General features: G+C 36.9%; 1 protein-coding gene and 1 long non-coding RNA gene across 14 annotated transcripts; one reads left to right on the top strand and one right to left on the bottom strand.

The window, feature by feature from the left end:
• The first annotated feature begins 4,641 nt into the window (after positions 1–4,641).
• Positions 4,642–235,025, top strand: LOC131031824 (DNA mismatch repair protein MSH5). Of its 12 annotated transcripts, none has more exons than XM_057962806.2 (34): positions 4,642–4,964; positions 24,332–24,363; positions 26,207–26,301; positions 26,604–26,684; positions 26,788–26,857; positions 31,977–32,040; positions 67,915–68,069; positions 68,233–68,334; positions 68,414–68,441; positions 68,577–68,608; positions 68,800–68,857; positions 68,945–69,031; positions 69,490–69,546; positions 99,547–99,648; positions 99,804–99,848; positions 105,155–105,232; positions 111,723–111,773; positions 111,853–111,931; positions 142,837–142,910; positions 143,068–143,167; positions 146,795–146,891; positions 147,229–147,318; positions 147,459–147,523; positions 147,637–147,690; positions 154,883–154,946; positions 155,084–155,173; positions 155,272–155,333; positions 155,432–155,493; positions 178,150–178,203; positions 178,281–178,384; positions 191,375–191,406; positions 234,144–234,167; positions 234,477–234,592; positions 234,683–235,025. In XM_057962806.2, the coding sequence occupies exons 1-34, from the start codon at positions 4,914–4,916 to the stop codon at positions 234,770–234,772; spliced, it is 2,445 nt and encodes an 814-aa protein (XP_057818789.2). In that variant the 5' UTR covers positions 4,642–4,913; the 3' UTR covers positions 234,773–235,025. The 12 variants fall into 12 exon arrangements, 9 of the variants coding, with proteins under 9 accessions (XP_057818789.2, XP_057818790.2, XP_057818793.2 ...); XM_057962805.2 differs by having other exon boundaries at positions 4,645–4,964; positions 147,632–147,690; positions 154,883–154,959; positions 178,296–178,384; XM_057962808.2 differs by having other exon boundaries at positions 4,645–4,964; positions 147,632–147,690; positions 154,883–154,959; positions 234,477–234,587; positions 234,683–234,811.
• LOC131031916 (uncharacterized) lies at positions 189,011–235,004 on the bottom strand. 2 transcript variants are annotated; one of them, XR_009103329.2, is made up of 3 exons: positions 234,867–235,004; positions 189,487–189,654; positions 189,011–189,367 (listed from the first exon to the last, which is right to left on the bottom strand). It is a non-coding gene; the product is annotated as an uncharacterized LOC131031916 (long non-coding RNA). The 2 variants fall into 2 exon arrangements; XR_009103327.2 differs by lacking the exon at positions 189,011–189,367 and having other exon boundaries at positions 189,435–189,654.
• Positions 235,026–288,358: the final 53,333 nt, after the last annotated feature.

Genomic DNA, 288,358 nt, shown 5'->3' on the forward strand with positions numbered 1-288,358 from the left:
AAAAATAGGGCAATGGATGGTCAAGATTGGATAATCTTAACAAGGGCCAGGATTGAAAGTTATCAATCCATGTTCACAATTCTCACCAATGAAATGGTGACAATTGTCAACAAGAGGTTGCTTGAGAGGAGATAAAAGAAGCATTAAATGATTGAGAAGACATGAAGGTTACCTTAGGAGGTAAGGGTTAAGGTTAGGTTAGGGTCATCCATTGGATAAAGCTTTTACCCAAAGGACAAACTCTTCTGCAAGGGTTAAAGGGATAACCAAGGTTAAAGCCATGAATGCTTGATGAGGCTCTTAGGTTAGATGGGGGTTGAGTTAGAGAGAAAGTCTCTAATCATGCAAGAAGGTTGAGTTAACCATTAATGGTTATGAAGACTTTGAGGGTTAACTTGTTGAACACATAAAGCCTTTAATGGTTATTGAAGACTTTGAGGGTTTGAGAAGTGACTTCCCTTTGCTTAGGGATGTGGCAATATTTAGGAGATGGATTAGGCTAAATTGGAAGTGATTAGAAGAATCTCGAAGGGGTTTAGGAGGCAAGTGGGGGATGTGGGAAAATGCAAGTGGATAGAGGAGAATTTTAATTAAAATAAATTACTTTATTTCAATAAAAAAGGAAGCAACTTGTATAAATACAAGTGGGGGATTTTTAAATAAATTTAGATTTATTTAAATGCAAAAGAGATTTTAATTAAATGTATATTTAATTAAAAAAGGAGAAAAGGGAATTAATTAAATAAAGTAATTTATTTAATTAAAGGTTATGAAAGGCTTAGGTGAACTTAATTAAATAAATTGAGTAATTTATTTAATCAAATAGATGAATGTGAATAATTTAATTAAATAGAAGAATGAGGTTAAAATGAATATTAAATATTCACTTATGAAAATGGTCAGATTTATATGTCTACATCACTATCCCAAAGATAGGCGACGTAACCAACCTCTTCCACTTATGCAGTGGGACTAAGAAATAACAAAACTTTGTTGTTAGTACTACTAATCAACATTACAAATTATATAGAATGAAGATCAACAACTGCAATAATAATAGATAATAACTCCCCAACCAACTTAGACTACTCACACAAAAAATATCTTCTAACGCACAATTGTGAAATTTTGAAAATCAATAACACGCATAGAAAACATGTAGACCAACAAGCTACGGACACCCCAAAATGCTCATAAATTCTCCAAATCATCTCCAAATTGCACAAAAATTGAAGCAAATGAGAGATATAGCATTGACAACACAAATAGAACCTCAAACCTGCACTGCGAACACCACAAATAATTTGCGCACAACTTGAGGCAACCAAGGAAAGGGGACGACCTTGCAGGGAAGTTCGACTTGCTACATAAAATCCAAATCAACGTTTCAAGATCCACAAAATGGTGAACTTTATTGCCCAAGGAATAGGAAGAGATGGAACCGATACCCAGAACCACACATCAAGCACACAGGGAGCCACAAGCAAAAAACATCTTCAACACACACGAACCAACAACATAAAAAAGACTCAGAAAACACTCCACACTTTTGAAAATGAAACACAGATTTGCATCTTTGTCCTTCAATCTACTCTTGTAAATGAAGAGAGGTCTCAAGCTCGATTATTTGCTATCTCTCAAGCAAGAAATCTAGCAAATGCTAGGAGGTATGCATTCCCCGAAGCTTAATGTAAATTTTGACAACACTTTGTTATATTTTCTTTCATGGATGCCAAATGAGAGGCCAAGTTCTTGTATTTATAGACATTGAGATTCAAATTCATCTTCAAATGGTGCCCAAATTATAAAAATCTCATTTGAATTTCATTTCGAGTCACCACATGACTTTGGCATCCCCTTGCCTAGGCACAAGTTCGTACTTTTCCAAGGTGAACACTTTTGCACATAGAAAAACATTAAAACATGAAATATTCCTCTTCCTTTTTAATGCCAATTGACTTAGGAAAATAAAAAGTATTTTAAGTGAAGGTATTTTCCTTAAGTCGATCCACACCCACAATTAAATATTAAAATTTAATATAAAGTATTAATATTTACAAATTCACTTGTAAATCAATTACTGATAAGGCCAAATCAAACCATGAATTGTGGCGCTACAAACCATCAAACTGAACTGTGTCGGGGTTCAATACTGAACTGCTAAAAATGGAACTGCCAAAAATGACACTTACTAAAAATAGTAAGTCCAAAATTCTCTTCGGAACATAATGCATGTCATACCTCCTCAAAGTAGGAAACCCTAATTTATGCTTCCAGTTAGCCTACAAGTATTTGAAATAGGCTAATGCTCCACTGAAATTATCCTCACTGAGAAGGGGACATTACATGATTTCAAAGTGCCAAAATTTGTGGGATACAATAAAATCTCAATTTGGAATATAGGGATTGAAATAGGTAAAGGGCATGAAGGGATCATAGTTCTAGTAAGAGAAACGTGGGATGAAGTAGTAAAAGTAGAGAAATAAGATCTAAATAAGTAATGTATATGTATGAAAATAGTAGAAAATGAGGTTACTATTAGGGTGGTGGCATGTTACTTTGATCCAAAAAGCTCACGAATCCATAAAAAGAGAAATCTAGATAGTGAAGACACACATGCGACATTGAAAAAGACATTATTGATTTTAGTACTTTAGGAGAAATAGTTTTATTAGGTGACTTTAATGCATGGACAACCAATAAGTAGTCAACTCATTTGGGTAAAGAAGAAGGGGAGGACAACAACCCTCTATGGTTAGAGGAGAATGAAGACCAACTTTTGGGAAAGCCTTCACAAGATGGAAATATGAATGTCTCACATTTTGGTATGGAGTTGTTGGGTTTATGTAGCTTATATGATATAGTATAAAAAATTGGCCAAGGTACAGAGTTATTACCTACAAAACTTACAACGGGCAAAGTGTGGTGGATTATGTAGTTTGTTCTCAATGGTCTCTTCCTAGGTTGATAGAGTTCACTATTGGGGGCTATCTTATTGAAATGAAATGAAATCATTTATCTCTCCTTGTTAAGTTTTTCATCCATACAAACACCCAATAGGAAGGGCAAAACATGCACAAGCATAGAAAAGTGCACTTGCAAGGTAAAATCCTTGTGAATTGTGAAAATCAAAAGCTTTTTGTTGCATCTCTTGATCAACACCTTCAAATACATATCATGTAAGGAAAATGATGAAGAGACGAACTACACTTGCAACAACATGTTGATCCCAATAATTCACAAGATACTAAAGGTGCAAAAGATCTCAATCTAAGAAGGGGGTCTTAAACTCTTTTCTAGCCAACTCTTGGTTTGACAAAGAGTACAAGGCAACAAGAAGATTTTTCAAAGTTAATGAATCAAACAAGGAAAACAAAATAAAATATGTGAATTTGATAAAATTGGAAAAAGAAAACTATGTGATAACTAGAAGGAAAGAGTTAACATCTTCGGGTAAGCACAACCCCAAAGGCTTTTAGAGGGAGCTTTAACAAAATAGAAAACAAATAGAGAACAACATCACAGATGCATGTTGGTTAGACTATGTGAAGCTCCTTTATGAGTGGGTGCATGATAAGAACAAACCTCCTATAATTAATGATTCAAAAGAACTCTTCTCGAAAGATGTCAAGCAAGGAAAATAAAGTTATGGGATTGGAAAACCAAGGAAAACCTCTTCAATTTGTTGGTTACACTAGTTGTTCTTTACAGTTGTGAGATTTGTGGGAGTAGCACGTCAAACCACAAATGGAGGCAATTAGAAAGAATCCAAAAGCATCTAACCATTAGTAGTCTCAAAGTCAACTCAATAGTTCCTTATGAGATTCTCTTAGCGGAAACAAGATTGTTTCTAATGGAGTCCTCAACAATAGTTCGTTTGCTAAGTTATTTAAAACTATTTAAAAACATGGATAAGCAATGCTTACCCAAAATGGTTGTTGAGGTGGAATTAAAATGGAGAAGGAAGACTTGGATGAAGTATAACAACAAGTGGATCAACAAGTGGGACATTGATTTGAAAGATTGCCCCAGTAATAATGAAGAGATAAAAAAATCTATGTTTAAAAATTTTTAGAATTGCCATGTGGACAAACTAGTTGGCTGAAAAAAAAAAATTATATCAAAGAGTTAATCCCTTGGGGGAGCACAATGAAAAAGACTACCTAAGGACAACAATTAAGGGATTCTAGTTACACAAATCAAAATTAGATCCCACCATGTTAGATGTGAAATAGGTAGATGGACAATCCCTAAGGAGGAGTGAGATGAAAGAACTTGTCTTTTCTGTAACAAAGGGGTGGTGGAAATTGAGTGGTGCTTCATCTTTGAGTGAGCAACATATGAGGATATTCATACACAATATGAAAACAAGTTGAAGGTAAGCAGTTTAAATGAGTTATTTGAGAAGACAAGACTTCACAAAATTGCAAGCTTCTTAATCAAGATCCATAATAAAAAGATCGACAATAATTTAAAGAAAAAAAATGTTAACTGATGGTCTATAGAGAGCACTAAAACTCACTCATTCACAAGCAAACAGTTAAAAAGCCAAGAGCCACAGCCATAAAACATTGTCAAAATCTTTTCGATGTAAACAGCAAAAGATCTTTGATCAAAATACATACGGTTTTGTTAAGCCATAAATAAAACAGTTAAGAGTTGAGGACTTTACCTCTTAATGAAACGGCATTTTCCCGCCCTCAAGACTTTGGCCCCCTTGGTTTGCGTTTCCTTGTACAAGTGTTCATCGTAGTTCATGGGAAGAAACAATAATAGAATAGAAGAAGAAGAAGAAGAAGAAGAAGACGTGAAACCTTCTAACATTAGTGAGCAGCTTAACAAACGTGCTTTCTGAGCTCGGTGAGATTCGAACTGGGGACCAGCGACTAGTTTAATATCGTAGCCATTGGAAAATGGAAGCTACAGGGGAGTTTGCTGAAGCTGAAGCTGAATTTGAATCTCAGGTCATCTAAAATAACTTTTACATATATATACCTATATGATCGCTTCACTTTGCTCTCCCTTTCGTATTAATTGCAAGCAGCTTCTTGGAATTAAGAGATACGGTATGCCTTTGATAATATTCACATTGAAAATAAATTCTACTTCTGTATTGGGGAGCAAATTTAGTTAATTATTTCCTAGCAGTATTTACAGATGCACAGTTAATTACCGAGATACATGAATTTTTTCTTAATACGATCTAGAGTGCTTATCACACACAATTTGTGCATAAATATGGTGGAAAAATAACGAGTTTGTAAAATTTCACTGAGAAACATGTCGGAGAAGAATAGTTTGTGAAGTATCATTCTCTGTTAAGGTTTATTTGAAAGAAGAGTGTGCAAAGGAATCTAATAGAGTATATCTTAATGAAGATTGCAACAATAATCTGTTTATGCATAGATATAATTGAGAAAACTCGTTTACGTTGGAGTATGCGAATTAGAAATTGCAAGCGCAATCCTTTACACTTACATCCCAGATACTAGTTACAAACAATATCACATCAAGTGTGAGCCTATCCGGTTATTTGGGATTTAATTCCTGATTGCAGATCAAATAATGGGCAATATTGTGTTGGAGAAATGAACTACACCTGAATTGTAACAAAGATCCTAATAAAATCGCTTTATTATAAGGACGGTTTATTAGCTCAATGCTTACATAAAAGTCCTAAATCTCAACTATAAAAAATAACATGCTGATGTTTTACATTCAATTTGTTGCCGTCAGTTAAACATTTTATGCAACAAAACTCAATTATACTCCAGCAACTGTTTTCATTGAGCCGGAACCAAAGCCTATTTCCATTTAGGTCAAAGTGTTTTTTTAGGCTTATGTCATCAAATTTCGTAGCTAATGTATCAAGAATTTCAAAAATCAATGGCGCCTATATTTTATAGAAGCCATAAACGAGTTTTCATCGTGGTCAAACTTGGGTGGTTAGACAGCATGGGCATTTTAGAGGGTTGAGAAAAGTCTAGATAAGCCAAGCGTGCTGGATAATATATCTATGTCAAAGCTCTCAAAAGGGCTAGAAGTGACATGGTTGACTATTATATAGCGCTAGAAAAAGGATGAGACAACTCTAAAATAATATTGCATCTCGAAGATAGTAACGCAACTTATGTTGGAGCCAGACAGGTTATAGCATACTCTGTCGCAGGCTTTGATATTTGGAGTTTGATCAGCCAGTGCAGATACGTGATTACTTGATATATAAGCTGGTCCAAGTTAGAAATGACGATTCAACAGCTCTTTAGGAGGACTCTTGAAATAGTGAGAAGTTTCCATTGAGCTGGGCAGTGGTCAGTACAGTTTGAGACCAAGAGGTTCCTCTGTGGGGGTGAAAGGTTTGTAATTACTATTTAGGACTGAGGGCCCCAGTGGGAAAAAAGGTAAGATGGGGCGGGGGACAAGAAGAGTAGCATAACTAAGGGAAGATCAAGCTGCATTACTGCAAGAGCATGTAAGAATGAATAACCGTAGCAGATGGTCCAGGCAAGTGTAGGTGGCCCGGGACCCTTCGAGGGATTACAACGCCAAACCTAGGTATGTCTGGCTTAAAGGTAGCCAATCAAATGATACGTGAATAGCAAGCGGAGTTGGTGCAATTGTGGAATTACAAAAGCAAACTCTTTTGCATGGGCGGCGGTCCGGTAGAAGATTCCCACTCTTGATAAACTTTAGCATAAGTGCTGGCTCATTCCCTCAATCCGTTGTCCATGCAGAATGAATGAATTGAAAACCGAGCATTCTTCTTTTGCGTGGGTGGCGGTCCAGTAGAAGAATCTCACTCTTGAGAAACCTTAGCATAGTCGCTGGTTCATTCCTTCAATCTGTTGTCTATGCAGAAAGCATGAGCAGAAAACAGAGCATCTGTTTTCGTATTCTCTTGGTATAAGAGGTATGGAGCTCGATAAAATGAAAAGATTTCGTTTTCATAGGCTTGTCCAGTCTCCTTGGAAGTGGACTTCTCTTCTTGGTCAGTGTCCTTGGAAATGACCTCTCTATCGGTCAATGTGACAGTTTAAATGACTGTCCAGAACAACTTTGGTTGGAGGATCTAGCTCTAGTGATTGGCATTGACGGAAGAAAGAAATAACATATAGAGTAGATATTGTTAAGTATCAAGTGCAGATTGAAAGCATAAAACACCAGTAACAATAAATACAACACAGAAATAATACACAAATGTAGCGAATTATGTGATTCACCAATAATTGGTTACATCCATGGGAAAAGTGGGCACAGGTTTCTTTCTATTATTTGCAGCAGCAAATATACAAGTTCTAATCAATTATAAAATGTTTCAGTCCCCAATTATATGCTGAACTCTTCAGGGCCGATGAAGAGTCCAAAACAGGGGAGACAAAATAAAAGAATATGGAAATCGAATAGTTGTGACAGTTGGACTTTGCAACCAAACAATCTCCCACTTGAAGTCAAATTCATGCTGCAAATAGCTAAGTTCGTAGACACCACCTGCTTTTCTGGGCTTAATGTCACACATTTATCAAACTGAGCGAAGTTTTGTAGAACTCTATCTTCTTTTTTGCAATAGCTTTTGTAGAACTCTAGCTTCTTTTTTGCAATAGCTTTCATACAGGATTGAGGCCAGTGTGAATCTTCTTCAATTTCAGTTTACCTTCTTTAAGTTCACTTTTGATAAGATGATATTGAAGCTATATGTGCTTCATTTGTTAATGAAAGGTTGGATTTTTCACCAAATGAATTTCACTTTTGATGTCACTATACAAAGTGAAATCTTCTTGTTTACTTCTCAATTCCGCTAATAGTTGTTGCAACCACAACATCTCCTTAGCTCCTTAGAGAGTGCAATATATTCAGCTTTTGTAGTGGAGAGGGCCACCAACTTCTGCAATCTAGGAATTTGGGTGATCATTGCCTTTGCAAAAGTGAACACATACCCAGTGGTTGAACATCTTTTATCTAGGACACTGTTGACGTGTATTTTATACACAATCATACACAGAATAAAATACCAATAGGCATCTTATCCTCTCTTGAGAAAATAGTCTCTAACTGCTGAAGATTCGCGTAAAGGATCAGTTAGGTAGACTCCAAGGTTCTTTTAGTAGGGTCTCTACGTGTGGACAAGCTTCCAGCGGTATGATGTGATTTGCTGTTTCCTTCAAGGGGTCTTACGCATTCCGAAAGTTCAAGATTTTACTAAACTAAAAAAACTTTTCAAAAATAACAAAAGAGTAGGGTTTGAAAGAGGTCTAATCTAGTCTAACCTTATGAATGACTTAGTATGGACAAGACTTGGCAAGATTCAACCAACTTCAATTTTGCCATAAGATAACAACTCAATTGAAATTGATGCGATCTTCTAAGGTAACAAAATGATATCCAATGCATCAAAGATCAAAGACACTACCACGAAGGTACGTATCCAAGATACAATAATGATTGAAGATTGAGGGGTTCAAAGTATTCTCTAGTCGACCACGCAAGGCGTTCCTACAATCAGCAAGAAGCTAGTGGTTTGGATTACGAATCCTACCAAAGATCAAGTCTCACACAATGTCCTTCAAATTAACACACTACTTTGATTGAGCATGATTCAAGTAAATTGAACAACCATGAAGATAACCAAGAAAGTTGCAACAAAACACCATAACTTCAATATTTTATTGATTTCCAAGTCATCATATACAACAATTGCTTGAATTCCTCTCTTCAAAACTCAATCTTGCTACAAAATAAAATTGCTTCTAGCTCTAATCTCTCTTCTCTATTACATCAACTATTGACTATTACACTATTACCAAATGAAATGAAAAAAGGGGGTATAAATAGCATCCCCAATTACAATGAAAGGTCCAGATCGAAAGTAGATCAACGGTCAAGATCATGACACCTAAACCCTAATTAGGGTTTGTTACAAATGGCCTCCTTTTTACTGAACAATATTAAATACATAGCCAAATATTAAATTTGGCACAAAAACCTAGGAGACATAAACCAATGACAAATAAGATGCCATGTCATCTATAACAACCTTTCATCTAGAATCTTATTCCCTTTCCAATGTTCTTTTTGGGCATATGCAATGAATCTTGTCACGATTCCTTCGATTTCTGCAATTGGAATCTCGGGAAGATTCTTCATACTCTCTTCTAAGTGGATGACCTGATCGAATGCATCTAGAAGAGCTGCGTCCCAAGTAGATTCAAGTTCCTTTGTTCTTTCAATCAGGAGCATGGTGGCAAACATCTGATCATATTGCTCATCTGTAACATTAGCGTCCTTGCAAAAGATGATCTTGATTCTATCCTCTAATTCCTGCATATCCACATCTGTCTCGACCTCGATCCTTCTGCCAAGAATGGTACGAAGTACCTCAAATACTTTGTCCTGGATCGGATTGATCACCTCCTCAACTTGGCCACATCTAACACTGATGTCCTCGAAGAAAACACTCTTCATATGGAGCAAGGTTGACCACTGAAACAAACTGTGAGATTCCCCATCCAAGATCTTCTCTTGTGCTAAGACCTTCCTTGATGTGTGTCTAATAACTTTCAAGACAGGAATGATAACATCCTTGGTATGGGCGAATGCAGCTACTGTTATCATCAAATTGTGGATCATCTCAAGAACCTGGATAGCTTGATGAATAATCTTCATCATCCTTGTTACAAACTCTATAGCCACTGTATGAGATCTATCCATCCAATTACTTGTACGTTGGACCATGTTCCTGAATCTTTCTGCTTCATTGATTGATTGAAGTGGAAGTGCTTGCACTGGTGATCTAGCTGGATCCTGACGTCCCAAAGGTTCATTGATGTGACTGAAATATGTCCTCCATGCAACGACCTCTCTCTCAAGCTTTCTATTCTTCTCCATTTCTTCTCTAAGCTTGTCTTTCAATGCCTCAAATGAATCGGTGGCATCATCTAGTGTCTGCTCTGCTGTGGATGGTCCTAACTCAAAAGTCTGTATATCATATTCTTCTGCTAGGATCTCACCTTCATATTTGTCTACTGCACATGTAGCTATCTGCAGTTTTCTGGATCCAGTCTCATCTCGAATCATCTTGGACATCTTGGTAGCCTTTCTCTTCTCTGTTACTTCGTGTGAACGTCCAACAAGGCTCTCTAAATCAATTGCATTGTCCTCGTCCTCTACTACGATCACCTTGGTTAATCTTTCCTTCAACCAATCTGGGATAATCGATCTTGTTTCTTGAACTTGAATCTCTTTATGCACTATTTCTTCCTGTCTGGGAGGAGATGTTATTTCATTGTCTTCTTTATCTTCATCTAACTCATAGTCCTGGAGAGATCCATCTGGTGACCCTTGTTGTGCTTGTCCTTCCTCCTGCCTATCGTTCTGTACCATCGATTCCATGGATTCTTCCACTTGAATTGTTCTCTTCTCAGGTCTAGAAGAAGTACCGGATGATCGATCTCTGTTAGCCTCTTGTTTCTTCTTGGAAGATTCTCTCTTTCCAGGTCTCTCTTTCCTCTTCGAACCTCTTGAATGGAGATTGCCCTCACTGGCACATCGAAGGTCTCCTTCACCTGAATTTCTAGGATTAGGATTGCCTTCACTCACACTAGCTCCACCTTCGGCAGGTTTCTCTTCCAAAGTGAAAGACATAGCTATGCCTTGTTCTCTCAACTTCTGATGCTGAATGTCAACCCATCTGCGAGTACAAGACAAGACTGGTGCCATCAAAGTATCTAAATCCACGACCTCGGGCTCATTCCAATCTAACCTTATTGTTTTGCTTTCTCGATCATAGGAAGACTGGATATGTCTGCCACTGTCCTGAGCTTGGTCGGCCACTCTGTAAATCCTGCATTTCCTGATGAAATCCAAAGGCAATCTAGAATGCATTTTTCGTTTCACTTCAAGATCATCTAAGAGATTCATCATAAAATCTTCAATCTGATACTCATGTCTAAACTTCTTGCCGACTGTCTCCTCTAAATGTCCATGTGGATCAAAGCTTTCTCTCAAAGCAAAAGATGAAAAAGAATACAAGGCTAACTCCTTCTCTGCGTCATCCATAGCTAAAGCATTAGGACATACCTCAACTGAATTACCCAAAATGATAGGTACTGGAACTCCATTCTGATGTCTGTGTCTGAATGCCTTCACATATGCTGCCAACTGTCTTGTTACTTCAAGTAACACAATTCTGTCTGTCGGATATCTCGGCAACATGTATGGAGGTAAAGGACATCCGTGCACTCTAATATAAGTGAACTTGGGAAACTGAATGAACCAAGCACCGTACCTCTTTATGAATTCCTGGGCATCCTGAGATAATCTGTTGTGAATTCCACCTTGCAACGTCCTGGTGATGTTCATCGTGAAAGTATCATTAACCAACTTGTAGTTGCTCCCTGGCGGATGATGCAAGTAGGCATAGGAATCACAAGCTCTGACCTCGCCGGGTCCTCTTCCAATCACTCCTCTGTGAGGTAGTCCTGCGTATTCAACACTCCTGATCAAGGCATAGATGACGTAAGAACTCATGTGGAAGGACTTAGTAGCCTTGAGTCTTCTCAACTGTACGTCCAAGCAATGGCTAATCATCCTAGCCCAATGTATGGTACCTTTCCCTTGAACAATCACCTGGATGAAGTAAAACATCCACTTCTCAAAATAGAAGGCATGAGGGGCTCCTGTAACTCGGTTGAGCATGGTAATTAAATCTCTGTACTCCTCCTGGAAATCAATCCTGTGCGGTGTGTTCGGGACCTTGCTCAGACGGGGACGGCTCTTAAGTAGCCAGTTCTTATTGATAATGCTTAGACAAGCATCTGGATCATCTTCGTACATTGATCTGGCTCCTTCTATGCTCTTGTATATCATGTCCCTGTGCTCTGGAAGATGGAAAGCTTCACTTATAGCTTCCTCTGAAAGGTACGCCAAAGTGTTTCCCTCTTTGGACACGATCGTTCTGGACTGTGGATCATAGTGACGAGCACACTCGATCATCAACTCGCGGCACTGAATAGCTGGAGGAAAGCCGGCCGCCTTAATGATACCACTCTCGATTATTCTCCGGGCGACAGGTGATGGCTTGCCAATGTAAGGGACCTCTCGAAACTTCTTCGTGCTAAAGTTACCCAAGTTTGTATCTCCAATGTTGCTCCACTTCGACACGATCTTGGTCTCCACTTCTTCGGTCTTCTGATCCTCTTTCATGAGAGCGGAATGGCTGGTGGATGCTCCCGCCTTCGGGGTTGCCATACCTACACAATATTTCATAATGAGAAACTAAATTTTGCAATGAAGAACATAGATTAGAGAGTATTTTAGGAAACTTCATGATAAGTCTTTGAGTTATCATTTCCTAAAATAAAACGATTGAGCTAGGAATTCAAAATTCAAAATTTAAAATATGACGATCAACAAATAAAACAATAAAACCAAATAGCCATACCTCAACAGAGAGCTAACTCTAGAATGCAAAAAGAACAAAATCGCCTAGGCAAAATTGACGAAAGATGGTCTTCTACGTGATCTCTTCTTCAAAATATCAATTCCGCCACCTTTTGATATGTCCTTGATGTGATCTCTAATGTCTTAGCAAATTCGCTCAAATAGATCTTCAAGTTCGCACAAATGAATCTCCAAATTTCGCACCACCTTGAATGATATTAGCGCCACCTTTGGATGTCAATTCGCACTTTCCTTTGATTGATAGTTCGCACCACCTTGCTTGGAATGAAAACTCGCACTTGAATGGTAAAATGACAATGTAAAAATGATGGTTTTCACCTCCCTTTATAAGCGCTTCTCACCATTCACCCTAAGGCCGACTTTTGTGAAATAAAGCAATTTTTAAACGATTTTTAATTAAATAATGAAGGCCGACCTCCATATTTAAGCGCTCCCTTTGATTTTTAATAAATTGATTAATTAATTAATTAGATGCCTTTATAACCATTATCGCCCTGGTCCCTTGGAGAGGGACAGGAGCGATCTTCATGTTTTCACGTTGATCTTGCATCTTCGAACTCCAATTTTCATCATAAGGCAAATAATAACATCGCTTGTTCATTCCATGCTCGTCCCACTTGCTTTTCACAAGACATTTTGATATTTAAAGGATCATCGCCCTTGTCCCTTGGAGAGGGACAGGAGCGATCCTTGTCTTTCTCCATTTTAAGCTCAAATTGGTAATATTAACGTCTATCTTCCTTTGTATCACCTTCCAAATGATGTTTAAAACCTTGTGCAACCTTATTTCAACGTGATCTTTAAAGGATATCATGTGTTTTGGCAAATATCGCCCTGGTCCCTTGGAGAGGGACAGGAGCGATCTCCATGTCCTGGCTCAAATTTGTAAACATTTGATCTTCGTTCTTCGTTCATTGTCTTCCAAAGGTCGTTTTTTACTTCGCCACTCCTTACATTGTCTTGATTTCGAAGGAGCATGAGTGTTTTTTGTAAAAATTGCTTTGGTCCTTGTCCAAAGGACAGGAGCGATATGAGTTCCTTAGCTTGATTGATAACATTTTGACGTTCAAAACTCTTGCATATCATCTTCAAAAGATGCCTTGAACCTTTTACAACCTTGTGAAGTCTTGACCTTACGTGATTTTTGCATGAATTAGCCAATACATTCAATATCGCTCTGGTCCCTTCCCAAGGGACAGGAGCGAACTTCAACATTTTGAGCTCGTCTTTGCCTTGTTTAACTTGCAATTGTCTTCAACGCGTGAAATAAAGTCTTTTGATCCTCCTTGATTGCTTGATGCTTCATAAACTTTCAAGATTTATGCCTTTATGCAACTTTCGCTCTGGTCCCTTGGAGAGGGACAGGAGCGAACTAGGAGTCTTTAGTGTAAATCTTTCAATGTCGATGACCTTTGATGCTTTGCTCTTGACGAAGATGCCTTAAGACGTCCTTGCCACCTCGTTTCTTGTCTTGGAGTGCCTTGAATTTGGAGGAACGACAGTATAGCCATTATATCGCCCTGGTCCCTTGGAGAGGGACAGGAGCGATTCTAGCTCTGTAGGCCTCATTTCACTTCGTCATCTTCAAAACTTGTATTCAACGGATTCGCAATGTTCCATTCCATTCATCCATGCCTTGGGATCCACTCAAAATGGGCAAGAAAATCATCTACAACAAAAATCGCTCTGGTCCCTTCCTGAGGGACAGGAGCGAACTTAAGCATTTAGGGTCCTTGCTGACGTTTCAAAATCTTCAATTTATCTTCAATGAGTTCATTTCACATCCTTCCTTGCCTTCAAACATAAACTTGACTTGATCTTTGCCTGAATCTCGCCTTATGAAGAATATCGCTCTGGTCCCTTGGAGAGGGACAGGAGCGATTTTGGCATTCTGGACCATTCTCCTTCACGACGGCATCTCAAGTTATATTCATCTGATAAAACATCTTCCCTTGGACATCTTCAAATTGTTAGGTCATTAAAATCCTGCAAGGACAAAGCAATATTCGATTTGTAGCTCCGGTCCTTCACTGAGGGACAGGAGCGATTTTGCTCCTACAGGCCAAAATAACATGATTTTATACATTTTATCACTTCACAAGGCGAAAACAAATCATTCCCCATGCCCGGGATCAAAAAATCAAAAAACTCAAAATTTGGTCAAAATTGGTCAATTGGTCAAAATTCACATTTCATCTTCAACACTTAGACAAATTTAAGCTCTGCATTCAACATTCCAATTGAAAATAGACCATTCTGGCGAAAACATTGCATTCAAAATTTGCATTCAACGAAAGGAAGCTCAAAAGCTCTCAAAACTGACTGGATTCTGGCTTGAAAAGACGTTAATTAAAACCCTAAGGGTTGACCCTAAATCCAGACAACTGACTGACTAACAAAATCCTAAAAGCGAAGCGAAAAGCGAGCGAAAAACGAGCAAAAAGAGGGGGTCCCCATTTGCAATGGGGCGATGTGTGAAATGGTCACAACAGACACCAACCTCAAAAGTCAATGTGATGTGCCCTTCAAGTATCTTAAAATCCATTTTCCAGCTTGCTAATGAATTTTCCTTGGATTACTCATATTCTTGTTGACCACTCTCATTGCATGAGCAATATTGGGTCTTGTACAAAACATTGGTAAAATAAGGCTCCCAAGAGTAAAGGAGTAAGGCACTCTGTGTAATGTCCCCATTTTTTGCCTTCCTAAGCATCAATTATTTTGAGAGGTTAGCCTATTATCAGTGGTCCCTGTAGGCTAATATGGTGATTAGGGGGTCCTTAGAGGGTCATTCAGGGTTCTTCAACTGATACTTTGGTGTCTTTTCCAGTGTTCTCCAGCTCAATTTATCAGTTGGCTCATGGATTGCCTTCTAGAGGTCTGTAAGGCTCCGTTTGTACATACTATTTTAGTACGTCTCTTGAGCAATTGGTCCCATACTATTTATAGTAAGTCATTTGGACAGTTGGAGGGTACCATGACTATTACTGGGTAGTTGGTAGAATTAATTAAATGTTCCAATTTTGGCATTTATTGGAGTTAATGATTAATATTAATTAAATTAATGACTTTATATTAAGGGGATATAAGGAGTATTAATTGCATAAGTTATTTTAATATTTATAAAGTCATTTAATAAGCCAACTTTGGGAAATTTAAGGACATATCAAAAGTTAATAAATTAAATGATTAAAAAGGCCAGGAGGTGCTTGGGTTTTTGGAGAAATATAAAAGGCTCATTTGAGAGCTTCATTATTCATTCTTGTTTGTAAAATTGATGAAGTTTTATGGAGAGAAAGGGTTTGTTGTTGAAGGTTCAAGCTTATTGAGGATGAATTCCCTTAGTGAAGATAGTGTTTGTAGGTGTGAGAGCTTACCCAAGAGCACTCAGTTGATAATCTCATTCAGAGATTATACCAGGGCATAATTGTCTCAGGTTTCTAGAGTCATTCAGGGGTTTACAGAGTTTTTTGAAGGCAGATTGAAGAATTTATTGCAGGTTGGAGGGATTCATACCTAGCTGCCCCTCATCATTTTCTACCTATTATCTTTTAGGAGGCATTTAGAATGTTAGTGTTGGGGTTTGTCATAGAGTGTTGGGAATTGTGCCATTTCTAGATTTTCAGAATTGGGGTTTGACAGTATTGCTGCTGATAAGGATTAATTATCAAATTGACAATTGTTATTTGCCAATCATTCTTTGCTAAGAAAGGCGTTTCACCTGGTATGCTTGTTAATTTTAATTATTGGAAAAAGAATTGTGGATTTTGTGTGTTAAATACTTATTGAGTATTTAAAGTTATTTCAATTTATTCTCAAGCATTTATGTTCAATATTAATACCTCAAAAACACAAAAAAATCAGAAATTAGAAAAAACAAAAAAAGAGACAAAAATCAGAAAATTAAACTTCCACATAGGGATGGGATATTTCACTTTGTCCATGTACAATTTTTCTTCATGTGTTTTAGGACACATGTTGGAGGATAATTTGAAATGATCGACTAGGTTTGTACTAACTACCTTAGCATTCTTCATATTAAAGTTTTAAACCTATTCAACACCTTTTCAATATATATCTTCTCTGACTATTTTATTTCCTTCCTTTTCTTATCTATTGTGTTGTGCACACACTCCCTGTCTCCAACAGGGATCCCCTCTCCTTCTTCCCGCTTTGCTAGCATGAGAGAGAGAGAGAGAGAGAGAGAGAGAGAGAGAGAGAGAGAGAGAGAGGTGTATAGAGAATCAGGTTGAAGTCCAAGGCATGAGAAGAACAAGGCAAATGAGGAATCAAGGGAGAAAAGGATCATTCAAGGATCAACTTGATCCAAGGAGGGATAAAGAGCAAAGTCAAAATACCCCAAAATGTAGGCCAGCCTAGACTTTGAATCAAATTTTGGAGTTTTCCCCTAAACTTGGTGTTTGCATTCAAAGTTGGAATAAGGCCTTATTCCAAAAATCCTTCCCAACACCGAAATTCTGCCCAATCCCCTCCAAACGTGGTGCTGAGACAGAAAATAGGATTAGCCCTTTAATCCTAAAACCTTTCCTATCACCGAGTTTTAGACCAAATCCACTTCAAGATGGTGGTAGCATGAGAAATAGGATGTCTTCCTTTCACCGAATTTCTGCCCAGGACACCTGCGAACTCAGTATTATCAGTCAAATTTGGATTAGCCCTTTAATCCTAAAACCTTTCCTAAGACCGAGTTTCAACACGAATTTCTTCCCTTGGCTTGAAGTTCGGTGGTATCAGTCAAAGCAGTAAGAAACCTTATTCCATAAAGCCTTCCTTATATCGAGTTTCAAACCGAGATTAAGGTTTCTTCTCCAAAGTTCAGTACCTACATTGAAAGTGGGAATAAGCATTATTCCCAAAAGTGTTCCCAAGACTGAACGTCTGATCAAGTTTTGCACAAACATCTCCAAATTCTGTATGGGCATATAGAATTGAAATTCGACCTTATTCCCAAGAGCTCTCCTAGCATCGAATTTCGAGTAGATATTTCCAATCTCACTCCTAGAGCTAAGTTTACAACGTGACATAGGGAAAGTTCCCAATTCCCAAATCATGTCCTAGTGTCGAACTTTGGTCTAAGTATCCAAATTCCAAACTAGGTCCGAGTTTTTGAGTTTCCAATCTGATTCCGCATACCAAGTAGCCAAGCTTTCCAAGGTCAAAGATTTCCTTAGAGTCTTTGAGGGCCCTAATCTGCCTATTATGATTTGTGACAAGAGTTTTTGATCAAGGGAAGAAGATGTTGGAATGCTAACCCTAAAAACCTTTAAGATGCTTTATGGTAATATAAAGGTTACTTGTCTTTGCAGATCAAACGCCACAAGGATCCAGGGCAAGGTGACCACCAATAGAGCCAAAGGATAGAGAATCCAACACACCAATTGAAGATATGATCATGATAAAGCCAAAGGATCACCAAAGACAAGGTACTAGGATGAAACATCACTACTACAGTGCAAAAAGCCAAGTGATGTTGTTTCTAGAACTTTGGAAGACCGTGTCAGACTACAAAAGTGCTACAAGAAACATTCAGAAAGAGAGAAAGAATAGTGTTGGGTGAAAATCAGCCGACTGGTTCTCCATTTTGTTGAGCAGTTCCCTCAGCCTTCTATTATATGCTCGCACACTTTCACTTTTTCCTTGCTTGGTATTGTAAATCTCCGCCACAATTTCATTGTCATCCCTTAGGAGTTTGAACTCCTCTTGGAAAGCCTTCTTCAGATTGTTCCAGGACGTTTTATACTGGGCATCCAGGTCTGTATACCAATCAATTGCTATTCCTCGCAGAGTGGCTGGAAATGCCTTCAACCAGTAATCCCATTTGTCCTAGCCATTTGCTTCCCAAATGGTCACGCATGTCTTACAATGTCGTACGGGATCCTTCGACCCATCGCCCATGAATTTCAGAAGCTTTTGTTTCTCCGAGGTGTGTGCCATTGTTTTTGTCTGGAGGGTTTTATGTAGTGCTTGGAAGTTACTATATGCCCGAAAGATATTATGTGTATGGAAGGTACCATACGCTCTTGACCTGGTTGGACCCATGTGCGCAGGGCTTTGGTCACCCTCGCTCCTATAGTCCCTCCTTCTCGGGGTTTTTGGATCTCACCCTCCTATTTTGGTTTCCTCTGACAAGGACAAATTCCTGATGCTTGATAATGTTGCTTCAAAAATATTGGCAACCACTTCGTGTAGGTCCCGTACCGCCTCCTCTCCTTGTTCAGAATATTCTATCGGGTTGCTCTGCGACTCGGCTCCAGAGTCTTCTTCACTTGACGTCGAGTGTGGGGCCTGGTCGGCGAGATCTTCCTCCGCTACGTCTGGAAGTGGCAGGTTCCTGGCGACCTCCGCCAACTCCTTCCACGTACACGGCCTTTGTCTCTCCCAACTACGACTCCGACTCACACTCCAACTTTTGCTACGTTTCTCAGGGCTCTTCGAGTCAACAACCTCCCTTAGCCGTCGTCTCCGTTCGACCTGTTCTTTTATACAAAGAGATCTTCGTACAATTCCCTCGTCTACTCCTTCGGTGGCAGTGGTACGTTTGTCTTTGTTTGGCCGTAGGGGCATTAAGTGCTAGAGGTACGACGTCGGCTTGTCTCCCTCTCCTCTTCCTCCCTACGGTTGTGCTCTTTGTACCTTTGGAGTACTTGTTGCCGACGGAGTTCCCGTGCAGTTTCCTCCCTTCGGTCTTGAAGTGCAATCAGATTTCTGGCGAGTAACCTTGGAATACTTCCGAGCAGGTCAAAGACAAGAGTGCTAACGGTGAGTTCACCACGCACCGTGCCTTCAGAAATGGCTCTCTCTTGAGCCTCCCTCTGTATGTACTGCGTGACCGACATGTCCCACAACTCTACCAAGTTTGCCGTCAACTGATCCTCTCGTGCCTCTTCTGCGGTACTTTCTTCGTGTGTGTCGCTGTCCACGACAATTAATTGCTGGTTGAATGGCCGGCCCATTAATTCCTTCCGCCTGCTGTCATAGTTATTTCCAGGTTTGTTCAGGCAACGATGCCAAAATGTTTAGTCCTTAATGTAAGGTTGGTAAACTCACGGATAAAACAAGGATTTTCCACACGTACCAACTATTCATGTAACAGAACATTCATATATCAAAGCATAAGTAACAACAACAAACATCTATACCAGAAGAACGATATCTTTATTGAATTCTTAAGAATATGTCAGTACAATACCATCCTTGCCGAGGTTCCATCTGAACCATACAGAGACTCGACGGTTGGCCAAGTTGCCAACCGTCACTAACTACCAACTACCCCAAGGGAACCTCTCGGCGACTCAAACATAAACATAAACATAAACATAAACATAAACATAAACATAAACACCCGTCCCAATTACAACTAACATGCGTTATTGACCCCTAACAAATAGAAATTGATTATTAAATAATAAATCTTATATCTATAAGATGCATGTGCAAAAGGTTGGTTTCACATATGTAAAAGTTTTTATGTTCAACAAAAGCATGCACACAAGCTTGCTTGCACATGTACTTTACAAATTTTGGGAACATTGTAAGGTGATTTCATTCTTAAAATTAGCTTGTTGGTTTTTGATGTGCTAAACTTGTTTTATAGTCGGGTTTATCTCGAACTTCCTTATATGATCAATGATTTTCAATAGAATTCCCTTGCATGGCATACCTATGGAATCTCTTACCTCATCGCCTAATGTGAAACTTGTATCCTCAACACGCATCAGTTGAATGCCTGGGTTTATGATCCCATGTTGCCTTTTCTTTACCATGATTTCTTGAAATTGTGATGCATGTATTTGTTCATTAAATTGGATAATGCAAGTGGATGAGTAGAATTAGATTTAGAGATTGTTTGGAATGTTGGTTGTGTATTAGGGATGAGATAGGTCATGATCAAATCCATCACCTACAACTCCATGATCAATTCAGTGCAGACTAAATCCATCCCTGTGTATATAGAAAACTGAATCAGAAATTTGCAAGCTATTCTCAAATAGTATGGGTCCATTTGAGATCTCCTGTAGTTGACTGCGTAACCAAATGGATAAAATGAACTGAAGCAACATTTGGTACATGGATTGGCTTGCTATTGGGCATGTTGTGATGTCATCTTCACATTACTGTTCACATTGTGCATTGTGCTATTTGATTCATCAAATGGTTGGGTAGCTCTCATTGTGATTTGTTCTCAATTTTTGAATTTTCAAAAAATAGATAATTCCTACAAATTTTCACTCAAAACTCATAGTTTTCTTCTCTAAGGCATGCTTTACGAGGTTCAAAACTCATATTTGATAATGTCCAATCATCAGTGGGTGTGTTTGTCATTGTTGTCCAAGTTTTGGTTGGTTTTTGCCTTCATTTTCCTAGCTTTCTGTGCAATTTCGGGTTTCAAGTCAATTACTGCAAGTAGGAACTTTTTGACCTCACTGCAAGTAGGAACTTTTTGAAGTCACTTCAAGTAGGAACTTTTTGACCTCACTGCAAGTAGGAACTTTTTGAAGTCACTGCAAGTAGAAACTTTTTGACCTCACTGCTTGTAGGAACTTTTTGATCTCACTGCAAGTAGGAACTTTTTGACCTCATTGCAAGTAGGAAATTTTTGAAGTCACTGCAAGTAGGAACTTTTTGACCTCACTGCATTTCACTGCAAGTAGGAAATTTTTGAAGTCACTGCAAGTAGGAACTTTTTGACCTCACTGCATTTCACTGCAAGTAGGAACTTTTTGAAGTCATTGCAAGTAGGAACTTTTTGACCTAACTACAAGTAGGAACTTTTTGCTCACAGTACAAGTTAACTTTACTTGCGATCGAGTCTTTAGGACCCGACTGCGACTAAGGTCCCTTTAGTTGAGCATTCTTGTCAAAGACAAGTCGGGTTTTATGTCCAACATTGCAAGTGTGAAGGTATACGTTTTCCTTGCAAATTAATTTACTTGCAATCGGGTCTCTAGAACCCGATTGCAAGTTCCTTTCCACCATTGCATTATACTTGCAATCAGGTCTTCAAGACCCGATTGGAAGCATATTATCCCATCGCCTTTCCTATGCATTGCAAGCTTAATTTCTTTCACTTGTAGTCGGGCCTCAGAACCCCGTTTGCAATTGACTTGGCCAAGTTTGCTATTTGCTATTCTCTTGCACTTGCAATTGGGGTTTCAAGACCCAATTGCAAGACACCCATTTCTTGAGCGTTGCATTACATGTACACTTGCAGTTGGGTCCTAGAGACCCGATTGCAAGTTTGTTTCTCTCACTATCCTTGCAAGTATTTTTACTTGCAATGGGGTCTTAAGACCCGATTGCAAGCTTATCCTTACCACATGTTTGCAATCACTACACTTGCAATTTGAAGACCTGATTGCAAGCTTATACCAATCATGCAAAAAGCTTACTTGCATTCGGGTCTCCAAGACCCGATTGCAAGTGTAAGTTTCAGCCTTTTTTCCGTAACTTGCATTCTTCCATTTCCGAATTCCAAGTTCGTTGCAATCCACTTGCACTCGCATTCCACCTTGTCTTCACATGCTCTCATTCCCACGTCTTTCCTTTGCAAGATCAATACTTGTAGTCGGGTCCTAGAGACCTAATTGCAAGGGGTTTCAATGAATGAACAAACAATAAGCAAAAGCCAGTGCTGTCATATTTTGATGGCAGAAATGATGTCAAATGAGAAGAGTATGTTGTCATATGCACAAAGAGGATCAAAATAGCATGAACCATGAAGCAGAGAACAATAGCTAAGTCAAGAGGTCAATGCCATGATAAGAGAGAACATGACAAATGAAGGAGTAATGCAACAGAGGAATGCATTATAGCAGCACTATGTGGAAAAAAACAGTGATTTTCACTATCATAGTGGCCAACAAAGAATGTTAATTATCTTCAAGTTCAGTGGTTGATCTTCATAAGGTCGCTGTTATTACCATTTATGGACAAATGGTGCAGGTTGTCGCTCCTGAATAAATACCTTCACTGATTTCAAATACTTCAAGTGCCAGCATCTTGTAGTAGCATGAAGACCTCTTAGATAGAGGATGATGTAAAGAAAGTCGTGTCTCGGACACTTAGATTAGTATCAATTAAGCATTTGTAATTTCCTTTCGACAAATTACATGTAATGTCAAAAATTGTAATTGCAAGTAGTCACCTTACTTGCATTCTTGTAACTTGTAATTGCATGTAAACAAATTACAAGTTGGTTAGCAATAGGATTGTAATTTGAACAAGTCATAGTTAGTTAGTTAGCTGTGGAAAAAGTCTCAGTTAATTAGACTTCTCCCACATTTTTCTCTCAGCCCCTCTCCTATATATATAGGAGGGTGCTCTATGTATTTTTCATCTTTTCAGCAAGCAAGAAAACTCTGCAGAATTTTGCAATTATGGAGACTTTGAGCTTTATACTTGTAAACTATTTTGCTCAAGTGATATCGAAACAATGTTGAGTTTCAGACTTTGTGTTGAATCCATACTTGTATATCTATTGTGTTCTTGTGTCATAGAGGTGCATTTCTTTGTATTTGCTTGAGAATATAGTAAAGTTGTTGAAAGAGCTTCAATCTGATTTCTTGCAGACTTTGTTCTGCAAATATTGGAGATTGAATTAATACAGTTTAGTATTAAGAGTTGAGAAGAGTTGCAAGACTTTGTGCTTGTGGTTGTTCCCATTTGAAGTGGTTCGAAGGTACATCATACTTGCAGACTTTGTGCTGCCATATATTGTATATTGTTCTTGTTTTAACTTTTATCATTCTGAAAACGGTAGATAGGATAGTGGGAACTCAAGACTTTGTGCTTAGTTGCTGTTTTCTTGTCCCAGGGGAAGTGACGGAAGACATTGTGTTTTCACAAAAACTTCACTTCCTTTTGTTTTAAGCATTCTTGTTATTTCTCTAAGCCGCTGTGTATATTTTCAAAACCACTATTTCTTTTCTAGGAAGAGGAAAGAATATTGTCTTTTCTGAAAAAAGAGAAAAGGATGTCGTCCCACCCAAATCTGATTAATGTTTAGTTAGTAAAAGTATAAAAGAGGGATCCTTCCCTTAAATTAGGAGAGTTTTATACTCACACACTATGGTTGAAACCACAATTTTGCACATCTTTCCAGGTATACAAAATTTTCAACCAACATGATTGTCCCTGGTGTTCCATCTATCACTTAATGTAAATTGCTTTATATGAGTACAATTGAAGTTCCATTTATCTTGTTTATTTCACCATTGCTTTGTTGATGGTAATGCTATAGTTAGCAATCTTTATCATGGTTTAGGGAACCTCCACTAATGTGCAATGAATATGGTCGGAATCGTTTTATTTATATATTTTTAAAAGTATAAAACGTGGCCAACACTGGAAGTTTTAGGACACTGGCTAAATGACTTGGTTAGTTTAGAATATTGATTAACTACCTATTTAATTCCCCTGAAATTCAGCTTGAACATAAATGATGTATATATTGCTGTAGAACTGATGTCACTGATATTACAATGGTGCCATTCCCTTCTCGGGTCTATCTTTGTTCGGATCATACTCTTCATCTTGTATTTCTCTTTAAACAATTGGCATAGTCTGGACTCTGGACATTAAATTTCTTTAGTTTTCTACAATAGCAGTCCTTTTTGCTGAGATCATGTTAGGGAACCAGAATAATCAAAGTGGCTACTAACTATATGGTCACATGTATAACTTAACATGCTAAATGAACAAAAGAGAAACGCTTCAGAATTTTTTATGCTTTATTATGTACCTTATTTACATGATACAAAAAGATTATGTAGAGTGACTCAGGGAATTGAGTATGCAAGTATTGGACTTATCACAATTTCACTTAACTTATTATTTTTTTCCTATAATTTTGCAGGTATACATGGCATGCATTTTGCAAAACCACAGGTAAATATCTAAATATACTTCTCATCTTCTTCTTTCTTATATGATTTCTATGATATTATTACTTTTCCAGATGCAAGGCTATTAGCATTTTCATGATTCTTTGTAGTGTAATAAGAAATAAAAATTGCCGACATTGAATGATAGAAATTTAGTAAATGGCATGTGGCATCAAAGTAAAGGGAACTTATAAACCTCAAATAATTTGCACATGTCATAAGGGATTCTTTTAGAGTCCAAGTTCAAATAAGGTATAATGAACCGTACAAAAATTCAAGCAACCTGGCTGTCTTCCCTATACTTGGATACATACATTTTGGAGAGAAGAAAAACGTAAACCTATTTCTATATACACATGCAATATCCAGATTCCATAGGATAGATGTCTAATCAGCTTGCAGTGGATAGATGCCTGCATATGGAATTCCATAGATCTTTTGATAGGATATATGATCCTCGGGACTAGTTTCTTGTCACCTTCAGGTTCTACATAGATCCTTAGTATCCAACAATGAAGATTTGTTACTCTAGTTTTCCACCTAGACCAAGAAGATCTAGGAGCTCACCCGAGATGCAACAATTCCCAAGGAGGCTACCCTTGCTATATATGTTAGTAGACAAAGAATAAGATACTGGGAAAGAAAGGTGTAGATATGCCAAGAATCCAACCGGACTACTCTAAGCATGCAAGAAACCAATTAGTGTAATGTCCCCTTCTTAGTAGGAGGTAATCGGTGGTCCATTAGCCTATTCTGGAAACCCGTAGGCTGACTGGAGTGAGGAATCAGGGTTTTCTATTTTCTAGTTGGATTAGATTTAGAGATTGTTTGGAATGACAACACATTCTTTTAAGGCCTATATACATATTTCACTTCCAACATTATAACAGTTTCAGAGCAAGAGTTTCTATCTAAGGCTTTATTGGACCTTCTTCTGTGCATCATCTATCACCTTTGTTGCTTCAAATTCTTTTCTTGCTGTCCAAGTGGCATCTCTTGTTGTTCACCTCCAATTGTGCCTTCATCTCCCCTTTTTTTCTTCACTTATATGATGTCTAGATTCAAGCTCGGATGTTGGCATACACTATCCTGTTATACTTAAGCTGAAACTTAATTGTGTTACATGAAAGTCCTTTTTTGTTGGTAAATTAGTCATCTGTATTTCAAAGTCGAGGTTGGAGATAGTCATTTCTAGTTGAGTCATAGGTTATTGTGTTAGTAATTCAAATTTTCAAATGTTTATAAATCGTTGTCAATTTTAATTTTTGAATATTAATTTTTTTGATGAACAATAATTATTGATAAGTAATTGATATCTTAAAATTTAAATAATTATCAAAAAATTAAAAAAAATATTCAAGTTAAAAATTAAAATTTATTATATTATTTTTAGATGCTGTATTTTATCTTTATTCAACATTATTCAGAGCTCCCTCTTTTAGGTGTTGCATCAACTACTGTAAAATCTATGGCTACTCCAAGCTTCCTAGCTCATCTTTTAAAAAAAAACTAAAGAAGAGCAATTTCACTATATGGTTCTTAGGAAGGGTGAAAGGGTTACACACAAGCAATAAAAAAACTCCATGCCTAAGATTTTCCTCCACAATTCCATTTAGCCATACCCATAAAATTAAATCTTTAATAAATCGGAATCTAAATTTTTCAAGTTTCCCAAGCAAGTTTACAAAATATACCTGATGGAGTATCAAATTATTCTTTTCTCAAGAACATTAATCTGGGAGCTAAATTGTATTCAGAAACTGAAAATTTTCTGGATTAATGAATTAATATCATTTTGATACACTACCATTTGTGTTGATTTCTTTCTATTGGTGAATTACATACAGGATTGGGATTTCATATTATGATGCAAATGATCACAGACTTTATGTCTTAGAAGCTTGGGAAGATGAATGTGGAGACTTCCCTGTTATAGACCTTGGTATATCTTTCAACAGCATAACAAATTTTACTTAATTTTGGACCTTTTATCTAGAGTTATGTTGTGACTTATGAGTTTCATTCTTCTCCATTGGATTTTCATTTTTTTAATCACATCTTTTCTTATTTATCAATTCTTAATCAGAAAAAAGTAAATCCCTTGACTAAAACCTTCTCAAGTATCTTCTGATTTTCATCATAGTAAATTCAAATCAACTTGATTCCAATTGTATTATTGAGTATAGAATGGAGGCTTATTTAAATATTGGGAACTGACTGTACAATGGATTTGTGTCTATTCAGTCATATATCAGACAAGACCTCTTGTCATTTATACAAGTACGAAAGTGGATGAATTGTTCATATTTGCACTAAAAAAAAATGGTAAGCAATATCGAGAGTAGAAAACAATTTACAAGCTGTAAATCTTGTTCACTGACTTTTAACATGTTACTTATATTTCCTTATATTGTTTCATGAGGAACAGAAAAAAAACAAGGTCATGAAGTGAAGATGGTAAAAAGTTCAATTTTTAGTTATGAACATGCACGACACAGGTATGGAGTCACTTTTTAATTTTAATTATCATTGTTGTAGGTAAATGACCATCAAAATACCATTCTTAAATTGTTGAAATGCTTTTAACATTTGCGATAACTGCAACAGCATATAAAATACAAGACCGCCTTCAAGTTCATTCCATCTTTCACATTGCAAAGTGAATTTTAAAAGTTGCAAAATTTCGCAATGGACTTCTTAACTTATATTGTTCTTGACCCCATGGTGTTACTGTTATCACAAAAGCTTGCACCCTTGCTGAGCTATCAACTCAGCAACCTTGTGAAACATGGAAACAACCCTGAAGTGTGGGGCCTTGCGCGAGGGGGTTGAATCTCCGGAGAAGGCTGACTTCCTTCTCTATCTAGGTGCGTTGAACCAACTCAACACTTCAAAACTTACTCTTAAGCCCATCCTAACAACTTGCAGAAGTAAAAGGAAGAGAGAATTGCTTGAAATAAAAAGAGGTGATGCACCAAGAAGAGATTGTTCCTCTCCCTATCGAAATGACACAAGTAATTAATTGAAACAACCTGAAGATGCACAACTTTTCAGTTGTATGAGTGACCCCAATGCATATATGAAGGTTAGAATTCACTGAATGCCAAGAGAGGAGAAGGATTCCCACAAGTCACACTCAGAAAACCAGTTAACACAGCATATGTGAAGAGAAAAGGTCACAAGAGATACACCTATGATGGAGGTAAGGAAGCATACACAACATACATAAGTTGAAAAGAGGCAAGAATGGTGATTTTCAATTAATCATAAGGCCAAAAGCCAATCTTACAGTTGCAGAAATGCAAAAATTACAATTCTTCAAGAGAAGAGAAGAGCATAAGAAAGCTCAAGGCAGCAGGGAGAGAACCCTTTACAATGAGGCTTAAAAGCCATTATATAGAAAAATGGGTTACAATGGTGATCATGACCCCTGCATGTCAGTCTGGAGGTGCAGGGAAGTGCATGCACTTGGCTTGTACATGCAAGCAACCTAGCCATACCCAAAAAGGGAAACCTTGAGAAGTTGGATTGACTGACCTTCTAAAGTCAGAGTATGCAGTCATGACACAAGTCACCAAGCATGGCCCCGTACCTCTCTTGATGGAAATCCTGCCAAAAACATTAAATGCACCCCTATGGCTCCACAAAAAAAGTGCATAAGTCACCAAAACTGTTGGAGCATTTAAAGCCTTGAGTGTCGATCACGCCATCCAGAAGTGTTGCAAGTCGGAAGTAGGCTTGGAAGACTTCAGAGACCGGACTCTCGAAGTGAGGAAGACAAGGGAAGGAGCAAGGAACTTCGGAACCTCGGGGTTTCGGAGTTTCGGGATAGGAGAAAGGAGGGCTAGGAAAGGAACTTCGGAACCTTGGGGTTCCGGAGGAACTAGAGAGAGAAGGCAAAAGGGGAAGGAACTTCGGAACCTCGGGGTTCCAGAGTTCCGGGGAACTACTCAAAGGAACTTCGGAACCTCGGGGTTCCGGGATAGAGAGGGAAAGGGTTAAAGAGAGAAGGGGAGCTTCAGAGACTTGGGTCACCATAGTTGGACAAGGAACTTGGGAACCTGGGGGTTCCGAAGTTCTAGGGTAGAAGGTAAGGAACTTGGGAACCTGGGGGTTTTGGAGTTTCGGGGTTGAGGAACTAGGAACTTCGGAACCTGGGGGTTCCGGAGTTCCGGGGAGGAGAACAGAAGAAAAGCTAAGGGAAGGAAGAGAACTTCAGAAACTTGGAGTTTCGGAGCAGGAAAGAAAGAGGCTAAGGCAAAGAAACTCGGAACTTCGGGGTTCCGGAGTTCCGGAGAAGAGAAAGAGAGGGCCAAGGAACTTCCGACAAGGCAACACTTCAAACCATGATTTCACTACTTTTCTCCTTGATCAACTGGGCAGCGCTAGTCCATGGAACATATCTCTGATCGGTTCTCACTGATGGACCAAGAGTGTCATAAAATGACAACAGTTACTATTAATTCCATGGCCTATGCACACACAAGGAGAGACATAGGTACTTGCATCAAAATTTAGCATGGAATGATGTATTCCATCACTAAAGTATTTTGGTTTTTAATTACCCTATTGATCTACCTAGGAAAGAAAATGGAATATCATCTCCAACCTTCCATCAACCCACAATTGCCACTTTGTGATACTTATTTAATAGTATGAGTTATAAAGCCTGTCTTATCAGGTCCATTGAGTTAGCAATGTTGTGGTAAACCTTTGGGATTGATGTTGGCATGGTAGGCCATAGAGTGTTGTTAGGCTTATGAGTCATTTCCTATAGGTAGCCTTGTTTTGGGTTGACCAATGATTACCGAACAAAGGAAATACTACACTGGCCTATCACTTAGGCCAGTGGAAAGACCTAAGAGCTCACCCAAGGTGCAACAAATCCCTGAAATCCCTCATTTGATATTAGTCTAGTCTTGCAAGGAAATTAAATGCCGCCTGTTATGATTTGGCTGTGGTTTGGTGAAATGTGTATAATTACTGTGTTTAACTTTAGATTCATACAATCCCACTTAACACAGAAAGTATACATCCATCCATTCATGTCATGGACAAGACATAAGAATCATCCATTACATTACTCATGATTGATTGATTACATCAAATTATAAAAAAATTCTACAATCCTTTGTTTGATCTTTACAAAACAAATTTACAGATTATCTTGTGCAGAAGTGTCTAACTTGTATCGGACTTAACTACTTTCTCCCATATCTAACGCTACTGCAACTATCATATTTCTATACAGATGAATTATTATCTTATCTATATCTACAGTGATCTGTAATTTCTAGGAAAAACTAGTTAGAAATTATGGAGTCAAACTTTAAGGTACTGTGCTACTTGAATTTCCAAATGATAGTAAAATTGGGGAGGAATTAAGGAGCTGATAAACAGAATTTAAGTGCTGAAATGGAATACATGAAACACAAACTCAAACACAAGATTTATCTTGGGAAAACTGCATGAATGATGAAAGATCCAGTTTGAAAGAGGCCATGGCTCTTCTACCAGAGTGTATTGCTGAAGTAGACAGATACAAATGAAATTACAAACTTTGTCAAGCTTATTTCACTAATTCAGCTTGTTTTTCTACTTAGTGATACAATTACTTTAATTCCTCTCCTCTCCTTCACTTTTGGCTGTCAATTGCTTCTTATAGGGTGCTGGAAGACTCCTCTCCTTCACTTTGGGTTGTCAATTGCTTCTTATAGGGTACTGGAAGACTCTAGACGTGTGTACCAAAGTTTAAAAACTCGGACTCGCCACAGACTCGGCAAACCAAAAATTTGGACTCGGACTCGGACTCGTGAAAGACTCGCGAAAGACTCGGCAAAAAAGTTTTACAAAAAAACATAAAGAAATTAATGCATTTAGAGAACATAAGAGCCATAATTGAAACATTACACATGTCATATGATTTACAAATGCGCAATATTTGAAATTTGAAATACTAAATCTAAATACCTAGATTTCTTCAATGATAATTATGTTGTTATATGGAGTCTAATCAGACTCGGAGGTTAAATTTTCACTACTTCCATCAGCGCAGTTTCCCTCTATATTTTTTGACGGGGGTTTGGGGGCAGCGCCCCGCGAGGCCAAAAATACTTTTATTATTTTTATATAGGCATCGGGGTTGTTTTTCTATTGGCAAAAAAACCCTTCATGAGATATTTCACTCCCTCAATTACGCCAAATGAAGGCAAAAAAAACAAAAAAAAACTCACTTTTAAAGCTTGCATGACGTTTTTTCTGGGTCGCGTGAGTCCATCTGAAAGACCCGTGAGTCCGTGCAAAAGACTCGCACGAGTCCTTGCAAAAGACTCGCGAGTCTTTCAGATTGACTCGCCAGGACTCGCCTCGTGAGTCCTTGGCGAGTCGACTCATGGCTCCCATGGACTCGTGAGTCCGTGGTGAGTCCACGAGTTTTTAAACTACGGTGTGTACAAAGCCTCTTGCATGGAGTTCGAAGAGACAGGGTTGCCTTTTTGTGTAATGTCCCCTCCCAGCCAGTGATCACTCATGGTGGAGAATAGCCTATTCAGGAGGCCCGTAGGCTATTTTTGGTAGAATTAGGGTTTCCATCTTTCGGGAGGATTTTGAGTGGGAAGTAGTTGGAGTCTGGGATTTCTGATTGTGGAATTTTTACAGGGTTTTTCAGAGAGCTTCACAGTGATGATACATGCATCGCGTTCAGTTGAGGTTTGCATACTTACTATTTTTAGTAAGTAGGGTTTGAATAGCACATTTTTTTTGGTTTTTCAAGAGTTTTCCAGCAATATGACATGCAACTTCATCTGACTACTCTTCAGTGGACTTACTATTTATAGTAAGTAACAGTTGATCCTAGTTTGTGCCCTAACGGAGGTGGAAGTCACTATTTTTAGTAAGTGTGGAAATTTTCAGGGTCTCAGTCTAGTCTGGCAGCACTGGCTATTTTTGACAGTTATGTGATGGCTTAGTGACTCAGTTCTACTTTTGGCAGACCTAGTTGAGTTCAGAATGCAGTTTAATGGACTAGGTCATTTCTCATTAAAATGACTTAAGTTAACATTTTTATGACATTTGGTCTGCAATATGGTTTATTTAATATTAATAGCTTGAGCTGATAGCTTAGCAAAGGTGCAAGCTTTTGTGATAACAGTATGTATGCATGATCTAATCTTGGAGGCCCACTCATTAATTTATCTATGGCAGGTGGGTTAGAGTAGAATTTTGTGAGCGAAGATTGTCTTATCTCTTTTAAAAATCTTTTATAAATGTATGTATGGAATAACAATGATAAAAAGTATGTACATATCATAGTGCTTCCTTTGCATAACTTTGTACCCTATTCTATTAAATGAATTACTAACATTATAGATGGTTAGGAAAATTTTTCCGTTTATGTTAATAAAAAGTGCCATTTTTTCCCTTTTGAAATAATGCTCAAAGCTTCTTGCCCACATGTTATTGCATTCTTATTTTTCCTCAGAGTTTGTATATATTTTTGAATAGGACAAGTTTGCACCTTCATTGTACTTTACAGTTCATATACATTTACTGAAGTTACATGATTTGAAAGTTAGCATCTTCAATGGTTTTTTAATTTTTGCATTGTTCTGGTTCTAGATTGATGTACCTTCAAGTTGTTGGAATGGATAAAGACTTAAATGATAAGGAGAGAATTTGTTTTGTAAGTTATTCTTTGATTTCTTTCGCTTTCTATGATTTACTGTGGATCATTTGTACTTTTTGAAATGCTGATGTCTTATAAAGAAAAGATGACTATCCTTGTTGTAAACCCTTACTAAGTAAAGAGAGTTATGCAAATGATTTCAATCAGAAATATAAGTAATTTATTCCTTTTAGTCTTTGAAAATCCACCTTGAACGTCCCAAAAGATTCAAGTCAAACAAAATCAAGATTATTCTATTACCTCTTAAATTTAACATTGCTATTGCCAACACTTTTAAAGGTTGCTACAATCAATTCTCCAAAAGACATCAAGTCAGCCAAACTCTGGTTCAAGGAAGTCTCATTGTCTCTGCCTTGCTATTGTCAACAAAATATTCGATCCTTGTTTTTAATTCTTTCTAAATAGAATTAAGAAAATGATTTCTGTCAGAAACATAAGTAATTACTTCGTTTTAGCCTTTGAAAATCCACCTTTGAACCTCCTGTAAATTAGCACTCAATTTGAACAAAGTCAAGTTTCTTCTATTGCTTCTAAAATTTTAACATCGCCATTGCCAACATTTTTAAAGGTTAATATAATCAAAATTCTTTAAAAGACATCAAGTTAGACCAACTCCAATTTGAGTAAGTCTTGTCTGTCCCTTGCTATTGTCAACAAAATATTCATTCTTTTAGGGCTTACACAATAATATTGCAACCTATCAATTGAATGTGAGATGTTCTAGATCTGCTAGACAAATTTATTAAAAAAATTGATCCATACTTGGCTGGAACAGTTGATGCACCATTGGTTCCTAGAAGAGTCAATATCTCCATCGGCCAAACACCATATGGCCCTGCCTTTGAACCTGTATCTTGTTCTCTCATGATCGATAGGGGCCTCTCCAACGTCTGCTGGTAAATCTATAGTAGCATGCTCCTACTTTGTCTTTCCCTCCATGAGTTATCAAATTTGGTCTTAATGTTGATAAAATTTGATCTCTTGTTGAAGTGGCATGCCCTTGCATGAGATTTAAATCCATACCAAGATTTTCCGTAGTCTAACCTTCCAAAACACAACTGAAATTCAATGTAACACTTTGAAAACAAACAAAATCCTCACTACTATTCTTTTTTGCACCATATTTTTCATGTAAAAGTATAAAGATCTAATATCCTTGCTTCTAGATTGGGAAGATGGTTCTTGCCAAACATTTTGCACTAGATAAAAGGTCAATATATATTCTAAATTCAAATCAACATATATAATTAATAATGATGATGATGGGGACTTTTAGTTCCTGAAATTGGTTTGTAGGACTCGTCAACTTGTATTATTTATATCTGTATTCTATTTTGTCTTCACATTGTGATATAGGAGCCTCCTTGGTTTACTAGCTATCTTGCATCAACCAAAAGATTTTGTGTTCCATGTATCATTTGTTTTGTAGTTTTTTGTATTTGGAGTTTACGCCTCTTGAATCTGTTTGAAAGTTTATGGAAGCTTGTGCATTAATGTAAAGGAATTTTCCAACATCTCAATGGCCACACACTGTAATGTCCCCACTTTGAAATAGAATTTAATAATAAATAATAATAAAATTAAAATATTAAAAAAAATATAAAAGAATATAATTACATATAATTAAAATTTAATTAAGTTAATGAATGGTCAAAAGACATAAAATGAAAAGTTGTGACTCCCTCAAACATGAGCTATAAAAGGGAGAAGAGAACCTCATTTGAGGGGGGATAATTTGGGGGAATCAGAAGAGCAGATCTGATTGTGAAAGGTTGTGTCCCTTTCAAAGGGTGGAAATAATGAAGAGTTGCACTTTTTCAAAGGGTGCTAATGGTGAAAGGCTGTGTCTCTTGCCAGAGGGCATAGATTATGAAGAGGTGTGACCTCTCCCTCACATTGAGAGATATAAAGGAAAGGAATCAAAATCCTCCAATGACAGCACCATCGATCAGATCAGATCAGAACTCTTATCAAGTTACAGACAGTAACATCCTTGTTCTTGGTGGTATGCATGGGGATTATGGAAAAGAAAGGAAGAAGCAACCTTGAGATAAAGGAGAAGCGTCTTCAGTAATCAGCAAACCAAAGGGATCAAGAACAGCTGAACAACAAGACATACATACATATATATATACATATATACACACACACACACACATATATACATACATATATACATATATATATATGTGTGTGTGTGTGTGTGTGTGCATATAAAGGACCAGCCAGTATACAACGATAGTATCAGTTAATGTAGATCTGGTATGATCTTCCCTATTCATGACTTTATAGCATAATAAACTATAATTGCAGATCAAATGTCTATTAAGATTATACAGTACCTTGTTGCCAATTATATTGGATGTCTCATTCTTGGTTTTAAACAATACAATAAGAAATTATTTTTAATTACACAATTATGAATGATATACATAATTGTTATTATATTTGGCATAAGGAACAACCAATGATGGACAATTATATATATTGAGCAAACTGCCACGATAATATTACAAGTACAAGGAGGGAGTATGGTGATGACGTCTTCCTCTAGGTACGCCACCTCATGGTAGTTGACTGATGGTCCCATGAAGCCAAGGGGGTGTAGAGGGAGTCCACCGCTCTTGGACTTAGAGAGGAAGGACATTTAGGACACCCTATTGTATCTTTCCAAACACTATCATGGTTGATTATTGAATTAAGCGAATTCTAACCACAAGAGAAGGATAAGGATGGAAGTGATGAAGGGGAACGATGATGGGACACCTCACTAGGTAGACCACCTCATTGTGGTTGATCGATAGTCCCATGAGGCCAAGGGGGGCTCTGGTTCTTACTCCACACTTGGGCCTAGGGTAGAGGGTCTACTGGACATATTGTTCCTCTGTACTCCTACTTATGGTTGAATTTCGATAAGGAATTGGACAAAAACTATGGTTAAGTTAATGTTCCTAACCCTAAGTATAGAGAATTTATGTTTGATTGTTTTTCTTAGAAGATTTTTATTATTAATTATATACATTTTCATGGTTTCCTAACCTATTGTAGGATCTCAATCAGGTATGCATCCTATTCCATTTATTGTTTTACCTGAAAATGGTGATTTAGTGCAAAAATTAGGGTTTTTATTAAAAAAGGACATTATACACACCTAATTGAGAGCCTTAAGCTACCTTATAAACCTAGAGACTTATGCAGTAACGGTCCAATCCTAGTTTAGGATTGGTTTTCAAATCCTAATTTCATGCCCCTTTTTAAACATGTTGAGGAACCATGCAGTGTGTGGTAAAGATTCCACATATGTATATGTAAGTGTAGTCATGTATTTGATTACAAGTAGAAGGGGACCAACCAGTGGAGACTTTAGTAGTTTATGGATGTGTATATATTTGTACACTTACAGCTTTGCAAGATATGTTATATCTCACTCCAATGAAAGTAGTATCTTTCGAAAATTCTAAGATCGTTGTAATCAATTGTGTTTGGCCTATGTGACTTGTTGTATGAATTCTTTCATTGACAGTCAATACAAATCTACTATTTCCATTTGCCTTTGTTTGTTTCATATATGTTATGTTAAATTTTTTCGAGCTCCTTAGTTTGCCAACCCTTTATTGGGTTTGTAGACCTTGCCTCACATCAAGTGTTATCAGAGCAAGGTGGGATCCATATGGAAGGGAGGCCTTGTGAATTTCTGGAAATCTGATTTGTACATGGTATGACCTAAAGTTGCACTCACAATGTTTTTTACTTGCAGTTGACAATGTCACCTAGAAGAGTCATTGGTTGTGGCCAAATTGAGATTTCCAACGTGGTTGGGAGATAGGAAGAGGAGATTGAGTTGTTGTAGGCAATGCATCAAGGGGTGAATATAATGAAAGTAGACTGCCATAGAGTGTTTGTTTGATGGGAAGACCCTAGTGTATCAGAGAATGGAGAGAGGTAATGCTAAAGAGGAATAGGAGAAAGCAAAAGTAGCAAATGATGGTTTGAGAGAAATGGCTATTGAGAGCCATATCTAAGATTAGAAGAAGTGTGTGGGTGGAAGTGCCATGGTTTTTTGGAATGCTAAATTGAAAAGAATCGATTGATTAGATCCTTGAGTTGGAGTTCTTTGAGTTTGAAGATATCTCAAATGCACATAGCAAGAATTGCTTAGACAAATGTATTGTCCCCATTTTTGGTTGCTTCATATTGTAGTTGGCTTCGATGACCGTCAACCTTTTTCGAGAGGATGTTTGAGGTTGGCAATGAGCTTAGTTGGTTTAGAGGACTCTTATGCCACTTTGTAGTACATTCCAACTTTTTGTGGGTTCTCCAAGATTCTTGGAGAGTGTGTCTATTTATAGTAAGTTGTGCGGTTGTCCTTGATTTTCATTATTCATCATCGGTACCATTCAAGTGCAATCAAATTTTGGTTCGTAACTCGGGTGTATTATTGGCTTTAATTTAATTATTTTACAAAGGCTGCTTAATTTTATTAAAATAATTCATTGGACACCTTAGTATAATATCTCTTAGGAAGGAGAATAAAAAGTTTTAAATCATGGATGCATAATAATGGGACCTTTCGTATCAAATATTATTATTATTATAAACATGGTCTTTTGTAGTGAAAAGGAGTTTTTATTTAAAAAGTGAATTTTTAAATGTGCCTTCCGGAAAGTTTGGCGGGAAAAGGTTACAAGGAGGCTTGGTGAGCTCATTTGTATTATGCAGATTATTTCATTTCTTTTGGAGAAACCCTTGAGGTTATTGTGGGATTAAACTTCGTTCATATCAACCTTCTTGAGGATGGAGACCTGTTGTGACCATTTCACACATCGCCCCATTAGAATGGGGACCCCCTCTTTTTTGCTTTTGTTTTGCTTGTTCTTCTCTTTGCTTTTAGGGTTTTGAGTGAGTGAGTGGTCTGTCTGGGCTAGGGCTAAACCTTAGGGGTTTCTTTTGGATATTATTCAAACTGAGTCCAGTCAAATTTTGAAAGTTGTTAAGCGTCCTCTCGAGAATTGAGATTGTTGAAATACGGTAAGTCTTCCAGGAGAGCCAAATAGGTCTCAGGTTAGGTCTAATCAGGGTTTTTTCGGGCAAAATCCAAATTTTGATTAAGTGTTAGCATTTTGAAGGTGAAATTGTGTGTTCTTGCCTAGATGAGTTTTGATCAATTTTTTGAAGCAAGATGATGCCTGAAACACAAAATTCGCTCCTGACCCTCTCTGAAGGTCCAGGGCGAAATTCATCCTAAGTACAATTTCTTGTTTTGAGAAGGCTTGCTAACTGGTTCCTGGCCTTGAGAATGACCTAACTCTGCTTTGTGAAGTGATTGGAGACTTAAATTTTGGATAGTTTAGCCAGAAAGGGTGAAATCGCTCCTGACCCTCTCTCAAGGTCCAGGGCGAAAATGTTATTTAAAGCATATTTGTCACTGACTTTTCTAAATTTGTTTTGTGCAGGGTCTCTAGGAGCAATGGTTGGACGTGACTTGATGCTTTTGAAGATTTGAAGGCATGGAAAATGATGAATTTTGAAGGCTAAGGGAAAAGTCGCTCCTGACCCTTGTTGAGGGCCCAGGGCGAAATTTTGATTTCCCTCATCTGGCAGTGAGAAAGGACCAAGTGTTGGACATGAGTGGAAAATGAATGACTTTCTCCATCCACCTGAAGGAGTTTTAACTTGAGATGATGAAGGATCTTGTTGGAATCATCAAAATCGCTCCTGACCCTCTCCAAGGGTCTAGGGCGAAAAAACTTATTGGAGTCATTCCTGACCTTGTTTGGTCAAATTGAGATATCAAAGGCGTGGTGGAGGACAAGGTAAGCATGATGAAGTGTCCAGACTTGATTGAAGATGATGAAATGATGGAGTGTTGCCCAAGAGGAGTAAATTCGCTCCTGACCCTCTCTGAAGGTCCAGGACGAAATTCTTTATATGCACATTTTTAGACCTTTCTTGGACATGAACTTTTATTCATAGCGTGAAACAAGATGAAATCTTCCCTAGCAAAGGCATTTCATGCTGAAAAGTGAGGCATTTTGGTCTAGAAGGCAAAATTCGCTCCTGACCCTCTCTGAAGGTCTAGAGCAAAGTTTTCAAAAGGCACATTTCTTGCTAGGTCAAAGTGATTTTTTATGATTGGAATAGATGAAAGCAAGTGTGTTTTACCCATTGAATATAGTTTGGACGATCAACAAGGAGGCAATCAAGCCAGGTTTGAAAAGTCGCTCCTGACCCTCTCTGAAGGTCCAGGGCGAATTTCTAAGTTTCTCTCCTTTCTTTGAAGAATTAAGACAAAATCTTGCTTGAATGAGTGAGGAAGGGTGTGTTTTGACTGTTGAAGATAATTTGGAGGGCTAGCAAAAGATGGATAAACTTGAATTTACAAAATCGCTCCTGACCTTCACTGAAGGCCCAGGGCGAAAAACCTAATATCCAACCTTTTCCTCCAAAATTAAATGAAGCTAAGCCTAGATGCAAGTTTGAAACGATGTTTGAAAGGCCTTGAGATGGAATTGAGATGCTAAGGTTGCAAATGTTGAGGACAATAAGCAAAATCGCTCCTGACCCTCTCTAAGGGTCCAGGGTGAAATTTCCAAGAGCTCTCATTTTCCTTGCATTTCGAGATGATATTTTTGTTGCCAAGACTCAAAAGGGAGTGGAGAATGATGTTCTATGCCTTGAGGGTAATTTGAAGTTGAAGTGATCAAGAATTTGTGCAAAGGACTCAAAAGCGCTCCTCACCCTCACTGAAGGTCCGGAGCTAGATTCTAAAAGTACAATTTTCTTACAAAACAAGTTTTGTGATTAAAATAAATGGAAGAGGGTTTGTTCTATCCATTGAAGATAATTTGGAGAAACAACAAGGCATGGACAAGCTTAAATTTGCAAAAGCGCTCCTGACCCTCACTGGAGGCCCAGGGCGAAAATCTTTGAAGTCCTTATTTTGCATTGCAAAGGCAAATCAAGCATGCATGGAACGAGTGAAGAAGATCATTGCTTATCCCACAAGGTGAGTTGACAATTAAAAGATGAAGGATTAAGAGCAAAAGTGAAAAATCGCTCCTGACCCTCTCTGAGGGTCCAAGGCGAAAAAGTCCTAATGGCACTTCCCTCATAAAGACCAAGTGAAATTAAATTCAAAACTCCAATAAGAAATGCCATTTAAATGCCTAGATGAAGTTTTGGACAAGAAAAATGAGGAATGCAAGGCCTAAACACAAAGCTCGCTCCTGACCCTTGCCAAGGATCCAGGGCGAAGTTAGTAGCATTCTTTATTTTACCATATTTGAGCATTGATATTCCCCAAATTCCCCAAAATTTCGAAGCCTTTGAAAAGAAATTAATTAAAATTAAATTGGCATTTAATAAAAGACATATTGGCATTTAATAAATTAATTTTGAGCCTTAAAAAAAAAATCGAACTTTTATTGTGAAGGCATTTAAAATTAATTTTTATGAAATTAAAATTGAATGTGGAGCGCTTAAGGTCTTATTTTTATTTATTTTTATCAAGTTGGCCCCTCCTTTTTACAATTTTATTTATTTTTTAACCTCTTTTTGCCAAGTCGGCCTAGAGGGAACAAAGGGGGTGGGCGCTCTATATATTGGAGGTGTGTTTTTTCATCATTCAAATCATTCAATCATTGCTTCAAGTGCGAATTTGGAGAGCAAGAAGGAGGTGCGAAATCTGGTCTATTTGGAGCGAATTTATTTCAAGTGTTGGAGACTAGAAAGAAGGTGGAGTTGATTCTTGTGAAGACTAAAGGAGGCGCATTTTTATTCAAGGGAGAACTTTAATCTACATCTTGCCTAGCGAAATTCACCTATTTTTGCATCATTTCTTAGAGTTTAATACTCAAGAGGAGGTATGGCGAAATCATCTTGACACCATTGTTGAAGATTTGAATTTTGAACTTTTGTTTTGAAAAATCCAAGTTTGGTGTAGTTAATTAGGAAATGATAACTCAAGATTTATCATGAAGTTTCCTAATTAAAATCTTAAATCTTCCTTTCTACTTTATATTTCTACACTTCAAAATATATTACTCATTATGAAATGTTGTGTAGGTGTCAAGATGACGACTCCAAAGGCGGGAGCATCTACTAGTCGCCCGGCTCTCATGAAGGAAGATCAGAAGAATGAAGAATTGGAGACCAGGATCGTGTCCAAATGGAGCAATATCGGAGATACCAACTTGGGAAACTTCAGTGTGAAGAAGTTTCGAGAGGTCCCCTACATTGGCAAACCATCACCTGTCGCAAAGAGAATAATTGAAAGTGGCATCATCAAGGCGGCCGGTTTCCCTCCAGCAGTCTAGTGTCATGAGCTGATGATCGAGTGTGCCCGCCATTATGACTCACAATCGAGATCGATCGTATCCAAGGAAGGGAACACTTTGGCTTACCTTTCAGAGGAGGCTATAAGTGAAGCTCTCCATCTTCCAGAGCATAAAGATATGATTTACAAAAGCTTAGAGGGAGCCAGGTCAATGTATGAAGATGATCCCGACACTTGCCTGAATCTCATCAATAAGAATTGGTTGCTCAAGAGTTGTCCTCACCTGAGCAAGATTCCCAACACACCACATAGGATCGACTTCCAAGAGGAGTACATAGATTTGATAACTTTGCTCAATCGAGTTATAGGGGCCCCTCAGGCCTTCTACTTCGAAAAGTGGATGTTTTACTTCATCCAAGTGATAGTCCAAGGAAAAGGAACAATTCATTGGGCTAGAATTATTAGCCATTGTCTGGATGTGCAGTTGAGAAGACTAAAGCCTACCAAATCATTCCACATGAGCTCATACATCATATATGCCTTGATCAGGAGTTTCGAATATGCAGGGCTACCTCACAAAGGAGTGATTGGAAGAGGACCCGGAGAAGTGAGAGTTTGTGACTCTTATGTTCATTTGCATCATCCTCCTAGAGGTGACTACAAGTTAGTCAATGACACCTTCACGATGAACATCACTAGGATATTGCAAGGTGGGATTCACAATCGACTATCTCTGGATGCACAAGAGCTTGTGAAGAGGTATGGTGCTTGGTTCATCCAGTTTCAAAAGTTTACATATATCAGAATTCATGGGTGTCCTTCACCTCCCTACATGTTGCCGAGGTATCCGACAGACATGATAGTGCTACTTGAGGTGACCAGACAGTTGGCAGCTTATGCAAAGGCATTTAGACACAAGCATGGAAATGGAGTTCCCGTGCCCATCATATTGGGGAATTCAGTTGAGGTATGTCCTAATACTCAAGCCTCGGAGGATGCAGAGAAGGAACTGGCTTTATATTCATTCACATTCTTTGCCTCGAGGGAGAATTTCGATCCTCATGGTTATATGGAGGAGACAGTTGGTAGGAAGTACAAACACGAATTTCAGGTAGAGGACTTTTGGATGAATCTCTCAAGTGATTTAGAGGTTAAAAGAAAGATGCATTCCAGGCTACCCTTAGATCTTATCAGGAAATGCAAAGTTTATAGGGTAGCAGATCAAGCACAGGATAGCGGTAGACATCTCCAGTCATCTTATGACAGAGAAGACAAAGCAATGAAGATAGATTGGATTGAACCTGAGGTTTTGGACTTGAGAGCTTTGATGGCTCCAGTTTTGTCATGTACTCGCAGATGGGTGGATGTACAACATCAGAAGTTAAGAGAACAAAACATACCCATGACTTTTACTTTGGAGGAGAGATCAGAAGAAGGAGGAGCGAGCGCAAGTGAAGGCAATTCTCATCCTAGAGGTGCAAAGAGGAAAGAAAGACTTGAGAAAAGAGAACCTTCCAAGAAGAAGCAAGAGGCCAATCGAGATCGCCCATCAGGCACATCTTCTCGACATGGAAAAAAGGCAAGTCAAGCTGAAGGACAAGAGAGGACGGTGCCTGAGGTTGATGAATCTATGGAGTCGATGGTACAGAATGATAAACCTGAAAAGGGGCAGGCACCTCAGCATTCATCAAGTCAATCTCCCCAAGTTTATGAGCTACATGAAGAGAAGAATGATGATGAAGCGACATCCCCTCTCCGAGAAGATGAACCATTCCTTAAGGAAATACAAGTTAGAGAGACAAGATCCGCCATTCCGGATTGGTTAAAAGAGAGACTGACAAGGGTGATTGTGATTGAGGATGAAGAGGATGTGATTGACTTAGAGAGTCTTATAGGAAATTCTCAAGAGGTAACGGAGAAGAAGAAGGCCACCAAGATGTCCAAGATGATCACAAATGAGACAGGATCCAGGAAATTGCAGATAGCTACACCGATAGTGGACAAGTATGAAGGTGAAATCCTTGCAGACGAGTATGATGTAGAAACATTTGAGCTTGGTCCCCTCACTACTGAACAGGCACTGGATGAGGCAACCGATTCATTTGAAGCACTTAAAGACAAGCTTAAAGGAGAAATGGAAAAGAATAGAAAGCTTGAGAGAGAAGTCGGTGCTTGGAGGGGCTACTTTAGTCATCTCAATCAGCCCTTGGGACGTCAGGATCCGGCAGTATCTCCTGTGCAAGCACTTCCCCTCGAATCAGTTGGCAAGGCAGAAAGAGTCAAGAGCTTGGTTTAGCTTATGAGCTCTTGGATTAACAAATCCCACGCGGTAGCCGTTGAATTTACAACAAGAATGATGAAGACAGTCCACCGAGCTATCCAAGTCCTTGAGATCGTCCACAACCTAATGATAACTGTAACCGCTTTCGCTCACACTAGAGATGTTATCATTCCTGTTTTGCAAGTAATCAGGCAAACACCAAGGAAGATCCTAGCACAAGAAAAGATAATGGATGGAGGAGCTCATAATTTACTTCAGTGGTCAACTCTACTCCAGATGAAAGAGGTTCTTTTCGAGGACATCAGCACCAAATGCAATCAAGTTGAGGGCGTCATCCATCCAATTCAGGATAAGGTGTTTGAAGTGTTGTGTACCATTCTTGGCAGGAGGATCGAAGTTGAGATAGATGTGGACCTTCAAGAGTTGGAAGAAAGAGTCAAGGTCATCTTTTGCAAAGATGAGAATGTCATCACAGATGAGCAACGGGATCTAATGTTCACTACCATGCTCCTGATTGAGAAGATCAAAGAACTCGAACCTGGATGGGAAACGACTCTTCTCAAAGCCTTTGATCAGGTTATCCACTTGGAGGAGCGAATGAGGAATCTTCCCGAGATTCCTATTGCTGAGATTGAAGGAATTGTGTCCAGATTCATTGCATATGCTAAGAAAGAACATTGGAAAGGGAATAAGGTTCTAGAAGAAAGGTTGTTATAGAATGACGTGGCATCTTAATTATCATTGGTCTATGTTTCCTCGATTTTTGTGCCAATTAAATATTTGGCTATGCATTTAATAATGTTCATCTAAAAGGGAAACTTTTTGTAACAAACCCTAATTAGGGTTTAGGTGTCAGAATCTCAGCCGTTGATCTTCTTTTGATCTGGGCTGTTCATTGTAATTGAGGATGCTATATATACCCTCACTCATTTTCATTTTGTCATTAGATGATTAGAGATTAGATATTAAGGAGATAGATAGTTAGAGCTTTGGAGAGAAGAAAGTTATTTTGTAGCAAGATTGAGTAGTGAAGAAAGAATTTCGAACAATTGTTGTCCATTTTGGCTTTGAGATCAATAAAATATTGAAGTTATGGTGTTTTATTGCAATTCTTGTGGCTATCTTCATGGTTGTTTACTTTCTTGAATCATTCTCAGTCGAAGTAGTATTTAAGTTCGAAGGACTAAGTGTTGTGCTTGATCTTTGGTGAGATTCATGTTCCAAACCACTAGCTTCTTACTGATTGTAAGGACGCCTTGTGTGGTCAACTGGAGATATTTAGATTGCTTGAACCTTCAATCATTATTGAACTATTGATATGTATCTATATGGTAGTATCTATAATCCTTGATGATTTGAAAATCACTAATCACCTTAGAAGATCGCATCAATTCTAGTAAAGTTGTAATTCCTTGGCAATACTGAAATTGGTAGAATCTTACCAAGTCTAGCCTACATTGACTCATTCTTAGGATTAGATTAAAATTCATCCCTTGCAAACCCTACCTTTTGATTTTTTTTTGAGAATTTGTTAGCATTAGGAAAAATCTTGTTCCTGCAGTTGAGTGAGAGTAACATGGACCAGCTTTCTCAGAAAGTGCGTAAGACCCCTTGAAGAAATAGCATTCACAACGACCACTGGTGCTTATCCACATGTAGAGATCCTATAACGAAGAACCTTGAAGTCACCCTGATTGATCCTTTTGCGATATCTTCAGCATTCAGAGGCTTTACTCAAGAGAGGATAAGGTACCCTTGGGTATTTTATTCTGTGTTTGATTGTGTACAAAATACACGTCAACAAGACCCTCATGGAGATTAATCACAGTGGTGAAAGATTCTCCCTAGCTAATACAGTGTAGCTCATCCAGAGTTGCAAGTTGTGTGGAAAGCATTTGCAGGTATTGTTTTTGTGTTGAAGTTTATGAAGTTTCAGAGAGGTTTGTATAAAGTCAAAGTTTTGGTTTTGAAGAAAGATGTTTCAGATTTCGCTGTGGTATATTGTCTTCTTGAAGCATTAACAAAATCTTTATGTTGGGCAATATGATTGGCTTGTTGAGTGTGAGTTTTTTTATACACAACAGCTTGCAAGCGGTTTTAAATGATCAAGCATGCTAGGTGAATCTGATTGATGGTTGCAAGAAAATATAGACGCCAAGATTATGGGGTTTGCTATTGCTTGATGCTCGATTTTCCCATGATTGGGGCGAATATATTGGTAGCAGAACAAGATGAAAGAAGGTATCATTTTCTTGGCTGGGCATATAGGTTTCTGTGCCCTTGGTGTTGGAACAAAAATCAAATTTGGACATTGTCATACCAACTGGGTGTTTGAAGGTTTGAATCTATTAAGGATGGAGTTTATAGGTGCCTAGGCTAGCATATGAATTGAGCAGCAAGTCTTGGGTCTTTTTGGTGGCACAAATCAGTCTTACAGGAAGTGTTTGAAATAAAGAACAATTGCTAACACCTATAGGTTGGTCAGTTCAATAATACAAGGAGGTGTAGGTTTGTGGGAGAGATTCATAGCTTGCCAGACAAACAAGGAGCAGGACTGTGGCTTGAGGGAACAATGGCTGGCTAGGCGATTGCCACACCAATTTGGGCAATTCATGCATAGATAAATGTTGGACGATTTCATTTGTGTGTTGGGGCAAGTTCCTATAGCCTAATGTGTGAACAAAACAAATTGATTTGATCAATAAATGTGTAACAATGTTGCTAGTGCTTCATCAAACTGTCTAATCTTGGTTTCAAGGTCAGTGTTGGTGGGGAAATTTAGCACTTTCGTCAACACAAAATAGAATGCACAGAGTCTATCCTATTCTCTCTTGAATAAGGTAATCTTGTATGCCTTTTGACTGTCCAAACAAGATAACCTCAAGGTTTCTAATGTCAGGTCATGACTAAATTTTGGATAGCTAAGTGTTGACGTGATTTATTGGTAATTTGAAATGTCCCCCTTAGTTTTTTTCAATTTTCAATCACAATAATTTCACCCATTAGTGTTAGCAAGATGAAATACTGAGAGCAATACATGTTGGTGGTTAGACCAGCCACTTCCCAGCAAAAGGTCACAATTCAGAAAACTGCACCCACCAATCAATGCTCCAACAATCAGAACATTAATGCACCCACCAGTCAATGTTCCAAATGCAACAAAATTGATCACAATTCAGAAAACTGCAGAATGAATGTAAGATGTTATGTATGTGGAAGATTTGGGCACTTATCTAATCAATGCAGAACACAAACCGACATAGGATATGGAAAGGCTATTCAGAAGAACAATGTGACTTGTTATGCTTGTAACAAGATTGGACATATTGCAAAATTTTGTAGAAGCAAGACTTCACCGGCAAACAATAAAGGACCCAGTTTGAAAGGCAAAGAAAAGGTTGATGAGGTAAAGCAAGAATTTTCAAGACAATGGATTAGAAAGACAGATCAAAATGTTGATAAGACTATTCCTTCACCGGTAGAACAGAGTATTACTCCACCGACAGGAGACTCTTCATCCAACTGAAAAAGTAACCCTTGGGGGTATTGCAGCAAGTTGAAAATCATGCAAGTTTACCCTCAGTTGATGGTGAGAAGATGGACGTCTTCTCTACCGGCAGATGTGTTAAGTTTCACTTAACCAGCGAGCATTTATTACGGTTGTTGGAGGAAAAGACATTATAAATCAGTGATTTTCTCTCTTTTTCAATTCACCGAGCATTCAAACTTTCAGAGAGCGTGAAATCCAAGCGAGGGCATCCAAGGCGAAGAAATGAAGCAATCTCTTTCAAGCACTCAAACCATTATCAGGCAGATTAAGGTATTTATCAATGGCTTCCTCCTCTGCTCTGGAATTTATTGCAAACCCTACTGTTGTAGAAGTTGTGAAGCACCCTAGACCTGTTTTTAAGATCATTCTCGAGATAGCGAAACAGGATGATTCCCTAGGTGCTTTTTCAAAAATTCCAAAAGGTGTTGCATATGCTGAAGACCCTAGAATCTATATTCATTGTAATATTGAGGAATTAGGTTCAGAGGAAATATTGAAAATGTTTAAAACTGTTATCTGTGATGAAAATGGAATAGTAAAACCCGAACACAAGGTAATTGAAACTTTAGGTTTTGTGGAAATCTTGGACATCCCTGATTTTCCTAAGGAGGTAGTAAGAATTGTCCTTAGCAGAGTTCATGGAGAATTCTTTTGGCTAGATTCTGTTAGTAAAATCACCAGAGAAGCAGTTAGGGCATTGACTCGTTTACCCTCCACCAGTAGCAGGCCAGATAAGACTAAGAAGGTTCCTAATAACACAGTGATGACATTAACAGGAGCAACCTATGATAGTAGATCCCTGAGAGTAAATGATGTTAAGGATGTGAATGTCAGATTTATAAGCATGATCCTAGGTTAGAAAACCACACATGCAAACCGACTCAACTCTGTTTCCAGTCTTTGTATTAAAAGTGCATATGATATGGTCAACAATGATGCAAAAATAGATATATGTGAGTGGTTAAATGATGAATTGATAGACAACCCGAAAAAGATCAAAGGTGATAAGAAAGGTACTTTTCGTTTTGGCAATCTTCTGGTATGTCTAATGTTGTATCACACAAAAGAGGTTCCCGGTATTGGTAAGAAAGACTTTGGTTATGATATACCGGTAGGCAAACAACTGTTAGAAATCTTCACCAGTATGGACATTGATAAGGATAACAATATAACAGAGTATTTCAAAACCTTCAAAGCAAAAATGAAAACAAGAGAGAGATTACCACAAAGTATTGTAGACAAGTATGAAAAGGAAATATGTTTTGTAATTAAAAAGGATGAGATATGGATGGAGGCAGTTCTTCCTAGAACTGTATGGGTAACAAAAATGGGGTATGAGGCAAATGTAAACATCATTGAAACTTATGCCAAAGCTCTATTAGAAGCCCCTAGAGAATTGGAAGAAAAGGTTTTTGGAAATGCACAAACAATAGAAAGTGATGTATAAACATTGAAACAGAGAAAGAGAAGAAAAAAGTACATAAGGAGTGCATCTAAACATGTTAAGGAAATAAAAGAAAATGTCATGAACATAACTAGAATAAAGGAAAGTGACTTAGAAGGATTACAACTGGAGGCACATCTTTCACCAGTTGGTACATCCTCTGACAGTGAAATTCCTGCTGAGTTTAAAAGAGTTGATAGGAAGAGAAAACCTTCACCGGTACCCTCTCCTCCTCCCAAGAAAACAAGAACACCAAGGCAGAAGCAACAGGCAGTGAGACCACCGACAAAGAAGTTGACACCAAAGAATAAGAAGCAACAACAGGTTATATCACCATTGGATAACTTATTGAGTGAAATAATTGATGAAGGCAACTTAGCTAATGTTAGCAAATTGTACAATACATTTACTGATGCAGAGAAAGAAAGTATTGAGAAGAGCATAATGCTACATCTTGATATATACAAGAAAGTATTAATTGAAGTTGTAGATGATTTGCCTGATGAATTATATAGGCGGTTAGATGCAAAGAGAATTGCAGTCATGGAGCTTGACAAGAAACTAAAGATTGAAAAACTACTAGCTATACATCCGGTCAACTCTGTAGAAGAAATTGATGAATTAATTAGTGAAGCTAATAGATCAGTTTTTGCAAGTGGACACCGACATGTAAGACTAATGGTTAGCAGGGTAAATGAAATTGCAGAAGAAACAACAGACAAGTGGGACATCTTCTTTGTAGAGAAAGAAAAACAGGAAGAGTTGAACAGACCAAAGAAAACTTTCAAAGTTTATCAAAAAGACAGAGACAAGGGGAAAGGTAAGGTAGGTGGAATACCCAACATTAAAGTAACTGACAACCTACCACCACCTTTAGTTACTCCACCGGTACAAACTGATAGCACACCGGCTATTGAGAATGTGGATACACCACATGAGGATACCAACCCTGAGTCGGAAATTTTGTACACTATGAATATTGACACTTAGGAAGTAAACATTGTAGTTGATAAGGAGAACACAGAGGAAAAGAAAAATGATATTGCTACTGAGCAATCAGCAGATAATATTGAGGTTGGAACACCGACAGATAATATTGGGATTGAGACACAAGCAGAGCAAGCTGAGCATTCAGTGGAAACATTGGATAGTGGAATGCTTACTGATAATATTGATGCAAGCACTAAGAAACCTGCAGAGACAGTAACTGAAACACTGACAGTGGATAACATAGAAAAACAAATTGAGAAACCGGCAGAGTCACAGGTACACATTGAGGTAGTGAAACCGGCAATCACAGAGAAAACAAAACCATTGCTAGTGGAAATGCAAACACAGACTGACCCACCAGAGGTCGATTCAGGCAAATTGGTTACTCCCATCAGAAGCACAAAAATTGTAAAGGTAGTTGGCCAGACATCTAGTACTTCACTAACAAAATTTAGACCTACTAATGTGATTGAAGTACTTTTGGACTCAATAAAGAAAATAACAGATTGTAATGCATTGGCCTATAAGGCTATTGATGACACAATTCCTATTCTTAAGTTGATTGCACCCAAATGCAATTTAGAGCATGTAAAGGATTCTTTAGGTCAGTTAGACACATTGTCTAAATATATTACTAGTAATATACTGACACTTGATCAAATAAATGAGGAAACATTCAAGGAGAAAATGGAAAAGGAAAAAGGAAAATTCTTTGAGGAAACAATAAACAAGTGCACGGAACACATCAATACACTTTTACCGGCACTGAATAAAACAATTTTGGAGTATAAGGAACTATACAGAGATACTTGCAAGACAAATATGTTGACAGTTGACATTGATAAGGAAATAGCAAAGTTCAAAAGGAGATAAATAATATAGCTGATAATATCATTGGTATATCTTAACCTATATCGGTTATTGAACAAGAAATTGCTGGATTTGAGGAAAACCTGGAGAAGTTAGAGAAAGAGAAGGAAAGGATAAAGGGAAAATCCAGAGAGCTTAAGTGCAAACTAAGTCCTAAGTTAGATAACCTTATCTCTCTAAGGAAAGAAATCTTTGAGGCATTAATTCAAGGACAAAAGACACCGGAGGAACATATGCATCATCTCACTGGTACAATTCAGAGAACTGAGGCAACTATAAAGGACAGTAACAGGTTTATACAAAGCCTAAACTTGGTATTAGCAGACGTATTCCAGATAGTAACCAACCGGTTACAAAGTTCAAGTTGAAATTTTGCACTCGTTGGCAATTTTTGACAACCTTTGTCATTGATGTCAAAGGGGGAGTAGTGGACAGAGAAAAATGGTCATCAGAGGAGATCATGCTCAGGGGGAGCACACATTTTTGGTAAAATTTTGGACTTCATTTTTGGGACAGATTTTTGGATTTTTCTCATGAGTGTTGCCATCAATGCCAAAGGGGGAGATTGTTGGCATTCTACACTCTAGTGAGAAATGATGGTGTTGTCATTGATGGCAACCTATCGGCAACCTACAGGCAGCCACCGAACATTCATCTGGTAAATCACCGACAGACATCGGCACCGACAGACACTTCACCGACAGCGACAACAATGTATATCGACACCCCAGTCGACAGGATTTTGTTTATTGTATTTAATTGTAAATATCTTTTTAAAGCCGACAATGCATATTGTAATAAGACTCATATATGTATGAGATCTTGTAAATCATTTTGATATAGATAGGATGGACATGGATAATGTAGAAGTGATGAGCGAATATTAAGGCAGATTTTGTATAAGGGTTTATGGTTATAGTATGAGCTTAAACCGGTATTGAACCTGACATAGCAGATGCTGAATTGTAGCAGTACATTATATTGGATTCTCATAATCCATTTTGTAAGTCAGTGAGACTTCCTTTTGTAATTGAGCAGTGAGCTCTAGGCAGTTGGCCTTCCTGCATGTGTAGGCCCCTCTTGTAAGTAATATCCATTCATTGGCCAGTGAGTGGATATTGTGGGTCACAAATCCCACCGAGGTTTTTCCCACACCGGGTTTCCTCGTTAAACATCTTGTGTTATGGTATGTTTTCTATGCTGTACTGTTCCTATTTACTGCATTAATTCTTGTTTACCGGTACACTGTTTTGGAATGCAAAATACTTAATAAGGTTAAATATTCTGCTAACCGGTTAGATGCTGATTCACCCCCCCTCTCAGTATCTTTGGGACTATCATTAATCCTAACAATCGAAAGGATCGAGTCGGCCCAAAAGGGATCAAAACCCAAAGAACAAGACCTAACATGAAAATAACAAGGTCGGCCTCCGCCAAGAGATTCCTTTGGAAAATCCAAAGGATGAAACGTACATCGCGGGAAAAGGTCAGCCACACACCGATGAACATCAGAATCGACGCCCAAGGCTCCGCAAGCTTCGGAATGGGTTCAAGTAGATCTCTAGAATAGGTCCAGGCAACCGTTAACAAAGGACTGTCAATCGGTAACAGGAAACTATCATGGAAACCGGTAGTGATATCTTGCCGTAAAATGATGCGAATGCGATGCGGTCTGGAAGCAAGAAAGATGATCAAGTCTTCAAGTAGAATCCAACTCCACAGGATCCGGTGAGCCAAAACTAGGACACACAGAAAGGAAAACTGAAACTGCAAACAAAAAACAAAACAAAAAGGAAAATGTTTTTGGTTGATGCAAGATTGCCATGAGCCGGGGATGCTCCTGCTTTAAACATTCGGGGTTGATGAAAAAGTGAGCCTCTCACTTTGTTGAGGTCAGAGGGAAACCAAGGCGGTCTACCTCTGCCTGAGAAATCCAAGATGAATCTTAAACTGGTTTGTCCTTCCACTTCACAAGATATTCCTTATACTCACTACTCCGGGTACTACGCCCAATCCTACTGTCCAAAATCTCTTCAATTTGATCCGGTTCCTTTCGGGGTAACTGTTTCTCCAAGTCTGTAACAATGTTCTCACTGAATTTTGGTTCATGGTACTCATGAAGATCTGCAATGTTGAATATAGGTGAAATACTTAGACTATCCGGTAACTCCACTTCATATGCATTTCCAAAATTGAACTTCCTCAAAATCCTACAAGGTCCAAACTTCTTCATCTGCAACTTGTTGTAGGCAAACTCTGCTTGTGCAAGAATCAAATTCCAACTTCCGGTTTTATCTCCCACTAAACATCTCAACAAGTTTCCCAAACTCCGGTTAACAACTTAAGTCTGTCCATCAGTCTGTGGATGAAAAGTAGAACTGAACTTCAAATTTGTCTTCATCTTCTTCCAAAGTGTTCTCCAAAAATAACCAACAAACTTGTGTCTTTGTCTGAAACTATGCTCTTAGGTAATCCATGCAATCTCACCACTTCCTTGAAAAATAGGTCTGCTACATGCAATGCATGTGATGTCTTCTTACAAGTTATGAAATGAACCATCTTCGAGAATCTATCCACTACCACAAATATAGAATCATTTCCTCTAGGCGTCTTAGGCAATCCAAGTACAAAATCCATGCTTATATCCTCCCAAGCTCTTACCGGTACTGTCAAAGGTTTATACAATCCTGCATTCTGACTACTACCCTTTGCAACTTGACAAACTCTACAACTCTGCACATAATTTTTAACATCCTTATGAATCTAGGGCCAAAAATACTGCTCACTCACCAATGCTACTGTTTTGTCAATGCCACAATGTCCAACTAAACCTCCACTATGTTTTTCCTTTATCAGGTTCTCTCTCATAGAACTCTTAGGTATGCACAACTGAATTCCTCTGAATAACATCTCATCCTGAATGAAATAATCCAACCATTTGCTTCTATCTACCATGACCGGTTCTCTACATGCTTTCCAAGGTTCTGCAAAATCCAGGTCTTCATCATACAAGGTCTTCAAATCTTCAAATCCTAATACTGTCACTCTCATCTCTGTCAGCAAATTTCTTCTCCTACTCAATGCATCAACAACTTTGTTAGATATCCCACTTCTATGCTTCAACACAAAGGTGTAACTCTGCAAGAAACCCATCTCATATGTCTCTGATTCAACTTACTTTGGCTGTTTAAATACTGCAAAGCTTGATGATCTGTATACAACACAAGCTCCTTACGCAACAAGTAATGTCTCCACTTCTTCAAGGCTTGAACTATGGCATAAAACTCCTGATCATACAGTGAATATCTCCTCCGGGCATCATTCAATTTCTCATTGAAATAGGCTACTGCTCTTCCTTCCTGACTCAAGACTGCTCCTGTTGCTGTTCCACTTGCATCACAATCCACTTGAAATACCTTATTGAAATCCGGTAAAGCCAACATAGGCTGCTCAGTCACTTTTTGCTTTAATAGTTCAAAACTTTTGTTTGCTCCAGTGGTCCACTTGAATTCCTTCCGATCTCCTCTTGTGATCTTAGTCATAGAGTTACAAACTGAACTGAAATTTTTGATAAACTTCCGGTAAAAACTAGCCAATCCATGAAACGATCTTACCTCTCCAATGCTTTCCGGTGCATGCCATTCAACTATTGCTTTCACTTTCTCAGGGTCCATCTTCAAACCATCCTCATATATCACAAATCCCAAATAGACTAATTCATCCTTCATGAAAGTACACTTGTTGATATTGATCAACAACTTCTCTTCTCTCAATGTCTGCAAAATTTGTCTTAACTGCAACAAGTGCTCCTCCTTTGTCTTACTAAAAATCAGAATGTCATCCAAATACACAATAACAAACTTACCCAGAAATTTCTTCAATACCTCATTCATCATCCTTATGAAAGTACTCGATGCATTAGTCAACCCAAAAGGCATCATCAATCATTCATACAGTCCTTCATTTGTCTTAAATGTTGTCTTTCACTCATCACCTTTTCTGATCCTGATCTGATGATATCCACTCTTGAAATCTATCTTTGTAAAGTATTTTGCTCCACTCAAACAGTCCATTATGTCATCCATCCTAGGCAAAGGAAACCGGTATTTCACTGTGATCTTGTTTATTACTTTGGAATCGGTACACATTCTCCATTCTCCATTCTTCTTAGGTGCTAATACTGCTGGTACTGCACAAGGGCTCAAACTCTCCCTGATCAAACCTTTCTTCAACAACTCTTGCACTTGTCTATTCAGTTCTTCATTCTCTGCCGGTGTCAACCGGTGTGCAGCTTTGTTAGGCAAAGTAGCTCCGGGAACCAAGTCCATGCAATGACTTATACTTCTCACAGGTGGCAATCCATCAGGTACATTATCTGAAATGATGTCCTCATATTTGTCAACAAATCTCTTATCTCTTTCGGGTGTTCTCCTTCCGGTTCCAGTCTCTCAGTCTTCTTAGGAATTAAGGCAAAGCACACATTCTCATGTCTCAGTCCATCCAGGAATTTCCTTCCATCTACTAAACAGATTTAGCATTCGTACAGACTTCATTCTTTAAAGGTTCCTCCAAGGGTAACAAGGTTTGCTTCATCCCATTGGCCACAATAGTGTATGTATTCTTCCTCCCATCTACTGCCTGTCTATCAAACTTCCAAGGTCTACCCAATAAAAGATGACAAATATCCATAGGCATAATATCACACAAGACTTCATCATGATAATTTTTAATTTTCAATTTCACCAAACATTGTTCACTTACTAACAACTTATGTTCATCCTGAATCCATGCTATCTGATAAGGCTTAGGGTTTTTCAATCTCTCCAATTTCAACTTATTCACCATTTCTTCTGAAACAAGATTATCTGAAGTACCACTATCAATAACAACTTTACAACACTTACTGGATACCTTACATTTGGTTTTGAACAGATTCTTCCTCTGCAAGGGCCATTCATCTCCTCCGGTTTGACACAAAGCTCTCCTCATCATCAATAGTTCTCCATCTTCCAGTTTATTGTTTGATCCGGTGGGGTTTTATTCCACCACTGCTGTTCTTCCGGTAGTTTCTGTCTTCTTACACTTGAATGCACGATGTCGTTCTCCTCCACACTTAAAGCAAGTTCCTCTGAATGTCCTCTTGTCTTGTTTTCCAAAACTCTCATTCCGGTAACCATCCGGTAGAAATTTCTATCATCCTTCCGGTATGAATTACCTTCTTTGCTCACTTCCTTATCCTTGTTCTGATTTGTATTGGTTCCTCTTCCTTCGGTATATCCTCTTCCTCCTTGAAATCTTCCTACGGTAAACCTTCCACCTCTACCTCTCTGCCTCTGCTCATGTCTTTTGTTTGACTTCTCTTCTGCCTTTAGGGCATACTGGTAAGCCTCTTCAACACTCTCCAATTTGATCATACTCAGTTCATCTTGTATAGACATCTGCAATCCATTGAAATATCTTGCAACTTGTTCAACTTCATCATCAACATGTCCGTATCTGATATTCAACTTGTAAAATGCTTCGGTGTACTCCACACTAGATTCCTTTTGTCTCAAATTCTACAACTTCTGGAACAAATCCACTTGATAATTCGCTGGCACAAACTTTGACTTCAACTTAGCAATCATCCAATCCCATGTCTTAATCTTCTCTTTACCTCTTCTTTGTCTATCAACTTGCAAATGCTCCCACCAAAGAGATGCATGACCTTTCAACTGGGTATAGGCATATTTCACCTTTCTCTCTTCTGCAGTGTTTTCGAAATCGAAATACTTCTCCATCTCCGAGATCCAATCCATCAATTCATGTGAATCTAACTTCCCATCATATTCCGGTGGGGTAAAATGAGGTTAAGTATTCGCCCTACTCAAAACCCTCAAAAACCTTTCCTCATCCGGATCATTTCCGGTAGGTTTCCTTATTCTGCCGGGGCTTCTTCTCTTTCATCTTCACTTACATCTTCAATATGTCGGCCTCTTCTCTGGGCTGTCTCCACGGCTTCTAACCGGGCTGCTATTCCTCGCAACATCTCCATCACAGCAGGGTCTGCATTCCCATGCGCTCCACCATTCCTAGCTCCTCTTCGCCATCGTTCACGCTAGTCCTCTGTAGTTGCAGGTCGGATCCCCAATCCACCACCCTACAACAAAATTTTAGGACACGCAACCTTCGGAACGAAACTTCGCTTTGATACCACTTTAAGTAGTCACCAGTGAGGAGGGACCTCAAAGAGATCAATCCGGACTGGTCAGCAAGAGTAATCACAACGGAAACACAAAGATATGATGGAGGCAATGCAGAACAGATTGTTTTATTGCATGAAAATTGATTACATCCAACCGATAACAACCGGGTTACAACATACCGGCTCACAAGCTTGGTAGAATAGGTCACAACCGAGACCTTGAATCTTAAGATCTATCTTCTATGCACAGTCCAACTACTTGATTCTCTGATTGATTACATTCTAATGTGTAATTACAAATATATATAACGATCCAAAGGATCCAGTCTGCCCAAAAGGGATCAAAACCCAAAGATCAAGACCTAACATGAAAATAACAAGGTCAGCCTCCACCAAGAGATTCCTTCAGAAAATCCAAAGGATGAAACGTAGATTGCAGGAAAAGGTCAGCCACACGCCAAGGAACATCGGAATCGACGCCCAAGGCTCCACAAGCTTCAGAATGGGTTCCGGTAGATCACTAGAATAGGTCCAGGCAACCGGTAACAAAGGACTATCAACCGATAACAGGAAACTGTCATGGAAACCCGTAGTGATATCTTGCCGGAAAATGATCCAAATGCGGTGCGGTCTGGAAGCAAGAAAGATGATCAAGTCTTCAAGTAGAATCCAACTCCACAGGATCTGGTGAGCCAAAACCGGGACACAGAAAAGAAAACTGAAACTGCAAACAGAAAACAAAACAGAAAGGAAAATGTTTTTGGTTGATGCAAGATTGCTATGAACCGGGGATGCTCCTGCATCAAGTTCCAACTCACCAGCTAAGCCAAGCAGCCTCAAAACTTTAATGAACGCATTCTAATGTTACTCCAACATTGTACGACTTGCCTGGAGAGGGGCGATCTGCCTTAAAATTCCATCTCTTCACTTTAATTCATGAAACTTAACAAGAAGGAACGCCTAGCAAAGAAGAATCCAACGAGCCAATACCCAGAACGGATAGACAATCAGGCAAGGAGATATGAGCGAAAAACTGCTTCAGCCATGAACAAACCAGCAACATGCAAAAACACACCAATACTCAGAAAACTGAAAATGCGATAACAAAATCCATCTCAATGTAGCTCAATCTATTCCTTTGGATGAGAAATAGGGTCTCCAATCAGCTAGGTGCTATCTCTCAAGCATGAAACTGACACAAGCTAGGAAGCTTTCAACTTCGAAGCACAAGTCTAACACAAATTCGGCAGCACTTCATTAAATTATACATGGATACCAAAACAAGAGGCCAACACTCTTCTTTATAACCTCGGTGTCTCCAAAATCAAATTCACATTCTCTCCAAATGGACGCCAAACTCAAATGCACACTAATCTCACCTTAATTTGAAATCTGCATTTCATTTCCCCTCCTTTCCAAGTTGACCTTCACATAGAAGCAAATATACTTTATAAAAATGACGATAAAATAATAATGTGGCGTCCAAGGTAGATAAGTGAAATACATTATAAAATTAACTTATATCCCATAAGGCGTCCATCTTGCCTTATTAATATTTCACTTTATAAAATATTTTCCTCTAACAATAAATCACCCAACCTTATGACATAAAATAATACTTTATCACCTCAAGTAGTCCCCTTAGGTCATAACCAGAAAATCATAAGTCATATGCCTAGGCCAAGGGGGGGACATTAAACATTATTAAAAATACTTTTCCCATGTGTTGAACAATTGCCAAAGTGAACTGAAGGCTAGAGTACTGAAAATTGCACTGCCAGAAATAGCCTCTAAACTGGACCACTGAAACCTGCCAAAATAGCATTGCCAAAAATAGAACTTACTAAAACTAGCATACTGCTAAAAATAGTAAGTGTGACCAAATGCATTTTAACCACATTTTGAGCAGCCGTTGCAACTTACTAAAAATAGTTAAGTCCGAAAAAGTCTTGATATTCATTTGCATGTCACACCATCGTGAAGCTCTCTGAAAACCCAGAAAAACCTAGAAAATATGAGCTATCCTTGCCCCCACTTACTAAAACTAATAAGTTTACCAAACTCCATTGATTGCTATGCATGTACCATCATTGCGAATCTTTTTGAAAACCTAGAAGGAATCTAGAATCAAAATTGTAAAACTCCAATATGCAAGCCACCAAAATTGCTAAAACATCCTCCTAGAAAATAGGAAACCCTAATTTCTGCCTCTGATTGACCAATGGGTCTCGGGATTAGCCATTAGTCCCCAAATTAAACTAGAGCGGAAAAGGGGACATTACATAATCACGAGGGGACTTATGCATTTGACAAGTTGGTTTGCATCTGATATGGCAGTCTAATTGATGCTTTACTTCTCAAACTCGTTAAAATGAAGAGCAAAGGGGTAGGGTTTAGTGAACCTAGGGACAATGATAGTAATGGTTGGTGCAATGAGTAGATAGACTCTACATAAAACTAATTCCTGCTTAACCAAAAATACACTCACAAGCCACAAAAATAGTGCAATCTCCAAAGGAAAATAAAAGGATTTTCAGACCATGAACATACATTAAGTATCCAATTCTGGCACAACTTAAATGAACATTCACAATTGAACTAACAACAATAAAAGGCTTAGATTAACCATGCACAGAGACTTACAATCAACAAACCTCCAATGGTATGAACCAAAAATTGATCGGATACCCTCACACTTTACCATTAATCACTGAAGTTTAAGTAACTTTGATGACAAGAAACCATGCAAATAGGTGAAGGCAAATGGCAAAACACCATGCTTCAATGTTTTATTCATTTGCTTCAACTGCTATTACAACAATTTATGCTCAACAATTCCTATTCTACTCTAATTCTAACTCCTAATTTTGCTATCTACCTCTATTTTCTAACCTTCTAACTCCTTACAATGAGAGAGGCATTGGCCTTTTACAGATTTTACATTTTGAATCAATGGTCAGGATTCAATCCATTCAATGGCCCAAATTTGACCTTTAGAAACCTTAACAACTTCTAGTTAATGGTCTCAACAACTTCCAACCACTTTTCAACTACTTTCCAACTGCTTTCAATTAATCCCACTAAAAGACAAAAGTTCACGAGGCTCAAGACACAAAAAGACAAACTTGGTAGTTGGGTGAACAACTAACTTTTGGCCCTTTCTTGTATTGCATTAAATTGGGCCCAAAAGTTTTTATTTTACAACAAACTAATTGCCATTACAAGAAATTCATATTTCTCTAATCTCGAGCTGTTCATTCTCCATTTTGTATGTCTCTTGTAGCATTAGTGTAGTCTGTCACTTGTTGATGCTGGAAAACTACGCGCTAATCCTTTGTCAACACAAAATAGAATGCTGAGTATCCTATCCTCTCTTGAATAAGGATATCTCTAATGCTGTTCTAAATGATCAAAAGGGACAACCTCAAGGTTCCAAGTGTCAGGTCCTGACGGCTCAGGATAACTCAGCAGTAATGTGTTTTGCTAGTAAACACGAGGGGACTTACAAATATTGCAACTAGCTGGTTTGCATCTGACAATGCCTTGATTCTCAAACTGGGGAAAAATAACAGCAAAAGGATAGGGTTTAGAAATCCTAACGAAAGTGATAGTAACGATTAATGCTGCAGGCAGACAAATTTCACATAAACTAACTTCTGCTTAGCCAAAGATATACTCACAAACCCACAGGAATAGTGCAAGCTCCAAGGGATAAAAGGATTTTCAAACTATTGTTATCCATTCAGGCACCCAAATCTGGCGCAGCCTGAGACAAATACTCGCAGTTGAACTAAGAACAATCATAGGTTTAGACTAACCATACACAAGGACCTACAATTAGCAAGCCTCCAATGGTATGAACCTAAAATCAAATCAGATACCCTCACAGTTCCCCATTAAAATCATCGAACTCTAATTAAATAGATGAAGAGAAACCATGCAAACAAATTAGGACACATGACAAAACACCATGCTTCAATGTTTCATTCATTTGTTCTAATCGCCATCACAACAATTTCTGCCTACCAGTCCTATCCTATTTCTACTTCTAATCTGCTAATTGTCTAACTATTTTAACTCCTAAAAATCTAACCTTCTAACCTCTAATGATCTAACCCTTTACAAAGAGAGAGGCATTGGCCTTTTATAGATTTTTACATTTTGAATCAAACGCCAGGATTGAAACCATCCAGTGGCTGTGATCTGTCTTCTAGAAGCCTGACAGCTTTAGCCCATGCCTAGTAACTCTCATAACTTCCCAAGTGCCCCTTCAACCACCTTTTCAGCTAACTGCAGCTATTCTCAATCAATTCTGCAAATCAAGTAGCTGAGATATAACTAACCTATGTCCCTCTTGTTTTAAGCTGCATTAAACGGGGCCCATAGGTAGCAATTTTACAATAAAGCATTTATTTAAAAAAAAAAAAATCATTTTCTGTTGTTTCCGGTTGTGCATTTTTGGTTTTGTATGCTCTTGTAGCATCTTGTGTACTTCACTGCCTTCCAGAATTCGGAATGGCATCACTTCGGCCCTGTCTCTGCAACACGTTCTTCATTGGTATTGCACTATGATCACACCCTCAATCTTTATCGCGATCACATCCTTGTTCGTGTGTTGGATCTCCTCGTATCGCCCCACGTGGTTCCATTCATCCTGCATAGACAAGCAAATACAGGATCCATCTGAAAAACAAACAAAAAATATTGAGAGGGGGGGTGAATTAGTATTTTAACATTTTAAAAATCTTGCGTTTACAAAGAGACTGAAAAAGAAATAAACACAGAGACAAAGACACAAATTTTTATCACGTGGAAAACCCTTTCGGATGAAAAACCATGGTACTCACTAACCAAAGAAAATGGGCTCCAACCCAGTTTACAAGAGAGCTCCAACTCTACTGACAGAAGCTACATCCTCAGAACACTTTTACACACACATGGCACCAACCATTGCATAACCAAATTTTTCACAACGAGAAATAACACAACTCTATGCTAGTTGTTAATTTTCTCAGTTAAGCACAATTTAGATCTTGAATACAATGTATCTAGCTCATTGTGTATGTTGTAGCATTCCATACAATGAGCTGCTAGAATATTTTTTTTCAAATTTGAATCACTATTCTCGTAATCATTCTACGAGTCACCCTATATTTGAACTTCTTCACAACAATGGCAGTCGTACCAAGCCTACTTTTACACTAATACACAATCTGCAGAAATACGTCTGAATGAACATTCTCACATTTTTAACTTAGAAACCTTATCACATACAGTACATAAGACACCATACTACAACTTCAATCCCACACATACATACAGGCATAGCACAAACTCGAAGTCAAAGCTCTTTTGAAACAAAGGTTTTTTTTTGACCATTATTATCCATCGCTTCCTGTATAACATTCGTACTCTAAAAAAAAAATGAAGTTACATTCTCCATCAACAACCCTTCAATACTAAGACTTCTTTTTCAACACCTAGTTCATATGAATGCCATCATTAAGCAATTCAAACAACACCAAAAAGAAAAGAAAACGTCTTCCAAAATAAAAAAACTGAGTATCTCAATTAAACCTGCCGCACTCCCAGTGACATCTGTCGCACATAAAAAACAAACTCCTTTCACAGAGAACACGATAACAACATACAATCTATTAAAACGCCTTTTGTTTTCATACACCGCCTTATGCCTTTGATTCGATATCAATAGTTTTTCTACACCTATCAAAGATTGCCTAGTGCATATCAAGTTATGAAATCACGACAACCCAAAACAAAACATGGTTCCAACCGTTAAAACCATAAACATGCCATAAAGACTTCTGATGAAGTAACTGCCACACCAAAAGCGGTCAGCGAACAAGAACAGTGCCATTTTTTATGAAGGAATATTAATGCCACTCAGCTGCTTTTCACACTTGTCAAACCAAAAACGTTTTCAGCCAGGAAGCAATACCAGAAAAGAAAAACTCTTAAAAAAAATCGCACTTCCTTCATTTGAATTACACGCATCAACAAAACATTCATACACTCAGGATATCATTACTACAGCATCCCGCAAAACCTAGCATATTTGTTTGTTTCATAAAAAAAACGACTCAATTTAAGCTTGCATCAAAATTCTGGTTACAAATGGCAGCACAAAGGATATCTGAAACAGTTTCGAAACAAAACAATTATCAACCAAAAATGTCTTCATATACTGACAAAAAAAAAAATACAGACTCCTTTGCTGTAACCAAACTTTCCAGAACAACAACAGAGAGAAGTTATTCTAAACAAAATCCAAAAGCCATGATATCTCAGAAAATTGTTTCATAAGATTTCTGTTCTGTTGGAAGAAAAACATCCACATATGACTAGACAAACATGCAGAGAAAACAAGCTGACAAACAATTTTTGCGAACAAACAAAACAACAACGTATCCATGTAGCATAAGTTGAATCATTTGCAACAAGGCTCATAAATTCACCAAATGTCCATCTTCAAACTGAATTCGAGTTATTAAGTCAGCATCAACTGACTAAACCAAAAGACAACACCACCAAGTGACATCAATGACAATATACTCAACGTTCTCCCCCTTTGTCATTGATGACAACCAATTTGAACAAGGCTCCCCCTCACTCTCTACTCCCCCTTTGACATCAATGACTTGAAATAAAAACTGCAGACCTGAAAATGGGGCATGACATAAAACGATAAGAACTCCCCTTGAAACCATGCCGAAATCTAGTGGAGTGAGATCACTCCAAGCTTTTGTCTTAGAAATTCAAATGTCTCTCTTGGTAATGGCTTTGTAAATATATCAACAACCCGTTCTTTAGAAGACACATATTCCAACTTGACAATTTGATTAATAACCCGCTCTCTTAAAAAATGATAATTAATTGGAATATGCTTAGTATAAGAGTGCATAACTGAATTTTTCAAAATATTAATTGCACTCGTATTATCACAAAAAATAGAGATAGGCTGATCATACTCAACCTTGAAATCTTGCAGTGTATGTTTCATCCAAATCACCCCTGTGTGCAGCAAGAGATAGCTGCTATATACTCTGCTTCAGCTATGAACAATGAGATAGATGCCCGTTTCTTACTTAGCCAGGAAACAAGACAGCCACCAAGAAAGAAAGCACCACCGCTTGTGCTTTTACTGTCATCTACTGAACCTCCCCAATCTGCATCAGTATAGGTGGTTAGTGTAAAATCTTGACATTTAGGATACCATAAACCAAAATTCAATGTACCCTTAGGATATTTAAAAATCCTCTTCACTGCTTGCACGTGTGTCTTTAGGAAGGGTTGAAACCTTGCAACATAACCAACTGCCTGCATAATGTTAGGTCTAGTAGCTGTAACATCTAATAGATTGCCTACCATAGACCTGTAATAAGTTTGATTAACATTAGGAGATTCATCATCAACACTCAGTTTACATCCTATTACCATAGGTGTACTTACAGGATGATTATCTTCCATTCTGAATCTTTTTAGCATCTCTCTAATATACTTTGTCTAAGAGATAAAAATACCTTCTAATTACTGCTGAATTTGAAGTCCCAAAAAGTATGACAACTCACCCAACACAGGCATTTCAAACTCTTGTTTCCTGTTAGCAACAAAATCTTTGCACATGTCTACACAATCACTGCCAAAAATTACATCATCTATATAAACAACAACAACCAAAATGTTGTTATCTTCTTCTTTCACATAAAGGTTGTTGTCCGCTACTCCTTTTCTGAAGCCTTGTTGTTGCAACTTGCAAGTACTTATCTGTAATATTCCCACTAATTTTTTTTGGTTTTTGAGCACAACAAATACTACAATGCACCCATTAAAGTTAGGAAATATAATCTCAACACTGCTAAAAGTAACCCTTCCACTTTTTGATCACCAAGAGCGCAATGTGGGAAGGTGAGAGCATACGGTGATAAGGGGTTCGTTAGCTCACTGATCTGCTGGAAATTACAATGCAAGTACAATACTGGGCGACAAGCTAGCCCCTTTCACTTTTCAGCAGGATGAAGACCAAGAACTTGGCGGTAAACCAGCCAAGGGAACAAGAGCATAACTAGAACCAAATCTCTCTATCGCTTATGTAGCGGGAGGACTTATACATAAAAACTATCACCCAACCACATATTTCAGCAGGAGGACAATATCACTCAACCACTTGCTCAGTGGGAGGACAAAGCTGAATTACAAAACATGAAGGCGGCTAAGCCATCCTCTTCCACTTGTTCAGTGGGAAATGCAACTTAGAATGATTGGTCAGTACTACTGAAGCAATCTTACAAAGCTAGAGATGCGAGAGAAGATAGAATTAAGTACATATCTCAAGTATTCAATAACACATTATCACCACAAAACACTACTTGCTGTTCTGAAATCAGAGACAATGAAATGTAGAACCAACCACCCCAAAATCCACTAAAATGCTCGTAACTTTCTCAAAACTGAATGAAATCATGCCAAACCAAATGCAAATGAAGAGTATAACATAAGCGATCAGTTCAATACCTTGAAACTGTGATTGGAGAGCAGCAAAGGTGATGCACACAACCCAAGGCAATTCTGGAAATGGTGTTTTGGCTGAATATTTCAATTTGCAACTATAAATTGGAGAGTTCCCCAAATGCCACACCAATGTAGGAGAATTATTGTCTCTCCGATACTCTTCCAACGGGCCTTCACCCAGAACGATGCACCCAACACGCAAATAGCTACAAGCAAAATACACTTCCAGCCAACACACACCAGCAACACCAAAAAATGCAGCAGCACACAACTCTTCACCAACACACCCAAAAATCACCAAATAGTTCACAACTTCGAACCACAGCTAGGAGTGATGTCTCACACTCGAAACTGGAAAGAAAGATCTAGGAGGTATTCACCCTCGAAGAAGTCTGGAGTCATTCCGACAGCATAACGATATATTTTCTCTAGATAATCAAATGAGGAGCCAAACACTTGTTTATATAGCTTTTCAAGTCTGGAATTCAAATGAAATTGCCTCCAAATTCTCCTCATTCAAACTGCATTTCATTTCATGTGGTGGACCCAAAATGGCGCCCACTTCCCAAGTCAAAAATCGTGCCTAGGAGAGAGGACCACGATTTTGGCATAATAAATTTTGAAGTATAAAAATAAAGTCTCCTTTTAATCATCAAATAATTCGCCCAGGCATGACTTAATAAAAATATCATATTTTGCACAATTCCCCATAACATCAATCAGTAATAAAATAATTAAATAATAACCTTAGGATAAGGAATAATATTTAATTAAATTGCTTATAGCTCCAGTACTGATTATCAACAAAATCCGGATGAGGCTGGGCAATGAGGATCACTGAACTGTGCTGGATCAGGACCAAATCCAGGACTGCCAAAAATAGAATGCCCAAACTGCCACTTACTAAAAATAGTAAGTCATGAAATAATGCTCTGAAAATTATGTTTTTTTCTGATATTTTTTTAAAACTTTTTTTGATAAATGTACTTTTGATGACACAACGATTAACATCTAAAAAAAGGTACCCTATACAACTTGACTTTGACTTTTAGACTATGAGACAAAAAATCTCTATAAGAACTAATAAGACACTCTACGAGAGTTATAATAATAATGTAACTTTTAATTTGTAGATATAAACTTTAGAAACTAATTTAAATGACTCACTCAATGCTAATTAACTCATTTATTTTCTTGTCTAGACATTTCCCATGGTAATTGCAACTGAGAATAAAGCATAATCTTACTTTTCCCAAATTGCACAGTGAGGGTTCTAGATGCTTTAGCTTTAGCTAGATGTGGCAAAACATCAAAATATGCAAACTATTATAAATTCAGGTGACCCTCATGGTATCATTGACAAGGGAAATGATAGAATCTGTCATAATTTTTGCCTTGCCTTGAAGCACACATTTGTGGAGATGGTGCCACAATGCCACTATTTTGTATAAATTGATGAAGAATGCATGCTTTTCTTCTTAGAACTTGGAACTGATCCAGTTGCCCCATTGGCCTTCCTGAATGTGCAAGATTTCCTTTACTTATTTTACAAAGCAAAAATAAGTGAAGGAATGCTGCACAGAGCAGAGAACACAGTGAACCCACCAAGCACAAATGAAGATTATTTTTCCTTTGTATATTCTTCTATGGCTATCTTCCTTTGCAGATTCCATGCTCACAACATGTCAATCCAAAATACTAAGTGGTGGGTTTTTATTAAAATCTAATACATTGCAGATCAGTAAGAGTAATGTCCTTGAAACCACTGGAATAAATGTTGCGCACCACACAAAGCCTTTCATCTCTATTTCATGGAACAATAAATTTTTTTAAATAGATCCTCTGTGATGAATAAAAATAAATGACACGATTTACTTTATTAGGACTGTGATTTATGAAATCCACTCGTGATTTTTCGCAAAAAATATGCCTGCTAACTTCTACCTCTATTGGAGGCAATCAAACACCAATTTAAAGTAGATGATACTTGCCTCCATGCATAGGGACACCACTCAAAATACAAGAAAACCTCTGCAACAGATATCACAAGGCATAGCTCGGCCTCTAGATTAGCAAGTTGTTTGAGGAATTACAATCTTTAAGGAAATTCGAGGTCAGAAAGATCTCATTGATCAGTGCTCACAAAAGTGATTTCCCCTGGATCTCAGATGCTCTGATACCATATAAGACATATGGACAAATCTTATAGAAGTGGAATGATATTGCACACTGAATATTATGCTTCTATTACTCATTTTCATTCAAAAACTATTACATATATATAGGATTTTCAAATCCTATATTATTAAAAACAATTGTATAACAACTTCTAAATATACGAGTTTTTTTAACAACTCAACTTCCTACACTTGTATAACTACTATATTAACCTGTTTAACAAACTGAATATAAATTATTATGTGCATCCTATAATGTAATATTCCTAACAAGTAGAAAAAGGAACTTGGTTAGAAGTAGAAAAAGAACCCTCAGGACTCTTACCACTAGATGAATGTGGATGATGAAAGCTTTGAGTTGGACCAACAAAAGAGTCCGTAGGCATAGAACTAGATACATTTTGAATCATCACTGCTGCTATCACTTCCTCTGTTTTTTGCTTTTCTGTTTTTTTCATCTCATACTCAACAAGTAGGGCATTCATCTTTCTAGCAATCTCTTTAGACACCTTAGGGCATATCTTCACATTTTGTTCAGGTATTTGAGTAGGGTGGTATTTTAATCTATTAATTCCACCTGTCATATATTCTTTCATTCAGTACAAGTGACATGGCCCTTGATGGCCCTTGGTATCCCATATTCCATGCAGGATCTTTTTTACCACTCATTTGTGTTGAAATTTAAGTTGCCATTGTTGTTTTAACATTAAAAAAAAAAGTGGGTTTTGCAAAAAATCAGCAACAAGCAAATTGATAAGCATTTATTTTGTTATCCATATAATATGCACGATCACGTGTCTGCGTTGTCTGCCACCTCATGGGCTAGATACAACATTATATCACTTTCATTAACTAAAAATCATAATTCAATACATATAACTTTGAAGTGACTAGACAATTGGCCAATGATGGATTCTCCCTTCTAGTGATGCATGTATGGATAATGAGACTGCATGTCAACTTTTTATTATCTGTTACTCCTCAATACGGGCATTGATTTTGTTTCTGAATTCACTTTATTAGGTTTGTGAACATGCTTATACATATACGTTTTAGTGGTTGGTTTCCTTTGTTCATGTACATAAATATAATTTTAGTTTATTTCATTTGTCTGGTGCAGTCACTGAAGTTTTGGGGGGAGAGTCGTTTCATCTTATAGATTTTTCCTGCAGCTGATCATTTACACACTATTGAACATGGCATCTGTGCTTCTTTGATCAAACACTAATTCAGTGACTAATTTAAATGAATTATTTGATTTTGCTTATATGATACATTTCTCCACTTACCAGAAACTCATTCTGAAATAGAGAAGCATGTTACAACTGCTGTAGAGAAGTTAACAAAAGGCATATTCTTAATGATAGATATGTTCTCCTTTAATCACTTCTTTTATATTTTATATTTATTGCAATTTTTAAAACCATTTTAGTTAGTATTTAGTTTTTGGCTTGTTTTCAAGCATTTTCTGATTTCATAATGCATTCATAAGATAAAGCTTGAAACTTTGTTGATTGAAATTCTATTTGCCATAGATAAGGTCTTAACTCTAGGTTTTATTTGGAATTTAGTTGAATTCCATGATGAATATTGAAAGCGACATGCAAATTCGTGCTGCTGGGGGACTTCTTACTATACTACAGCAGGAGATGCTAGTGGACACTATCGAGCAGAAAGAATATGACACTGCTCCGATAAAAATTGATGGTGTTACAGAGATCTCATTTTATCCACTCAGTATATTTATCTACATTTCAATTTCTTGATACTCAATAACTACGATGAACATGTGCTTTTATATGGACTTAAAAATAGTACTTTTATTTAGAAAACGAAGCTAGTCAGATGTTGCAATGGTAGAAAAAATAAAATCCTTACATCAGCAGCAGAAACAAGTTTCTGAGAATTGATGCCCTGGGTTACGATGCTTTACAAATTTTTCAAGTTGATAAACATCCAAGCTGCATGGGTATTGGCAAAGCCAAGGAAGGGTAAGGTAAAATATGCCAAAGAATCGCCTTCTGTTTTCAAACAGAATAAGAAATTGATGCATAGCTTTCCTTTTCACAGGTTTTCACTATTTGGGGTGTTTAATAAGGTATCCCAACTATACAAACACTTCATCCTTCATCTATTACCCTCTCACTGTTAAAAATTCATTCCTAATGAATGCATTGGAAAGTGAATTTCATGCAATGCTTATTGTTCTGGTTTTTGATCTTCAATATTTCAGTGTGTCACAGTCATGGGCCGGCGCCTTTTAAGGTAAACTATGAACAATTCACTTTATATTGTTTGCATTTATGATTTATGTTGGCACTGAACTAACCAACTCATGTAAATATCAAATATTTTATTATGTTTCCAGGAGTTGGTTCTTAGATTATATATTAGTTGGAATTTTTTAGTGTATCATATGATTATTGTAATTAACTAATACTTCCGTCAATGTCCAGGATTTGGTTTCTGAGGCCTATTCTAGATCTGAATATTTTGAACGACCGTCTAAATACTGTATCCATAATCTCTGCTCTCATATTTTCCTCTAAGATAAGTTCATAGAATGTGAGAAAATCATCCTTGTCGTTTTTAACTTGAGAGATATCACTGTTCTATGGATGCGATGAAATGATGACGACTCTGCGTAACAGTTTGAAGTCTGTGAAAGATATTCCATTTTTACTCAAGGTGCCTACTTAACATTCACTTAATAACTTAAGGTTTTACAAGATGAGGCTTTTCCATATTTTGACCATTTTGTGGAGTCATTACATGTATCAAATAATAATTTTATGGTGGCAGTGGAGGTTGCTTTCAAGATGATGTAAGCAACCAGTCTTACCATTTTCATAATAGCATCCATATTCACTAATTATGTATGAGTGATATGCTCTCTGTATACATGTACTAATTGCGTTACTATTTCTTGCATCATGACACTCTATATACAAGGTAACCTATTGAGAGGGAGTATGAGTGAAAGTTTATGATGAAGTAATGTAGGAATGCTGACTTCCATAAAGTGGATTATCTTTAAGTGCCTTTGATTAGATGCAATTATATTATTTTTAGAGAAATTGTTATCCATAGTGTGAATTTGGAATTAATATCGATCTTACTAAAAAGCTTGGTATGTTGTTTTCTAGAAATTTAGCTGCCCAAGTTCTATTTCAACATCTGATGATTGGACAACTCTATCAAAGGTACCAATTACCTTCCCTTCCAAGTTCTCATGCATTGGTGATTTTTTCATTTGTTTGCTGTGATAGAGATAGGTGGAAGGAAACAAGAATAGGCTTCAATGATTATAACTTTCCCTGACATTTGATATTTTATTATTATTTGGTGTCTTTTTTCCCATATAATCATTTTCTGATTTTCTTTTTCCTTCCATGTAAATTTCGCGTGATGTTGATTTTCCTTGATGAGTATCTGTACACTCCACATTACATATTCTACTCTTCATAACTTTACATGCTTTCACTAGTTGCTCTTCAATGAGAGTTGTAGCTTCAAGAAAATTACATGTTGGCAAAAATACCTCATAGTCCTCCATCTACCAAATGAATAGTCCATTTAGGGAAATCGTCTCATCTTCAGAGTAATCTTCCAGTTCGAGCACCCCTTTGTCATTAGATTCCATTGTTTTCCGTCCTTCATCCCAAAATCTCCACCCTCAGGCTCTGATTTGGAGGATGACAATTTTTCACTCATCGCCTTGTTCCTCAGATCGATGACGTACTTCCTGTCACTCTCGATTGAGAGTGTTTCGCTTCCAATTATGATTTGCCTTGGCAGTAATCAACCATCCTCTCCCGAGGAGTGCGTCGTATGGATTCCTTTTGCAACGAGATGACTACAAAGTCCAAGAAAAATTGTTGTCTCAATCATTACTTTTTGTGCCATCAATGTTCCCAATGACTCAATGCTGTGCTGGTTGGCACCTACCAAGTGGAAGCTTGGCAGCCAAAGCGTTGGTCTTCCAAGGCATTTCCAAGTATCTTCTAGTAGTACGTTTACTCCCGAGCCTCCATTGACGATGGTGTTTGTCAACTTCTTACCCATTATTTCCATCTTGACGATTGTTGGCTTCCTCTCGATGCTCACCATCAGCAACATTGGATCACTAGCCTCATTCTCTTCACATGGTGGTTTCTCTGTCAGTTCCTCTTGTGGTTTACATTGTTTTGGTTAACTGTGTCGTCACTGACCGTGTTTGTAATTGCCACTCTCAGTTGCGACATAGTTTGAAGAAGGTTTGTCACCTTGATGGGTATGGTTCTATGTGACACCTACTGAACTATGTTCATCTCTAACTCCCACAATGACGTACTTGCAATTCCATTGGAAGTTATTTGTTCCTTTGCCAACACTTGTTCTACTTTTGCTTTGGCTTCTCGGAGTCGTTCCATACAAGGGTCCAAATACACTGCCTTCTTCGTCTATGTTCTCGTGATTGCTTGAACTGCCTCATCTTGTTCCACCACGTCTAGCATATTAATACCCTTTTTCTTTGGGCAGTTGGCGTCTTCATGATTCCCCAGTCCACACCATTTGCACAATAATTGTATGATGTGTTCCTTATTTTGATAGTCTCTCGCAAAGTGTCCCCATTCACTACATTGTCAACATTGTATGATAGGCTGTCCTCTGGAGTCATACTGTATTTGATTTTGCCCTCGTTGGTTTTGATAATTGCTTGGTGATGCATTCTGTGGTTTCAATAGATTGGACTCTCCCTGTGTGAAGAGTACTTGTGTACTTCTCGTCATCAAATTGTATGGGCACTCCTTGATTGAATGACCCTATGCTTGGCCAATCTCACAAAACATATTTCTAGGACAATTACCTTTCGTGTGCCTCTCACTTTTGCATTCAGTACACCATAATTCATTACTTTCTTTATTGGTTCCTTTCCTTGCCTTCAATTATTTCATCATTCTCATAATATCTCATCATAGGGCCTGAACCGTTTTGGATTCTTTGTCGCTACTACCTTCGGTGCTCTCGTCATTGTCAGTCTTCCTCTTTCATTGGGAGGATGTTTATTTTTCACTCTCAATGTCCTTCGCCTGATTATAAGCATCAATGTATGAGAACAAAGGCACTACTTTCATCTTTGTGCGTAGCGAGGGGATTAGCCCCTCGACGGATCATCTCTTCTTCAACTCGTTGGCTGGCTAGTTCTCCATCTTACTTAGCAACTCCTTGAACCTACGATTATATGGCCGTACATTCTCATGCTTCCCTTGTTTGGTATTGTGGATTTCAGCAATAATTTCATTGTCATCCCTCAGGAATTTAAATTCCTCCTGGAATGCCTTTTTCAGGCTATCCTATGATTCTGTGTGTTTCTCTTCTAGTTCTAAGAACCAATCTATGGCTATTCCCCGTAATGTTGCAGGAAACACCCTCAACTAGTAGCCTTTATCTAACTAACTGCTTGCCAACCAAATGGTTTCGCATGTCTTGCAGTGCCACATAGGAACCTCTAACCCATTCTTCATGAACTTAAGCAGTTTCCGTCGATCCACATTCAGACTTGTCAAAGGAGTCACCATCTTTCTTGCTTGCTTACTCACTTATGTGCTAGGCTTGGGTGGACTGTTTTGACCGCTACGTTGTGGTGCTTCCCTAACACTCTCGATCACGCGCGTGTCCTCTATACCTCCACCTCTAGCGTCCTCAACAGTCTAGGTACTTCCAGGATTTGACTTGTTCTTGTTCTCCCTCCATTCAAGGTTGGCGGTTTAGATCCTCCAATTCTTGGTTCCCTTGAGATGGATAGATGACAGAATATGTCTATGAGTTTAGGATTTTTGTAATGTCCCCTTCTCATTAGTTTGCAGATATTCACAGGATTGGCCTATCATTTGACCCTCATAGGCCAAGAGGATTGATTAGGGGGTCGATTTGCAGTGATTGACAACTTTACTTTTTGTGTCTGCTTGATTTTATGGCAAAATACAGAGATTACACGTAATGTAAGATGTGTGCACTTTAATTATAATATAATAATATTTTAGAAGTACAATTAAATTAATGTGTAATAAAATAATAAAGTGTAACAATAGGATAAGAAGATAATCTTTTAGAAGGAACCACATGATTGGATGTGAAAAGAATAAATAGGGGAGGTTGGTTCATTGTTCATCATCAGTTGTTTTGGGTATCTCTTCTTGTGTAGACTTGTGGAGCCAAGGGTTTCTGCAGACAATCATTTGGGAACGAAAACTCCCTATGATTAGCATAACTAAGGAGGTGATAGATCTTCCAAGGGGTTGCAGTTGAGAGTGGGAGACAAATCAGTCTTCCAAAGTGTGCTTATTGAGCTTGATGTATTTCCATGGTGGATGGGATTCATGGTATTATCAGATTTTCAGATTGAAGACCCATAGTGTATCGATTTTGATTGGAGCAGTGAGGCGATCCTATTGGAGAATATTTAGAAGTGAACTTGGGAATCTGCTGTTAGGAATTACAGGTCTGAAGCAAGTTCGTATTCTTTCTTCCTAACCCACGATTTGGATCATATTTCACCAATAAGGCATCAAATCTTCCTACTAATGCCAGTGATGTTTTTGGAGGAGTTAGGCGATTCTTTTTGATACATTTCTGAGGGTGCATTTTGGAAGAATCAGTGCTATATCAGTCTGAGACAAAATCGTAGCAGTCAGCCTTCTCCCTCGATTTTGCTCATAACTCACCTATTTGGCATCAAATCTCATCAATAAAGATAGCGCTACACTTGTGAAGGGAAGGCAAACATTTTGGAGAGAAGATTGAGTACTAGTAGCTGATCCTTCATTCACGATCAGACCTCCATGAACAGCAGGGGCGATTTTGGAAACTCTTCCTTTTGATGATGGAGTTGGCTCAACAAATTGGATGTTGATTGCTTCTTCAACCTTACATCAAGGTGTCTCAACCAGGTTCATTTTGGCATTGATTTCAATGAATTTTTGATGATATTTATGTATGAAGTCTTGGCTGTCTTTGTACTCAGAAAATTCTGAGTCATAAATAGGTTGAGTTTGGGTCATTGTATTGTCATTGTAAGGACTTATTGGAAGATCTTTTTGAATGAAACAGAAGAAATAAGGTTGCATTCATATCACATTATTGTCTGAGGACTCATGCCAACTTTTTGTCAAATTGACAGCAAGCTGTTAGTGTATGTAAGTGTGGCTAAAGTAGCATAGAACTCTATAATTTAGTAGAAAATGCATCTTTGTTAATTGTCCAATTTATTAGGAGTCATTTATGGTTGATCATTCATGAGAAGAATGTGTTTGATGACCTCCATATCAAACTGAAAATTTCTGAGACACTCTGTCAGCATAACACGCAAAACTCAAAACAGCATAACACGCAGATTGGACAGTCAAATACTCCTTGTATTTCAGTCAATTCATTATAGGGCATATTTCAATTTCCCTCCTCATCTGATGTTGATTGTACAAATAGATGGTCTAATTGTCTGACAAGATTTTCCACAAATGTTTCTCGTAATCTTCTTCTTCATTCTCTTTGTTCTACAATCCTTAAAGATCGCTTGATCGCTTGGTCTTGACCACCCTGTGGCCTCTTCTCACCTTTATTGAGGTCTAAGGGCATGAATCACTCAAGGCTAACCCGATTTATTTTAAGGCAATGATGCCAAATGTTTACTACTATATCTGATAAATTAAATATAGGAAATAATAATACAAATAACAATGAATACCAGATACATGAGTAAAATATATCTTTATTTACACATGAAATTATTACAGAGAAGAAGACCAGAGATGGTTGGCCAAGGATTACAATTGATCAGACTCTATCCTACTCCCTTCCTTGATGGTACAAAATTTATTTAAAGGACCCACAACATATTTAAAGGACCCGACAGTTGCCAAGAGGAACGCAACTATCACCCAACCGACACATTAACTCCCTGAGAGTGACAACCCACTGAATACATTGCCAAATAACCAATATTGCCAAACATAACAATTGGCGTTTTATGCCAACTACAGAGTGAGTTAAGTTCTTCTCCCACATCATCACTTGCTCCAGATAGTGCTCTTATTTTCAACTTGGATGGGAATTTTAATAGTCAATCGAATTCAATACCCATAAATGTCACAAGATGTACGCCTAAGTGGTATATCAATATCATTTGTGATGCAAATCTAGATGGAGTCCCAGACACTTCAACTTTAGGACCAAGGACTTGCAACATGGCTTGCAATGAGGAAAATCTAACATTGATGAGTTCAGTTGTTGATAATTTTGAACCATCTAATGTTTAAGAAGCACTAGACTCAGCGTTGGAAAGAGGATATGGATGCAGAGTATCAATTGTTGAATCCACTCGTGAAGCCTGAGTGGGTCCACCATCAACTAGCTAGGGTAGATGTCTCACTACCAAAATCGATTTCTCTTAGGGTTTTTGTCCTAGAGTTTTTGCTACACAAGAAGCTCTCTAAAATCAAAATAGAAAAAATAAACTAAGCATGAAGAAATGAGCCTTAAAATGTTCTTTTAGAATGGCCCAAGGAACTTTGTTGAAGGCATTTTTGAATTATTTCTTTTTAATATTTCATTAAGCTCAATATTAAAGTGACCCTTTTAATATTTCTTTTAATTTTCACATTAGTCACTTTAATAAACTAATCAAAATAAGCTATCCATAAAATGTTATTGTATTGGACAACTTAAAATAATTAATTTAATTTATTCCCTTACTTTCCGATGTTAGCCTATGAGAATACAATAAGCTAAGTGGTCACCTCCGACTACTCGGAAAGAGACATTACATGGTGCTTCCTTCTAATTGGTAAGTGCAAATTTAAAAGTTTAAACACCATGCAAGGATTGTGCAATGTAGAACAAACTCCATTTTGAAATACGTCTTAGCTGAATTCAAAACATTGCATACCTTGATTTCATGCCACAAGTTAACCAAAGTTGGTATCTTTAAGATGGTGAGTTCTTCATGTAAGATAACCTCCCATGGGTGTACTTCACTTGGATCCCATATTGTTTGGCATGGACAAGCTTGAGTGAAGTATGTGTATACATTCAATCTACAACCATTTCCCCACACTTCTAATGATCACAATTTTTTTGAAACAATATCAATTCTCTATTAATACCATAACTGCCATTCCGTGAGAAGTTACAAAGAATATTGCCAAACCGATTATCATAAGTTGCTGGTCTAAATTTTTAACCAGCTGATAACCAACATTAATATCTACTAAGGTACTTTTTTCAAAATGATCATCCAAGAACTACATCTCATAAACCTCTTGACTTGGAACATTCTTTTCATTATTTTAGCTGTCATAAGGATGGTCCAAAAATTTATTTTCTTTTGTAAGACATTGCATCAATTCTATCAATCTTTGAAGATTAGGAGTTTTGAAATTAACTAGAAGGTCATCTTCAACTTCATGCAATTTAGATTTATCTTCACACTCGTTCATTACAATTTCTTTCCTTGAAGTTCTGAACCTTGTTGTTGACTAAAATCTTGCTTTTCGTGGTCCATGTGAGCAACCTTCTCCTTAATTTTGTTTAGGTGTTGTTTTGCTTGAGTAGCTATCAACTTAGCTTCCTTGGCCTCCTTAGCCATTCATCACACGTTTCTTGCTTCTTCACTACATCTGTTATGCTTGTCTGTGATGTGATTAATTCTTTCCCTTCCTTAGGATCCCATTCGTTGCTTGTGTATTTGAGAGTGAACTGATATTGGTTTCTTCTCAATGATCTATCTTTGACTTCTTATCCTTTAGTAATGACCTATTAGCTTTCGTTTCAACTGATAAGTGAGGTTTCAAGTCTCGATGCTCTAAGAATGTTGTTAGATTCTTCTGCTATTCTTGAAAGACTTGCAAAAATTCCATCACAAGTTCTTGATTCGTCTTTATCTTTCTTTAACCACTGGATGCAAGCTTTTTTACTTTGCTGATTACCAGCCTGTTGATGCGTGATTTGTGACACTCGCCAACACAGAATAAAACACCAAGTATTCTATCCTCTCTTGAGCAAGGAAACCTCAGATGCTAGACAGTGTGATCAATTAAGGCAACCCCAAGGTTTACAATACGGACAATGCGACTTTATGATGGATAGACTCAGTGAATGATGTGATTTTCTGATTACACAAAGGAACTTACGCTTAGCTGGAACTGGAATACTAAACTAACTTGAATCTCACTAAGGTACAAAGCATAGTTGAACTACTCGCGACTCGGCTCGACTCGCCAAGCCCCTGAGAAAAAAACTCGGCGAAAACTCGGGAAAAACTCGGCGAAAAACTCGGCAACGTAAAAACACGCTTAATTTTAATAAAAAATGCATTTTTTTTGCAAAATTTAATGAGAAGATGCATCCAATGAGTCAGTAAATGATAACACAAAAGAAACAAGCTGATTCTAGATATATGTAAATGCAAAGTGTCTACAAAATCGCATCCTCATGAGAAATACTGATAGCTGGAAGCAAAATAGTAAATAGTTTTTGTAAAACCAAAAGTAAATACAACTTCCTCTTCCTAGCTCTAGCTAAAACTAGTTTCAAACTTTCATCATATTTGAAATTTCATCATTCATACTCATAGTTTCAAACTTTCAACTCTAAAATGTATAATACCAGGATTTCTTCAATGCTAAGTTGCTAATTATGTTGTTATATGGAGCCTAATCAGACTCGGAGGTTAAATTTTCCCTACTTCCATCAGCGCAGTTTCCCCCTATATTTTTCGACGGGGGTTTGGGAGCAGCGCCCCCAAGTTGGGGTCAAGGGGCATCGCCGAAGGATCCTGAAATTTGACTAAGTCTGGAAAATTGAAGAATCCTCCAAAAACTAGATTTTGCATTATAACTCCTGGAGGTCCGAAACCACTCTCAAACATCCTGACAGTATATATGGAATATAACTTAAAGTATAAGTCACTTATACTTAAATGTTATATTCCATATATGAATCCTGACGGACAGACCAAAAAACTCGGCGATTACTTGAGGGCATAGTGGGCTCTCAGCATGGCCCTTCCAAGTGAGTTTTCCCCTTCTCAGCCCAAAACCATATCGAAAAACAAAAAATGCATGTATTTTTTGCCGTTTTCTACTATTATGCTAACGCAGGCGAGTTTTTCGCCGAGTTTTTGGCAAAAACTCACCAAAAACTCGGCGAGTTTTCCTGGTGAGTAGAAGTCATTACTACTCGGCAGGTCCAAAAACTCGGCGAGTTTTTGTCACTCGCCGAGTTTTCGGCGAGTGTGTCATCTATGGTACAAAGCACTACCTTCAAACAAAGCAATTGGCAATTATTCTTTATCATCTACGATTACTTGTTATACACTGAATGTTCTATCTATATTGCAATTGGAAGTATATTAATTTAGCAGTGAACAGTTATTGCAAGAAGATAGATGCTAGATCAGCTCAAATCTTTATATATTTATCATGATTTGTTTTATATGGTGCAAATATGAGACAAAACCATGCCAGAAATAATCAGCACATCAGCTTTCCTTAGGAAACATATCAGTTAGTGGCAGGCTATTAGCTTCCAAATTAATTGATGTGTGTGAAATATTTTGTTCTAGATGCAGTAGTAGAGTTTAGTGACATCAGTGTGTAAATAGGCCAATGGATTGCCATAGAGACGCCATTGTAAAGGATATTACAAAAAATGGCATTGGTAACATCAATCTCTCTTTTCAACAATTTTTTTTATTTTTATGGAGGGATCTTCATCCACAAAGTCGTTTTATCTACCTGATATAGGAGCATGAGCATTAGGCTGAAACCTCTTCCATTCTGCCAAATTCGTTGGGGCACAGTCCTGGCCTCATCCCTTATGGTCTCGGACCCTGCACTCAGCAAGACTTGATCCTTGGTGGGTTCATTAAGAAGCATTCAACTTCACCAATAGACCAACAGCTCATAGAGTTTTCGATAGCTTTGAAAAACAATGGGAGAGGATATGAGGAAGTATATGGAAATGTGAAGGAGCTTCTAGCATTAGTTCAGTTCAATACTTTTTATGCCCAACTGATAATTTAAAAAGACTATTTTCAGTTCAATCAGGCAGGGCTGGTTTACTTATAAATATTATGGAAAACAATAATTTTGCTCAGGTATATATATGTTTGGAGAAAATGGCCAGAACCAAATGTTGTCACTAGGATTGCGCCTAATGCCAAACTTATGAGAGTTCAACAATCCTATGCAACATGGGACTTGTTGGTGTATGTTTTATCATATACTGAACATCAGAATAAAAATGTCCAATGACACTCTATCCTCTCTTGAAAAATCACTTCTTATGTTAAGATTGCTAGAAGATCATATGGCGATTCCAAGGTTTCTTTTGTCAGGTCTTGACGTGTGGAATAAGCTCAATGGGTGTTGTGATATGTTGGTAATACACAAAGGGACTTATGCTTGGATCATTCAATTCACAATGAAGGTTTAGACAATGAAGCTCTATCAATTGGGACTTGGATCATGGAAAAACTAAAGGAGACAAGGGTTTAGAAGTTCTAATCTATTCCTAGGAATTCAAGAGACGATATTGACTAGGTGAACTCAATAACCACACTTTGCTTCGCCTCTCTTAGGACAACTACACAAAGAGGATGCAATCTTCAAGCGATGTGCTTATGATCGGAAGTTAAGCATACACAAAGGAAAGTTCAGGCTAACTTTACGCAATGAACAAAAATCATCTGTTCATCAAAAGTATGAGCGGAGATACACCATAAATCAATACTTATCAAATCTTGCATTCATCTAACATACATGAAATAAAATCTAAACTTTTGTGTTGAAGAAATTGAAAACCTTGCCAATCATTCAGATAATAGAGATTACAAGGCCTAAAAAGCACACAAGCAATATATTATCCAAAATGACCTTCTCGCAACAATGTTTCAAAAACCTCACACTCTTCAAATGAGAGGAGGAAACCTTATATAGGCACACAAAAGTTTTGAACGACCGAGATCGAACAACGATCAAGGGCCCAAATTGAAAGATCGAAACCCTAATTAGGGTTTGTTACAACTAACTACCCCTCGACCAATGAGAAAATTACATTTGGGGACACTTGTCCTTCTTGCTAAATATGAACCAACAATAAAAATAGAAGGTTGTTGCATTGTGAAGTGTGCCCTCTAGAAGCTTCTATGGATAAGTCAGGTTCATTGAACCTGGACATGTTGATTTGGAACAATCTGATTGGTTGGAAGATGACAAGGTGCCACCTCAGTGTGTTGGATGTCTTCCCTGAATTCTCCAATTTGTGTGAAGAAATTGGCTAAGTATGGAAATCTGATTCTTGTTGTTACCATCTGATTCTGATTCAGAGCTTGTCTTTAATTCTTCAGGAGATGAAATCCTTCAAGAAGTTGTCCTGATTGCTCCAATCGGTTTGGGGTTATGGATGAAATTCCCCAAGAAGTCTGAAATTCTTTTCATCAAGTTTGAGGACTTTTCTTTCTTGGTGCCTTGAGATTCTTTCAAGTGCCTTGAATTTGGAGAATAATTCCTCTATGCCTTCGCCATAATAGAGGAATTTGGAATTTCTTTCTATGAAATAGTTTTTCCCATACTTCGCCAAATTTTGGCCATCTTTATGCTCAGACGAACCTTGCTTGTGGACTTGTCTTAAATTCTGAATGTGGCTTGAAACTCCATTTGATGATCCTGCCTTAGCTCTCATCTATGATCTCCAAAAACAAAAAGAAATTAAGTTAAGATTCTAACTTTGAGTGCAAATTTTGAAGGTTTGACGGCAGAGTGTGTTCTGATTTTGGTCCCTTTTGTTGACGGGAATAATCATTATGTTATGTTGTTATATTATGTTTATGTTGTCGTCGGTAATAATGAGTTGCGGCGGTCAGTTAGTTGGCCGATGGGTAGGTAGTTGGAGTCGCGACGGTTGTGTCGCACCCCTTCGGGTATTATATATTGTGTACCTTTTCTTCGAAGTATCATCATGTTAGCCATGTCAGATGTAATGTTATAAGCACTTATTGTACATGGACTGTGGAATTAATACGGAGGCTGGTTATTTAATATATTTCCGTTATGTTCTGTGCATTTACTTTCTGCATTTAACCGTTTACCCGAGAGGGCAAACATTTGGCGCCGTTGCCTAGACGAACTCGGGAACGGAAGACACGGATGGCGCACAGACACAATGGGCCTACCCGTTGGTGAAGTAAACCCGAAGGCCGACGACGCGCGGACAGAACTTTATACAGGTTAAGACACGGCAACGCGAGAATTTTCAATTTTGCTCCAGGTAGGGTAGAAATCCCACCAAGTGCCGTGTGGACAGCGCTGGAGGTTAGCCCGACAGTAAACCGGTTGATGAACCACCTCCCCCGGTTGCTTGCAGAGGCATCGCTGGCACAGCAGGCCCACCTGGAGGAGATTGCCAGGAGGAGCGACGACAACAAATCCTGCAACGCTACGAGGAGAACAACCGACGGGACACGGAGAGAGATGGCGCCAGGCCAGGAGGGAATTGAACTGTGAACTTCTTATTTTCAAATAAAAGTGTCATTGACACGAGTTGTACTTGAGCAGGTGAATTAATAAAGACATGTTTTGATTTAAGAATTGAAAGTTATGGAGATGTGTGACAATTAATGCCAAACCTATTGAATAAAGATAGGAATAGAAAACCGGAAACGAACGAGTGGGAGGCCGTGCAGAGGGCTTTGATTCTGGAGCAGCAAGTAGAACGTAGACGGAGGCTGAGGCAACTTGCCGAAGGACGACTTGCCGAAGGGGGACCCGAGGGGAACCAAGGAGGTGTCACGGAAGGTGCAGAGGCCGACGAAAATTTCTACGCGTCGCCAGATCATCGTAGGACGCGGAGCCACGAAGAATTTCTAGAAGAAACAAGGTTACGGCGAAATCTAGTCGAGGAGACTCGGGATCAGTTTAGGAACTTATCCCTCACGCCACGGAGTGAAGATCACCAACGGGAAGCAGGAGTAGGAGCGTGTCAAAACGAAGGGGAGGGCAACAGTACGGGTGTAGGTGCCACACGCGACAGGCAAAACACCGTACCTCCAGGACACACCACCAACACTACCGGAGGTAGCAGCGCAGGGCCACAGACACAGCCACAGACACAGACACAACCGCCTCCAGGAAGACAACCAGGGATGGCGAGCAAACAAAAATTACCAAAGTTCACAGGGGACGGCAAGGAAGACCCCTTACGGCACTGCCGTACATGTGAAACCATTTGGTCTGCCAACGGAGTAACAGACCAGGATGACTGGGTACAGCAGTTTCCAGCCACGTTACGTGGAGTCGCCATAGATTGGTACTCCGATGTAGATAAGCAAAAAGTGGCCACATGGGCTACCCTACAGAAGGAATTCACGGAGGAGTTTCGGTTGCTCCGTGATGACAACGAAATTGTAACAGAGATATACAGTACCAAGCAAGGTACTAAGGAGACAGTACGGGCATACAGTCGGAGGCTGAAAGAACTCTTGGGTAAAATGGAGAGCCAGCCGGCTGACGGCTTAAAAAAACGATGGTTTGTGGAAGGATTGAAATCCTCCCTATGAAAAAAAATGAAGATTGTACCCCCGACGTCATATGATGACGCCTATAACAGGGCGATGGATCTAGAAAGCGAATATAAAACATCAAGGAAGAAGAAAAGTAATAGATATTCATTTGACGATGATGAAGATTTTGACGGGGAGAGCAGTAGCGGTGGCGAATCGGGTAAAAAGGTACACGCGCTCCAGAAGGACATGGAACGAATGTTGAAAGAATTCAAAGCCATGAAAGAGAGTACAAGTAAGACGGAAGAAAATGAAGTGTGGTGTACAGACTGTAGGAGTGACGGACACACAAGGGCTACTTGCCCGAAGAAGGTATTCTGTGAGATTTGCCAAGTGATGGGACACTCCACCAAGGAGTGCCCATACAATATGAAAACCCGAAGCACGAACCAGGTGTTGTTCACGGAGTAGGCCACAACATCCGCACCAACGGGTATGGGCCAGCAGACTAACACAACGGCATCATCTGGAGGAAATCGGGACAACAGACGAGGCGGCGGAAGGAATAGCAACAATAACAATAACGGAAGCCGTATCCAGTATGACGCCAAGGGCCGGCCAATTATCCAATGTAGGGCCTGTAATCAATGGGGGCACTTCGCCCGTGATTGCACGAAGGAAGCCACCCCTCAGCACCTCTGCCGTTGGTGTGGGCCAGGCGACCATGAGGATGCAAATTGTCCGCAGGTAGGGGTTAATCTCCTCAACATTGAGAAGGCTGAGAAGACTGGTGAGAAAGAAGTACTGGCGATCACCTGCGCCTAGACGAAAAAAGCCACTTATCCCGACCCCCGTACGGAGAAGGAGAGATTACGGGAGGCAAAGGCCAATATTGAACGTGAGATGACGACCGAACGACGGGACAACGAGGTGGCGAGTACATCATCCCGTATGGAAGCGGAAAATAACATCATTGGGCAAATCTTGCAGATGGAGGTGCCGATAAAGGTAAAAGACCTTCTAGACTCTATGCCACAATTGAGGACTGCCATCCTCACCAATGTGCAAAGCCCCGCAGCGTCGAGTGCACCACAGGTAGGGGTTCCCGCCACCGCTTCGAAGAGTACACCACAGGTGGAGGTTTCTGTCAGCCCTTCGACTGACCCGATGTTACTAGCCTTGAGCAGTGGTAGACACCCAGCTGTGGTAGAAATGGGTATCCGTGGGACCATTCTGAAGGACACCATTGTGGACGGTGGATCTGGGGTGAATGTACTACCAGAAGAAACATGGAAGCAGCTGGGGAAGCCCACCCTATGGCCACCCACATTCAACCTGGTGGGAGCGGACCAACACGGCATTAAGCCACTCGGCCTGTTGATGGCCCAGCAAGTGACAATTGGTACGCAACCATTCTTGTTAGATTTCGTGGTTATTCCTTCGAAGAAGAAAGGCTATGACGCCATCCTGGGGAGAGCGTGGTTGATCAACGCGAGGGTAAACCACAACTGGAAGAAAAATACACTTTCCATGGAGAAGGGAGGGCGGAAATATACCATTGACCTACACACCCAAGATGTTGGCGAAGAGCTCGCCTCTTCCGACTCAGACTTAGAGGACTCTAATAAAAGGGAAGGGGGCCCCGATGAAAGCAAGGGCAAGAACGCAATGGAGCCGAACAGTGAAGGGGTGCTCGAATTGGAGGGATGTTCTGAAGATGAGGTATGCTCACTTAACGGGCTCTTCCACTGGCAAATGGAGGATTACGAAATGTTCCAAAGCTATAGGCTCGAAGTAGAGGAACCAGAGCAACCAACAGAGGTGTACCTGCCAGAATACAAAGAATATTGGAAGGGAGACGCCCCAAATCCTGGCGACGTAGATAATCCGAAGAGTGTTGGCCACGATTGGAACCCTGTATGGAAGACCGCATTCTTCAAAATCTTTATTATTCTTCTTCTTCTTATGTACGGGAAGGAGACCGTGGTCCCTGTAAAATTTGTGGTTCTAGGTCTTCGGATGGCCATTGAAAATAGACTTGCCACCAACGGGCCCAAATTGAAACCCTACCACGCGAAGCGCGCAGGGGACCCGAGAGGCCGGACGGACACCCGAGAGCCCAAAGGGGGACCCGAGAGGATGGAAGGGGACCTAAGAGGCCGGGCAAGCGACTCGAGAGGCACGGGACAAAAGTAGGAGACTTTTGGGCGAGGACAACCGAGAAGGATGAAGAGCGATCCCAGAGACGGGGGACCCGAGCCGAAGACTCTCTAGACAACTTTTAAAAAAAAAAAAAAAAAAAAAAAAAGGAGAGAGAAAAAAATTGCATGGTCGTACGATAGCGACCGTACGGTCAAAAAAAAGAAAAAGAAAAAAAAGGAGAAAAAAGGCCACCGTACGGTGGGGAAGAGAAAGTGGCCACCGTACGGTGGGCCCACCGAAGGTGGCATCACCGTACGATGGAACCACCGAAGGTGGCATCACCGTACGATGGAACCACCGTGCGGTGAAACCACCGACGGTGGAACCACCGTGCGGTGGAACCACCGACGGTGGAACCACCATGCGGTGGAATCACCGACGGTGACACCATCGTGCGGTGGGAGCCACCGAAGGCCGTGCAAAACGGATAAAACGCCGCACGAAGACACCGCCGCGCAAGGATAAAACGCCGCGCAAGGGAAAAAAAGGAACGCCGCACACCGAGGATAGGAGGAAGCCACCACGCCGCACGAGGAAGTCACCACGCCGCACGAAGAAGCCGCACACTGCACAGCACCGGACACCGCGGGGCGCGAAGGAAAAGGCACCGCAGGGCGCGAAGGAAAAGGCAGTATCAATTGAGTAGCAGTTGGTGGAAGCTGAGATTGAAGAACGTGTTTTGCAGACAAGTTTGGGTTAGGCACAGGAGGACTGTGATGGCAAAGGAAGCAATATTGGTGAAATCCGCACTTGAGCATCGGATGGTAGCAGAAAAGGGTTTTCAGGCGAGGATGCAGCAAGTGTATAAGATCCGGGCCCGACTGGCGTCAGTAGTTCCTGTCGTTCATCTCTATTTTGTATTAAGTCGTCGGAGTCGACTTCTTTTCTTGGGGGGGATGATGTTGACGGGAATAATCATTATGTTATGTTGTTATATTATGTTTATGTTGTCGTCGGTAATAATGAGTTACGGCGGTCAGTTAGTTGGCCGACGGGTAGGTAGTTGGAGTCGCGACGGTTGTGTCGCACCCCTTCGGGTATTATATATTGTGTACCTTTTCTTCGAAGTATCATCATGTTAGTCATGTCAGATGTAATGTTATAAGCACTTATTGTACATGGACTGTGGAATTAATACGGAGGCTGGTTATTTAATATATTTCCGTTATGTTCTGTGCATTTACTTTCTGCATTTAACCGTTTACCCGAGAGGGCAAACACCTTTTACTCCAATTCCTCAACTCTTTTAGCCTTTAACAAGCTGCAAACACTTAGAAATTTTAGAAACCCTTGAAAACTCAATCTGATTTGAAGGTTTGGGAGTGAAATTCGTCTTTGATTAATCTGAAAATAAACAACTTAGTTCCAAAATCTGTGAAATAAATGTTGAAATCAGATTCAAATCCTGGAAAATATGTGAAAATCAGACCAAGTCCCTGAAAACTCCATCCAAAATTTGAAAACCAGATCGAAAACTCAATAAATCTGCCTTGAATACCCCTGTCACCTTCAGAATCTCAGAAAATTTTGAATCTGCACTTGTAATGTCTTTGAAATGCTCTTGAAAACCTTCGAAATCCTCTTGAAATCTGTACAAAAACTCTCAAAACTTGTCCTCCTTTTGTGTCTTGCTCTTCCAAGTTCAAACTTTCACAATGAATGAAATGAATGAACAATTCATTAAGTACAAACTCACAAAGAGTTCAATTTGTTCATTTAGAAACACCAAAGTTCAAAAAGTCGGACTTGCCACGGACTCGACAAACCAAAAATTTGGACTCGGACTCGGACTCGTGAAAGACTCGGCAAGGACTCGGCAAAAAAAAAACCGTAGTTTTACAAAAAAACATAAAGAAATTAATGCATTTAGAGAACATAAGAGTCATAATTGAAACATTACACATGTCATATGATCAACAAACGCGCAATATTTTGAAATTTCATCATTCATACTCATAGCTTCAAACTTTCAACTCTAAAATGTATAATACCAAGATTTCTTCAATGCTAATTATGTTGTTATATGGAGCCTAATCAGATTTGGAGGTTAAATTTTCCCTACTTCCATTAGTGCAGTTTCCCCCTATGTTTTTTGACGGGGGTTTGGGGCCAGCGCCCCCAAGTTGGGGTCAAGGGGCAGCACCCCTTGCGCTCTCCCTGTCGCGATACAGGGCGGGGTCGAGGGGCAGCGCCCCGCGAGGCCAAAAATACTTTTATTATTTTATAAAGGTGTCAGGTGTTATTTTTCTATTGGCCCACATCCAATTAGGGTTACCCCTTAACCCCAAAAAAGTCAAAAAGGGGGGGAGTTACGCCAAATGAAGGCAAAAAAACGAAAAAAAACTCGATTTTAAAGCTTGCCTGATGGTTTTTCTGGGTCGCGCGAGTCCATCTGAAAGACTCGCAAGTCCGTGCAAAAGACTCGCGCGAGTCCTTGCAAAAGAGTCGCGAGTCTTTCAAATGGACTCACCAGGACTCGCCTCGCGAGTCCTTGGCGAGTCGACTCATGGCTCCCACGGACTCGCGATTCCGTGGCGAGTCAGTTGACTCGTGGCTCCCATGGACTCGCGATTCCGTGGCGAGTCCACGAGTTTTTAAACTATGAGAAACACGATTCATCCTTCCCAAATCGAACTAGATTTGTTTCTATTTTTCTTCCATTCATCGAACCTAGACATGTTTTGTTTCTTTGTTGAGTTTAGTCTCTTTAGAAAGTTTCTATTTTGAGATTGAGTTCATGAAACGAACTCTATCCTTATTTCTCCTTCCAAATTCGAAACTTTCTAAAAACTTTTCTTTCCCTTAGTTCGAACTTAGGCAGATTTTCTTGACAGCAAGGCAGAGTTTGTCAATCTTTTCCATATAGCTGGCGGACTTTGTGAGGATCATTCTCATCTTGCCTCACATATTTCCTTCATGAGGGTGGAATTGATGAAAAGATTTCCAAAGGTTGGCGAGATTAACGAGTTTCTTTCCTTGGCATAGTTGAGAGAATAGTTTTCTTTCCTTGCTGCCAACCAAACTATTTCCCAGCCAAGGCGGACTTTGTCATAGAGTTTCCTTATTCTTTTCCAGCTTGGGCGGACTTCATGAAATGTCTTCCATCTTATCAAGCAATGAGGGCGGACTTGGAAGAACCTCTTCTCCATCTACATGGCAGACTTTATCAAACCTTTGCACCTCTTACTTGAAATATATTTCTCATGTGGGCGGACTTCATGGAACTTGTGCACCATAGGAAAGCAGACTTCATCACACTTGTGCACCTCATACATGGCGGGGTTCATCAAAGTTGTGCACCATGAGCAGGCGGTCTTGGAAGAAGGTATGCACCATGTTCAATCTCCTTCAAGGTGGACTTCAATAACTTCATTCCCCTATACATCCTAAGGCGGACTTAGTGAAATTCACTTCCCAAGTGTGGGCGGACTTCCTTTACACTTTGCACCTCTTTGCTTATTGTCTCCTTATCCCTCGGGTGGACTTGATTAAACTCATGCACCTTCTCCTTGGCAGGGTTCATCAAACTTGAGCACCATACTCAATCAAGGGCGGACTTTGCTCTTCATATGACTAAGTCAAGGGACTTGGTGAATGTTGGGAACCATACCATGAGCGGTTTTCATTAATCTTATGCACCATGAAGGCGGACTTCATGACTTCTTTGCACCAATTCAAGGCGGACTTTGTCAAACCCTTGACCCCATGAACCTCATTGCTGGGCAGACTTGGAGAGAGATGATCTCCATGGAAGCCAGATTCAAAATCTTCATCAGTTATGCATTTCAACTTGGATTTTCTTGAAATTTTAATTCATACTCCATTTATCCTTCGAATTCCTCTGGATCCCTAAAATTTAGGGACCTGACTTTTTCAATCAAAACTTGTTTGAAGGAATTTGTCGATCATTTTCAGTGTAACTTGGAGCCAACAGTGCAAACCCTAGATCCCCTTTCCAAAAATAGAAAAAGTAAGCATCCCTAAAAAATAGGAATTTTTGTTCTAAAAATAGCCACTTCGAGGATCGTGCTTAAAGTGCCAAAAACGAAACTTCCTAAAAAAATAGGAAAAAGCAAAAAAACAAAACTTTCCAAAAATAGAAAGTTGTCCAAATTGACCCAAATCAATTGCAATCTTCGTCCTTCGGACTTTCTAGGCACCTTGATTGTGTCTAGACTCTGTTCTGAACATGGTTTGCAGTTTGCACAGATTGACTTATGTCTTTCAAAACTCAGACCTTTCAAAATTGACAAAATTGGTGCCGAGAAGGGTTGCGAGACTCTAACAAAAACCCTAAAAAGCAAAAAAACAGGGGGTCCCCATTTGCAATGGGGCGACGTGTGAAAAAGGTCACACCAAGACTATTTCCTAGTTGTGGTTGACCTATGGTGGAAATAGACCTCCAGATAAAGGGCTGGTTCCCTCTGGATATCACCTAAACTATTTGCTTTGTCAGAAAAAAGGATAGAGAAGAATGCATGTGAAATTAAACTACAGCTACTTGAGGTGATGCACTGGAATACCTTAAAATGATTACAATAGGATCAATTCATACTTTCTTGCTCACAACCTATTCAAACTTAAAGGACCATAAATGTTTCATATGAAGGCTACCTATTTCAGATTTGCATAGATGACAATAACAAAATCTGGAATAGATTCTTGCACATCATACAACCTGGTCAACTTATAAGAAAACTAGCTTGACACATAATAGAGGTGCATGGAATTAAAGGATATGTAAGAAATCGCAATAAATTTCATATGAACACACAATAATATGAATCTAACACAGAAAAATTGGAAGGAACAGCAACAAGTATTTTATTGATCTTTGAAGAATCTCATTACAAAATGGAAACAACTCTAGAATCTTTACAAAAATGCATTAATAGGTTTTGCACCTGATCACATTCCAGAAAAATCAGAGAGGAGCCCTTTCTCCAGCTGAGAAAAAACATATATCAAGAGAAAATCAGAGTTGCTATGGCTGCTTGCCTGCTGTCCCTGCCTAGCTGGAAGGAGAACTCCTGCTGATCTGAGTGCTAACTACTGAAAGCATGCTGATCTGTCTTCTAGAAATGTTGTTGAACTGTTGATTAGTCCCATGAAAGTAGGATCTGACCTTTTGGGGTCGAACATGAGAGAAAACCCCATGAAAAGAGGGTGAAAACTGAAAGAAAGAAGCTTATTTTGGCTTCAAAAATCACCTTTACTGGTGTGTAATACATCTAGATCTCCAAATTAGGTGTAGAACTGTCTATCAGGTCTTAAAATCCTCCTAGCAGTGTGGATCTTGTTCATGAACGACCCTTGCTTGAAAGGGGGTTATAACTGAAGCCATTCAGTTTATCATGCTCTTAAAGCAACTCTTAACTCCTACATCTATCATGTGAGCTCTTTAGCACTGCTGCAGACTCTTCAAAACTCCACCTTTCAAGCCTTTAGCTGATACATCTAATATCTTCTCCTTGAAAGGTGGCTTGAAATGATGAAACTGAAAGCTAGGTGTATTAACTCTATGTTCTCCACTTATCTGGATGTCATCTTCTGAAAATTTCATTAAGACAGTTATCAAGAATCCAAGATCTTAATTTCTAAGATTACTGTCATCATTCATGCCTTTGATTGATCAGTCACAATGTTCTTAATATCTAAACTGCCTCAAACCTTCTTGATGGTTCTGTTTCACTGAAGATCATTGTCTGGCTTATGTTGACTGAGACTTTTACATCTCTGTTCTGTGGTGAATATCTGCACATAGTATTACTCTGACTGCAATGATTGTATCTTATTTGGTCTGCACTACTGTATACCTTTAATCTCTTTTGACAGTGAATAGGAAATACTGCAACATTTACTGTTAACTCTGTGCTTTAGTCTGACTGCTCCAATATGCATGAATCAAGCTAGGTGTTTCTTTTTGTCATACACCCTCTTGAAAGTATTGTTCTCAGATTTTGATGCATTCAAGACTTTATGCTGCACTATACCCATGTCTGGACTGCCATTGTTCTTTAAGACTGCTAAATTCTCTTTTGGATAGGGACATCACTATCTCTCCTTTATTTCTTTGTTTGTCACGAGGGTAACATACATGTAACTGCTTGTCAAAATGAATGGCCTAAGCAATGACTGTCTCTTACATGGCTGCTACTGTGATGTCTTTTGACAGTGATTCTTGTGTTCTTACTGGTCTGCATAAGCTGCTCTAGGTGTTTAAGACAAACCCTAGCTCATCATGGCATTCATTCACATGTACTCTGTACTTTCTAAGCCCTTTTCATCAAAAGACTGCTCTAACCTTATGACTGTTATGAGTGTATAGAACATTGTCTTTATAGTCAATAAACCTCTTTATATTGGCATGGGATACCAACTTTTGTCCTTATCTGTGCTCTTTACTCATTATCTTTCACTCTTGTTTGTGCAAGATTTGGGCCTTTGGTCTATGTGAATCTCACGTCTATTTGATGCTCAAATTAAAGAAAATATCAGACATTGACTGTTATATAAGGTGTGTAGTTGTACAATGAAATTTATGCCAATACAGCATCCTTGACTGTTCAAACACCATTAAGGCACTGTATTATGTCAACATTTCCGTGTGATTTGACGTTCTGAGCTTTGACCAGTATCGAGTATACTGTCCTCAAAGTCTTTTCTGATGGTCTGAGACTTCTTTGTGCTGCTGTGGATATCAGGAGAATCCCCATAACCACTGTATCTTGATCATACCATTTATTGTTTTGTGTTCTTGCTATCATTGTTATAGACCATTCATCTTCATTGTCATGCATTATGCTAACCTCTTTGGAACTGTCTTTAATCACTGTTCCATACCTTTGGCTATGATCTCTAACTCTTATGACAGTGAAAACTATGACTGTTCCTTATGTTGTGATAGGTTCTTGGCATAATAGAAGACCTTGTAAGTGTCTTGTTTTGTCCATTGGTGAGATAGTCTTACCTTTAGGACTTAATACTTGTTGCTCTAATGGATGCCATCTCACCTTATGCTCTGAATAAACATTGATCACTGTTTTGATTGTGCATTCGCTGACCCTAGGGCTTCAAGATTTGAGAAATTTGATGATACTTGATAGATTTATAAAAGCTGATACCTCTGTGACTGTATATTAGTTACTATTCACTGTCTCATAGCTTGTTTGCAATCAACTCAGGTTTGACTACTATTATTCTGGTTTTGCTCTGATAGGAATGACATTTTGCATGTTGTTCTGTTTTTGATAATGCCCTATTGTCCTTTTGACAGTGAATAGAAAGTTAAAACCACTGTTCTCTTTGATGAACGCCTGTGATCATTAAGTGATTGTTCTTGTAGCTTTATTTTGATCTTCAAGTCTTTAATACTTTTCACAGATCTTGTGTATTATATAAAGCTCTTTTGCCTTTCAATATCCTTTTTGATGGCTGCGAATTTGGTTTCTCTGTTCTTTTGACATTTTTTGATGGAATGAAAATCCCTCATTTGAATACTGTGCTCTTGAAGACTGATCCTTATTTACCGTAAACACTACATTCTTCACAGGGATTCAATCATGATGCTCTTGTCATGAATGGAGGCTGCTCTTTATCACTGCCATTACAAATTTTGCCTGGCTGTAGATTTTCATGACCGGGACACTCATTTTATCATGAAGACTGTGTTTGCCACATACGGGTAAACGATTAAATGCAGAAAGTAAATGCACAGAACATAATGGAAATATATTAAATAACCAGTCTCTGTATTAATTCAACAGTCCATGTACATAAAGTGCTTATAACATTAAACCCATATACAACTATCATGATGATACTAAGAAGGAACGGTATGCAATATATAATACCCGAAGGGGTGCGACCAACCGTCGCGTCCAACTGCCCTTTGGGACGACTAACTAACTGACTGCCATAACTCATTATTACCAACGACAACATAAACATAATATGACAACATAACATAATGATTATTACCGACGACAACATAAACATAATATGACAACATAACATAATGATTATTCCCGGCAACATCATCCCCCCCAAGAAAAGAAGTCGTCTCCGGATGACTTAATACAAAATAGAGATGACATTAAACAAAACCAAGGTAGAGAACTGCAGGAACTGCGAACGCTAGTCGAGTGTGGAACTCATACGCCTGCTGCTTCCTCGCCTGAAAACCCTTTCCTGCTACCATCTGATGCTCAAGTGCGGATGTCACCATTATTGCTTCCGTAAGGAATTCTTTTTTCTTCCTTACATCACAGTCCTCCTTTACCTAAACCAAACTTGTCTGCAAAACACGCTTTCAGTCTCAGCCTCCAACTGCTACTCAAATGATACTGTTTCCCTAGCTGATTTGTCCTCAATAGCCACCCTGCTCTCTCGGCATCCAACTCTTGGGTATGTTGAGCTAAGTCTCACACTACTACTGCTTCCAACCTGGTGGTCAGCTCCTCCCGAGCCCTCTGTGCATCCCACCAAGGCAACCTCACGTCCAGCCGAGACATACTCCGAGTTCCTCAAGCGTACCATTCATGCCTGGAAGTGGCCACAACCTTCTGGCACAAAGGCTAGGAGACGCCTCAAATCCTCCATCAGACTCCCCAAAGGCTCATAACTGAACTGAATAACTCTCTGGTGTTGTACGACTTCGCGTTCTTGCAATGCCTTCCCTCAAACTCCATTTGTTCGCAACCTCCAAATTTGTCTCCCTCTATGGCTTATGGCTTCCCCGCCAATGCTTAGCTTCAGGCTTCTTTCTCACAGTACGGAACAACCCAAACACTTATCGTGACTTCTCGGATGACCTTCGCCCAACTCCAAGAAGTGTATTGTAGCTCAAAAATAAACTAGGGTTCTGGGGCAGCGCCCCCGCCGCCAGCACCAATTTACAACCCTCAGAATCATACGAAAGTCCATGGCGCACATCATTTCTGTGATATTTTAAGATGCCAAAACCCTTCTTCTCCACTCTAATATTTTCAGCTTCCTGGCTCGAGATGTCATCGAATGATTTTTCAATCTGGTCGTCGTTTTTTTTTTTTTTTTTTCCGCTGTAATGTCCCTGATGGCACCCCGACCATACAACCTCCCTGTATGGTCAACAACAACACTGACACCTCCAATTGTACGACCACCTTCCCATGCGGTCAACACCCTCCTTACCGTACGGTCACCCCTCCATCGTACGGATCACACCGTATGAACACCATGACCAACCGTCCACACTGTACAGTCCTCCTGCACGCCCAACGCAGTTCAACCATACGGGGGTCCACTGTATGGTGGTTCCACCGCACGTGGTCCAACGTACGGTGGTTCCACCGCACGATAGTCTTCACCGTACGGTGGTCTCATCGCACGGTAGTCTCACCGTACGGTGGTTCCACCGCATAGTGGTCTCACCGTACAGTGGTCCCACCACCACTTTCAAGATTTTTTTTTTTTTCTTCTTCTTAAATCCCTAATCTAGTCTTCGGCTCGGGTCTCGTGCCTCTGGGATTGCCCTTTCTCGGTTTGCCTCACCCGAGAGTCTCCCGCTTTGGTCCTGTGTCGGTCGAGTCATCTGCCCGGCCTCTCAGGTCCCCTTCCATCCTCTCGGGTCCCCCTCCGGACTCTTGGGTGTCCTTCCAGCCTCTCGGGTCCCTTGCGCGCTTCTCGTGGTAGGGTTTCAATTTGGACCCGTTGATGGCAAGTCTATTTTCAATGGCCTTCCCGTACATAAGAAGAAGAAGAATAATAAAGATTTTGAAGGCTGCGACCTTCCACATAGGGTTCCAATCGTTGCCGACACGAATGATCTTGGGATTATCTACGTCACCGAGGTTTGGGGCATCTCCCTTCCAATATTCTCTGTATTCCGACAGGTACACCTCCTCTGTTGCTTGCTCGGGTTCCTCTACTTTGAGCCTGTAGCTCTGGAACATTTCGTAATCCTCCATCTGCCAGTGGAAGAGCGCATTCAATGACCCCGTCTCATCCTCAGAGCACTCTCCTAGTTTGAGAATACCTTCGTCGTTGGGCTCCCTGCAGCCCCGTCCTTCGTTCCTCAGGTCGCCTTCTCCTTCACCCTCCGATTCCAAAGATGATGCCAGTTCCTCACTAACCAACTGTGTCCCGAGGTCTATGATAAACTTCCTTCCTCCATTCTCCATAGATAGAGTGTTCTTCTTGTAGTTGTGGGTGGCCTTGGTTGCCACCAGCCACCCTCTCCCTAAGATCGCATCATACCCTTTTTTCTTTAGTGGGATTACCACGAAGTCCAGTATGAAGGGTTGCGTCGCGATGGTAACTTGTTGGCCCGTTAGTGTCCCGATGGGTTTGATTCCATGCTGATCTGCTCCCAACAGATTGAATGTAGATGGCCACAGTGTCGGCTTCCCCAGCTTCTACTAGGTTTCTTCTGGAAGAACATTCACTCCTGATCCACCGTTGATGATGGTATCAGTTAGAATGGTGCCAAGGATACCCATCACCACAATGGCCAGTTTCCTTCCAGTGTTAACTGCTAGCAGCATGGGGTCTATTGCAGACCCCCCAGAAACATCTGTGCGGTGGTTGGTATTGGTGCGTGGTTGGGAGAGGTTATTTAGCAACGCCGTTCGTAATTGAGGCATCATCTGGAGGAGGTCGTGTACCTTCACAGGCACCTCCAGTTTTAAAATTTGATTTAGTATAGCCTCCTCCGCGTCCGGTCTACTGGAAGTACCCGTCGTACTCTTCGCCTTCGCCCTTTCTCGTATCTCTTTCTCAATTTCTTCCCGTGCTTCCTGTACCCTTCGCTTCTTCGTCTCCGGGTCTAGGCACATTGCGTGTCTGGCTTGGGCACGGGTTACGACCAGTACTTCCTCTTCTTTGGTTTCCTCGATATTGAGCAAGTTGATGCCGAACTTCGGGCAGGTGGCGTCTTCGTGGTCTCTCGGTCCGCACCATTTGCACAAATATTGTGTGGCCTCTCCCTTCTGGCAGTCTCGAGCGAAGTGCCCCCACTGGTTGCACGCTCTGCATTGTACCATCGGTCGGCCTTTGGAGTCGTATTGGATCCGGCTCCTTGTATTGTTATTGTTGTTTCATCCTCCCCACCGGTTATCTCGGTAGCCTCCCGATGTTGCATTGTTGTTCGCCTGGGAGCTGCCGGTACCGCCCGATGTAGTTGGTTGTTCCTGCGTAAGCAATACTCGTTGGTTTCATGTTTTCATGTTGTAGGGGCATTCCCTGGTGGGATGCCCCATCAACTGGCATATATCACAATAGGCCTTCTTTTGGCAGGAGCCTTTCGTGTGGCCGTCCGTCATACATTCCATGCACCAAAGCTCCCCTTCGTCGGTCTTACTTGGACCTCCCTTCATAACCTTCAGCTCTTTCATCATCCTCAGCATGTCCTTCTGCAGGGCTTGCACCTTTTTGCCAGACTCGCCATCGCTGCTGCTTCCCTCGAAAGATTCATCATCCTCGGACGAGCTATCCTTCTTCTTTTTCTTCTTGGATGTCTTGGTTTCGCTCTCGAGATCCATCGCTCTATTATATGCATCTTCGTACGAGGTTGGTGGAACAATTTTCATCTTCTTCCGGATGGAGTGTTTCAGTCCCTCCACGAACCATCTCCTTTTCAACCCATCCGCTGGTTGACTCTCCATTTTCCCCAACAGTTCCTTGAGCTGCCGACTATAGGCTCGGACAGTCTTGTTCTTGTTCTGCTTTGTGCCATAGATTTCGGATACTATTTCATTGTTGTCTTTGAGGAGACGAAACTCTATCCCGAACTCCTTCTTTAGGTTGGGCCATGTGTCAACTTTGGCCTTATCCGCATCGGAGTACCAGTCGATGGCCACTCCCCTTAAGGTTGCTGGAAATTGTGTTACCCACTCGTCCTGGTTGGTAACATTGTTTGCTGACCATATGGTTTCGCAAGTGCGACAATGGCGGATAGGATCTTCCTTCCCGTCGCCGTTGAACTTCGGCAGCTTCTGCTTACTTGCCATCCCACCGCTGGGTCTCGCTCCTCTGGTGCCTTGTGTGCTTGTACGTGGTGATCCTCTGCCTCCGCCTCCTGCACCTGACCCTCTACTCATGGGTCCTCCGGATAAGGTTGTTGATCCCGAACCAAACAAATTGCCTCCCGTACGGTACCCTTGTGCTCCCTTGGCACCGTCGGCCGTACCGTCACCTTCGGTCGTCTCCCTCCGGTTGTCCTCCGAAATGGACAAGTTCTTTAGTAGGTCTCTGGTAGCGTCGATTAGGTTTAGACTTCGCCTTGTTTGTTCCACCAACTCTTCGCGACTTCATACCCTATGGTGGTATTCTGGCGAAGTGTAGAGTTCTCCTTCGACACCCTCCGTGACTCCTAGGTTCCCTTTGGGCAACCCTACGATAGTGTAGAGAGTGTAATTCTCTCCGTCTATCTCTGCCTCCGCAACCTCCATGACACCTCTTGGGTTCCCTTCGAGCAACCCCTTGGTCGGTCGTCCCTCGGCAAGCTGCCTTAGCCTACGCCTTCGTTCTATTTGCTGTCTAAGATTCAACGCTCTTTTTTCCACTTTCGTCACTTTGTATCTTTTTATTTTTGTCCTTATTTAGTATATTTGGCATAAATCACTTCCGTACATAGCAAGCACACACCATGTACACAATTTTTTTTTTTTTTTTTTTTTCCCCTTTCGGCAACAATTTATCTCAACATTGTGTCGAGATTATTATAAGGTTCAATTTCCCCTTCGCCTCTTGCCATCACGCTTTGCGTCCCACGACGATTGTTCCGTTTGTGCATCGTCGGCCTCTGGGTTAATCTCACCGACGAGTAGGCCCATCGTGTCCATACGCCATCTGCTCCTTCCTTTCCCGAGTATGTCTAGGCAATGGCGCCAAATGTTTGCCACATACGGGTAAACAATTAAATGCAGAAAGTAAATGCACAGAACATAATGGAAATATATTAAATAACCAGTCTCTGTATTAATTCAACAGTCCATGTACATCAAGTGCTTATAACATTAAACCTAGATACGACTATCATGATGATACTAAGAAGGAACAGTATGCAATATATAATACCCGAAGGGGTGCGACCAACCTTTGCGTCCAACCGCCCTTTGGGACGACTAACTAATTGACTGCCGTAACTCATTATTACCAACGACAACATAAACATAATATGACAACATAACATAATGATTATTCCCAGCAACAGACTGCTCTCTAAATTATTTCAAATGCTACAACACTCTTTCAAATACTTACAGTCTTCACCATGTAATGATTTTCTTTATTGATCTTATCACTGTGATTTGTTCTCACCACCATTGATGAACTGTCAATGTATCACTTCATCTTCTTTTGATGGTGATATTTGATCATTCACTGCCATTGATTATGATCTTGTTCTGGACTGGCACAATGCTATACATGTGACTGCTGCTCTACAAATAGCACACTGTTATAAAACTCTGCCATATAGCCTTTCAAAATGCATGGTTACTGTTTTCTTACTCTGTCCACTGTCATCTTACTTTGGATCTGCTCTGTAGATGGTTGCTTATGGCTCACTGACTGTGCTTTGATAGCATAGGGCTTCCTTATCTCTATCTCTTTAGGCACAGTTACTTGTAGCTTGTTGTCTTCTTGCTCAATGAACCTGTATTTAATGGTGGTTCCATCATGATGATTGTTTGCTGCTCTGTCCTATACCAGAAACTGATCTCACTGTCAATAAGGCTGCACTGCTCCCCTTGGTGAATCAGCAAGTAACCACAGTCCTGTATCCTCCACATTGCATGAATGATATAATGAAGAGATCTTTCCCAGGGCTATCTATGCAATGACTACTTGCTATGACTTGATGGTTTCAAAACACATCCATTTTGGAAATTCTAAGAATGCACACAGTGAAGGCAAACAAAATACAAAGACAAACTTGTATACATTAACTCCTTTTCGTATGATATAATCCTTTTCAAACTATAATATCTAACCATCTATTTTTAGAGCATTTCCATGCATCTTTCAAGGATTTTAGCCTTTTTTGAACACGAGATTAAACATAAATCCAAGGATGCATTTGAAAAGAATAGTAAGGCAACTCACTGTTATAAATATTATTGTGGCTTCTTCCCTGATCTGCTCATGCGGACTGGAAGTAGGGCTCTGAGAACTCAAAGTAAACCCTCTCGTAACCCGTGGTTGCAAATAGTCCAATACTAGCTTGTCTGGCCGCCATCAAAGCTTTGAGCTGCAGCGTATGGAGTGATAGAGCATCTAGGGTTTCTTTCTTCTTGAAATAGTATACACAAGTGAACTAACCTCTACAGTTAGTTTCTAGCCTAGAACCTGACCTCCCATGCTGAACCATGGTTAACAAAAATTGCTACTCAAAATGAAATCTCCCTCTCAAACTCTAGACTCAAAAGTTGACCATTTGAATTCACTCTGCGTGGGCTTTTCAAAGCAACACATAAATTTCTCTTTTGACTTTAACAAGTGGGGAACAAATTTTATGATTCTAAATCCCTCTTCAATATAAATGTGAACCTTTCTTGAAAATCATTAAGGATTTGATAAAACAAGGATTATATCCCCCACAAATTTAATAAAAATGAAAGGAAATTGATATTAATTTCACCTTTATAATTATTTAGTACCCATACACTTCTTGATAAGATTTAGAACTTTGAGACAAGGCTATTTTGTTCTTAAAAACAACAAAATAGGTAACACCAAATACTCTTTTTTCGGTGAAATCAGAGATTGTTAGTTTCTGTTATAATGCTGCAAGCGATTTCATGTAGGTTTGCTATTTTAAAGTTTTCTATTCTTGGGTGAGGGTAGCTGTATTAAAACGAAGACCAAAAAACGAAAAAAAATGGACAGAAAACTTCCAGGAAAAAACAAGGAGAACAAGGAAGAATTGCAGAGGAGAGGAATATATAGAAAAAATAAGAAAATATTGCCACAATATTGTGATAAATTGGGAATATATCATTATTTTCCGGAAAAAAATGGATTTTCTTAGTCAAATTCTTGATCAATATTTTCAGAATCTTGTGGTGTTTTGGGGAATTTATTGGTAAGCATAGTGATAAACTCGATATTGTGATTTCTTGCTATATTTTGGCGATATCTTCTTCTCTGAATCGAATTCTACATTATTAGAACATTGTATTGTCTAGATGCCATTTCAATTTTCAATGTATATAATAATATACATGTCCCAAAAAATTTCAAACCAAAAATTACTATTTGGCACTAACATACATCAATTTTCCACATTGTATTGAGTCTTAAGCCACAAGAGCAACATTGCAGTAATTCTTCACAAATGTTTCCAGCTAATCTTTGCAGGAGAATTATGATCTAGCATTGTAGTTTTGTTTTGCTTGTTATAAGGTCAAAATTAGATTGTCATCATTTTTAGACCATTCTAAATGGATTTAAATTCGTGACTTGTGCAAATTTTTATTTGCAGAGCATAAGTTCAATTTTACATGTGAGGAAGATTTTTGAAGTTGGAATCTCAGAACGACAACATGAGCAGGCAGGGATATTAAATTTAAATATTGTAAAAAAGGTAAAAAGGGTGTAATTTTTGACACTGTTATCCATGTGTGAAATTAGGTTTTTCCAATTACTAAAGCAAGAATAAATATCTCTGTATTGTTATATTGTTTGTTATTAAATTATATAGCAACATATATAAACATCTTTTGTTCGATTTGCTTGTAGGCATTTATATCTATTACAAATGAGCTTGTCTACATCCATGAACTGGTGAGTTTGTTTTATAAGAGTTAATGTTTGCTTATATCAAGTGAGAAAGTGATATGTTTACTATCATTGTGTACGGTTACCACATGATGAAGATTGATTATTTGCTATCCATTTTGTGAAGACAAATGAAATTAGATTCTATGGTTATTATCATGTATTCAATAGAATAACAAAGGAAACGATGTCTTTACAACCAGGAAGGTGATGGCAGTAGTCATATAGTAATTCTAAGATTTGAAGCGAAGGCCATCTAACTCTGATATACTAGCAAACAGTTAATTTATTCTTACGTTCAATTTTTTTTGTCTAAACCTGAGGTCTGTGAGCATTTTCTTACATCCATCTATGGGAGATTCTTAAATATGTACGATTCTACAGATATAATTCTATATTGACATCTCATCAATTCTTGATATCTATGGATTGGTATCAACTCAGCCTTGATTGATTCCAACTAACGTTCTTCATCTTTGCTTGAAATCTTGAATCAAAATAACATTACAACTTATTAGAACAGTCAATAAAACTGTAGACTTTTAGTTTGGGATCTTATCCAACAAAAAACAATTTCATGATTTTAAAGTCAAACTTTTGCATCATTTGTTTTGGCACTTGGAGACATCAAACTCTACTTGATGAGTCAATAAAGCCATTTCACTTGTCCAGGATTCCCCGGAAGTCGGACTGTAAAATTTTTACTACAACTTTTGCTCTGAGTATGGGCAGTACACAAATAGACAACCCAAAAGGAGTTAGACCAAGAACAGTTTGTTTCATCTCAGGTATTCCATTCTCTATGGATTATATGATATTGAAAATTGTATTTTTAATATCTTGAGAAATCATCATTAAAGGTAAATAGATGTAATAGCCAACCCGGTTACTACCCATTTTTTTTGCAATACTCCTGATTTCCTAGACTTCAGACAATTCGTCAAACATTTCTCAAGAATCCAAATTCACAGAATTCTGATATGCATCACTTAGAACCAAAGCCACTAACCTTTTTTTTCATGAATTTCACCATAGAATCGTATCTCTGATCATAGCTTCATGTGAGCATTTTGTCATATAGATTGCATGTATACTGTGAAGGTTTCTTGATTTGTTTTGTCTTAATAACAGAATCCAGTCTGAGTATGACTTAATGTTGCTTGAAATACATATATCAGTCTGCAATTGAAATTGCACCACTCGGAAATTATCAACAGCAGCATCCTTCATCATTTCTTAGCGCTATCCCGAAGCCACTTCCAGGTAACAAGAATACAGCAGCAATAAAGGTCTGCATAAGTCCACGGTTTTGTGTTGCACAATGGTCTTCAGCGCCCAGCAAGGAACAGATAAAGGATAATCTCCCAAATTGATACAATCAGCATCCTAGCAACAATGAAAACCGACTTCAGCACCTTAATATCCTTTAAACGCCCCTTTAAAGGTGGAGTCTCAGTCAAAATGTGATTCTCCCTGGAAGAGTCTACACGTCCAGCTAGTACTCCAAGTTTTGACTCCTTTAAACTAGCAGTTGCATGCTTTTTTCATGCAATGGTGAGCCGATAGGATTTAGCTTGTAAGTTACTGTGTATATTAAACATAAACATACAAAACATTTCTATACAAACATCGACATAAGAAACATTGACATAGAATTTCAGAATAACATTGAGATAAAATTTTAGAATAATAAACATGGACATAGAAAATATTTTCATACAAACATCAACATAAGAAACATTGACATAGAATTTCAGAATAACATTGACATAAAATTTTAGAATATAACTCTTTGGAGTGAGTGCAAAAAGCTGTTCAGCAGATACTAAAAGAGCTAAAAGAGGCCTCAAACTGGCACATGGTATGATGAAATAAAGTTTGGCAGTAGGAGGACTTTGCTGTGTATTTAGTTAGCTATATAAAAAAAGTCCCTTCAATGTCCTGATTATCCTACGGGACCATGGGGAAATAGGCTAATGACATATCATACTATGCATGCTAGAAAGGGGACATTAAAAAACCACTGAAATGTATATACTTAATAATATAAATCTTCTAAGAAAGACAATTAAGCATAAAATCTCTGTACTTAGGGTTAGGAAGATTAACTTAACCATAGTTTTTGTCCAATTCCTTATCGAAACTCAACCATAAGAAAGTGGGAGTAAGGAGGAACAATAAGGTGTCCAAGAGACCCTCTACCCTAAGCCCAAGAGCGGAGTCAGAGCCAAAGCCCCCTTGGCCTCATGTTACCATCGATCAACTACCTTGAGGTGGTCTACCTAGTGAGGTATCGTATCATTGTTTCCCTTCATCACTTCCATCCTTATCCTTCTCTTGTGGTTAGAAATCCCTTAATTTAATAATCAACCATGATAGTGTTTGGAAAGATACAATAGGGTGTCCTGAACGCCCTTCCCCTCTAAGTCCAAGAGTGGTAGACTCTATCTACACCCCCGTGGCCTCATGGGACCATTGATCAACTACCATGAGGTGACGTACCTAGAGGAGGACCTCATCACTGGTCTTCCTCCTTGTACTTCCTTATATTACTATCATGGCTGTATGCTCAATATATATAATTGTCCATCATTGACTATTCCTTATGCCAGATATAATAAGAATTATGTAGGTCATTCATAATTATGTAATTATAAATAAATTCTTATTGTATTGTTTATTACCAAGAATGTTATGCTCAATATAATTAGGCACAAGGTATTCTACAATCTTAATAGACATTTGATCTGCAATTATAGTCTATTATTCTATAAAGTCATGAATAGGGTAGATCATACCAGATCTGCATTAACTGAAGATCCCTTCAGTTTGTTGATTATAGAAGATGCTTCTCCTTTATCTGAAGGTTGTTATTTATATTTCTGATGTGATTCGATTGGAGTTTGATCAAAGAGAATATTAGTTTTCAGTCGATTGGAGATTTAGTATTCGCTGTTTTATATCACATTTCATTCTAGAGTGAATCTCAGATTTGAAAGCTGATTCTGAGCACCTATGTTGCATGACTTCATTACATTTTGAGGCATGTTTTTTGGTGAATGTGTTGGTGTTGGTTCATTTCTCCTTGAATGGAGTGAAGGGCTTGGTTGCTGGCATGATTTAGAGGGCAAGGCGTTGGAATTTAGCTGGCTGGTTTTGGTTGTTTGAGAAGAGGTCGACTCCCCCCTTGTTTTGAAAGTATTTGTTGATATTATTTGAGTTTCCTTGAAACCTTGTTGTGTTTGCTCTTTCTTTCCAAAGTGACCACTTTGGAATTGGTTTGAAGTTGTTTGCTGCAGGGATAAATTTTTTCTTGGTTGAGATGTCCTCTTGGCTGGATGAACTGTCCCTTGAACCATGGCATGACACCTTGAGGGCATGCGATTGGGCTTTGAAAGGAGTCTGGCTTTGTGCTTGGTGTCTAGCTGCGTTACAGAGACTGCAGGTGTTTAGGACTGAGATTTCAAGGTATATTTGCTGACTTGATACTTTGATGAATTGCCCCTGCTCAAGCGGTAAGGGATAGATGACTGTCCATCGCATTTACTGTGTTGAATCAGACTCTAAGATTGATATTAGGCATTTTATGATGAGTTTTATGTGGGAACTAGCTCTTGTCTTCTGTTATAACTGGGAGGTGCCTAAACAAGCTTGGAGGAGGAATAAAGGCATGTGAAGGCTAACTATTTTCTGCTTCATATCAGTTTATCTCTGTTTGCATCAGTTTGGTATGCCTCTTCATAGTATGTATATCAAGGTTTATTTCGTATGAATGATTGTATTGCGATGGCTCAAAAAATTTAGGCTTTAAATGTCCTTGTTATTTGACAATCTATGGAAATAAATGATTCATGGGAAAGACAATATAGTATGCAACTCTATGCAATAATCTCCTGCAACAGTGGTACAGTAGAAATACACTTATTGCATATTTACGTGGTGAAAAGACAATTCTTGAAATGCAATAATGCCATTCAAAACTAAATCAGTAAATCAGACTCAATGCAAACTATAACAGTCCGTATGACAGCAAATTAACTACTTGTGCAAATGTATATGGTGGATTGATAAACAATTTCAAAAAAATTAAAAAATTTCAGGGGTTATTCTTACAAGCTAGGTTCTTTTAGATCATGGGTCATGCTAGATTTGGCTAAGACATAGGAAACCTTGATGGCCCCTCTTTGTATATGAACAAAATTGAATTGTATGATTAAAGATTGCATGCATTAAATGTCGTCTTCTGAACTCTCCCCGAGGGCCAAATTCATAGTGCAAATGCTCCTTTTCATTTGTGAAGAAGTTAGAAATGTGTTACGTTTTCTCATCATTCCATATACAATTGGGTGATATTGAAGCTTTGGGCAAGCTTGACCCCTAGGCAGTTTTGGAGATCATGTTAGTGATTGTTTTTTTTTTATCTATTCTTTGTGTTACTAGAAAAATAGAATTGACTGGTCTCAGCTATATCCTTGTTTGAACATTTATTTTGATTTATACCATTGATTCATTATGTAATAGAGATGTAGAAGTGGAATGACAACTTGTTTTGTGAATTGACATAGGAATTTTGCTTAGCGATCTAGTCTTTTATTGATTGCAAATCTATCTGTCATGGTTGTTATCGCTGGAGGATATGAAATGGCCCATATATTTTGACGACTATGGAAAGGATTTAATTTTGGAAATCATGTTAAAGTGATAGTTTTCTTTCCAAGTTATTTTTTGTTTTGTTAGGGGAAAAAGGTACGCAATTGGCCTAGTTTTGTTCATGTCTCAATAATTATATGAATTGATGCTATACCTTTCTTTATTTTTTCTTGAATTCATAAATTTCATGTACGAAGATTATATGGTGTATCTTCTTTAAGATCAAATGTACATAAGTGGTTGATTGTAGTGTAATAGATATTTTAAGGAGTGAGACGTGATCATGACATTTGTGTACTCATTGCTACATATACAGGTACATAATTTTGTTTTGCTCCAAAATATATAGGATATAAATAAGATGAAGAACTAAAATAATGAAGCTAGTACTTCTGCAATACTCTACAATTAACTTCTGCTTTGTTTTGGAGCTAGTACTATATATTACTATAGGACTAGTATATCATGGAACATTTGTTGCTTTATGAATGAAATTTGATTGAAAAATTATGAACGCTGCAAATTCTAATGGTTGATAATTTGATATTGAAATAATTCTCAATTGTTCACTCCAAGATCAAGTCTAATAGTTTAGACCTGAACAAATCTAGTGATTCAAATGCTTAGTCACCATAATTTTGAGTTTCTTTGTTTTCCTGTAGGTAAATGAAGTCATTAACTTGAACCAAAGTGATGAGAAAAGACTTAGGATGCTGATTGCACCTGGAATATGCCAAGAGGTATAATCATTCAATTTTGAGATTGCAATATTTAATGCTTCAAATATTTATTATTTTTAATTGAATCATATGTTTATTGTTGATTTTTTATAAATTTCAAATAACTTGGTTGGTGTTACCGTATGTGAGATATGCCATCATCATTTAGGTTTCTTATATAATAGAATGTTCTTCACTTAATATAATGTATGGATGGCGCATTCATTTGTTATCTGGTATTGGGGGATATGCTCAGAATTTACTTATATAGAATATAAACTCTTTCATTCACTTTTTTATTTGTGTCATTCTCCATTAAATGCATCTATGAATAATACTTGTACGTATTCTTGACGTTCTTGCTTGCCATGCTGTCTTTTTTTTTTACAATTATCTTGGTAAAATAAGATAAATATGCTTGATTGTTTATTCAAGTTTCTTAATTCTCTAGATAGAATTGAACCACAAAATAATCAGAATGTTCTGTTCTACTTAAATGTATTTCGCTTAATTAAGAGCCATGTTTATTTCCTTTATGAAATACCTTTTTTTTTGTGAATGGATTAAGGAAATTTGGAATAACTGGAAATACAATAATATATTTTGGAAAACATGAACATAAATAGGAATCTGGACAGGTATAGAACTGAGAGGAAGGTTGAGAGAGCTGCTGCAGTATAAACAAGAATGCAACTATGCCCGTGTCCAAACACACTGTGGTCATCTGAATATGGAAACATGAAGTCTGAAATGCAACTACAAAGTCTAAGACATTGGGACAAAAACTCACAATTACAGTTTCCAGAAATAATATAGGAATATAGAAATAATATGTGAGCTAAGTCAAAACAAACTACAGAAATATCAGAAAGGAGAGTTATTACAAAACCTCTATACAATTGTTTTTCCATTCGTACATATAGCTTAACAGAAAGAGAGGGGTTGACTGCTTGGGAGCTTGCCAAAATGGTCAAGCTGTTTTGTCCCCACTTTGAAATATGATTTAATAATAAAATTAAAATACAAAAGAATAAAAATAAAAATTAAATTAAAATATAAAATAATATAATTAAATATGATTAAAATTTGATTAAGTTAATGAATGGTCAAAAGGCATGAAATGATGAGTTGTGACTTCCCCAAATATGAGGTATAAAAGTGAGAAGAGAACTCATTTGAAGGGGGGATAATTTGGGAATTAGAAGTGCAGATCTGATTGTGAAAGGTTGTGTTCCTTTGGAAGGGCAGAAATAATGAAGAGTTGCATTCTTTCAAAGGGTGCTAATGGTGAAAGGGCGTGTCTCTTGCCAAAGGTCATACATGATGAAGAGGTGTGACCTCTCCCTCACATTGAGAGATATAAAGGAAGGAATCAAAAGCATCTAGTGACATCACCATCGATCAGATCAGATCAGAACTGTTATTAAGTTACAGGCAGTAACATCCTTGCTCTTGTTGGTATGCATGGGGATGTGCTTAATATATGAAGCCTGATAATGTTCTTATGCAGAATTTAATAGTAATATTAATATGCCTGAAATATGTATGACAGTCATACTTAATTTCATAGATATTCATAATACATGAGAAGTTATTATACTTATAGTCTAATTCTTGTTATTTCTGTCAGTATTTAAGAAGAAGGGACTGAATTGTTTGCAAAGAGGGGCAGTCTAAATCCAATCAATAGGATGATTCCCAAAATAGGGTAAGGATCAGCGTCCCGTAAACTTTGAGGGCATGGTCCCAAGATAGGGTAAGGGCTTGGATCTGTAAACTTTGAGGGAGCCTATTGTATCTTGGTCTCTAAGCGCTTTGGTAACATAGACATCCTCTTCTTCCTTAGAAATAAAGTAGTAACAAAGGTTGACACTTGCATTAAGAATTATGGATGATAAAATTAATTATCTAGTATGGTAGATGAACAATTTACTTATTAATAATTGATAAATTAATTGAACTATGGAATATCACAGATTTGATTCATGTTAAGATAGATTTGTCTCCAAATCAATTTAGTTTAAGTCATAAGTATATTGAAATAGATTAATTATGGTTAAAACAGACCTAAACCTAGTAGGGGACTAATACACAAGCATGTGTTTCAGCCTCCACATGAAGTCATAAAAGAGAGTGGGATCAAATATGGTCTGTGCTCTTAAATCCTAAGTGGCTAGAATTTATAGGACAATGAACTATAAATATTAAGTATTCTGGTCTATATATGTCATAATACCCTAGTGTGTATAAGACGGAGAAGTGGGAGATAGTGATTCACCAATAGATTTTCCAAATAAAATGAAAGTAAACAAGGAAGCCTGAATAAATTATGAAAAAGACATCATTACCTCACGAAGAGAAGAGGGGAAACAATGTTGTTGATAAACTCATTAAGAAGTAAATAAGATCATAAATAGAGATTGTTATCACAAAATTAGATATCTCAAGAGGAATAGCTACACAGGTGTTTTGAAAGAGATTCAAAGGAAACCTTCAATAAAAATAACTTGCTATTGAAATAAAAGACAAATATAACAGCATAGACACCCAACAAGATGAAGGAAGTTCCATCTGAAGTAGGACTTTGTTGGGCAACAGATTTGTCACCTTTTAAGATTGTTCAATTATGACTCGCCCAATGGGAAATGATGACAAATTCTATACAACAGTTGGAGAGATCTTCAATGGAATGGTGATCTTCCTCTACATTTGAGAGGGCCAGGTCCCTTGTATGATTTAATTTGGGATTTTTGGGGTATGCTTTTGACCAAAATGCAGTAAAGGAAACTAGAGAAAAAGGAAAAGAGAACAAAAAGTGCAGAGAACTCTGATTTTCTAGTTATGTGCAGTCCTATATCTGTTGGAAAAGAAGATAGTTATGACAAGAATTTGTTTCAGTGTGATATATATGTTGGAACAGTAGTGCATAGTGACACCAATAAGAGGGAATTTGGGAAAGATTTAATACAGAGTGGTTTAATTATAGTGAACAACAGTTACTTGATTACATTTGATTTTATTGGTTGTGTTGTTATGCAAGCTTCTGCGTTGAAGAGTGGAGAAACATGTATGTCCTTTTGTAATAATTGTGTGAGAATTTTGATAATGTTTCCTCTTGATCTCTCTTGGAGGAAACATATGGCACGTGGACATCTTGATATCATAGCTTACCCTAAGTTGCTTTCAGTTTCTGATGATGTATGGGAGAATGGAAACTTGGTTAATTCAAGCTGGGTGATCTTTGTGCCAAACAATGAGTGAGCATACCTCATGGAGCAGTGAATTGAAGAAGATATTTCACATTTCATGCATTTGTTTTCACTTCATACCTTGATGGTTTTTATATTAGTGAGATAGAGACCTTTATGTCACCTCTGAATGTACAACATCTCTTATGTGTAGGCTTGATAATATGGAATATTTTAAATTCCTTTGTTAGGTACTGAATAATTTGACTAATAGTTTCCTCCGTGATGACTCTTTAGTTATAGAGCTATGGCAGACCTTATTTTGATTTGCTTGTATAATCTAATGTCCCCTCTCTAGGTCTAGACAGTTGGTGATTGTTAGTCTATCCCTCAAGTTCTTGTAGGCTAATGTGGTTGGTTAGGGAGCTCGATGGTTTTGGGAGTTGTTGCAATTCTCTTTCTTCAACATTTTTATGGTTGGATTTGAGCTAAGTTTTTAATGTGTTTTGCGGTGACGCTTTCGAGCCCATGTCTATTTATATCATAGGAACGGGACTCGAACTCAGCTCGGACTCGGAACTCGAGACTCGGAGTCAGACTCAGCTTCAGACTCGGGTGGACTCGGGAAAGTGAAAAACTCAATACATTTAGAGATTTTTAAAGATTTAAAACTTGTTTCATGCACCCTTTATTGAATACACCTTAAAGACACAATAACATCATCAAACTCGACTCATTTGATTACATACACAAGTATACATCAATCACATAAGCATAAACGCAAATTGTAGCTGAACGAAATAACAAACATAGATATATAAATATTGTCAAGTGTGTACGATATTACAAAACTCATGGAATAAAAAATCCATGTCATCATATGATCATCATCAAATGTTCCATACAAATACCAAAGGTAAATACAAGTACAAGCCTATGGCTCAGAGGAGCCTGCACCCTTCGGCCCCGGCCCTGGCCCTCTGCGAAGGCGTCTAAGGTAGGTCTTGGATGATTTGACAACCATAGCTGCTCCCCGTGACACCATGCCATGCTCACCAACATCAGGAACATCTGTGTCACTATCTGCCTCTAGATCTCCTGTCTCTGCTCGTGCTCTCCGCTTCTCCTCTACCATGGCTACAGTCTCAGCCTCTATATCTACCTGGTTGATCCAATCAGTGTCAGACTCGGAGGTTAAATTTTCCCTACTTCTATCGATGCAGTTTCCCCCCATATTTTTTGATGGAGGTTTGGGGGCAGCGCCCCCAAGGTGGGGTCAAGGAGTGGGGTCAAGGGGCAGTGCCTCGCGAGGCCAAAAAGACTTTTATTATTTAATAAAGGCGTCAGGTGTTATTTTTCTATTGGCTGACATGTTGTAACCCTAATTTTTCTCATTCTCAGGCGAAGGTTGTAGTGAACAAAGACGAGATCATTCATTTTAAAAAAACTTTTTAAAATGTTTTTTTTGTCATTTTATTTAACCCAGCGGGCGGCCAAGTTTCAAGCACTGGACTCGCCGAGTTTGGCGATTTTAGGCCAAACTCGCCAACTCGGCGAGTCTGGCGAGTTCGCCCCTTGGACTCGGACGAGTCCGAGTCTGAGCTCGCCAGACTCGGGGGGCATAAATTGTACTCAGACTCGCCGAGTTCTGGGTGATTTTCCGATCTATGATTTATATTAAGTCATTGTTTTGGCCTCAATCATGTCTCCTCATCTTCGGTGACACCCTGGAAGATTCAGATTTGATATTCAATTCTTTTTTGTGCTCCGTAAATTAAGGGCGTAATTTTAAATAAATGCTTATAATTAAATAATATTTTACTAATGTTTTACTTAAGCATTTATTTAATATCTTATGGTGACTTTGGATTTGGTGCCCAAGGAAGATTAAATGAAATATTTAAAAAAATAAAGTGCAGTGTGTTTTTGCCGTGGAAATTTGGGAGACATAATGGATATTAACAAATTAATATTTTATTCTCCTTTTGGTGTGTTGAAGTTTGGGAAACATAAATGGGAATTCGGAGCTCATTTTCCATATGTTGAAAATTTGAAGAAGGATATGCTGCTGGTTTTCTTCCAGAACTTTGTGAAGATGAAACCCTTCATGGAGAATGTCATCTACGAAGGTGAAAGATCCTTCCTGGGCGGTTGCTGATAGTCTGACATAGAGGCTATGCATCAGCTTTGATCATGGTGATTTTGTGAAGTTATTGGCTTCAGGGTTTGAAAGGAAAAAATGAAGATTTTTGTGGTTTTTTGATTTAGCACATTTGAGTTCATTTGGTTCTGGTTTGCAGAGAATATTATTGATTCTTACAGGGACTTCAGAGACTCTTTTTAGCTGGCTGGACCATGTTTCTTTCACAGGCTGTACCATACAAAATTGGTCATTGTTGCTTGGGCATTGAAGTTTTTGTGGGCATTGATTTAGAAGCTTTCTAAGGTTTTGGCTTTCATGATTAGATCGTGGATTTTTATGCATAATAATAAGGTCTGAGCACAAATTTGGAGTCTATCATTGCATTTGAAGAATTTTGGGCTGTTACTGCTGCTTATGTGATCATACCCTTGCTGTAGAAGTTGATTTCCAGCATTGATGGTGACTGTCTTGTCGTGGAGTTTGCTGCAACAGATTTGAATAATTCTGAAATGCATCATATTTAATTGATTTCGATGTTACAGTTGCCTGGTTCATTGTATTTTTATATTATGCTATACATGGTGATGTAAAAGGCACATTTTAAGACCTTAAAATCAATGCATCGAATATAATTTGAATGATCCGAAACTCAGTTCTCAAACATCCAGCAAACCTTTATATTGATCAATGTGTTTCTGTCATCTGTTTATCAATCATCTTCAAAAGAAACGTTCAGGGGTCATACACTACATATAAAGATTTGGCTGTGTCAACTGCAGAGTTGTCTAAGAATGCTAATTCAATCCATTTGGTTAAGTACTTTAATTGCGACAATTATGTTAAACACCTTCATTGACTATTCCATAATGGTTTGATGAAGTCCAAGCATCATTTCTGGAACACTTGCATAGGGTATGGAGGAATGAAATTCTACTTTAATGGTACATTTTCTGAGAAAGCTCTTGTTTTTCTTAATTTAGTCAGACTAATGAGTATAATGTGGATGGTTGTTTGGTAATGTTTTTCCACAAATTAATACAGTAATTGCTAAAGTTGCATCAATATATAAAATCTTTCTTATTTTTCCATGTTAACTAAGAATTTCCCATTATTTTTAATGATATATAAGTTCTGAATGAGCATTTCATTTTTTTTTTGAATGATTGTGCACTTGTATTAGCTGGATGAATTGAGAGAGATATACATTGCGTTGCCTGAATTTCTTGAAAAGGTATCTTCAAAACCTATTCCCCTTTTAAAAAGTATTTGAAAATATTCATATCATTGAATGGTTTAATTTTTTCTTCCAGGTTTCATCTATAGAGATAAAGCATCTATTACGTGATTCCAATGCTGTTCAAGGGTCTATTGTCTATATACCTCAAATTGGTTGGTTACAATCTTCCAATTCAATATTATAAGATTGACAGCAGTTTGTTGCATCCATGTTACATGATATATAGCAAAGGTTGCTGGAGACATGAACTATGAAAGTATTTTTAGATCTAGTCAATCAAGTGTAAACTCATTGTGCATAGTTTGCTAGGCATTAGATTTTCAAACAAAATCAAAGAGATAAAAAGCAGTAATTCCTTCATTTAGAGACCATTACATATTTTAAGTTAAAGTTGATTTGACCTTAATTATATATTTATCTTTTATTTTACATTCCTAACCTTTCTTCTCACCAAAGTACTCGATGGTCGTATAGAACTTAATAACAAAAGATTGAGTCACATTACAGTTTAGAGTTTATTCCAGTCTCAATTCTTCACTCTTTGCTTTTGAATCTTGAACTTGTATTAGATTTTGAAGCTCCACTAAGTTGTTCCTCATATATTTTAGAGAAAAGAGCCCCATCCAACTCGTACCAAGATATCCTGTTGCTAATCCTCCATCAGGTTAACATCACTCCAAGCCCATATAAATTAATACTTTGTCCTATTCCTTTACAATAAAACTATTATAATCTATAAGAAAGCCCTTTATTGACTATTATCACCTTCATTCTGTTGTAATTTCTTTACTAGTGTCACCTGCATTCTCTAATGATTGACTAACTATTATCATCCTCATTTTCTAGTCTAAAAGTGGCATCTATGAAATGTAAAAATTATAAGAATCCTTCGTTTTGCCTTCACCTTCACTAGTTTTAACTTTTTCCTTTTTTATTTGAGCATATCGACTGTTCTAACATTGCATTTTTATGTTCGACCTGATTTCCATTTCAGCACCATGTTTTATCCTTTGCCTTCACCTTTACATTAAATCCAAGCATTTTGTTTGGTTTATTGGAATTTCTTTTCTTTAATTTTGTAAATCTAGAAATAAATCATGTAATCTTTGTCTTGTTATTGACTTACATTCTATTGTTCCATGGCGTTTTGAGGATGGGAAAAGCATGGGATAGCAGAACATGTTTTGGGGATGGCAGTGTGGGAGTATATGTTTTGGGGATGGTAGTATACCTACATGCATATGTGTGTGTGTGTGCACGTGCGCGCGTGTGTGTAGGGAATTTTCAATCTACCTATCTATCTATATGTATAGGGATACTGAAATTTTTACAAGTTAACTATACATGACATAAGACTTTAAGTTTAGACATTCATATAATGGATCAAATTCAATATCTAATTATATAATTTTTTTAAAATGTAACCAAAATAGCTGATTAGTGAAGCAACATAGCACTCATACAGAATTTCCCTATTGTGTCAAATTCAAAGCTAACATGTACTATTTTCCTGAGTGCAAGTCATGATCAGGTCTTGTCTAATTTGTTTTCTCTTGTCATCTTGTGGCTCGTTACTAAATGTTTTCTTGATCATGTACTATTGAATTATTTTGCTAAGCCTAAAGACTAATCATGCACCTCTATGAGGAAAAATGGGAGTAGTGTTAAAAACTTAGAAAAACTGGCTCAAGTATGTGGTTAGGGGCATACATTTCAGAAGGAAGTGTTTTAAAAAAAATTGGCCCCCCAACAACCAAGAGAAGCCAACATTAGAGTACTCAATTCCAAAGGCCCCTCAACAAGAAAACGATATGTTATTTTGGTGAAAGTCTCACCTAAAGTGCGTAGAGCACCCAAAGCCCTACCTAGGCAAAGAGAGAGTGAAAGCAATCAAGACCACCAATAGCGATGGACACATTGACCCCTTGGCCATACATTCCAACACCAACTGGCAATGACTCAAACTTAACTTATCTACCTTTTCCTCTTGGTCTTAGCTTAATGTTCAAATTGTACTGTAATAGAGACCCTAAATTTTTTTTGAAATTTTCCAACTGAAAACAAATTGCAATGCAACGTCCTTGTCACTTTCTAATCACCTGATTCTTGAGATGGGCAAGGTGAGAGCATAAGATGTATGGGACCGCACCATCTAAAATGCAACAATACTGAAAGGAACACACTAGGTGGGAGATCTGGCCAAAACTTCACTTCTCTAGTGGAGTGTGTCCTGCAAGAACTGAAAGGAAAATACTTTAATGGTTATTCATTAGAGTCAACAATTACAATAAGCTAGACACTTCTGACTTATTAAGTGGAGTGCAATTCCAAGGAATAGGCACTAGTTGTTTAGTCTGTAATTACTAATAACTAATAACCACCCTCAATTTTTTTTTTTTTTTTGACAACATGTGTAAGCCCAACACAAACATATAATCGATGATATTTTACTGTCATAAAGTGTTGATAATGATTACAATGTTGATACAAGTGCTGATACAAATGGCACTGATGAAATCATTTCTGAAAGTTGTCCAAAATGCATAGACCTAACAGCCAATTGGAAATAACAATGAAATATCTTAAATGGATGGCTGGAAAGCTGATTGCAGGTCTGGCAATGGGCTGAGAGTGTGATGCCCCCAAACAAGACTCCATCAAGTATTGTTAATATTGAGAAAGCTCCTTGTATTATCTTTAAGCATAGCTTACCATTATTTAGGCAACAATAAAGCATTGTAGACATGAAAGATATCCGCTGATATAAAATTAGAAGACCATTCCACATATAGTGGCATTCCTTAATTATATTGTCAACAATTAACAAGCATATCGATTACATATGAAGACTGAACATAGATATTATTAACGATGGATATAATGCAGTGATGCATACATGTCAATACTAGCCGACCACCTTTGGCTTTTATGCCAAAAGACATGTATTCAACTAACATAATCTCCCAAATATGGATGAAGAAAAGTAAGCAATTGAAATCTAAAGGCAGAGATTTATTATTAAGGGAATGACTCATCATGTTAATAAGTCACCAACACAGTAATTTGTGTAACTTCAAAATAGCTATACCTTATTAAGATAATATAACTAAAAAGATTGGTAATTTCTATTCAAAGGCAGTGATCAAAAACAGCCTTTGAGAGCAGCAAGGGCGATTAGTAAAAGGATATAAATTAGCGATTTCATTTGAGTAGTTATGAATGGGTATAACAAACAGCAAAGGTAACAACTCTTAATTAAATCTAGATGTGTCTCTTCCTCAAGTCGCCCTTCTTGGAGAATCTATAAAAGAGATCTGAAAAATGAACTTGAAGGTGGAAGATTTATTCTTACTTCATAGTGAAGCGCTCAATAAGAGCAGTAGACAGCCAAGTGAAGGTGGCGATCACCCACCCCATTGTAAGGCTAAAGACGCATATCCCAGAATAGAGAAGTCAGAAACAGCGTTAAAGAGATTGCATGATTTCAAAGAGATTTACCAGGAACATAAATCATTAGGAATTGTTGCAAACATATCGTCCTAAATCATGGGGGGCATATGAGATAGTGTCGAAGTAGCTGGCAAATCTGCTCTAAATCTTGGCTTCGATATGACTCAAGCTCTCTGCACACCCCACCCCATGGATTCTGATGTGAACAAGATATAATTAATATTGTACAGTAGCTTTAAAATTAATACTATTATGCACTATTATATATGGCACTTTGATGAGGGAGCGAACCCCTATAGTTTATAATTAATACTATAAAGTAGTTTTAAAATTTAAACTATTATAGACTATGAATTATATTAACAGTTATATAATAAATAAATTAAAAATAATGTAAAATTTATAATAGTGCTCCATGAAATAAATCTGAATGACAACAAACAAGCTTACATACTTGTAATAAAACAGTCTCCAACACATAATCATTAAAATTTGTCTCTACCTAAAATAGTAGTTGCAAGCTAAGTCATAGGGTTCGCCGAACTTTTGGTTTGAGATTCGGAATTCGGAGAACCCATAAAAACCTTAGAAAATTCGTATAAATTCGCCTAAAATTCGTCGGTCAAACATGTGACTTTTTTAATTTTTTAAAACATATTTTTGTCGTTGCGTTTTAGGGTTTCCGACAATTTTTTTTAATAAATAATCAATGATTTTGTCATAAAACGCAGGAGTCGTTTGAGCTTTCTAGCATTTCGACTAGGGCAAAAAAATTTGCAGTTGATTTCTAGCATTTCGAAGAGGTTTGACTAGGTGTCCATCATTATTCACATTTGTGCCCTGCATTTGTGCTGACTGCATTCGTGTCGCTTGCGTTTGTGTCGCCTGTGTTTGTGTGTGTCGCTTGCGTTTGTGTGTCGCCTGTGTTTGTGCATGTTGCCATTGTTCGTGTTGCCTATGTTTGTGCTCGCCGTTGTCGCCATTGGAGTGTTCAGCCACCATTCGAGCCCCCAAGTAAGCCATCGCGACATTGTTTTTGTGTATTTTTTATTTGTTTGTGTATGTTTTTATTTGTTTTTGTTTTTATTTATTTCGGTATTTTTATGATTTGTTTTATAAGTTTATTTTAATATCTTTTTTTAATGTGCAAGTTTTTCTTTTTTACTATTTTTTATTTTGTTTTGTAAAATTAAAATTAAAATTAATATATTACTGTTTTGAAAAATATATATAAAGTATTTTTATCTATCAAATAATAAAATGGAGTTTAATATTATTAGTATATTATTTACTGTGGAAGATTAATATTTATTGTTATTATTATTAATATATTATTTACTGTGGAAGTTTTTTTTTACTGTTTATTATTTTATTCTGTAAAATTAAAATAAAAATTAATATATTTTTGTTAATGTTTTAAAAGATATAAATATTCAACTTTTTTATCTGTCAAATACAGTAAAATAAAGTTCTTTATTTTTACTATTTTTAATTTTGTTTTGTAAAATAAAAATAAAAATTAATATAATTTTGTTTTATGTTTTACAAGATATATATATTCGGTGTTGTGTTTATGTTTATTGAAATAATATTCATTTTCTTTGTAAGAGTCAAAAGTAAAATTTTTATATATTTTGTTTTGATGTTTTTAAAATAGATTATAGTTAATATTTTAAATACTAAATGTTGTTTTTCTTTTGAAACATATAGATTATAATAAAATGCATCCTAAAAAATCGGAATCTGAAGTATGGAAATATGTGACATGTGATGGTCATGATCTCTTTTGTACCAAATGTCAGAAACCTTTCATTGGAAGTTTAACAAGGGCAAGAGACCACTTACTTGGGATCAGTGGGGGTGCAGGAGGAGGTGTTACTGCATGTCCAAGTGTGACTGCAGAAATGAGAGCTCCTTTAGAGAGAGAACAACCCTCTTCGATTGTAGGAATGATCAAGAAGACAGAAAAAAAAACAAAGAATTCAACAACATGTGTCCAAGTTCACATCTATCTCTTCCTCTTCTTGTTTACCCAAGGCCACAGGTGCATCAATAGGAAGTGGAACATTGAACAACTTGTGGAAACCGATAGAGAACAATAAGTGGCTGATGCATTGGCTGATTTGTTTTATTCAAGTGCCATTCCATTCAACGTGGCAAGGAATCATCATTTCCGTAATGCAATTCAGAAAGTTGCGGAGTTTGGCAAAGGGTACACACCTCCATCTTCAGAGGCTTTCGGAACAACTCTTTTTAGAGAGGTCAAAAGATACAGTGACAACAAAGTTAGCTGAGGTCAAAACTTCTTGGAAAGTAACAGGTTTCACCATATTGAGTGATGGATGGTCTGATATATGTTAAAGGCCATTGATTAATGTTTTAGTAGCTTGCCCTGAAGGTGTTGTCTTCTTGAAAGTGATTGACACCATGAACCATAAGAAAACTTTAGAATATATTTTTCAGATACTAGAGGAAGGCATTCTTGAAGTAGGGGTAGAAAATGTGGTTCAAGTGGTTACTGATAGTGCAGCGAATTGTGTGGGAGTTGTGAAGATGATCGGAGAGAAGTACCCACAGATATATTGGAGCCCATGTGTAGCCCATTGTCTAGATTTGTTGCTTCATGACTTGGCAAAATTCCCATGGATACATGAAGCAATCCATAGAGGGAGAGTAGTGGCAAATTTCATTAGAAATCATCATCTCACATTGAGTGTTTGCAGGCAACATGCATCTAGGGAGTTGTTGAGGCCTTGTGACACAAGGTTTGCCTCATTTAGTATCACTTTGAAAAGAGTGATTGAAGAGAAAGCAATTTTGAGATTGGTTGTTTGTTCCAATGAGTGGGAAAGTTCAACACTTTCTAAAAGTGCTAAGGGGAAGAACATAGAGCAAATCATTTTGAGCAACAACTTTTGGGAAAGTGGAGCAAAAGTTTTGAATATACGTGGGCCAATTGTTGATGTTCTTCGTATGGTGGATGGTGACACTCCTTGCCTTGGCATGCTTTATCAAAGCATGGACTGTTGTAAGGATCCTATTCAAAGAGCACTAAATAATGTAGAAGTAGAGTACATGGAGATTTGGGAGACAATAATAAAATTTTGAAAATAAATTTTACAATTTATGATTTTTTTTAATTTAAAAAATAAAATAAAAATAATAAAATTTGATGTTGAATCTTGAGGGCAAAATAATGAATGATTCATCATCATTTTGTCCTCAAGATTCAACATCAAATCTTATTTTCAGATGAATAGGAAAATAAATTTATTTATTAAAGTAGGCTGATTTTATTTTTATTTTGTGAAATGCAGTGTCAATTTCACAATGAGCTCCCAAGACATGAGTGAGGATGAGATGGAAATCCATTCTCATAGTGAAAATGATTCAGAATTTGAACTTGAAAATGAGGGGGGTGATCATGGGGCTGATCCTGGAGCCCAATCTAGTTCCATGGCGAGTGCACCAGCTAGTACAAGTTGCCCTTCAGAGTTGTTGGCACCATATGCTAGGGGTCCTTTTGATCCTAAGTCTCCTCTCAAACAGTTTGATTCAAGAATATCAGTACAAGGCACGTCACATTCAGGTGGGGAACAAGGAAGTGGAAGTGCAACATTTGTGACATTGAATGGTTTGGTAGCATCAGTAGGGTGAATGCACACTTTCTCTTTTGGACAGGAAAAGGTGCGAGTCATTGTAAGTTTTTGAAGAAAGCTAAAAATATAAAGTACAAAATTGAGTTTAATAGGCTTTGGGGGGTTCCAGATGACACAAATATTTCAATGCCTACTACTTTGTCTGCTAGGGCAGCCCTTCAGCATAGCTAGAATCCGCCTCATACTTCTCATGCTTCACAGACAGAAGGAATGATGTTTGGATCTCCATCCACTTCCACTTCTGGTGCCGCTAGAGTAGGGAAACGTAGGTTGCAGACACCACAGAGTAACCCCATTGCTGATATGTTTAATGTGCAGCCGAGAGATGAGATAGATGAATCCATTGGCAAGTTCTTCGTTGCCAATGGCATTCCATTTCATGTTACACGGTCTCCTTATTATAGGGAGGTGATGGCTATGGTGGTGAAGGGAGGAACATCTTATGTGCCACCAAGTGAGACGAAAATGAGGACCTCGATCTTGGATAAGTGCTATTCCAAGATCAATATTTTGATGGAGAAGATGAAGGCATCTTGGGTGGCATCGAGGTGCAACATAGTTATGGATGGGTGGAATGACATTAGCCATCGTCCACTCATCAACATCATGGTCACATGTGCAGAGGGCCCTTACTTCCTTAGAGCAATTGATTGTACAGGGCATCACAAAGATGCCGATTTTTCAGTTTCAGGTCCTCATGAAGGCTATTGAGGAGGTTGGGCCACAAAATGTGGTCCAAGTAGTGACGGATGTAGCCCATGTGTGTAGAGCAGCAAGGAGACTCATTGAGGCAGCCTACAGACACATTTGGTGGACCCCATGTTGTGTGCATGCCATGAACAATGCACTCAAGGACATGGGGAAGATTGAATAGATTAGAGGAGTGGTCACCGATGCGAGAGATGTGTAGATGTTTATCTGCAACCACTACACTTCACATGCACTCTTCAGGACCTTCGCGAAGGAGTTCTTGAAACCAGTTGAGACTAGATACGCATCCTATTTCATTCTCTTGGAGAGAATGACTGAGTTGCAAGAGGCATTGCAACTCATGGTTATGATTAATGAGTGGAATAGGTGGGTTGAGGCCAAGACAGAGTAGGGGAGAAGGGTGAAGGAGATAGTGAAGAGTGATGTGTTTTGGACTGATGCGAAATACATTGTCTCCATTGTTTCTCCAGTATTCTAGGTGATCAGATATGGGGATGGGGATGCACCTAACCTTGGAGAGGTGTATGAGTGCATTGACTCTATGCTTGACCAGATGAGGGTTGTTGTGCGAGTGAAGGACCCCTCTCTAGCATTCTACAATGATCAAATCCGGCCTATCATTCAGCGCAGATGGAAACAAGTTGAACACTCCTTTGCATATGGCTGCTTTTGCCTTGAATCCTAAGTGGTACAAGGCTAGACCGAGTAGAGTGACATTGATTTAGGATGATGAGGTGAAGGCGGGTTTCTTTAGGTGTAGAGAGAAGATGTTTGATTCCAGAGATGCTAGCACAATTCACACTGAGTGGGGAAGATTTTCCACTCTTAGAGGTTATTCAGATGCGGCAAAGATGGATATAGAAACTATGGCACAGGAGGACCCTCTTTTGTGGTGGAATTGTCATGGCCCGAAATATTTGACCACCACTCTAGCCATCCGTTTGCTATCCCAGGTTTCTAGTTCTTCAGCTGCTGAGAGGAATTTGTCTACATATATCTTCATCCACTCTCTTAAGAGAAACAATCTTACCTCTAAGAGAGAAGAGAAGCTTGTGGTTGTACACAGTTCTTTGCATCCCATGAACCGCAAGACACTTGTGTACAAGGAGAGTCCAGTGGCATGATGGGATGTAGAGCCAGATGAGCCTTCACAGATTCATGAGGATGATCCTACCACTTCAGATGTAGGGCTGGTTGGTGTGAGCTTGAGGGATCTTGATCTTCAGGAGTCCAATAGTTCCAGTGAGGAGGAGTTCGCAGATGATTAGAGGCCTCCATTAGCTACATTTTGAGTTTTGTCATTTACATTTTGGCATTTTGTCTTTGACTCTAGTCTCTTTTGTAATGCTATTGCTTAGTATTTGTATTTGGCTACTCATTGTAATGATGAATCATGTAATCATCTTTATAGACTTTGCAATGGCATCAAATATTCATATTTTCTGTTTTTGATATAATAGAAATCTCCAATTTGGCAATTTCATTTGTCGAATTTTATTTAGCAATTAGCATTGAAGAAATCTTGGTGTTTAGATTTAGTATTTCAAATTTCCTATAGTTTCATTTGATATGTAATTCGTATACTGTTATACAGTCATACATCTTTTCAAAACTAGTTTTTCAAGTATTATATGTATATGTATAACTATATCAGCACCACCACCCCACCACCCCCCAACTGTCATCCCCCCGCAGTCCCCCTGCCGTCCCCAAATGGATTGAGATTGAAATTTTTTTATATATACAAGGTGAATTTGATGTCGAATGTTTTTTCCGATTTTTTTCCTTTGCCGGAACTTCATCCGAATTCCATAGCTGCTGAACTTGAACACGAATTCGAACCTTGTGAGTTAGGTTGCAAGCTAGGTATTGCCAAAACTAGTGGCTTGCTAATCTTGTACTTCAACTAAACAAATGCATTTTGTTGAATTCTACCCTATATAAAAGACTTACCAATTACCATCAGGGAAGATAAAGCATATATTATTTGAATAGCTTTCTCAAACATTAAACTACCCCTAGAAAATTCCTTGCCTCAATCACAATGAAAGTCTTGGATCACTTCAAAATGGCTTCCACTTGTACTAAATTCCTAACAATAGCTGGATTGCTGTCTGATAAATTTTGATCTCAGCTACTTCATAGACTTAGCTAATCTTAGATCTCAGACTTAGGCAACTGTTTGGTGTATTTGGTGACTTCCCTTTTAAAAAGTTAACAGAATATTTGCCTATGTAATCAGCAATATGAATATAAACAACAAAAATCTCTATGCAATGGAAATGCCCTTAAGTTTTAAAAACTTAGTTTGTGTCTATTTTTCTACAATTTTTTACGATTTTTTAAAATTCAATATTTTACCCATTTTTTCAAAAAATCTTATACTTTTGGTTTGCCGATTTTTTCCCCAAATGGTTTTTGCTGCTATGATATAAAGAATTGCGATTGTGGAATATGATTTGATAAGCTTTCTAAACTATTGAATTAACCCTACAAAACTCATTGCCTCAATCACAATGAAATTTTTGGATCACTTCAAAATGGCTTCCACTTTTACTAAATTGCTAACAGTAGCTATGTGATGTCCCCATCAATTTCAGACAAAAACAAGCATATATGAATATGAAAACAACAAAACATGAAGCTTCCGATACATGATATCTACAAGTGGAACCAGATCTTTGAATTATCGATTTAATGCTTGCTTGCTTAACCATGTGAGAAAGGCATACGATTAAATGGAACAGGCGGAAATCGTTATTTTGGCATGGAAGCTTTGAACAGAACAAAACCTCTACTAGCACACAATCCTTTGATATTTGGGAACAGAAGAAGAACCATCGATTACATCATGATCAAGTTAGAAGTTATATGTAATAGCTGGTAACGGAGGATCTTCTATAACATAAATATCTTCATCAGCAAGTAATCCACTGTGGCAATATCATGGTGTGGTCAATGTCTACAATTATATACTTACCAACCAGCAACAAACAATCTTAATCGCTCCAAGTAATGTTACAGCGATCAGCAAGTAAACAGATTACATATCAAGTTGTAAAGAAAGATTAAATCTTTAAGTTAAGTCTCAGTGGATCAAAGGAAATACCAATATCGCCGCCAAAGAGAGGCTTAAGATCAGCAACTAACAAATTACTGATTAGTTAACCTTAAGGGGGTGCGAAGAAGAGTCTCTTAGTAAGGGTGCGATGAAAAGTCACCGCTCCTTAGCATTGATATTAAAATAGCATCAGTAATCATCGGAAGGGGTCATGGGATTTTTTATCATTTTTTCTGGATCCATAGCAGATTGCAAAGGAAGACAGGAAAAGGTGATTAATCCACCCTTTAAACCATAAGACACATGAAATTAAGGAACTGTTAAAGAAGACACAGCATCCCCATTCTCGCAGGAATAAAAGATTATACTCAGACATAGCATTCAGACTGAGATTATTGTCTCTCACATATGAATACTTGTGTGATTATATTGATATTAATCTGAGATAACGACGGTGTATATAACTGTTCATACATAAATAGACATTCACAATCCACTCCATAGTATTCACATTTAGGAAAGTTCGATTTGTAGTTATATTAGACATCCTTCCTTTCTCAGATCGATATACATGTCAGATTTTTCACTGGAAGCAGAATTGCAGAATCTATAATAAAATCGGATCTTGTCATCATAAGGACATTTGGCAATAATTTTGATTGAATCCTTCATTCCTTTACTAAGCCGTTAGTGAAACAAATATAGATATTCATATATCCATTTGTACCAAGCAATACAATTCTTTAGAGATCACTGATTCATTTGCAATATTGGACACTTAATCATTAAAAAATAAGGCAAACTTAATGTGGTTCAACTAGGGACACTACAAGCTGGATTGTTGTCTGTTAAGTTTTGTTTTCAGTTACTTTATAGACTTAGCTAATATTTTATCTTAGACTTAGACAACTATTTGGTGTATTTGGTGAGTGCCCGTATTTGTTGAGTGCCCTCTTAAAAAGTTAACTGAACATTTGCCAATGTAATGTAAAAGTATTGTAATTTCCAATTTAATGGACAAGTTATATGCAGGATGGTGTCCCCTTTTTTTTTATATTATGACTATGACACTAATATTGTTATCTTTCTTTTACTGCAGGTAAGGAGGATGAACATGTATTGATTTCAATGTCATCTCCTTTAATTTGAATGATGTATAAATAGTAAGATGGCCACGATCAAGTGGCACCTTGATCGGACATGTCTTAGGATGAACATGTATCGATTTCAATGTCATCTCCTTTAATTTGAATGATGTATAAATAGTAAGATGGCCACGATCAAGTGGCACCTTGATCGGACATGTCTTTTAGACATGTCCGACCAAGATGTCACTTGGTCGTGACTCTTACAACCATCAACCGATCCATAACTAACCGATGCTATAAACATACCCGATAATGAATCGGTATCATTGTTAATGGTAACAGTGCTTATAAACATACCCGATAATGAATCGGTATCATTGTTAATTGTAACAAATCTAAAACATACCCAATAATGAATCGGTATCAAAGCATATGATAATGGATTAATATAAAGTAAACAATAACAATAACTGTTAGCATTATATGCTATCGGGTTAATACCCCGATAGTATATTAATGCCGATATGAATTGACATTAATATGCTATCGGGTTAATAGCCCGATAGCATTTAGATTGACGCTTAACATAGTTAAGTAGGCTGTCAATCTAATCCATCATTATCCAATATCAATATCATAATTATGATCAATGTTATAGTCTGATAAACATAAAGCATGAATGAGTAAACTAATAACAAAATAGAGGAGATTAATGAGTTAGGAGAGTCTTATCTTGCAGAAGCTACTAATGCATTAACACTCCCTCTTAGCTTTTGGAAGATAAAGTAACCTGCATCACATTTCTTTTCCAAAATGTCAGTCTCCATGAATATATATCATCTATACATATGATATGAAGTACCATCAGCACATAGGATACAAATATAAAACATTACTCTAAGTATGTGACATAGAGTATCACTCAACCATGTGATATAAAAGATTCATCATTTTATTATGACAAGATATCACCTAAACACGTGATATCAATATTGCTTAAACACGCAATACTGAGGATAAACATATGAGGATGGTTAAATTCTCATCTTATCCAGATTGTGATATGTGCACAAACATTTTATTCAAATGTTTTATCACAACACCATCATGGCACATCCATGACATACCAGAGATCCAACATGATAACTGGTTTGAGAATCATAAGATCGTCACCTTATGATGTCTACATACAAGTGTTCATAATCTGAGAGATCGTCACCTCTTAGATATGAACACAGGGGGTAAAAACCCAGAATGTCTCAACATGACAAAAGAAGTTTACATTTTCAACATCTTATTTACAAAGCAGATTACCTTTCTATCATACCTAAACCCTTTCTGAAGTGATCAACCTTCACTCTGGAAAGTGGTTTGGTCAGAATATCTGCAGTCTGATCTCCCGTACTAACATATTCTAATTTGATCACATTTTTGTCTACCATGTCTTGTACATAATGGTATGGGATCCCAATATATTTGGATCTATCATGGAACACTGGATTCACTGAAAGTTTTATGCAACTTTGATTGTCGCAATGGATGATAGTAGGTTTCATCGGATTACCAAACAATCCCACAAGCAACTTTCTAAGCCACACCGCTTCTCGAGCAGCCATGGAGGCTGCAATGTATTCAGCCTCGGTGGAACTTTGCGCTACAGAAGACTGCTTTCTGCTGATCCAGGATATCATGGCTGATCCTAAACTGAAGCAGCACCCAGAGGTGCTTTTCCGGTTAGTCTCACTTCCAGCCCAATCTGAATCTGTGATGTAGATTAAGATCAATTTTCTCATACTTGAAACCAAGATTTAAGGTGCCTTGTAAATATCTCATAATGTGTTTTACTGCTATCAAGTGTATCTCCTTTGGCTCACACATAAACTGACTCAAGGCATTTACTGCATAGCAGATATCTGGTCTTGTATTTACCAAATACATAAGAGACCCAATCATTTGCCTGTATAGAGTGGGGTCAGTAGAAGGTGATTCTGCTGCTGCTTCTTTAAGTTTATGAAGATTGGTTTCCATTGGAGCGGTCATAGGTCTGCAGTTTAGCCATCCAAATCTCTTCAGGATGTCTAATGTATACTTGCCTTGGTTTAGAACAATGTTATCAGAATTCTGCCATACTTCCAACCCTAGGAAATAATGAAGGAATCCCAAGTCCTTCATATCAAATTCTTTGGATAGCTCTTTCTTGCATTGATCTATAAGGTGATCTTCTCCTGTGATTAATAAGTCATCAACATATAAAATCATTATTAGCATATCACCTTTATTCTGTTTGTAGTAGAGATTAGGATCTGCTTCATTTTTAGAGAAGCCTAGTTTTGATAAATATGTGTCAATTCTTTCATACCAGGCCCTAGGAGCCTGTTTGAGCCCATATAGAGCTTTCTTAAGTTTGCACACATGAGATTCTGCATGATGGATCTCAAAACCTTCAGGTTGCTCTAGGTATACTTCTTCAGATATCTCTCCATTAAGAAAAGTTGTCTTTACATCCATTTGATGTACCTTCCATCCCTTTGTTGCTGCAATGGCTAGTACAGTCCTTATTGAGGTATATCTGGCTACAGGAGCAAATGTTTCTTCATAGTCTATTCCTTCCTTTTGAGAAAATCCTCTGGCCACAAATCTTGCCTTTTATTTTTCAATGTTGCCATCTGCTGCATGTTTGATCTTGAAAAGCCATTTAGAAGAAACAACATATTTCTTAGTTGGCCTAGGAACGATTTCCCATACATCATTTTTCATTATGGATTGATACTCTTCAGACATAGCATCCTTCCATACTTGATGTTTAAGGGCAGCTGTTACATTGTCAAGTTCGTTTTTAGATAGATCATTCATAAGAGCAACATAGCTAGTAAATTTATTAGGTCTTTTGCTTTCTCTGAAGGTTCCAGAAGGAGCAGCAAACCTTTGAGCTTCTTCTACTGTTTTGGTGGCCCATAGTGGTATTTTCTTGAGATTTCTAGGTGAGTGTTCATTTTCATTTTCAGTTTCATCTAGATTCTCCCTCTGAAACTCAGGGGCAGGATTTTCATCTAAGTTAAAGGTAGGTACATAGATTTTAGGTTTTATGAAGTTCTGAGCTCTTTTGAAAGCCAGGTCCTCTTCAAAGATTACATCCCTACTTAGTTCAATATTTCTTTGACCAGGTACATAGATTCTGTAGGCTTTGGAGGTTTCACTATATCCTACAAGCAATCTTCTTTTTCCAGAAGGCTCTAGTTTTAGTCTCTTTTCTTTAGGTATATGGATATAGACAGGACATCCAAATATCCTATGGTGGCTAATATCAGGCTTAGTCTTAGTGAATACTTCCTCAGGAGTTTTGTCCTCAAGATGGGAGTGAGGGCATCTGTTCTGTATATATACAGCAGTGCTGGATGCCTCAGCCCAGAGATTTGTGTTAAGGTTTTGATCTAGGATCATGGCCTTGGCAGCTTCAACTATAGTCCTATTTTTCTTTTCCGCTACCCCATTTTGTTGGGGGTTATAAGGTATAGTGAGCTCCCTCTTAATCCCATTATCTCTACAAAATTCTTTAAATGAATCTGATGTGTATTCTCCCCCATTGTCGGTTCTTAGGGTTTTAACTTTGTTTCCTAAGTTGTTTTCAGTTAGTGATTTAAATTCTTTAAACCTAGAGAGGATCTCTTCTGATTCTTTACTTTTCAGAAAGTAGATCCAAGTCTTCCTAGAGTAGTCATCAACAAATATTACATAATACAAGAATCCCCCTAGAGAGGATACAGACATAGGTCCGCATACATCAGAATGAACTAATTCTAGAATTTTACTAGTTTTCCTAGTACTATTTTGGAATGCACCTTTGGTATTTTTACCTAGGGCACATCCTTTGCATGCTTCTGAATGATCTTGCTTTAACTTGGGTAGACTTGTGACAAGGTTTCCCATTGAAGATAAAGCCCTAAAATTCAGATGGCCTAATCTTCTATGCCAAACTTCATTTGCATTAGTGGCTTCATGGATTAGGGCTAGATTGGGTTCCATGCACAACTCATACAAATAGCCCCGTCTCTGTCCAATGGTCTTTGCCTTCTTGATGGAGGAGTTCCTTGACCAAGCCAATACTCTGTTGTCCATGAATGTCACTTTGTATCCGTTATCTTCCAGTGCCGATATAGAGACTAGATTTCTTTTGATGTCGGGGACATATAGTACTCCTTCAAGCCGCAAGGTTATGCCTGTCTTCAATTTGATGGTGCAGGTTCCTACTCCTCTGACTGGATGTGTGGAGTCATCTCCGATGGTTACGTCCTCATCACTCTCCTCTGTCATGGAATCCGGTACTTCTCTAAACTAGTGATGTGCCTGGATGAACCACTGTCAATCACCCATGAGTTGATTTTGTTAGAAGCTTGACTTGTGAGTGCTGAGTAGAATACGTATTTCCCGGAGTCATCTTCCCCTTTAGTCTTTCTTGCTTTGACAAATGTAGCATGTTTCTTGGTTCTTTCCGGGCATTTTGCAACAAAGTGTCCGAACTGATCACACCTGTAACATTGAATGTGAGATAAGTCCTTCTTTGAAGTATTCTTGCCTTGACGACCTTTTCTCTTTCTAAACTACCTTTTCTTGTTTTGCTTGGTGGAGTTGGTGTTTAGAACTTGTAGGTCTTCATCTATATTCTTGTGTTTCATTCCCATCTTGTTCAATCTTGATTCTTCTTGGAGACAATCATCCCTTAATCTTTCAAACTTGGGATATTTGGACCTTGCACTGATGCCTTGGATGAATGTGCTCCATCCACTAGGCAACCCATCTAAAGCAATGAGTGTTAACTCTTTGCTTTGGATCTTGTAGTCCAGAGTTGCAAGTTCATCTTTTAGAACTGATATCCGCATAAAGTAGGCGTTGATTGTCTCCCCTTTGTTCATGGTGATATGATTTATTTCTCGTTTTAATGCTAGAGTTCAACTTGCATTTGATATCTCAAATGTGCTTTCAAGAGCTTTGAACATTTTATAGGCTGTCTGATGTTTTCTTATGATGAGCATTATGTTGTTTCTCACCCCATCAACTATTATTTTTATTGCCTTTTCATTTCCCTCAATCCATGCTGTTTTGTCAGGTTCATTTTCGGGTTGATCATTTTTAGTTTGAACAAACAAATCCACTTTGTTCTCCTTTAGGATCATTTGAATTCTGAATTTCCAGGCTGAAAAATCATCGCCACCTCCGAGTCTATCTTCGAATCTGATAGCACTGGCCATTTGAAGAAATGTGATGTAGTATAAACTTGTTCTTAAATTTGTTTCATGAAATTAAATAGCCTCAAGTTCGATCAACTTGGCTCTGATACCATGTAAAAGTATTGTAATTTCCAATTTAATGGACAAGTTATATGCAGGATAACGTCTCCTCCTCCCACCCACCCCCTAGTAAAGCGAACCCTTTCGACATAGTAGGGGGGGCCAGCCGCCGGTATATTATCGTAGGGGCCTCCCACAATCGCCCCTTTTGTCCTCCCCCCCGGCTCGCCACCCCCCCAATAGAGTTGTTGTAGCGTTTCTCGATTCTATACGTAACATGCCCGGCTGCAACCTCCCAATCTCCCGGTTCTAATCTACCTCCCCTCTACTATGTCGCCCTTTTTCATATTCTTCTAGCAGGCTGATGCCATAAGGGGGCCACCCCATCATAGTTGTTATTGGGCGGGCTATTCTATTGGTAGGTGTCCCTTTTTTTTTTATATTATGACTATGACACTAATATTGTTATCTTTCTTTTACTGCAGGTAAGGAGGATGAACATGTATCGATTTCAATGTCATCTCCTTTAATTTGAATGATGTATAGATAGTAAGATGGCCACGATCAAGTGGCACCTTGATCGCATGTCTTTTAGACTTGTCCGACCAAGATGTCACTTGGTCGTGACTCTTACAACCATCAACCGATCCATAACTAATCGATGCTATAAACATACCCGATAATGAATCAGTATCATTGTTAATGGTAACAGTGCTTATAAACATACCCGATAATGAATCGGTATCATTGTTAATGGTAACAGTGCTTATAAACATACCCGATAATGAATCGGTATCACTGTTAATTGTAACAGATCTAAAACATACCCGATAATGAATTGGTATCAAAGCATATGATAATGGATTAATATAAAGTAAACAATAACAATAACTGTTAGCATTATATGCTATCGCGTTAATACCCCGATAGTATATTAATGCCGATATGAATCGACATTAATATGCTATCGGGTTAATAGCCCGATAGCATTTAGATTGACGCTTAACATAGTTAAGTAGGTCGTCAATCTAATCCATCATTATCCAATATCAATATCATAATTATGATCAATGTTATAGTCTGATAAACATAAAGCATGAATGAGTAAACTAATAACATAATAGAGGAGATTAATGAGTTAGGAGAGTCTTATCTTGCAGAAGCTACTAATGCATTAACAATCAGCAATATGAATATAAACAACAAAAAATTAGTTTCTACAATTCATGGGTGAAACTCTATTTTATTTGCTCTGTATATCTCTATGCTATGGAAATGCCCTTAAGTTTTCTAAAGGAAATAGTTTTTGTCTCTTTTTCTACAAATTTTTTTTTAAATCCGATTTTTGGACGATTTTTTCAAAAACTCTTATACTTTTGGTTTGCCGATTTTTTCCCCAAACGATTTGGATGTTGTCTCAAGATACAATCGGGATTTCTGAGTTATATATCGCAGGTGCAAGCAAACAACCATATAAACATCTAGTGATGGTTCTTGACCATCGAACTATTAAGGATAGCAGTTATATTAAATCAATCTCTCTATCTTAAGAGGGAATCACACATAATAACCCCACTCGTACACTTAAAGGGCAGCGATGAATAATCCTTGATGGGTGAAGCAGATGATATCGTCTGATAATGATTTTAGATTGAGGATAATTGTATTGTGAGCCAATCATGGCCTTTAAGGAAATCGACCCTTGTCTAAGGAATATAGACACTTGGAGAAATTGGCATTAGTTGATTACTTGATCAACACAAATGATATGGATAGGTCAAGAAGGAATTTGGAAGTAATACAGGCCATCAGTATTATAATGACGAATGAGCAATTGATATACTAAGGTGTGCTGCTATACCATTATCAAATTAACGTGGTAATAGGAGGTTTGTGACAAGAGTTTGGAATGGAGGCTGTGATGCATGGCTTCTGCTTAGTACCTCTTAGCATGAGGAGCAACCAAAGGGAATAGATTACTATATTGTTTGGGAAGAAAAACAACAGTGTATCATCTTGTGTGAGGAAGCATATCCAAATCAGGAGGAACACTTTTAGATCTATAGACATCATTGGTTCTATCATTCATAGTATATCTCCTATTGTCAAATAAGACAAAGTTATCAAGATAAGTTATTTGGAGTGTTGGTAAATAGATTTGTTGCTTTAAGTAATCTTCTTTGAAGAACTCGTTTCGCCCTGTGATCAACAACAAAATGTTCACAACAGTTGAAGAATTGCAAAACAATAGCAATTCCTCTCTACTTTTGAGAGGGGCAGCTCCCTCGTATGATGGGGGTATATGGATTTTCTAAGATTTAAAGAACAACATGTATAATCAAAACTAATTGAGAAATAAGATATAAACTTATCAATTTTTAAATTCCACACATCCAAGTTAAGATACCAAAACTTGAAATGATAATCTTCTTCACATGCAATGTTAAAGGAAAGCAAATGGTTATCATTGATGGGACATAAGAATATTAACAATAACACTTGAGATGAATTGAACACACATCCAAAACATTTCTCTATTGCTTTCTTGCTTGAATAGTACTATTCGAGTCCTTCATACAATGCTTTGCAAAACAGTGGAACCCCTTTGATTGAATTACAATGAGGTATAAATAGGTGAGGTTAGTAACCACCTAAGGTAACTACCTTAACCACCTTTATAAGTACTTAGAATAACTAACTTACTTTAAGCGTAAAAACTTGAAATAACTAACTCATTTTGGAATAGTAGTTACTTAGAGTAACTACCCGAGTTGAACACTTAAAATAGCTACCTCATAAGAAAGAGTTAGGGTAAACCTAACTTTACAATAAAAGAGAAGAAGATAAGACTCGAATAAGAAAACTTGATCATGAAACTTGTTTACAAAGCAAAGCCAAAAACATGATTCGAGTTACACACACACAACAAAACGAGAACTATATAATATGCATCCCTGCATTTATTCTACGCATGCCAAGGGTGCCGTAGATGAAGTTGTTGATTCTGAAAGCAAGTTCTGCTGACCGGATTCTTTATCTTTGAATATTCTGAAAAGTTTGATGGCTGGAGTAATAGATTTCTGTCATGTTCCCTCCTTGATCGTTATATATATCCTAAATGAAGCAATTATTATTATTAATTATATTATAATTAACAACGAATGATTATTTGAAATTTATTTATTAAATATTATTATTTAATTAATATATATTAATATTATATTAAACCTAATCTACATATTCTTAATTGTAAACACAATTTACATATTGAATAAAGATGACAATACAACAATCAAGGAAGTGCAAAGGCAGTAATCTTAGTCAAAGATAAATTAAACAAAGACTAAAAGTTAGTGATTTAGATGGATACACTTTCTAAAGGTAGAACTTACACTTTGAAAAGGCAGGGCTTATGAACCAGTGAACAGCAATAATACTCTAAAAGAAGAACCAACATGAAATATATTGAAGGACATGATGGAAATATTGTCATTGATGTCAAGTGGATCCATGTAGATTGATGAACATATCCATTATAACAGAATAATGAACACTATGACAGCAAATATGAAGATTATTTATCAGTGTCATTCTAGCAAATTACTATTATTAATATTGATATTATTAATAGTAATATATTTATAAATGAATCAAATATATTAAAAGAAATACGACTCCTTGACAAAATAAATCGGTTTAGTTAAACACCGATTAAGAGCAGCCATACGAAACGGTGCATATATGTCTTACACAACCGACTCACTAAGAATCATTGACGTGGCCAAAGAATGCATTGACTATTTTCAACGGAAGATAAGGAGGGGATTAGTAATTAAAGATTACTATAAAGAAGTTTCGATAACATTGATAATAATGAAATCAAAGACTTACTTTGTAAAAGTTCGGGTTACTATTATTTCCATTAAATAAGAAGGCACCGATTTGAATTAAGAAAGTTGTAATAGCAGTTGTTACTAATATTTACTAATCGGTATCTAAGAATACGGGACCACTCACGTAGGGGTTTAGTGAATGGTTGTGTTTTTTGTTTGGAGTTAAGATATGACATATATATTATTATTGTAAATTCAGTTTGAAGGGGAGAGGGAATAGGAGTATGAATAATGCTGTGTGAATAATTCAAGAAAAGAAAGATAGGGAAGAAAAAAAAGATAATGGACCATTGATCAGACCATTGATCAGACTAGAACATAACTGTTATTGAGTTATAGGCAGTAACATCTGCATTCTTGGTGGTATGCATGGGATGTGCTTAATATGTATGCTTAATATATGAAGCCCGATAGTGATATAAATTTAGATTATAATAATAATAAAAAAATAAAATTATAATTATTATAATGTTTTATAAGAACTACATCTGCAGTAATATATAATGATAATACCTGAGAATAAATAACGTATATAAATATATATAAAGCTATATGTACATTAATAACAAATATTAATCAGATAGAATCCTTAAGTTAATATCAGAAAGAAGCTTATTGGATTTATGTTAAGATAGTTTGTCTCCTAATCAATTTAGTTTATGTCATAAGTATGTTGAGAGGGATTATTTATGGTTTAAATCATAGTTGAACTACTCGCGACTCGGCTCGACTCGCCAAGCCCCTGAGAAAAAAACTCCGCAAAAACTCGGCGAAAAACTCGACAACGTAAAAACACGCTTAATTTTAATAAAAAATGCATTTTTTTTGCAAAATTTAATGAGAAGATGCATCCAATGAGTCAGTAAATGATAACACAAAAGAAACAAGCTGATTCTAGATATATGTAAATGCAAAGTGTCTACAAATCGCATCCTCATGAGAAATGCTAATGGCTTGAAGCAAAATAGTAAATAGTTTTTGTAAAACCAAAAGTAAATACAACTTCCTCTTCCTAGCTCTAGCTAAAACTAGTTTCAAACTTTCATCATATTTGAAATTTCATCATTCATACTCATAGTTTCAAACTTTCAACTCTAAAATGTATAATACCAGGATTTCTTCAATGCTAAATTGCTAATTATGTTGTTATATGGAGCCTAATCAGACTCGGAGGTTAAATTTTCCCTACTTCCATCAGCACAGTTTCCCCCTATATTTTTCGACGGGGGTTTGGGAGCAGCGCCCCCAAGTTGGGGTCAAGGGGCATCGCCGAAGGATCCTGAAATTTGACTAAGTCTGGAAAATTGAAGAATCCTCCAAAAACTAGATTTTGCATTATAACTCCTGGAGGTCCGAAACCACTCTCAAACATCCTGATAGTATATATGGAATATAACTTAAAGTATAAGGAAATGTCACTTATACTTAAATGTTATATTCCATATATGAATCCTGACGGACAGACCAAAAAACTCGGCGATTACTTGAGGGCATGGTGGGCTCTCAGCATGGCCCTTCCAAGTGAGTTTTCCCCTTCTCAGCCCAAAACCATATCGAAAAACAAAAAATGCATGTATTTTTTGCCGTTTTCTACTATTATGCTAACGCAGGCGAGTTTTTCTTTAAAACTCGCCAAAAACTCAACGAGTTTTTGCCAAAAACTCGGCGAGTTTTTGTCACTCGTCGAGTGTGTCATCTTAAATAGACCAAACCCTAGTAGGGGACATTACAATGGGTATCAGAGCGGTTAGTTTTTACGCCACAAGAATATATGTGTGTGGACGTGTGTGCCACACACACACATATATGTTTATAATGGACTTGTCTCTTTGACATAGTGATAGTTTTATAATAATATTGTTTCATGTATATGTAGCAATAGATATATGTATGCATGCAGGATATTTGTATGGATATAGGATCAATAATGGTAATTAAGGAATATGTAGATACAGGCATAAATTATAGATTAAAAAATGATAATGAAATATAAAATGTTATATGAATAACAATGATTTGGCTATGTGATGGAGGCTATTCGGAGGAAATTCCCTTAGCCTAATTCAGAGATTATGATAATCCCTGGTAGGCAGTATATACTGAGTATTCATATGCATATATGTTAAAGGCTTGGGTGTCAAAAGCTCACCCAAGAAGAGACGGATCTGGCCAGTCCTCTCTGGTAGACTTGGATGATAAGATGTATCATCCAAGGCAAGGAATTGATCATATATGATGATCATCCTTGGTAGGCTTGGATGTAAGATGATACATTCAAGACAAGAATCGAATTATCCATTGATTTCCTGGTAAGGCTTGGAACCATGATGGGTTCCAAGAAGGCGGACATTACAACCGCCAAAGGACATGTCCCAGTACTGCACTCGTATCTTTTTATTAAATAAGAATTGAGACTAGTTTTAATTAAGTATTTGAAGTTTAATTGCAAATTAGATTAGTTATATATATATATTTGTTGCATTCTAACAGTCTGTTTTGCACGACAGTGATCTCTAACTAGTAGGGACATTACAATTTCCCTTTAGGAATAAGGATGTTGGCTATCCTCATCCTCCAAGTCTTCAAGTTTTTGTAGATGCTACTCAACTCTGCCACCATACTAGGTATTTGAGAAATATAAATCTTCAAGGAAGTGTAGGTGTCAATCAACTTATCTATTGTGTTTTCATTGAAGACTTCTTTGTTAAGAGTTGTTAATCAACCATGCTCTGAAATCCATTTTGTAATACTTGCGAGTCTTCCATCAAGGATGTACTTGCAAGAATGGCGGTGAGCTGATTTTGAAGTTTTGCACACACTTGATCACAAGCAAGTATAAGCTTTTCTTGCTATATTGAAACTTGGTTGATGATTACCAACTTCCAACCTATACTTTCTATCCAGATCTCTAAGTAATTTTCCTCTGTATTAGGTAGGATTTTCTCTGCTACAAGGGTGTTGACATTAATCTCCATCATCTTCCTGAAATCATTCATGATCTCTTTCAAGTTGCTTCTTCTTTTCTAACACTTTTCAAGTCCTTTTCAATGGTTTCTTTCTTGATTAAGGCCTCATCATGAACAACTTTCGCCTTAACAAAGAAATCGGATGCAATGATTTTGACTTTCTCCACCCAACTTTCAGTCACTTTCCCATAAACTTGATATTCTTGGGGACTATCAATAACACTTTTCGCAACTTCTCCTTCTAGGCCCAAGACAATTGGTTGGTGAGCAACATTGAGTGGCATGGTAGAAGTGTCAACTATGGACTTAAAGTAGGAGGACAAATTCTGCACTTGTTTCGGTTGATACTTTGACTGCTTTTCTTTTTCAGTTCTCTCCACTAGCCTTGCAGCTACCACATTGAAATTTTGTATGTCAGGTCCATGAGTAGATGAACCCATATCAATTTTTGTTATAACAAAATCTGCAGGAGTGGCTTCGTTTACATCTTTTTCAGACATGGGCCGAGCAATCTCTAGGCACATATTTCCTGAATTCAAATCAGTCTTTATTCTTGAAGTCTTTTTGATTTTCTTTGGCTTCTCAGGTTTCTTGAAAAGATCAGATATTGTGTTGAATTCAGAAACCACTAACTCCTCCAATTTTCTCTTTTTCAATAGGCTTTGTTCCAACCATGGGAGGGAAAGACTTTCTGAGGGCTCTTGTACATTATTTTGTTGAAGACTTTGTTGCTCAGGTGCTAGTGAAGTTGCTTCTTCTCTAACTTCTTTTATTTGATCAACTGGATTCCGTAGGAAAGAAGACTCCATAGTTGAAGTAGGGTATTGTACTTCACGATGAGGAGATTCAATGAGGATTGAAGGTGACATAGTTGGTATACCTTCATCAAGCCTTGGATCATCTCAAACTTCTACTGGGTCTTGATCTTTCTCTTCTCTTGAAGTAGAATTTTCTTCTTTGTCTTTTGATCTTGATTTCTTCTTCTTTTGTCTGGGCTCATCTCCGCATGTATTTTGGAGATTATTTCTTCTTGGAGGATCTTAATCTCCGCCACTTCCTTGAGATTTCTGGTGAGAAATAATATCCGCAACTGGTGTATGAGAAGGAACTGATGAAATAGAACTGTCTTGATGGCTGCTTCTCCTTGGTGTCTCCTTTCTACTTGTTGGCTTTGTAGCAACCATTTGTACTATCCTCTTTTTGACCCAAGCTTCTGACTTCTTGATCACGAAACTGGTTCTTTCTCTGACATCTCTAACCTCTGGATCTGCCCAATTAATAGCAGGAAGAGGTTGAGCCTGGGTCTTCTCAAAATAAAAGGGATCAATTAGATCCGATTCATCATCTTCAATACCTTCAATGATCCATTCCATCTTGAAATCAAAGATTTGTTTCAAGGTGAATCTTGTCAAATCTCTTTTCCTAACTTCAAATTCATCCTCGCAATCTTCCCGGAAGTCTTCAATATTTGGGAAATGGTGGTACCCAGGACCAAGTCTCAAATTATTGTTGACATATCCTTTACTATCAAAGGGGAATCTCATTTGGTAGGTGTACAAATTGATTTTGGCTAGAGCCCTTTCCACATCTTCTGCTTTTGAGTTGGACTCACATTTATAATGACCAAGGCAAATAGGGAAGGTGACTCCTTTGTTCTTCCTATCTCTTCATTTCTTCTAGATCGACATCAGCTGTCTACAAAGATCAATCAAGAAGAGCTTATCATCCACATACCTTGGCAACCTATAAGGATAGCCATCAAATCCCCCTACTTGAAGGTAGGTGAATTTTGGAAATTGAATGAAGTAACTTCCATACTTCTTTATCAATGTTGTTGCTTCTTTCGATATTCTGATAGCTATATTTCCTTGAAGTAGTCATTGCCAACATTGTAAAGGCATCATTCACTCGTCTGAAATGCACGAAGCTCTCCTCCAACTGCAGCTACATGTAGTAGTTGTAGATCTGTGTTTCCGGATTCAGAACACCAGTTGTACTCAAACCTAGCCATGACTATAAATTAGCGATTGCATATATCAAATAGGAAGACATGTGAAAGCGTTGACTCGTCTTGAAATGGATCAACTGATTATGTATGCAATCACTAATAAGACGACCCCAATCAATGAATTATTTTCCTGCTGATATGATTGTGACGAAAAGGTACATCCACATTTCGAATTCAATAGAATCAGGGCTGCCTGTTACTCTGTGGAGTAGGACTATCAAATGAAAGATCTCTTTAATAAAAAGAGAGCGGTGAAGCGTCTTAGGAAGCTGAGATTGTCCTCCTCGTGATGTCACCATCCATTCTTTGGCTAATTTATTCAAGCATTTACTTCTGTTGTCACTGAAATACATGTAAGCCTTCTGCTTATCAATGCAAGTGAATTTCTCCTTGTATGGCAATCGAAGAATAATGGTAATGGAAATTCCATCTAGTTTAGCCATCAAGCGCCCATCAACAGTTCTTATTTCTCTGGCATCAGGGTTATATCCTCTTGCACATTCTACCACCAATTTTGGACATTGCACTTTATGGGGAAACAAGCTGCATCAACCAACCCATTGTCAGCTATCTTGCAGGATAATTTCAATCTATCTCCTTCTATCAAATATTTTCTGATATCTTGTAGATTAATATACCCTATTTTGGTATCCAGAACCTCGAAAAGCATAGTGTCGATCATTGGAGCATACTCATACTCTTGTGTTCTGTACTTCATGATGATGCTGAAATCTTCTTTATTGATGTAACAAAAGCTATGTCTCTGGAATGTTTGCTGAAAAGAATCCTTCTTCAACAGGTGCTATGATTCAGTGTTAATTGTAGAAACTTGAAACTTTTGAAAATATCTTTAATAACCTCCTTTATTCCAGCAGGATGTTTGGCAAGGGAATTTTTAAAGTCCTTTTAGACCTCCTGCAATTATCATAACATCTGAACATATTCTTCTATCCTTTAGCTTTTATATTTCAATGAATGCCCATTACATGATTCGATACTCATATCTCTGTACATCAACATGGTCACAAGAAGCTAATATTAATATTTGAGATGAGACTACGCTTCTTCAGGGCAGAATTTGGAAAACAAAAGAAACTGCGTGTATGTAGAATGTTGTGCATTATTTTAATTGCAAACTTACACCAAAAACCTCGCCTCCTTTCCACAATGATGGCATTCTATGTGATGACATTCCTGTTTCAAACAGCCCGCGCCTTGTCTCTATGCTACAATATTTGTATTTTATACGTATCAATTGTAACCTGAAAGCCTCTTCGAAGTGTTTAATAACTTATTTCAACCCTATCTATTGTTTGGTATGCTCACATGCAGGTTGGCAAGACAATCAGAACTATAGTTTTATGCTTTGATGAACGTCCACAGCTGCTTCCAAGATTTGAATTTGAGCACCGATGGAGAGAACATTGTCTTACATGAATGAATCTTAGCTCTACAATAACCATTTGCAATTACTTTAAAGTCTTCAAAAACTCGACAATTCTCTGCACATTTCGAATTTTGAAACTGAGATGTTTGAGTTGATAGAGACTAGCAGCTTGCCAAAGAAGATTTCATCACTAAAATCATCTCTTTATGATGTTGCCAAAGCTTGTGTAAGGATATGTCTAGATCCTTGGAAGGCAACCTGTACTGATGCTTGAGATCACCTATGGAATCGATTCTCATGTAATCTTAGCTATTGGCTTCACAGAGTTGTTTGTATTGTGACTTTCAAAAGAGATATGCAGAGAAGGATTTCGAGAGTTAGTTATTAAAACTAACTTTTGCATTCATTTGTGGGCCACGTGGTGAGTTCCTTATGCCAACTGGAGCTTCATGCGAACTTTGTGGAGGTGCCAATTTTGAAATAGAAGAGTATCGACATGTTGATCATCTTTGCCAAGTTGCCGATAACTACCAATTCATACTTCGCTCAAACACGTTGCTTGCTAGTCGACTTAAATTTGAAAGTTGGTTGTTGATATTTGTATTCGGCTTATTTATCTTTTTGGCCAACCTCACCGATATCATCTCATGCATTGGTAAGTTTGATGCAACTACCGGTTTGAGTGGAAAGAGAACTTCGAGTTTGAATGCGAATTGAATACTCACCATACGTATCGGCCAATGTTAAACACTTTGCGAATTTGATAAGACGCTAAGTGATAAAAGAGATATATCACCACTTTCTTGCAACTTCATATCGGCCCCCTTTATCCATTTTTAAAACTTGCCAACTTCAAAATTGATGAACACTCGAACTCTTTGAATGTACTCGGAAAGAGCTTATCTCTGATTCATCGGCCTTCACTAATCTTATTCAAAACTAGTGTAGAGCATTGTGAAGAATCAACCAACTTGAATATCTGAACAAATCATCCCAACTATTTTCCCTTCATCAATCATGATTTGAAATTGATACTTATGCAAGGTTTATAATCTCACAAAGACTAAAAATTTCAACTGTCAAACTCATGAGGCGAACAATTCAATATTGGATGACAATTGGACAAAATTCTATCTAGGAGGCTCTTAATACAAGATTCAACACAAAGCTTAAATTTTTTTCAAATTTTAAAATTGGGGTCAACATGGAGTATGCTTTGGCATCCAGTTATTTGAAAGTTGTGAGGTCTGTAATAAATTCTATCTTATTATAATTCTGAGCTTAGAGTTTTGGTTGATCAAGTTCGAGTTTGAAAGTTAATTGCAGAAATTTGTTTAAGTTCAGATTGCATTTCTTGGGTATGTTTATGTATGAATATGAATACTCTTTGAAATTGGAATTCGTTAAACTTGCAAACCATTTCAATACAAACAACACTCAAACTTGCAATGAGAAATTACATGCATCTCAGACAAATGCAAACAAAATGACAAAAGGTTCAAGAAATGATGATGAGAATTAATTGGCAAACATTGCATTTAGCTGCAAACTATAGCACATTCCTCCAATTGTCATATGTATACAAAATGTTTGACATAATAATTGAACTGTAAATTGTTGGAGAGCCAAAGGGAAAGTGCAAAAACTTGGGTACAATAGGGGTATCTTACTACAAGGTGGCAGATAGGAATTGCCATACCATGCACCAAGAGGGTCAAAGGATTAGACATTATAGTAGGTTCATACAAAATGTTTGATAAGTTTTATGTAATTGGTATTAGGGGAAACAGAGTTGGGGCTAGAGGTACAATGGCTTCATTCCCTTGAGAAATATCCCAAATTTTCAAAACCACGGAGCTGAAATTCCATCATGACGACAAGGAGGTTGTACTTCGTGGTATGGCAAATGGTGCTCCTACAAAGATTTCAGTTAAGAGGATGGAGAGGGCCTTTTGTAAGGGAGAGTAGAGTGGGTAGCACAGTGATATCTGAGGGAAACTTCCACACCAATTGATCTGATCTATTTGAGATACAAACAATTTTGTGTAGGCATGGTGCAATGTTTAGTGACTTAGCTCACAAATTACCTCTTGACTAGGAATTAGAGAACATCATATAGCTTGAGTTAGGCTGTAAGCTTGTCATGGTTACTCGGTATCATCGCCCAAGAGCTTTGAAGGAGGAAATTGAGATATCCATCAAGGAGTTGTTGAAGATGGGATTCATATGCCCTAGTTTTAGTCCCTTTGCGTCATCGATAGTGTTGGTGAAAAAGGAGGATGGCACCATGAGAATGTGTAAAGACTATTGTGAATTGAATAAGAAGACCATTAAGAACAATTACCCAATACCTAGGATCGATGAGATGATCAATGAACTAAATACGGTAGTTATTTTTTTCAAAAATTGACTTCAAGTGTTGGTATCATTAAACCAAGGGATGAGGATGTTCACAAGAAAGCTTTTGGATGCCACTTTGGACACTTCAAATTCTTGGTTATGCCTTTTGGGTTAACCAATGCACTAGATAAATTCCAATCTTTTATGGATCGTATCTTTAGGGGGCAGCTAGGGATGTTTGTGTTGGTGTTCTTTGATGATATTTTGGTGTATAGAAAGACTTGGGAAGAGCACCTACAACACATGGATACAGTATTGGGGATCCTTGAGCAGCAAACTTTATTTGCAAAGGAATCCAAGTGTGAGTTTGGGATGATTGGAATTCTTTACTCGGGACACATTACCAGTGTGTAGGGAGTACAGGTGGATCATGAGAAGATTCGGGCAATTAGAGATTGGCCACCATTCACTTCTTTGACATAAGTGATGTAATATGTGTATACCCCTGTTATACCCAATTCTTTTTGCAGTTCTTCCGACTGAGCATGTTCTTCCCACTGACCGATTATGTCAAACAGTTTACATGGATAAATAGAATATTATGTCTCTGTTGTAATTTCAGATTTGCAATAATATTTGGAATCCACATACATTCATAATGACTTTTTCACATTCATTCATGAAATGAGAAATAATAGAAAAAGTCATTGTAGCCTTCGGCTGGTCATCAAACCAAAAGAAAAAGTAACTCTCAGCCTTCAATAGTTCAGCATAGCCTTAAGTGGGAAGAGGAGAATTTTCAGTTGTGGAGTGGAAGTCCAAGGCTAGTGATTATAGCTGATTAATTTTATTTCCAACAAATGTTAAGCTATGTTAATACTGGATGTATGTTAAAAATTATAAATATTTATTTTGGGTCCTATAAAAAAAAAATATATAGTAGTGCTGAAATTTTCAGGAAAAGATAAAATATAAACAAATAAATTTCCGTAGAATTATTGGAAACTTTCAAAAGGCATATTTCACTAGAATACTCTTATGTTTATTTTTTTCTATTTATTTAGCCAATCTTATAGTTCCATAATTTAGATTGTTTCCATCTAATGTTGTCTCAGAAATATATTTCAATTTATGTATCGGTTTGATTCTTTGTGATATGTTATGCTAGGACATTTATTGGTTTCCTTACATGTGTTTTCTTGCATGCAGGCTATCTTATGCGCTTTTTAGGATTAAAACTCAGTGACAAAGAGTTAGAAAGCCTTCAAGATTTTGAGTTTGTTGTAAGTCGATCAAAGGCTTCATCAAACCAAGTGCACAAAGGAATAGAGCATCTGCAAGATTTGTTTTTAATTCGTAGAGACAGTTTGCAATTGCTGGTAGAGATGAAACTTTGGTGCATTTAGAAATGTATTCTAATCATGTAAGAATGAATTTCAGTTTGCAGGCGGCGAGGATCACCAAAATGAGTTTTACTATCGTACCATGAAGACAAAAGAGTTGGATTTTATTCTTGGAGATGTCTTCCATAAAATTCTAGGTACAAAAATTTTCAATTATTTTATCGTTAAATAAATTTACCTCCACTATGAGATTTTTTTTTTTTGCTAAATGATTGGATGTTGATTTTCATTTCACAGTATTCAGATGCCTTTCATTTTATCTGTTTTGTTATTCCATTATTCAATCATTGCAATTTTTTTATGATTTGTTTCTTTGAAATATTAAACTTGACATGTTAAAGACATAATTAAGAGGAACACTTTAACAATAGCATCTAGTTTATATAGATGTTTGCAGTCCAGTGAGTACCTGAATCTAGACCGGACTCCAGTTACCATAATTTTTTTTCTCAAGCTCCTTGTTACATGCTAAATAGGCCATGCTTCATTTGAATCCTATCCCATGAATATAAACAATGGAGTCTATATTTTGTTAGTTGTGTGGAAGATCTCAGAATCTGCTATTGAGATGTATTGATTCTAGTAGAAATCAGAAACATTTTTCTTCTTCAATAATATGTAGGTACATTGGTTTTTGGAACATATAAACAACTTAATTTGCAAAACTGTTGTATCATAAGGTTTTGTACTGTTTGAGTATTTTATTTTATATCTTTTTGAGATTCTGACTTTGTATTGATTGGTCTTCACATTTGGAGAGGTATTTTGAAGCTTTGCTCCAGAAAACGTGCTAATTGTGAGGTGGCCCAAGCTTAGTTTCGTAAGGATGATGTGGATTTACTTGCTTACCTAATTTTACAGCTATTCAATCATGTTGTTCGTTTAGTGTTCCCTTCGGCACATATCATTCACTCCATTCATAAAGTTGGGGATTGTTCCGATCTAAGTAATTACTATGCAATCTTAAGTAGGCATATTTCTGTGTAACTCTATGCCATAGTATTTGATAGGTTGCTTTCCCGGATATTGGAGGATAGGAGTTTGACAGCTAGGGGAAGAAGGTGGCTTCAAGTGGGATTTACAGAATATTGACCAATTTTTCACACTTTGTGCTATTATTAAAGAGGCTCATTAGTGGTCTTCTAAAGTCTTTTGTTGTTTTTTGGACCTTAAGAAGGTCTTTGACTATCCCACATCTGCTGTTCCAAAAATTGCATGATGTTGGTACTTCTAGTTCTAACACTCCCATTCCTCTTCTAACACTCCTAATGACCTCTTTGATTTTGTCCAATGTACCATTGGGGTTAAGTGAGATTTTCCTCTTTCACCAACCACCTTTGGTATCTATATTGATGAGCTTGGCGCCTTACTTAAATGACATATCCATGCAAATGATGGCTGCTTGTTTCACCATTTTGTTATCTTGATACTTTACTCTGTGCTAATGATGTAGTCCTCTCTTATGCTTCTTACAACTTGCAGTGATAGCTTGATGCACTTTATCGGTTTTGAGATCTTTACAAGCTTGTGATCAAACCTAGTAAATCAAAGGTGGTTGTTTTAAACACCACTAAGGATGTCGTTTCCAAATTCCGTTTCTTCTACAAACGAGGTCCCGTGGCTATAATGTATAACTCCTCGATAGGTCTTCAACACCACCAAGACTCTTGTTCTATACAACCAGGATTGTGTATATTTGAATCAAAGAAATGGGACTCGGACTCAGCTCGGACTCGGCAAGGCTGAATCGTCTCGGGACTCGGAGTCAAAACTCAGCTGGACTCGTCAAAGTGAAAAACTCAAGAAATTTAGAGATTTTTAAAGATTTAAAACTTGTTTCATGCACCCTTTATTAAATACACCTTAAAGACACAATAACATCATCAAATAGAAGCTAATTTGATTACATACACAAGTATACATCAATCACATAAGCATAAACGCAAATTGTAGTTGAAGGAAACAACAAACCTAGATATATAAATATTGTCAAATGTATACAATATTACAAAACTCATGGAATAAAAAATCCATGTCATCATATGATCAAATGTTCCATACAAATACCAAAAGTAAAAACAACTACAAGCCTATGGATAAGAGGAGCCTGCATCCCCTGGCCCCGACCCCCTGCGAAGGTGTCTATTGACGTAGCTAAAATCGTATTGCTACAACTCTATCTGGCCAACGCAGAATAGAATGTTCTTGTTGAGTATCCTATCCTCTCCTGTATAAGGAATCCCTAATGCTGTTTTAGTTGATCAAAGGGGACAACCTCAAGGTTCCAAATGTCAGTTCATGACTGCGGGATAGCTCAACAGTTGATGTGTTTTGTTGGGAGCACAAGGGGCCTTACGTTTTGCAACAGGCTGGCTTGCATCTGACGATGCTGCGTAGGGTTAAGATGCAAATAAAGTTCTTAAAACTCTTTCGTCGCCCCTGCATACCAATGTTAAAGTCGCACCTCTGCAAATGATGGCAAAAAATCCAAAAATCACTTAAGGAGAAATCCCAGGTTTTCATCCAAATGCTCGAGTTCACCTGAAAAGAAAGTTTTCATCTTTCACCTTCAGGATGCCGAGTTTGCAAGAATGATATCGCACATGTTTACTACAAATCCCGAAACTTATGAAAGTAACAAAGGGAGTGAAATCGCACAAAATCTCCAATTAGCCTGAAATTCAAAGGGCCAAAAAACCTAAGTCAACCAAAAATCGCAACATTTTGACAAAAAACCCGAATTTTCATTCAAGGCAAACTTGCGGGGTATAATAGGTCCGAAGTGCGATGCTGGCAGATGTCGGGGGTTTCGCTCTTCTCCAGAATGCATCCCAAGTTTGTATCCTTTGTCAGATCCGAAAATGATAAGAAGCAAACCAAGTCGCACAGAAAGGTTTTCTAAAATGTCGAAAATCATTCAAACTCCAAAATCGTGCAATTTCTCTTCATAGGCCGAAAATGAAATAAAAAGGACAAAATCGCGCGTTTTGCTTCAAGGGCCCGATTTTTGACGGGCAAACAAAAAAACTAGAGTTGCATTTTCATTTGCGGGCCCGAAATCGAGCGTAGTTCATGAAAAATTGCCGATTTTTGTGAAACAAGGGGAAGATGGCTCAAGTGAGAAGTTGCCCATTCTCATTAAAACTCCCAAGTTTTGGTCTGTTGAGGAGGACGTTTGAAACCATCCAAGGCAAACTCGCATACTTTTCCCCTAAAATCCCGAATTTCTCCAAACCCCAAGTTTGCTGTGTAAGGCAAGGCAAGGTAAAGTTGCATAACTCGGCTCATTTAGCCGAAATAATAAAATAGACCAAAGTCGCTCAATTCGCCAAAATTGGCTGAAATTAGGAGGCAAAGATTCATCTAATAAACAGTATATAGAGTTTGGAGGATGAAACCATGCAAAAGGATAAACATAACTCACCCAATGCTAAAAATAGTGAATTAAAAAAACATAAAAAAACATTAGCCACTAAGGTGACTTCATTACAAATGTAAACCTTATCGTTTAACAATTATTTAATATTATTCTAATTATCAAGAGTGTATCCCTTTCAGTTATATTGCATGAATTATCAAATTCCAACCTCAGTAACGATGCCTTTTTTCTTAACTCAGTTGTTCATTCACTTCCAAGCAGAAATAAGATTTAATATGACTCGATCTTAACAAAACATTTCTGTTTTTAGAGTTTTTTACACCTGTCTTTCTGCTCTTTTACTCAATCTTTTTGAGATGCATTTTAAAGATGCTAGTTTATGTAGACATGGAAAGAGCTATCGTAAGGGATTTGGAGTTGCGTGTTCAACATTTCTCTATGCATTTGCATATGGCATCAAATTTTGTTGGGGAGCTAGACTGGTACGAAGTTTCTCCTACAAAATACTTATTGTAGAAGAGGCAATATTTATGTTAACTTTTGTATGTTTCTTTGGAATCTGATGTTCTTGATATATGAATATGTTTTATGATGAAAAAAATTCAAGCTTTTTAACTCTTCTCAAAGGTGATCTTCCTTTAGGATATCTTTTCAGTTCATTAGTTTAGTTCTATAGCTCTACTGCATCTCAATGTAAAAGATCTTTTAGTATGATTTAGGAATGACTGACTTGACTATGCATATGTGCTACTAGATAATTGTAAATACTGACATTCGATGTCATTTGTTTTATTTTGAACTCAATCACTACACCGTTAGCATTCTATCATTGGCATTAGTTGCGCGCCAGTACAATTATGTAAGGCCTGTACTTTCTGAGGACAGTACTCTCCAAATAAAAAATGGAAGGTACAAAATTTTTAGAGATCAGAGTTGGAATATCATGATTTATGATCTTCTATGAATGATATTAACCACTGTGAAGGAAACTTTCTTAGGCTGTTTGCTGAGATTAATTATTTTTAGTTTCTTGTAATTTCCGACTGCAGGCATGCTCTTCAAGAGATGATAGTGGAAACATTTGTCCCTAATGATACGATCATTACAAATGAAGGTGAACAAGTCAAACTATATATTTTTAGTTTGTCATACTAAAATTCTAGAAGAATTAATTGAATGAACTCTGTTTAACATTTAAGAATCTTAACATTTGATTTTTCAGGGCAGATCAGTATCATCACTGGCCCAAATTGTTCGGGAAAAAGCATATATATCAAACAGGTGGTTATAAAATCTTCCAATAAAAAAATTCTTCACATCATATTATTACAAGTTTTATAGTGATTTATAGGTTCCAATCTAGGTTCCTAATAATCAAAGGACCAGTCAATTGCATATTCATGAAAGTTAAAAAAAACTATTTGTGATGGAATCTGTTTTCTCTAAGGGAACCGAATTTATTCTTATTTAATATTTGACTGAATTTGATGTTCGTTTGTCGTACTAAAGTCACTAATTCAAGTTTTGCAACTCAAGATCAATACACGTGTGCATACTTTAAAGCAGATGATGATCCAAAGAGGAGACAATATGTAAGAACATGCGTGAAAGTGACAATAGATCGTCATAGTAGCATTAATCGTTTAAGGAATTAATCGGCAAAACAAAAATATAAGATTTTTTGAAAAAATTGGGAAAAAAACAGATTAAAGAAAAAGGGTAAATAATTTATTATTATTATTATATTATAATACAATAAAATAATAATTATTGTTAGTAGTAATTTTTTTTTTGCTCAATGTTATTAGTATTATTATTATATTATATTACATTATTAGTAATTTATTATTATTATAATATTATTATTTCTATTATATTAAGAATATTTATGTATAATTAATATTATTATATTATAATATTATAATACAATAAAATAATAATTATTGTTATTAGCATTATTATATTATACTATAAAAAAATATTATTATATTATAATAAGATTATATTAATAATAATATTATATGATTAATATAAATCTTGTATAATTATAATAATATAATATAAATATTAATATATTATTGTTATATTTATATTATGATTATACTATAGTAATATAACAATATAATGATTATATTAAATATGGAAGATTAAAACAATTGTGACAGATCAACGAATTTCATATCGCAAAAAACCTTATGCAGCTTCTGCCCAGTTCATTATTGAGGGCATTCGGGGGTGGTTTGGCTTTGAGCCGAGGAGGCTTGATATGGTTTGGTTCCGGAAACAAACCAGAAATCCATTCGACGGAATCACAAGCTTCAAAAACTTAACAACTAAATGACCAGCGATTAAGAACTTCCTAAACTAAAAACATTTCAACGCTCAACAATCGGCTCAATAGTCGTTTAGGGTTTTCCACGCCAACGGGTCAAATAAAAACATTTCAAAATCACTGACGGAAGTCTGAAATCTAGTCGCAGTCACATTTTCTGACCTTAAATCACTAGGTTTTATCCTGGAGGTCGTGAAAATTCGTTATGAAAATGGTCAAACCGTCAGTCAATGATTTTATAGGAAATCGCAAGAAAAAAATCGATATTCTAAAAGTTTCACGATTTTTGTCGATTAATCCAATATTTTACTTTTTTTTGCTTCTATGGATCTTGTGACGTGTGTGAGCATCTATGCTTCTCTTCCATAAGTGAATATATGAAGTACAAAAGATACTTATTGGAATGATCTGAAAGCACAAGGACCATGCATACGATCCACAGTTGCCTTTATAATTACACATTGCCAATGATAAGAAAGTAGGATAAGAATAAAGAAACACATATTATCTAGCAATTTGATTATGTACAATTATTTATGTGTATGATTACTTAACTATACAATCTCATAGACTTTGTATGTTTTTTTAGAAGTGACCCCTTACATAACTAGGACATAATGTGCATAATGGTCAATTTTCAATTAATTGCTAACAATAAATTGACCCTGATCTCTTTTGCACATGGCTGGACTCAAATTAAAATAGTTTGTTGCTGAAGCAATTCTAAGACAAGCCATAAAACTATGAATGGTTATGAGCTTGCAACAATATGGGGTCAATCCTAATTAAGAAATCAATGAAGAGTTTGTACATAGTGGTCATGAGTTATTTATTCAAGCCAATCAATAATCAGCTGGGACAGTTTGGTGTTTAAGACAGCAGATTGTAATGTTAATTTCTGATAAGTAGGAGATATTTTCCACAGCAAGTCAAATTATGATTGTAATGTTCCCAGCTTCGACATGATTTAGCAATTTTGTGAAGTTTCTAAAAAGAGACGAAATTCAGCTGGAACAGTTTATTGTAATGTTAATTTCTGATAAGTAGGAGATATTTTCCACAGCAAGTCAAATTATGATTGTAATGTTCCCACCCTCGACATGATTTAACAATTTCCTGAAATCTCTAAGAAGAGACGAAATTGCAAGGGTATAATAGATATTCATCTAAATACAAAGAATTATTTTTTCATCATATCCGATGTTACAGACACTAATACCATCGCCACTAGGGAAGACAAATCTGCAGATCGTGGGTTGTAAAATTCAGTAAGCAAAAATCGATCAATAAGTAATTGGTAAAGGGCGGACTAAATGACCAGCGATTAAGAACTTCCCAAGTATGAACAAACAAATGATAATCTAGAAAGCTGCGATTAGGGAAGAATGAAGAGGCATCCATTCCCAATAAGACGTGCAACCATTCGATCCATAAGATATATAATGGAATCGAGTCCACTCTAAGGTGGGGAGGAAGGAGCGCCTATGAGGATAGGATTGAAATGGTGAAGTATGGAGGCACATAATCTGAAGACGCATATAGAACATTATCAACATCATTTGTATATACATAAAGTAGAGTTCGACGGGTAATGAGAATATGTAATTTGAATTAGTGGAATTCATATCATACTCACGTTGGTGAAAATATTAGGAACAACAACGTATATAAATTTGGAACAGTCCACTCCTATATTCAATCCATATATTATATCAAGCTTATATTGTACGATATTAGGCCAATGCAAGTTCGTAAACTCTGCAAGTCTGTATAAAACATATCAGCTTATTCAGATCAACCTTCTTACGTTAGCAATTGTCTTGCATATTGTCAGCACAATACATTCGATTTATTTAGGATGTCCCATACATCACAGAACCAACACTTTGATATTCAAGAGGGAATTCATATACATTGATCAGTTTACGTAAAGTAATTGGACTTTAAGATTTATATAGTTGACATGAAGAGGTGCATCTCTCTCACACAGGGAGGGATATAAAGAAGAGGAATCAAAGCATCCAGTGACATTAGAATCTGTCACATCAAAACTATTATTAAGTTACAGGCAGTATGCCAGGGGAACATTAAATTCCCATTGTCAAATCAGAGGAAGATAAATTTTGCTCTCCGAACTATTCTTGAATTTTATAGTGAAATTATTTAATTAAAAAAATTGTGTTTATTAATATAGTGCAACTCTAATTCGAAGTTAGAATTGTTGTTTCAGGATTAAATCTTCGTATATCTCGAATGGGGACATTACAGTGGTATCAAAGAAATGATCCTGCCATCCTGGAGGGTAAAAAGATAGATTAGGAGCAGCACTTTCAGATTTACATGCATAATTGTTTCTATCAGACATAGCAACAGTGGCAAAAAGAATTCGTTGTACTTAGATGAATATCTATTATCCCCTTTGCAATTTTGTCTCTTCTTAGAGACTTCACGAAATTGCTAAATCATGTTGAGGGTGAGAACATTACAATGATATTGCTATCAAGATTCAACTGTGTAGTTTTTGAGTCAAATTCATTGACCCATGTTTCATGAGTAGTGGTTCACAAGAACCCATCTCTCATGAGAGTGAATGGTCCACTTAGCACTCACTGCATCTGGGTGATGCTCAGAAAGGTGAAGCGTTGGACCTTCCTGGGAGGTCACCCATCCCAGTACTACTCCAACTCAAGCGCACTTAACCACATAGTTTTCTCCAAGGTTAAATCCACTGAGCTTGTGACCATGGATAATTTGGCTTGCTGTGGAAAATATTTTCTACTTATCAATTGATAAGCTTAAGGGGCTCTATAATGAATGGTTCATAAGGCACAACACTTGCTAGAGGTTTTGGAAACGGGGTTGCATGCTAAGTGGGTTTAACCTTGGAGGAACCTCCGTAGTTAAGCGCACTTTAGTTGTAGTACTCGGATGGGTGACCTCCTAGGAAGGCCCAATGCTTCACCTTTGTGAGCATCAACTAGATACAATGAGTGCAAAGTGGACCATTCATTCTCATGAGAGATGGGTTCTTGTGAACCACTACTAATGAAACATGGGTCAATGAGTTTGACTCAAAAACTACACAGTTGAATCCTGAATCCTGATATCGATATCATAATGTTAATTTCTGATGTTTTGTTTTATATTGAAAGCGTGCCAGCAATTTATTATATTGTATAAATTAGTTTATGAAAATTTTATGGAAGAAATATGTTCGGATAACCTTGAAGGAATTCTCCAAGTAATTACACAACTAAAACTTATCAAAATCAGTTACATGCAATCTGTTTGATTAAATGCCTATTCGCTGAATTTGGAAAGGGAAAAAAATTAAAAAAATTGGTACAGAATTAGCAGGGTTTTTTACATCAGCCCCCCAAAAAGCTTGCCAAATCCACTAACCAAAGCCATGAACATGAACCAAGATTCAAGCTAGAAACAACTCTTGAGCTATTACCACAAGTCCACAATTGATTGAATTGAGACAATACCATAGATGAAAAGATGAAAAATTGATAAACAAGTTTTTGCAAAATGTGCATTTTGTATGGGTATCAACAAAAGTCACAAGAAACTGTTGGTTGGGGACACTATCTATCATTTGTAGAGAGGGTGACTTAGGTGAGTGTAATGGATGAGTTACAAGACATTCTCAAGAGTTTGGATGAGAGAGTCAAATAGGAGGGATAAACTCTTCTTCTACTGCGGCTTGTCAGGATGTTGCAAAGTATGTTTAATTATTTTTTGCTCTTGATAAATAGAATGTTGGCTTGGACATAGTTTGTTGAGTCTTTTTGCACATACACTGTTATGACTGTAATGTCCCCTATTTATAGACTATCAATTACCAAGGGCAACATCTATGTTACTACCTTCTATTGCTATTAATTGAGCATAACTAACTAATTCTTTGTAATATAACTTATAATGTCAATAAAAACCATGCCTAAACCCCAAACCAATCTGACCCTATTCCTGGAAGAGGGCTTGGCTGCCTAGGGCGCTTGACACCACCTCCTTAATGTAACCCGGTTTACCGGAACTCAGTCCATTCACCCTTGGGGTCTGCAGCCCAGATTTCAGGAGTATTCCTTTCACCCTTGGGGCTTTTAATTGAAGTGGTTTTACTCTGCCCTTCCCTAGTAGCACCCATCTCCCTTGGGGAATAGAAAATACAGAACTGGTTATGGTTTAGGACTGTTTTAAGACATTCTGTTTTCGTTTAAAAAATTATCAATTATTTATTTATCCTGTTACCTATTTATTTATGAACCTCTGATTTGTATCTTTGATTAACTCTTATTTGATATACTTAAATTAATTGGTAGTCATGTTCTTTGATAAATTTATTTATTTATATTTGATGCATTTAGTATCAATGTAAATCTGGTTAAGTACTCTCTACTTATAATCTTCAATGGATTACTAATTATTTTCTGTGTATATATTCATATAATTTCTCTCTCTCTCTCTCTCTCTCTCTCTCTCTCTCTCTCTCTCTCTCTCTATATATATATATATATATGGTTAACTTATTTTTCCCTTGATTTACCATATCATATTATTATTCTTTCTGCTATTAAATTAGGATGTGAATTCCTTATATTATATTAATTTCTGCTTTCACTTTTAATAATTAATCATTCATATTATTATTATATTATTTACTGCTGTTATTGTAATTCCCCAGCATATATTTAGTGTAGCTTATGTTCCTCTAACCATGTTACCTTAATTATTATTAAGAAAGGAGTTTTCATATTATAAATAATGTAAGTTAATTTTCACGTACCACTGAGAAACTGTTTACCAGTTCGATAGCCCAGCAACTGCCAGCATCCGATATCCTTCCCCCCCTTTCCTTGAATGATTTGGGAGTGTCTTTATATATATTGTAATAGGAATGACAAGTCACGTTGCAAGAGACATGACTCGTACATGTTCATAATAATCTCCTTAACTAATTGCACCACTTCATGATAATCGCACATCTTGATGGTTTGTTAATTCATCGTTTGACATAAATAATCCCTTTGATGGTTCTAATGTTTATTCATTTAACTTCATCTTACATGCAATTGCTGCTTTCCCTTATATTGACAAATCACTGCCTTAACAGCGGCAGCTCTAAGTGTTCCTCACAGCACTCTGACACTTAATAAAAAAAAACACAAACTTAATAAATCCTTTAATTATCAGAAATTGGGGACCACAAATAATTTGGCACAAGGAAGTGGTCAAACTTTCGATAATAGTTTGGTAAGAGATAATGAAGACAAACTTTCGATAATAGTTTGGGAAGAGATAATGAAGACCCATGGAATTAAGCTTTGCCTTTTAATCTTCTACGCTACTCATATTGATACCTTGAAATGTTATTTTGGCAGATAATATTTGTTTTAAATGCAACCTTTCATATTCTTATGATCACTGCGTCCAGTATTGAAACATTCATTTACTATGTATTCGGCTGTTTGGATTTGGGGACATGACAATGACTTAGATATTTTTTGTAAGTCTGATAGCTCAATGGAAAACATAATAAGAATTTGTTTCAAATGTCATGTTTTCAAGATAATCACATGTGCAACTAGTGAAATTTCTCATACATATAGCTACAGAGTTGAGTATGATAGTCTAAAACAAGAACTATTGAGTGTGGCTTTATATGCTCATCTGAACAACCATATAGATGTAAAAACCTGCATAACAGCTCCCAAACAAGTGATTATCAAAACTTCATTCATTTTGTCCAACAATCTGCATGCTTTCGCATTTAAGAATAATCCCTTATATAATGCCAAGTCTCTTAGTAATGCAGCCCTAGATTCAGCTGTAAAGTCAAGGTTAGAGCATGGTTTGAATCTTTAGAAACTCACGATAGGAGTTTAGTGGAGTCTCTGTCATATTTATCCTAATCGAATCTTATGATCCACACATACTAATGTGAAGCATTCATCATGCTTAATTTATTAATTTGATATCACAATGGTGAATATTTTCTCAATTGTAGATAAAAAATTCCAAGCTTTGGAAGGTTTTGTTGAACATTATCTTGATTATGGGAATGGGATTTTGCTAAATATTTGAAATATGAAAATATTGATGTTGTAAATAATTAGTGAAGCTATTGATTAACAGGTTGCCCTTATAGTTTTCTTGTCGCATATTGGAAGCTTTGTGCCGGCAGATTCTGCAATAGTTGGTATCACAGACAGGTTCATTATTATCATTATGGGAATTTGAAAAAAACTGTTTACGTCAATTTTTAAGTTCTGTATGAAATTGCTTTATGCTTTGTAACTTTTTTTCTAATCATGAAATGTTGTGATATTGTGACAGGATATTTTTTGGAGTTGTCAACAAACATACAATTACTAGTGAGCAGTCGACATTTATGATGGATCTTCATCAAGTTGGCATTATGCTAAGGTGGACTGTGAAATAACAGTTTTCAAGTCAATGTTGATACAGTTTTTATTTTTCATTTTAATCTTTGATCCCCTAAACCCATTTTTTATTTTTTGTAGGCATGCAACTTCAAGATCTTTGTGTTTAATTGATGAATTTGGGAAAGGAACACTAAAAGCAGGTCATAATAATAATTCCAACTTTTATTTCTCTGGTTAATGCACTAGCTTATGTATTGGTAAGAAGGCTAGACTGAAGTTTCTAACACCTTTTTCATAGATGGGATTGGGCTTTTGTGTGCCACTCTCAAGCATTTTGCAGCTTACAAGTATCCACCCAAGGTATCTATAGATAAATCCTTAAGATAGTATATGTTAGTTTCTTTCTGAAAATTGAAAATTTAGTACTGTTTCCCTATTGAAAGGATTTATGAATTGTACATGTTTCATTTTCACAATAGTCACACAATTAATGTACATGAGAATAAGATAATGTAAGATTCAAGGAATCATAAGAGTTAGAGAAGATAGTATATGCAATTTTTTGTAATTATTAATTGATATATAACAGATAGATGAAGAGTGCATGTGAAGTGTGGTGGTTGCAGATAAACATCTGCACATCTCTCGCATCAGTGACCACTCCTCTAATCTAGTCAATCTTCCCCTTGTCCTTGAGTGCATTGTTCATGGCATGCACACAACAAGGGGTTCACCAAATGTGTCTATAGGCTGCCTCAATGAGTCTCCTTGCTGCTCTACACACATGGGCCGCATCTGTCACTACTTGGACCACATTTTGTGACCCAACCTCCTCAATAGCCTCCCTGAGGACCTGAAACTGAAAATCAGCATCTTTGCGATGCCCTGTACAATCAATTGCTCTAAGGATGTATGGGCCCTCTGCACATGTGACCATAATGTTGATGAGTGGATGATGGCTAATGTTCGTCCACCCATCCATAACTATGGTGCACCTCGATGCCACCCAACATGCCTTCATCTTCTCCATCAAAATATTGATCTTGGAATAGCACTTATCCAAGATCGAGGTCTTCATTTTCGTCTCACCTGGTGGCACATAAGATGTTCCTCCCTTTGCCACCATAGCCATCATCTCCCTATAATAAGGGGACCGTGTAACATGAAATGGAATGCCATTGGCAAAGAAGAACTTGCCAGTGGATTCATCTATCTCATCTCTCAGTTGCACATTAAATATATCAGCAATGGGGTAACTTTGTGGTGTTTGCAACCTACGTTTCCTTGCCCTAGCGACACCAGAAGTGGAAGTGGATGGAGATCCAAACATCATTCCTCCCGTCTGCGAAGCATGAGAAGTATGAGGCAGATTTTGGCTGTGCTAAAGGGCTACCCTAGTAGGCAAAGTAGTAGGCATTGAAATATTTGTGTCATTTGGAACCCCCCAAACCCTGTTAAACTCAATTCTATACTTTATATTTTTAGCTTCCTTCAAAAACTTACAATGACTCACACCTTTTCTTGTCCAAAAAGGAAAGTGTGCATTCACCCTACTAATTCTACCAAACCATTTAGTGTCACAAATGTTGCACTTCCACTTCCTTGTTCCCCCACCTGAATGTGATATGCCTTGTACTGATATTCTTGAAGCAAACTGTTTGAGAGGAGACTTAGGATCAAAAGTACCCCTAGCATAGGGTGCCAATAACTTTGAAGGGCAACCTATACTAGCTACTGCACTCGCCATGGAACTAGATTGGGCTCCAAGATCAGCCCCATGGTCACCCCCCTCATTTTCAAGTTCAAATTCTAAATCATTTTCACTATAAGAATGGATTTCCATCTCATCCTCACTCATGTGTTGGGAGCTCATTGTGAAATTGACATTGCATTTGAGGAATGATTTGGTTGTGCTTATCTCCATTTGTAGCATTAAACACATCTAAAGCAACAACAACTGCTGATTTGATGAGAGTATATTAGATAAGTTGTATGAAAAGCCTTCAGCATCAAATAAGGTATTTCTAATGAAGTGGTTGTTTAATTTGAAATGGTTGAAGGTAGTTATGTGCCAGACCATTTAAATTAATTTAATAATATTACCAATTAGTTATCTTATGTAAATGTAGTTTTTGATGAAGAGATTCGAGAACTATTAGTTTTGTGTTCTTTGCCAAAAAGATGGAATAGTTTGGTTATGGTAATCAGTATCTTTGTTTTTGGTTCAATTACATTAAAATATGATGATGTTGTTGGTGTAATCCTAAGCGAAGAAATGTGAAGGAAGAGCACATGTGAGATTCCAACATCGGGTAATGCTTTGAATGTAGAAGATAGAGGAAGATCAAAAGAAAGAGAGAAGAGTCCAAGAGGTCATAGGAAATTGCGAGGAAGATCAAAATCCAAAGGTAGAGATATTGGTTGCTGGTATTGTGGCAAGCAAGGTCACATCAAAAGGAATTGCTAGTCTTATAAGAAATATGTAAATCAATGAAAAGAAGATGAAGCCAATGTAGTTTTCAAAGAAGACGATGGTGTTCTTATTCTAACCTCTGAAGAAATTACAATTGATGTTTGGGTGTTTGATTTGGGAGTTTCATTTCACGCCACTTCGTGAAACGAGTATTTCAAAAATTTACAAAGTGGTGACTTTGGTAAGGTTTTTCTTAGAAATAATAAATCATGATATTATTGGCAAAGGGGATATTTGGTTAAAATTGAAAAATGGAAATAGTTGGCTGGTACAGGATGTTAGATATGTTCCTCAACTCAAACAAAATTTAATTTCAGCTGCACAATTGGGCTCTCAAGGATGTGAAGTCACTTTTGAATCCAATAGATGTAAATTAACAAAAGGAGCCTTGGTAATTGCTTGGGGTAGAAAATTAGGCACCCTATATGTAGTAGAGAGTCACCTTGAAGTAGGAGTTGTTCATCCCACACTAACTCTTTCATTGCCTATAAAATCTCTGTCACTATGTGAGGCCTTGGCTGCTTGGAAGAGGGCTTTGGACCAATCTGAAAGCGAGAAGACTCGTGCCAATGAGCTGGACCAAGCCTTCAATGAGGCTTCATGTGAGATGGGCAATTTAGATGATGTAGCTGATTCAATCATTGAGGAATTCCTTAGCATGTTGGAATCTATTATAGTTAAAGACATTAATGATAATGGTAGAGGAGAATATAAATCTGTGGAGGACAACTTTCAAACCAATTCTGGAATTATAGAGCCTTAAAAAGCATGGAACCAGAGCTCATTTGAAGGAGCTAAATGTGGTAAAGAAAATTGCAAGAATATAGAGTTTTTAAAGGCATAGATTCGGCTATTCACAATTGCAATAATTTTCAAGACATTTTTGAGATGTTTGGACCATTTGTTGATGGATTGAAGTTTGATGGAGGATCATATAGCTCCATGCCAAAAACATTTATCAATGAAATTATAGGCATAGCTCACAAGAACAATGTTAATATTGGTACCAGTAATTGGGTTAATCATTTACTATAGAGAGGGCCTAGTGTTTTCAGACAATATGTGTAGGAATGCAAAGACTTGGGTTTTTATGTCATAGATTTGAATATTGATTCACTCATGATTCCTGTAGAGAACCTCTTGTGGCTGATTAGGATGATAAAGAGTGAGAGGTGAAAAGTAAAGCCTAAATTTGGGATACAGTTTGAGGCAATCAATAATAAATAATAACAATACTATCAAAATACAATAGAATAGACAATGACTAATAAGAAGCCTATTTAAGCATCGCGTATATATTACGATCCTAATAAGACTCCCCAAAGGAAAGAAAAAATGTATCATTAACCCCAAATCATTTTGTAGAGGATGCGATTTGTTTATATTATAGGGAGATGCGATCTGTTTGGAATGATGCAACCTTTTCTCTGGTAAGATATAAGAAGTCACTGAAATCGTCCACAGCAGGGAGGTGGAACGAGGACGAGATTAACTATTTAGGGGAAGATTACAGGGAGAGGAGATCAGTACCGTTATTAATTACACGCAGTGACATCCTTGTCTTGGGTGGTATACATAGGAATGTATATAATACGAATGCTTAATATATAAAACTGATAATGTTATCGGTTTTATATAGAATTTAACAATAATACTAAACTGCAATATTCATAACAGTGGCAGACCAGATCTGACACAGTCAGATCTGTCTGTCTTTAGCAGCTACTTACTATATTAATAAACTAGGTTTGAAAGCACTAATATTAATGATTTATTAAAAAATAATTAGCAGACATAAGTAATTGGTAATATTACTTATTTAATTATTTTATGTGTATATACTCAAATGAGAATAAGTATATATATATATATATATATATATATATATATATATATATATATATATATATATATATATATATATATATATATATATATATATATATATATATGCTATTAGATTGTAAATCAGAAAGAGTCCATAAGATAAAAGACGATAAGGAGGATATGTTTATATGTATAATCATTGTTACTACTATCAAAGGAAATGTTTTCATGTCTGGACATCATAATTGGTTTGACACTTGCATTAAGAATTATGAATGTAGGATAGATGAACAAATTATTTATAATAGTTAATTGGTTGGGCAATGGATTCCGGTTAAGATGGAAATGTCTCCCAATATATTTTGTTTGAGTCATAAGTATATTGAAATAGATTGATTATGGTTTAAACATGTCCCAGTAGGGGACATTACAAGTGGACAAATTACTTGGGTCCTTTGTTTATCCTCCTAAGCAGAAAGATATGATCAAAGATGTGGATTTATTAATCAGGAAGATGGAGAGGTGCTTGGACGTTGGAGCAGATTTAATCATGATTGATGTAGATGGTGTAAGCAGATATTCAGAGTCATTGCACACTGATGCTATAGCAAACATAATTAGGCATCTAGGCCTTGAGAAAACTATGTTTGAAGCATGCAGTACAAAAATACTCGAGTGGTCTGTGGGAAGATATGGATTGAGGATTAACCTCTTCGTGCATCATTCTCTTGTAGGTAAATTTATTAAATTTATGGTGATGGTATGGATAAATTGTCACTTGTTGATCAAGCAACTATTGAATATGGAGCGACCATGGGATTCTTCCTTTAGATCATGTGCCTTTGGAGTATGTGAATTTGATTGGCCATAGTGATGAGACAATAAATATGATTGAGGCTTATCTTCGTACAATTAGTGCTGGTGTGAAAGTGGGACAATTCGAAATTGATGTCTTTACAATGATGACATAGAAAACAAAGGTTGTGACTAGTCTAACAAAAGAAATTGAAGGGTTTTTCAAGCAAAACAAAGTTGCTTATGTTAAAGGTGCTATAAAGATTGTATCTAGAAGTGAAGTATCAATGGATCTTTTAGACGGTGGAAATAGTACTGTGAAAGGGAGAACAAAAAATCCGAATATGCATTCCTCGTTTCTTAACCACCCCTGAAGCTTAGGAGAGGAAGATGACGGGCTTCTAGATGCTTTGTTCAGGGTTGCAGAGTAGGGGAACAAAGGAGTACGTGACCATGTTGTGTATGTGTTTAAGGGTTCTTTAATGGATGGAGGAATGTATTTTGCACCTGTAGAGTGTGGTGTTCCTACTTGTGGATTAATGGGTTAGTTTGTGCTTGAAAAAGTAGTAAGATAAGATTTTTCGATAAGAGATTTTTGCAATCACTTGGAAAAGACTCATCTGAAGTGTTCTTGAACAAAATTTGGAGGAGTTAAAGTCTTGCATATTTTCTTTGTGGCTGATTACAATGTGAGATTAAGAATGGAAATACAGGGGATATCATTATTCGTAGCAATATGCATTCGATTTCAAGTGGGAGATTGTTGAGGATGTGAAGTCCAACGATCATGTCCATTCCTTTCTTCTTCTCCCCGTCTCTTCATATTTGAAGAGTTAAACATTTGTATATAAGAATGGGTGCAGATTGTGTATTATGCATCTAAGAAACAATGAAAAATATACTACCCTGCTTGAGAGCAGATGTAACCGTATTAGAGAACCACTATAAATTTGGTGTTGTGTCTTGTTTGTTTTCTGAATTTCTAATTTCGTTTTTGATTTCGTTTATTTGCTATTAGTTGTGTAACAATTTGCACTCTACACAAACTCAATCCACTGTAGATAAGACCAAAGAAACTCCTTTCAAGAGGTTAAACCAACATTTGCTAAACACTCCCAAGCATACACACGTATCCACATCCAAGAATTTGCACCAAACAATAAAATCGATAATTGTAATTGAACACCCAGCAAGGACTCTTGATTCTCCTATGATTTCTTTAAGCACCACGATTTTGGCAAAAGCATCACAAAAATTCCAAAGAAGAATCCATGTCTCCTCTTTGGGAAGTCAAATGAAATTCCCACACACCATCAATGCATCAAACTTTGTCTTTTGTGAATAAGAGTAATGATTCTAAAATACCCACGTATTCCTCAAATTCCCTAAGAACAAAGATAGTGCCTAACAAAGATTTTTGACTATTCAAGGCCATGTAGGCTCTTGGGACTTTAACCTTCAGATAATGATAGAAAGAAAGCTGACTCCAAAGAGACAAAAACTCCTTATGCCATGATAACTGGAAAATTCAAATAATGCCAAAAACTAGTTCCTTTCACCATGTCACTTTAGATTGAAAGATTAATATTTTTTTTACCTTCAAGGCTTGTGGCTGGTGAAGGAGGCTCAATTTGTCTTTTCTAGAAAATTTGTCTCATTTGCATATTTGTCTTATTTGTTATTCCTTATCTTTTACCTACGATTTGTTTTCTTCTGTTTTTTTTTTTTCTCTTGCACTACCTTAATCTCCTCAGACCTCCACACAAGCAAACACTAATTAAAAATTTATAAACCTTATGCCACAATAAGGGACTAGCGACCAACTTCATTCATTTTTACTACTTCAAGCCAACGTCACATCTTCTTTTGTCTTCTAGTGCTAATCTCAACTCGACTAGCTTCCCAGAATCTCTCCAATCATATCACCTTCAAAGGGGGAAAACTCAACCACAACCACATAGGAAATCTTGTTCTTTCTAGGAAACCCAACAAACTTAGGTCAAACTGAAATGATTTCAAAACTAACAACTTCAATCATAACTAGAATTATCAAACAATAAACCAATCTGCCATCAAACCTAGAAGAACACCTTTTTGCCCAAGTTGAGACTCAAAGTGAATCCCATAGCATCAACAAGGGTGAATCTCTCACTACTATAGTAGATCTTCTTCAGAAGAATTTCCATCTTCCTGAAGGTTGAAACTAACAATCCTCAAAACCCCAGGGGTTTCTACAGAGACAAACTAACATAATCTTCAACACATCCCAAATGAGCTCCTCAAATGCCTTTTAATACATTTCCTAACTTTTGGAAATAACCATTTAAATTCATTTCATCTAATTAAGCTCCCATTTTACTCTGAAAATGACCTTTTCATTTTACTTGAGGTCTCTGTTAAAAGCGCCCACAATTTAAAATTTTCTGTCCCAATCTCGGCAAGCTATGCCACTAAGGTGATTGTAACATATTTTAATATAATTTTTAGCATCCTTAGTAAAAATAATTAAACTAAACCATTAATGCACCAAATTAGTGATCAGAATCAAAATCTAATTGCACTAGAGTGATCCCAATGAAGAATAATGACAAATGGAGCTAACCAAACAACTTACTATAAATATATGTCGTCTCCAAGATTCTTGGATTCCAAAGTGAAAACCAAAAAATAACTTCTGAAAGATGCATATGAGTCCTCTAGATCGCTTGAGCTCATTGGAATCATCAAATAACTTATCTAACCAAACAAACACCCACCGAAAATGTAAAATGCAATTGCAGTGCAAGAAAACCCTATAATTGGGACATTACAAAGAAGCAAGGAAATATGAACTAGATTAGTCAGGCACAACTTGAATTTTGTGACGTGGGAATAGATATCTTTGGCGCAACTGTATCTTTGTTGGTTGGGCCAATACTATTCAAATTGTGGGCCTTTCTAGCATTGGTGTGGATATGGAATTGCTAGAAGCTCCCATTTATAGCACAAGAATCTCCTTCTTCGTGAATCGATCATTTCTTGTGCGTGGCATCTCAAATTCCAATGCGGGTCAAGTTTGTGGTCATTGATGGTTGCCTTTGGAGTATGGTGTTATCTTTGGGAGTGGATAAATCTTGGAGTATTTTATATAGCTTACTCTTGTGCTTAAGACATCAAGAATTTTGAGTCTATTTTTGAATTTGGAAGTTTCTAAAGCTGTGTGACTTCATGTCGTATTTGATATATTTTTTGAGCACATAGTATGGTCTTGAGTCATGAGTTTGGGAACAGTAGCGTGGAAAGTTATTTGGTTGTGGCATTAGAGCTTCCAAGTAGCCAATGTTCTTCCTTTGTGGGTAATGGTTGGTAACAACTCTATTTGAAGAGCAGTTTCATATCATGGCCATTTATTTGGTGAAGGCACTCTCCAACAACAAGCACTTAGTCCTTACATCAGTTCATTCTTCATGTTGTTCATTGTTGAGCATGGAAAATAATAGGGTGCAATGAATACCTATAACACTTTCAAGACAAAATTATCTTTCCCATATTGAGTATTGCAAAAATAATATTTATCGTATTCATAACATTTGATGCTATTATTATCTTTGATTTGTGCTCTTCCTCTACTTCCCATTGATGAATGTTAATATGAATGAAACATTCACACAGAAAATCAGGCAAGACATTTACATTCAAAACCATTCATTCAGCAGTAAAAGTTAAAGCATAGCACTGTCGTATCTTGTGATCCAGATTGATGAGTCGAGGCTGCTACTCAGGGGGAGTAGTCAATGAGTCAGTTTTGTGAGTTAGTTTTATGTTTTGATTGCAAATATGTGTCCTTGTCATTGATATCAAAGGGGAGGTGGTAGGGTGACAAATAGCTCTTTTTCATTTATCTCTGATGCTGTGAGATTCTTGACTGAGCACTTGTGGCTTAGCATTTGAGGGCAAGGTGTGTTCTTTTGATATAAATTTCAAGTGCATATTGAGTAAGGTCTTTATAGGTAAATATAGAGATAGAGATAGGGAGGAAGAAATAGGGTATGTGTTTGTATACGAGTTAGAGAGAGATTAGGAGAGATAGAGGGAGAAATGGAGTGAATAAGAGAGATAAAGAGATATACATAGAGAGGGAGAGGGAGAGATGGGAAGATAGAGATAGAGCGTGGGCAAGGGTGAGCGATAAAGGAGACGATGGAGACAACTAACAAAGAGAGGAGAGTGGGAGAGAGGGGAAATAAAGAGATATACAAAGAGATGAGAGTGGGAGAGGGGGGAAATAAAGAGATATACAAAGAGAGGAGAGTGGGATGGAGAAACAAGGTGTGTCTATGTGTGAGAGTGAGAGAGAGATATAAAGATGTAAATAGGAAGAAAGAAACATGGTGTGTTTGTTTGTGTGTGAGAAGTGTGTCATGTCCCCTCCTTACCTTTGTCTAGCAGAGCCATGCGAGTCAGCTTATTATGGGATCTTGTAGGCTGACAGTGGTGGATAGAGACTCAGTGAGGATATTCAGTGTTTCGGATTTGGTAAACTGGCAGTAGTAGACCAGTTTGGAGCAGTTCCTTAATTTTAGGAGGCAGTTCCTACATTTGTGGAGGCTATTCCTACTATTTAGGAGGTTTTGACAGTATCCAGGGTTGGGTTTCCATGAGACTATTCCTTGGTTTCAGTTTCAGAAGATTTGGGTATGTTTCCTAGTTTCTAGGAGCATCCCTAGATTTTAGGGATAAGATTGCCAGTGGATCCATGATTTCCGACTTCAGTCACAAACAGGTGGCAGGTTTCATTTCAGGCTTTTGGAGTCATTTGAGCCTTCTGCAGCTATTTGGGTTATATTTTTAATATATTTAAATATTTCCTAAGTTGGCGTTTAATTAATTAAATAAGACTATGTTTATAGCCATTTTGGAGTAATAAGGGGTTTTTGGCTTCATCTGGATGCATATGCCCATGTGTTATAGCTCGTTGGAAAGGTCTTGAACTTTTCTAAATGTTTCCCATTTGTCAGGGACCCTTTTGATGAACGAAATTCTTTTATATTTAAAAAGTGGCGTTTTCTCTATACTTGGTGACTAAAAATGAGAAATAAGACTTTATAAGCCTAAGCACACTTTTCATACACTTTTAGGGTTCGAGCTAGAGCGGAGGAGTTATAAGGAGATGGTAACCTAATTATGATGTATCTTTTACACATTTTCATCTTTGATTTGGAGAATTTGCTCTGGAGAGCGATTCAACATCTGGGACGAAAACCCCAAGGTCTTGCCTGTCTGGGACGTAGCCCCCAACACACTGGTTATTTGGTTCTTGTATTCAGTTTTCAATGCCTTAGAGTTGGTACAACATCTTTTCTGGAGGATTCAGTGGATAGAGTTAGGGTTCAGCGTGGAGATTGGGGTTTCCAGCTTGGCATCACCTAACAACTGTACGATCGTACTTTGCATCCGTTTCTCTTCCCACGTGGAGCTATGTAAGAGCTTGGATGTTTGCCACAGCTTCCTTGATTACAGTATTCACTCTTCATCCAGGTTGGACTCATTGCATATTGTAATCTTCCTGGAATTGTTTGGAATCACTATCTGGATCATTATTTGATTTAAATAATAGAAATCTGCTTGGTATGATTCTGATTTGGCTATGTATGAACATTTATTTCTAGTACTCTTTTCATGTACTTGTTCTTCAATTATTACTTGCTAAAAACTATCAAAACATAAAAAGAACTCAACCTTCTGCAACTTCTGTCTATTTCTGGAAGAATATAGTAATAAACAGGAAATTCAAGTAAAATAATTAAAAAAACTACAACAGATCAGCGAAGGGATCCATCAAGGATCTTTCAGTGGTATCAGAGCTATTTGCCTACCAGTCTATGGGGCTAAGTTTTATTTTTCTTCTATGCATCTGAGAAGAAGTGACTTATACAGATACTATACCCGTAGAAGAGCTTAGTACGAGTGTGAGAGTAGGAGAGAACAGGAACCTATCATGGCAGATGAACAGGTGGGTGCCGGAGTAAATCACGCTGAGGAAGACAAGAGAGAGAGATGATGAGGACTCTCATCACTACCCAGCCCAGGATTGTTCAGACCTTAGACAGGATACAGGTTACCCTGGAGTGGTTGGAAGTGGACAAACACAGAGGCAGACGGAGTAGATCAGTATCTGTGGCTGGAAGCCAACATAGTCAGGGATCTCATACATCAGCTGGGAGCTCTCATCATTCCCCTAGGCATGAGAGACATCATACACCAGTTAGGGATAGACCATTACTTCCTCGGTTTATACCAGGTGAGCAGTCAATACAGGTAGAGCCACCAGAGGTGGATTTTCAGGATTCAGTCAGGGCGGCTACAACTGAGTGGAGAGCCCTACCCCCAGAGGATGTTTTTCCTTTTCCACAATATTGTGCACATTGTAGAGATACCGCCAGGTTCAGAGGAGACGGGGGCTATAGGCCTCAACAACAAAACTATGACCTCAGTAGAGCTACTGGGAAGATCACATTGGCTACATATGATGGGACTAGTGGTACGAGTGCACGAGAATGGGTGCACAAGCTGGATATATATCTATCACTGAGACCCATGCCTGAGAGTGATGCTATTCAGTTTGCTGTCTTACATTTAGATGGGGTTGCCTATGACTGGTGGCACGACAGATTGGTCACCCAAGACCACGCCATGGTCCACTCCTATGCAAAGTTCACTAAGCGCCTCATTTCTAGATTTGACCATAAGGACACAAAGCTCTATTATAGGGAGCTAGCATATCTGAGATAGATTGGGCATGCAAAGGCGTATATTAATGAGTTCAAGCGTATTGCAGTTATGGTACCTGATATGCCCCACAGGCGCATTGTGATGCTATTCATTGAGGGACTACAGGACAGGCTTAAGGGATGGGTACGTGCTTTCAAGCCGACCACTCTTAAGGATGCCATAGATGTGACATTGAGACTGGACACCATTCCTACTTCTTATCAGACAGATAAGAAGCCGTTCAGGGATTCACAACCTCCTTAGAAGGCCAATACCTCTCAGTTTAGAGATGGACAGAGAGCTAGACCTCCTAGGATGGACTAGGAGACACAGAATGATCTGAGAAGGAGGAAACTATGCTTCTCATGCAAAGAGCCTTGGGAGCCCGAACACCATTGTATGGGCAAGGGCAAGGTTCATTTGATTGAGGTGACATCTGAGTTGGGAGATGAGGAGGTACCTGACATTGATGTTGAGGATTGTACAGAGGAGGTTGAACAGGAGCAACCACAGTTGGAGATAGACACCCCTGAGCCTTTGGTGTCAGCCAAAGTGACTATTGCTACCCTTTCCAGTTATCCCAGGTTTCACGCCTTTCGATTGAAAGGTACACTTAGGGGTCAGCGGGTTATTAGTTCTGTAGACACAAGCGCCACGCACAATTTTATTGATCATAAGTTAGTTGATAGGCGTGGGGTTATAGTTTGAGGAGTTTGGGGGGTTTGGAGTTAAGGTTGCAGATGGTGCAGTTTTGGGCTATACTAAACGGATTCCACAACTTAGTATTCAGATGGGGGATTATACTCTGACAGATGACTTTTATGTGCTTCCGTTGGAGGATTATGATGTGGTTTTGGGCATGCAGTGGTTATAGGGTATTGGGCGATACATTATTGATCACCATCGTATGCAGTTAGAGTTCCTTTCTGGAGGGAAGAAGACTATCTTTGAGGGCATCTTCAGATGGTGGGCCTAAAGAGGTGTCTTCTCGCAGGATGGAGACTATTATTAGACATAATGATGTGACGTGGGGTACACATTGTTTTGTGAAGTCCAAAACACCTACACCTCAGGATAGCAGGGAATTTCATGTTGATATTCAGTCAGTGATGGATCGTCATGGGAGAGTCTTTGGTGACATACCTCCTGGTGTACCTCCAGATAGAGGGTTTGAGCATGGGATAGAGATGGAGGATGGAGCTAAGCCAGTGATTACCACTCCGTATTGTCATCCTAGAGCCTACAACGATGAGATTGAGAAGACTATTCACGAGTTGTTGGACATGGGTTTCATTCGCCCGAGCTCTAGCCCCTTTGCTTCTTCTGTAGTGCTTGTTAAGAAGAAGGATGGGACTCTGTGAATGTGTATAGATTACAAGGCCTTGAACAAGAAGACAGTCAAGAACATATACCCTATTTTATGCATTGATGAGTTGTTGGATGAGCTTCATGGAGCTATCTACTTCTCTAAGATTGATCTTCGTTCAGGTTACCATCAGATACGTGTACAAGCAGAGGATGTACACAAGATTGCCTTCCGTTGTCACTATGGACACTATGAGTTCTTGGTAATGCCTTTTGGCCTCACCAATGCACCGGCCACTTTCCAGTCTTGTATGAACCATATCTTCAACAAGCAGTTGAGGAAGTCGGTTCTAGTGTTCTTTGACGACATTTTGATTTACAGTCGCACTTGGGAGGACCATCTCAGACATGTTGAGGAGGTACTTAGCATTATGGAGAGCCAGTCTCTATTTGCTAAGTTGTCCAAATGTGAGTTTGGACTTAGAGAGGTCTTATATTTGGGTCATGTGATCAGTGTTGATGGAGTGAACGTGCATGAGGAGAAGATTCAGATGATTCGAGATTGGCCCCGCCCTCGGAACATTACTGAGTTACGTGGGTTCCTTGGTCTATGTGCTTATTACATGAGATTTGTGAGGGGTTTCTCTCAGTTGGCAGCACCCTTGACAGACCTCACAAAGAAAGGGGCATTCAGATGGACAGAACAGGCACAAGGGGTCTTTGACAAACTCAAGGAGGTTATGAGCACTTGCCCAGTTTTGGCACTCCCTGACTTCTCGCAGCCATTTGTTCTGGAGTGTGATGCTTCAGGTTTGGGCATAGGAGCGGTTTTGATGCAGAACAGACACCCCATTGCCTATGAGAGTAGGAAGCTGCGAGATAATGAGAGATTGTACTCCACCTATGATAAGGAAATGTTGGCTATCATGCATGCCTTAGCCAAATTTAGACAGTATCTTGTTGGCAGCAAATTCGTGGTAAGAACAGACCACAATAGTCTGAAATATTTCCTAGATCAGACAGAGCTCAATGATCGACAACAAAAATGGGTGAGCAAGATTCAGGCTTATGATTTCGATATCGAATACATAAAGGGGAAGAATAATACTGAGGCTGATGCACTTTCTAGAAAACCCTCACTTGCTGCCCTATGTTCATTGAGCGAGATTTCAGCAGATTGGAAGGCTCAACTTTTAGTTGAGTATTCCAAAAATCAGCATGCTTGTGAGGTCATGGATGGATTGGTAGTGGATGATAGATACAGTGTGGTAGATGACGTTATCTACTACAAGGGTAGGGTTTATCTTGTTCTTGGTTTATAGTTGAAGGAACAAATTTTGCATGCTTTTCATGATACTCCCACAACAGGACATCCAGGGTATGGTAAGACTTATTGAGCGGTCCGAGAGAGATTCTCGTGGAAGGGTCTCAAAGATGACGTTTTGCGTCATGTTCGTGAGTGTATGACTTGTTAGCAGAACAAGTCGAAGCATACCTACCCCGCTGGCTTGTTACAACCCTTGCCTATACTGGAACAAAAGTGGATAGGGATTTCTATGGATTTCATTACAGGTCTTCCTCGGGTTTAGGCTAAAGATTGTATCTATGTTGTAGTAGATAGATTAACAAAATATGCCCACTTCTTTCCCATTGCAGTTGATTTCTCAGCATCTCAGGTGGCTGAGCTATTTTTCAGAGAGGTATTTAGACTCCATGGTCTTCCGAAGACCATAGTGAGTGACAGGGATAGTAGATTCATGAGTTCCTTTTGGCGGGAACTTTTCAGACTAGCAGGCATAGAGTTGACACCTAGTACTAGTTACCACCCTTAAATAGATGGACATACCGAGATAGTCAATAAGTGGATTGAGGGATATTTGTGCAGCTACGTGTCGGGGCAACAGAAGGCATGGGTACGCTAGTTGTATTTGGGCGAGTATTGTTACAATACTACACACCACATGTCCATAGATATGACTCCTTTCAGAGCTCTTTATGGTTACGAGGCATTATCCTTCATTGATTTGGCTTTGAGTGACAGTAGAGTTCCTTTGGCTCAGGATTGGTTACAGGAGAACCAGGACTTCATGACATCTCTCAGGGAGAACTTACAGCATGCTCAGAATCAACAAAAGATGTACGCTGATCGGCATAGGACTGAGAGGACATTTGAGGTGGGTGAGATGGTTTTCGTACGCTTACAGCGACACCGACAGAGCACCCTTAAAGGGTGGGGAGCTGAGAAACTCAAACCTCATTTTTATGGGCCATATAGAGTTCTCAGGCGCGTTGGAGAGGTTGCTTATGAGGTTGAGTTACCACCTGGTAGTAAAATTCATAATGTGTTTCACGTATCATGCCGGAAAAAGGCCCTTGGACAACATATTCCAGTATCACCCGATTTGCCTCCCATGGATGAGGAAGGTAAATTGACTTTGGTTGCTGAAGAGATTCTTGAGGTGAGGGAACGACGGCTGAGAAGCAGGGTGATTCAGGAGTATTTGGTACGTTGGAGAGATCTTCCCATAGAGGATGCCACTTGGGAGGGTGAGTCAATTTTGCAACATCCAGCGTTGCAGTTGCTTGTGGGAAAGCATCTTCGAGAGGGGAGGACTGTCATGTCCCCTCTTTAGCTCTGTCTAGCAGAGCCATGTGAGTCATCTTATTATGGGGTCTTGTAGGCTGACAGTGGTGGATAGAGACTCAGTGAGGATATTTAGTGTTTGGGATTTGGTGTTATGGCAGTAGTAGACTAGTTTTGAGTAGTTCCTACATTTGTGGAGGCTATTCCTACTATTTAGGAGGTTATGACAGTATCCAGGGTTGGGTTTCCATGAGACTATTCCTTGGTTTCAGTTTCAAAAGATTTGGGTATGTTTCCTAGTTTCTAGGAGCATCCCTAGATTTTAGGGATAAGATTGCTAGTGGATTCATGATTTCCGACTTCAATCACAGACAAGTGGCAGGTTCCGTTTCAGGCTTTTGGAGTCATTTGAGCCTTCTGCAGCTATTTGGGTTATATTTTTAATATATTTAAATATTTCCTAAGTTAGCGTTTAATTAATTAAATAAGGCTATGTTTATAGCCATTTTGGAGTAATAAGGGGTTTTTGGCTTCATCTGGATGCATATGCCCATGTGTTATAGCTTGTTGGAAAGGTCTTGAACTTTTCTAAATGTTTCCCATTTGTCAGGGACCCTTTTGATGAACGGAATTCTTTTATATTTAAAAAGTGGCGTTTTCTCTATACTTGGCGACCAAAAATGAGAAATAAGACTTTATAAGCCTAAGCGCACTTTTCATACACTTTTAGGGTTTGAGCTAGAGGGGAGGAGCTATAAGGAGATGGTAACCTAATTATGATGTATCTTTTACACATTTTCATCTTTGATTTGGAGAATTTGCTTTGGAGAGCGATTCAGCAGCTGGGACGAAAACCCTAGGGTCTTGCCTGTCTGGGACGTAGCCCCAACATAGTGGTTATTTGGTTCTTGCATTCAGTTTTCAGTGCCTTAGAGTTGGTACGACATCTTTTCTGGAGGATTCAGTGGTTAGAGTTAGGGTTCAACGTGGAGATTGGGGTTTCCATCTTGGCTTCACCTAACAACCGTATAGCCGTACTTTGCATCCGTTTCTCTTCCCACGTGGAGCTATGTAAGAGCTCGGATGTTTGCCGCAGCCTCCTTCTTGATTACAGTATTCACTCTTCATCCAAGTTGGACTCATTGCATATTGTAATCTTCTTGGAATTGTTTGGAATCACTATCTGGATAATTATTTGATTTAAATAATCAGAAATCTGCTTGGTACGATTTTGATCTGGCTGTGTATGAACATTTATTTCCAGATTTCTTTTCATGTACTTGTTCTTCAATTATTACTTGCTAAAAAGTATCAAAACATAAAAAGAACTCAACCTTCTACAACTTCTGTCTATTTCTAGAAGATTATAGTAATAAATAGGAAATTCAATTAAAATAACTAAAAAAACTACAACAGATCAGCGGAGGGATCCATCAGGGATCTTTCAAAGTGAGCGAGAGATATGGAGATAGAGATAGACATCTTAAAGGCGAATTTATTGAATATCTTTAATCAAATGACATGCTACCTTGAGCATAACTTCTTAGGGACACATTGTATCCTTTAATTGTTGGTATGAGACGACTACTCAGAAGTTGGCTTCCCTCATTCTAACTCTATAACTTTTAATTTAGTATTAGATTTTAAATTTATTTTGTTGTATGAATTAAAAAATTAAAAAAAAATAAAATTTTACAATAATTAAAATTTCAATAAAAAAATAATTGTAAATTAAATTAATTCTAATAACCATTAATTTTTTTATTTTTTTTCATAAAAAGACAGAAATAATTAAAATAAATTTCAAACCTAAATCTAAATTAAAAATTGAAATATAATAAACTAAATGCAAAATCCAAATATCTAAAAATATTAATTTAAAAAATTAACAATAAAAAAACTTAATTAATAAATAATTAAAAAAATTAAAATTAATTTTTTATTTATTAGAATTGGAATATTAATAATATGTGCTCCTTCAAGATACAACTAATATATTACAAACAATATCAACATTAACTGAGAGATAAATTGAATATTAAAATAAAAATTTCTTATAAAATTGAACTTATAATTAAATTTTTAAAATTAAAATTGTACCTCAAATAAAATATTAGAAATAAAAATAAACTCTATTAAAATTGTTAAAACTTAAAGTTTAGCTTTCATATTTAAATTACGTAAAAACAGACTTAAAAAGTTAAAAATAAACTATGTATAGCACTTTATTATAAGTGTATTTAAGAAGGGAATTCACAAATAATTTCCATATTCTAATGTTTTTTCTTTAAAAGTTACATGTAATATTTTGTTGTGTAAATGAGTATCAAATTTAATATAATCATCATAAATATATTGAAATTTTCAAATATATATTTTTTTCATTTAATTAATTTTAATATATTAAAAAAAATAATAAAATTATATAATATGTATATTACATAAATTTTATGTTCAATTATTTGTACATATAATTTTTTAAAATTTTGTTTTCTATTCTATTAATATAAATGAAAGTTTTGAGTTATTTATATTAATAGAATAGGAAACAAAATTTTAAAAAATTATATGTAAAAGTAATTGAACATAAGATTTATGTAATATAATATTATACAACTTTTATTATATAAAAATTAATTAAATGAAAAAAACATAATTGAAAATAAATTATTAAAATTATGGGGGTTGACCCCATAGTGCAACAGTTGTTGCGAGCTCAATGTTGATACTAGGTCGTCAGTTCAATTCTCACGCTTGGCGTTTGATAAAGAACAAAGATTGGAGAAAGAACGACGATAGGAGGATGGTGATTGCTCGACGACGGCAAGAGACGAGGCGTGGAGACTGAAGACGGTGGTGAGACGAGGCGTGGAGACTGAAGAGGGTGGTTGGAGATATAGACAACACGATGAAGGCTAGCAGAGCAGGAGGATTGGACAAGCTAATAGGCAGAAGGATGGAGGTTGGAAGATGAACATGGATGTCATGTAAGGCAGAAAACAATCGCTACAACAAAGGTGTTAATGCCTCATTTCTACATGCTGGAAGGAAGATGTGGCACAATGCACAAAGGGGGTGAAGATAAGGAGAGGAGAAATAGGAGAGATAAGGAGGGAATGATAAGGAGAGGATAAATAAGTAGGAAGGAGAGATCAAGACGAGATTGAGGAAGAATGAAAGTCGATACATTTGGTCTGAAGTTAATCCGAGCATTTGAGGATGAGGCCTCTAAAAAATGTGGCCTCACTAGTTCATAGCTCTAGTCAAAAGCATTCACCATTACCAATTAAAAAAAAATAAAAAAATTATGAATTGCGATAAAGTTAAGTTTTAAATGCTAATATAATAGAAAACAAAGTTTTAAAAAATTATGTATAAAAATAATTGAATGTAAAATTTATATAATATGAATGCAAGACAACTTATATTATCATATTTAATACATAAAAATTAATTAAATGAAAAAAATATACTTAAAAGTAAATTATTAAATTAATTTATCAAATATTAAAATATAATTAATTTTATGAGTTCCCATGAAGTTAGTTTTTAAAAATCTGAAAAATTAACTTTAAGAAGGATAAGATTATGTTGTGGAATTCAATTTGAAATTGGTAGTTTTGAAGAGAAAACTGAGACAGATTATTGTTTTCGACTCCATAAAATAGGGATAATTTTTCAAAACAAGCATATCTTTTCACAGCAAATGACGGGAGGGTATGATTGGCAATGGACCTGCAAAAATGAGAAAATGACCAATGGAAAACAAAATGCAAAACAGTAAACTAGAAAACTAAAAAGGAAAAATAAAATCGGTGGAAAATGATCAAACGGTTTCAAAGACTGATTATCTTACACAAATCTCCACAAAAACATGAACCGTTAAATTTAAAAATCAGGGTTGAGTTTAAATAAAAGACGCCTTTGGCGTAATAATCTTGCAAAAATTCTTAAAAGTCAGCTTACACATTACGTCAAACACTCAGTAGGGTAGCAAAGTAAACAATGTTTTTGAGTTCTACAATGTAAAACAACAACTTTCATTGATGCTCATAGACACTCTCACAAATAGTTTGGAATCACGGGAGAATTCACAGACATTTTAACAAAGGATTGCCATGCAAATAGCTGAAACCAACTTTCAAACATTCAAGACTAAAATTGATAAATTCTAACCTCTTAGCTGATATAGAAAATGATGAAATAATATTTCTAAGTATCTTGATCAGAAGGTACAAGAAAATGGAGCAGTGATCTTGACAAAACTTAATACGTTAACAGCTGAAACTGATTTACCCTCATACCATCGATAATGGCAGATTGATTTGCAAGCTTGTCTACCTCCTTATTCTTTCCCAAAGATAGCCACAGACCCAATAACCATTAGCCATTGTCCTGGAATCTACAGCAAGTTGGTACGACCAAGAAAAAGCAAGAGTGTACTCCACAAATTTATTATTGAAACACAAATCTTCAGTAAATTTGTAACTTCTAGCACTCATAAAATATAAATACCAAATTTGAAGAATAATTATCTGTTCAGCACAAATTTTCAAACTTGAACATTTAGCTCCAATGTGAATCCTCCCGTATTGGCTAGGGAAGGTCTTTCACTTCCGAAACAAATATTTACCTGAGGGTTTTTGTAAACGGTTTCCATAAAATATCAAATGCCAAGAATGAATGAAATGGGTCTCCTCAACCTCCGTTTCAAATTCTCTTTGGAACTTTCTAGAAGTTATATATAAAAACTAACTTTTTAAAATTATAATCCTTTAGCTTCTTTTAAGCAACTTTATATAATTTTTCTTTTTTAACTCTTAAGTCAGATAATGTTTTCATTTTTAAATAATTAAATACAAGTTTTTTTTAAATTTTACTTTTCGACAACTTAACATTTAACTATTTAATCATTTAAATATTTTCCACACATCTAACCCAAGTTATGGAAAATCTTAAAATGGATCAAATATGAATTCCAATCATGTCAAAATACTCTCAAGTTCTTAGGATGAGGAACTTAATGAAAACTTGTGCTTCCTAAAAATAGCAAACTTCTTCAAGAAGTTTATAGAGATATCCTAGAATGCTGAAACTACATCTGGGAAGTACCATTGGACTCAACCTGAATTCTTGAACTCATTGCCACAATTAGAATTCTTATCAAATAAAGTTGGTATTTTCCAAGAATCTTGGAACTTTCCAAGAATGTTTTTTTTTTTTTGATAAAAGTGGATAGAACCACTAAACTATATTAATTTTTAAAAGTTTTTTACAGTGTCTGGTTCAAAAAGCACTGAAGGGAAAGAACTAGTAAGAAAACCCTTTAGTATTGCTTAAGTAACACAAGCCTATTCTACCCAATACCAAATGCCCATTGGCATAGTACATCAAAAAACCAATCCCAATTACATAAGCCGCATTAGATATAAAGGAAGCCGCCAACAAAAGCATATAGAAGGAAGATTAAAGTATGATCACCGAAGGATGCATATCCATTGCTGGCCAAAAAAACACCAGTCTGAACCACTCCTGTCTATGAAACACAATTCTCCAAACCACTGGTTAGAATGATACCACATAGCAGAAAGGAAACCATAATCAGAGATCCTATCAAAATAAACATTGTGATCAAGCATAGCAGAACCCACACCAAAGAAAAGCCACACCAAATAAGGAGGTTGATGAAGACTACAACTATGCCCTTCTTTACTTCAAATAGTCCAAAACCGAGGAAGGGATCTCATCCACACTTACCTCCCGCATATTAGCATCACTGTCAATGGCTAAGTTAGCCAAGAAATCTGCAATCTTATTCACTTCCCTATAACAGTGGGAAATCAAGAAGGAATAAAAAAAATCTAATTTTTGCAAAATATGATCAAGTATATATTGTAATTGCCAACAATTCGACTTCTTTTTCATGACACTTTGAATGTTGGAATGAATCAAAAAGAGAAATTATAGGAAAGCATCAATTTTTGTAATTTTCGATATCTTGAGAGCTTAAGAATATTTTGTTGTGATTAGAATTCATGTTTGTTTAATTTATTATTTCTTGTAACTTTGGTGGTTGCGCCAAAAATAATTTAATAATTAAACAAGTTCTGCTTATGTTTTTAGATGTTTCCTTGTCCTTGAAAATTTGGCAAAGAAACTTCATTGTTAAGCACTTATGCATTCTATCATGCTCCCTTCTATGAAGTTTCTAAAACACTGAATTTGAATTCGAATTCCTCTTTGATGAGGAACATGCTTTAGTGTTGGAAATGCACTTGGGCATTGTACTTTAGTCATTTGCTGAACGAACACAAATTTACCCTTCAAACTTGGGCACCCATGAATAGGAGATTCCAAATTTGATCTTTTCATTGCGAGGTGCACACCTCTTGACTAGGAACACACCTAAACATTGAACTTGAAGTTTTAGATCGAAAATTTGATTTTCTCTTTGTTTCTGGTGCATTCTTCTCCATCCTGTGCATGCCATTATAAATGATTCTTGATTCTGATGTTTCACCTAGAATCCACCTTATCCAAGCATGCCTCTCGATTCTTGATACACACCTAAACATAGTTTTCTAAACATCTAACTCTTCCTTTTATGAGGTGTGGATCTCAAATCTAGACACACATGTATATTTAGGGCTTCACATTGTGAATCAGAATTTTGAAGCCCTTCTTTAGTGAAGTGCGTGCCTAGACACTAGATTTAGCAAATCCTCTCTAACAACAACCTCTTTCTCCATCAAGACAAATAATTTTAAATGCTCATTTCCATAATCATGTAGAGATTTAACAAAAGACGATTAGACAAAGTGAACTAAAGAAGTTCTGAAACATGGATCACTTTTAAGAAAATGATAGACTTTAGCTTAAAACTTGAGAAAATATAAAAATTTCCATATGGGTACATTAAACAGCTAGACAACTCTAATAATCTAAAAGTGGTTCCATATGGGTACATTAAACATCTATACAACTCCAAAAGTAGTTAACATTTACATAGAAATCTTTCTAAGGAGAATCATTGTAACAGAAAAAGGTGTTATTATTTTCTTATATTTTCATCATATTTACAGACATGTAACTTATCAACTTCTCATTATTACAATCTTTTGTGTCATAAAAGTGCTATATTCAAATTTTAATTATATGTTATTTGTGATGGAGTTTATATATGTAATACGACTGCTTGGTCAGATGTAGTCCAACAACAAGTAACGGTTCAGGTGAAAATTAATGCACCAACAATAAATAGTGATTTTTTTGTGATTTGTAGGTTCTATTATGTACACATTTAACTGAGGTATTCAAAGAGACACTTTTTCCAAAGGTATGGAACTAGTAGCAGATGTCAATTCTAAGAAATTCTTGATTGGCTTGGGTTTAAGAGTCTTAATGGCTTTCTAGGTTCAAGCTGCCCAGTCTAAAAGTCTTTCTTTTTATACCATGAGTATCCTGAAACTTGACACCAATGTCAAGCAAAGAATGGATGATATTATTTTCTTGTATAGGTATGTACGTTATTTAATATGGCTTCCATTTCACATTTGTTGTTTTATATAATTTCTTCATTTATTTGTTTTTAAATCTGCACTGATTTTATTTTTATATTTTGATGTAATCATTGTGTCATTTCTTGTCTTTCCAATATTTTAGATCAACTTCTAGATGAATTGTATCTATAAAATGAGCAAGCAAACTATGAAAAATTAAAATTAATCGAGGCAAGTGCACACTCAAAAAGTGGATTGCTAGCAAATTTATAAAATTATAGCTCAAATGCTAACTACTCGATAAAGCTTGGTAGGGCCAAATGTGACTCCAAGTCAACAAAAGCAAGGCAAGACTTATCAACTTAAAAATACTTGAATTCCTTAAATAAACATAAACTTTGTGCAAAATCTAGGTATACAATGTATAAAATGAGTCTGTAAAACATTAAGGAAGTGATTTTTGGTAGATTTGAATACAAAAAGAGTTCAATATCACATCATCATGCAAACTCAACAATTAATAAATATGATATGTATCATGATGACTGCAAAATATCATCAAAAACTTACATATCCATGCAAATTAAAAATTTATAATTTCCTGTTCCTCATATATATTCTATTGATAGTTTGGGGCCTACTTCTCAAAGTCAGTTGTAATTCCACCCTTGAACTAGAAGGCAATGAATCCTATAGCTCAACATCTTCATCTCCCATGATCCCATCCAATCAATAATACCTATTACTTCTGCTACATTCTCCTATGCTCTCCTCTCAAAATCAACAATTTCATTTTCTATAAAAATGTAGGTGTATTCATCTTGTGTAATCTAGTCTCTGTATGGATCAATCTAATCCAAGTCAGTTGGATCCCAAGCAATTGTGCCCACCTATCTTTTGTGTAAATGCAAGTTGTATTCCAGAAAGTCAAGATCATTGAGGCACTTTTATTCCAACTAGTTGGGCTTCTTGATGTGGATGGGCTCAAATAAAGTCTAGTTGTGTAATGTCCCCACTTCGAAATAGAATTTAATGATAAATAATAATAATGAAATTAAAATATTAAAGAACATAATTAAAATTTAATTAAGTTAATGAATGGTTAAAAGACATAAAATGAAAAGTTGTGACTCTCAAACATGAGATATAAAAGGGAGAAGAGAACATCATTTGAGGGAGGATAATTTGGGAATCAAAGTTCAGATCTCATTAAATAAGAAGTGAAGATTTGATTGTGAAAGGTTGTGTCCTTTCAAAGGGCAGAAATAATAAAGAGTTGCACTCTTTCAAAGGGTGCTAATGGTGAAAGGGTGTGTCTCTTGTCAAAGGGCATACATGATGAAGAGGTGTGACCTTTCCCTCACATTGAGAGATATAAAGGAAAGGAATCAAAAGCCTCTAGTGACATCACCATCGATCAAATCAGATCAGAACTATTATTAAGTTACAGGCAGTAACATCTTTGTTCTTGGTGGTATGCATGGGGATGTGCTTAATTTGCATGCTTAATATGACGCCTGATAATGTTCTTATGCAGAATTTAATAGTAATATTAATAATATACACTGCAATACGTATGAGAGTGTAATAATGCCTTTCTATCACTAATTGTTCATATGACAATTAAGTAAATTACATGGTGGAGTTTGTAATACCTTTCAATCTCACCATCCAATTATGGAGGAAGAATACAAGCAAGAGCACTAGGCTCCAACAGGTATGCTAACCCCGAGTGTGGGCCAAGAGGTCAAGTTGACGAGGTCCTTGGTGCTCTTGGGCTTGTTGGAGAGTGATAGACTCGAGGCGCTTTGTGTAATTCTCCTTGAGCTCCATAATGGGGACAGGTGTAGGAAGAGAAAGGGTTGTTGAATCCTTCATATAAACTGGGCAATATATAAAGAATGTTGAATACGTGATCTATCATAGCATAATGGAAATGTTGACTAACTTGTTGTGCAGGTTCTTGACCAAGCTTTAGTTGACAATAGTGTCCCTCTATTGTATTTAGTATTTACTATGCACTAAAATTGTGATTCTAGGTCAAAATATAAGAGGGTTCCATTAGGGGACATTACAAGTTGTGCTTGTATCTAGAAGTGATACAATGTTGAGACAAAATCCAAAGGGCTACCTTTTGTAGATTTGGCGTGTTTTCGTCTCAATCTTCCCACCAAGAAGACATTGAAAAGTTTTGTTGTAAGCAATAATTGTTAGTATGTGCAGAGTGAGTTTTTTTGTCACCTCGTGCTCGGTTGGCCCTCCCTCAGATAGCTAATGGTAAAAAAACAGCGGCTTGCTATCTTGTTTGTTATTTTCAACTCCCTAACAATTAGCTTCTTTATTTCAATCTTAGGGGTCATCCTCTCAATGTATGTCAAAACACCCTCCATTTAGGTGTCATCCATGAAATTTTCTATGAAGAAAAAGATAGGGTTAAGGTAGTGCCTAATTGCATAAATGGGTTGATGGGGTTAATTTTTCAACCTCCAACCAATGATCTCCTAAATGTCGGTTGTCTCCCCTCAAAGAGTTTTGGAAGGCCTTCTTAGTTTTTCTTATGGCCTCACATATGTAACTCATTAGATTTTGCTTTGCATCAACCAAGTCCAAAACCATCACTAAAGGCTTGGAATCTTACAAACAAACTAATTTTAGAAACTCATCGAAAAACTATCTTTGCAAACCTCTCTTCATCAACCTTATTTAAATAAGATTAATCTAGCCATGCTTGGATCACAAATATATTGTAATGTCCCCTTTTATTTGACATTGGAATGTAAAGGAATGATACAAATTATGTTGTCAGAAACTAAACTAAGTTTAATGCTAACTAATTTTAATTGTGTAAAAGGGCCATAAAAATATTCGTTAACTCGACTTCAAATCTTAATAAAATATGAAATATTGAAGATAATGTTACAAAAACAATTGCAAACACTAGATATGGATGTTACAAAACCAAATTCGAAAGAATCACGTTCATATCTATTATAGAAAAAAACTTATGCTATAGAGAGTGAGTATCACTCTTTAAAAATGTTGTTTTTTGAAAAAAAACTAGTTTTCGAGGGAGAGAAAAATGGGAGCAAATTGATTCCAAAATTATCAAAAAAATATTTTTAGAATCTACATACAAAATGACACAAATAACTAGTTCACATCAACTACAAATTCCTTACAGTTTAGAAGTAATAGGTGTCTGAATTTTTTTGTTTTTTTGTTTTGTATTAAAAATGAATATTGCAGTGTCAAAGCTAGCAAAAAAGTGTAACCCAGTATTGTGGGTTCACCCAAATATAACAATGATTTCCCATGTAGCTGTTTAGAAAAATCAGAATATTGCTCTCACAAATAAAAGTTGGTAAAAGCTGTCCAAATTCTTTGTTTTCACTATATTTGATTTGGTATTGAGTTTGGATTAGACATTCTATGTGTTGTAAGGTATTCACACATCGCCCCATCGCAAATGCGGACCCCCACATTTTTCTTGCTTCCTAGGTCGTGTTTGAGTCTTTTGCTATTAGCCTTTGCATTAGATAAGTATAGGCGCTTAAAATGGCTATGAGTCAAGTAGATAGTCTTGCATGAGTGTGAAGTAAGTTTGCAAGGTCTAGATATCAAGAGTTCAACCATGAGTAAGGAAGGTTTGCCAATTTGAAGGTCACTTCAAGTGCTCCTCTTAAAGGAACTTCACTTCACTTCAAGAACATTCTTTGAGTAGTGAATTTCTTACACTTCTCCCACGGAGCGAAGACTCACTCTAAGATCTCATGTTGAGCAAGTTACAAGGTATTGAAGTTGAGAGCGCAAATGAAAATGAGCAAAGGGGAGTTTGGTCTTGGTTTGAAATCCACTTCATGAGCTTAACCTCAGGAGCGAACTTCATCTTGAAAGCCTCAGGAGTGAATTTCACCTTCAAAATTTCATGAACTCAGGGTTTGGAGCGAACTTCATGCTTGAGAGGATTGGACTACAAAACTAACTTCATGAGTTCACATCTTGGAGTGAAATTTATACTTCATGAGTTGCCATCTTGTAGCGAAATTCCTACTTCATGAGTTGCAAGTAGCAAGCGAACTTCATGACTTTGCATATTGGAGCGAATACCATACTTCATGAGTTGAGCAACCCAAGCGAAATTCATACTTCATGATCTCACAATTTGGAGTGAATTTCACATTTGAAGCAACTTCATGAGTTGGAGCATTGGAGGGAACTTCAGGTTTGTGAGATTTGGAGCGTATTTCTACGAAGGTGAACTTCATGACTTAGAAGATTGGAGTGAATTTCATGAATAACCAAGGTGATTGAAACAAGTTTGACGTGCACATCATCTAGAGTAATCTTCATCTTCAAACCTACACAAACAAATCTCAACTTCATGAATTAGCATGCATGAGCGAATTTCATATTGAATTTCACAAACTCAACATGCAAGAGTGAACTTCATGATTGGACCTACATGAGTAAACTTCACAATTTGAAGGGTATGAGTGAAGTTCAAGAAAATGAAGAAGAGTAAGACAAGGACAACTTCATGAACATCAAGGGTGGAGTAAACTTCAAGAGCTCCCCAAAGAGCGCTAAAACAATTTCAAGTGTTGCTTCATGAGGACAAACTCTCTTTATATGCTCTTGTTAAACCTATATATCGTGTATTTGATACTTGTTTGTTTGTTTTGCAGGACATGGAGAAAGAAATAAGGAGATCACACAAGAAGCATCCACTTACACAGAGACATGATCTGCAACATCAACGACATGAAGGGAGTCACAAGAGAAGGAATTCCGAAGGAAAGAGACAACGGTGACATCAGAAGTTCATCAATATTTCAAAACTAAGATTTATACCTTGCACTTCCATGATCAAGGCATTTGAGAAGACAATTTCAGAAGAGTTAATCAAAGTTAGAATATCATCATCATCATCGCTGAAGCTGAATAATGTTGAGTATCGAGATATTCTTTCACGATGATTTATCAAACCTACAAAGTGCGAGTTGAAGTGGCATCCTAGTCATCATCACAGTCACTACTCACCAATCCGGGAAGGTCTACCTCAACATGTCTTGATTCAATGAACCTGACTCACCAGTGATGGCACAAACTCCGAGGCACCTACCCTTGTTATCTATTGGTCATGCCAAAGTGTTGTAATCATTGCATTGGCCAGAATTGAGTTTGTTGTAACAAATCCTAATTAGGGTTTTCATTGTAAAATCTTGGGCATTGATGGAGATTCAATCCTGGCCATTCATTGTAAATAAGCTCTCTATAAAAACTCAGACTCTTCATTTGTAAAGGTTAATAGTTAATAGTTGGAGAATAGTTAATAGTGAGTAGAATAGTGAATAGAATATAATAATAGATAGCTTAGAAGAATAGCCAGATTAGAATGTAAGTTAGAGTAGGAGAAGGCAAAGATTGTTGCCAAACTTTGTTGTAAAGAACAATTGATTTCATTGAAGTTATGGTGAATTTGATTTGTTATTTCATCAACTTGCATGGTCTTTGCTACTCAATTTGCTTTCATGCTGATTAAATTGAGTGATGGAATTTGTTCAATGTATTCGTGTGGAATCCGTTTTGTCCATACCACTAGCCTCTTAGTGATTGTAAGCATGTCTTGTGTGGTCAACCGGAATGATATGAGCTTAACTTCAAATTGTTACGTGTCCATTGTTTATGCATTAACTTGAATGGTGATCAATGTTCGATGATAATGATTTGAACATCTTTGAAATGTCCTTAGAAGATTGCACTAAGCTTGTGTCAAATTGTTCAGTTTGTTGGTGAGACCTCGCTCGGTAGAATTCCATCTAATCATTCATCCATCTTCTCACCTTCTAGGCTTTAGAATAGACTCTCTTGACTCTTCATTTTTTGTCATCTTTTTAAAAACTCAAGTTAGTTTAAGACAAAAAGTATCACCAGATTGTAACATCAGATGATCTAGGTTCCAGCAAATCAAGCATTCAGGCAATTCAAATGTAAGTCCCCTTGTGATTCCAACATAATCAAATCAACCAACAGAGCTTATCCACACGTAGTGACCCTACATTCATGAACCTTGGAGTCTTCTCAAGTGATCCTTAAGCTAATCTTCAACATTTGAGATATTTTTTTTCAAGAGTGGATAAGATACCTTGGTATTTATTATGTGTTTGCATGTGCATAAAAAATACATCAACACTATGGATTAGCAATGATATTGTAATAATATCTCCGAGTTTTTCATGATTAGCTTATTATATCAATTGATTTAGTAGTACTAAACAACTTGCTTAATTTCAATTTTGAAAGCTAACTCTTTCCTACTGAATAAGTGGAAGTGGCTAGTTATATTGCCTAGTTTTTGCTACAATAAGTTTCTAGCTATTTCATTTTGTATCCCCCACTGAAACGGTGGAAGTGGCTGGTTTCACCGCCAAGTTTTGCTTTCAATAAGACTTCAGTTAATTTTTGTAATCCCCACAAAATAAGTGGAAGTGGTTGGTCATACCACCAAAATGTAGTGCTCTTTCAATGTTATATCTTATGATCCCACTACACAAGTGGTTGAGATGGTTTATTTTGCTTATTGCTAACGCTAATGGGTGATAGTGTTGTGTTCAAAAATGGAAAAAACTAAGGGGGTTATTTCACCATATCCAATGACAATGCACTCTTCAGCTTTTGGATCCAACTTAGTTCATTTTTCTTTAGGCACATGAACATAAGCCTCGTAGCTAAATACCCTTAAATGCAAAACAACAAGTTTCTTACCTGTCCACAGTTTATAAGGTGATGTATTAAGAGCCTTACAAGGAGATCTATTTAACAAGTAACAAGCAATACTTACAGCTTCTGCCCAAAAGCATTTATCAAGCCGTGAACCACTCCATTATCATCCAATTTAAAATTTCTGCCACTCCATTCTATTGTGAAGTATACATAGTAGTTTTTTGTCTTACAATTCATGCATGCTTACAAAATTCATCAAATTCCTTAGAAGAGTATTCTTCTCCATTATTAGTTCTTAAAACTTGATTTTACAATTTGTTTTCTTTTCAACTAAGACCTTAAAATCTTTAAACTTAGTGAAAATTTTAGATTTATGCCTTATAAAATATAACCAGGTATATCTAAAAACATCATCAATGAAGGGGACAAAATATCTAGATCTTTCAATTGAATAAATATCCACTGGAACGAATGCATCTAAGTGAATAATTTCCAATTTGCTCTTAGATTTATTACTACTTAAAGGAAATGATTTTCTATTTTGTTTACCAAACACACTATGTTCACAAAATTCAAAACTCTCATCAGAATAGGAAAAACCATCTAACAATTTTCTATTCAAAATGGTTTTTAAACCATTCTCACTAATGTGCCCCAATCTATGGTGCCAAACAATACAAGTATTTTCAAATTCAATTAAATTAGAAGATTTAACAATTGTAGTGGCTTCAAGCTTAAAAAGAGTCTCTTCCTTGTCACTCTTTCTACCACCAAGTTTCCTCTTACTAATCTGCAACCATGCTTATCAAAAGTCACATGCAATCCCATATCATTTAACATAGAAACTGAAATTAAATTTCTTTCTAAACCTAGGACATGCAAAACACCTATAAGAGATTTTATTCTCCCATCACTGAAACACAATTGAATCTTACCCCTTCCGACAATAAGATATGAAGAATTATCACTGAGGTAGATTTCTCGTCCATCATTGAAATGTCCCCTCACAATTTTTTTCAAATTTTAAACACAATAATTTCACCCATTAGCATTAGCAAGATGAAATATTGAGAGCAATACATATTGGCGATTGGACCAGCCACTTCCACTTTTCAACAGGATTAAAAAATGCTGGAAATTAACAACTACTTGGCGGTATAACTTGCCACTTCCACTTTTTTGTGGTGAAAATTACAAACCAAAGAAGACAACCACTTATTTAGCGGGAGTAATACATTATTAGATGAAAATCAACACTAGAAAGATAAAACAACTAAGCTAGGCGAACCTCTTCCACTTTACAGTAGGTATTGGAAAACTAATCAAAATAAAATTTGCTGTTAGTACTACCAACCAGCATTACATGGAACATCATAAGATGATTAGAGCATGAAAATGCGAGCTTCTATCAATGTATAACCAATAGAAAACCAGAGTATCAAATGGAAGGAGATGAACAAGCATGAATGAGCATAAACCAATGATACCAAATTGTTGTTGTGCGTGAACAACAAGTTGTATGCCTTCAAACGAACAACAAAGAAACTCTCCAAACATCCAAAGCTCACCAATATCCACTCCAAGAAGCTACAATGTGTAAACAACCGAAGGAATACTGAATATCCTCGAAAAATCCAACCAAGAAACCCTCAAAGACTCCACGAAACCCTTCCTTGCAATGCACTTATCTCCGACATAAAGTATGGCCAACATTAGGGGCAATTTGCTCCCCAAAATCAGACTCTCTACCAATCAACCCTTGAGCTCAGGAGATGAGACACCCAATGAATAGCTCTCCAACGAGCTCCTACCCACAAAAATTCGTTCATTCAATCAAGAGATCTCAATACATCCTCTGGAATCAAAATGCCCTGCGAACACAGCTAGGAGTTATATTTTCAACCTCGAAGACTGTAAAAGGAAACTAGGAGGTATTCACCCTCGAAGTAGAATTCTAGAAACAATCTGGTAGCACTTCATTGCATAAACATTTGATGATCAAAATGAGGAGTAGAGCCCTGTATTTATAGAGAAAGATCCCCTCAAATTCAAATTCAACTCCCTCCAAAAGTGAAATGAAATGAAATGCCATTTTTGACGCCAAAACATAAAAATTATTTGACTTAGATTAAAACCAAATATTTCTGCAAGGGGGACACCAACTTAAGCTCATGTTTTCGCTTTTTTGAAAGATTAAAACCTTTAATAAAATATTTCTAAGGTGGACGCCCAAATAAGGTATAAATAACTTAAGTCATTTAATTAATAAATGACTTAGTCCATTCGATCAAATAATCAAGCTGGAGAAACTAAATCCAATTTGCCTGCCAAATTTAGAACTGAATCACCGGATCATCATGCGGAGCTGGACTGCTAAAAGTAACTTGTGTTGCACTGGCTTAGTCTGAAACCCTAAAATAGTTCTTACTAAAAGTAGTTTGTCTCCAAACTTCATTAGGGCACAAATCGAGAAACAATTGTCACTTACTAAAAATAGTAAGTCCGCCAAAAGTGAACAGATGGAGATGCATGTCACATTGCTGCGGAGCTCTCAAAAAACCCGAAAAAAAAATTGTCCTTGCCCTCACTTACTAAAAATAACACTTACTAAAAATAGCATACTACTAAAAATAGTGTCCAAATGCATTTTAACCACATTTTGAGCAGGCGTCGGAACTTACTAAAAATAGTAAGTCTGGAAAAGTCCTCAGATTCAGTTGCATGTCACACCACCGCGAAGCTCTTTGAAAACCCAAAAGGAATCCGGAATCAGAATTGTAAAACTCCAACATGCAAGCCACCAAAATTGCTAAGGCATCCTCCTAGAAAATAGGAAACCCTAATTATTGCTCTCGACTAGCCTACAGACCTCTAGAATAGGCTAACGACCAACTGAACTGATCACTGTTTGGAAAGGGACATTACAATCATACTTCTCATATGTGGAAAAACCACTCCTTATGAGAAGTCATGTGGTACGAGCATCTTAAATCAATTAACCAATGTTCTTTAGTCATTACATGAAGAGAAGAAATCAAAGCATCATCACCTAAGTTTGAGGATTTCTCTGTAGAGGAATCAAATTGTTTCTTTGGATTCTTCCATTACCTTTAAATTTGTCCCGTCGTTGCACAATATCAACATTTCACTTCATTCTTTCTATCAAGAGTTTTAAATCTGCCTTTAGACTTGTCTTTAGGCCCATTCTTATGTCCTTTAGACCATCTTTCTTTGGGCCTTGCCCTTACATTGAGAGCATCCCCCGAATTATCCGTAGCTTTTCTCCTTATTTTCTATGCCAAGAAATCTCCAACGAGTGCATCTACCTTTGGATCTTTGAGGTTAGCAATGATAGCAATAATGAAATTTTCCCATGAATCAAAAGTAAAGAACAAAGAAGCATGATGCGATTGTCCTCTTCTTCAACTGAAATATCTATAGAGGCTAGTTGACTCGAAACTAAATTAAAGGAATTTAAATGCTTGCCAATTGATTCAGCTTCATCTAAAGAGAAAACAATTTCCGTTTGAAGTAAAGTTTATTTACCAAAATTTTGGCTTGGTAGATATCACCGATTTGATTCCACAAAGCATATGTAGTCGTTTCTTTTGACACATTTAAAAGAATAAAATCAGAAAGACACAACTTGATAGTACTTAATGCCTTTTTATCCACTTTCTCCTAGTCTTTGTTAATGCATGATAGCCTCGGTAAGATAAATGATTGAATGAGAGATAAATGAAGTCTCTCATTCAATCATCTATCCTATCGATAGACTATGATGAAGACTTCAAGCTATCATTCCTTCATTTGATGATTATTCTTAAATTTATATACATTCAATCCTACTTGCAAATTCCGATCAATATTGGTTTCTTAATCAATACTTAAACTACCGGTAATTATCGGTTATAAATATCATAGCACAGAATACCGATTGGTATCAATTCACATTGAATCGTATGAACAACAATTGTTATCGGGTATAGTTTATAACTATATACACCGATTGTTATCGGTTGACTTGCTTATGGTATACACGCCGATTAGTATCAGGTGATTTGCTTATGGTATACACGCTGATTAGTATCGAGTGACTTGTTAAATACACCGATCGGTAAATACAATGATAATTGAAAGGTGTGATCAAGTAATATCTTGATCGATCATGTCTAATAGACATGACCGGTCAAGGTATTGCTTGATGAGCATATATATATATATATCAATCGACATTTGTGAGAAGGATATTGAAATCGATAAATGCTCCTCCTCTATCTGCATCATACCAGATAATAATCAGATCCATTATTTAAGAAATAACATATACATCAAAGAAGATAACTAATCTTGAATATAACTTGCATTTTGGAAATTGAAAATCGAATAACATTTACAGTTTTCACTAGAAAGTTTATTAGATTTCCCTTTATTTGTTACAGCCATCGCTGATCTCATTCTTCAAGGAGATCTTCCATTTTCAGCTTCCACAACTCATAACCCATTCCATTGAACTTCTCTATGTCCAAACGAGATGAAGTTGTAGCCATGATATCAACACAAATCTGCCAAAAATAGATCAATCAAAACTCCGACAAAAGCTCAAAAAACCTCCATTCTATCACTCAAGACATAGAATTGACTAGGCTATGATACCAAATGTTAAAAAAGAAGAGGTAAACAACAATATATTTAGCATCAAATTAATTGTAAGTCAGATTTATCTATGCTTATCAAATGAAAATAAAATAGCTATAACAATGAAATCAAGAACATCATAAAAAATCAACACAACACCGGAATTATGTCGAGAAACCCTTTCAGGAAAAATATCCACCAAGAAGATATGAAAGACTTGTATTATCAGCAGTATGAAATTACAATACAACTTTCAAATTCCACTCAATCTTCAATTCGGTAGCATAACCCCTACAAAACAAAACTTGAACAAATTCATACTTGTCTCCAACTCAACCCCTCAATATATACACCCATGGGGGCTCAAAATACCACCACAAAACATTACCATGGGCCTAAACAAGGTTCCAAAATACCATAGTAAAAATCTATATGACCTCTACATGAAAACCTCCTTAAAATCATAAACTTGACTCATAAATAACATCTTACAGTTGTCATAAGGCATTTTTCCAAGATACAAAAGATTTAACATAAATATTGTCACAGTTGTCATAGCATCTTATGACAAGTGTCATAACTATCATGAATGCTCTTACAACTTATGACAAATGTCATAAATATTGTTATAGTTGTCATAGCATCTTATGATACTTGTCCTAACTATTATGAATGCTCTTACAGCTTATTTGTACAACTTGTGACAAATGTCATAAATATTGTCATAGTTGTCATTACTGTTATGATTCCTCTTACAACTTATGAAAAATGTCATAAACCTGCAGAATACAAAATTCCAAAAGTGGACACCAAAATTACCTTTACTGTGATGACTGTGCAATAAATAGTAACCCAGTAACTGCCTGCCTGTATATATACAATTATCGAGGTTGGTAAAACATTAATTACCCCTATTGGTGAAATCCTCCATCCCATATGGCCCTATGGGTGAATTACAAACAACATTAGGAACATTATTATATACATGTATTGACAAGGTTGACGACACCTAAAACCCAACAAGATAGAATTTCTATATATACAAAACTACATATTCTAAAACCTAGCACTATTCCATCCATCATATCAGAAAATGACTGGTATTTGCCTACCACCATGAACAAGATAATTCCATTAACTGGCTTCTATAGGAAATTACTAGCAATAACCTAATAAATCTAGATACATTGAACTTATTTGGCTTATGAAGCAAGCTAATTGTTCGACCTAATAAGTCTTGGCAAATTGACCTACCGTAGTTTCTAAAGCAAGCTAATCGCTAGAACCTAATAATCTTGGAACATTGAACTGCCATAGTTTGTGAAGCCAGCTACTTACTCAAATATAACTTTACATAGAAAATGACCTGAATAGCAAAATAACTCACTTTTGTCATAAGACTGTTAAGAAGATAGTTTGTATTATGGGACACAAAACCAGATCCCTCATAAGATTAGAATCATTAACTCCGAAGATTAAGTCGATAAGTAAATTCTGAAATTTTGGAAAGAAAAGAAATGGCATATTAATTTCACAACAGCAGAAAATTAAAAATGACCACTTGCTGAAATTTGAAACTATAATGTAACATTTTAGTCATAATTATTTTCATTCATTAGCTTGAATCTTGAATATTATGTTGAGCAGGCTAGTCCGTGGCGTTGCAGTTTCAAGCTATGGTTTGTAGCATATCTCTCTTTAAAATACATACTTTTACATTTCTACAATATAGAGAGATAAATGATTGTCTACAATATCATTTTTTACATTTCTGAAATAGATTTTTCGTTGGAGCAAATTTGTGAAATGTGATTCATATTTTAAGGCACCCTCATCACTACATATTTGCAATTAGTTATGGCCTAAGCTTGTGAAAGTAGATGTAAATCACATGTTTATTATTATTTATTAGATTAGTTTATTTGCACACAAATGATAGCTATGGAAAATTGTGTGTAGTTTTGACCCACTTGGAGTGTTAAAATGTCAAAATCTACGGTTATAATATTTGACAATTTGAATGTAGTACAACATTACCACTTTAATATATATTAATTATACTTTGGTATTTGAAATGTCGATTCTCACTTTTCTATGGAATAAGTAAAGGACAAGCATATATTGAGTTGCATGCTATCCATTTTCATGACATAATAGTAGAGGACTTAACAGCTACTCACACACTAGTTGTTATAGTGTTGTGTAACAAGGGGCCTTTGTTTTTAATTCTACTCATTATTTGTAAAGTTCTGGATTCACAATCGTTATGTTTGTACCAAAAAAATGGACAAAATGTATCGATTCTCACAAATCACATCAAAGAGACAACCAATCATATGTAATATACAAGGAATGCAATAATACATGCCTTTATGCAAATGTTTTGATCTATCTATTTGTGTTTGGCATTTTTGACAAATCGGAAAAAACATAGCTGTTGTGGCTACATCGTTGATGCCCAAAATCTCAAACAATTGTTTTAAGCACTTATTCATCTGTGAAGGTGCACTCAATTTTTGGTGAAAATTTGACTTACTATTTAAGAACTTGAGGATTGGAAAATTAAAATACAACTACTGCATCCTCACACTTTCCAATTGTCTACAATATCTTTTTTAACATTTCTGAAATACGTTGAATAATTAAAATACAACTACTACATCCTAACACTTTTCAATTATCTAAATAATCATTTTAACACTTTTGAAATACATTTCAATGGGAAAGCTTATACAAATTTGAAATATAAAATCAAGCTTCTTCCACTTATCCAGTGCTGAGTGATTACAATAAACCACTTATTCAGAGGTAAGTATCAACAAATATCAAGGGGAACTCACTGGCAGCACTACAATCTAGTGTTACAATATAGTTTCATAGAAAATGAAAGCTCTTAGACAGTATAACCCTCTGAACCTTAATCCATATTCCATTGTAACATCAAATAACTACCATTACAAAGTGCTGATGTAAACAAGACTGTTGTAACATCACAATCAGTACCCCAACACATTAAATAACTAACTCAGCTTGAAAACAACAACAATATACCTTGTTGGTGATGAATATTGTTGGTGATGCAGGACTAAAATGCACTGGAAGAGTGGTATGTTATAAACCCGCTATTCTACTAAGAAATGTTATGGTTCCATACAACTCGGGGTGCATTTCTCTTCTTAGTACCAGAGTGGGTAGCTTATTAGGTAATATCTTTCCCTGTTTTTTAACATACCACTCTTCTCTAATCACCCTTTCGCATTCTTGTTTGGCTTCTTGGAACTCCCTTTCTGTTTGAATTCTGCTCCTGTCTATCCAAGCCGCTGGGGTAGGAATCCCTAACAACTCTTTCAATCCCCCGGGCGTGAAATCGGCGTAAACCCTATGATTGTAAATGACCTGCCTCTGATTGGCGTCATAATGTTGGATACATTGCCTAACTAGGTCATGGGCATCAGTGGCGACCGAGAACCCTGCAGCCTGTATTAAGCCACTCTTTTCCATATTCTTCATTTCTTCTGTGGCAATTGGCTCTCTCATTCTGTCAATGATGTTTGTAAGATTGCATTCGCCCAAGTGGGTATCCAGATATAGTCTCGTATTGGGCACTATTTGTGGAAATTTCCACTCAAATTCCTTCCTTAGCTCTACTTTCCTGGTACTCATACTTTCTAGTTCTATAATCCCTGTCCAAAATTCCCTAAATTACCACTACGCATGCAATGACTTAAGCATTCCAGTTGTTTATTTTTCTACCTTTAAGAATTTTACTTTCCAAACCTATTCAATTCTACTAAGCCATTCAAATAAAAGTCACTGAGACAAGTTGAGGTACTTACCTGTTTCGCTGTAGGTGTCACTAGTGGAATTTGAATACAATACCAGTTGGGGTGCCTTCTGTTCACTCATGTAGTCATTCCAGTTTTCCGGTCGCTTTTAGCATTTCAAATCCTACCGTTGTACAATCTTCGTTACCAGCTCTACTTGTTGATTGCGCTTTTACAATATTTGTGTTTAGTTCAGAGGAAAAGCTGAAGTAAAAACCAAAAGGGAGGGGGAAATTTTAAAAAAAAACCATATCCAACGGCCATTAGGGCGTCCTCCGTGCTTGTCAGTCAAAATGTAGCTTGCTAGGAGATTTAGACACATGTCTCCCCTGGCACTTCTCCACTTCCTTGAAACTCTGGCCTTACCTAACTATCATTAATGCCAGTCATTGGATTGTATGCAAGCTGAACTTTATTCGATTATTTATCTGATTCCTGAATTCGTCCGCTCCCCGCTGAATTTACTCATGGTTAATCCCTACTTATGGTGGACTTCATTCCTAGACTTCGGGTTATTTCGGGTTTCGGGCCAATCCTCAGTTTTGGTTCTTTGAGCCACTTGGTAATTAGCTTTCCAGAAATCTCCGGCTGTCCACTAAACTTGATTATGAACTCTAGCGTTGGTCTAGCGGGACATCAGGTAGCGAAGGAAAATATTAAATCGGGCCTTAATTTTTTGGATTGTCTTCTTACTTTCCCCTGCTACTCTGCACACAATAGTTACACGTTCTAGCTTAATTGCAGACATAATCTCCGGCGGGGAGATCACTTGCTCCTTACTACTAACTCGTCCTATGGCTAAGACTGACTTCTACTCGGCTTTCTGCAATTATTCGCTTCCAAGGAAGCGTTCTTTGTCTCTTATATTTATAATCACGATTGGCAAAATTTTCAGTGGGTCCCTATTTTAAACACAAATGGGGCGTATTGTATTTGCACACAACTTGCCACCCTCTAAACTTTACCAAAAACCTTTTGATTTAGCCTTTAACATGAATTCCCATCCATGGCACTTGAAGTTTACTTAAGAAGAAACTATGCCTTTAGCCCACATATCTTAAACTCCTACTGCAATGAAGCATCCGAGCACCTCAAGTGTGTGCATGTGGTTCATTCCTTCTTCAGAAGACTTATCGGTAAGATAGTAATTTGCTAAGCTATTATTTTACCCTTCCTCAATTTTGCCCTTTTTAGATAGAACCTTACTGCCATCTATAGCCCCGGTAAGGTTATCTTTGCTGTTGTGTGCACCTTTTCTTTTTTTGTTATTATTATTGTTCCAATTGCTTTGATATGGCATTAAACACATTTGGAAGTGATCTTTTAGGGGCCCTTTTTACAGCTCTTTGCTGATTTATCAGCCTTTATGAATAGAACACTTTCTGCTGATTTCGAAGCATTTTTTTTTAGCTTTTTGGAAGCATTTTATTTTTAAAAATACTCCAATAGCTTTGAATTTATCTTTTGCTTTTAATATCATTTGGCATTGACAATGAGGATGATTCTTAATTTTCACTTCAGCAATTACTGATCTTACCAACAATTCCTTCAAAAGACTTTTAGATGAGAAGAATTTATAGAGTTCCTCTGAATACTTCATGCAAAATGCAATATCTAATGTCGTGTTATTTATAGCATAACCTTCTTCAGACCAATCCAATACTTGGATGAGACTTCATGTTAAAGGACAAATCACAGTTTTCTGCCCACTTTTAGAGAGGAGCAAGTTGCCTCATTTAATGCTTTAGGCAAGTGACCGCACCCTAATTAATGCCACTTAGGGATGTTTAATTTTCCGAGACAAGTCGCTTGTGTGATATTGTATGATATCCCTTGGATAATTTCTTTAAACAAAATCATTAATTGCGAATTTCGCCAACTTTTACGGCCACCCTAGAATTAGAATCCACTTGGCACTACTTCCTTCTCAAATTCCTTGCATTCATGTTCTCACGCTCGAAGCACTTATTTATATTGCCTTATCTGTCATTATTTCTTACAATTTATTATGCTTCCCGCGCTTATTATGCCATTAGTCATGGCTAGAGAGCTCTCTCCTTTAGTCGATTGTGCCATCTACTTGACTAGCAGTGCTCTTCAATTAGCTTTCCTAGGAGCCATAACCAGCCAGCGCTTACACAGAGGATTCATGCTTCAGGATATCCAGCATGCTGACCTGGTTGAGAAAGCCATAAAATGGGATCTCAATTCTGAATTCCTTACTTCCACCACTAGGTATAGAGTAAATTCTGATATTGCTTCTCGCTACGTGGCTTCTCTCCAGGACCTAGGGGAAGATGAAGACGTGGTCTCTGAATTGTGCGACCATTTATTGCTTATTGACTTTATGGGTGGGTTAGATGTGATACTGGAAGTGGCTCTACCTAGTTATGGTATTCCAATGCCGTAGGATATCAGGGATTTCTGGATTTCCCCTATACCAGTGCCTATCTATGAGTTCTTGGGAGGCTTCCGCACTAGCACTATTCAGGACCATTGTGAGAAATCCTGCCGAGCTTGCATTACTTAAAGCAGTACTTCGAGTTAATCCCAGACATTGGAGGACTCAGGAGGATTAACTTCATTATGTGGACCATGCTCCTGGACAACTAAAAGCTCTTTTTGCTTCATTTTTGAACGTTTAGCGACCACGCTATCTTTGCCTAGTTATCTAAAGATCTTTTGCATTTTTGGCACTGTATGTATATAGTACAGATGAAATTTTCAACTTATTGTAAATATTCCCGACAGTGAATGAAAATCTCGACATTTTGGCTTTTACTCAAGCAGTTGTTTGCTTTGCTTTTAAATGCTTGTCTAATTTTACTTCGCTATTACCAGCAAAATTAATTTTTCTTTAAATCGTAAGCTGGGTATAATTGAATTTACTCCCTGGGGTCTTCTCACACACTCTCTGCAATTACTTCACTCACTAACTTAACTTTGTGGCACACTTCAAACGATATTTACACTATTTACAATGTTCGCTTTCTAACCCTATTTTTTAAAAATAGTGTTTGAGAAATTGACCGTTAACTGGCAACGCAAGGGCAACTCCTTATAATGTGGCTAGTTTGAATGCGTTATCACCTAAAATCTCCGATATTTGGTACGGGCTAGACCAAACGGTTGCAAATTTTTTAAAATGACCTTTTCCTTGTGATTTTCCTGATATAACACTAGGTCTGCAATGCAAAACACTTTTACTTTTGCACGTTTATCAAACCACCTCTTTACAATCGCTTGATGTTTGTTCATACACTCGGTAGCTCGATCCCTCTTTTCATCTAAATTTAGCTGTTGCTTTAATCTAGCTTCTTCATTGTTCTCAAATCCCAAAAATTCTTGAATAAATTTCAACATAGGTATTTTTATATTAATGGGAGTACTGGGTCAACACCGTATATCAGATGATATGGAGAATTACCTAAACTACTTTTAACTCTGGTTCTATCCGCCCACAAAGCATATTTCAACATGGCATGCCACCCTCTAGGGTTTTTATCTAATAGCTTTTTAATGACCTCTACTAAATTCTTATTAGTGGATTCAGCTAAGCCATTCCCCTAGGGATAGTAATTAGAAGAGAACTTTAAAATAATACCTAGTTCAAATGCCCAATCAACGAATTTTAAAGAAGCAAAAGCAGGGCCATTGTCACATACCAGGAAATTAGGAGTTCCAAAGCACGTGATGATGTTTTCTTCCAAGAACTGGATGACGATATCCGTAGTGCATAATTTGAATGCTCCCGCTTCCGACCATTTGGTAGAGTAATTTGTAAGGGTTAGAATATACTTGTGTCCAATTGATGATGATGGATTTATCATCCCTATGAAGTCCATTCCCCATTGTGGGAATGGTCTCGTCTCTACTACAGGTTGTAGGGGTTGTGCTGAATATTTTCCTTTGTCTGCGTGTATTTGGCATGTATCACAATGTTGAATATGTTGATACACATCTCTGCAGATGGTAGGCCAATAATACCTTGCTCAGAGTATTGCATGAGTGGTGGCCAAATGCCCACCGTGCCTTGTTCCAAACCTTTCGTGGAATTCATAAAGGACTTTTTGTGATTCTTCTTTGTTCATACACCTTAGGTAAATTCCCACATGATCTTTGCGAAACAAACTACCATTCTTGATCATGTAACTCTGTGCCTTAACTTTTAACGCTCTATGCTGCGATCTATTCAAGTGTTCTAGACAATGTCTTGTAACTAACAAGTGCATGGTATCTTTATACCAATCCTCTTGATTTTCATCATTTAACATGTACTGTTGACTTACTAAATGCGGGTTAGTTTCCGCAATAGCTTGAACTAAAGTTTGACCTCTAACCAACTTCATGGATACGATGTCCATATCAAACTCCTATATTATGGTTATCCACTTAGCTCTTCTTTCTCCTATCTCATTTTGCATCAAAAGAGTTTTGACAGACGCATCTAGTACGATTGCTATAACTTTACTTCTCAAAATAAAATGCCTGAACTTTCATACTGCTTTTACTAAAGCATAAGCATGCTTTTCAACATTAATATATCTTATCTCTGCATCCTTAAACGGGCAACCCATAAAAGACATAGGCTTTTCTTCTTTTGTCTCGGTCTTCTAAGTTAGCATTGCGGCACATGTATGCTCTGAGGCAAATGAGTAAATATAAAATGGCCTACTGTAATTTGTGCTGGATAATACTGGAGCATCCCCTATAGCCTTCTTAACGTTTTCAAAAGCTTCTTTGGCTTCTTTCGTCCATTTGATCTTGGCCTCTTTCTTTAACATAGTGTTCAAAGGTTGTACTATCTTCGCAAAGCCGGTAATAAATTTGCGGACAATTGATTTTCCCGAAATAGGACTTCAATTCCTTCTTGCTATTTGGGGGTTGTAGCTTCATCAATGCACTGACTCTATCAGGGTCGATGGAAATTTTGACTTCCAAAATGATATGCCCCATAAATTCCCTTATGTTGCTCCGAACATACATTTCTTTGTGTTCAACAATATCCCATACTGTTTGCACTTTTTCAACACTTTCCTCAAATCTTGTACATGCGTAGATTATAATGCACTTTCCTACCAGATCTTTAAATGCAATAGCCATTGCCTTGTGGAATGTAGCTCTTGCGTTTATTAGTCTAAATGGCATCCTCCTGTATGCAAAAGTTACCCATTTCGTAGTGAATGCAGTCTTTAGCCTATCTTGTTTCTCAACCATATCTTGGTTATAACCTGAAAAACCATTTAAGAACGACATCATTTGAGCGTTCACTATTTGCAACACTTTATCCAAAGGCGGCAGCGGATAATTATCCTTCTCTGAAGCCTTGTTTAAATTTCTGAAATCCATGCACAAGCATATGTCTCAATGGTTCAATTAGGGTGTTCATTGGCCTTTGCTTTTGCCAAAAAGGTTTAGAATCAGACTTCAAAGGGATCGTATGAGTGATGATAGATGTATCATATGTCTTCAAATCCTCATATGTCCATGCGATGACATGTATATAGTCTTTCAATGCTTGCATTGTATCGTCTTTTTCTTTCTTGGTATATACTTTTCCTATCAACACATTTCGTGTATCTTCTGCAACTCCCAAATTATGTGGATCACACTTATCTCCTTCCGTTTTGGGCAAGTTTTTTTGCTTTAATACTTGGTCTATATCAAACAATCTTTCTAATTCTATTATGACCTTGGGAATATTGTTGCCTTTCAAAACTTCAGGGGACTCCACTTCTTCTGGTGGATCGATTTCATTGTTGACTTGTGCTTCAAAAACTCCTAAATTTGTTATGAATTTCCTAATATGATGATCATCTTCAAAGGCTTGTATGTTTTGCACGTTAGCAGGCATTGAAGGTATGGGTACTAATTCCACTGTAAATTTCTTCAATCCAGAAGATTCCAATGGTTCAAGTGAATTGACTGCTACGGCCAAGGCATCTGCTCTTCGGTTGAACTTTTTGGGAACATGTTCAATGTTGAATGCATCGAAACTCTCTATCAGATCCCGTACCCTATGACGGTAACTGGCAAGTTTTTTGTAGCGACAAATATATTGCTTCCGAACCTACTTAAATACTAATTCGGAATCTCCCATTACTTTCAGTGTTCAAACTCCTTTCTTTAAAGCCAACAGAAGACCATGTACCAAGGCTTCATATTCGGTAATGTTACAAGTACATTGAAATTGCAATCTGTAGGCTGCCAAAAATGACTTTCCTTTTGGATTGATTATTTCCACTCCAATTCCAATTCCTTGTTTTGACTTTGACTCATCAAATTTTAAAGTCCAAATTCCTACTTCATCTTTTGCGGGGACTTTTTGTATTCCGGAAGTAATGCCACTTTTCCCTTCTCTCGCATTTTCTCGGTAATCTTGGGACAGTTTCTCCCTTCTTTTGCTCTTGGAATCATTTCGGGTTCTTAGCTCATATCTTGAAGCAGATTGGCTTCTTTGGACGGAAGCTTCCGTCTAATTCTTTCATTATCGAGAATAGTTAAACATAAAAAACATTGATTTTCTGGGTGTTTAACATTGTGGACCCTGCACCAGTCAATTAACAGTATTGACTCCAATGATGCCTCTTACTCTCTACAATTGTCCGCCTTTTGAGCTGCCAATTTAGTAAACATGTTTAATACATCGTTCTCTTCATCAAAACATTCCTTGTCAGATTCAATCAACATATCTGTATATGACAGAGCTTTTATCATAGGTTGAGTCAATAGTACATATTTCATCCATTTGTGGTATCATGCTGTAAACCCCGAGTTCAACTGCAAGGTGTACCATTTCATTTTGTTGGTTATATACGTAACCATTAATTTCACCCTAGGCTCAAATTCTATTCTTATTTGATTTGAAACTCCTTTCCATGGCAACCACATGTGAGAAAATTTTGTGTGCAAATATCCATTTAACATTCTCAACCAATCTCTACTCAACAATATACCATATTGATCCGGTATGTCTACTACCTGGATGTCCATAAAGCCTTGTATCCTTGTCTACTACATATGTATATTTGTCAATTCTCCTGTTACATTAACTTTTGTTCGATCTAACTGAGTTACCTTATGATTTGACCTCATTGGGGTCAGTCCTAACTCTTTACACACAACTAGGGGCATGACATTTGTAGATACTCCTGAATCAATTAGATAGTTGTGGAAATTTTTTCTGAACACTCTTAAAGTCAATAAGAAAGGCAAAACTTCTGACTTCCCTTTGTGTAATATCCTAGTTTTTTTTTTTTTTTTTTTTAGGCCAATAATAATCATCCACAAATAGATAACCCGTTAAGGTTAGAAAGCATAAACTGAAAACTTGTTGGAAAATGCAACCCTTGCACTTTCTGATCACCAAGTGCCCAATGTGGGAAGGTGAGAGCATACGGTGTTGAGGGGATCGTTAGCTTCAAATAACTGGAAACAATACAATGCTTGGGCGGCAAGCCAACCCCTTCTACTTATCCAGCGGGAATGCAAGAAACTTGGCGGTGAACCAGCCAAGAGGAACATACAAAGGCACAAATCACTCAACCGCGATATTTCAACGGGAGGACTGAAATTACAAAACAATCTCAACTCAACCGCTTATGCAACGGGAGGACCATTACACTTAGACATCACTCGACCACTTATGCAGTGGGAGGACTGAATTACAATTTACTTGAAAATAGGCAACAAGCCAGCCTCTTCCACTTTTCAGCGGGGTGAGAGTTACAAACCAGAATTGGTTAGTAGTACTACTACTTAACCTTACAATAATCAAGATAATGTGAGAAGAGAGTAATGCTGAATATCCAAATAAGAACATGAAATTTCTAATAACATCAAAATCTGCAGGTTGGAATTGCAAAACCAGCAACCTATGGATTCACTAAAATGCTCATAACTCTCTCATTACTCACCCAATTCACCCAAAATTTGTTCTAAATAATTGCTATACCCGCTACAATGAAAACAAACTCAAGGAAAGCCATCGAAACACCCATATTTATTTTGCACGCTTCCCAATGCATTCACGAAACCCAACGCTTAACTTGGGAAGTTCGATTTGCAATATAAAAATCCACTCAAAATAAGATGCTAAAAACTTACAATATGCATCACCAGTGGTAGGAAGGAAGGATGAGCCGATACCCAGAATGATGTAATCGCCTGGTCAAGAGGTGTGAGCAAAATACACTCTCAACAGTCCCGCAACCAGCAACCAGAAAACACTCCAATCTCAAATAGAACACTCCACAATTTGCAACTCACTCACCAACAACACTGGGAATACATGGACACAGCAAGGTACTATCTTGCAAGTACAAAAGAGACTTAGCTAGGAAGCCACACTTCGAAGCTCAGATTTTCAGTCGCCAATTCGGCAGCATGATGATGCAAATTCATTTGATACCAAATGAGAGGCCAAGCACCTGTATTTATAGATTTTTCCCTCTGAAATTCAAATGCAAATGGCACCCAAAACCATTGAAATTCAATTTCATTTCATGTCATAGCCTCCCCTAGACATGGCATTGATTTTCCCAAATTCCCTAGGAATAATTCGAACTTTTTCCTAGGTGACAACTTTGCGATATAAAATAATAAAAACATGAAATATTTCATCTTTCTCAACGCCACCTTTTTTAATGCCATTGACTTAGGAAAATAACAATATTGCTGGCAGATAGATATTTTTCCTAAGTTGCCCCATAACACAATTAATCAGTAATAAAAATAATTAAATATCAAACCTTAGGATAAGGAATTAATATTTAATTAAATAACTTATAACTCCAATACTGATTAATACCAAAATCAAGGATGAAGCTGTGCGATGAAGACCACTAAATTGTGTTGAGTCAGGACCCTGTCCGAGATTGCTAAAGATAGAAATGCTCAACATAGCCACTTACTAAAAATAGTAAGTCAAGAAATACTGCTCCAAAAAACATAATCTTCGCACCCTGAGAAAGAGCTTGGAAAGCTCAATAGAACTGCATCAACCAAACAGCCAAACCCTAACTTACTAAAAATAGTAAGTTCTGACTTCACCAAAGAATCAAATGCATGTTTTGCCACCTTGGAGTTCATGGAAAACCCAGAAGGAAACCATAAGCAGAACTGAAGAATTCCCTCCTGACAAACCCTAAAAAGCTCGTGCAGAACTCCACAAAGGTTGGAAACCCTAATTCTCTCTTCCAAATAGCCTACGGGTCTCCGAAATAGCCAATGGACCACTGAACTAATCACTGTGGAGAAGGGGACATTACACTTTGTATATAGCTAGATGCACTTCTGCGGCTGGCAAGATTTCTCTTTCTTTTACCTTATGGATTTTGTATCTCAACTCACCCTTTTCTTTCTCCATTTGATCTTCCAATCCTTTGAGAAAGCATTTTTGATAACAAGTGTCGTCAACAACTCTATTAACGACAAACTAACTTTTACTTTCTTAATTTCCTCGGCAAGGTACCCCATGAGTTGCTTAGCACTAGAATCATTAGCCTTCGCTTCTACTTTAGCATTCCTTACTACCACAGGGGTTTTGTAAACTTGGTTATCTTCAAGATGTGCAGGCACATTACTTGCTTGCGCGCCAAGAGGCGTTTGGTAATTATTTGGAGGTACTGAGGTAGTTAACGGTTCCTTGGGTTTACTATAAGTTTTACTCCACAAGTTATAAGTATTTCCCGTCCTATATTGCAATGTTGCATAAACTTCTTTTGCTTCTGATTTGGAAGATTCCTCCCACTGAAACGAGAACACATAAGACTCCACTACCAGTGCGGGAAAAACTCCACTAGTTGCAACATTTTCGACCACCGTACCTTTCTGAACAGGCACTCCTTTGGTTGTTTCGTAACTTTCTAAGAAAAGGGCAGCGTCATAATTAGTGGGGACAATGTCCTTGCATGCATTTTGCTTGTTAAACTCCTCAGTGTGGGATAATGCCATTACTTTAGACTAGAAAATATATGTCACAATCTTAAATTGCGGACAATCTTTCTCTGCATGATTTCCAGTATTATGAATTCTACACCAATCACTCAGTGCTCAACTAAATTGATCCTTGAAGGTTGGTTGTTCTCTCTAGCTGGAGGATTATCTAAAGGTGAAACTAACCCTCCATTATTTGGTCGGGTATTCCATCGTCTCAGGGGTCGGTTTGAGTTGAATCTTTGTTGCAAATTGTATTTCCCTTGTTCATTACTTCTATTATTGTAGTTTTGACTCCTCAAGTAAGAAACTTTGGTAGTTAACTTCCTTAACATATCGGTGATTTCTTTTATTTCTTCCTTATTATTACCACTATCTTGGCTAGTAAGTTTGGGAGCTTGTGAGAAGAATGACCCTCCATTTGTGGGGACTTCAGTAATTGCTGGTCCTGGATGTAGAACTATAGCTTTATTGTTATCCAAAACTATTTGATTCGAGAAAGTATTTGGGGGAAAGGTAACGGGCCTCAATCCTTGTATTGGCATGATTGAGGTTGCATTATTTCCTGTAGGCGTCATCATATTCTTATGTATGGGTCCAGAACCCGGGCCATATCTGACTAGTCTCATTTCTTTGTTCACGTTTATAAGCTCCAGACAAATTTACTATTGCTGGAAGTTTTCTTTTCACAAACATTGAAGTCAATGGATCTACGGCTGCATAATACATTGATAAGGCAGCTGGTTCAGCCAACGTGTAGGGGACTTCGAGCTTTGAGTAAGATCTATGAAATCTATCATTGAAACTACTAATAGGCTCATTTTGTTCCCTACGAATCATGGCAAACTGATGATATAGAGTGGCAGGATCTTTTGGAGCTTTGAATCTGGAAAGGAATGCATTTTCTGACAAGTCCCAAGTCGTTATTGATCCAATAGGTAGGTTGATGTACCAAACGTGAGCATCCTCACTTAAAGTATATGGGAACAATCTACACACTACATCTTCATGTTGAATTCGGGCCCTCCCACACATATCTTTAAAGACCTTAAGATGTACTTCTGCATCACCATGAATTTGGAACTTTGGACACAGCTTATCCGGATTTTTAGGTAAGTCACATGATGCCAAAACTTTGAAAAACAATGCTCACACCAAGACTTGTGTGGATATTTAGCATGAAAAGGGGCAGATCAATTAAAAGATGCTTTATGGATAAGTTTGAACAGTGACATGAGTGGGATTTGGATCTCGGAAGGTCAACTGCAAGTGGAATGGAAGCAAGCAAAACTTCACAGCTTGCACTTGTAATCAGGTCTTCAGGACCCAACTGCAAGTGTGAGTGTATAACTATGAAATGCGTGTGATAATGAATGCTTGCAATCGGGTCTTGGAGACCTGATTACATATGAAGAGTATGCAATGTAAGCTGGGAGCACTTGAAACCGGACCATAATGCATCCTTAAACACCTATCATAAGACATAAGACTACTTGTAGTCAGATCTTCAAGACTCAACTGCAAGTGGAGAAATAATGAACTTGACTTACATTCATATGGTTGGGAAAGACTTGCAATCGGGTCTTTGTTACCCAACTACAAGTGCACTTTAACTTACAATAGAGAGTGAACTACTATTCAAGGAACTCGATAATGCATCTTCCACGACATGATGGGAAAAAAGATAACTTTATTCACTTGTAATCAAGTTACAAAGACCCAATTATGTAATATCCCTTGGTCTTGTATGTCTAAAAATGTGTTTAGGAGACGAGGAATATCGTCAAACACTTCACGTATAGCCTTCCAGCTTGCTGGTCTTTAAGATATCAGTCTGTTATATCTTATCAAAAGACTACATTGCTTAAGAATTAACATCTCAACGCATTAATTGATACTATGGACCTTTAACCAATGCATAGAGATGAATTTACCACACTAAATGTGCACTTACAGCTGACTGAAATTATATCAAACAGTTGGCAAACATCATAAATCAATAACCAAATGTAGGGCAGCCTTCTAATTATTCATTCATGAGTCAAATAGACCTTACATCATCAGCCAATTTACACCATAGCATGCATTACTCAGACATGGACATTTTCAGACCTAATCTGAAGACATACGACTGATATAAACTATTACAATCACTGAAAATTACAATGTAGATTGGGCAAAGGAAAACCTGATATAGATACAGTGATGCTCGTAGTAAAAATCAGTGGTCATCATGCATCCCAAGTGCCATCTTGATCCTCATACATGACTGTCATTACTGCTGTAAGTCTGAAAACTCTGTTGTAAGTCTGAGAACACTAGGAACACCATGTAATCTGCTCATTATCATCCCAAAACCTTTCTTCAACTGATCTAGAACATAGCACCAAACATCATAGTTGTAGCTTGATCAAATTCGTTATGTAATTGTGCCCTGGTGTGATACCGCCCTGCTGCTGTAGGTGGATGTCACAGAGTTGTCACTGAAATTGCTTCCAAATGGCTCCAAAACTGATCGGATTCTTGACTGAGGGCAGCGCCTAACTCCTTAAACGATCATTGAGCAAACTTAAGCATTAAATAGTGAAATCGATGGAGCATGAAGGGGGACGGACCTGCCAAAAGTTCGGCCACTTCAAGAATTAAATGGGCACCCAAACCACCCTATAACTTGCACCAAAAGTATTGCCTCAACCTCCAATAATTTTTGGAACCAGCAGAAGTCAAAATCGATGCTTAAGTAGTGAGGTATGAGACAAAATGTGGGAACCACGGACTGCAACTGAAACAATAATCAGTCCTTATGCCTTCGATCTGCCCCTAACAATCTTCAATGGATATCGCCTAAACTGAAACAATAATTAGTCCTTATGCCTTCGATCTGCCCCTAACAATCTTCAATGGATATCGCCTAAGTGCCAAAAGGATATAGCTATCAAGTCTTGCCCAAGTATGCATCAATAAGGTGATCTCCAAATCTGAAAATCTGAAGCACAACCACCACCAAACTGATTTGAATCTTCAATTGAGTTCAAGTGAGATGACTGAAATGTCACCTCCTCTATGCAACCCCTCGAGAGATCTTTCACCCTCTCAGTTATGTGATCAATGGAAGTTTCCGTTCCCAAGGACCCTTAGTCTGCAGACACAAATTGGTTCTACAAAACCAAATCAACTCCACAATATCAATTCCAAGTCTTCTTTCACCTCAATCGTCCTCTTCTATTTATCTTTTCCATAACCCATCATGAGAGGCTTCTAGAAGAGGGTAGGTACACTATTTATTTTATTAAGTGACTTTAAAATTATTATTTTATTTTTAATACTTTAGTCACTTTTAATTAAATTAATTAAATATAAAGTCACTTTTTAATAATTAATTAATTTTATTTTTTTTGGTCGAAAATAGGTATGATTTTCTTAATTTTGACCCAGGAAAAGGAGCCTGGCCTGGCCCAAGGATGGCTACAATCAGGGAGCCATCTCCCCAGCAACACAATAATACACAAAACCTAACAACAAGCCTGAAATAAACCACAGATAAAACCAGCAAAGCTCTAACCCCTCCCCTTCTTATTAGATCACAGGATCATATCAAAAGATGTCTTGGGATTCCTCCATTTTTTCCCTCTCACAGTTACCCAACCGTCTTCCACCTTAGCCGCCTTATCTTGCCAGCCTGTTGTCTTACACTTAACCAAACTCCCATTTATCAAAAGCCTTTCATCATGCTAAGGACCATCCTCCTCCTCATGACCCTCAACAGGGCGTTTCTTGTCCCTTCCATCCAGTGTAGCAATAATCTTCTGTTGTTCTCCATTAGGGATGGTAGCTCCAACTCTATCTAGAGTAGAATCTGCAACCTTGTTTCCACCCTCACATGATGAAGGCGGCAAATCCCCACTAACTACCTGAGAAAAACTCTTTACTTGCTCACCCTTTTTATCAACTGTATAATGGTGGTGGGAAACATCTTTCCACCACGAGGCCATCTTTTCCTGTCTCTGCTTGGCACATTGGGCAGCCATATGCCTAGTCTGAAAACACCTCCTACATCGAAAGGGTGACACTTCATAATCCAAATGCTACATCCAACACCCTTTTGTTGTTTTGAGTGCAATTTCTGCTAGAAGCCCATCAGTCAAATTCATCTCCACCAAGATCCGAGCATACGTTGAGTGAAGTAGATTTGACGACTCTTCATCAACCATTAAAAAACTACCTAAGGAATCACCTATAGCTGCTAAGCAAAAATCAAACCAAAAATGTAGGGGCAGATTCAGAAGTCTTACCTAAATTGGAATCTTGTCAAAAGTTTCCAAAGTTGGGCAAAAGGTTGGGTGCCAGGGTTTCAACATTAAAGGATGCTTATTCTCCCAATTCCAGAAACATTCACGAAGAATCTGCTTCTTATCACGAGCATTTTCGAAAACTGCAATGAAAAAACCCCTGGCACACGGGTATAGTTAAATACAACCTTTCACCAATGGCTCCCAGATCTCCGAAACCCAGTTATGGGGCTCACCTAAGCTTGGCCACATGCCCTGAAATTATCCAATCAGTCCAAGTTCAAAGAAGACAGCTACATTACTCTCCACTTGCTTTTCAATATCATCCGCCAAATCCACAGTTATCGCCTCCATCAGACTCGGTTTCAAAACCCTTGTCAAACCCAAATCCTCCTTCTGAAAATTTGCATTGATAGATCCAGAAGGCCCTGAGGATCATTCCTTCTATGGACAATGTTATCAATACGCCCCTGTGCACTACACCCATCTTTTACAAACTTCTTTCGGTTCCCATTAAACTGTTCAGAACCCATCTGATCGGGTTTACCATGGATCTGAGAGTTCAAAACCCTATCCTCCCTGGGCCAAAACAGTCATGAATCCTTCCCTCCATCGATTGTCGTTCCTCCTCCACCAACAGCCTTGGTCTGCTCCCAACCTAGACGCTCTCCCTGCAAAGAGGTTTCACCTTGCAGCAAAGTCTTGGGGCCCCTCCCTCCGCCATTTGCACACGTTGACTCCTCCCTGTGATTCTGTATAGGATCACCTGCCCATCGCACCTGTTTTGCCTCCAAACCACGGGCTTTCTCACCCCCATTCGCTTGATCTTCACCCACGACAGCCGTAGGTAAAGTTGCTGAAGAAACCCTAGCAGGCCGCAACGTCTCCATTCGCTAGTAGAATAATTAATTTATTTTAATGACTTTATAAGAAATTAATTTAAATAATTTCTCCTTATTACTCTTTTTAGCCAAAAGGCTAAAATTGGGGACATTACAAATTACAAGTAAAAATTGCTTTGGATGTTTAAGATTGTAATCGGGTCTTTGTAACCCGATTACAAGTGAACCATTTTGAGCTCATTTGCAATCAAACGGACATGAAATGCAGAGGATGGGAAGAACAGATTAAAATATACACGACTCTAACCATAGCATGATGGAGGATCTAAAGGTACACACATATCACTTGAAAACACACTAAGGAAACATGCGAAGCTCACGCAAGCTTGCCATGCAGGCAGCGATAGTGAGAAAGACAAGTGAATACGTGGGTTTGGGCAAAGATTAAATGCAAAGGGACAAGAAGCGATGAATGTATATACGGGATATGGCATGAAATGCAAGGGACGTGCAATAAAGATTTCATTCATCGCTTAGATTCTAGGATGTAAACCACAAAACATAGAAAGAAAATGCAAGACCAAAACAAATAAGAGGAAAGACCTACTTGAAATTCGCCCAAATTGGAAATGAAATCCCCAAAGATGAATGAACAAAACTCAAAACTTCAATGACAGCCTTTTAAAAGGGAGGATAAATCCTAATCCAACTAGAAAGCATTTAAAACACTTCCCTCAAAAATCGCTTCAATAGAGAAAATCACACAGGGCAAGATAAATACAAAACAAACATACTTGCAATCAGGTATTTGGGGCCCGATTGCAAGCATCATAAAATAAAATGAGGGAACTTAATGTGTAATCGGGCCTTGGTGATCCAACTACACATGTAAAAACTTAATTGAAAGCAAATAAGACCTTACTTGTAATCGGGTCCTAGAGATCCGATTACAAGTGAATAAAGTTCACTTGAAATATCTCTAGAAAGTTCCTCCTAATTGCAATGTGATGCAGGAGCATCCCCGGTTCATAGCAATCTTGCATCAACCAAATAAATATTTCCTTTCTATTTTGCTTTCTGTTTGTAGTTTCAACATTTCTTTCTGTGTTTCCCGGATTTGGCTCACTAGAACCTGTGGAGTTGGATTTTGCTTGAAGACTTGATCATCTTCCTTATTCCCAAACCGTGGAGCATTTGGATCATTTTCCGATAAGTTATCGCTACCGGTTTCCGAGACAGTTTTCTGTTACCGATTGCCTGGACCTATTTGCATTGGTGATCTACGGGATCTTTTCCGTAGCTTGTGGAGGCTTGGGCATTGATTCTGATGTCCTTGGTGTGTGGCCGACCTTTCCTTGTGATCTACACTTCATTCTTTGGATTTTTCGAGGAATCTCTTTGGCAAAGGCCGACCTTGTTGGTTTTACACATTAGGTCTTGTTCTTCGGGTTTTGATCCCTTTCTAGGCCGACCGGATCCCCTTGGATCGTATAAATCATTGTAATAGAGCATTAGAATGTAATCGAAGGAGTTACACAGAGCATAGAAGATAGATCTTAAGATTTGAGGTCCCGGTTGTGACTAGTTCTGTATTTTGAGCATGTTTTAGCAGGCCTATGAGCCAGTTACTGTAACCCGGTTGTTACCGGTTGGTTGTAATAAGTTTTCTTGATATAATTCAATTTGTTCTCCATTGCCTCCATCATGTCCTTGTGTTTCCGTTGTGTTTACTCTTGCTGACCGGTCTAGACTGATCTCTTTGAGGTCCCTCCTAGCCGGTGACTGCTTCAAGTGGTATCGAAGCTAGCTTTCGTTCCAGAGATTGCGTTATCTTGAGAAATTTTTGTTGTAGGGTGGCGGACTGTGGATCCGACCTGCAACTGCAAAGGACTGGCGTAAAGATGGCATGAAGAGGAAATAGGAATGGTGGAACATGTGGGAATGCAAACCCTATTGTGATGGAAATATCGAGAGGAATTGCAGCCCGGTTGGAAGCCATGGGGACAGCCCAGAGAAGAGGCCGACACATTGAAGATGTAAGTGAAGATGAAGGAGAAGAAGCCCCGGCAGAACAAGTAAAGCCACCGACAGTTGATCTAGATGAGGAAAGGTTTTTGAGGGTTTTAAGTAGGGCGAATGCTAAACCTCATTTTACCCCATCGAAATATGATGGGAAGTTGGATTCGGATGAATTGATGGATTGGATCTCGGAGATGGAGAAATATTTTGATTTTGAAAACATTGCAGAAGAAAAAAGGTGAAATATGCCTGTACTCGGTTGAAAGGTCATGCATCTCTTTGGTGATAGGATTTGCAGGTTGATAGACAGAGAAGAGGTAAAGAGAAGATCAAGACATGGGATCAAATGGTTGCTAAGTTGAAATCAAAATTTATGCCAGCTGATTATCAAGTGAATCTGTTCCAAAAATTGCAGAATTTGAGACAAAAGGAATCTAGTGTGAAGGAGTACACCGAAGCATTTTACAAGTTGATTATCAGATCTGGACATGTTGATGATGAAGTTGAATAAGTTGCAAGATATTTGAATGGATTGCAGGTGTTGATACAAGATGAACTCAGTTTGATCAAATTGCAAAGTGTTGAAGAAGCTTACCAGTATGCCCTCAAAGCAGAAGAGAAGCTAAACAAAAGACATGAGCAGAGGCAGAGGTTGAAGGTTTTCTGGAGGAAGATTTCAAGGAGGAAGAGGATATACCGGAGGTAGAGGAACTTGTACGGATCAGAACAAGGACAAGAAAGTGAGCAAATAAGGTAATTCATACCGAAAAGATGATAGAAATTTCTATCGGAGGAGAGAACCGGATGGCTACCGGAATAAGAATTTTGGAAAAGATGACAGAAGACAAGACAAGAGAGTGTTTAGAGGAACTTGCTATAAGTGTGGAGGAGAAGGACATCGTGCTTTCGAGTGTAAGAAGACAGAGAATACCAGAAGAATAGCAGTGGTGGAAGAAAGCCCCACCGGATCAGCTAACAAACCGGAAGATGGAGAACTGTTGATGATGAGGAGAGCTTTGTGTCATACCGGGAGAGATGAAGAACCCTTGCAGGGGAAGAATTTGTTCAAGACCAGATGTAAGGTATCCGGTAAGTGCTGTAAAGTTGTTATTGATAGGGGTAGTTCAGATAATCTTGTTTCAAAAGAGATGGTGAATAAGTTGAATTTGGAAAGATTGAAACACCCTAAGTCAGGATGAACATAAGTTGTTAGTAAGTGGGCAATGTTTGGTGAAATTGAAAATTGGGAATTATCATGATGAAGTCATGTGTGATATTATGCCTATGGATATTTGTCACCTTTTGTTGGGTAGACCTTGGCAGTTTGATAGACAGGCAATACATGATGGGAGGAAGAATACGTACACTATTGTGGCCAATGGGATGAAGCAAACCTTGTTGCCCTTGGAGGAACCTTTGAAGAGTGAAGTCTGTACAAATGCTAGAATCTGTTTGGTGGATGGAAGGAAATTCCTGGATGAATTGAGACATGAGAATGTGTGTTTTGCCTTAGTTCCTAAAAAGACTAAGAATCCAGAGCATGAAGAAGAACAAGCGGAAGAGATAAAAGATTTGTTGACACAGTATGAAGACATCATTTCAGATAATGTGCCTGATGGATTACCACCTGTGAGAAGTATTAGTCATTGCATGGACATGGTTCTCAGAATGAGTTTGCCTAACAAAGTTGCACACCGAATGGCACTGGCAGAGAATGAAGAGTTGAATAGACAAGTGCAGGAGTTGTTGAAGAAAGGTTTGATCAGGGAAAGTCTGAGCCCTTGTGCACTACCAGCAGTATTAGCATCTAAGAAGAATAGAGAATGGAGGATGTTTACTGATTCCAGAGCAATAAACAAGATCACGATGAAATATCGGTTTCCTTTGCCTAGGATGGATGACATAATGGACTGTTTGAGCGGAGACAAGTACTTTACAAAGATAGACTTGAAGAGTGGATATCATCAGATTAGGATCAGAGAAGGAAATGAGTGGAAGACAACATTCAAGACAAATGAAGGGTTGTATGAATGGTTGGTGATGCCTTTTGGGTTAACTAACACACCGAGTACTTTCATGAGGTTGATGAAGGAGGTATTGAAGAAATTCTTGGGTAAGTTTGTTATTGATGACATTTTGCTTTACAGTAAGACAAAAGAGGAGCATTTGGTGCACTTGAGACAAGTTTTGCAGACGTTGAGGGAAGAAAAGGTGTTGATAAATCTTAAGAAGTGTAATTTCATGAAGGAAAAATTAGTCTATTTGGGATTTGTGATATCTGAGGAGGGTTTGAAGATGGACCCTGAGAAAGTAAAAGCAATTGTTGAGTGGCCTACACCGGAAAGCATTGGAGAGGTAAGATCATTTCATGGATTGGCTAGTTTCTACTGGAAGTTTATCAGAAATTTTAGTTCAATTTGTAACCCTATGACTGAGACAATGAGTGTAGATCGGAAGGAATTCAAGTGGACCACCGAAACAAACCAAAGTTTTGAACTGTTGAAACGGAAAGTGACTGAGCAGCTTGTGTTAGCTTTACCGGATTTCAATAAAGTATTTCAAGTGGATTGTGATGCAAGTAGAACAACAATAGGAGCAGTCTTGAGTCAGGAAGGGAGAGCAGTAGCTTATTTCAGTGAGAAATTGAATGATGCCCGGAGGAGATATTCAATGTATGATCAAGAATTTTATGCCATAGTTCAAGCCTTGAAGAAGTGGAGGCATTACCTCTTACCTAAGGAGTTTGTGTTGTATACGGATCATCAAGCTTTGCAGTATTTGAATAGTCAAAGTAAGTTGAATCAGAGACATATGAGATGGGTAGAATTTTTGCAGAGTTACACTTTATGTTGAAGCATAGAAATGGGAAATATAACAAAGTTGTTGATGCATTGAGTAGGAGAAGGATTTTCTGACAGAGATGAGAGTAACAGTATTAGGATTTGAGAAATTGAAGACCTTGTATGATGATGACCCAGATTTTATAGAACCTTGGAGAGCATGTAGAGAACCGGTTACGGTAGATAGAAGCAAGTGGTTGGATTACTTCATTTAGGATGGGATGTTATTTAGAGGAATACAGTTGTGCATACCTAAGAGTTCTATGAGGGAGAATTTGATAAAGGAGAAACGTAGTGGAGGATTAGCTAGACATTTTGATGTTGACAAAACAGTAGCATTGGTGGGTGAGCATAAATTTTGACCTCAGATTCATAAGGATGTTAGGAAATATGTGCAAAGTTGTAGAGTTTGTCAAGTTGCAAAGGGTAGTAATTAGAATGTGGGATTGTATAAACCTTTGACAGTACCGGTAAGACCTTGGGAGGATATAAGCATGGATTTTATACTTGGATTGCCTAAAATGCAAAGACGGAATGATTCTATATTTGTGGTAGTGGATAGATTCTCGAAGATGGCTCATTTCATACCTTGTAAGAAGACATCAGATGCATTACATGTAGTAGACCTATTTTTCAAGGAAGTAGTGAGATTGTATGAATTACCTAAGAGCATAGTTTTAGACAGAGACACTAAGTTTGTTGGTTATTTTTGGAGAACACTTTGGAAGAAGATGAAGACAAATTTGAAGTTCAGTTCTACTTTTCACCCACAGACTGATGGACAGATAGAAGTAGTTAACCGAACCTTGGGAAATTTGTTGAGATGTTTAGTTGGAGACAAAACTGGAAGTTGGTATTTGATTCTTGCACAAGCAGTGTTTGCCTACAATAATTCAGTAAATAGGAGTACCGAAAGAACATCTTTTGAGATTGTTACCGGAGCACACCCTAGAGGTATATCAGAATTAAGAGATATTAGCAGTGAAGACCGGAGAAGTTCAGAAGCAGAAGAATTTGTAGATTACATGAAGGACTTACATATTCAAGTTAAGCAACATTTGGAGGACATGAGCGACAAGTATAAGGAGAAAGCAGATGACCAAAGAAGACATAAGGAATTTGAAGTTGGCGATGAAGTGATGGTGTATCTGAGAAAAGAAAGATTCTTAGTTGGAACTTATAACAAGTTGCAGATGAGAAAGTTTGGACCTTGCAAGATTTTGAGAAAGTTCAGTTCTGGAAATGCATATGAAGTGGAGTTACCGGATAGTCTGAGTATTTCACCTATATTTAACATTGCGGATCTTCATCAGTATCATGAACCAGAATTCAGCGAGGACAGTATTGCAGACTTGGAGAAACAGTTGCCCCGGAAGGAACCGGATCAGATTGAAGACATTTTGTAAAGAAGGATTGGGTGTAGTACCCGAAGCAGTTAGTATAAGGAGTATCTTGTGAAGTGGAAGGACAGACCAGTTGAGGATTCATCTTGGATTTCTCAAGCAGAGGTAGACCGCCTTGGTTTCCCTCTGACCCCGGCAAAGTGAGAGGCTCACTTTTTCATCAACCCCGAATGTCTGATGCAGGAGCATCCCCGGTTCATAGCAATCTTGCATCAACCAAAAAAATATTTCCTTTCTATTTTGCTTTCTGTTTGCAGTTTCAACATTTCTTTCTGTGTTTCCCGGATTTAGCTCACCGAAACCTGTGGAGTTGGATTTTGCTTGAAGACTTGATCATCTTCCTTATTCCCAAACCGTGGAGCATTTGGATCATTTTCCGACAAGCTATCACTACTGGTTTCCAAGACACTTTTTTGTTACTGGTTGCCTAGACCTATTTGCATTGGTGATCTATCGGATCTTTTCCATAGCTTGCAGAGCCCTGAGCGTTGATTCCGATGTTCCTTGGTGTGTGGCCTACCTTTCCCCGTGATCTACACTTCATCCTTTGGATTTTCCAGAGGAATCTCTTTGGCGAAGACCAACCTTGTTGGTTTTACACGTTAGGTCTTGTTCTTCGGGTTTTGATCCCTTTCTGGGCCGACCGGATCCCCTTGCATCATATAAATCATTGTAATAGAGCATTAGAATGTAATTGAAGGAGTTACACAGAGCATAGAAGATAGATCTTAAGATTTGAGGTCCCACTTGTGACCTGTTCTGTATTTTGAGCATGTTTTAGCAGGTCTGTGAGCTGGTTACTGTAACTCGGTTGTTACCAGTTGGTTGTAATCAGTTTTCATGATATAATTCAATCTGATCTCCATTGCCTCCATCATGTCCTTGTGTTTCCATTGTGTTTCTGGATTGATCTCTTTGAGGTCCCTCTGTAATGTCCCCTTCTCCTTAGCACGTGCACTTGTGTCAAGGTTGGCCTATATTTGACCCTCGTATGCCAAGGAGTTATTTAGTGGGTCGACATGGCGGTGATTGGTGACTTCACATCTCTTTATTATTTGATATTTTGATGTTATAAGGAGATAACATGTATCAGGAGACGTGTGAATTTTATTTAATTAATAAATTAAAGGTACATTAAAATAGCATGTTTAATTAAATAATATGAAGTCTACCTACCCTTATCTTCTAGAAGGTGATTGTGACGTGTTATGTAATGAATAAATAGAAGAGGGGAAACACATGTTGATCATCAGTTGTTCATATTATCTCTTGTTGAGTTGTTAAGACACAGGATGTCTGCAGAAGATCTTAGGGAATGATACCTCCCCATTGGTCAACATAAGTGAGGAGGTGAAATCCTCCGAAGGTTGCGAAGAGAGTGGGAAGCATTCAGCTTTCCATATTGAGCATAAGGAGTTTTTATCAGATTTTGGGTGTGCTTCAGATTTCAGAATTGGAAAGATCACCTTGTTGAATGCATACTCTTGGGCAAACAAGATGGCGATATCCCTTTGGCACCTAGGCGATATTCATTGATGATTTGTAGAGGCAGATTGAAGACATAAGGGCTGATCATTCACTCAGTTGCAGACCATGGTTTCCACGATTTGATTCATACCTTGCTACACATGCATTGATTTTGATTTCCATTGGTTCTTAAATTCATAAGAGGCTAAGGCGATATTTTTGGAACAATCAAAGGGTGTTTGGGGTGTCCATTTATTAATTTTGAAGGAGCCGAGCTGTGCAGGTCCATCCCCCTTATACCCCATCGATTTTCATCATTTAATGCTCATAATTGCTCAAAATCATATTGGGAGTTAGGCGCTGTCTTCATGTTGGGATTCGGATCATTTGGAAGGAGTTTGGGGCACTTGAATGCAGATCGCACTGTGTTCTCAGACTTACACTTGCAGCAGTAATGGAGGCTAAAGACATAGCTCGAAGATGCACATTAGAGTTTCCATAACAGTGGATGTTGATTGATCTTCCTCAACTAAGAAAATGCAAACCAGGTTCTTGGACATCTTCTTTCATTTTGAGTTGTACGTTTCAGTATAATGACTGTCTTATGTCTACAGAAAAATCAGTGGTATAGTTCCTTGTAATCAGCCCATGTATTGATCTTATGATTGCATTTGGCACTGGCTTATAATAAGATTTGAAGGGGTTTGTGGCTACATTTTGTTTAATCATGTTTTCTGAGGTTGCCTGACAACTATTTGATAAAATGTCAATCCATGTTAATGAAGCCTCATTTATCCTAGTTGCTGTCTAACTCTTACATTGGTCTTCATACTTCAATTTCTGGTCATTTAGGAGTGCTCTTCAATAAGATTTAGTGTTCAATGTCCCATATAACAATCTGAAACAAAAACAGCAAGCTAATTATTTGTGAGACAAGTGTTTGACGAATTTCTAAAGGGGTCAAAGACTGAAATTTCATATCAGAATAGGTGAGGGACATTACACCCTCCTAGCCGGTGACTGCTTCACAATGACAACTTTGAAACCCAATTTTGAACAAAGAGGGGCAAAAAACAAAACCAAAACAACCAAAACTATTAACAAAATTTTGCACAATTGATTAGACACTATTCAAGATAACTTTGACATTGAAAAGCGTACCTTAGAGAAATAACAATATGAATTTTAAAGAAAAAAAAATTGGTAGGGTTTGTCTCCATTTTCAAACTACAAAATTTGAGGACAACACCCTTCTACATCGATGGTTTTGTGGAGTTTATTGTTCCACCTCCTATCAATAATCTCCCATGTGGGATCAAATTTGAGGTCCCCCTTGATTTTTGATAGACTCGTTGGCCTTATCCATGGCCTAATAAAGATGCCCCATTGGGGTTTGTTCTCCATCTGCCAAGTGGTGAACTCTAACCAAGGACTCTAACACCTACAATTTAAAAATACAAAAAGATTAAAGTTACCAATTTATAATGAAAGACTTATATTAAAATAAGTTAAATATTCAATTTGAATTTAAATTCAAAATTTTGAAGTTACCTTCACAATTTGCATAGCTCTTTGTTCAAATAGGTTGTCGAAGACTATGCATGCGACCCTCTATCCTTCAGGCTTTTTTGAATAAGTTGACTCTAGCCATGCTTGACTCACAAACATTTGTTTCAAAGTTGTCAATGAACCAAGAATGTTTTTCAATGTTAATAAAATCATTGCAAACGTTGTGACAACTAATCTCACCAACTCTTTCCCTTGGGCGTGGTCTCTCATCAGGTGAAGAACCCAAGGGTGATTGTAGATAAATTTTGTGATGCTCCTTCCATCCTCTACAATTAGTGTCACCCGATCAAGTTTGCCTTTGTCTTCCAAAAGAAGGTCAAGGACATGTTCGGCACAAGGTGACCAAAAAAGTGTCTTGTGTTTCTCTTGGAGGATTCTCCCAACCACCGCATATGATGTTGCATTCTTAGTTATTATTTGCACCACATTTTCGATTCCCACCTCCATGGCAACTTGCTCCAACATTAGAGCCAAAGTTTCTACACTTTTCACTTTGTTGGAAGCATCCACCGATTTCAAAAAAACCACATTACTTTTGCAAGCAACCAAAAAATTAATGATAGTGCGGTTTTTCCCATCCATCCACCCATCAAAAAGAATAGTGCACCTATTTTTTTCCATTCTTTTCTTTGAGCTTCCATCACTGCTCTTGCCCTATAAGTTGCATTCATGAGCAACCTACAAGTACAAAGTGAAATTAAGTACACAATTTCAATTTTTAAACAAAAAATAGCTTAAATTCAACATAAATTACTATAAATAAAAGAACATAAATTTAGTCTAAATCTTAAAATTCACCATAATTTATCAAAAATGTTATATCAATTGAACTAACCTCCCACTCAAGTCTTTGCGAGAAGGCGCTTTGTAGCCTTTTCTTGCAATTGTCAACGCAGTAATGAAATTCTCCCAATAATTACTTGCCACATTGAAAGGGATGTTATAGTACCAAAAATTAACACATGCAATGTCTACATGCTCATGCACAAAGCTTCTTGTTCTACTCTAATGATGGTTGTGCTCTAGGTGTGTTTTTGGGCACAAAAAATATTGTGTAGGTGTTGATGTTGGTTCTCTACTGGAAGTAGGTGAAGTGGTGCCCATGGTGGTGATGGATTTGGTTCGGATACGTGGGCCACGAAGAGAGACCACTATGTTTTGAACTGCATCTTCATCTGGTTCAAAGTTGACTAGAGCACCTTGAGAAGCAGCTATGGATGTTGCCATGGCTGCCCTTGCCCTCTCCCTTTGCAATTTTTTCTCTTCCACGGCTGCAAAAATGGCATTGAGTTCTCTTTTTATTTCCTCAGTGGTCCTAGAAAATCCCCTAGCATCATGATGAGTGATGCATGCAAGGTGGTATTTAAGACAGTTCATGCCTCCATGAAATGCTTTTTCACATTTAATGCAAAAAACTGACCCAGGTTCTGGTCCTTGATAGGCATACTTCCAAGCAGGGTCTCTAGCTCCTACAAGATGAGTGCCTACAAATGATGGTGGCGGCACTGATGGGGTGAAGACTGAAGGTGAACCGAATGTAGAACATTCTTTGTTTGCCATTATAAATTAACCTACACATACAAAGTGAAAGCACGAGTTGTTAATATTTTTAATAAAAAAATTAACAACCCTAACCAAATTAATTTTAATCAATATAGATTAGTTGAAATCAGTAAAGATTTAATCTAATCTACGATTCTAAGCATTCTCTTAAAAAAAAAAGGATTCAATAAAAAATATTGGTTGGGTTGAAAAAACTGTAAAAAACAATGAAAAGATAAAATAAAAATTGTCAAAAAAGGGTAATAAATCTTGTTTTTTGGAATCTAAATCTATTTAGAATACTTAGCTAATGCATTGATGCTTTTTTTAAAACTAGATGCAGCAAAAAAGAAGTAAAATGTTTTTTAAAAAAAATAAAAAAAATCAGAAAACCTACCTGGAAATCCAATTTGCCTTTGAAATTCACTCAAAAATTATCTCAAATCTTCACTCGTTGGTGCAAAATCACTGCAAATGGACTAGTAGAAGGTTGGGATGGTTTTTTTAGCTGGAGGCACAAAAGAGCACAATCAAAATGAAAACCGTGGGCCTTATATTTTGTTGTGACTGATATTTTTTTACGAGCTTGACGAGTTTTTGTGGAAAACTTGCCATTTTTTACAAAAGCTCGGCAACCAAAAAAAAATCTCGAGTTTTCGCCGAGTAGTCTATCTATGCTCACAAAAACCTCCATACACTTCAAAATGCCTCTAGACATGTATGCGACTGAAAGCAAATTAGTGCAGGTCTAAATAAAGATTACTTTGCAGTTGATGTATCATTAACAACAGGGACAAATTTCTAAAATCTCACACCAACCTCAAGGGTCCACCACATAGTAGATTTGCATTCCTAGAGGCTAGGTGCCAACAAACAAGTTGGAAAACCTTCCATAAGCGCAGCGCTTCAATACTATTCTCACATGCCCATGCTCATAGTGTGGTTGCTCCTAGTATGGCCTCCTGCACTAGGTTTTGATCTTCAATGGAACGGCTATTTATGACAACAGGTTACAATGGAATGTTGGCTTGCCAAAGTTGTATGGCCAGCAACAAATTGCTCTCAAACCACCCTCAAAGATCTTCAACCAACTCTGCAAATCGATAGCAAGCACACCCAAATCTGGAACTCTCAATGTAAGATCCCCTACTGATTTTTTTTCCAATTTTGCACCCTTTCCTACTGTACTTTTTGTCAAACAGTTTGGATGTATATAGAAAATGAAAGGTTTCTGATGTAATTTTCTGATTTACAACAATAATTGGAACTTGCATAACAATTTTAACAATATTTAACATTCATTCATGAATTAGCAATGATAACGACATTCTCCGTTGATGACTATTGTCATATAATAGTTTACATTGAATTACAATGAGACTTCCAGCTTATTGCCTTACAAATAATTGAGGTAAATAAGAAGGTTTCTAACCTTTACCACAGCAAATAGACTACCAGCAACCTTCAATATCTTCATCACCCAACATAGTGTATCTTTTACACCACATATGCCTTAAGCTTCCACATATCAATCCAGGGAACTCCCTCACACCTCCAAGGATGTGTTAGCAGCAGCAGTAATGGTCTCTAAAGACACCTCGACCTCTACATACTGTTGATGTGTTTTTTACGCACATGCAAACTCAGAATAAAATACCAAAGTATCTTATCCTCTCTTGAACAAAATCTTTTGGATGCTGAAGATTTGCTTAAGGATCACCCAAAAAAGACTCCAAGGTTCCGAATGTAGGCTCTCTACGTGTGGATAAGCCTAGTTGATCATTGTAATTGCTGTTTCATCAAAGGGCATTTATGGTTCGAAAAGACTCAACAATTGATTAGCAGATGGTATGCAATAAGGATTTTCCCTAAAACTACTAAATGATTCTCAAAAAAAAGGCAAAAGGTGAGGGTTTAGAGGGAATTCTAAACTACTCTAGCATGAATGGATGAAAAATGAATACACATGAAGCTTAACTAGTTATAGCATCGCCATACATGAACAACTTTGCTAGAACTAATGAAATCTTCTAAGGATGTTTTAAGGTTTTCAAATCATTGTTTACCATAGACACCATCAATTGAATGCATATCAAAGGTTGAACAATAATTGAACTTAAAACACTTTTAAACGCTCCAGTTGACCATGCAAGGCTCACTTACAATCAGCAAGGAAGCTAGTGGTATGGATGACAAGCTTCACTATATATCAAATACGACATTCCATCATGTAATTTAATGCTAAAACTATCACCAAAAGATTAGCTTGAGAAGATAGAAGAACCATGCAATGAACTTCAAGGATTGAATAAAAACACCATGACTTCAATGTTTCATTAATCCAATGGCCAAATAACAACAATTCTTCAAGTCTTACTATTGCTCTCTCACTATTCACTATTGTCTCTTGCTATCGATTATTAACCATTAACTATTCCCCTTACAAATAAAAATGAGTGAAGCTTATATAGAGCTTCCAAATACAACGAAGGGCCAAGATTTTGCCACCTAAACCCTAATTAGGGTTTGACACAAATGAAAACCCTATCTGGATAATCATCACCATGAATGAACTAATAAGAAGGCAACATATGTCAGCATGGAAATCGAGGAAGCATCCTCCAATAGGAACCCGAAATGCCACATGGGATCATAACAAACTGTCTTTCTAAAATCTGGTTCCCTTTCTCACATTCCTTTCTAGTATATTCAATGAATCTAGTCACCATTTCTTCTATCTCTTTCATCAGGATCTCTGGTAGAGACTTGAGTTGCTCTTCCATGTGCATCACTTCGTCGAAAGCTTTGACGATAGCATCCTCCCATTCGGGTTCGAACTCTTGAACCTTGCTTGTCAAAACCACAAATTCGGGCATATCATTCATTAACTCTGTGGTTATCATACCACCTTCGCCGTAGAAGATAATCTTTATTCTTTCTTGTAATTCTTTGGATTCAATGACTATTCTTGGATCAATCTTTCTCCTCAAGACATCCTGCGCTACTCCCACTATCTTATCATGAATTCGATGCATTTCACCTTGAACTTGGCCACATCCATTTCCAATTTCTTCGAAGAGAATCTTCTTTGTGCGAAGTAGGCTACTCCATTGTATAAGATTTGGCGTTGTTCCTTCTTTCCTTACTTTTTCCCTAGATAAAATCTCTCTTGGTGTCTTCCTTATTACTTGAAGCATCGGGATGATAATATCTCTAGCATGAGTGAATGCTTTGGAAGCCTCTATAAGCACACGAGTTCTTCCAAGGACTCTTATAACTGTATCGAGTGTTTTCATGATACGTTTCATGAACTCACTCACTCTAGCATATGAATCTTCTATCCATGCATCCATCAATGAGTTGAATTCCTCATTCTCTCCATATGATCTACTGATTCTGCGAGAAGCAAAGGAGGTGGTGTAGCTGTTGGACTTCGCTGTGTCAAAGGCTGCTGAAATTGTTGAATGTAGTCCCTCCATGCATTTATCTCCTTTTCCAATTTTCTATTCTTTTCTATTTCAGCTCTCAAAATATCATTGACGGCCTTCACTGAATCAACCGCATCATCAATAGCTTGCTCGGACATGAGTGGACACAAGTCAATGGTCTCCATATCGTACTCATCAGTTGTAATCTCTTCTTGATACTTTTCAACTCTTGGAGTAGCTATTTGTAACTTTCTTGATCCTTATTCATCTCTAATTACCTTTGACATCTTCATAGCTTTCTTCTTCTCAAAGACTTCTCAAGTTTGACTTAGAAGGCTTGCTATGTCATATGTTTGTTCTTCTTCTTCTACCACTATCACTTCCTGAGCTAGCCTCTCTTTTAGCCATTCTAGAATAGAAGATCTTCCTTCTTCAATTTGTGCTCCTCCTATCACTTGTTCATCTCTAGGTGGTGAAGTAGCTTCATCGTCATCTTCACCACCATCTTCAATCTCTTGAATAAGATGAGTGAAGTCTTCTTGCTCTTGGGATACTTTCTCTATGCCTTTTGCATTATGAACTATGGATTCAGCTGATTCATTGGCTACTCAATTCTTTTTCAATTCTTAGCTTTTCCGGTCGAGAAAGGGGATGATCTACACTTGATTTATGTTTCTTCTTTACGGGCTCCTTCTCACCATGATCTTCCTTCCTCTTGGATCCTTTTGAATGGGATGGTTGAGGTGCACTACCACTTGTACTAGCTTCATCTCCTTCTATTCTTTCTCCTAAGTGGAATGTCGGTGTTATGTTTTGCTCCTTCAACTTTTGGTGCTGCACATCTACCCATATGCGAGTGTATTCCAAGATGGGTTTCATTAATTCCTTCAAATCTAAAATCTCCAAATCTGCCCATTGGAATTTGATCTCCCTACCTTCTTTGGCATAAGCCCCTTGGAGATATTTACCACTGTCTTGAACTTGATCAGCTACATGGAATAATTTGCATTCCCTGATGAAACTAAGGGATAGTCTAGAAAACATCTTCTTCTTCACCTCCATATCATTTGGGATATTCATCCAATAGTCTTCTAAATGACATCGATGTCTATAATTTTTCCCCAAAAGTTCTCTTACTTTACCATATGGATCAAAATCTTCTCTCATTGTGAATAACTTGAGTGAATGACGTGCTAATTCCTGCTCGGCATCATCAGCTTCATAAATAGATGGGCATGACTCAATGCAATCTCCGAGTGTGATGGGAAAAGGAACACCTACTCCATGCTTATGTCTATATGTTTTGACATATGCCAATAATTGTCTTACCACCTCGAGTAGTACCACTCTATTTGTTGGGTAACGTGGTAGCATGTAGGGAGGAACGGGAGATCCCTGGATTCTGATGTAAGTGAATTTCGGGAACTGAATGAACCACGCACCATATTGCTCTACCAAAGCTTGTGCCTCTGGAGAAAGTCTTTGTTGTGATCCACCTCAAAACTGCCTTGTGACATGCATAGTGAATGCATCATTCACCCTCCTATAGTGTTGTTTCAATGGATGTCTAAGTTGTGGATAGCAATCATACACCTTGATTTCTCCAGGTCTTCTTCCTACTACTCCTGTATACATGAGTCCTAAATATCGAAAATTTCTCGCAATAGAATATATGATATAGGAACTCATATAGAATGTTATGGTGCGCATTAATCTCCTTAATTGCTTATCAATATTTTTGTTGATAACTCTTGCCCAATTGATCATCTTCTTGTCTCAGGTGATAGTCTCAATGTAATAAAACATCCATTCTTCGAAGTAGAAAGCCTTAGGTGCCCCAACCATTCGATGTAGTAAGGTGATGCAGTCTTTGTATTCATCATGGAAATCTACTCTATGCAATCTATCCGGCCATATACTTCTGCCTCCTCTACTTTTCTTCAACCAAAACTTATCAATGATCTTCACACAAGCCTCTGGATCATCTTCGTAGGCCGATTTAGCTCCTTCTAAAGTTATGTAAGTCATCTCCTTGGATTCAGGTAGATGAAATGTCTCGCTGATAGCTGTTTCTGAGAGATATGTAAGGCACCTTCCCATCCTTTGTGACAATTCTCCTTGACTCTGAATCATAGTGTTGAGCACATTCCACAATGAGTCCACTTTCAATCATCTTCTTGGCTATTGCCGTAGGTTCGTTGATGAATGATGGGTGGCAAAACTTCTTGGTGTCGAACTTGCCGAGATGAGTATCTTCAATTTTGCTCCACTTTGACGTGATCCTACTCTCAAACACACTTGTCTTCATGTCCTCCTTGATGAATGCTTGACGAGAGAGAGACTTGTTTTGTTTAGGAGCCGCGATCTTTTACCTATAAGAGACGTGCAAGTTAGATTAATGGTGAAATGTAGGTAAAACTCAGATTTCAAATCAACCTTCTCTTGATAAATATAATTCTATTGACTGAAAATATTGATTTAAAAGACCTGATTCAATAAAATTTAACAAAATTTGACTATAATCATATCTGAAATGGCTTCTCTATCAAACAAAATCTTATATTTCACCTGAAATTTACCAACTTTACCCTTCCAAGAAACTAAATGCTGATAAAATCTGCAAGAGTTAAACAGACTTGCTCTTCAAAGAACACACTTGCTAATGAATTTGCCTCGATGGAGATGAAGTTTGCTGATAAATTTGCCTTGTTGATGAAGTTAGCTGATTAAAAAATGAGTTTCGCTATCTGCCTAAGCAATTCACTAGCTGCTGGCAAAATTCGCTTAAGGAAGAATAAGTAATCTGTTTAATTTGATGTTTAAAATGGTTGTTTCAACTCCCCTTATATAAGCGATTCTAGGGAATAGGTGTGTCTCTACCCTAAGGCCGACTTTGCTATGTAGTTATAATAAATTTTACCCTTAGCCGACTTTCTTCAATTTCAAATTCGAATTAGCCTTGGGTGCTTAAATCATGTCATAATTGCTTTGTAAAACACGAACTTCGCTTCATTCTCCCCAAACACTAAGTATGAACTTCGCTCACCTCTCTTCATACATGAAGTAGTAATTTTGCTTTTCCCAATGAAGTCATGAAATTCATTTGCTATTATATCTTCATTGGGCGATTATCGCTTCTTATTCAATGTTGCTCTTCTTTGATGAAACACGAAGTTCGCTCACCTCTCTTCATACATGAAGTTCGCTCAATTCCCCCTCAAGTCGAAGTTCGCTCACTTCCCTCTCAAGTCGAAGTTCGCTCACTTCTTGCTCAAGTCGAAGTTCACTCACCTCTCTTCATACATGAAGTAGTAATTTTCGCTTAACTCGTTCAACACATGAACTTTGCACTTCGCTCTTCTCCTTCATTGCACGAAGTTGATATACTTTTAGCCTCAAGATTGCTTCCATTTATTAAATCATGCACTTTGCTCACCTCCCCTTGAACATGAAGTTCGCTCACTTCCACTTGAACCCGAAGTTTGCTAAATGTGCTCAAAGGTGAAGTTGTTGATTTCGCTTCTTTTTACAAATGCTTGGAGTAAAGCTTCACCTCACTTCTTTAATTCATGAAGTTGTAGTTTGCTTATCTCTTAATAATTTCTCTCCTCTTTGAATTTCGCTTGAAGCTTGCAGCTATTAGGATTACCAATTTCGCTCATCAACATCAAGAAACTTTGCTCATCTCTTTTGATACATGAAGCTCGTTCTAATGTCCTCAAGGTGAAGTTCGCTCCAATGTGTTTGAACATGAAGTTAGAAATTCGCTCCATTCTCCTTCAACATGAACTTCGCTCACTTCTCCTTCAAGGTGAAGTTCGCTCACTTCGTCCTTAAATGTAGACTTAAGAAGAAAGCAACTTCACTTCATTAATTGTGAATCATGAAATTTGCTCACTTCTCCTCCAACATGAAATTCGCTCACCTCTCCTTCAACATGAAGTTCGCTCATCTCCTCTTGAAGTTGAAGTTCCCTCTTAAATGCTTGAAGGTGAAGTTAGGAATTCGCTCCATTTCACCCAAAGGTGAAGTTCGCTCCATTTCACTCAAAGGTGAAGTTCGCTCCATTCTCTTTCAACATGAAGTTATGAATTTCAATCTTGAGTGTTTTAATCATGAAGTAAGCAGTTTCCCTCATCCTTCCATTTTCGACATGAAGAAGCTCATTCCAAAGGTTTCATTCATGAAGTTGTGAAGTTAGGAAATTCGAAATCTAAGACAGACTTAGAGGTGAGGCGAACTATAAAGGAGCTAAAGATCACTTTATTGCACATTTAAATTCTCAAATTCATACTCACTCTCATCAATTCTCAAACAAAAGACTCAAGGCAAATTCACTCAACCAAAAAGGGCGATTTTAATGAACTTCTAAGCTGGACTCTTGATCACCTGACCTGAAATATAAACCCCATAAGCTCACTCAATTCATCTGAAAGCAGAGAGAGACAAGGCAAGACAGAAAGAAACTCAAAAAAAAGAGGGGTCCCCATTTTGATGGGCCGATGTGTGATGTGGTCACAACACATACCAAGCAGCCCTTCACATGCCTCTTTGCTTGAAACACGGCACCCCAAAAAAGCAGTTGTCCAAACAGTCCCATGACCAACCCTTACACTCATCCTCATACCCATAAAAGTAAACTCAGTCAACCTTCAACCAATCAACTCACAAATAAGATTGAAATTCCCGAAACTTGCCCATGCAATCTCCTTATTTGTAGATATTCTTCCTGCCAGCAGCAATCTATGAACCCCACACCTATACGGGTCATTGAAGTTGCCCAGCAAGGAAATTAAATAAGTCTACACTTAACAGCAAAATATCCCACACCACAACTCAATTAAGTCACCCATCAATTAGCATCAAAACCCATGCAACATTAGCTACAGATATCACCCAAAAATCACCATGAAATGCAACACCTAGCAAGTAAATAAAGCCCTTCCATTTTCAACCTTTTTCTGATTCAAATATATTTGCCCAGCAATGTCTAAACTCTATGCACAACCAAAGAAGAAACTGAGTGCCAACCAACACAAAATCTCTATACACTCAAAAACTCACAAACAACTTGCATTTAAAATACCTTAAAGATCCTCATATTTTTTGAAGAAAAAACCCTGAAATCCAAAACTTCAAATAAACCCTTCCTATCAATCTCGAAACACAAGGAAGCATCAGCATAGACTCGGGATGAATCTATCAACAATCAACCAAGGAAGATCTTTCACCACCATGGATGATATTGTTCCGTGAGGATTTTTGTCCTTAGGAAGTTCTTGGAGAAAAACCAACAGCATCATATTAACAAAAAAAATCCCAACATATCAAAATGAGCGCAAAGAATGCCCCTTTATAATCCTCCAAAACCCAACAACCCTTTTTCGAGAATAAAATTTTATTTAATAAAATAATTTCTTTCATTTACTTGAGTGCCCACTTCAAGAAGGGTCTAAGTCACTTCAATTGTAAAATAAACACTTAGCATAACATTAAGTTAAAACATTATAACTTAGCATTTATTTAAAATAATCCACCTGACTTGCGGAAAGCATCATCAATATCAGACACTGAAATTGATTGTGCCAAAATGAAACTAATGCCATGGGACGATGTCGGTGCTAAAACAGTGACTTTCTAAAAATAGCCATGTGCTCCAAGAAATGTGGAGCATGGACTAGGTGACTTTCTAAAAATAGCCATGTGCTCCAAGAAATGCTTCTGAAAGCATCACCACGAAACTCACTAGCAACAAAGGTCAATTCCACAAATAGATATGCCAAATAAATTGAATTACAATGGCTCCAAGAATTGTGGAATCCCCTGACCAACCACTTTAGCCTATAGGAACCTGAGGAATATGCTTACAATCACCAAGTTGTGACTAGGCTTGGTGAGGGAACATTACACTAAAATGTGTCAAAAAGTCTCCATATTTGCAACACCGAAAAACTAAAACTTTGATTTAAAGCTCAATGTTGATCCTTGGATGGAATCACACGAATCTACCTAGGGTTTTCATCCCAGAAACTAGAAATCTAGAGAGGGTTTTTGTCCTCAAAAGATTTAGAACTTAGGGTTTATTCCAATAGCATAACAATATCATTCACAAAACTATCTTCAAATGAGCCTCCTCCACCTCCTTTCATAGGTTTTTGGAGAGAAAACTACAATTTAAAATTATAATACTTCATTTTGCATAAATTTTTTTTTTAAATAATATCATTTTATGTGCAAAAACCCCTTTATCTCTCCTAGGCATCCACCTTTGAGGCACATAATCACCTTTTCAAAAAGATATTACACTTAAGTCTTTGTTTTAATAATATAACAATAGAAACTTGAGTGAACATTTACTTCATTTTACCTGAGTTGCAAGAAGCATAGAAACAACATTGGAATCAAACTTTGAACACATTGAGATGATGCAGAGATCTAGGATGATGATTGGAGCCAACTAAGTTACTTTCTAAAAGTAGATGGCCTTTCTAAGAAGTTTCGAGAACACCCCAAATGTTAGAAAACACTTTTAAAAGTGTCATGACACTCCACATTGCCAACTAAGCTCATTCCATAAACCAAAGTCACTGCTAAAGCGCTCCAAGAAGTTTGGAGTTCTTCCCAAGTCATCAAGAAGCTTACGGAAAAACATGGAAACTGGAGTAAATGCTCACAAATCAATTTTGCTCAGAATGGAGATTGTATATGGTGAAATTTAATGATGATAAACTATTGCAAAACCACAAAAGATCCAACCACAACAAAACCCTAGTTCTACAATAAAGCATTCACCATACACCAATGAAGAGACCTAAGAAAATGCAAATCAACAAATAAAATAATACCATTCACATGCCCAGAAGGGTTTTATCTCCATTGATCTTGCTTAATATATTTGCTCTCAGATTTTGTATGTGTGCACAAGAGCTCAACAAATAACGGATTGTGGTTGTGAAGTTGCTTGATTGCTTGAAGACTTGATTGCATAAAAGTGTTAGATGATTTGTTAGGGGTCGTGAAAGAATGAGAGTATCCTCTTATATAGAAGACACCTTAGAAAACAAAGGAATAAGATTAAGAGGTGACAGAATAAATGGTCGGCTAGGATCAAAGGGTAGGTAGGAAAAATAATAAAATAATAAAGGGGTAGAAGAAAACTACGAGATAAATGACATGTGTCATGGAGGAAAAAACTAATGAATTAATTAAATAAATAAAGATCTATTTAATTAATAGAGGAAGTGAGACCAATTAAGTAAATGAAATATTTATTTAATTTAAGGAAAGGATAATTTAAATAGTGAAAGGCTAGAAAAGGATAATTAAATTAAATAAAAATAATTAGGACAGGACAATTTTAGGTGTCTATAGAGACATTACAATGGTGCCTCATTTGAAATCAGAAATTACAAGCAAAACAGCAGGTTTTTTTATGCAAATTCCACCCCAGTCAGCCACCACTGTACACTACACCAGCTGCTGTATCTTTTCCAGCAACCACGTTTGCTGTGCGAACATTATCAGCACTTTTTAGGGACAATTCAGATTGCTTTCCAGGCTGTGCCACATCCATTTTCATTATTTCTGGAATGCACCAACATTTTAACTTTATTCCAACCCTTTTCCATCTGTACAGCTGTACGATATGAGCAATTGGTCTGCTATTATATGTATAACAATCTGAAAAATTGCTGATCTGATTTCAAGGGTTTAAACTACAACTGATACTAATTTCTTGCTGTTTCTCAAGGGCTTAGACTACAACTGATACTGATTTGTTGTTGTTCAAGGGATTATTATTCTGCCATTTAGAACCAATTTAATCACTGCTGATTAAGAGTCTATTGTTGCTGCTCTTTTTACTAAAATTGCATAGAATAAATTATCATAGTGGTTTCTAGTTCAGATCCATTAGTCGCTGTTCTAAATGCCATATTTACTAATCATTTATTGATATTATCATTAATTGCTGCCAAAACTGAAATCTAATGCCATACACGTTTTGAAGGGTTTCAAAATTTATTTTGCATTATTAGTTTTCCAGATCTGATTTGTAGGAGAGCTTATGACTAATTCTGAAGTTTAATTTACTGATCAGCATTTGGGTAGGTTTAGTTTATATTTCTATTATCCCTTTTCAGTTTCACGGAATCAGAAAATACCAAAAAATCAAAGATATTTACAAGGGTGTCATTTGTGGACATTACATTATCATCTCCCTTTTTCCCCCTCCATTTTTCTCTAATGCCACATGTTTACACCATGTCATGCAAACTAGAACAGTTACAATGTTTTCAAGCTGTTGTCCCCCGAAACCCTTCCTCATCTAAATCTGAATAATCCTCCTCATTGGTCAATATCCAAGCTGCAAATGCTCTGATAAACAACAAAGTTTACCCTGTAAAACCAGTACCGAATTATTCTCCTCCAAGGCTTCCAATCCCTATTCCTAAAAGCCATCCTCAATCACCCAGACTCACAATTGCACCTTGATTATGTCACTAGATAATATCAATAACAGTACTTAAGATCTGGTCCAAAAAATGGAGGAGAAATTTGAAAGGAATTGATGGTGCACTATTTTGAAAGATCCCTGATGGATCTCTTTTACTAATCTGCTGTAATTTTTATTATTTTAAATTGATTTTTCCTGCTTATTAATATTTTCTTTCAGAAATAGAGAGAAGTTGCAGAAGGGTTGGATTCTTTTTGTATTTTGATAATTTTTCAACAAGTAAATAATGAAGTACAAGTACATGAACAAAGTACTGAAAATGAAGTTCATATACAGCCAAAACAAATTCGATTCAGGGCAGATTTCTGGATATAAAACCAAATATTTGACCAGATGAAGATTTCCAATAATTCAGGAAGATTACAATCAAGAATAATCCCAACCTGAATGCTGAAAGAGTAACATAACCAGGAATGAAGCTGCGGCAAGATTCCAGCCCTCCAAGTGCTGCACGTGGGAAGGAAAGTGGCTGCCAGGTACAGCCGTATGGCTGCCAAGTACACCCAACTGGTTAGAAACCCCAAACCCCACGTTGAACTCTGTCAGAATCGCTGAACCTCCAGAAAGAATGCCGTACAATCTCCAAGATGCTAATAGCTGCAAGCAAATCCAAACCATTGTATTGGGGGCTACGTCCCAAACAGGCAAGGCATTGGGGTTGGCGTCCCAGATGCTAAAAAGCTCTTCCAGAGCCAAATCTCAAATCCAAGATGTAAAATGTGTAAAAGATAATAAGAATTAGGTCGCAACTTCCTTATAACACCTTCCCACTTAGCTCGAACCCTAAAAGTGACTCAATGGGGCGTTTAGGGTTAAAATGTTATAATTCTCATTTTAAGTTGCAAGTGCATAGAAAATGACTTTTTTTCAAATATAAAGAAATCCGTTCACCGAAAGGATCTGAGTCAAAAGAGAAATATTTAGAAAAGTCCAAGACCTTTCCAACGAGCTATTACACCAAGGGATACACATCCAGATGGGGCCAAAAACCCCTTATTACTCCAAAATGGCTATAAACATAGCCTTATTTAAATAATTAAACACTAACTTAGGAAATATTTAAATATATTAAAAATATATCCCAAATAGCTGTAGAAGGCTCAAATGACTCCAAAAGCCTAAAACGGAACCTGCCACCTGTCTGTGACTGAAGTCGGAAATCATGGATCAACTGGCAGTCTCATCCCTAAAATCTAGGGATGCTCCTAGAAACTAGGAAACACACCCAAATCTCCTGAAACTGAAACCATCAAAAAGGTCATGAATAACCTCACGACTGGCAACTATCACGACCTCCTAAAATTTAGGGATACCCCCTAAAATCTAGGAACTGCTCCAAACTGCCTCCAAACTGCCTGTAAAGCCAAAATCCAATCACTATATGCACTGAATGAGTCCCAATCAACCTCTGCTAGCCTACGAGACTCCAATGATAGGCCAACTCCTTTGTCTCTGATGTCCACTCTAGAAAGGGGACATGACATATTTCAACCATAGTTCCAGGACTCGCCTGAGTCGTGGTGAGTTCCGAGCCGAGTGACCCTAGCCGAGTCTCAAGGACTCGTGACTCTCCAGGACTCGCTCTAGGCAAAAGTCACTAGAAATTGGTTTTTTTGCGGACTCCTGCCGAGTTTTTGCCCAGTCCTACCGAGTTTTTGCCGAGTCCTGCCGATTTTTTGCCTTGTCCCGAGTCGGGTCAGCCGTGCCGAGTCCGAGTCTCGTTTCTATGATTTCAACAATGTTTTTCATTCCTCTCACATTCAGTGGTAGAAAGAAAATTAGAAAACCTTGCAAAAGGGCTTCAAATCATCAAACTGAATCACAAATCTATTCAGGTAAAATTATCTGCAACTTGACAGTAGGATGAAGATATTTAAACAGCTCCTCTCCAATGGAAAAGCTAAAAAGATGCCTTGCTGAGTTGATTCAGAAAATACTAACAAGGGGATCAAACATCAAATGGCCCACCCAACCCAACATCAGCACGAAGCTTCACAATTTAACGATTGATCCTGTCATGGTCATAAAACAATTCTACTTGGAATCCCAAATCAATGGAATCAATTATACCATGCTAAAGAAAAAACAAAAACAGATCTCACAATGCCTGGGTGTCATAAAATCCAAGGAGCAATTCTCTAAAACTATGGCTCTGTGTATCTTCAAAATATTTCTAAAAAATAATGTGAATAAATAATGAACCAATCTTATGTTTTATTCCTCGAGGACCTATGCCCTGATGAATAGTTAGGTTAACTCTTAACAATTTCTACTGTAATAGCCTATTTGTAAACACTTGTTCTCCGCTACGTCTTTCCCCTGGTTAAGGGTAATAAGCATTCCTAGACAAGGGTTTTGTACCATTAAATGTTATAAACGGAATATGATTTCACTTTATAAAAGAAGATATTAGCATTCAGACAGTGACAACAATGCAATGAATGAACTGAACTGAGAACTAGTCTTTTTTGCAATTGATATTTAATTACACAAGATAGAATATACCACCCGTCAAAATATAATCACAACACAATATTGTTTGTGATGACGACTACTTCTAACGTTCTTTGGATTAAATTGATCGTGCAGACCGGTGTAATATGGTTGCAATGTGTTTGTATATATTTTGTGGAGTGCCCTAACTAGTTACTATGGATTTCCAAATCTCGTCTAACATTCTAAATATAAGTTGTCAAAATATTTCCGGTTAATCACTATTGATCTATTTCATTTTCTTTGCAGGATTGCATTGTGCAGAACTTGCTGGTATGAGTCCAATCCTAAAACGTTTGAATTGAAATATAGGCAGGACCACTTTGGCAATGAAGCACGAATAATAATTCAAAGGATCAAGTTTTAGAATATGTTGACAGATTGAATATGATTTTTCATTAGTTACTATACTTTAGGGGCAAGCTCTCTTATATTTGTTGTTTTTATCAGAGTTAATTTCCATTTGTGAAGACTTATTGAGAACAATTCAGCTGCTTCTATTTAGTATGAATTTACTTAGGTTCATGCTCTATAGGGTAAATTACAGGTGACTAATATAGCGTCCGCGTTTACTAAATGCAGGTATCCCTTGCGAGATTCTTGAACGAGCAACATTAATCTTGGATTTGACAAAAAATAAAAAACATGTTGGTCGCTTCAGTAACAAAAGGATTTGCGCTATAGACGAGAATTGTAAGGTACCCAAATCGATGAGCATCAACACTATATAATTTCTTCGAAAATATTTTGATCGAAAATTTTACAGAAAACAAAATGGTGATGTGCAGGAAATAGCGGAGAGACTTTTAGCGTTTGATTTCATTACAGGGGATGTCAAGGATTTTTTCAACTCTGTTTTCTCATCTGATATCAACTGATAAATCATGATTTATCCGATTCCTAACACATTATCCATCAACAATTAGCTAATGCTCTGTTATGCTAGACAAAACTTTATGAATAAAGATGTACCTTGTTGTTTGGCATCTTGCTTGCAGTGATGTCAAGAGATGGGTTATGAACTGGATCCTTTATATTTTTTCTTTGCGACTGTTCAATTTCTGGGAACGTAACAAGTCAGAAATTCAGAATGTAAAATAGTCGGATGAAATGAAATAGGGTTCCAATTGATCGCTTTCCCCTCCTCATCTACTAAGCATGTTACGTGAAGACCTCGTGAGGGTAAAAGGGGTAAGACTTCGTTCTTTAGAACAACCATTTTTCCTTCTTTTGAGGCAATGGTGTACTGGTAATTATTCAGCATGTCACGTTGCCCAAGAAAATTGATTTTAAATCCTTTAATTGGTTAGCCTAACGAAGGTCAGTCTTTGTGTTTACTGTCAGCGTAAATGGTAGTGTAGCAAATAAAACAAGGACGCAAAGCATCAAGTTCCTGCCATTAGTATGATTAGTTTAGAGTAAATAAAAATAGAGATAAAGATAGAAAGAGAGGAAGATGGAGACAAATACATAGAGAGATAGAGAAAGGTAGAGTAAAAGATAAAAATAGAAAGAGAGAGAGATAAGGAGATAGATAGATAGATAGAGAGGAAGAGGTAGAGGGAGAGATAAAGATAGAGAGATAGAGAAAAAGAGAGATAGGTAGATGAGTATATAGGGAGTGGGATCAACTAATAAATTCATCAAATTAGTTGGAAAGGTAGATGTTAAATTAGAATAATAAGTTTTTAAATACAATTTCAATTTTTATTTGTTCTAATTTTATATGTTCACACTTTCCACTTGAAAGTTATTACAATGCATATTTTTCCTAAAGACAGTGTTGCCACTATCCCATACATATGAGATATAAACTTTATTCTAACTAACTAGTGGGATAACTTACAAAACATATGCACCCAACTAATAGAAACTACTATATAATATTTGCTGACCTCCAAAATCCATTTTATTTTTATATACATGTATCTATACATAAATCCCATATGCACAATTCAAACTTTTGGTGTCAAATTGACTAATAACAAGTAAATCTTGATATTGTTGGTCTTGAAATTATGAAATTAAATTCTAGTAAAAATGACACAATCATGTCTATGATGCAGTCTAGGAGACAATCACAAGCATTATCCAATTCAAAATAGATAGACTAATAAGATGCTCAACACATTCTAAAAAAAATGATGTAACATAACAAAATACTAGATAAATATCTCAAATCAAATAAGTACATTGAAATAATAAAATTATACATTAAAAATATTTATTTTATTAAAATACGTTTACAAATTATTAAAAACAAAATAAGTACATTGAAATAATAAAATTATATACTAAAATCATACATAAAAAATATTTAATTTATTAAAACATTTTTATAAATAATATAAAATAAAATAAATTGACCAAACTACATCTAGATTAGTTTTTTTCTCATGAGAGTTTTAAGATCCTAGATACACTACAATCCGCCATCATGAGAATGAAAAAAAATGATAAAATATATTTAGAAATTAAATGAAATATTAAAAAATACACATAAAATTAACATAGATCACATACATTCACTTTCATTAAGGACACTCATGACTATCTTTTACTTCAAAACGTATTGCTAAAACTTACTATACATTTTATAGGTAATAATTACAATTAAAACAAATAGTGGATAAGTATGAGTGAATGTGTCCAATAATTTAAACAATTAAAAATTAGTTCTAAAAGATTTCCACAATCCATCATATAATCAAGAGAGCATTTCTGGATTCAGGAAATCTTTCACACAATCGAATCTAGAAATGCTCTCTTAATTAAAAATTAACCAAATAATAAACTAAACATGGAGAAAAATTTGAACCAAAATAGTCAAACAAATGGTAAAAAGTGCTAATATTAACTTTTAAAAGAAATTCATTTTCAAATATTTTGATTTGTAAAATTAAAGTGCTAATATTTGAAAAATAAGTGTAATCCATTACAATTATTAGAAATAATTATTACTTGCATTCATTTTTTACCATGAAATTAATACAATATTAAAATATTTATACAATATTCTAATTATTAAAAAAAAATTCTTACATTCATTTTTTACCATGAAATTAACACAATATTCAAATATTTACACAATATTCTAATTATTAAAAAAATTATTACTTACATTCATTTTTTACCATAAAATTAATAAATATATAAAACATTTACATAGCATTCCAATTGAAAACAAGGACGCAAAGCGTCAAGTTCTTGCCATTAGTATGATTAGTTTATAGTAAATAAAAATAGAGATAAATATAGAGGGAGAGGAAGAGGGAGACAAATACATAGAGAGATAGAGAAAGGTAGAGGAAAAGATAAAAATAGAAAGAGAGAGATAAGGAGATAGATAAATAGAGAGGAAGAGGTAGAGGCATAGATAAAGGTAGAGAGATAGATAAGCATATAGGGAATGGAAGAGATAGATAGATATTGAGGGAGAGGGAGAGGGAGAGGGAGAGGGGGAAATAGAGGGATATGTGGCAATATGATAAAAGGATAGAGAGAAAGGGATAGAAGAACATAGAGAGAGGGGGAGAGATAGAGAGAGATAGGTAGAGAGGGAGAAGAAGGGAGAGGAGAGAAGTTAGTGTTATCAAATTTTAATTTAATATATTGAAATTACTTTTTAATATTTGAAAATGAATATTAGAAAATTTTAATTAAAATACTCTTGTAGTTGAAAAGATTTAATTTTAATTGTTTAAAATGAGTGTTACTAGATTATATAAATATTCTTGTTAATGAATATTAGTTTAAGATTAGCAATTACAATAAATTTATTACAATTAATTTTGAATGTCTTAAATTTTTATCCATAATTCAATTAAAATTAAAAATTCATTACAAAATTTATATAATACACAATTCAATGAAAATAAATTTTTTATTACATTCAAAGAAACTTTAAAATTTATTACAAAATTTATATAATAATTCACTATTGCAAAATATATATATTATGTGGATTGAGTTATGATTATATAATACACAATTCAATGAAAATAAATTTTTTATTACATTCAAAGAAACTTTAAAATTTATTACAAAATTTATATAATAATTCACTATTACAAAATATATATATTATGTGGATTGAGTTATGATGTGACTATATATAATAGATTATTCCTTAATGGATAAAAAAGTTAGAAGGTGGAAAACCTAAAACCATGAGATTTTTCCATTAACATTTTTCTAGGGTGATGTGTTTTAAATGAACCATTCACTTTACAAACAAAATTATCACCATTGCAATAAATACTATAAAAAATCATTTGATTTATAATAATATTTTTTATAAATCTAATTATTATTAATTTATAGAGAGAGGGGGTGAAATCAAATAAGTCAATGAATTACAAATTGGCTTTTAACTTTCAATAGATTTCATTTTTTCAATTTGATTTTATTTGTATCTTTCAATATAATAGTTAAAATTTTAATCTTTTTTAGAAAGTCAATTTATAATTTATTATAAAACTATATAAAAACATGAAAAAGATGTTATAAAACTATATAAAAACATGAAAAAGATGTTATGCTAATAATTTTGAAATAGTCTTGTAGGATTATTAAGATATGTCTTCCGACTCTAATATAATTTTAAAAATAAATTTACATTAATATAATATACAGTAATATTTAAATTAAATTAATTAAAAAAATCTATTTACCATTTTAAAAGAATAATAACTAAATAAATTATATTAATTACCTTACTTGAAAAATACAATATTAATATAACAAAATTATACCTAATTTATAATCTTTATTTTTTCATCTTCATCAAAAAATATTAAAATTTGAAAATTTGAATATAATTTAATTTTTATATTGTGGATCATTAAAAGTAAAATAAAAATAAAAATAAAAATAATAAAAAAATAAAAATTATATAAAATATTGGTACAAATTTAATACAAATGCATAGAGTGAATATAGCCGTAGCATGGCATTGTAAGTTAATTAATAAAAAGTACAGCATGGTTCACTGGGTTTACTTCAACGGCGAAAATAAAATAAATCCACTCTGACTTGTACTGTCATTGCTGACGACGATATTGAATGGCAGACGACGATATTGAACGGCAGATGGGAGACTGTAGAAAATAATAATATACTTGGATAAAATTGCTCCAAAAAAAAATTAATTTTAATTTAATACAGTGTTGTACATGTGAAATAATTACTTTAACAGTAAGTGATGTCATAGTAATAATTATAAGAAAATTCTGTATTTTTTTAATAGAAATTTAATTTTATGCCTACTAAAATTAATGTAGACCAATCAGATGAGACATAAATCATGTTTTAAAATATTTTTTGTTAAATATTATGCATGTTTATTTTTGAAAAAACAAAAATTTTCAATACTGATTGGTTGTCAAGTACAATAATTAATGAACTAAAAATATTACATTCATTTCATTTTTTTATGATGAAATGAATACAATATATAAACCTTTACTTTAATCAGGAGTGGGGTCCCTTTGAGGATTATAATACTTCCTTTCAAATCCAGAGAGTTATCTAATGTGAATTCTATTTAATTTTGGGTGCATGTTGATGTTTTCAACTTGCACAATTAAGTTGTGCCTTTGCTATTATGGAGAAAGAATCGGAAAAAATATGATGAGTGCTGGACATTCCACAATAATCCCACAAGACAGCGTGGCATCCAGCTGGCAATGTGACCTACTAAGTCGGCAAACAGAGTGGGTCCTACCATCAAATAATATCTTAAATGAGCAGCATAATGAGATTCACATGCGAGAATTAAGGCTGCTCCTACGTTCGTCTAAACTAGTACGTCTTCATTAAATAATTAGACAAAATCGACCACACAGTCAGATTTGCAATGGGTAGTGGGCCCCTCCTGCTAACAACGTTGGAAGAAATACACCGCAGAGGTACACATATTAAAAACTTTACTGCCGATTTTAGTAATTAATGTTGATTTGATTGTGTATAGAAATTCTATATTTTTTGTTGAGGAAAAATAAATTTTATGCTTACAGAAATTAGCATAGATCAATCAAATGATAAATAAATCTTTTTGTAAATATTTTTTGTTAAAAATTTTATATGTTGACTTTTGAAAAGTTAAAAATTTATTTTAGATTGAAAAATTTAAAAACCTGATTGGTTGTCAAAGACAATTACTAATAACCATTTAAGACCATGGTGGATGCATAAGTATTCCTGCAGGAACTAACAAGAGACGCAAAGCGTCAAGTTCCTGCCTTTTAGTAGGTAGAGATATAGTGATAGAGAGAGTTGAGATAGAGAGGAAAAGGTAGAGGGAGAGATAAAAAGATAGATAAGTATATAGGGCGAAGGAGAGATATAGAGAAAGATATAGATAGATATAGAGGGAGGGGGGAAATAACACATCCACATGATGACAATGAATTTATGATATGTTAACTGCTTGAGACTTGAGACTGATATAATAGAATACAAGAAAATAGGTGTCAAAGTGACCTAGTGCAAGAAATAAGTTGTTGATGTAAGAGCCAATATGACATATAGAATATTGACTTTGAACTCTTGAGTGCTCTTTGTGATAGATAAGTTATCTTAAAATGATGGATGGGCATGATTCTTTTGTTTATTAAAATATTATAGGGTGATGTCATTTTATGAATGTCTCGGGCTTGCAATTTAAAAGTTAGTGAATTATAGTAGGTTAGAAGAAAATCAAATTGGACCAATTAGCAAATTGGAATTTTACAAAAGTGAATATTCAAAAGTAAGATGTTGCTCTCTACAGTGAAGTTAATTTGGCTCAAGTTTATTACATCGCTGCTACCCATGACTATTAGTTTACAATATTGGTCTTTTTTTCTTCAAGTTTAGCATACTCTACTGAGTCTCTGGAGTTAGAGCAAGGTAATTATGTTATCTGTAACTACATGTAACTTGTAAATTGTTGAAGCACCTCCTTTGAAGAATAATGGATAGTTTAGTTATGAAACATGTTTATATTGGTAAAATTACATGAAAAATGCATTTTTAATCCTTACACATTTATAAGTGCATCTACCTCTGTACTAGATATTTATGATGTTTAAAAATTGTCATAATATTTTATGATTAGATTTTTCCCTTCTCTTACCTACTGTAAAAAGACTATACATTTTTAAATATTTATACTTTATTTACAAATAAATAAAATTTATATCATATCAAACAAGAATTCTTAATCCCTCAATTTCCATTATAAAAATGTAAGTTTAAAAAGTTAATTTAAAAAAAAAAAAATTACTTCTTAAACAAACAATTTATTTTATGTTATATTTTTTCGATGTTATATGATTTCATTGAATTGACAATATAAGATGTGTTATGCATTTTCACTTTCTTATCTAATGTTGTACATTTGTTGCACAACTTATTTGATTTATTAGAATTAAAATTATTTGTGTAATTGCTTCGTAAAATTGCTTCTTAAAATACATCTTTAAACCATCAATCAACACTTAAAATTATTTTTCAATAAAAAAATTATTTTCTAACAAAAAGACACTTAAAATTTTAAAATAAAATAAAATAATTTTAAATTTTAATTTTTTTTTAAATGTATAAGCATACAAACTCAATGACATAACGAAGGGAATACGTTCACCAGCTAAATTTGGTAGAATCCATGATTATCCACGGACCATGTTCTCTGTAATTATTACCCCCAATAATGTAAAAACAAAGAGTAAAAACAAGGTGTACCTTTTATCAGGAATAATGGAAGTTGAAAGAGAAATAGAATTAAAAAATCATCCCCCAATGTAAAGTTTTTGATGGGAATAAAATTTTATGTATGGAGAGTAATATATAGCATTAAATGATTGCACTATTGATTTGATTGTACATTAATGTTGATTTGATTGTGCATTAAAAAAATCTATATTTTTTGTTAGACAAAATTAAATTTTATGCCTACAGAAATTAGTATAGACCAATCAAATGATAAATAAATAGTTTTTAAAATAGCTTTTGTTAAAAAATTTACATGTTAACTTTTGAAAAGTTAAAAATTTATTTTAGATTGAAAAATGTAAAAATTTGATTGGTTGACAAGAAAGTGATTAATAACTATTTAAGTGATTTAAAGGCATGATGAATGAATGCATAAGTATCCTGCCATGGCAGGAACTAATAAATGTAATTCGAAAGTTAGCATTTGATGAATGTTTTGGAATGTATACATTTTCATTTTTTATAATGCTCGCTAGACAAAAATAGTCTATGAGATCCCAATGCTAAACTACGTTATGATATAGGATTTTAGTCAATAAAAAGAGTGGATATTTGTACTGCAACTTCTATTGGGACGAATGAAGGAAGGAACTTTAATAAAAGCAGAGTAGAATATAGTAAATTGGAGTATTTGGTATGTGTCGATAATGATATAATAAATTTATTTCAATATTTTTAATAAATTCATTATATTAATTACTTTAAATATTTTTTTATAATTTAAAATAGACGGATTCTTATCGAAAGTTGTGTTCAATATTCATGTATAATTATCTACTCACTTAACACAATGGTAGGAATTTACTATAACCCTCCCTAATAACAACCATTAGATAGTCATGCGACTTCTTGTAAGCTTAAAGGACTCCTAAGAAATACAAACTAAGTCTCACATAATGCCTTGGTAAACTTATCAGCTATTTGGTAAAATCAAAGTTGAATCACCTATTGGTAGATGAGATGTTTGATATAATGGTGAGGGAAGTTATTTAATGAAGGGTGGATTTTCTTTGCTAGTTTATTAAGGGAAGTTATTTAATTACACATGACAACTCAATTACTAAAGAACAAATGGGTTCATTCAATATGTTGTTTATGATATTCTTTGCTATCTCATCTAATTCATAACTCCTATGACCATACCCATTACATTGATAACAAATAACATTCATATCCCTAAGAGCAGCAAATTGATTTTTACTTTGAAAACTAGGTGGAGATCTATGCATAAGCTTACAATCAACAATTCTATGACCATAAGTGTTACATTTATAGCAGTAGCCATTGAATTGAGGTACATACCAATCATTGTTGAAGTTGTTCTTCACTGGTCTCCTTGGAGCAGCATAGTTCGGTCTTCTTGAGCTCTTCCTTCTTGTATCCTTGACCTTTGTGAAGCCTCCATCATTAACATTTGCTTTTCTTTTAGGATCAGCATGTTGGTTCATTGATTGATTCTTTGTAGCAACAACATATGTATTCTTCTCATTGGGCTTTTTGTTTGTGAATGTTTGATTGACTTCACTTTCACTTGAAGAGGTGAAGTGTATCTCCTTTCCTGATGAATCTTTACTATTAGAACATTGTCCCTTTTCAAATCCAACTCCATTGATGTCCTATCTTCATGTTTGTCTACCTATGTTGCATGTAGCTAGATAAACTATTATTACCCCCTATGACTGTACATGAGGTTCAAGGCAAAAAGTGTAGAAACAATATGCTTCCCCTGAACCACATACTACACTAAAACTTTTAAGTGTTGAAGGCGGGTGGAAGAGCACCCAATTTATGTCTTAGATATTCAAAGTTGTCCTTAGGCAGGGGCTTAGTGAAAATATCGGCAATTTGTTCACCGATGGACACATATTAACCTTTTACCTCTTCCTCTGCAACCTTTTTCCTAAGAAAATGATATTTGATTGCAATGTGCTTTGTCCTAGAATGCATGATAGGATTCTTGGATATATGGATGGCACTTGAGTTGTTACACATGACAAGAATAGGATCTGAAAACTCTACTTGAATGTCCTCCAGTGTTTGTTTCATCCATAACACTTGTGAATAACAAGTAGCAGCTGCAATGTACTCTGGTTCAGTAGTTGATAATGAAATGGATTCTTGCTTCTTCTTGTGCCATGACACTAACCTATCTCCAAGGAAGAAAGCTCCTCCACTGGTGCTTTTCCTGTCATCTACACATCCTACCCAATTAGCATCATTATAGGCTTGCAAAGTGAAATCTCCTTTCTTTGGATACCATAAGCCATAAGTGAGTGTTCCTTGCAGATACTTGAATATCCTCCTAACAACATTGATATGTGATTGCTTAAGAGCTTCTTGGAATCTTGCAACCATGCACACTGCTTGAACTATATCGAGCCTTGATGTTGTAAGATATAATAGACTTTCAATCATGGATCTATACAAGGTCTGATCTGCATTTGGTGACTCATCATCTTTGCTTAACTTGCACCATGTCACCATGGGGGTACCAACCAGTTTGTTGTCCTCCATTTGAAATTTCTTCGACATGTCTCTAGCATACTTGGTTTGTGATATAAATATACCATCATCTAACTGAGAAACATGCAAACCAAGAAATTATGATAGCTCTCCAATCATGGACATCTCAAACTTGGACTGCATTTGATCTGCAAATTCCTTGCATAAGGAGTTTTTGTTGCCTCCAAAGATGATATCATCTGCATACACCACTACTAAGATCATGTGTTCACCTTCTATTTTGATGTATAAGTTACTATCAACACTCCCCTTTTTAAATCCTTGCCGATGTAAGCACTTATCCGACCTAGAATACTCTAATCTAGGTGCTTGCTTTAGACCATATAAAGCTTTCTTCAATTTGCAAACAAATTTCTCATTTTCATGTAGCTAAAACCCTTCAAGTTGTTCTATGTACACTTCTTCAAGATTACCATTTAAGAAAGAAGATTTGACATCCATTTGGTATACCTTGTATCCCTTAAATGTAGAGAATGCCAAGAACATTCTTATTGCCTTAGGTCTAGCAACAGGTGCAAAAGTTTCTTCAAAATCTATGCCCTCTACTTGAGCATATCCTATGCATACAAGTATTTCCTTGTTCCTTACTACCTTGCCTTCTTCATTCTTCTTGTTCCTATAGACCTAGTTAGTACCAATAACATTCTTGTCAGTGTTGGCAATTGACACTCATTCGGTTTAGTTGTGTTGTCATTGATGGCAACACACATCATCTTGGGTTTGACGCTTAACCGATACTCACTGGTATTCATGATCCAACAATTGTCATTTAGGGAAACTGACAAACTAGGAATCGGTATATGAGGTAGACATAGGAGATTGATCCAACAGGTTTACATGGCAGTGATCAACGACATTGGTCACAAAGTTTAATGCATTTATTTTTGTCTAGGTCAACATGTAAATAACTTGTAATATCTTTGTAAGCTGACATAAGGCATTTATGTTTGTGATTGGGAAGGGTATTTAAGTCAGTCCGATTAGGTTATTTTGAATATACACAAAGAGAAGGAATATATAGTGATGTGATATTGTGTGAGCAATGTTGATCGACTGAATGTGAATATAATATTTTGTAGTCAGTCTTGGTTATTGGTTTAGAGGTTTGGGATGCGAAGTAAGTTACCGGTAAGGGAGGACACGGTGAAAACCGATACAGACAGTGCTTGAACCGGAACTCATCCAGCATAGTAGATGCAATCTCTGAATTCAAAATTTTGTTTGTAACTCCATATTTGGTGTTTGTAGTCAGTGAGGCTCCTTTTGTGATGAGCAGTGCGCTCTAGGCTATTGGCCTTCCTGCATGTGTAGGCCCCAATTGTAATATTTATTCATTTGGCTAGTGGATAGATATTGTGGGTCACCAATCCCACCGTAGTTTTTCCTATTTGAGGTTTTCCACGTATAAATCTTTGTGTTATGGTGTATGTTCTTGTGGTCGCTTCATTTCTACTTATTGTTATATTCTTTTATGGTTACCAATTACTAACATACTTTGTTAATAATGTTAAAATCGATCTCATAAGTAGAATACTGATTCACCCCCACCTCTCAATGTTCTTGGATGCCAACAGTCAACAGATCTTGGAACCAATTCCCATGTTTTGTTCTATTCAATTTGATGTAGCTCTTCTTACATAGCCTCTATCCACCTCTCACTCTTGCTGGCTTCATCATATGTCTTGGGTTCCATTTCTGTCATGAGGTAGAAGTTTACTTTCTTAGAGTTCCTTGCTCTCCTAGTTTGCACACCATCATTCTTGTTGCCAATAATTTGATCCTCAAGGTGATTCTTTTGCACATATCTATTTGGGGCTTTGCTTGGTGCTTATTTTTCATGTTCACTCTCAGATTGATCTTCATCTTCAAGATAAGGTTCTTCAGTCCGAGTTATTGAGTTTTTCCTTTCTTTGTGCATATCTTCATCAACTCTCACATGTACACTCTCAATTACCTTATTTCGTCTTTTGTTGAAACACTTGTAGCCTTGATGTGAGTAGAGTAGCCTAAGAAGATAGCTTCATCACTTTCTTCATCAAAGGCATCATCTTCAAATGTGTAAAGCATGCTCTTTCTCCTAAAAAATTTTCTCCTTGGCTTATAATAATTCTTCATCTTTTCCTTTCGAAGAGCCTTCATGTTTTTCTTTTCATCTTCATCTATTTCTCCATAAGGGCACTTAGATGCAAAGTGTCCAATCTTGCTACAGTTGAAACATTTGAAAGGCATCTTACCTTTGTACTTTCCCGAACCTCTTTTGAGCTTTCTTACAAATTTTTCTACAGTAGCATCAGAGTCATCTTCTTCTTTTTCTTTCTTGGTTATATTGAATGTTGCCTCTCTCTTTGACGGTTCTCTTCATTCTCATTTACCCTGAAGGGTACTCTTGACATCCCTGCAACTATGATTGACATCAATGACAATAATGCCAACAATCTCCCTCTTTGGCATTGATGTCAACACACCTGCAGACCATTCATAGACCAATTCTCCCCCTTTAACAACAATGGTAAAGGGTGAAGCGACCAACTGTCAACTGCTCATTTTTTATTTTCTATAGCAATGAATGGAGCTTCCAATGTTGATCATGACACATCAACAATACATTAGAAATTTATTTTAAAACTTGTCTTAGCATACTTGGTTTGTGATTTAAATACGTCATCATCTAACAGAGAAACCTGCAAACCAAGAAAATATGACAGCTCTCTAATCATGGACATCTCAAACTCGGACTACATTTGATCTGCAAATTCCTTGCATAAGGAATTCTTATTGCCTCCAAAGATGACATCATCTACATAAACTACTACTAAGATCATGTGTTCACCTTCTATTTTGATGTATAAGTTACTATTAGCACTCCCCTTTTTAAATCCTTATTGATGTAAGTACTTATCCAACCTAGAATACCATGCTCTAGGTGTCTGCTTTAGACAATATAAAGCTTTCTTCAATTTGCAAACAAAGATCTTATTTTCATGTAGTTGAAACCCTTCAGGTTGTTCTATGTACACTTCTTCCTCAAGATTACCATTTAAGAAAGAAGATTTGACATCCATTTGGTATACCTTGTATCCTTTAAACATAGAAAATGCCAAGAACATTCTTATTACCTCAAGCCTTGCAACAAGTGCAAAAGTTTCTTCAAAATCTATGCCCTCTACTTGAGCATATCCTTTGCATACAAGTCTTGCCTTGTTCCTTACTACCTTGCCTTCTTCATTCATCTTGTTCCTGTATACCCACTTAGTACCAATAACATTTTTGTCACCAGGTCTAGGAACCAATTCCCATGTTTTGTTCTTTTCAATTTGTTGTAGCTCTTCTTCCATACCCTTTATCCACCTCTCACTCTTGTTGACTTCATCATATGTCCTGGATTCCATTTTTGTCATGAGGCAGAAGTTTACTTGCTTAGTGTTCCTTTCTCTCATAGTTTGCACACCATCATTCGTGTTGCCAACAATTTCTTATCCTCATAGTGATTCTTTTGCACATATTTGTTTGGGACTTTGCTTGGTGCTTCTTCTTCATGTTCACTCTCAGTTTGATCTTCATCTTCAACATAAGGTTCTTTAGTCTGAGTTATTGAGTTTTTCTTTCCTTTGTGCATATCTTCATCAACTCTCACATGCACACTCACAATTACCCTCTTTAGTCTTTTGTTGAAACACTTGTAAGCCTTGTTGTGAGTAGCCTAAGAAGATACCTTCATCACTTTCTTCATCACAAGCTTCATCTTCAAATGTTTAAAGACTACTCTTTCTCCTAAAATTTCTTCTCCTTGGCTTATAAGAATTCTTCATCTTTTCCTTGTCAATAGCCTTCATGTTTTTCTTTTCATCTTCATCCTTTTCTCTATAAGGGCACTTAGATGCAAAGTGTCCAATCTTGCTACAGTTGAAACGTTTGAAAGGCAACTTACCTTTCTACTTTCTTGAACCTCTTTTGAGCTTTCTTACAAAGTTTGCTACAACAGTATTAGAGTCATCTTCTTCTTCATGAGCAACTTCTTCTTTTTCTTTCTTCATTATGTTGAATTTTGCCTCTCTCTTTGTCAGTTCTCTTCGTTCTTATTTACCCCACAGGGTCCTCTTGGCATCCCTGCAACTCTAATTAACATCAATGACAATAATGCCAACTTTCTCTTCCTTTGGCATTGATGTCAACACACCTACACACCATTGATAGATAGTTTCTCCCCCTTTGACACCGAAGCGACCAATTGTCAACTGGTCTTTTTTAATTTTCTATAGCAATGGATGGAGCTTCCAGTTTCGATCATGACACACCTGCAATACATTAGAAATTTCTTTTACAACTTGTCTTTAGCATAATTGGTTTTTGATATAAATACACCATCATCTAACTAAGAAACGTGAAAACCAAGAAAATATGACAGTTCTCCAATCATGGACATCTCAAACTTGCATTGCATTTGATCTCCAAATTCCTTGCATAATGAATTCTTGTTGCCTCCAAAGATGATATCATCTACATACACCACTACTAAAATCATGCGTTCACCTTCTATTTTGTTGTATAAGTTACTCTCAACACTCCCCTTTCTAAATCCTTGTTGATGTAAGTACTTATCCAACCTAGAATACCATGCTCTAGGTGCCTACTTTACACCATCTAAATCTTTCTTCAATTTGCAAAAAAAGTTCTCATAATTCATGTAGCTGAAACCCTTCAGGTTGTTCTATGTACACTTCTTCCTCAAGATTACCATTTAAGAAAGCAGATTTTACATCCATTTGGTATAGCTTGTATCCCTTAAATGCAGAGAATGCCAAGTACATCCTTATTGCCTCAATTTTTGCAACTGGTGCAAAAGTTTCTTCAAAATGTATACCCTCTACTTGAGCATATCCTTTGCATACAAGTCTTGCCTTGTTCCTTACTACCTTTCCTTCTTCATTCATCTTGTTCCTGTAGACCCACTTAGTACCAATAACATTCTTGGCAGCAGGTCTAGGAACCAATTCCCATGTTTAGTTCTTTTCAATTTGTTGCAGCTCTTCTTCCATAGCCTTCATCCACCTCTCACTCTTGTTGGCTTCATCATATGTCTTGGGTTCCATTTCTATCATGAGGCAGATGTTTACTTGCTTAGTGTTCCTTGCTCTCCTAGTTTGCACACCATCATTCTTATTGCCAATAATCTGATCCTCAAGGTGATTCTTTTGCACATATCCATTTGGGGCTTTGCTTGGTGCTTCTTCTTCATGTTCACTCTCAGATTGATCTTCATCTTCAATATAAGGTTCTTCAATCTGAGTTATTGAGTTTTTTCTTCTTTTGTGCATATCTTTATCAACTTTCACTTGTACACTCTCAATTACCTTCTTTAGTCTTTTGTTGAAACACTTGTAGGCCTTGTTGTGAGTAGAGTAGCCTAAGAAGATACATTAATCACTTTCTTCATCAGAGGCATCATCTTCAAATGTGTAAAGATCGCTCTTTCTCCTAGAATTTCTTCTCCTTGGCTTATAAGAATTCTTCATCTTTTCCTTTCCAAGAGCCTTCATGTTTTTCTTTTCATCTTCATCATTTTCTCCATAAAGGCACTTAGATGCATAGTGTCCAATCTTGCCACAGTTGAAACATTTGAAAGGCAGCTTACTTGTGTCCTTTCTTGAACCTATTTTGAGATTTCTTACAAAGTTTGCTTCAATAGCATTAGAGTCATCTTCTTCTTCATGAGTAACTTCTTCTTTTGCTTTCTTGGTTACATTGAATGTTGCCTCTCTTTTTGATGGTTCTCTTTGCTCTCATTTACCCCATAGGGTACTCTTGACATCTCTCCAACTTTGATTGACATCAATGATAATAATGCCAACAACCTCCCCCTTTGGCATTAATGTCAACACACTTGCAGACCATTCACAGACCATTTCTCCCCCTTTGATAACAATGGCAAAGGGTGAAACGACTAACTGTTAATTGCTCATTTTTTATTCTATAGAAATGAATGGAGCTTCCAATTTTGATCATGACACATCTGCAATACATTAGAAATTTATTTTACAACTTGTCTTTAGCATACTTGGTTTGTGATATAAATACACCATCATCTAACTTAGAAACCTGCAAACCAAGAAAATATGAGAGCTCTCCAATCATGGACATCACAAACTCGGACTGCATTTGATCTAGAAATTCCTCGCATAAGGAATTCTTATGGCCTCCAAAGATGATATTATCTACACACACTACTACTAAGATCATGTGTTCACCTTCTATTTTGATGTGTAAGTTACTATCAACACTCCCCTTTTTGAATCCTTGTCGATGTAAGTACTTATCCAACCTAGAATACCATGCTTTAGGTGCCTGCTTTAGACCATATAAAGCTTTCTTCAATTTTCAAACAAAGTTCTCATTTTCATGTAGCTGAAGCCCTCCAGGTTGTTCTATGTACACTTCTTCCTCAAGATTACCATTTGACAAACCAAATTTGACATCCATTTCGTATACCTTGTATCCTTTAAACGCAGAGAATGCCAAGAACATTCTTATTGCCTCAAGTCTTGCAACAGGTGTAAAGTTTCTTCAAAATCTATGACCTCTACTTCAGCATATCCTTTGCATACAACTCTTGCCTTTTTCCTTACTACCTTGCCTTCTTCATTCATCTTGTTCCTGTAGACCCAATTAGTACCAATAACATTCTTGTCAACAGGTCTACTAACCAATTCCCACATTTTGTTCTTTTCAATTTGTTGCAGCTCTTCTTCCATTTCCTTCATCCACCTCTCACTCTTGTTGGTTTCATCATATGTCCTGTGTTCCATTTATGTCATGAGGCACAAGTTTACTTGCTCATTGTTCCTTGCTCTCCTAGTTTTCACACCATCATTCGTATTGCCAATAATCTGATCCTTAGGGTGATTCTTTTGCACATATCTGTTTGGGGCTTTTCTTGGTGCTTCTTATTCATGTTCACTCTCAGATTGATCTTCATCTTCAATATAAGGTTCTTCAGTCTGAATTATTAATTTTTTTGTTCCTTTGTGCATATCTTCATCAACTCTCACATGTACACTCTCAATTACCTTCTTTAGTCTTTTGTCAGAACACTTGTAGGCGTTGTTGTGAGTAGAGTAGCCTAAGAAGATACCTTCATCACTTTCTTCATCAAAGGCATCATCTTCAAATGCATAGAGATTTCTCTTTCTCCTGAAATTTCTTCTCATTGGCTTATAAGAATTCTTCATCTTTTCCTTGCCAAGAGCCTTCATGTTTTTCTTTTCATCTTCATCCTTTTCTCCATAAGGGCACTTAGATGCAAAGTGTCCAATGTTGCCATAGTTGAAACATTTGAAAGGAAGCTTACCTTTGTAGTTTCTTGAACCTCTTTTGAGATTTCTTCCAAAGTTTGCTACAACAGCACTAGAGTCATCTTCTTCTTCATAGGAAGTTTTTTCTTTTGCTTTCTTGGTTAGGTTGAATGTTACCTCTGTCTTTGATGGTTCTTTTCATTCTCATTTATCCCATAGGGTCCTCTTGACATCTCAACAACTTTGATTGACATCAATGACAATAATGCCAACAATCTCCCCTTTGGCATTGATATCAACACACCAGAAGACCATTCATAGACCATTTCTCCCCCTTTGAAAACAATGACAAAGGGTGTTCGCAACCAACTGTTAACTGCTCATTTTTTATTTTCTATAGCAATGAATGGAGCTTCCAATTTCGATCATGACACATTTGGAATACATAAGAAAATTATTTTACTTGTCTTTAGCATACTTGTTTTGTGATATAAATACATCATCATCTAATTGATAAACCTTCAAACCAAGCAAATATGACAACTCTCCAATCATGGACATCTCAAATTCAGACTGCATTTGATCTGCAAATTCCTTGCATAAGGAAATCTTGTTACCTCCAAAGATGATATCATTTATATACACCACTACTAAGATCATGTGTTCACCTTTTATTTTGATGTATAAGTTGTTGGAATCACCATTGTCGTTACACCAAAAGCTCGAGTTGTCAGTGAATGGGAGAGCAACTAGAGACAAGGATCCACGGGAGGTGGAAGGAAGCCATGTCACGAACTTGCAGGAAGTGCTGATCAGCAAGTCAACAATCCCCCCCAACACCGACTGAGGGTTTCGCACCAACGGAATGAAGGGGACCTCCTAGGATTCGAACCCATAACCCAATGCTCTGATACCATTTTTAAAAATCACCATTATCGTTACACCAAAAGATTGACCTGTCAGTGAACGGAAGAGCGAACAGAGACAAGGATCCATGTGAGGCGGGAGGAAGCCATGTCACGAACTCGCAGGAGGGGCTGACCACCAAGTCAACATAAGTTACTATCAACACTACCCTTTTCAAATAATTGCTCATGTAAGTACTTATCCAACCTAGAATACCATGCTCTAGGTGTCTACTTTAGACCATATAAAGCTTTCTTCAATTTGCAAACAAAGTTCTCATTTTCATGTAGCTGAAACCCTTTAGGTTGTTCTATGTACAATACTTCTTGAAGATTACGATTTGAGAAAGCAGATCTGACATCCATTTGGTACACCTAATATCCTTTAAACGCAGAGAATTCCAAGAACATTCTTATTGCCTCAAATCTTGAAACAGGTGCAAAAGTTTCTTTAAAATCTATGCCCTCTACTTGAGCATATCCTTTGCATACAAGTCTTGTCTTATTCCTTACTACCTTGCCTTCTTCATTCATCTTGTTCCTGTAGACCCACTTAGTACTAATAACATTCTTGTCAGCAGATCTAGGAACCAATTCCCATGTTTTATTCTTTTCAATTTGCTATAGCTCTTCTTCCATTGCCTTCATCCACCTCTCACTTTTGCTAGCTTCATCATATGTCTTGGGTTCCATTTTGTCATGAGGCAGAAGTTTACTTGCTCAGTGTTCCTTTCTATCCTAGTTTGCACACCATCATTCTTGTTGCCAATAATCTAGTCCTCGAGGTGATTCTTTTGCACATATCTGTTTGGGGCTTTGCTTGGTGCTTCTTCTTCATGTTGACTCTCAGATTGATCTTCATCTTCAACATAAGGTTCTTTAGTCTGAGTTATTGAGTTTTGTCTTCCTTTGTGTATATCTTCATCAAATCTCACGCGAACACTCTCAATTACCTTTTGTAGTCTTTTGTTGAAACACTTGCAGGCCTTGTTGTGAGTAGAGTAGCCTAAGCTGATACCTTCATCACTTTCTTCATCATAGGCATCATCTTCAAATGAGAAAAGACTGCTCTTTCTCCTAAAATTTCTTCTCCTTGGCTTATAATTTTTTTTCATGTTTTCCTTGCCAAGAGCCTTCATGTTTTTCTTTTCATCTTCATCCTTTTCTACATAAGGGCACTTAGATGCAAAGTGTCCAATCTTGCCACAGTTGAAACATTTGAAAGGCAACTTACCTTTCTACTTTCCTAAAACTCTTTTGAGCTTTCTTACAAAGTTTTCTACAATAGCATCAGAGTCATATTCTTCTTCATAAGAAACTTCTTTTTCTTTCTTGGTTTTGTTGAATGTTGCCTCTCTCTTTGACAGTTCTCTTCATTCTCATTTACCCTGCAACATCCTCTTGACATCTTTGCAACTTTGATTGACATTAATAAAAATAATGCCAATAATCTCCCCCTTTGGCATTGATGTCAACAAACCTACAGACCATTCACAAACCATTTATCCTCCTTTGACAATAGTGGAAAAGGGTGAAGCGACCAACTGTCAACAACTTATTTTTTATTTTCTATAGGAATGAATGGAATTTTCAATTTCGATCATGACACATCTACAATACATTAGAAATTTATTTTATAACTTATGTTTATCATACTTGGTTTGTGATATAAATACACCATCATCTAATTGAGAAACCTGCAAACCAAAAAAATATGACAACTCTCCAATCATGGACATCTCAAACTTGGACTGCATTTGATCTACAAATTTCTTGCATAAGGAATGCTTGTTGCCTCCAAAGATGATATTATCTACATACACCACTACTAAGATAATGTGTTCACCTTCTATTTTGATGTATAAGCTACTATCAACACTCCCTTTTTTAAATCCTTGCTGATGTAAGTACGTATCCAACCTAGAATACCATGCTCTAGGTTCTTACTTTAGACCATATAAAGCTTTCTTCAATTTGCAAACAAAGTTCTCATTTTCATGTAACTGAAACCCTTCAGGTTGTTCTCTGTACACTTCTTCCTCAAGATTACTATTTTGGAATGCAGATTTGACATCCATTTGGTATAGCTTGTATCCTTTAAACACAAAGAATTCCAATAACATTCTTATAGCCTTAAGTCTTGCAATGGGTGCAAACGTTTCTTCAAAATATATGCCCTCTACTTGAGCATATCCTTTGCATACAAGTCTTGCCTTGTTCCTTACTATCTTTCCTTCTTCATTCATCTTGTTCTTGTAGACCCACTTAGTACCAATAACATTCTTGTCAGCAGGTCTAGGAACCAATTCCCATGTTTTGTTCTTTTCAATTTGTTGTAGTTCTTCTTCCATAACCTTCATCCATCTCTCACTCTTGTTGGCTTCATCATATGTCGTGGGTTCTATTTCTTTCATGAGGCATAAGTTTACTTGCTCAGTATTCCTTGTTCTCCTAGTTTGCACACCATCATTCTTGTTGCCAATAATATGATCCTCATGGTGATTCTTTTGCACATATCTGCTTGGGGATTTGCTTGGTTCTTCTTCTTCATGTTCACTCTTAGATTTATCTTCATCTTCAAGGTTCTTTAGTCTGAGTTATTGAGTTTTTCCTTCCTTTGTGCATATCTTTATCAACTCTCACATGTACACTCTCAATTACCTTCTTTAGTCTTTAGTTGAAAAACTTGTAGGCCTTTTTGTGAGTATAATAGCCTAAGAAGATACCTTCATCACTTTCTTCATCAAAGGCATCATCTTCAAATGTGTAAAGACTTCTCTTTCTCCTAAAATTTCTTCTCCTTGGATTATAATAATTCTTCATGTTTTCCTTGCGAAGAGCGTTCATGGTTTCCTTTTCATCTTCATCCTTTTATCCATAAGGGTACTTAGATGCGAAGTGTCAAATCTTGCCACAGTTGAAACATTTGAAAGGCAGCTTACCTTTGTACTTTCTTGAACCTATTTTGAGCTTTCTTACAAACTTTCCTACAATAGCATCAAAGTCATCTTCTTCTTCACGAGAAGCTTCTTCTTTTTGCTCTCTTGGTTATGTTGAATGTCACCTCTCTCTTTGATGGTTCTCTTCATTCTCATTTACCCCACAAGGTCCTCTTGACATCCTTGCAACTCTAATTTACATCAATGACAATAATGCCAACATCACCTTCAAATCCACCCGTCATTGCTTCATCAATCTGATACATCAATAATATCAGACTATCAGTCTCATAAAGAATGTGCCAACTTTGTCTTGGAGTCTTGCAACCATGGAAAAATGAAAGACAACACTAAAATACACCTTCCCATCTATATTTTCAAAAAGTTGTTACAAGGTTGCAAAAAATTGTCATGACAACAATGACAACTTTTTGCAACTTTTGCAATTTGTTACCAATGGACCTCAAACTTGCACAATTAGGTCCAAAAACATCATAATGGCTTCAATGACTTTATTTACATGAAAGAACATAAAACAAACAAAAAACTCAAATTTTGACCCTATTGGTCAAACCTAGGCCTCTAGGGTGCCCCTATACCATACTCCCAAGGAAGAAAAAATCAAGTCCCGCTTGAATTCAGACCTAGAACACTACATCCATGTTGAATGATTTCATTTTCTAACATCCAAGTGGAATCCTCCATGGGAAGACCTTTGCACTTGACCAGGTATTGGTAGTAAATATTCTTCCTTGTCCTTTTGAGTTATTTAGTATCAATGATGGCCTCCAACTCAAAAGGCTTGCTAGTTGGAAGGTCCTTGACCCATTCTTCATTTAAGAGAACCGAGGAACCTGCATTATCACCTGCAACAACATACCCTTTATAAGGATATAGCTCAGAGACATTAAAAATAGAGGAAATGGCAATACTGAGAGGAAGCTCTATCTCATATGCATTGTCTCCAAACTTGTGCACCACCTTATATGGCCCTATCTTCTTCATGTGTAGTTTAGGGTGTTTTCAAGATACATTGCACTTATGTTGAGATTAATGGAAAATTGTATCAATTTTGGCATCCACAGTTAATGTTTTCATCATTTCAGAAGATTGATGAAGTATTGGCGAGGTCTAGTGAGAAGAATAGTGTATCCAACAGAGTGTACAGTGTTTTGGTTGGCGGATTATTTTGGTTAATTATTTTTCTTTGAGGATCTGGGAGATGTATCGTGGATATGTAATTTACCTTATTTTAGGTTTGTGGCCTCCAGTGTTTAGCATTGTGTTGGTTGGTAAGGTTCGATAGATTGGTTTTTGGTAAAGATAGTGGTTATCAGTGGTAACATGTGGAAATACATTATGTTGATCTTGCAGATCAGTTTTGGTGAGTGTTTATGTGTTTTTAGGTTGATGAGCCAACATATGGAAATCATGTGGACATTTTGTTTTGGCCCGCATGGTTGTTTTGGATTAGATTGAGCCGACTTGTGTAAAAGTTTCATCTTTTGTGATGTGTTCTTGAAGCTGTCATGGTGGTGACCTAAATTGGCGATGCAAATATATAAGAGAGGTTTATTTGATCATTTTAGATATCGATGGTCATATGTGAATCATGTATGAGTGATTGTGTGTAGTTTCACATGCGCATGGTGAAGATTTGAGCTCCGGTATGATGCAAAATATCAGAACAGAGCAGTTCTACAAAGTTGAGTAAGATACAATATTTTGTGCTTAACCGAAACTATTCTAGGCATTTGTAGATGTTATTTCATAGTTCATTTTCATGTATGTTACCTTTGTAACTCTTTTGCAAGGTAGTGTGCCTTGTAGTACCTCTCCTCGTTTGAACTCATTAGACTCATATTTTATTATTGTTTACTTTCAGTGGATACATTACCATGATGTGTTATTCAGACTTATATGACATTATTTCATGCTTTATCTGGATATGAGATGCATAATTTATTTGTAGTATTTCAGTACTTGTGATTTATGGTATTTTATGGATTATTGCTATGTACTGACACTTTATTTTATCTATGCAATGTGAAATTATATGTTGCGTGTCTGCGAGTGTATTGGATGCAAGGGAACAATTTTCCTTCTCTCACTCTGGTGAGACAGGGAACATCGCGATTCTCCTTCATCGGTGTGCATGCCATGTTTTCTATATTGTATATATGCATGTGTGGTTCGATGATGCAAGATATTGCAGGTACAAGTACCAGGTAGGTATGAGGTATCGTCTCCACCTGGCTTCACAAGTCTGAGCGTGCCTTATATTATCTGATGAAAGTGGAGGAGGTAGTAGTTGACCCTATTTTTACTCAGTTTCACTCTTGTGAGTGTCGTCAGTTGGTCGTCTTGTCAGTTTGTTCAGCCTTCGCATATTGTCGTTTGACTTTTTCTGAGTCTTTGCTTGGGGTTCGTTCAGTTGTGTGTTTAGTGGATTTAATTAATTAATTAAATTTGTGGAATTATCTCATAGTTGGTATTTTTGAATTATGTATTTTATGCATTGAGATTATAAATTTAATTAATTAAAAGAAGTATTAAATTAAGTTGCAAGCTGCGTGATATTAGAAATATATTTTATTTAAATTTTAGTGAAAAATAAATTGGATTAATTTCATTTATTGTTTCCTAGAATTTTAAATAAATAGAAGAATAAATAAATGAATAAATTAAAATTAAAGTATTGCTTTAATTCCCTTTTTAGGAAATTAATTAATTTGCATGAGAAAAGAAAAGAAAAAAATGATTTTTGCTTATTGCATGTAATTTATTCCTTTGTTAGGAATTAGAAAAGAAAAATAAAATTGCTTTTAATTACTAAAATTAAATATTAGGATTTTTGGGAAAAATATATGCAACCTAGAATTTTAGTTTAAAAGGGGAATATATGTTTTTATTTTTGGGGGTCACGGGAAAGAGTCAGGGATTTTGGTGAAGAAAAATTATTTGGAAGCTTGTTGAAGGATTGATTCTCTCCTACAAATTTCTTCTAGGAAAGCTATACCAGGTTGGGTGGCTTCTTTTGATTGTTTGTTTTAAAGTAAATATCTCTATTTCTTCCCTCTTTCTGAATGATGTGTGTTAGAATGTTTGTCAAATCTAAAATTCTTTCTGGTTATTTTGTGTTCTTGGCTAAAGTCCATTCCTGAAATTAATTTCTAGTTTATAGAAAGAGGTTATTTCCTAGGTATTTGTAGATTAAATTTTGAGAAAATTGGGAAAAGTTAATATGGCAAATTTTGCCAAGATTTTTACTATGCATGAAAGTTGCAAGTTTTGGTAGAAAATGGGATTTACCAGAGAAAATATTCCCTCTTGTTTGGTTTTGGTTTCAATATTTGGTTATGGTTGTTCTGTCAATAATTGTACATTTCTGTGAAATTATTTAGTTACTATAATAATAAATTTAATTTTTATTAAATTTATTGGGTTATTAAAAGTTATGGGAAATTATTTTATTTAATTATTTTTGGAAAAAAAATTTATATTAAATTCTTGGGAAATAAATTTTATTGGAAATTGAATATTATAGTTTTTATGCTATTAAATTTTATTGGAAATTGAATATTATAGTTTTTATGCTATTAAAATTTAAAAAAAAATAAAATAAAATAAAAGAGGGTTGGTAGCAGTGCTACCATAGGGTAGCAAGCTACCAGACTTTAATAAATTCGCAGTTATACACTATGTTTCTTTTGTTTTGCCACCGAAGTTTCTAAATTTAGATTTGTTTAATTTTTAATATGTTAAAAATTATATATATATATATATATATATATATATATATATATATATATATATATATATATATATATATATATATATATAGAATTTGTTGTGGTTTTAATTAGGTTATTTTGGAAAATAAAGCTATTTCATAATTATTGGAAATGAAAATTATTTCAAATTTAAATCTTCTTTTTATCATATATTTTAATGTGATATAATTATATAATATTATATTCGAAGAATATACATATTATGTAATTATAATATATTATTATATAAATAATTTTTAATTTGGAGTTTAATTTAGATTATTGATATAGTCTAATCAGATCAATTTGTTAATAAATCATGAACATATAATTTGGGGTTAATTTTAATGTGATGTTATTTAACCTTATTGGACAAATGACGACATTGATTTCCTTGTATTAATATAGTTGTATTTCTTATGTTCTGGAAAATCTTTAATTGCAAGTATTTTATGCTTTTGGCTATTTAAAGAAAAGATTGCCTGTATTAGGATCTTGTGTAAATGGTTAGCAGTCAAGCTTAATTTCGTTGCAATTCTGGTTGAGTTGTCATTATGTCATATGTTGTTATACCCCCTTGGTCAGGTGTTGTTGTATAACCCCGTTGATGTGATCCATTGTATGTTTTGTTCCAAATGGTCAATCTTGGGTTAGTGATTATGTATCCTTCACCTGTGGTTTGTCAAGATTAGGTATTGCTGTCTGTTTTGCCATAGAGTTCTCATAGAGAGACCTTTCCTATTAGTGTGCTATGAGAGAGAGTGGCTTTCGAGCGGGGGCCGCGCCCAAAGTGGACGGCAAGATAACCCCTCGAAAGTCAATTGAAAAGTGATAACCTAATAATTGTTTAAGGGGTGGATAGTTTATAATATTAATTAAGATAATGTGCCTCGCACATGGTTGAGTGCTTGTATAGGCTCAGGATGTGGTGAGAAGGCCTGAAATGGCAAACTTGCCACCTTGTCTTCACGAAAGGATTGGTAGGGTCCGCATGAGGCTTAGATGGAGCTAGAGGTTTGGGAGAGGTTACCAGGATGACCCAAGATGGGGGTCGTGACCTATGGAGGCCTACTAGGGTAACCACCATAAGCCATGCGATGACACTCTCTCCTTAGAGTCACTAGTGTTTGTGAGTTGAGTCACATGGATGTTTGTGGAGTCATGTAGTTCTTTTGTCCTTGTCTTATCTTGCTTGCTTGAGGGTCTTCTACTATCTCCTAGCACGGTGGGGTGGTTCCATTTTGGGATCACATGGTTGGGTGGTAGTGCCACTTCCCTCGAATGTTTTGGATTGTATCTTCATGTGAGGAAAGGCTTTGCTGGTGTTTCTTGGTTCGTGGTTCATGTACCAGCTCTTGTTCGTGATCATTGTTCAGTTGAGATCTTGTGGTCATTGTATCAAACTTTTATGTAACTGATATTGTAACCTTTGGATTCCGTGGTATTTTTGGAAGCCATGTATTTATGGATATTGTAATATTATGTCAGTGGAATGTATGTTAATTCAGTTGCTTTGATCTTTTTTATAGATGGTTTATGGATAAATAAATGCATTGGAATACTTTGATTCTTTCATTATGGAATTTAGATGTATGTGTAGTTTTAAAATTAAGCATTTAATTTATCTATTTAAATGGACAATTGGATTAACCATGGTGTTAATATAATCTGCTAATTAATCTTCATTGGTAACTCTTAGGAAATGATGTGTTAGACTTCCATTGTGCTATTAAAACATGCTATTGTTATAATTAATGCACCTAATAATTTAAAAAATATATTTCACCCTTTAGTTGCCTAGTTGTGTTGTTTTCCTTTAGGGTTCCTGGCGGGGCATTACATGCCTTTTGGGGTTGTAGCCCTATTTGTAATTTGAGTAGTGGGCTCTAGGCAGTGTGCCTGAATGCATGTGCATTTCTATGCAACATTTACACATACTTTTAACTGAGTATCATTTTAATATGGGTAGGATCCCATCGTGGTTTTTCCCTTGACCGTGTTTTCCATGTAAAAATCTTGGTGTTATGGTGTTGCTAATCTTTTCTTTGTGTTTCTGCACTTTACTATTCTTCATTTGCATTAAGTGGATTAAAGGACAAATTAATAAGAACAAAAGTTGCAGAACACTGATTCAACCCCCCCCCCCCCTCTCAGTGTTCCTTGATTCCAACATAGAGTACTTCCCCTTAGAAAATCTTTTTTCCCTCAAATGAGCCAAAACCAAGTCTCCAAGCTTGTAGTGAACCTCTCTCCTTTTTAGATCAACATGATGCTTGTACTTGTCCACACTCTTTTGGAGATTATGTTTGACTTGTTGGTGGATCTCTTGCATAGCTACAACAAATTTCTCATCTTTGAGACTCCTCATTTCTGTCCCACTCACATCTCTAAGTTCAAACACACCCCTAAGCTGCAAACCATATACAATCTCAAAAGGACTCTTTCTGACACTCCTATTCACCAAGCTAGTGTAGGAAAACTCATCTTGAGGCAAAATCAGATTCTAATGGGTTGAATGCTCTTTAGTGAGACATCTGAGAAGGTTCCCAAGGCTCTCATTAACCACCTCAATCTGCCCATCAGTTTAGGGGTGATAGGAAGAAATTAAACTCAAGTTAGTACCAAGTTTCTTCTACAAAGTTCTCAAAAAATGACCAACAAACTTACTATCCCTATCTGAAACAATATCCAAAGGTAAACCATGAATCCTTACCACATCCTTGAAGAAGAAACCTACAACATATGTGGCATCATTGGTACTCATACATGGAATGAAGTGTGCCATCTTTGAGAACCTGTCTACCACAACAAACATTGAAGAAAACCCCCTTTGTGTTTTGGGTAACCCCATGAAAAAATCCATACTAATGGACTCCCAAGGCCTATTTGGAATTGGAAGAGGCTACATCCCTTTTCTCTTTGACAAATAACACATTTATCTACAAACTTCCTTACATAATTGTGCATCTTAGGCCAATAAAGTGCCTTCTTACCTGCTCCAAGGTCATATCTAGACCAAAATGACCTGGAAGACTACAACTATGTTTATCCTTTATCAAATTATCCCTCACTGAGCACTTAGGCACACAAAGTCGAGCCCAACAAACCCTCTTGGATGAGAAAATAAAAACTCTCCTTATTAAAAAAACCCCATTAAATTGGCTACACATGGTATATATATCCTTGAAATCATCATCACCAACATACATAACTTTGAGGGATTCGATACCCACACTTTGTAACTAAATTTCTTGGACCATGAATGTCCTCTTACTCAATGCATAAACCACCTTATTGGATTGCCCCATCTTGTGCTTGATAGTGAAGGTGAATCTTGTTGGATATTGTCATGCATTATTGCTGCTAGGATATGTTGTTGCCATTGATGTCAACATATTCCTGTGATTTGCTCCGGTGATTATTGATTGTGAATATTTTCTGATCCGATTTATAGTGTTGGTTTGTTGATCACTGTTTTGCAGAGTTTGATATATCCTCCAGTATATTTTGGTGTGATAAGATCTAGTGCTGAGATTTTGGGATATTATTTGGGATGGTCTTGTGTATCTTCATTTCAAATGGATTGTGATTTGGTGCTCCGCAAGTTATCTTTCTTCATGATAGTTATTGATTGGTTGTGTTCTTGAGCTTTTAGACGTTGATCAATGAAGATTTGAAAAATGGTGTTGGTGCAGCTATTCCTGATAATTCGAATGTGCTTTTTGTTGTTTCTTAGTCATGTCTTTTTTGTTTTGGCTATCCGCATTGATTGTTGTGCAAGTTTTTGGTGGTTTTCATAAACCAATATTAATTTGTGTGTTATGCATATTTCTAGTGCTGTAGCGTGTTGCGGTTGTTCTTGTCATGATTTTTGATGGATTTGTGCATTTCAGAGTTTGAATTAAGACCATTTTATGCTATGTAAACCATTATATTGGTCTAGTGGTCGATCTTTGTATCGTGTGATGTAATTTTTTAATTATGAGTTGAGGGTTAGGGTTTAGCCAACCTTGTTTTCAAGGTTGATAAATTGTATATATAGGTGATATATTCATGTAATTTGGGTGTCGTTGGTGCGACTACATTATCAGATAGAGGTTTATGTGTGAACAAGTAATTTATCCTTTGGTGTTGAGTTTGAGGAGAGATTGGTGTTGCAAGGCAGACATTTGTGCTTAACCGGAACTGTAATCGGCCATTTGGAGATGTTATTTTTTCAGTTCATTTCTTCCATATTGTAGTTTGAATCTTGTTGTAAGTATGTGAGACTTTCATGAGGGTTTTAGCCTTCTGGGCCATATATTTGAGCAGTGAGCTCTAGGCAGTGTGCGTGAATGCATGTGCATTCCCCATTGCAATATTTTCACATACTATTGTAGAGTATGTTAGGATAATCAGTGAACAAATAAGGGGGGGTGAATCAATTATTAACAAATTATAAATTTTAATCCACAATACAACCTTAAACAAATCAAGTACCGATACAGACATATGCCGCTAGGAACAGATACCAGTAAACAATAATTAACTAGATAATTAATGCAAAGAAATCCTACCACATAACACCATGATTTGTACGTGGAAAACCCGAAAAGGGAAAACCCACGATGGGAAGCCTACCCACAGTCAAATGATACTTCTACAGAAAGTATGTGTTACAATGAGGGGCCTGCACTTGTAGGAAGGCACATTGCCTAGAGCATACTGCTCATTACAAAAAGAGTATCACTAACTATAGAGAGGATACAACCTTCTCAAGATAAATGGACAACAATCCAATAGAGAGAAATGCTGGAAATAACCTCTACTATGCCTGATTACAGTCCCGGTTAAGCTCAATGCTGGAGGACTAAATCCTCTTCTGAAACCAATCCGATCACCAATGATCAATTAACTCCTCTACCTGAATGATATTATAGTATTCACACATTACATTCCTTGACCATGACCTTTTCAATAACCATGATACTTAACAAAGAGTTTCTACCTATTATTTATACAAACCCTAAGGCCTAAACCAATTAGGCCAGCCACCTAAAGATATTACAATGATATCAATACATAATTCCTTATTAAAATGATATGCCATGTCGGCTTAGGACCAAAACAATAATATCAAATCCATAAAACATCTCAAAATATCCAGGTAACATGTAGAGTACATGCTAGCATGATACTGATCGATAACCTAGATAGGTATCAAACCTATTCTGGGTCCACCATGCCAAAGCAATGTCTTCAAGAAATTGAAGCACGATCAACGAACATCATCAACATCCTGAAATCCTCGAAGAAGCTGCACCAACACCAATTGTGCATCCTGTCATGATTCCTCAATGAAAGCTCTGTCGATAAAGCCTTAAACTACTGTTGGTAAGGGTTTACCAGTGTGTATGACAACATCCAATTATCAAGACAATACCAACTGACCAAAACATGCTTATGAAGCATATAAAACATGAAATCCAATATACTGTAATCTGTGCTTAACTGGAACTATAATTAGCCATTTGGAGATGTTATTTTTTTAGTTCATTTCTTCCAGATTGTAGTTTGAATCTTGTTGTAAGTATGTGAGACTTCCGTGAGGGTTGTAGCCTTCTGGGCCATATATTTGAGTAGTGAGCTCTAGGCAGTGTGCGTGAATGCATGTGCATTCCCCATTGTAATATTTTCACATACTATTGTAGAGTATGTTAGGATAACCGGTGAGCAATTGAGAAGGGGGGTTGAATCAGTTATTGACAAATTATAAATTTTAATCCACAATACAACCTTAAACAAATCAAGTACCAGTACAGACATATGCCGCTAGGAACAGATACCAGTAAACAATAATTAACTAGATAATTAATGCAAAGAAATCCTACCACATAACACCATGATTTGTACGTGGAAAACCTAGAAAGGGAAAACCCACGGTGGGAAGCCTACCCACAGTCAAATGATACTTCTGTAGAAAGTATGTGTTACAATGAGGGGCCTGCACTTGTAGGAAGGCACACTGCCTAGAGCGTATTGCTCATTAAAAAAAGAGTATCACTAACTACAGAGAGGATACAACCTTCTCAAGATAAATAGACAACAATCCAATAGAGAGAAATGCTGGAAATAACATCTACTATGCCTGATTACAATCCCAATTAAGCTCAATGCTGGAGGACTAAATCCTCTTCTAAAACCAATCCAATCACCAATGATCGATTAAATCCTCTACTTGAATGATATTATAATACTCACACATTACATTCCTTGACCATGACCTTTTCAATAACCATGATACTTTACAAAGAGTTTCTACCGCTTATTTATACAAACCCTAAGGCCTAAACCAATTAGGTCGGCCACCTAAAGATATTACAATGATATCATTACATAATTCCTTATTAAAATGATATGCCATGTCGGCTTAGGACCAAAACAATAATATCAAATCCATAAAACATCTCAAAACATCCAGGTAACATGTAGAGTACACACTAGCATGATACCGATCCATAACCTAGATAGGTATCAGACCTATTCTGGGTCCACCACGCCAAAGCAATGTCTTCAAGCAATTGAAGCATGATCAACGAACATCTTCAACATCCTGAAATCCTCGAAGAAGCTGCACCAACACCAATTGTGCATCCTGTCATGATTCCTCAATGAAAGCTAAGCCGATAAAGCCTTAAACTACTGCTGGTAAGGGTTTACCAGTGTGTATGACAACATCCAATTATCAAGACAATACCAACTGACCAAAACATGCTTATGAAGCATATAAAACATGAAATCCAATATACTTTACCAATCCAAACATGCCAGAAGTGCCAACCAGATAATCTCCTTTGCTAGTAACACTAGATCTTATACTGATAACCTGTCTACCGACAACCATCCATATCAGCCAGTGTAAATCTATCTGTTGGTAATAGCTAGTGTTGACATCAATGAAAAAACATCAATGCCACACATACCCTTAGTGCCAACAATCTCCCCCTTTGTCATTGATGGCAACACTTGATGTGAAAAACATCTAAGTACCAAGAAATGCTAAACAAGTCTCCCCCTGTGGAAGACAACCAACAATCAGTAGCTCTCCCCGAGTGAATGATATCTCTGTAAGGTTCTAAATAAATCTCTCTCCCCAATGTATACAACTTTTTTTTTATTTTCACATCAATATCTCCCCCCCTTTGACATTAATGCCAAAAACCTAACAAAAATAAAGCAATGATATAAACCTTTGAATCTCAAAGCTAACTACTCTCCCTGAGTAGTAGCACCATTCATCAGTGTCGGAATGGATAATGTTCCTGATAATGCATACCGGACTGATGACAAACTTCATCAATCAAGTCTCTGCCGGAGGGGTAGAAACCCCTAACCTGTCTCTCAAGTATTCAAATGATTCCTCAGACAACAGTTTAGTGAATATGTCTGCAATTTGTTTTTTAGTGTTCACATAAACCAATTTGACTTCCTTTTCTTCTACCTTGTCCTTCATAAAGTTATAGTTTATTAAGATATGCTTAGTCTTAGAGTGAAATATTGGATTCTTGGACATGTCAATAGCTATAGAGTTATCAAAGTAGATAACTATTAGTTCACTACAATTTACCTTGATATCCTTCAACATTTTCTTCATCCACAAAACGTGAGTGTAATTAGTTGCTGCTGCAACATACTCAGCTTCTACAGTAGATAAAGAAATGTATGACTATTTTTTTCTTATCTAGGAAAACAATTTCTTTCCAAGAAAGAAAGCTCCACCCGAAGTGCTTTTCCTGTCATCAGTATCACTTGCCCAATCTGAGTCAATATATACACATAAAGTGAAACCATCATTTTTGGAATACCATAAGCCATATTATGTTGTTCCTTGCAAATACCGAAATATCCTCTTTACTGCACATTAATAATTTTCTTTAGGATTACTTTGATATCTTGAAACAATACTTACTGCATCATAATATCAGGTCTAGTCTGAGTTAGATATAACAAAGCACCAATCATATATGTATACCTTGTCGGATTTACTGGTGAAGAAGTATCCTTGATAGATAATTTCTCACTTGTAGCCATAGGAGTACTTACCGGTTTGGAATTCTCCATACCAAACTTTTTCAACAATTCCCTCAGATACTTAGTTTGGCAGATAAAAATGCCTTTGTCAGTTTGAGTAATCTTCAAACCTAAGAAAAATTTCATCTCACCAATCATGGACATTTCAAATTCATTTTTCATGTTGTTAGCAAATTCCATGCACAGTTTATCTTCTCCTCCAAAAATGATATCATGAACAAAGACTTCAATAATAAGAATATCATTATCAGTGATCTTATAATATAGTTTACTATCAACACCGCCTTTAGTAAAACCAAGCTTCAAAAGATATTTATCCAACCTTGCATACCAAGCTCTAGGAGCCTGTTTCAAACCATATAAATCTTTCTTCAATCTGCAAACCATGTCTTTGTCATCTGTCAGTGTAAATCCATCAGGTTTCTCAATGTAAACTGCTTCCTCAAGCCCACCATTCAAAAATGCACATTTGACATCCATTTGATAAACCTTATAGTTCTTATAAGTTGCATATGCAAGAAATAGTCTAACAACTTCAATTCTAGCTACAGGTGCAAATGTCTTACCATAATCAATTCCTTCCATTTGAGAATATCCTTTACAAACCAATCTAGCCTTGTTCCTTATAACTTGACCATCCTCATTCAGTTTACTTCTAAAAACCCATTTAGTTCCAATAACATTCTTATTTTTAGGCTGAGAAACTAAAGACCAAGTTTCATTCTTCTCTATTTGATCTAATTCATCTTCCATAGCCTTTAACCAACGTTTATCCTTACAAGCTTCAATAACAGTTGCCGGTTCAACTTGAGAAATAAGACATACTTCTTCATTTGCCAGTTTTCTTCTTGTCATTACTCCCTTGTTCCTATCTCCAATAATTTGATCTTCAGAATGATTTAATCTTACATACCTTAGAGTTTATTGAACTTTAGGTTCACCACTTTGATCATCAGTCACAGTTGAATTTTTTGATTGTGTCGGTGTAACTGTTTCAACTTCCTGTATCGGTTGAGGCATTGCTGGTTCAGTTATAATCATTTCCACAACCGATTCCCTGTCATATGATATAGAATGATTTATGTACTATTCATCCACTTTCACATTAGCACTCTCCACAATTTTCTGCAATATTTTGTTATAACATCTATATGCTTTGCTCTGAATGGATTAAACAAGAAATATCCCTTCATCACATCTAGGATCAAACTTTCCAATTGAATCATCTCTTTTGATATAGCATTTACTTGCAAAAATTATGAAATACTTAACAGTAGGTGTATGTCCAAACCATAGTTCATAAGGGGTCGTACTGGTTTCACCTTTAATGTGAATTCTGTTGAATGTGTAGAGTGTTGTACTTACTACTTCTCTCTTGTAGGTATAAGGCAATTTGGCTTCCATCATCATAAATCTAGCTGCAATCAAAATGGTTATGTTCTTTCTTTCAACTACTCCATTTTGCCGAGGAGTCCTAGGTACAGATAGTTATCTTCTGATTCCATTTGTCTCACAATAACTATCAAATTCATGAGAAGTGAACTCATCGCCATGATCTGATCTTAGAAATTTGATTTTCAATCCAATTTTTGTTTCAACCTTCGCTTTAAAGATCTTGAATTTCTCAAAAGCTTCAGACTTCTCCCTCAGAATAGTCACCCACATCATTCTAGAATAGTTATCAATAATCAGCATGAAATACCTATCACCTTGAAAGCTTCTAGTCCTTGCTGGACCACATTAGTCAGTGTGAATCAAATCAAGTACATCATTAGATTTATCATGTATGTTTTTAAAAGAACTTTTAACTTGCTTACCCAATTCACATTCCTTACATACCAGATTATGAGGCTTCATAATCTAAGGTATATCTCTGACTGCCTTAGTTGAACTAATCTTAAAAATATAATCAAAATTAACATGACACAACCTCTTATGCCATAGCCAACTCTCATCAATATGAGCAATCAAACATGTCTTATTACCAGTGTTCAAGTGAAAGATATTACTTCCTATTTGAATACTGGTTGCAATCTCCAAACCAGTTTTGTTAATGATTTTACATTTTCTATCCTTAAACTGAAGTTTAAAACCCTTATTAACTAATTGACCAACACTCAAAAGATTATTCCTTAAACCTTCTACATAATAGAGATTATCAGTGTTATGCTTGCCATCCAAAGAAATAATACCTCTACCTTTGATCATACATGCCTTGCCATCTCCAAATCGGACTTGACCACCATTGTATTCTTGGAGGGACAAAAATTTCCTTTTATCTCCAGTGATATGATGTGAGCATCCACTATCAATTACCCATTCATATTTATCTTCAAATTTTGTTGTTAGGGCCTTCTCTTCATTTTTGATAGACGGTTCTGGTTCATCTTCCTTCAAAGCATAGAACACCCATCCCTTTCCATTTCTAGATCCACTAGCTGAGTCTTCTGTCGGTTCATCTCCAGAGTCATCAGTTACTCCTTCCTCATCTCCTATGTAGCAGTGTTTATTTTTCTTGAATCTATATCTGTTTGGGTTAGGCTTAAAAGTTTTCTTAACTCTTTCCTCAAACCTTGCATTCCTTTTAGGACATCTAGATGCAAAATGACCAATCTTATTACATGCAAAACATTTAAAAGGTGTTTTTCCTTCATACTTACTTCGAGTTGGACCTTTAGGTACTCTTCTAGCAAATAAGGCTTCAAGTTTCTCAAGCTCTTCATCTTCTTTCCTCGTGTCTTCCAATTCTTTTGCATATAGGGATCTCCAATCACTTTTGGTGGTAGATGCTGATGATGATGCATAAAAAGAAGGTTCAGACTTTACAACTCCAGAGGATCCAAATTGTTCAAGCTCAAAAGTAGATAATTTCCCAATCAGAATGTCTCTATTGACTGAAGTGTTTTCTATTGTTCTTAACTCATTAATTGCAGTTGGCTTCATCTTGTAAGCCAGTGGAAGGGCTCTCAATACTTTGAAAACTATTTCATTTTCAGTTGGAAATCCTACACAACATTGAATTCCCATAACAATCTCATTTACTCTTTCCATAAACATGACAATTCTTTCATTTTCTTCCATTTTCAAGTTTTCATACCTTACCCGATAACCATCAAGTTTAGAAATTTTGATAGTAGGGTTACCTTCATTCAGAGTTTTCAATTTGTCTTATATAACCTTAGCCAATGATTTGTCAGTCAATCCCATGATCTGTTGATCAGTAAGTGCACATAAGAGGGCTTCTCTAGCTCTACAATTATTTTCAATATTCTTGTCTAGGTCTGCAGGAGCAGGATTGTCGGATGCCAGATCATAAGGTGCATATCCTTTCTTAATGATCTCCCAAATATGATTTCCAAGATATCTAATATGAGTCTCCATTCTAATTTTCTATATCCCATAATTTGTTCCATCAAGTTTAGGGATTTCTCTTCTGAAAATAGCTGCCGGTGGATTAGAAGTGTTAGCTACCATAGGATCTATCTCAAGTGGTTAAGCTTCTGCAAAAGAGGACCAAAGCTCTGATACCAATTGTTAGGATAACCAGTGAACAACTGAGAGGGGGGGGGGGTGAATTAGTTGTTAATAGATTATAAATTTTAATCCACAATACAACCTTAAACAAATCAAGTACCAATACAGACAGATGTCAGTAGGAACAGATACTAGTAAACAATAATTAACCAGATAATCAATGCAAAGAAATCCTACCACATAACACCATTATTTGTATGTGGAAAACCCAAAAAGGGAAAAACCATGGTGGGAAGCCTACCCATAGTCAGATGATACTTTTGCAGAAAGTATGTGTTACAATGAGGGGCCTGCACTTGCAAGAAGGCACATTGCCTAGAGCATACTGCTCATTACAAAAAGAGTCTCACTAACTATAGAGAGGCTACAACCTTCTCAAGATAAATTGACAACAATCCAATAGAGAGAACTTCTCGAAATAACATCTACTATGCCTGATTACAGTCCCGGTTAAGCTCAATGCTGAAGGACTAAATCCTCTTCTGAAACCAATCCGATCACCAATAATTGATTAACTCCTCTTCATGAATGATATTACAATATTTGCACATTGCATTCCTTGACCATGACCTTTTCAATAACTATGATACTTTACAAAGAGTTTCTACCTCTTATTTATACAAACCCTAAGGCCTAAACCAATTAGATCGGCCACCTAAAGATATTACAATGATATCATTACATAATTCCTTATTACAATGATATGCCATGTCGTCTTAGGACCAAAGCAATAATATCAAATCCATAAAATATCTTGAAACATCTAGGTAACGAGTAGAGTACACACTAACATGATACCGATCCATAACCTAGATAGGTATCATACCTATTATGGGTCCACCACGCCAAAGAAATGTCTTCAAACAATTGAAGCATGATCAACGAACATCTTCATCATCCTGAAATCCTCGAAGAAGCTGCACCAACACCAATTGTGCATTGTGTCATGATTCCTCAATGAAAGCTCTGTCGGTAAGGGTTTACCAATATGTATGCCAACATCCAATTATCAAGACAATACCAACTGACCAAAACATTCTTATGAAGCATATAACACATAATATCCAATATACTTTACTGATCCAAACATGTTGGAAGTGCCGACCAGATAATCTCTTCTACCGGTAACACTAGATCTTATATTGGTAACCTATCTATTGGAAACCATCCATATCAGCCAATGTAAATCTGTCTATCAGTAATAGCTAGTGTTGACATCAATGACAAAACATCAATGCCACACATACCCATAGTGTCAACAAAGTACTCTTACTATGGGTAGGTTCCCATCGTGGTTTTTCCCTTAATTAGGTTTTCCACATCAAAATCTTGTTGTTTTGTGTTGTGCTTTCAATTTGTCTATCTATCTTATTGCTATAATTTATTAGATCTATTTTTGGTGGTTAAGTTTGGTATTTCAATGAAGACTGATTCATCCCCCCCTCTCAATATTCCTTCTTGATGGCTGGTAACAATTGGTATCAGAGCTAGATCCTCTGGTAGAGGCTTAATCGCTTGAGGAGATTTTGGATGGCAACTCAAGGTATTATATTTAAGAAGGATAGTCTGAGATTTGATGGAAGCAATTATACTATATGGAAGAACCGGATGGAAGTTCACTTGAAATGTCTTGGTGAATATTATTGGAAGATTACAAAGAATACCTATATTGTTCCTCAAAATGGATCGTCTACTCCTGATGAGATCAAGGAAGAAAAACATAATATTAGAGAGAAGGAAGCATTGCTTAGTGCCTTGATTGATTTTGAGATGATAAATGTAATGGGACTTCAGACCACACATGAGATTTGGGAGAAGCTTTTGATCATGTATGAAGGTGATAAACAAGTGAAAGTTGCCAAGATGCAGAGTTTGAAAGGAAAATATGAAACATTGAAGATGATGATGAGAACATACACTCTTTCATTGCTAAGGTGAATGACCTTGTCCTGGGTATTAGATGTGCCAGTGGAACCATTGAGGAAGATGAAATTATTGCTAAGGTATTGAGATCCTTGCCTCCTGCTTATAAACATAAGGTTGTTGCTATTGGTAATATGCGGAGTGCGACTATAGTGACAAGAGATGTGTTGGTTGAAAAGCTTGTTGCATTGAGCTGAGTGAATTTGGAGAATCACATGGAAATTTTGAGACAACATTTAGAGCATCTGCATCTGTATCTGGTAAGCAAAATTATGATCCTGATGAATGTAGAATATATAGATATGAGAGAGAATGTGAGAGAGAGAGAGAGAGAGAGAGAGAGAGAGAGAGAGAGAGAGAGAGAGAGAGAGAGATGGAAGAGCAAGAAAAAGATCTCAATGAACTTGGAGCATTGATTGCTCAGAGATTGGCTAAAGGTGCTTGTAAGTATCATGGAAAGTTTCTTTTGAAATGTTTCTCTTTTAATAAGATAGGACATTTTTCTTCTAGATGCCCAGAGAGAATGGCTAAGTATAAAAGGCATGATAAGTTTGATAAGCATGATAGGAATGATAGATATTTCAAGCATGAGAAGTATGATAAGCTTTACAAGTCTAATCAAAAGTTTTGAAATCAGAAGAACTGTTATTATGCTACTGATGAAGGTGTTACAGATGAAGAATTAGAAGGAGATGAAGTTGTGTTTATTGCTATTAAAGAAGATAGACCCTTACTTGTTGATTCCACTTGTTGTGCTATTGAGGAGAAGGCTTTAGTTGCTAAGGTTGAAGAGAAAGATGAATGGGTGGTTGATAGAAGTTGTTCACATCACATGACCGGTGATAAAAGCAAATTTGTGATCATGGAGAGGTATGATGGTGGAATAGTTAGATTTGGAGATGACAAAGCCTATGCAATCCATGGGAGAGGTTCTATTTCTTTTGATGGTAAGCATAACACTAATGATGTTTTGTATGTTGAAGGTTTGAAGCATATCCTTTTGAGTGTTGGACAGATGGTTGATAAAGGTTATGATCTACAATTCAAGGATGGTAAATGAAAGATCTTGAATGCCTCCAGTATAGAGATTGCATATGGGACTAAGTCTGAAGGTAACATTTTTCATTTGAATGCTGGTGAGAAAAATTGTTTGATTGCTCAGATTGATAAGAGTTGGTTGTGGCATAGGAGAATGTGTCATGTAGATTTTGATTCAATGAGTAAGGTAAGTTATACACATGTTGTTAGAGATCTTCCTAATATTTCCAAGCCTACTAATCTGGTATGTAAGGAATGTCAGTTGGGTAAGCAAATAAGTATTTCTTTCAAAATAAAATAATATACATCAAAAGGATTGCTAGATATTATGCATACTGACCTATGTGGACCTAAAATTGTTAGAAGTGTGTAGGGTGATAGATATTTTATGCTACTAATTGATGATTATTCTAGGATGATGTGGGTTGTCTTTTTGAAGGAGAAATCAGAAGCATTTGATAAATTCAAGATATTCAAAGATAAGGTTGAGACTGAGTCTAGATTGAAGGTGAAGTGCTTGAGATTTGACAAAGGTGGATAATTTTGTTCTGCTGAGTTCAATTCATTCTGTGAGAAGCATGGAATTAGAAGACAGTTATCTACTCCTAGAACCCCTCAACAAAATGGAGTTGGTGAGAGGAAGAACATAACCGTTTTGGATGTTGCAAGGACTATGCTGATTGAAGGAAATGTTCCAAAGATTTACTAGAGAGAAGCCATTAGCATTTATATTTATAAATTCAATAGAGTTCACATCAAAGGTGATACCAGTAAGACCCCTTATGAGTTATGGTTTGGTCATGTTCCTACTATGAGATATTTTAGACTATTTGGTAGAAAATGTTATATCAAGACAAATGAGGACATATGAAAGTTTGATGCTATTAGTGATGAAGGAATCTTCTTGGGATATTCTACAAAGATAAAAGCTTATTGGTGCTACAATAAGAGACTGAGAAAGATTGTAGAGAGTGAAAATGTGAAGGTGGATGAGAACCTTGGGAAAGAGATCAAAGCATGTGGTTATGATGATGGTCAACATATTGTTTTAGCCCCTATTCAGCCTGAAGAGCCTAAGCAAAATGATCCGGTAGAGAGTGTTAACCTGGATGTTGTTGTTGCTGGTGAAGGAATGTAGGAACCTAATAATCAAAACAATTAGAAGATTGTGAGGTATGTAAGACTAAATCATTCTAAAAATCAAATTATTGGTGATAAGAATAAGGGTGTGATGACTAGAAGAAGATTAGCTGCTGAAGAAGTATGCTTGATTTCCAAAGTTGAACCTAAAGATGTTGCTGAATCTTGTAAAGATGAAAATTGGATGAGAGACATAGAAGAAGAACTAGATCAGATTGAGAAGAATAACACTTGGAAACTTGTGCCTAGACCTAAGGATAAGAATGCCATTGGTACTAAATGGGTATTCATAAACAAATTGAATGAAGCCGATGAAGTTGTCAGAAATAAAGCTAGATTGGTTTGCAAAGGATATTCACAACAAGAAGGAATTGATTATGAGAAGAATTTTGCTCCGGTTGCCAGACTTGAAGTTGTTAGACTGTTGCTTCCTTATGTTGCTTATAAAGATTTCATCGTATATCAGATGGATGTCAAATATGTCTTTTTGAATGGTGATCTTGAGGAAGAAGTCTACATTGAATAGACTTATGGATTTTCATTGTCGAATGATGGAGACATGGTATTTAAATTAAAGAAATCTCTTTATGGATTGAAACAAGCCCCTAGAGCCTGGTATGCTAGACTAGATAAGTAATTGTTGAAATTGGGATTTACTAAAGGTGTTGTTGATAGTAATCTATATTTTAAGATTGAACATGATACCATCTTGATTGTTGAAGTCTTTGTTGATGATATTATCTTTGGTGGTGATGATAAATTGAGCATGAAGTTTGTCAGTGATATGCAGAAGAAATTTGAAATGTCTATGATTGGTGAGATGAAATTTTTCTTAGGTTTGCAGATTACATAGATAGGAAAAGGTATATTCATATCTCAAACTAAGTATGTGAATGAATTGCTGAAGAAGTTTGGGTTAGATGACTCCAAACCGGTTGGAACTCCTATGGTGACTAGTTGTAAACTTTCTAAAAATGACGAATCTCCTAAAGCTAATTCAAAGTTTGTATAGATCTATGGTTGGTGGACTACTATATCTTAGACTAGACTGCAGTTTATACATGTTGTGTGTATGGTTGCTATATATCAATCTAATCCGAGAGAGAGTCATGTCACTATTGTTAATAGGATATTCAGATACTTGAAGGGAACTGTGGACTATAGTATATGGTATCCAATGGATGATGATTTCATGCTATGTGCTTACACTAATGCTGATTGGGCTGGTGATGTTGATGACAGAAAGAGGACTACCGATGGAGCATTCTTTTTGGGTAAGAAGTTGGTTTCATGGGCTAGCAAGAAACAAGATTCAATATCCTTATCTATTGCTGAAGCTGAGTACATTGATGTTGCTAGTAATTGCACTTGGGTAGTTTGGATGAAGCGAATGTTGAAAGATATCAGAGTTATTCATGATGAGCCTACTATTAGATACCGTGATAATTCAAGTGCTATCAACATGTCAAAGAATCTGGTACAACATTCAAAGACTAAACACGTGTCAATCAAATATCATTACTCGAGAGAGAAAGTCAGTGAAGAGAAGGTGAAGGTGGAGTATGTATCTACAAAGGAACAAATTGCTGATATTTTCACTAAGCCTTTTCCTGCAAATACATTTGTCTATTTGAGAGACAAGTTAGGGGTATCCACCCCTCCTGATGAGAACTAGATGCATTGATTTGCATCAATTTGGTAGTTTTCAAATATTTATCTCTTTATCTGGATTGGTGCATTGGTGTTACTCCTCTGTTGGAGTAGTCTATGTTTTGGGGAGAGAGATTCATGTTTTTGCTTTGGAGATTTTGTTTTTCTGTTTCAAGATCTTTGACATTATTGTTAAAGGGGGAGAGTGATCATGTGAAATACTTCTTTCTAAGTCCTAATCTTAGGGGGAGTTTGCTGGAGATATCTTCTTTCTTTGCATTGACTATTTTTCACATCCATATATTGCCATCAATGACAAAGGGGAGACTGTTGGATATTGTCGTGCATTGCTGCTGCTAGGATATGTTGTTGTCATTGATGTTAACATATTCTTGTGATTTGATCCAATGATTGCTGATTGGGAAGATTTTCTGATCCAGTTTTTAGTGTTGGTTTGTTGATCACTGTTTTGCAAAGTTTGGTATATCCTTTGGTATATTCTGGTGTGATCAGATCTGGTGTTGATATTTTGGGAATATTTTTGGGATGGTCTTGTGTATCTTCATTTCATATGGATTGTGATTTGGTGCTTTGCAAGTTATCTTTCTTCATGACAGTTGTTGATTGGTTGTGTTCTTGAGCTTTCAGACGTTGATCGATGAAGATTTGAAAAATGGTGTTGGTGCAGCTATTCCTAATGATTCTAATATGCTTGCTGGTTTTTCTTAGTAATGTCCTTATTATTTTGGCAATCCACATTGATCGTTGTGTGATTTTTTGGTGGTTTTCATCAACTAGTATTAATTTACGTGTTATGCGGTATTTCTGGTGGTGTAGTGTGTTGTAGTTGTTCTTGGCGCAATTTCCAGTGGATTTGTGCATTTAAGAATTTGAATTAGGACCATGATATGCTATGTAAACCATTATATTGGTCCGGTGGTCGATCTTTGTATCATGTGACTTAAATTTGTAATTACAAGTTGAGGGTTAGGGTTTAGCCGACCTTGTTATCAAGGTTGATGAATTGTATATATAGGTGATATATTCATGTAATTTTGGTGTCATTGTTGTGTTTGTATTACCAGAGAGAGTTTTATGTGCAAACAAGTGATTTATCCTTCGATGTTGAGTTTGAGGAGATATTGGTGTTGTAGGGTAGACATTTGTGCTTAACTAGAACTATAATCAGGCATTTGGAGATGTTATTCTTTCAGTTCATTTCTTCTAGATTGTAGTTTGAATCTTGTTGTAAGTCAGTGAGACTTCCTTGAGGATTGTAGCCTTCTAGGCCATTATATTTGAGCAGTCTCTAGGCAGTGTACGTGAATTCATGTGCATTCCCCATTGTAATATTTTCACATACTAATATAGAGTATCATCTTACTTTGGGCAGGTTCCCATTGTGGTTTTCCCCTTAACCGGGTTTTCCAAAATCTTGGTGTTGTGTGTTGTTCTTTCAATTTGTCTATATGTCTTATTGCTGCAATTTATTAGATCTATTTTTGGTGGTTAATTTTGGTGTTACGGTGAAGACTGATTCATCCCCCCCTCTCAGTCTTCCTTCTTGATTGTTTCTAACAAAGATTCGCAAGTATTCCACCCACTTGATGTGTTTATAGCTAATTTTGTCCTGATTATTATGATTTTGAAGAGCATGATTGTCAGTATAAATAATAAACTCTTTAGGAATGAGATAATGTCTTCATTTCTTCAATGATTATACCATGGCATACATCTCCAAGTCATAGGATGAGTACTTCTTCTTGGCTTCATTGAGTTTATCACTGAAAAAGATAACCGATCTGCCCTCTTGGCTTAAGACAACACCTATGGCAAAGTCATTTGCATCACATTATATGGTAAACACCTTGTTGAAGTTAGGTAAAGCAAGGATGGGGTTCTCTGCAACTCTCTTCTTCAAATACTAAAAAATTCTTATTAGCCTCATTAGTCCAAACAAACTTTTTCCTTTTATTCCCCTTTATAGTATCTATGATTGTAGCACACACATGACTGAAACCCCTTATGAATTTTCTATAAAAACTTGCCAAACCATGGAAACTTCTCACCTCAAAAGCTATTTTTGGAGCAGGCCAATTCAATATGGCTTCAACTTTTCTAGGATCCATCTTGAGTGTTCCCTTGGTGACCAAAAAACTAAGATATACCAAATCTATATGATGAAAATGCTCTTCCTTAGTAGAACTGAAAATAAAAATATCATCAAGATATACTACTAAAAACTTACCAATGAAAGGCTTCAGGACCTCATTCATGAGCCTCATGAATGTAATACGTGCATTGGAGAGGCCAAAAGGAATTACCAACCATTCATAGAGTCCTTCATTTATCTTAAAAGTTGTCTTCCATTCATCTCCTTGCCTTATTCTGATTTGATGGTAGCCACTCTTCAAATCTATCTTGGAAAAGTAGGTTGCTCCACTCAAGCAATCCATGAGGTCTTCAATTCTTGGTATGGGGAACCTATATCTGATTATGATCTTATTAATGGCCCTAGAATCAATGCACATCCTCCATTAACCATTATTTTTAGGGGCTAAGACAATGGGAAGTGCACAAGGGCTGAGGCTCTCTTTGGTCAAGCCCTTATCAAGCAACTCTTGGACTTGTTTCTTAATTTCTTCATTCTGTTGTGGGGTCATCTTATAGGCTTCCTTATTAGGTAAATTGGCTCTTGGTACAAAATTAATACAATGACTAATATCCCTCATTGGTGGTAGGGAGTTTGGGACGTCTTCTACCATAATGTCCTCATACTTATTCGACAACTTTTGGATCTCCATAGGAAGCTTATCATCCTTTGTTGATGTTCAAATAATTCTTGGTTTGATCATGACTGCAAATCGTACCTTCTCCTCCTTCATGGTCTTCAAAAAATCCTTTTCCCCTACCAACATCACACTAGGCCCCATTGGTGGTGTCTTGTCTTTATCCTTCAAAGGTGTGAGGGTGTATGTGACTCCATCTTTCTCTATGACATAGGTGTTCTTTCTCCCATCATGTTTGGTACTCCTATCATATTACCACGGTCTATCGAGTAGTAGATGGTAAACATCCATGGGAATGATATCACATAGGACATTATCCTTGTACCCCCTATGTGGAACTCCACCCAAGCTTGTTCATTCAGGAACACTTGCTTCCATTTGTTCAACCAAGAGACCTTGTAGGGAGTGGTGTGAGGCATCATCTTCAACTATAACTTCTCTACCGTTTCAATGCAACCAATCTATCAATACTACCAAAATCAATAACAACTTTACAACACTTAAATTGGCTTTTATAAGTGGTCTTGAAGAGTGACTTCCTTTGTGATGGCTCTTTCTCCATTGGTAATTTGATCAATGTTCTCCTCACCATGAGAGATTCTCCAACTTCTAGATCAACATTGTGTGATGGAGAGTTAACACCCTCACTATCTTCCACTTGTGCTATCTGATTTCTTCTTTCTCCTCCAAATGAAGTAGTGGACTGATTTTCAAGGCATTTCCATGCTTGATGGCTTGCGAATTTGTTGAACTTGTAGAACTTACCACTAAATCCACTTGATCCTCCACTTTGACCTCCAAATTTGCCCCCATTGTTGGGTCTTCTTCTCATAAAAGTGCCCCTTGAATCTAATTTTTGTTCTTGGGAATCATTAGTCTCTCCTTGAGACCTTTGGGACTATCCTCTACCAGCGAATTTCCCTCTCCCTCTGAATTTTGTTCTTCCTCTACCTCTACTCTACTTCTCTTACTTCCTTTGTAATTTTGCTTCAATCTTCAAGGCTAATTGGTAGCATTCTTCTACCACTCTAGGGATAGTGAGGCTAAGTTCATCTTGAAGGTTGTATCTCAACTTATTTAGGTATCTTGCCACTTTGTCCACATCCTCTTCCATATGGCCTGACCTAATGATCAATTTGTAGAACTCCTCAATCTAGGTTTTTACATCCATATCTTTTTGTTTTAAGTTTTGTAGTTTTCTATACAATTGAATTGCATAGTCACTAGGAAGGAATTTTCCCTTTAACTTTGCCACCATCCTATCCCATGATGTGATTTTTGGTTTTCCCTTGTTTCTCTCATCTTGTATGTAGTCCCACCATAGGGATGCACGTCCCTTCAATTTTGTCCTTGCCAACTTTACTTGTTGTCCCTCAAGTATCTCCTCTAAATCAAAATAATTGTCCATATATCCTATCCAATCTAGGAGTTCTTCCCCATTCAAACTCCCTTAGTACACTGGTAGGTCCAACTTGATCTTAGGACCCTCATTCTTGATGGCCTTGAGCAGTCTTTCCATCCTCAATTCTTCAACATATCTCTATTCCTCTTGTTCTCCTTGTGGTGTTCTCTCTTCACCCACTTCTTCTTCTTCTTTTTGTCACTCACATCTCTTGTGACCACTCCTCTTCTGTAATTGGTTTCAACTGCATCAAGTCTAGCTTGAAGGATCTTTGTCAACTCCCTCATCTCCCTTGTCTCTTTTGTATGCTTCTCTTTCAACTCACTCGCCTCTCTGGCAACAAGATTCCCTTTTGAAGGCATTTTCACTTCTCTTCACTTTAACCTTTCCCTCTCTTAGACCAACCTTTTCTATGATACCAATTTGATGCAGAGGCAGTGGTTAGACTGACAAAGTAAAACTCAACATATGTGGTTTCTACAACACAACATTCAAACACAATGTGCTTTAGGCATATTGAGTAATCTTTCACATTGGCCTCTACAAGATATTAAGCCCTTACATTAAGGCTTGGACACTCCTATGTTAGAAAATTAACTTAGTGTTGTGTGTACATACCGAGTTTAGGCTTGAGACATCACCATAAATATCATTTTTTGTGGTTTCAAATTTCCACTTTCACACCCTTTTACATGGTTCAATGCTTAGCAAATATGATTTCCCTCAAGATGGTAAAATGGCCAAACTCAATGCTCCTAAGGCCATGAACACTTTAGGGTTGGTTGTGGGGAACCCTACGCAAGGTGGAAACACCTTTATTTTTCCTTACAACAAATAAAAGGTCTCTGATAGTCCTGAAAAATGACCTAGCTAGAAATTTTCATGCCTTAGGCAAAATTTTGGTCATTTTGATTTTATTTGGCTCTTTGTCTTGTATTTTCAAGCTTAGAGTTTAGGGTTTATGTCATACGATTAAGTCTCATTGTTAAAAAACTCTAAACGTCTTATATTTGTTCATTACCTTTATGTCCTAAGTCTGAAGGGTCTAAGATTGTTGGTGGGGCCATTTATTCTCTAGGTTTAAAGTTATAAATGTCAGCCCCATTTTAATTTTATCCTAACTCTGCATTTTATTTCCTATGGTCGGGTCCCTTTTCTGATAAGCCTAGCAGTTTATATTTATGGGAGTTACAGTTCCTTGTAATGTCGCGATCAAAAGATGTTAATCACTAATGCTCTGCGACATTGCAAGATCTTGTCGTGTGTCCCTCTTTGACTGATAATTTAACCAAAGCAATAACCTTAACTTTGTGGTTACCGGTCACTTTCAGCTAAAACCTGAGCTACTAAAGGTGCATAATTCCGCACATGGAAAATATAAACAACAATGTTTTAATTTGAATCCAAAAGGTGCTTGAGGGTTAGCGGCCAGTGTTAGGTGGTCATTATGGTCGATAGATAAAGGGCTAATAGATCCAATGGTCCTCACAGACCCGTGAAGGAAGATGCAAGGAGGTTAAGGACCACAACATCACGAGATGATGCCACATGTCCAAGGCGGGCTGAGGTAAGTCAAAAGGTGGGGGCCACTGACTGAGGTGAGGTGGAGGGTGAGTTGGAGATGTCGTGTCATACCTTTGATGAGCTTGCTTGCCACATGCGATGGTCAATATTAGATGGACCACTTTTTTTCGTGTGATTTTCCAGCAAGGAGTTAATTGATGGTGGAGATTCAAACTTAATTCAAATGCAGTTTTGAGTCATTTCTTCACTCGTGCGAGCAATAATGGAAGATAAAACGGTGATGCTCTGCTCCATAATTGTAATAAAAGCATTTTCAGAGCCATTTCCAACTCACAAAGTGATTCAAAGGCAATCAAAAGGTGATTCCTGAGCAGAAAAAGATCTGTGTGAGTACTTGCAATGCAAACTTGGGTTTCATCTGGTGTGTACAAAGTTGTAAGTTGCTAAATCCTTCTTCTGTGTTTTCAGAGCTGTTGAAAGTACGAATCGTATGAAATTATAGTGAAAAGATTGTAAATTGCTCTAGTGTTTTTGAAATTTGGTAAAAAGGGGTGAGAATTGGCACATGCTGTGTTGAATTTGATAGTCTCGTGTTAAGCCCTATTTTTTTATTTTCCCTTTTTGTGTAATTGTAAGAAGCCCTAGTCAAATAGGATGGCTCCCTTGCAAAAACACTCAGGACAGATAGAGTATCTAAAGAGAAATTTGTTTGATGATTTTCTTGATCAATTGAAGCCCTCGACAAATGATAAATATTAGGGGTAGAGACTTGTACAAGGAAAAACCCTAGGAGAAGGGCTAACTGATAAGGCATATAACATCGTGGATGCTAGGGTGCCAATGACTAGTGTGGAATTGTTTAAGTTGTGATATGGACAAAGAAATTTGCAATCCTTGTTCTCAAGTGCTTGGCAATATGACTTGGGCAGGTTAGTGGTGCTCAATATATTCATGGATGTCAACCTCCTCAAAGCTGTTGTGGACAGATATGACCTTGTTTCTAGAGTTATAAGGGGAAATGAGGGATAAATTTTATTGACAATCAGGAGGGAGGAATTTTAAGAGATTTTTTGTTTGTAGGAACCTTGTGCTACCTTGGTTCAAATAGATTTGAATGAACTAAAGGTAGAGTATTACAAAATGAAGGGTTTTATTCCTTCCAACTCATTTGGAAAAAGGAAGAGATACAACATCATATTAACCCTAGTTTAGAAGAGCCCTTTCCTATTGGTGCTTTCACCAAATATCTGTAGGCCACCTTCTTTTCTCTATGCCAGATTTTAGGTTTTAACCCTATTATAGTCATGCCACTTGATTTTATGTATATGGCTATAAAAATTCGGCATCCAGATTTTACAGTGGTTTTTGACTTTACCCCATACCTAGAAGAGAAGATTCATGAGGTGTTTCAAGGTATTAAGAATGATGTATTTAACACACATTTCTATTGGTATTCATTGTTAATCCACATGTTCTTATATAGAAATGCAGATTATTTTGAGGGTACCATAAATCTCAAGAGGACAGTTGATAATATTGAGGTGTCGGTGCAACTCTAGAGTATGGACATGTCTTGGGAAAAGCAGGAAGCAAGTTTTGTCAGGTTTGATAATAGTTTTGCTTCTAGACTGAGGCAAAGATTAATAGTGAATCCACCAAGGGTTCCCACGCAGCTACATGATTTTGTAAGACCAAAGGAAAGGCTGGCACTTTTGAAAATTGAGCACAACTAGGGGGACATTATCCCTTATCCTATTAGTACAGTTATCAGAGTTTATGGTTTTCCTAGCCAGCCACATGTATTACCTTTTAATGTTCCTTTGAGGTTAGGTTTTGCTAAAGTACTATGGCAAATAGATTGTATACATGATAAGGAATTGAAGGGTAGAGGCAAAGGGACTATTTTCCCTAATAATACTGTCATCTCATACTTTGTGATTATAAAAGGGGGATATGTGCATTTTGACAAGATTTTTACACCATATCATTTAGAGGTTAGCACAATCAGACATAGTGACCTAGAGGGGTTTTACAATGTTTTTCAGGGCAAGAATAAAAGGAAGCCCATTGCCCAATGAGCACACTTTACCTGAGGATATAATAATAAATGAATTTGATTTAATGACTCAAGATTGGAGGAAGGAGAAATGGATAGCTTTTAGGAAGCTATGGGCTATAGTACATAAAATGGATCCCAGTTATGATCCAGTAAAAAAAATCACTCTATTTTGTGCCAAAGTAGATTTTGTCATGAAATTTTTTTGATTAAAGGAAAAGAGAACCAGACTTGAGGAAGTTCATGCTCAACAAGTTGAGAGAAGAAATATGCAGCGACCTACACTCATCACACCGAAAGAAGCATCCCTGATTCATCAGATGATAATGAAACAACTAGGTTCACCTCCTTCTTCACCTCACAAAATAGATGGGCTAGTAGAAGGTAGACCTAGCTATGTGCCTCCTCCATAGGGTGGTGTTGTAATAAAAAATGGTAAGAGAAGAAATAAGTAGTGAAGAGGAGAGTACCAATGATAGTGGAAGGTTGGTGAGAAGAAAAGGAAAGAAGATAATAAAGATAGAGCTACCCCCAAAAAATAAGTAAAACCTTTTAAAGGGGTTAGGATCATTGATCTTGAAGAATCAGACCAAAGTCCTTCACCACTTCATGTGCCTTTTTAACCTCCAAGGCAGGTTGAAGAACAAAGAGAGGAGCAACACATGGAAGAACAACATGAGGAAGATACCATTGTACTAACAAATGCAGAGATGCAAATTGGTATTCCTCTTGTGCCACCCACTTTAGAATTGGACCTCACTCCTGTGGATATTCAGGGTAGAGCCTTTAGAGATGCCAGAAAGGAGGCATGCAATAGATTTCTTGAAGACGAAGCCATTGTAAGAAGCCCAACCTTCCTGCAACTTGTATGGAAAATGAAGATAGAAGAATACAGGAGGATAAGCGCTAAGAGAAAGGCCCAAAGGCCAAATAGATCTGATAAAGAAAATCAGGAGGAGGTCAAAAATGAAATGTTGGAAGGATTTAAAGGAATTACTACAGATGAAGGTATGATGATTATAAATCAAGCTGGAGTCTTAATTTTGCTAGAGTGGGATATAACTGATGTAGTGTCTTTTGATGCAATTAGAAAATCAAAAGATCAACAATTTAGTTGAGAGGAAGAAGCAAGGTTGGCACTGAAAGGGTCATAATTTGTAGATGATTATGCAACCTTGGCAATATGGGCACTAGAATAGGGGCCTAGGAGGCCTAATATCAGTGATATTAATCCAAATTTAATGGGAAGCCTCATTATAAAAAGAGCCTCTGATACATCAAATGTTGAGGCCTCAAAGTTAGTTGTTGATGTGGCCAAATTACCCCATTAAACTTCAAAGAGGGAGGCTAAAGAAAAAGAGAAGCTAATGAAGAAGTTTGAGAATCTTTTTAGTGATTATAATGCAGTTCAACAAAGGTGTGTGGAGCTGCAAACTAAGGTTTAACTTCTTGAGCATAGACAAATAGGAGTATCTTCTTCAACTCCTACAATTGCATCAATCCCATCAACGTCTAGGTCTCCACCTGCCTCACATGTAGATGTAGCAGTTCAATTTGACAGTGAGACTGATGTTCCAATCACACCATTAGTACCATATGTTGATGAAGAGCCTGAACCCACCATATCAATTGACCCGACAAGAGCCCAAATTTTGGAGAAAGTCAATGAGCTGGAAAATAAGCTAAAGGAGTGAGAGGATCAATCTGCTTGTAAGCAAAGAGAGATAATTAGCTCAATGCTAACTCATTTGAATGAGAAGGTGGACAATAGATTCAATAACATTCATTCTTTATATTCTTTATTGTTTAATGCTATTCAAAGTTTTGACAAAGATAAGGAAGTGGCAATCCCTTTGTTTACAAAATGGTTACAAAGTAGAAATGAACTCAAAATATTGTCAATGGATTCCAAATACCATGTTGAGAGGCCACCTACACTTCAACCAACCTATTTATTGGTTAAGTCAATGCAGGAAGCTTAGATGCTGCGAGAAAATATAGAAAGAAAGATAAGGGAATTGATGATAAGCTTCAGTGAGCTGAATGAAACACTTCCGCCAGGTATTGAAGATGAGAGGGGCAATTAAGCCTTTACAATTTTGGAAGGAAGAGGCAGAAAGAGTCATCAACACTCAATTGGACTTGATTTGTGAGGAGATAGATACTGACATGCTAGAGGAAAGCATGGACAAAATAATATGTATAAGAACATTCTTTAAATCTTTTGAAAGAGAGGCGAATCAAGTGGTAGTTAAGTATACTCCATACAGAGAAAAAGGTGATGAGATTATGAATTTAAAATGGCCATCAGATGAAGAATATTGTGAATGGAGTAATACTTACTTAAAAGAAGAGTAAGGATTGCAAACAGTTAGTTAGTTAACTATTTGATGTAACAGTCTGGCAGGCAGTCTTGTTTCTTTGCAACAGTTACTTTTTGGACATGGGCAACAACAAGGTGGGCCCGTCTCAGATCTTCATCGACAACAATAAAAAGGGATAAAAAGCATAAAGTGTCAAGATGAATCAATTGCAAATATTTGGTTTTGGTTGTGACATTCCTTAAGGGGAATATTTTGTAATAGAATTATGGGTAATCAATCATTTTTGAGTGACTGGTGTCTCCTTTGGCTCGTATCTTGTTTGCTCCCTTATTTTATATAAAAGGGAATTCAAGACTAAGAGACAAGGGTTCAATTTTTTATTTATGTACCGAGTTTTGCTAAGTCAGAGTCATAGGTCCCATGTAGCAGGTTTTAGGTGAAGATGAGCAAGCTGTGAAGTCATTTACAGAGCAATGAAAAGCATTTAGTGTCAATTTTTGTGCAGGTTCTTGAAGGAGATATGTAAATTGTTTTGTGACAGAAGATAGCTGACCAAGTCAATAAAATAGAATTCAAATCCATTTCTCCAGTGTATAATTTTATCATATTTTGAATGAGTAGAATCAAGGGTTTTTTCATTCGTTGCACTATTGTGGTGTATGCATTTTTTGTTCATGCTTCGATCTAAGGGGTTGATTAAATGATTGAGTGGAATTGCAGAGTGGTAGGGCTTATGCAGGGATTTTGATAAGTAGTTTGGGTTGGGATTGTAGATGAGATATATTATAAGGAAATATTATCTTAGATCCTATTCTATTAGATAAAATTTTGTCATATTTTCATTTTACATCTTGTAAATTTAGGTACCCAATGGAGTAAGGCATTGATCACAGCTTGTAACTGTCTTTAATGTCAGTTTTGTGTCCAAACTCACCAACAACTTGCTATAATTTGCCGAATATCAGAATATCTTTTCATTTCACATATGTTACTATCTATTTAAGAAATCTAATGCTTCAATAGGTTGAGGGTCACTGAAGAACTTTCCATTCTTGAGCATTCTCCCTCTTTGTTGAGCCTTCATATGAGATTATCTGCTTTGTTTTTGGTGAAAATTGTGAGTATGGCACAAAGATTATATATTCATCAAGGGATAACCCTCTCGGGTCTTGCAAAGCCCAAAGTGTAGAAGGATTTGCAGAATCCTTGTCAATGTTGGTCCAAGTTCTTGAAGATATTGATAGTTGGATTTGGACTCTCCATAGATAATCTGAAGAATCATATTGGTTTCTACCTCTTGCAGTGTAAACCCCATTTTTGGGAACAGACAAAAATTGCGACTTTGCTTGGGGACTTTTCAGTATCTCTGGCAAATAGTTGAACTGTAATTGGTTTCCACATTGACCCATCCCAGTCACCAATAAAATGGCGACTCTGTTGGGGACATAAATGCATAGTTGCAGTTAGTTGTGTCATCCATTTGGGAAACTGCGTTGAGTTTGTATCGTGCTTCTGTGATTTGATGGTTGAGCCCATATTTTTGTGTTTCTAGTTTATGTTCTCTATTGAAAAAGGTGTTCTACATTTTTGCGATAAAGGCATTCGTATTTGTGAACAAGGTTCACAAATTTGTTTCAAAGATTACTGAATACTATTTTATTTGGTGTCCCGAAGTAATTTGGGTGGCAATTTTGAAGTCTTGTGCTAGTGTGTATATTATTGAAGATTTCTAATAAATCTTTGAGAGATTTTGTCACTATGATCAAATCTAAGAATACTAGAGGTTACATGAGGCTGCATCCTAAAGAAAAATTGGAAGATCCTCTTGGA

Source organism: Cryptomeria japonica, chromosome 6 (genome assembly GCF_030272615.1).
Source record: "Cryptomeria japonica chromosome 6, Sugi_1.0, whole genome shotgun sequence".
Taxonomy (NCBI): Eukaryota; Viridiplantae; Streptophyta; class Pinopsida; order Cupressales; family Cupressaceae; genus Cryptomeria; species Cryptomeria japonica.

Coding starts and splice junctions, on each gene's coding strand:
- LOC131031824 (XM_057962804.2), top strand. CDS start 4,914: ATGGAAGCTACAGGGGAGTTTGCTGAAGCTGAAGCTGAATTTGAATCT. Junction 24,364..26,206: donor TGCATTTTGCAAAACCACAG/GTAAATATCTAA, acceptor AATTACATACAG/GATTGGGATTTCATATTATG. Junction 178,204..178,280: donor AAGAGACACTTTTTCCAAAG/GTATGGAACTAG, acceptor ATGGCTTTCTAG/GTTCAAGCTGCCCAGTCTAA.